At 38.1% G+C, this 242,096-nt stretch overlaps 11 protein-coding genes and 1 long non-coding RNA gene across 16 annotated transcripts; 5 read left to right on the top strand and 7 right to left on the bottom strand.

The window, feature by feature from the left end:
* The first annotated feature begins 9,108 nt into the window (after positions 1 to 9,108).
* Positions 9,109 to 18,231, top strand: SMIM10L3 (small integral membrane protein 10 like 3). Its single transcript, XM_075059014.1, has 2 exons — positions 9,109 to 9,380; positions 10,921 to 18,231. Exons 1-2 carry the CDS (start codon positions 9,195 to 9,197, stop codon positions 10,939 to 10,941), a joined length of 207 nt encoding a protein of 68 aa, XP_074915115.1. The 5' UTR covers positions 9,109 to 9,194; the 3' UTR covers positions 10,942 to 18,231.
* A 1,624-nt stretch (positions 18,232 to 19,855) lies between these two features.
* Positions 19,856 to 32,884, bottom strand: LOC142045462 (uncharacterized). Of its 2 annotated transcripts, XR_012654606.1 has the most exons (4): positions 32,684 to 32,884; positions 32,081 to 32,178; positions 23,530 to 23,595; positions 19,856 to 22,916 (listed from the first exon to the last, which is right to left on the bottom strand). It is a non-coding gene; the product is annotated as an uncharacterized LOC142045462 (long non-coding RNA). The 2 variants fall into 2 exon arrangements; XR_012654607.1 differs by lacking the exons at positions 19,856 to 22,916; positions 23,530 to 23,595 and adding an exon at positions 31,170 to 31,909.
* Positions 32,885 to 32,974: 90 nt separating this feature from the next.
* Positions 32,975 to 86,001, top strand: CYTH3 (cytohesin 3). Of its 2 annotated transcripts, XM_075058936.1 has the most exons (13): positions 32,975 to 33,194; positions 59,753 to 59,835; positions 60,406 to 60,470; positions 60,898 to 60,964; positions 65,256 to 65,374; positions 69,169 to 69,249; positions 71,307 to 71,419; positions 72,940 to 73,088; positions 73,884 to 73,995; positions 81,285 to 81,361; positions 81,443 to 81,514; positions 81,647 to 81,801; positions 82,436 to 86,001. In XM_075058936.1, the coding sequence occupies exons 1-13, from the start codon at positions 33,164 to 33,166 to the stop codon at positions 82,506 to 82,508; spliced, it is 1,197 nt and encodes a 398-aa protein (XP_074915037.1). In that variant the 5' UTR covers positions 32,975 to 33,163; the 3' UTR covers positions 82,509 to 86,001. The 2 variants fall into 2 exon arrangements, with proteins under 2 accessions (XP_074915037.1, XP_074915036.1); XM_075058935.1 differs by lacking the exon at positions 32,975 to 33,194 and having other exon boundaries at positions 59,438 to 59,835.
* A 658-nt stretch (positions 86,002 to 86,659) lies between these two features.
* On the bottom strand, positions 86,660 to 108,518 carry USP42 (ubiquitin specific peptidase 42). Of its 2 annotated transcripts, none has more exons than XM_075058931.1 (17): positions 108,393 to 108,518; positions 104,427 to 104,664; positions 103,447 to 103,647; positions 102,095 to 102,205; positions 101,828 to 101,930; positions 101,607 to 101,674; positions 101,373 to 101,443; positions 100,753 to 100,835; positions 98,448 to 98,559; positions 97,903 to 98,043; positions 97,594 to 97,694; positions 96,989 to 97,127; positions 95,582 to 96,316; positions 95,104 to 95,192; positions 92,979 to 94,463; positions 92,322 to 92,491; positions 86,660 to 89,455 (listed from the first exon to the last, which is right to left on the bottom strand). In XM_075058931.1, the coding sequence occupies exons 2-17, from the start codon at positions 104,653 to 104,655 to the stop codon at positions 89,415 to 89,417; spliced, it is 3,879 nt and encodes a 1,292-aa protein (XP_074915032.1). In that variant the 5' UTR covers positions 104,656 to 104,664; positions 108,393 to 108,518; the 3' UTR covers positions 86,660 to 89,414. The 2 variants fall into 2 exon arrangements, with proteins under 2 accessions (XP_074915032.1, XP_074915033.1); XM_075058932.1 differs by lacking the exon at positions 108,393 to 108,518 and adding an exon at positions 107,200 to 107,519.
* On the top strand, positions 107,810 to 125,857 carry EIF2AK1 (eukaryotic translation initiation factor 2 alpha kinase 1). The gene is made up of 16 exons (XM_075058934.1): positions 107,810 to 107,928; positions 109,003 to 109,199; positions 109,743 to 109,901; positions 111,769 to 111,905; positions 112,658 to 112,689; positions 113,151 to 113,250; positions 114,068 to 114,148; positions 114,557 to 114,656; positions 116,234 to 116,285; positions 116,993 to 117,362; positions 118,423 to 118,534; positions 118,753 to 118,859; positions 124,221 to 124,341; positions 124,466 to 124,545; positions 124,939 to 125,172; positions 125,657 to 125,857. Exons 2-16 carry the CDS (start codon positions 109,103 to 109,105, stop codon positions 125,777 to 125,779), a joined length of 1,905 nt encoding a protein of 634 aa, XP_074915035.1. The 5' UTR covers positions 107,810 to 107,928; positions 109,003 to 109,102; the 3' UTR covers positions 125,780 to 125,857.
* Positions 125,858 to 126,121: 264 nt separating this feature from the next.
* On the bottom strand, positions 126,122 to 130,449 carry AIMP2 (aminoacyl tRNA synthetase complex interacting multifunctional protein 2). The gene is made up of 4 exons (XM_075058938.1): positions 130,266 to 130,449; positions 128,517 to 128,723; positions 127,161 to 127,392; positions 126,122 to 126,643 (listed from the first exon to the last, which is right to left on the bottom strand). The coding sequence occupies exons 1-4, from the start codon at positions 130,398 to 130,400 to the stop codon at positions 126,258 to 126,260; spliced, it is 960 nt and encodes a 319-aa protein (XP_074915039.1). The 5' UTR covers positions 130,401 to 130,449; the 3' UTR covers positions 126,122 to 126,257.
* A 263-nt stretch (positions 130,450 to 130,712) lies between these two features.
* On the top strand, positions 130,713 to 144,284 carry PMS2 (PMS1 homolog 2, mismatch repair system component). Its single transcript, XM_075058933.1, has 15 exons — positions 130,713 to 130,786; positions 131,177 to 131,316; positions 131,888 to 131,974; positions 133,112 to 133,214; positions 133,957 to 134,140; positions 134,629 to 134,796; positions 136,784 to 136,881; positions 137,633 to 137,732; positions 138,012 to 138,096; positions 138,588 to 138,740; positions 139,769 to 140,678; positions 141,537 to 141,704; positions 142,207 to 142,307; positions 143,221 to 143,390; positions 143,772 to 144,284. Exons 1-15 carry the CDS (start codon positions 130,767 to 130,769, stop codon positions 143,913 to 143,915), a joined length of 2,631 nt encoding a protein of 876 aa, XP_074915034.1. The 5' UTR covers positions 130,713 to 130,766; the 3' UTR covers positions 143,916 to 144,284.
* Positions 144,285 to 145,354: 1,070 nt separating this feature from the next.
* On the top strand, positions 145,355 to 169,804 carry LOC142045391 (radial spoke head 10 homolog B-like). Of its 2 annotated transcripts, none has more exons than XM_075058870.1 (21): positions 145,355 to 146,516; positions 147,231 to 147,306; positions 147,574 to 147,642; positions 147,847 to 148,020; positions 149,094 to 149,179; positions 149,847 to 149,967; positions 150,832 to 151,008; positions 151,721 to 151,862; positions 152,382 to 152,476; positions 152,942 to 153,131; positions 153,860 to 153,971; positions 154,056 to 154,135; positions 154,241 to 154,389; positions 155,221 to 155,328; positions 156,400 to 156,570; positions 157,355 to 157,483; positions 158,643 to 158,694; positions 159,217 to 159,333; positions 160,412 to 160,607; positions 161,047 to 161,280; positions 168,942 to 169,804. In XM_075058870.1, the coding sequence occupies exons 1-20, from the start codon at positions 146,263 to 146,265 to the stop codon at positions 161,243 to 161,245; spliced, it is 2,697 nt and encodes an 898-aa protein (XP_074914971.1). In that variant the 5' UTR covers positions 145,355 to 146,262; the 3' UTR covers positions 161,246 to 161,280; positions 168,942 to 169,804. The 2 variants fall into 2 exon arrangements, with proteins under 2 accessions (XP_074914971.1, XP_074914970.1); XM_075058869.1 differs by having other exon boundaries at positions 152,355 to 152,476.
* On the bottom strand, positions 161,803 to 177,314 carry CCZ1 (CCZ1 vacuolar protein trafficking and biogenesis associated). The gene is made up of 15 exons (XM_075058871.1): positions 177,095 to 177,314; positions 175,253 to 175,350; positions 175,038 to 175,131; positions 174,866 to 174,940; positions 173,748 to 173,795; positions 173,041 to 173,124; positions 170,540 to 170,715; positions 169,816 to 169,897; positions 169,088 to 169,149; positions 168,042 to 168,153; positions 167,398 to 167,431; positions 166,939 to 167,056; positions 164,499 to 164,657; positions 163,329 to 163,456; positions 161,803 to 162,152 (listed from the first exon to the last, which is right to left on the bottom strand). Exons 1-15 carry the CDS (start codon positions 177,197 to 177,199, stop codon positions 162,097 to 162,099), a joined length of 1,431 nt encoding a protein of 476 aa, XP_074914972.1. The 5' UTR covers positions 177,200 to 177,314; the 3' UTR covers positions 161,803 to 162,096.
* Positions 177,315 to 185,634: 8,320 nt separating this feature from the next.
* Positions 185,635 to 188,953, bottom strand: LOC142045177 (parvalbumin, thymic CPV3). The gene is made up of 5 exons (XM_075058395.1): positions 188,919 to 188,953; positions 188,254 to 188,321; positions 187,758 to 187,890; positions 187,212 to 187,321; positions 185,635 to 185,660 (listed from the first exon to the last, which is right to left on the bottom strand). Exons 2-5 carry the CDS (start codon positions 188,312 to 188,314, stop codon positions 185,635 to 185,637), a joined length of 330 nt encoding a protein of 109 aa, XP_074914496.1. The 5' UTR covers positions 188,315 to 188,321; positions 188,919 to 188,953.
* Positions 188,954 to 196,806: 7,853 nt separating this feature from the next.
* On the bottom strand, positions 196,807 to 199,077 carry LOC142045116 (parvalbumin beta-like). The gene is made up of 4 exons (XM_075058276.1): positions 199,017 to 199,077; positions 198,228 to 198,360; positions 197,332 to 197,441; positions 196,807 to 196,832 (listed from the first exon to the last, which is right to left on the bottom strand). The coding sequence occupies exons 1-4, from the start codon at positions 199,075 to 199,077 to the stop codon at positions 196,807 to 196,809; spliced, it is 330 nt and encodes a 109-aa protein (XP_074914377.1).
* Positions 199,078 to 201,888: 2,811 nt separating this feature from the next.
* LOC142045187 (parvalbumin, thymic-like) lies at positions 201,889 to 210,222 on the bottom strand. Its single transcript, XM_075058415.1, is given in 7 exon segments — positions 201,889 to 205,648; positions 206,966 to 207,075; positions 207,337 to 207,469; positions 208,284 to 208,351; positions 210,111 to 210,145; positions 210,147 to 210,192; positions 210,194 to 210,222. Coding segments are annotated over 7 exon segments (447 nt in total). The 3' UTR covers positions 201,889 to 205,622.
* Between the last annotated feature and the right edge of the window lie 31,874 nt (positions 210,223 to 242,096).

The following is a 242,096-nucleotide window of genomic DNA, read 5'->3' as shown; positions in this document are numbered from 1 at the left end:
GGTTTCTTTTTTCCCCAAGCCAACCAGTTATTTTCAGGAAATACTGAAGTAAACGTCAAGCAGAGCAGGTCTATGATCCCAGGAGTCTTTTTAATTTCCATAATTAGTTCTTGCCATAATTCTGCTTGGCAGAGAAGCTTCTGGTTGGACTGATGCACACAACTGCTATTCCCTTTGTTTGCATTGCCATCCATTCCTCAAAGAAAGTATGGGGAAAGGGCCCACTTTGCTTCTGCAAAGTGATGATGAAATCATGATTCACTGAAATCGATATAGTATACCATCATGGGTGGTTTTCTAGTGATTTAATCTCCTACTAATTTCAGATATTTCTAAATTATTTTGATACCACACAATGCAACCTCATCAGTGGACAGAGCATTCCATGATATTTACTGCCTTCCATTTTCTTCTTTTGCTGAGCAAAGATAATTCTCAGATATTTCACATCAGTGACGAAAAACATCATAACATTGCTGTGAACTGACAGGCTATTTTGCAACACTTGTATGTCCATGTCCCTCATACAGAATGGAAGCTGGAATGACTTGTCATTTAAGCCAAATATCCTTAAAGCCAAGACCCTGCCTGCTGCAAATGACCTGGCAACTGTTCTCTGCCCCAGCAGCCAGAAGCTGCAGAAGAGAGGTGTGGGCAGTATCGCAGTGCTCCTGCTGTTCTTGCCTGCTACAACAGCTTTTGGGCCTATTGAGATACTGCACAGAAACCGAGCAGACACGAAGACTATCTAATTTATGTCATGGTCCTGGGGAGACCCAGAACCTGGGAAGATTCAAGGGGACATGCAAAACTGCTTCTGATTTTCCCACCACCTACCTGTTCCTCCACTGGTTCTTTTTTATCCAATGTAAAACAGATGGATGATTAGAGGTTTTTTACATGAAAAAGAGATACAACAAATTTTTCAGTATTATTACAAAATAGCATACAAAGACAAGGATGAAGGCTATAATAGAGAAAATACTTGCATTAGCACAAATTGCTTTTATGATCCTGTCATGAGACAAGCAATATCTTTTCATATATTTTCTTTTCAGTGCTCCTCCATCCTATTCTTTTGGGATCAATTGTTTTGCATTGTCAAAAAAATACTTAAGTTAAAGCACAGTGTATGCTTTGAATATGTTTTAAATTGTCAATTTTATACCCAGTTGGGTATGTAATTGCCAACATTAGAAAATACCTAGATAAATATTTATTGTTAGTCATTAAAAACAATATTACAGTTTGGATAGATGATGATGGTAACAGATTTATACAATTTTTTTCCCCAGAAGTTGGCAAATCTTTATTTCCTCATATATGATAAAAAGGAGCCTTTCGGAATTGTTCAGAATTTTGCATTTTAGATCCTAGTTGATATCTCTCTTAAGGTAACTTTCCTTATTTGCCCTGGAAGACAAATTGTTACTTGTGTGTATGCTCCTTAGAATACATGATATGTTAATTATTCTATTATTAAACTTTACTATATTTCAGCTACATTTTACTTTATTCTTGCATCTTTTTCATTTAACTAGTATGTAGTGTATTTGTTTTTAAAGAGAAACAAATAACTTATGTGGTCCTACAAATGCTTAATTCTCTTTGCAGGTATGTTTTTTTCCCTGAGAATGAAAGGAGAGACCGACACAGGGAACATATTGAAACATTAGTTTGACAAAAGAAAAGAAACTTAGAGAACAGAATGAAAGACAGGGCAAAGGAGTGAGAACTTAATAACAAACAACTTAATAGAAAAATTATCAGTTTGATAGATACAACTGCAGTGCTGAGTTGTATATAGAATAGTTACAAATGCACTGCACAGAGGAGTATGTAAAAAGAAAATCATGAATGGCAGTAACAATAACCAATTATAAATCTTTCCCTATTTCCGGTAAGATCATGAATCATAAAGTTGAGGCTTAGATCAGTCCTAATATTGTTCTACAATCTATCATTCTTCTCTCATCCATTACAATTGTTGTTGAAAGTCTTTTTCTTAGACATTGAGAGGAAATCATTATTTAAAATTGTTTTGGATACTGTCTGAATGTGTGTATTGCGTATGTGCTGGCACGGAAGGAGGATTATTCTCCTTTGTGGATGGGGAGTGGCAGGGTAATCACGCTGATGCAATACTGGAAAGTTCTACTCACCATGACACAGACTATCAGCATTACAGAGACAATAATTATTTGCACTTTTACAGTATCTTTCATCCCAGACTATTACTGTGTTCTTTAACATGTTAGTTCATTAATAAAGCCACAAACAAATGCACAGAGAAGTAGAGATGTACGAGTATACACATTGTGCATACAGGGAAACACGTCAGTGAAACAAACAACACAAGAGTGATTCATAGGTGTATTCTCTTACTCTTAGATGACACTTCCTGCTGACACCAGTTCTGTTCAGCTGCCGTCAGGAAAAAGCATGCTACAATATCTAGGTCAAAAGTAAAAGTCTGTCCTTACCGATAGCATAAAAACTGTTTTAGGGGCAAAAAGGTGTAATCATAATTCACAGCCACTTGAAACTAGGGCTTGGGCTGAAGTGCAGGAGCCAATTTTACATGAAGCAAAGGTGTATCACAAAATGTCAGAGGGCAGAATAAGGTTTTCAGCATATTGCACTCTTCTCTCTTAGATATTTGTATTAAAATCAGAAGCAAAAGAACCCACCCAAAACAACTGAAGAGAGATTTCTCTTACTGGAGAAAAACAGGCTTTCCAGATGCTTTTTCATGTTAAAATAGCTAAAAGAATTGTCTTTAAAAATTGTGCTTAAGACTTGATTTTATCCTAATTTGAGCTGGTGGTAAAAGTCAGGTGATTAATGATGTACTATTAGGGATATAGCAACTGGTACAAGGAAATCTTAATACACAGCACTAGGCATCCAAAATTCCTTCCTGGACTCTAGTTCCACCTGGGGTGGTATCTGCCTTCATGGCCTGTCACTCACTGAGCCTCTCTGCCTTCCCACTTTTACATCAGGATAGTAGTACTTATTCAAGCTGTTTGGATAGTAGGTAGCACTTAAAGATTCACACCTAACAGTTGCCTGAGATTCTGAAGTGTTTTGCTTAATGATCTTCGAACTCTTTAGGTACATGTCTTTGTCAAGCTAATAGAGCACACAGTTTTAATTAGGAAAGTGACACTACTGCTGTGAAGGAAATTCAGAGTATCTTCAATAAAATTGGGGAGATATTGTGACATAAAATTCATGTTAGAAAGGAATATAATCCACAAGTAATGGTCTGTAATTTCTAGATATTCCAGGCAGACATTTTTGGCATGATTAGTTTCCTGAGTGTGGAAGAAAAAAACCTGTACCAGCATGTGATATGTACACTGTTCAAATATAGTACTCAGTCTGCTCTAGAAGAACCAAAGCCAGCAATAAAAAAGGAACCACAATGTTTAAATGTCAGCATTTGCTGCATCAGAAAGAACAGATTAAAGGAGCATAAAAATCAAATGTATATAAATCTCTACATTAATAATAAAGCATTGTAAAATAAATGGATCACATTCATGTGATATTAGCATGGATGATTTAGCTGGCATACATACACAACAGAAACAAGTCCTGTATTTTCTTTAGGTAGCTTCTGATAAATATCTCTTCTGTCAAGAATTTCAGTTATAAAAACCACATAAGGCTTTGCATTCACTTATGTCTACCCTCAGGTTTAGCAAGCAGTAACAGACAGTGCTTACTACAGTGAGAACTGTTGTTGAAGGCAACGGGACTATATACAGTAATCCCTGTATATGGCTGTAAGCTTTCTGGAATAGAGACATCATTATATATTTATAAACAAGGACCTGAGACTTCTCTGTGTCCCTGCAGTTTTTTATTGCTGTAACTCCTTCAGCAGAAATACGGGAATAAGCCTTTTTATAACTGTAAGCATCACATTATGCCCTGAGGTGAGGCATTGCTGAAGTACACAGATGTGTAAGCTGCAAGTTCCCCTCAACTTCTATCTATCTTGATATCAAGCATTTCACAGAAATGAGCCTTAAATTATTAAGAAAGAGGATAAAGGTTTAACCATTACATAAGCCCATTCAGTATTACTAGTTTTACTGCCTTCCACTGTGCAATTGTTTTTCATGTGAATAAAGACTGGAGGCTACAAGCTTTGACTTGGACACTTGATTTGCCTAGAAAGATTTAGTGTTTCTTTTGCTCCAGGGTTGCAGACATGCTTATGGACTTTAGCAGAGCTAGGACCTAAAAGGACCAAGTCTTCTGTGATCAGTTTGCCTGAGGACAGGTGGAGTGGTAAGAAGCCTACTTCCCTTTGTCATGCTGCACAGCTGTGACTCACATCCCAGCTAACAACTTCTGGAGTGGAAAGCAAGATAATAAACAGACAGCTTCAAAACCCACATTAGGTCAAAGCCAGAAATTGAAATCAGTGTTTCTTCATATAGCACGGTCAGCGTTTGGAACAGAAATGTCCATTTATTACAGAAATAAGACAATTGTCAAAAAGTGATGATATATTCTGGAATCTATTCCTCACTGGAACCATTTGTAGAAATTCTGAAGAACTGGGAAGAGGAATAAATATCATAAATAACTACAAAATAGCTTATTTTAGCATAAATAGAATATAGTAATTGTATGAAACACTTACGGTTTTCCCCCCAATGATTGTATACTGATAAGATGCTAAGTAACAATTTCTGTGAAGAGGAAGACTTCCCAAAATAAGATGTTTGATTTATTCTTTGTTTCCTAAATATAAAAATTACAAAATTGTCCTGCTTGCAAAACAATCTAGGTTAATGGTGACAGGTCAATCACCTTCTTTCTGTTTTACCAAGAGATGTAGTTGGGTGACTGGTATTCCTGCTTACTTCTGGCAGCCAGGTATTTTGATTTAATGTTAGATCCCGCCTTTATTAAACTGATGAAAAATACCTGTTCCAGTGAGGTCCTGTGCCTTTTTAATACTGCCTGTGTTGGAGTACCAACACTCCTCAGTGCAACACTGCGTTACAACACAACAGCTGCAAGAGTTGTTCATATTGTCGGTAGCCTTCCATGTATCTAACTATAACTTGCCAACGCTGTCTTGTTAGAATCCACAGTGTGTTCTACACTTAATTTTCTGAAAGATTTTGGAGAGCGGGGGCTCTAAGCTCAATGTAATCACAAACCAAAGGAGTAAACTGAAAGCTTTTGTCACCAGGGTCAATAAACTCTCTGAGGGGTGCCTGAGATTCCTGAGTGCCAAGGCAGATCGCTGCTGGGGAAGGAAAGATGGCATCAGCAGATGGGCTACCATAGCTGATGACAAGTTTCCTTGCAGTCCTAAAAACCCCACTCACAAGAAGGGGTTTGTTAGGAACCACCTGGCTCTTTTTTAACTGAACTTTCAGTCCAAAAAAGTACAGAAGATCACAGGAACTGAAGAGAACAATATGTTTTATTGTTTAAAATGACTTTTCCTCTTTTTCAGGCTTCTGTTATGATCTTGGTCTTTTGCAATCATTTTATCAATCATTTTATGCAATTTTTGCATACATAGCAATGGCTATAAAAAGGCACCAGAAAGAAAGAACTGTAAGCATAAATAACCCTAAACTCTGTCTCATTTAAATACTAAGTGTTCATAGTTTATCTGTGTCATTATTAGTTCTTACAGAGAGCCCTGGAGACCTGATCACAAGCATAAGGATTGTTCTGTGCCATGCTCCAGGACAGAGAGAGGTCCCTTCCCGGCAAGAGGTATATCCCAAGCAGAGGGCAGACAGATACAGTTAAACAGGGGAATGCAATTAGATAATATTGGTCCATGTGGTAGGCACATCAAGGGCCTAATTTTTCATTCTTTTGGAAATATGGTAACTTAAGAGCCCTGAAGGAGAATAGAGGAATCTTTGCATAAACCTACGAGGAACTACTTCTAAATATAATGGATATACGTTGAGAAACATTAGGAGGACATTTTGAAAATGTAACAAGTCAGTAATGTTGACTAACGACATTTTTTTTTTGAATAGAGGAACATTTGAATACCTGAGAAGACATTTTATGTAAAATTAAATAAAACATGGAAAGAATTTAAAAGATAAGGATGTGCTTGTCTAATGCAACAGAGAAAGATGAGTCAGGGTTTGGAAGCAAAAATGGGATGATGGCATTAAAGTGATGGAAAATGATCTCTGCAGCCATCAGCCACAAATTGCATGTCAATAGTTTTGAACTTCTGCATATTAATCAGTGTTCTAGCTAAATTGAAAATGATTTTACCACCATGACAGAGCTGAAATCAAAGGACGAAGGGTGGGATGGTTTTGAGGTTTAGTTTCACTGTCAAAATAATTAGCTAATTTCCAAATCTTGATGTAACATAATCTGGTGAGTCTCTTCAACTGGTATTCAGTTGCATTATCTGCTACTTTCTTTGTTGGAAAGCTAAAGAGTGTTTTATCAATCTTACTATTTAATTAAATAATTAGATCCAAATCAATACCGATGCTAACTTGTTACTATGACCTAATTTATTTATTAATTATATTGCCTCTTTCAGTGTAAAAAGTAATTTACAGTTAATCAAGATTTTAAAATTGATACTGTGTCACATCTGTTTCAATGTGCAACATGAGCCAGAACTAATGAGAATCTGGCAGATATCTACTGATAAATATAAAAGTTAAGCAGCTTCCTGATTTAACCTTTGTGTATCGCATTGCATTCCAATTTAATTATGGAAAGCTACTAAATGTCCCGTAGCAGCTAAATCACATTTGTGCTTAGCTGTTGAGAAGATGGTCTCAGTACATATAACGGCGAAGGGAATGGAGACGATAGAGAATTCGAATTACCTTGGAACTGGGCCTGGACACATCTCAGTTTTTGTGCCTCCAGTACTAACAGTATTATTAAAAACTTCAGATGAGGAGGAAAAAAGATACACCACTGTCTTCACAAATCAGACGTGCTGAGCTGACAAAGAAGGGAAGATGGGGACACCACACAGCAGTGAAACCACTGCTGTGTACATTACTTTCCTGCTTGCAGAAGAACTATACCTGTCTTTGGAAAACTGTGACAGAGGTTAAGACACTGTGGAATCAGAAGCTGTTGCATGAGCTTTATGGATAATATATATAACTTCTGGCTCCTGGCTTTTTTGATTTTTTTTTTAATAACTTGCTGTAATAATAACCTGAAGGATACTTTTTGAATGAACTCATGGGCAGAGTGAGGGCTATTATTTCATGCTTTCCGGAATGAAAAGAGTGCAGGTAACAAGTCTTTTGAAATTTTCCCTCTTTGGAATAGTACAGGTAGGCTCAAGACAACCAGGCACATGGAAGATATGAAATCATAGATCAATCCTGGCCTCAGAGAGGATCATTGATCTTTGACTAAAGAACTGACAGAAGTCTGTGGCTAAAGAGGGATCTGAAGAGCTTTGAACCTGCTAGGATGCCCTGTGGAAGATGGACAAGTTCCTCAGAAAGTAGGTTTTAAGACACATTTTCTTTGAGACCCTTTTTAATCTGAACGAGTGCTGTTTTGCTTTGTAAGAGTCAGTAGGATAATCTTAACTCTGAAACAACATGTAACTCCACAGCCTGAAATTCACTCAGATCTACTTAGACAACAGCAACGACCTGCGGCTGCCTGGAGGACTGGGTCTGAAGGAAGTAGATCAGGGCTTTTCACACTAAGAAGGAGCTATCTAAAGGACCGAGATCCAAATGGGTTCCTTCAAGTCTGTTCAGAGGTGGATGAGGTTAAAAATTGCATTAAGGACAGCTCCACTTCTGCCATTTAAAACCATGCTCTACCCAGGGCAGCCACAGGTCAGGCTGGGGGGGCCTGCCATACCCTTAATACCTAACACTGAGAGGTTCTCCACACACCCTGTATCCTTAAAATAGCCCCATTCCTGAGAGCACAAGCTAGTGCCCGTAGTTTCCTTAATTGAACTATTTACAGTTTCCAGACACACATGGGGTTTTCCGCTCTATTATGTAACTAATGGATTACAGACAAAGGGATTGCAAATAAACCTGGGAAGATGTCCAATTTTGTTCCGGAATTATTCTTTCTCTGTGCACCAGTGCGATTCTGTGGCAATAAACTAGTATTTTACAGGGCATTTAGCTCAAGATACTAATTTTTCTGTTTCATTTTAGAGTAAATAAAAGTTGATTGAATGGAAATGGTATAGAACAGTTCTGGGGGGAAAAAAGGGCCATCTTCATAAATGGTATTGGTCATTTATTCATCTTTTGGGACATCTTTCCCCTACCTGCAAAGCAAGTGTCATGATGATAATTTATCTTGAAGAGCTTCCTAAGAAATATTTGCAAAATGTTTTGGAAAACTTAGGTGTAACCTGTACTTGAACACCGTGTTTTAAATTCAAAATAAGCATTGGTGTGAAAAGCATAGGAAGTATTTACTTGTGGAAGTAGCTGGCTCGCTGAAATGGTCACCTAACTGCGTGAACACCACAACAAAATTACAAAACCCCCACCCAAACCCAGAAATCATTAGCAATACTGACGGCCCATGAGTTTTTCATCGGGAAGGTTAGAGCGCACACCCGGGTCAAGCCCTCAGGTTTCCCCTCCCCAGCTGAGAGGGGCTAGCTCCACTGGAAGCGCATTTTAGGAATCGCAACGACTCTCCGTGGGCTGCCGCTGCGATTTCAACCCCCGAGGGACGGGGCCTGGGCTAGGGACCGCGGCCAGCCGGCGGGCGGCAGACCCCAGGGACGTGAGGGGAGGCGGCAGACCCCCATCCCGGCTGCCGCGCGCGCGCTCCAACGGCCGCCCCTTCCCGCGCTCCCCCCTCAGGCGGGCCGGGCCACGCGCCCGCTCCAACGGCCGCCCCTTCCCGCGCTCCTCCCTCAGGCGGGCCGGGCCACGCGCCCGCCTCAGGCCACCCGCCCGGTGGGGGCGGGGCCCGGCGACGCCCGCTGCCCCGCCCTTCCCCTCCAGTCATGCGCAGCGGGTAGAGGCCGAAGGGGAGGGAGGGCCGTCTGGCGCGTCCGCCGCCCCGACGTGGGGCGTCAGGGTTACGCACGTCCGCACGTCGTCACGGCGGAGGGCTCCTCCCCGCTGGCGACACCCACCGCCGTGCGCGGGGAGGGGGCGGCTGCGGGGCCCGGGCGGCGCGGCGGGGCCGCGGGCGGGGGGTATATGGCGGCGGTTCTGTCCGCCCTGGCTGCCAGGCTCTCCCAGTCGGCCGCGGCCAGGTCCTACGGGGTGTTCTGCAAGGGGCTGACCAGGACCCTCCTCATCTTCTTCGACCTGGCCTGGAAGCTCCGCATCAACTTCCCCTACCTCTACATCGTCGCCTCCATGATGCTCAACGTGCGGCTGCAGGTGGGGGGAGGGGGGGCTGGCGGGTTCGGGTCGGGTTGCCTGAGGCGGCGGCTCGGCAGCCGCTGTCGCTTCTCCCCCGGGTAACGGCAAAGCGCGGCCGGAGGCGTTGCGTGCCCGGCCCTGGGCTGGGGCGGGGGGAGGCCGTTGCGCTGCCTTGTGGTACCGAGGAGACGGTCGGCGGGGCTCCGCGGGGATGCGGGTCCGCTCCCGGGACGTGCCTTTGCCCGGGTCGAGGTGGAAGCTGCTCGGTCTGGACGTTAGCAGCGAACGCGTCGCTGTCTCGTCGGGTCCAGCCGCGTTCCTAAGCCGTAGTTAACCTAAAGACGGCCAATAATTTGTGAATATGTGCGCTGCGGTGGTACGTTCTTGGCAGCCTGCAAGGAGCTAGTAAAATAACTTCCTTCGCCAGTTTGTTTGGTGTTTTTTTTTTAAGTCATGAATAAACGTAGCAGGGAAGATGTAGAGGCAGTTTCAAATAATAATGTCGTTGTGTGAAAATGACAGTTCAGATTTAATTTGCATCTCTCCTGTCTCGAGCCTGTTTTCCACAAAACCTGGAACTCCCTTTGCGCTAGAGACATTGGGAGCTCTCGCCCTTTGTAGGGTTAAAGTTTCATTGGTTTTGTGATGAAATGAAAGCTTTGCTTTTAACTGGCAACAGAAGCAGGCTATGGACTGTCACAGCAAACCTCTGTTCTAGCCAAAGATTGGACACTTTCTCCTCATAAACGTAGCTGTAATGAAAGTTTTGACATCTGGCTAGTGGCCAAGTGCTGAAAGACAAGTCTGGTTGCAGTTTGTGGCTTGTAAAAGGTAAGTTGGAATGGGAAGAGGTTATAATGTGGCGTCTCATATTTTTATTTTTGGGACTCGTCCTACAGTTCTGAAGTTGGAAATTGAGCCATGCTGCCAGGAGTTGTGCACGTAGCTTAGTAACCTTGGTGGCTAAAAATGCCTTGCCTTTGCTTGTTATCTGCGTTGGTACATAATAGTTCTCTTGTAAAAACATCAGCTTGTCATTTGATTACAATCTAGCTAATACCCTCAAACTGTGCTGGTGCAGCCAGTCTGACCAGTTCCCTTTGGGAAGCTGTGCATGGTACATTGTTGATTTCCAGTGTTGTGTGTCTGATTTCAGCGAGCACTTCTGTTCACAGAAAGATTAATATTTGCTTTTCATTTTTAAGCCTCTAATCAGTTACTGTCTGCATTTCTATTGGTTAAGGAGAATGGTACTGTTATGGAGCAGACCTCTCTAGCTGCTCATTTGCTGACTCACTTTGATGCCTGTTAGCATAAGAGAGTTTGTAGCAGATTGAACTGAAACTACAGAAGAAAGTTTATATTTGAGTATACTTCCTACCCCTTTGGATGTGCTCAAGCAGCCTGGAAGCAGACTTGTCTGTTTGGACTGTTAATTTCTGCAGTTGGGTTATTATTTTTCTTTATGGTAAAGATTTTTTTATTTTATTTTTCTATATACTGGGCACCAAGAAACTAGGATATTACTGTAATTACTTCCTGCATTCTTTCTCTTTAGGTCCATATTGAGATCCACTGACTTGTGACTTGGTGTGCTGCTTGCACTGTATGCTGCAACTAGAGTCAATCACACTCTTCAAATTCAGCCTGTCGTGAAACAGCAAAGCTGTACTCGTCTTCTCTAGGACTATGAAGAAAGAAGATTTAAACCAGAAACGAGTATGTGACAGTGGCCCAGATCATCATGAGGCAGCAGCTCACCTGACACACATGCATTCCACGTTGAACAATTCTCAAAATCATAGTAGCAGTTTACAAGAATTTTTTTATTTTAACACCAGGAATTGTTCTCTCCTTAACACTATACCTCTGCCTTCTATTGGCAATGAAATGCCTCTGAGTTTGAGTGAATCAGCAGAGAGGAACTCAAGTGCAGCTGCTCCTTGGAAGGATTCATTTCATCTGCGTTTTTCTTCTGGGAAAGACAGTCTTGATAGAGTTTCTCACTGCATTAATAGTATTTCAGTAATGGGCTGGTTGGAGAAAGCTTGTAGTTTTGCTGGAGACTTTAGCTCATGCTGTCCGGGAGACAACTTTGTATGTTTTGCACACCTCTGGCTGGGAAGTTTGCAGTATAATAAAACACTGCAGTTTCTGGAATTAGAAACGAGCAGTAGCAAAGAGAATGAATCGCAGCTTGCATTTCTTAAAGAGTTGGAGCTTGGTGGACTTCCTGATCTCTCTTCTATTCCAGTTGCCTCACTGAATGAATATGCTGTGGGACTCTTAAACAACCAGAAACCATGTTTTTGTCTTTGTTACTTAAACCTTGTATCTTCAGAGCAAACACTTGGATACAAGCAAATGCTTTCAAATATACAATATGTGACTAATGATTTTAACACCATACAGCTAGTAATTTCTGTGCTAGCTTTTGCACTAGCAGGTCTCTGGTATGCAGTAGTGAAGGTAAAAAAATACTAAGATTTTAATAATTACTATTTTTAACATTAATAGAAACTTAATTAACTATATAACAGAGACAAGGTTACAGTTCAGGTTTTAGTGAGAAGTAGACGGCTAAAGTAAAAATTATACTTGTGTAATTGCTAGCAAAACTGGCTGTTGGAAGAATAGGGACTTTTTTTGTAAGGAATATCTACATCTGAGCGGACAGAACTTAATCTCAAAACTCTTTGGCACTTCTGCAGGTCTGCTGTAATACTAGGCTAGAACCCAGTTTGATTGTTTAGCACAGATCCTTTGTTTTCTTTAGGGTTTGTATTAGTGGAGTGTTCTGGCTACTATTTACAACCATTTCCAATGAAACTGTTTCTTGTAAAATTGAATTCCTACTCTGAATCCAACAGTAACTAATGTATTGGTCCTTAAAACACTTTGAACTGGAAAGCTGTTGGAAGGATGGGCTTCAATACAGCATAATTCTCAGCAGTGTTTCTTTTCAAGGATGGTACTGCTCTAATTTAAACAATATCTCATGAGATTTATTGTGCTACAATAGGCACTATAAACAATTTTCTAAGAGAATGTTTTCTTTCCTTGAAAAGGTGATTGTTATCACTGAAGCATAGTAATAATTTCTGGGCCTGTTGACTTTGGCTTTGGAACAGACTTCTGACAACGGGGTTTGGCAAAGAATGGAGCAAGAATGTTGGAATCAATAGAGCTGCTTGTGAATAAGGATTTGCAGGAATAGGCTCCTGTGGGTACTTAGGTGGAGAAACTCATTGTGCAGTAGGTCAAAGTTTGAACTCAGTGTCCAGAAGTCTCAACAAGAGAGTTGGTGTAGGTGGGCTTAATGTACTCTAGGGGCTCGCCTAAAGAGGGAGGTATTGATATGGTGAGTTAGGATGTGTTTTCAGCTCACCCTTCACTCTGAGTTAGAAGTGAGGACTTAATGCAGAGAAAGCCATGCCAGTGATTCACACACCAAGTATCCTTTTTGCTAGCTACCTTACTTCATTTTGGAAAGAGTAAGTGATGTTGCATTTAGTTTGAACTGAATTCACCTGGAAGGCCAGTAGAGTTTCTAATGTGCTGTTTATTTGGGTGTTAGCACACTTGTGTAGAGAAGTCCTTGATTATGAAGACAAGATGCCGGTTGTCAGTGTTACAGGGAGAAATGCTGGAATTTTTTAACCTTATTTGAGTGCTGGAAGTAAGATATACTACTTTTTGTGTTAAATGATATGTTGTGTTTTTATTATCCCCATTGGTTGGCTATTTCTTCTGGATGTTAGGAGAGATAAAAAGCCATTTACTTCAGTTTAGAAAACAACTTTTTCCCTGGTGTGTACTTTTTAATTGTTTAATTTCTAGAATTTGACCACATGATTACCTGTCACAAAATTACCAAAGGCCTCAAAATAATAATGGATTACATATTGTAAGTAATTATTTTGACAGTAATAGTTTCCTCTTAGTCAAGCCGTTCATACTATTGCCTCCCATCTCCACTGGCAGTTTATCACCCTTGCAGTGGTATTAAACAAGTGTTTGCGGATCAAGATTGCTGAAGAGATGTGGATCTGAAGCCCCAAAACACCAGAAACAAAGACACTTCTCCAGAAGTCAGTGGCTTATTTGAGTTACAGTGTTAAGCTGTTGTCTGCATACAGCTTGACCCAAACAGACACTTGGCAGAGCGGAGGGTAGAGGAATGAAGGTGGGGAGGGGTTGCAGCCTGTTTAAGTTGGCTTGATTGCTAAAGAAAACATTGTGCAACTGCATCTTAATCTCTATAACTAGCTATATAGGTAAAGAAATACTCTTTCCCTGTGTGGTGAGCTTTTTTAAGTTGCACATAAACACGATCCTGCATCCGCAACTGAGTGCTTGAACTTCCTGTATAAAGAAACGATTGACACAGTTGTACCTGTAGTTGTTACTTAAGACCTTGTCCATTCAGCTGAAGGGTTTGGCCTGGAAGATCCTCTACTCTGCTGTACATCATTTGGGAACCACGTATTTGGGGAACCATAGTTACATACAACAGAAACTTGTAGGTGATATTGTCGGATTAATAGGCAAGAGGAGCAGCTAAAAGCATAAAAGCATTAATCCAGTTTTTAATGCACCTATTCTTTGCAGTGATTTTAAAGGCGGGGGGAAGGAGGGCAAAATGAAACATGAGAGAAACCACCTGTAAATTAGAATTTAAATGTGTGTACAGTGGGGTGCCAAGGGTTGTCTCTTTATTGATGACAAGCCTATGCAGGAGGGGATCTTGGAATGTTGAATCATGTTATGTATCACAGTCCTGCTAATCCAGTCCTGTTTTAAGCAAAATTTGCTTTGAGTGAGTGGCCTTTAATCACTTATTACAGGATCACTTTAAATACAATACAGCTAAGCAAAATTATGGAATTTTTTTTGTATTATATGTATATTGAACATAAAATATATAAAGAATATGTCTTAAGTGAGTGGATTTAATCCATTTTGAGATAGTAAATGTACCTTGCCTTGGATTTTATTGCTTAAAACCTAAAAGGTAACTTTTGAACTTGAACATTCCTTCTGAAATTAAAATAAAGTATAGTTTGGTATGTTAAAATCTCACGTAATATACTGCACTTTAAGCTTGGGGAGGCCATAAATTGAAAGCACTGTTCTTGCACTAATAGAACTGTTTGGTGGTGGTGACAATGCTCAAATGGCTTTTACTGTGTGTGTGGAGACTAGCGAACCAGAAGGATGGCAATCCTTTGAAACTGTATATAAATCAAACACTGTATGGTTTAGGCCACTGTTCTCTTCCTACAAATGTTTTGATATTAACTCATCTCAAAAGATGGAAAGGTGTCTCAGCTAAGCCAGTTTGTATGGAGTTTTGTGGCTTCAATAAGTCAGATGTGGAAAGCTTTTTCTGAGTACATGTGCTGTTAGGGCTGAGACTGTCTTGGATGATTATTACAGTACAGAAGAATAACCGTACTTTTAGTAGGGGTAAGGGACCTTTATACTGAACCGGCAGTTGCCTTCTTATTTCCAGTTCCTCTCTCATCTTGCTCTTCTGTTGGTGTTCAAAAGGGGTATTTCTAAGCAAAATGTCAGGGTTCTTCTAAACAACTCATGCTTTCTAAAATTCCATTGATCGTTGTCCAGCTCCTTCCTGCACTACGTAGCAGAGAGTTCTATTTCTGCCATTAGAAAACAAATTAAGTAAGAAAATATTCAGTATTTAGAGAATTGCCTAGTAGTTTCCCATAAATGTACACTTGAGTGGAAATTTACTATATGGTGTACTGCTTTGAAAAAGAAAATATACTTTAAAATGTGTGCGCACAGAGCTCTGCATGTAGATAAGAAGTGTTTTATCACAGTATGATGTTGGAATGCTTATGCAAATGCTTATTTACTTTCTGCCATTACAATGCAAAATGCAGTAGAGATGGTGGTGTACTTCTCGGTGTGATATTAGCTAGTGCAATCTTAGAAATCATGTGTGCATCATCATGTACCATGAGACAGTTTTATCTGTAGACATTTTTTAGCCTTTTGCTTTTTCAGTGTTGGGTTGTTTTTGTTTTGTTTGTTTGGGGTTTGGTGTTTCATTTTTTGGGGGTGTGTTTTGGTGTTTTTGTTGTTTCGTTGTTTGTTTTTTTTTTTTTTTTTAGGACTGTGAAGACTGCACTTTCTTAAACTTTGCCAAAATTTGCTTTCTTTCTCCATTTTTCCTCCCTTGCCCCTCCTTATAGGTATACACACACACTTTTAATTCTTGGAAGCAGCAAGCCTGTACGTACTCTCCTCATATATCATCTTATTGTCAAGTTATTCCTTTTGTTTTTATGGCCTGGTCTTACCTATAGTTTCCTTCTCTTTCTTCCCCATCATTTCTCAGTATAGGCATATGCTGATATTCTGTTCCATTTCAGAAACAATCCCCTGTAATTAATTATGCATAACAAATTGACAGAAACCATGCAGAGATGTAAGCATCCATAGTCTGTCATTAGGGTGTATGGCAAGTGGTATATCTGACAGAGCAATAGGTAGTCAATGTGACATATTTCTGCTTTTTCCCTTCAAAACAGCTGCTTTGATTAAAATATAATTAATTTGAATTTGTAGTACCTCTGTCAGCTGAGAATTGTAGCTAGAATTTGGGGCTTATCAAACACATTGAGGTCAGAACTTAAGAAACAGTTACACTAGCTTCAATGCTCTTTAGGTTTTTAAGTTATTAGCACAACTTTCTGAAAAATTCACATGAATGTACTCGTAATATTTTGAAACTTTTTTCTAAGAGTGTATAGAATAAATGTGTTCTGACACTTGTTTCTGTGATGCACAGTCAGTAACTGGGGAAAAAAGAACTTTTTAGGATTTTTTTTTTTTTAAATATTTGTGATGAATCCCTTTCAGTATCTCAGACTACAAAGCCTCTAATCCTCAAGGAAGAGCTGCATTAGATAGAACTTTGAAATAAACAACTTGTTGCCTATGAAAATACTAATATTTATGATCAGCTCACATACTTAAATACAAGGACATAGATTATCAATCTGCTGATGGTGTGAAAACAAGAAAAATGTGGAAGTGCTAGAATAATGCTATCCTTTACCACCCTGCACTAAGTAAATCCTATTGGTGTGTACTTTGAAACTAATCCTGTATTGCCTTCCAAAATCTCAATTATCTTAGTCTTTTTGGAATTGGTGATACAAGATTCAGACCAAGTAGATGGTTATTTCACTGTTAATGACGAAATAAATTTAAAAGCTAAAACATTTTAGAAAATGGCCTAAGGGACTTCCAGAAAGAAAATCTGCCTTGAAAAGATACAGTTTATTTCTGTGATCTCAATATTTTTATAGTCTGTTTTGCAAATCTCTTTTCTTCCTTCTTTGTGGAAGATCTGTATAAACGTGACAGCAAAAATGGTTAAAACCCAACCATGTAGAAGTATCAGTGTTCTTTAATTTTCTATTTGTATTCAATTTTGCCTATTATCACATATAAAGATACCTAGAAGTAATTTAAGCTTTTATTCTTAAAAGTAGGTAAATCTAATGCTTAGTGCCTGATTCATCACTTGAAGTTGTGTGTTCCGTGAACTTTCTTGAAAATGGGTTCTGCTACCTGCTGGTGACTAACACTAATCTTAAATGCTGACACTTAATACTTCCTCTAAACTGTGATGTTATCCATGCAGAACAATTTTAGTCTATGGCCTTGGTCTTTGGCCCTAATTTTTTTTTTTTTTTTTATTGCAATGTGGGAGATGGAGAGGGGTGGCACAAACCATTCTTGTTTGTTCCAGAGAAAGATGTTTACAACTTTGTACGTATTTTAGAAATTTATTGTAACACTTTTTAACTTGTGAGAGGAGTTTCCATAGTAAACTTGAAACCTCTTGTCCTAATGAGGTGAATACAGACTTTTGAATAATACAGAGTGCTATCTAAGCTTCCAGAAGCTGTTGGTTGTGATGTTGCTCACTTACACCACAGGAGGGAGTTAAACAGCAGTCTTTTAAATATTTTCAGTTACGGCATCATTTTTTCTTAGTACAGTGCATTTCATTTTCTAAATATGGTGACTTTGACTTGTCTTATGGATTGTCACTGCAAATAGGTTAATGTACAAAATCAGTACACAGTGGTTATGTATTGTAACTGTTTACAATTGAACTCTGAGTACCAATTGATGGGTTTTATCAAGCTATTTAAAAACAGAAATAAAAATCTTTTAAAAAATGATCTTTTGTCTGTGCTCAACAAAAGAGCTAGTCTTGGTGCTTCTCATTCCAATTTTTCACTGTATAACTTGTTCAGATGTACTTAAAGATACCATGTTTCTGACAATATAAAGTCAAACAGTGAGTGGCTTCTTCAGAGATACAATTTGAGATGTGTGTTTACCAAATACCAAACAAATTTAAAACCTGTGTGAGAATAAAAGGCCTAAATGCCTTATGCTTGGCCTTGGAAATCTGGTATCTGAGCTCTAGGCTACCTTAATCATGTTAGCCACCACTATTAATTCATTGGCATTCTTTTTACACTTTTTAAAAATTTTTTTATTCACACACCTTAACAAACCAGTTACATTCAATGTAATTCCAAGGTATTTCCTAACTAACTAGCTCTAATCTTGCAAAAGCATTTCATTTTAGAAGGGGAAAGCAAACCATGCTAAATATGTAGAATGGCCATAGCAACTCTTTTGCATAAGTCAGGATAACATTGCTGGATGTTTCTCTTCAGGGTTAAAATCACCTTAGTATGAACAGATATGTCAGACCTCTTGTTTTTGTTGAATAAAATATTCACATTAAAGGAGTGCAATAAACATATATCCTCTGCTTAATGTTGAGCATTAAAAAACATGAAAAAAAAAAGAAAACCCTTACTCTTCACATCTCTTCTGAAAGTTGCTAGCAGCTGACTTTTTGATTCTAGACTCAAAAAGACATCATTAACTTAAAGTTTTTGTTCGATCTCAGGGTCCCTTGATGCCACAGGGGATACATTTTGAGGAAGTATGTTGTTGTTTGCTGTATTCTGAAAAGAAATGGTATTGACAACCCTGAAGAAAAGGCTGATATCTTGAGTACAAAATTAATGTGTACTATTTTTCTTAATGATGAATGCTGAAAGCATCTTTCCCCTCAAAACATGCATATAAACAGAAAAAAAGAAGGGGGGGGCAGGGGGAAAGGAAATTGAACGTAATCATCTAATAATGTCTGTGAAGTTTCGGCACGTGGTTAGACATCCACAGTTAAGAAAGTGCTATCAGTGTGCTCTCTGCACTTCACTGTAGATTACTCATTGCTTTCAGAATTCGCATGGTACATGCTGAAGTAATAATTTCTAATCTCTCTGGCTGCCCGCAATGTTCCAGCCAATCCACTGTGACAGTGATGTGATCTAGCCTTAATTACTCATTTTGTCATCACTTTCAGATGGTTTATCAGTAGTTTTATATGTATTTTTATACAAATGGGCATGACACCTGCAGTACATGGGGAACCTCAAGGAACTCAGAATACTAATTACCAAATAAACTCAGGAATAGACATGCTACCACATGCATATCCAATTCTCTTCCTATTAGGATTTGAAGTGGTTTGAAGTCAGATTCAAGTTGGTGGCCTATGACTTTGTGGTAGTCTTTGTTCATCTCAAACTACAGAATTCTGAGAGACCATCTCATCTGTACAGGAGCCCAAATTTCCTTTGTGCAAATCTGAGATTGCCAGAGGAACCTTTTAGCAGTTCAGCCACATCACAGCATTTATCTCTTCAGTATGTTTCTTAGCTGCTGCCTTTTCTGGCAGATACAATAGCAGCTTAAAATTAAAAAAACAAAACCTCAAACCAAACACAAATACCAAAGATTCTGCTGAAGATACTAACATTTCTTAAGGAGACAATTTTTTAAAAGTAGATAGGGTGCTTTACCTTCCATTCAAAAAGAAATATTGGATGGAGGTCTTGTTATCAAGAACTGTGGTGTGCTTGTAAAAATCATGTTCTAAGTCTCTTGAGCGTTAGGAAGTGCTATGTCTATTTGTTATCACAAGTATTTTCTAGACATATCAAAATACTCCCTTATTTATCTTTAAACTCATAATTCAAAGAAAAGAAAAAAAATCCAAACACATTTTGGAATTCTTTCAGGTATTATGCATTGTTAAAAGTATTCCCAGGGGCAAAGGACCAAAAACCAACACAGAAGTCAAATGCTCACCTCTTGCTCATTGAACAAAAAGCCAGCAGCAATGACAAGCAGCATGTTTTTGATGTGTCGTGTCCCCCCCCCCCCCTTTGGCGGGGGGGGGGGAGTCTAGTGGCTGGAGCTTTTAATCACTTTAGCTGGAAGTTACTCGCAAATAACCTGCCTGAGCTCAGTAATCCTGTCTGGCTTCGTATAGTAAAAAAATCTTTTCTACAGGAGAGATTCATAAATCGCTTTTCAGATCTTAGCCTTGTATTTCAGGTATTGCACACTGACTGCTAGCATGTATGACCTGCTCCAGAGTTAGAATAGTTAAAATATTTCCAATTTCTGGCCTTTGCTCCCCTCCTTCGATATAAAAGCATTTAAGATTTAAAAAAACCAACAACTTTTTCTATACTGTATAGCACCTTTCCAAGGGCTTGCTTGTACACCTTCAGGTATCTGTCATTTTAGGTCAGATTTGTAGATGTTGAATTTTCTATCAATCAGGCTGAAAATCAGAGACTACCAGAAAAAACTAGATTTACTTGTAAACACAGAAGGAAAATTCAAACCTTTTTCAAAGTTGGACAGCCTTCTTTTATCTTCTGTTCCCTCTAGCTGCTTCCTGAGTGAGAACATCTGTACAGACTATAGCTGATTTCGAGTCCCTCACTTTGATATATGGTGTGTGTTCCCAACAATCTGTTGCTTAAAATAAAAGCTGTCTGGTCTGTGTTGTCGCTGTCAAACATCATTTTCATAGCTCTTCCTCACATTTTCTTTCTGGTTTATAATCATTCATTTGCAGTTGATAACTGTATCTTCTGATTTCTTCCTATTTAGCTAATTTACTTACTTGCCAATGCCAGCAACCTAGATGTCTGTAGAGATTTTCATCACTGGATGTTTTGTTATGGTCAGTTCATCAAGCTTCTTCGCTACTTGCTCAATTTACAGTTAATTCTAATATATTTTCATAAAGCATCCATAAGGCACTGAAGCTGTTCCTGAACGGATTATTTAGCAGTTTCTCTTTCCTCACATAGGAAGTGTTTTTTTCTGAAGGCCCCTATTGAAACAGCATTGTCCAAAGGTTTGATTCCATTTTGTATCTTGCTATTGTTACAATAGTTAATATAAAAGAATGCGTCTATCAGTGAAAATACCTCTAGCAAACCTTTGTCACTCACATGCACTTGTTAAATCCAGCAGCTGATCTGCCTGGGAGGGAACTGCACTTCTGCCTCCTAGCAGATATTCTAGCTGTGATAAATAATGACATATCCAAGATGACTCTTCTCAACCTAACATACAAAAACTTAAGAGGTAAGGAATAAAGTCAGGGGAACAAAACCAAAGACCAACCAAGAAAAAAAAAAAGTGCTTTGAATGTATTCTTGGTTTAATTTTGATAGGTCATTTTGCCAGAAAAATGGGATGAGAAGATGTGAACTACAACGTGACACAAGAGGTAACATAGGTATGATCCTATTTTCCTTTATAACAGGAACTCTGTCAAATAGTTCAGATCCCATGGAGGGGCTGGGGTTAAGTAAGGACTGCAGATGGTCTCAGAGGAAATAAAAAAGTGCAAGTGTTTTACATCCATCTTATGGAAAAGGAAAATTACACTTTTACTATTTTTCCTGCAGAGTTATTTCTGTTGTCCTTCCAGTCCTACATACACTTTATGAAAATGCTGAACTAGAAGCTGAAATAGTCCATTAAAAATGTGGAGAAAGCAAGCAAGGTTTTGGGGTTGTTTTTTCACATTTCAAAAAGTGTAATCAATAAGAAAAGAAATCTGATAGTAGGATTTATCTGTTTAAGTAACTTAAAGTGGTTTTAGTAGGACAAATCACAGCTTCAATCCTGTAATCCAATCACACAAGATCAGTACTGATGTCTAGCCTTGTTGACTTAATCAGAGCTCTGTAAGCATGAGGATCTCCCTATGTGAACCAAACCACAAGGTCTGGACTTCTGTGTTTTATGTGAATATCCTTACAGTTAGGCCACATTAAAAGTCCAGGCCTACTGACAGTAGAGTCAATGTGAATCTTCCCAGCAATTCAAATGGAGACAATGCGATGTTCCTAAAGTGCTTTGAAATTCATTGCATACTTTCCAAATACTGTACTCCTTGTAGAAAAACAATCTTAAAATGTGACTATATTATATTGAAACAGACAGTCAGCATTTACCAACTGAGAAGTATAAAATAAAATACACAATGTCCAAAGTTACAGCATACTGGATGGTCTTATAAAACAGAGAAAACTCCTAGGAATTCCAGTTTATAAAATGGTGTAATTTGCTACTTTATTTGAATGATTAAATTGCTAACAGCTTTTGCTAAGAATTTTTACATAGCTTTAGTTGCTATTGTTTTTTAATCTTAGATATTCTCACATGAACTGCACAAAGTCATTGTTAACCAGGTTATTTTATGCAAAGTAAGTGTAACTTTGGTGTTTTGTTCCTGGAGTATTAAATTTTAATTTTTTTGTCTCTCAACTACACATCATTCACCTGCGATAAGCTGGCTCTTGCATTACTTTGTTTAAATTCAGCTGCTTGATGTTGATGCTGCAGTTAAAGCAATAGAAGGTTAATATTTTTATCTACTACTAATGATCAAGAAAATATATTGGACTATCTTCTTGAAATAGTGAGTTAATGAAGTCACACCAAATTACATTAATTAGAAAGTCCTTACAAGAAATTAGGCTGTTAGAAGAAATGGGTATGAAAAAATATTTTCAGAGCTCTTTTTCTTTTCACAATTTAAATCACAACAAATTCTGCTTTCACATTAATCTGACAAACATTGTTATGTTGTAATTATTTCTTGTTATTTTAAGAAAGAATCCACAGTCAGTTTCTCCCAGTTATTCTAAAGGGTGGTGCGACTGACACACACATCAGCAGAGTAGTAACAGAGTGTCTCCTTGCAACTTCCACTTGTAACAGAAGACATGCCAACTAACAGTAAATTCAATAATTCAGGGAGAATTTTACATGACATTGTTTTAATTTGCTGTTATTACCAGTGGCTTTATTAAAGAAGTACTACAGAAGTGTTAAACAATTGCTGATTGTTAGAAGGGGAGGAGAAATTATTTTACTCAGGCAGACTCCAAACTCAGAGGTGGAGTCTGCATCTAAACTTTTGCTAATGGGCTCCGTAAGGAAATCAAAAAAGAGTTCCCATTATTTAACCAATTACTGAATGTGAATAGACATGCCTCTGTTCAAAACTGGACTAAAACCAACGTAGTATATCCACACCAGCTTTGTAGCAGCCTTCAGAGTCTATTGCTCATCATACACCCAGCATACCTCTAATCTTGTGATCTAGAGATAAAAGACCATTTCATTAACATAAAATATGAAATTGTAGTTTTCTGACTGCATGTATATAACCATATATAAGTATTTAAATATAAACATACACAGGCAAAAGTATCTTTGGTTGTTTAGCTCAAGAATAAATTTCTGCTTAAGTGCTTTCCATTAATGATAAAAAAGTCCAGTAGCAAAGAATGGAAACACATCCTTAAGTGCTACATTAAGCATGGTAAAAGCACACCTTTCTTTTCTGTTGTATTATTCTGGAATTAACATGGATCTTTCAAAATCCCAGTGTGATAAAGATACTGCTTTACTCATTCCTATTGCCTACAGTCAGCATTCTGGAATGTTTAATTGATTAGCAGTTTAGATTTCTGAGAAGACTGCTTTATCTGCATTTATCTGACATTACTTACAGTTTCATAATCTAATAAAAATAGTATTATCTTGTTTCTAAGAGTTTCAAGACAGCCTTTGTTTATTTTAGCTGAAGAATATGAAGAAGACTTTATCTCTTTTTAACTCATATATGTATATCTCAGCTTTACTAAAACAGAATGAAATACAACATTTATAGAAAGGAGGGCTTTGTATAAATTATGCAGAAAGTCCATACCATTTCAGGAAGAAGCAGCAGCTAGAAAAAGAACTGCCAGGCCACTGTTCTTCATAAAGAGTACATCTGGAAATTCCATAGAGGCAATCAGGACACTGAAGATTCAAATGCCTAAAAATACTTAATGGAATGATTTAATCTATGAAGGAGATAACCATTCCTGTCAACAAGTTAAAAAAGGTTTTCACTGTGAGAGAATGAGACATTATTTAAGAATATAAATAGTACTCAGATAACAGTCTATTCATCTTGCAAATGTGATGAAGATGTTGAAACAATTATCTGTTTGTTTTAATTGTAGTTATCTGCCATCTTGTTTTTCAGGTTTGGAGTCTTCCATACGTGCTGAGTTCTGGAAAAGCCTTACAGATGGGAATAAAGAGCAAGGGCATGATTTTGTTAGTCATGAGAATTTAGCTGTGCTCATTATCCATCTTCTACTGAAATGGTTTCTCTTCTAGCAGGAATACCAGAATGCAGGCCTTACCAGGCCAGAGAGGAGAAAACATCCTTGCAGAAAAGAATTAATTTGTTTTCAGCTGGTACAATAACTGAACTAAATATCCCAGATTCTCATGCTTTTGAAGTGTTCTCAGTCAACAGCAGATTTAAAAAACTTTTATGTGAAAAGTCTTTCAGGTATAAATGTACTGTTACTTCCTAAAGCTTTTGATTTTTCCCCACAAACATATAAGGAAATGGAGAATATATTCTGTTAAAAAAAAATATTCTTTATCCAGTGTGAAAATGTTGAACAGTATGCATTTACTTGAGTAGCTTTGCAGATTAAAATTGTGCAGTAGATATTTTAAATGTGAATCATTTTTCTATAAAACATGCCTTAATAGTTCTGCTATTTTGAAAACAAAAGATTTGCTTTCAAAATATATCTTCACCATCTTTGTTTAATTTTGGCTATTTGGAAATTTTCTGCATCCTGCTGAATGGCACACCTGATGCAGACATCCTTAGAGGAGACCTTGCATCTGTACAACTGAGATTTCTGGTATTTGAAAATATGTTGAAGCTTTTAAAGATACACATAAAAAAAGGAAACAAAAAAGCTTTAATTGAATTACTTTATAGGACATTACTTTTTCAAATGTGTCTATTGTATTTTGTACACTAAGTCAATTTTTTTTTACATTACATTGCTTGTTTTATCTGAAGCATGGCAATTTGCCAACCTTAGCTTTTAGTGATAAATTCTGCTATACAAAGCAGAAGTTTTTATATCTGAGGCCATTTCCTTCTGCTATTTTATCATCTTCCTGGTTTTGTCTGCTTTCAATAAATGCCTTTGTATTTTCACATCTTTTATATGCATGTATACACAGATCCTTTCCTCTGTATTAAAACTGATAGTTGCAAGTTGGTAAGGATAAAAAAGACAGACTGTTGACTTCAATTTCATTGCACTAATATACTACATGGATGCTTTTATATTACAGTATTAAAAAGTCTTAACATATTAATATTAACAGTATTTCCTGAATTTAGGAGTGGGGTGGGGAGGCAGGGGTTGATGTTTCATAACAAGGTTTTAAAATGGAAATAATTTCTGTGTACAGCTATATTCGAGTACTACAGATTGACACATGGAGGCTGGGTTCTCACAGTGAAAATGCGTTATTTTAAAGCACCTCAAATTTAAGCATATTGAAATTTAAAATCTGAAAAGAAATTATGGTGGAGGCCAAACATGTCTCCTTTATCTGTCCCAAGAGGTCGAATATTTCTGCCTGAGGAGAAAAATCTAGAAAACTCAGCAGTAAGGAGAAGCCACAGAGATCCCTGCACAACTCAGTGGAACCCAAAGAAACCTGAGGGAAAGGAGCACTGAATTAGGGGTGGTCAGGGGAGAAGAATGAGATTGGAGTAAAGAAGTTAAAGTTACAATGCAGCAAACTGGAGAAAAGCTTTTGGAACTTACAAGAAAGAGAAGCTGTCCCTGATGTCACTGCCCATTTTAGCAGTCTGTCATGAATTCCTCTTTCCCACAAAAAACCGTTACTAAGGATGTAGGCTGAAAATCATCATGTACTAATCTTTTTATGAAGCCGTTTTTGTTGTTGTTCTGTAGACCTATTGTTCTTTTACAATTATATTAATAGACTAAAAATAACAAGGGCAGTTCTATCAGACTTAAATTACAAGTTTGTTTCTTAAGAATTATTATTTTATACTGTGCTGATTGAGATCACAGAAATCCTTTTCTGACCACAGAGGTATAAGGTACCAAATTCATCCTTCATGTAACTGCACTGAGGTAAATGGAGTTACATAAGGAATTAATTTGACCTGTCTCCTCCATTTCCTTGGAAAAATTCTTTGTTTTAGCACTTGCCAAGTTTTAACTTTGACTCTCCCTTGCTTAGAGACAGTTTTTCTTTCTTTAAGACTATAAAGAGAAATACAGCACGAAAAAGATAATTAAAGTGAAGATCTGCTTTTTAAATTGAAAGAACACTTCAATTATAGTAAGAGAATACCAAACCCTTTTTGTTTTGGTATAGAAGCATATGGGATTATTCTAACATACATAAGGATATGAAAGGAATAAAATAGTATGTACAGCCATGAGAGGGAAAGGATTTAAGTGATGTTTTTCTGCCTTAGACCCCATGTTTTTCTTTCTAACTGCAGCAGTTGGAATAAATAGGGACCTTTCTTGGTTAGAGACAGTAAGAATTTGAAATATTACACATCACCTTTTAACAAAGAATCACCTCCCCTTTTCACCTGGACTCAGCAGGAGCTAAGTATTCAAAAATAACCTACAAGACAAGCTGAAGGCATGCTCTCACCAGTATACAACTGCAATTTCATGATACAATAAACTTTATTTTTGGATGGCAACATGGCACAAAATTCTTTGTACAAATTCAACTCACCAGTACGAAGTTATTTAAAAAACAAAATCCTCACAAAACAAGGAGTGGAGAGTGGGTTTACTCCTGATGATTTTATGTTAGGGTTGCTATCATCTGTCTTCCTGCTGCTGGTATAAAACCAGGATAAAGCTTGGTCTAAACACTGTAACTCATAGCTGGCTAATCTTGACAGGAATGCAATTACATGCTCATATTTGATCTTGATCGATTTATTACCATTAGATGATCTAGTATTGCACAGATCAGACATTAACAAGCATGTACGTCTGACTACAGGCAGTTTGAGAAGGGCTGAGCATGAGGGATCAGAAAGTGAAATTGATGGAGAGTCTGTGGTTCAGAGTAAGGTTAGAATTATGCAGGGATATTGTCCCCACTGACAAAATAACTACCCAGCAGCCTGCCTTCCTTCTTTCCACACCATCTGTGTATCACAGTCTACCAATGCTGCAATTGTGCCAATGCAACTGTTTGTGGGACCAGAATGTGAACTTAATCAATGGAATAATTCTGGTTAAAAATGATTAGTTTAGACAGAACTTTTAAAATCTGGATTAAGTGATCTGATTTACAGCGTGGCTTCACAAACGGTTGCATGAACAGCTGAGAGGGCACTAAAAGTCACAATCATTAGTTGCCAGTTCCTGCTTCTGTCTAAATTTATGGTTCCATATTTATTAAACCCAGATTTGTGCACTGCTGACTAGCCCGCAGCAAGATTTGAGCCAGCTCATGTGGAGATATGCAATTGCATTTCAGATGCTCACTGGTGAATCAACAAGAGCACCTGGTCTAACCCTCCTAACACTGTATGTCATGAGGGAGTCCAGCTTGTCACTTGGCTGCCATACGTACCGTGGGATGCCAGCCCTGTTACACTGTGGAGTTGTTTAAGAAGGCTTCTCTGGGCAGAGAGGAGGAAGGAACTGTGGGGGCTTCCCCCTATCAGCACTACTACAATAAATCCCTCAACTGCTGCCTTATGCATGCAGCTAGAGCAGGACTCATGTATGGTTTGCTGCCCAGCTACAGCTCCCAGTGTAGGATGAAATAGGAATTTCAAATTCCCAGGCCTCGGTGAGACTGGAGAGCGGTATGCAATATAATACATTGAACCATCGCAAACTGGAGTTAGCCAGCAGAGGTGAATTCACAGACTGGCTACTTCTCAGGGTGCGAACAGAGTTGGGCCTTAATCAGTGCACTCTCCTTTGAGAATTACTTTACATCAAACTCTTTCATTTTCCTGAGATAGAAAAACCCTCTCAAGCTTCATGCAAAATTCCACTCACGATCTGTTTCAGCCCATGTCCTTTGAATCCAAGTCTTCTTTTTCTGTTATTTTAGGCACAGCTTTCATGCTAGAAAGCATCCTGTTTGGGTCTAGTACTATGCATAATTAATACAGGTAGAACAAGTTCTAATGCAAAGTATATTTTGGATCATAAGTATTACAGAGTTGGTGGACCTCCACAGTTTTTAATGCATTTGGTTTTCCTCACTGGGACATTCTGGTGTTCTTCACTCAGTGACTCACCAGTGGCCCTATCGGTGTTACAGAATGGAAACAAGCACTGACTTCCAAAACTAGTAATATTTGATGCTAGTAGATTAAGCTCATTTAGAAGTCTTAAAAAACCAACCAACCTCAAAATATGTCAAGAATTGGAATTTGAAATAAGCTGCAAATAAAATTCTGGATGCAATTTAAAAGTCCATCTGGAGAAAAACCCATGCAAAATTCTTAGAAGAGAGGCATCTTTAACTTTCCGGGTTTTGACTATTTTAAGGGAACGAGCTTCCTATCCATACAAAAAAGCACCATTCATAAAAGATGCTTGCCTTGCTAAGCTTCAGCTTTGATGTTCTCCAAAGCAATATAAAATACTTGCACATACAATTTTTTTGGACTAAATGAAAGGTGCAAGCACTTTTGAAACCGTTAAGACAGCCAGCAAACAGGATTTTCTATAAATGTGTTTTTCCAGCTGAGACAAATATGATATGTGTGACAGCATAAACATTTTAAGAAACAATACATGGCTAAAACGCATCTGCCAGACAGAGGAAGTCAAAGAGTTTGCCTTGGGGGTTTATACCAGATTATTCAAGTACTGATAAATAAAAAAGGAAAAAAAAAAAAAAAAAAAAAAAAAAAAAAGACATGATGATGGACTAAGACCTTCCTGCCTGGAAACTATTAGGCAATGCTTCTTAAAAAATACAAATTGATTGTCTAGATTTGAAATAAAAGTATTCTTTAATACAATGGCTGAGTATCGATGACAGTGATTCTGACTATCAACAAGGTATTGTCTTAGGAACGGTAATGCTCGCACCATTTTTCTAAAAATGTGAGCATCTAAGTGAACAAGTAGTAAAATCAACCAAATAAATCTAGTTTACAAAATGTTGCACAACATCTGTATTCTTTAAGATGTATCTATATTCTTTGAGATATATCCATAGTCTTTAAGAGATGTCTATATTCTTTAAGAATGTATTCTTAAGACTGTACAGATGTTTGTGTCTTTAAGATTAACTGTTCTCCTTAAGGGTAAGTATAAAATCCTTCTTACCAAATCTAACAGAACTCACAGTAAGCCAGACTTGCAAATTGGTGATGTCTTGACTGAACGGATGAAATGGGAATACCTGCATGCAGGATGACTACCTCCTTAAATAAGATTTCAAAGATTCTTTCTTCCTTTCAACGGTAAGGTGCATTATTCCATCTCCCTGTGTCTGATACTGACATCTAGTCTAATGGCAGTTACTTTATTTCTTTCAGCATTGAGAAAATTCAGAATTGTATTTCTTGTCTTTGAATACAATGTTACTATCTACTTCCCAATTCTTATCCATGTAACGAACATCATCCTAACTCATGCTTTTGATCAGAAATAAGAAGTTTTCAAAATCTATCATCACAAAATGGAATTTTACATCACTGAAACATTTGCATTACTGAAAGAGGAAACTTATCAAAGTAAGATTAAGCTTATTTCTTTCTACAGGTAAACTGAAGATGAATAATGAAGATTTTTTTTCAGAATTTCCATTAACCAATAAAGAGCAATCCAGAAAAAAGGGAATCCACTCTTGCTGAGAAAAAGATCTGATAACCGACAGGACTTTCCTACTCTTGAATTATTTGATTATATAAAAAAAAAAGAAAAGAAAAAAAGGGAGGGGTAAAGATTAATTTTCATTTTCATTCACTACTGCTTGGAATCTGGTTCAAATTGAAACTCATAGAAATGGCTTAATATTTAACGAGCAGTTTAGACCACAAAAATGTGATGGAAGGGATTCAGTTGTCTTCACTGGCTCTCTGTGTAGGGACAAATGTCATAACAAATGCGCTCCTGACCCCTTAAAATGAAAAATGACATGATAAATTGCTACTTAGTGGAAACTGAATCAAAACAGATACTAAACTATCCAAAGAGAAGAAAAAAAGACAAAGCATGTTACCTGAAAATTCAGCAAATAACCACATTTATCACTAAGGAATCAAACCTGTCAACAGCAGGTTTTGGAGAAAGCCAAATTTTCCCCTAAAAATAATTTAAACAGACCAGCTATTAGACTATTATTTACACAAATGATAGACTATGAAGTTCTTCCAACACAGAAGGTTACACTTGTGGATATAAAACTGGCAAAACATACTTGTGGTAAAAATAGAGTTATGACTACAGAAGGGACTGCAAGAAAAAAAAAAAAGATCAAGCAATCTTTAGAAAACTGTTGATTGAAACCCTATTAATATGGAGAGAAAAATAAAATTCATACATATATCAAAACAGAGGAACGATCAAACTTCCAGAAAACCAAGTAGATGCAAAAGAATTACTCACATGAGCAGGAAATAGTTTATTGGATTGTATCCTAAAACTTGCCAAGATTGTAACCTGTCTTGCTACCTGGCATCTTTGTTGGTAAGGAACTACCCAGTATTTAATGACAGTAGCATTGTTACTGTTAAACTACCAAAAACTATAGTGTAGTTCTGCTATGGTAGAGCTACTATAGCTATGATGTAGAACTATGACTGTAATTCTTCAGTTGATTTTGTACATTTTGAAAAAATCTATTCCTGACCTAGTTAGGTTTATAGCCAGACACAAGACTTATTTTTATACACAGGAAAATGAGACAACAAGGTAAAAGGTTTGATCTTAGAAGTTTCTCTCACACATCTCACCTTAAGATTAAACACCAAGTAAGCACCTTCTACACATAAATAACAGTTTTATGCCTAGAAAGCTTGTAGGATCAGGCCCATGCAGAAGTAAGTCCATTTATAATATACACAGTATGTGTGAAAATTTCAAGTTTTAAGGAATATATGCTATCATTTCAGAGACATACAGCCTTGAAGAAGACACTATAATTTCAATACTCTTTCGTACTACGTATCATTAATAAGTAATCCTACTAAAACAGGACTGGAAAGAACAGATTTTCCGTGAGAGGGTATTGAATGACATACATTTCAAAGTTACAGAGTAAGCTACGTATTCAATAATACAAAATACCGAAAATTTAACTGTTTACTCAAGCTAATAACGAAGTTACAATAAAGAACGTTTTGCTTACCTCACAAATTTGGAATTGTCTGATTTCACCACGAAGTTTATATAAAATATCCCAACTGATCACTTATAACTAGGACAGACTTTTTTCATATCTTGCTTGCATCACAAAATCATTTTTATCTTTGCTATTAATTTGGAGAATTTTAAAACCTTGTATTGCTTCCATGAAGTCAACAGGAATTTTGCATTGTACTGGTGGTAGGACTGTTCTCCACAGCTCACCCTTCTCTGCTATTAGAATTAGTGATTGGGCTATGTTTTATTTTGCACTAGAATTTTCCTTATAGCAAAAGTATATTAAGTTAGGAGGGAGGGAAGGAGGGAAAAAAGATGATACTGACAAATGAAAACAACAAAAGAAAGGAATATATTTTATATAGGGGTGTAAAACAACACAGATGAAATGAAAGTAAACAAACTGTGATCAATTATAAAATTGGAATTTTTCTCATGAACGAGATTCCCCTCTAATGTAAATTAACAGTTTGCTCAGTGTGCAAAAATATTCAAAGCCCACTGTCAGTTCAACTGCATTCAGACTTATTTTAAAACCATCCTGTAATTGCACTTTATAGACACACATTTCAAAATAAATCTCTTACCAAGGTAATCGTTCTGTTTTATGTAACCATATCCCTTTTATAAACTAACTTACTAAACTTATAACAATGTTGAATTTAAAATATGAAAAGAGGAGTGCTTTAAAGGTTTGTGATGTGTATGAGTTGTAGATGAGGTAAAACGCTTTGTCACCACGGCAGCTGTCAAAGCCAAACCTCAGCTCTCAGCAAAATGGGCTGTAATAACCACCTATTAGCCGTGGTGTCAAGAGGTGAGTGCTCCCGCCACAGCTTCCTGGACGGTGCTCTGTCCCATGCCAGCCTACATGAGGAAAATTAAAACCCCGATATCTTCCTGTTGGCTGACCCTTTCCTCCCACAGCTTCCTTTCTGAGTAAAATTTTGACACCAAAGGTTTTAAAAAAATAAAAGAGGGGTGGTGCCAAGGAAGGAAGGAAGGAAGAGTGGTCTGTGCCAGCACACTTCTGCTTACCTTTACGGACTTTGGAGGCTGCTGATAGCCCAGCTCCCGTGGTATCTCACTGAAGATCTTTACTGAGAACTTAAGAAATCCCACAGATACTTTGACTCCTAGGGCAGTAAGCAGGCAAATCCTTCCTGTTACCAACACAGACAATACACACCAGCACAAAACCCTGCGCTGCATACGGGCAACAGTCCCATTTGTACACCAGGCTCCTCACGACCCCTGCGGCAGGGGAAGCACCCAGCGCCCCTCCAGCGCCGGACCGGACCCAAGAACAAGGAGCAAGGAAGACTCAGCAGAAAACATGCAGAAACATCATACGCCTCGGGCTCCTTTTCGGAGACCTCAACCCACCCCGTCCCCCTTCACGACGCGGTTCCAGACCAGCCTTCCTGTCACCTCCCGCCCCTTCCCCTGCCCCTGGACCCCTCGAAAAGAGCCACCGGCTCTACGGACATTTTCTGGCCGCCGCAGACCCCGAGGGACAACTCGACGGCTCCCCTCAGCCCCTCCTACCGTCGCCCCCCGGCTGCTCCCCGGCGGGCGCCCCGCAGACCCGGCTCCTCCCGCCCCGCCGCCCTCGCCCCCTTCCCCGCCGCCACAACCCACGGGGAACTCGTTTTAGGGGCCTCAACGCTGCCAGGCCGCGCCGCGCGAAACCTGCCGGGGAGGGAACACCGAAAAAAGGCGGAGAGGCGGGAAGGAGACAGGCTCCCCTCACCGGGCCCGCTCCGCCGCCGCGGGGCACGGCCGAGGAGCAGCCGCCCCCTGAGGGGAGGAGGCAGCACGGCGGCGGCCGGCGACCCTGTGGCGGCGGGGGGGTGGCGGCGCAGGGCCGGCCGGGCCTGCCTTCCCCCCTCCGCCCCTCCGCGGGTCACATGAGAGGGGCGGGCGGCTGGGCCGAGGCGGCGGCTGCCGCCGGGGCTGAGGCAGGGCTGGGCGGAGAGGGACGGGGCAGAGGAGCGCGGCGGCGGTAGAGGAGGAGGAGGAGGAGAAGGAGAAGCGGCCGCGAGGCGCCGAGCGAGTGGAGCGAACCCCGGGCCTCCCTCAGCCGCGGCCCTTGCGGAGCGCCCTGCCTGCGGCCCCAACATGGACGAAGAGGGCGGCGGAGGTGGCGGCGGTGAGTGGCGGTGCTTGTGCGGGGGACGGACGGACGGACGGACGACGACGACGACGGGACGGGGACGCGGCCGCGGCCCCTCACCTGGCCGTGAGGAAGGCGCGGTCGCTGCCGGGGCGCCCCGCTCCCGGGCCGGTGTCTGTGTGTGGGGGGGCTGTGGGGGTCGCGGCTTGCCCGCCTCAGCGGCCGTGACATTTGCTCCCGCCGCGCCCTTCTCCTCCGCGCGGAGCTGCCCGCCGCTGCTGCGCCCCCGTCCTGCCCCGGCGTGTCCCCCCCCCACCCCCCCAGGGCGCTGAGGGGCCAGCCCGAGCGGAGCGACCGCAACGGCGAGTAACGAGCAGCTCCCCGGCGGCCGGGAGCGGAGGAGAGTCGCGGCGGGGGCTGGCGATTTCGCCGGCGGCCACAATGGGGGCTCTGTGCCCCGCGGCGGGCGCCCCCGCGGCCGGGAAGGGTCAGGCGGGGGTGGGGGGGAGGGCGTGAGGCGGGTTTGCGGCGGCTCGGAGGGGGTCGGGCACAAAGGGGGGCGGCAGGGCAGGGCAGGGCAGGGGGGTCCCCGTCCCCCCGCTGCGGTGACAGCCCCGCGGCATCGCTGCGCTCCCGGCGTGCAGCTGCTCGTCTGCTGGGGAGAGGGAACGGGGAGGGGGGGGTGGGGGAGAAAGAAAAAAGTGTGTGTCTGGCAGCGTACGAGCAGTGAAAAGAATAATTAAGCTTTGCGAGGGCTCTGTTTGTGTGTGTCATCTTAATGGAGGCTCGGTGATAATCACGGGGCGGTTCATCCAGTTTAAACAAGGTGAACTGTTTCTGAAGGCAGGGGTGTTAATGCTGGCAGATGCTACTTTTAGGAAATCCGGACTCGCATCTTGGGGGAGCTTTTATTTTTAATTTTTATCTTTCGGAGACCGGCTTGCGCACCGTCCCAGTTTGAGGCAGTGCAGACTTGCAACTCGCTTCCCTCCTTTAATTTATAATGTGTTTTGTGAGTGCGTGTGTAAAGCTGCTGCCTGAAATAACCAGTTCTTGTGTATCATCAGCGATAATGGTGGCTGAGGAGTAGCTGATCCTGCCTTGGGGCAGAGGGATTGACTGAATGGACTGCCCTATATTCTCTGTGTCTGTGACTGTGTTGGTGGTGGTGGTGTAGAATGAAGTGATGAGGATGTATCTTAAATAAAATGCTAAACATACTGTGTTTGAATGCATTGGTTGATTTCTAAATAGGTAAAGTAAGGGCTAAGCCTTGTATGATTAATAGTTGCACGGTGCTTGCTAATTCTGAATATAATTACCCAGAACTCGGAAATCAAGTGGGTGTGGTGTTTGTTTTGACAACTCGAAAAAAAAAATGCTGTGATGAATCAGAAAAATAATTCTTCCAGCAGTTGTCTGGAAGTGTGGCCATTTCTCAGCAGGCATTTCTGCTCATTTTGTCAGTGATAGACTTAGCTCTTTTAAGAAAAAAAAAATCTGAAAAAGGAAAACAAAAGACAAAACAAGCCGGTCCTGAAAAGTTATTATTCAAAACAGTTGAACACTGTAATTGTAAAGAGCAGAAAGCTCATTCAACTCAAAATATGTTATTTTCACAGTATTATGGACTTGCATCTGTAGTTAAGGGAAATGACATGCTTGTTATTGGCACTAACCCTGTGTAATATAGTCCTTAATCACATGCAAGATGTAAACTAGAAAGTGGATGTGTTGCTGAATCAATCTTTCATGAGGCGTTAAGCATTTTAAAGTTGGATTTTCATGGGAGGAAAAGTACTCAGGACCTTGGGAGGAGACCGTCTATATTAGCTAAAGGCTGGTTCTATAGGTGAAGTCAGATTTTTACCTAGCATGCAAGTGAAACTATTCTTTTATTTATAACTTCATGTCACATTAATGAACATGTTGCTTTTTTTGGGTCAAATTACAGTATAGTTTATGTTCATCCTTACTTGGCTTTGTTGTAAACAACTGTAGACTAATAAGACTGGAAATTTTTTTGCAACCAGTTTTACACTGGCTTCTTGTGAGTATTGCACTTTTTTCTTGAATAGAGATCCAGTCTGGCTTTTTCTTATGGACTGCTGTCAGTTTGGAACACCAGGATTAGTTAGGTCATTTCCAGCTAATGAACTGGTATTTTGACTTGAAAGTAAATTTATATTTTTTAATTTTTTTTTTTTTAAGAGTAGTAAGCATGTGGAAAGTGTGCATTTGGCAGCCAATTTAGAAGTCCTTTATTGCCACTGAGTTGTGAGACTTCTGGGGTACAAGGGCAGTCTGATCAGGGCAGTCTAGTGTTTTGAACCTCTGCAGGACATTTGCAGTCCTCAAAAAAAAAAGATGACATTGAGTGGGAAACTCATGGAGATAAGCATATCACTGTGCACAGGTACTTTAGGAAGTATGCAGAATCATTTGAGGACTGCACAGGATCACCCTAATTAGAGACTTGAACTAGATAAACATCTAAATATCTAGGACATTAAACTGTGATTCAGAAGGTAAACTGCTATTCCCAGTTCAGTTCTGCCTGCTGCCCTGCTCTTCAATTTAATTTGCATCCTATGCTTCAGTTCCCTTATTTGTCAAATGGGGTCAGTTGTTTTACCACCTCTGATAAAAACTGTGAATGAAAACAGAGCTGTGTAACGTTAGGATTTATTATTTTAGAAGCACTTGATGGAAGAGAAATGTTAATGAAGGGAATTGTTCTTAGTACTGCTTTCTCTTTTGTATGTGGAGCCCTAAATAGGGGCATGCATTTATATTATACAATCCACTTACGCACAAGCCTCCCATTGATTTCAGCAGAGGCTCTGTGCATGGATTATTGATGTGATATGATCCGAGTCAGTTGGTGTTTGTCTCAACCTTCTTTTGTGTTCTGATTAAAATATCTCTGTGGTTCACTTAATCCAGGAAATTTCTCCTCCTCCCTCTCCTCACTTGGTTTAAAAACTGCATCTTTTGTGATTTGACTGAAGCTTTTCTTGCATGCTTACTGTTGGTGGTGGTACCAGTGAACTGGGATCCTCGTGTTGAATAGTGCTATTGGCAGCAGGTGGTATGGTTACTTACTTGCTAGCAGTAAGTGATCTTCTGTATAACGTCGAAATGTATAAACAGTCACTGCTGAAGGCACAGAATAGTACTTCTCTTTGTTTTTCTGAATTTGAGTCCAGTCATGCAGGGGCTTTGTAGTCCCCCAAATTCAACTCTGTGCCATTCCTCTTGGAAAAGACTTCAAGATTTGAGTACTCACCAGCTTCTGTATGTATGTTTGTTTTAAGCTGTCTCTATGAAGGGCTCTAAACAGGCATGACGAAAGATTAAAATCCTGCTTCTACTTGTCAAGTAGACCAAATTATAGCACAAATTATGGCATTGAGCTTTCCCTACTGTTCCCCAAACTCTGTGCTTTATTTCTGAATTTTGAAGCTTTTTTGGGGAGAGAGCAGTTTAGTTGCCAAGCTCTGTTAGTTGTTGGCTGTACTTGCCTGTGATGGTGCCAGGTAGCACGTTGATTCTGTTATGTAGACAGCCGTTCACGAGGAACTAGACCGAAAGACCAGATCATCTCGCAGAGGATTCAGAAGAATGGATTTGCTGCCAAACCAGATTTAGCAAGATGGCTTCTGTTCTCCTGCAGGGCAAAGCAGTTATCCATTTGTAGGTAAAAGCTGTTAAATGTAATGAAACGCCCAAATTTTTCTTAGAAAAAAATGTTTTAAAATTGATTAAATATGTATATACCACTTTGAGACGAGTAGCCTGATCTGTTCAGTTCTTTTCACTTTATATTATCTTTCCAAGGTAGACGTTAAAGGTAGAAGAGTCCATGTGGCCTCCTCATGGTTATAAACATTTGCTCTGCATTGAAGACTAAATCTGCATGTTTTGTTTATAAAAAAGAAACTTTTAAAGTAAGAAATGTATTTTAACACAAAAGAATGTTGAATATGTTTCACTCCCTCCTCATCAAAGTTGGTAGCTTGTACTGGTAGTTTTAAAAAGTTGTCCCAAAAGTTCTTTAGAGGAGGGCTTGTACTCTTAAATAGCACTCTTGGGAAATGCCAAGAATATAAAAATGCACCTGACTTAGGTCAACCACATGGATTGATTCTAGGGAGAGAAAGAGAGCAGATACAGAGATAGAACACAAAAACCTAAATGACACAAATAGGACTTTTGTCAGCCAGCAGAGCTTCACACTAAGTCTCTTTTTGCTAAATAAATATTTCTTCATGCTAAACTAATCTCCTATTTGTACAGATTACCTGTGAGCTCAGTAGTATCTTAATTTTTAGCCCCCCCCAACCCATTAAATCTGTTATCGCGCTAATAAAAAAATGCCATAATAAAATATTAATAATTATGTTCTAAATACTAGTTATTTCTGGTGGTATCAGAAAATGGGCCTGTTAATTGCAGTAACACATTAAGTTTTTTCTTAGCCTAATGTTCAATATTTTTAGCTGTGACTTGGAAGAAAACGTGAAATTTTTGCTGATACAATTTCCAGAGGCTGTCGATTGCCAAACTGTATGTATTGTTGTATAATGGTATTTGGTGGCTTGTGCTCAGCAGTGTAAGCATGCCATGGATTTAGGGGAACAGTATGCCTATAACATAGCATCTGTGTGTACTATTACATCTAGGAAAGCAAGCTGTAGGATTTACTTACAGGAACTGAGTGTACTTTGCAGAACAATGTCTGGGAATCATAGTAATAGCCACGTGAGAGTGGGCTCCCCATGTGCTACTGTTGCTGAATGGATATTGCAATCTTTTACTATCACTGGAGTTACAAAAGCTTTTACCAGTTGAGGGGCTGCAGATCTTGAGGCAACACACTGTTGTCCAAGATATATTCTGCAGTTCACATCAAATTTCTTAATCCCATCATATTTATCGCCTCCCCTTCTTTCTTTACAGGATTTTGAACACTTTTTCAAGGGAAAATGAATTAAATATGTTGTGGCTTTCCTCCAGTTTCTTCTTCTTTCTTCTTCTTTTTTGTCCTATAAGTCTCTCCTTTCCTAGTACAACAGAAAGGTTTTAAATTGTTTTGCTTATACTGTAGCTCCATCTTATCTGCTGCTATCTTTTGCTCTCTTTCTTTCCTTCCCAATGCAAACATGCTTTAGTCTGTTTCTTTTTACACCCCATCTTTGGCCCCACTTACTTTTTGAACTACTGCCCCATCTCCTTTTCATGTTGAAAGTCATTGAATGAGTTGTTTGCAGTCACTGTCTGAAGAGTATCTCCTCCAGGTTCATCCTAGGTCCTTTCTACACTTGTCCTGACCCCTTATACTCAGTACATTCCCTTCCTCCTCTTTGTCCTGCCAGCTGCCTCTAGTACTGTTTACTATATTTTTCTTTTTGAAATCTTGCTCTTTTTTTTGGCTTTTTTGACTGTTCTCCCCTCGTTCCACTCTTATCTTGTTAATCGCTTTTTCAGTTGGAAGATGATCTTTCTGCTTCCAACTTTTTTGTGAAGATTTGCAGGACCCTGTGCTTAGTTTAATGCTCTCTTTCTACATCTTGTTTCTGGATAATCAAATTTGCAAATAAAAATGGAACTATCGTATTTAAACTGATGACTCACAGCATATACTGTGTGCTCTGGATCCAGTACCATCTGTCCCAGCTAAAATGTTGGCTTGTTTGACATCTTAGGATTGCATAATTGTCATCTTAAGCTTAATGAGTCTAAAACAGAGCTCTTAATGTTGTTTCCACCCAGTTACTTTTTTTGATGTCTGTGGATGCATGCTGACATCCTGAGTGGTTATTGACAAGTAAAGAGTGAGTTGTTATAATTTATTCTTTCTTAAAAAATAGTCTGTAGAAAAGTTGTAATCAAAATGGCGGTAAAAGGGCAATGCAAAAGTGTTGGAACAATTTTGCAATCTAAAAGTTATGAAATAAGTTATGTTCTCCTATGCCACATTAATTTTCCTGTTTGAACACACAAACAGATTTAATCAGGTTGTGGGATCACGTGACATTCGCTGTAGACTCCTGCGTGGGACTAGCCAGCATGTAGGATAGTGTTTTGTGATAATTGAATGAATCTATATGAATTTTTTCCTCCTTTTAAAAGTAAAGTGATAGTTAATGATGTCTGCTTTGCTTTGTCTACCTGTAGCTCGTGAGTTCTTAAGCATGTATGAAAGGATTGCACTTATTTTAGTGAAGAGTTTGGAGTCGTTGACCATGTGCTTCATTCAGAGGATAAAAATAAGTACGTAGCAGCTGGCTTATTAGAAAAACCTGTCAACTTATAGAGAACTGTAAGGCAGGAATTCCCTGGACATGAAGAACATGTGATATTTTACTTTAAGATTTAGAGAAGCAAAGGAAAAATTATGTGAACAGACGTAACATTGGTATTTCTGACTTCTTCACTCTGTATTCTTTTAAAGCAATATGTTGTATAGGAGAGGTATGTGACTTATGTAGTAAAAGTGTATTCAATTATGCCATTTGTATAACTTTAACATCTAGCAAATTGGTTTTAATTGCATATTACTTCCTTCTTTTAATTCCAACAATTTCATGGGAAAGCTTAGTATTGCAAATTTTTTGGACAGCAGTGTTTCCTCTTAGTGGGATAGACACACAAAATCCACTAGAAAATCATGTGTTTTGTGGTCCTTTGAGATTTGCCTGAAGAAGGAAATGGCTTGACCTATTTGGTTGCTATGAAGTAAAAACATGCTTTTTTTTTTCTTTTTTTTTTTTTGTGTGTGAACATCTGTGTCATATTTATTTCATTACTTTCTGAGGTTCTTTAAAACCATTATTTGGTAATACAAAGTTTTATTTAAGGAAAATAAAGTGATGCATAGTGGCTTCCACAATTTCGTTGAAGTTCTGATATCTGCTTATACATAGGTATGATGTAAGTGGATAGGTTTTCCAATAGAAGTTGACATGTTAAAAGGCAAACACAAACATTATCTAGTGTTTCCTAGGAAAAAAGTATTTGATAAATTCAATAGGATCTCATGGAGTTAACAGGAAATGTTGCATGCTGGAAGCTTGTGAAATCTGAATCAGAATCTAATCTAGGATATGGAGTACTGAAGATCTTTGATCTAATTTTTCAACAGGTCTGGCTTCTTGGCATGTTTTACTAATTAGCCTCATTTTCACATGTTCTGTTTATTATAAAAAGAAATAGTCACCTCATGCCAGGTATATGGAAGAACTGTGAAACTGATCCTGTTATTTAGCAACCCAATGGAAATTGTACCAACAAGGATAACTTTTACTGCAAGACTATTAACTAATAATTCTTCTGAATTCCGTAAGACAATTCTTCAACAAGAATTGAAGATCAGTTCATTCGTGAAAGTTGAATCTGAATTCAAGTCTGGCTTTCACTATCATATCCAAGGGCTTGGTTGGATTTGAGGACCTGCTGCTGTTCTTTGCAGATGCAGGTCCTTAATACAAAAGGAGAAACTTGTTGATTTTTAGGTGTAATACCTTGAGTTTCTAACAAAACAAAAAAGCTGTGTGAAAACAATGAAACACAAGTCTACTGACTCTCAGGGTATGGAAGAGGCTGAACAATAACTCTGGGAATTAATTTTAGTGGGTCTTCTACCCAGCTACTGGTTCTCACACAGCTTGTAGGAATATCTACTCCTCAGTCAAATTAGATTAAAATCAAGTGCTACGCTAGGCGTACTTTGGCAGAAGGAGTTGATGGGTAGGAAAAGAAATGTATCCAATCCCTCTTGTGCTCACTCTTGTTCTCACACATGCACGCACAAAAAAAGGCTGAAAAAATTGGCATGTGTAAGTAAGGGAACTGCCTCTTACGGTTTTCTCTAAGAGGAACTGTGAGATGTAATAATTTAATGAGTCACCTCTACGTTTTTATAAAACTGCCTCATTAATTGTCAGTGTAACTTCTAGCATGGAGATGTGTGGTGGTTTTGGTTGGTTGTTTTGTTTGTTTGTTTGTTTTGGTTTTTTACTATCTGATTCATATTGCAAAATACCATTCCAGTTGATTTCTTGTTTAATTCCAGTTATTTAAGAGTCTTTATTTGCTGTTGCAGTTTTGCTTTCATGTACTGTAGATAACATGTTCCTTAATAAGATCCTTGTTTAGGTCATAAGCAGTGTTGTATGTAGGGTCAAATTCTGACATAAACAGCTCCTGGTGTCTTATGACAAAAGAGGAGGAATTGTCAAAAGGGACACTTGTCATTGCATTGGATATTATAAAACAAGGAATTATGGTCGCTTGAAGCAGTATTTCTTATATTCAGATTCCAAATACGTTTTTTTTTCTTTCTTGCTCATGTAAGTTTGGACTAATGAACTTCCTGCCTAGTCATTCTAATACACCGAGGAGGAATTTTCCCACCAGGCTGTGTACTCTAAGTACAACTATGACCACTTGCAAATGCAATTTTTGAATTTGTAAAGCTCTGCTGCATGTTTTTGTTTCAGCATCTCATCACTGGCCAGCTAGGGGATGTGGAGAAAAGTTTTCCCAGGAAGTTGAGGTTAAACTGAGTGGCTGTAAGAAGAGATGGTGGCTCTGTTACAGAGAAACTCTGTTCCTTGGGAAGAACCTTGCAAGTTAAATGCATTCTCTGACCATGAAACTCCTAACATATACAGGACAGGGGCTTGGTTCTACATAGGACCATTCTGCGTCCTTCTTCAGAAGACCAAATGGACCTGACCCCTTTCTTGTACATATAAAGCGCTCAGCTGTTTCTGATTGCCCACACAGGAGCTACTGTGTACAAACTGTGCAGGCTGATGATCCATTATAGTAGGTCTGTGGACTTTATTGCATGGGGTAGGTGAATGTATATCTATATATGGTTTTGTGGTTCTCCCTTTTAAGTTTTTCTTATTTTGGTTCTAATTTTTTAAATTTTGTTTTTCTCTTAACTGAAAGGGTTCTACTTGGGACCCACCCAAATCAAGAGTATTTCAGGAGTATACCTTCAAGAGCCTCTATAAGACTGAAGCAATCTTTAGTTGAGTTTTGCATTTTGTAACCCCACTATACGCTAATTCAGGAAAACTCATTTTGCATGTGGTATCTGTCACGTAAATGCCTAAATGGGTAGTCTGTATTATGGAAGTATATGTTTATAGTCTCAAAAGTAACTTTTTTATTTTACAGAACTTTATTATTATTTAACTTGCTCTTCTGCAAGTCAGTTTTGCCCTACTGTACCACCCTTTTAGTTATTAAAATTACCGTATCAGTTAGTTACAGCATTTTTAAGCATCATCTAACATTCATGTGGGGACAAGGAGAGTATCTGTGTTTGTTTTCCCAACATGTCTTATCATTTGTGCTGCTATTTCTGAATTGCGGTTTGTATAGAAACTGTTTCCTAAGTGGAAGTTGAAACTGGTAGCCAAGGTTAGTCAGAGGCAAAGTTTGGAGAAATGGCCATTGTGTCTATGAAAACATTTGCTGTCACAGAAGGGAGAGATAAAAGGTTTCAGGTATGTGACTAGTTTGTTCTTCCTGTAGGTGTTGCTGATTAATTCTGTAATCTGGAAATCTCAGACTGGGTTTTAAGCCTATTTTCTATGTATTACGTGAGGTCAACCTTTCTAGGCAGCTTGTGACATTTCAAGTTTGCTGTAGATGTTTTAGCGAGGACAGATAAATGGAGCATATGGAGTTGATTATTTTTTTGGCTATAGGAAGTGGATTTTTGTGCATTAAATATAGTAACTTTCTTTTTGTAAATATCTAAGAGGAAGCTTCCCCACCCCCAGTGATTTTTTAAAAAATCGAAATACATGTAACTCTCTTCAGTCTCATTTTGTGCAATGTTAAGTTGGAAAGACTGCAATGTTTAGTCTTGGTCTTGTACCAATAAATGACATAGTATCACATGAATGTTTTAAAAGATTAGGTGATATTTTATAAGAGCAAACATAAAAAGAAGACTAGTTCAAGTCCTACCACTGTGAATTCACTGATATCCAGAGTAAAGAGAGTATACGTTATGTTACTGTTCTTATTTTGCTGAAAACTTATTTTCCTTTTGTATCTTCTACCTGTGTTGTAAGCCTGAAAAAGTAATGTGTTATGAAGGGGAAAGGTTGGGTGAAATTGGTAATCCAAATTAAATACAAATAATACTCTAAAGTTTATGGAGCCTGTGGGTGGGTGGACTTGGCAGATATATCCATTGTGGTATGTTAGACTTGAAAGACCATATGGAGATGATTATTTTTTGGCATTTTGTAGTAAAGGTTTTTGAAGAAGAATTTTTTTTTTTAATTTTTTTAGAAAAGGGATGAAAACTAGGAAGAATAACTTCAGTTTGAATTGAGTAGTAAAATAGTTTGTTGTAGTAGCATATGGAAAAACAATTTATTCAAAGGTAAGCTGCTAAAAGAAGTTCTCCTACTGTTTTCCTATTGGCTCTCTTGTTTTCTGAAGGCAGCCAAAGATCCTGTGCAGCTGGGACTAATACAGGATCCAGCTGTAACTTTTTTTTATTGTTGTTCAGATGTCCGGTGATGGTCAAATCTAAGTTATTGTGTGGAAATTCAGTAAAGGAAAAGGGTAGGGTGGGAAAAAAGTGACTCTCTATAAAAATATTCCAGTAAAAGCAACAGGAACTAGGAGTATCCATTTCAGAACTCTGCCATAAATCCCATCCTGAAATACTTAAACGCCTTCAGATTTTTCTGTAGCCTTTAAGTCATCTAAGAGTTCTTGGTTTATTTTTTAAACAGAAATGAAGTTAGCTGATTGGAGTGGGAAGGTGGCCATTCTTTTAGATTACTTATGGAAGAAGATATCAGCTTTTCATTCATAGTACAAGGTTTTAGTTAAAAAAAATTCTTTATTCTCTTTAAAGTGTTGGTATAATATGTAAAGCTCCAAGGTGGAGTATTTCAGTTTTGATTTTACTGATTTCACTTATGCTGTGTTTTGCTAGTCTTTGTTTTACAGAGCCTAAGTATGTGAGGAGGGGAGAAGCCTAATATTTTTCTATAGAGTTTGGTTTACCTTTGGTATATTTGGTGCTTCCAATGCTGTAGATGATGCCTTGGATTGAGATTAAACAAAATAAGTGAGCGATACAGCAGGTATATGGAATGGTGAGAATAACTGACGATGATCAAAATAATGCATACTTTTTTCTTTCAAAACAGTTTCGGTTATTTTTTTTTCCTTGTTAAGAAGGTCATATTTCTCAAATTTCTTTATAATTGTAGCCAGTCATCCTGTTTCTTAGTTACTTGAGACTAGTGATGCCAGTGTAGAAATGCACTGTCCTTTAGGTATCTTGCTTGCTTTCCAAACCTTCTTTCCAAACGTAACTTGTCAATCAAGTCGATCACATGGCTACCTGAATTTCAGAATTCTTTTACTATTACTCTGAGTCTTTAGTTTTGAATGTCGTTACTCAATTGGTTTGTAATTATGCTAGTCTAATTTAATAAGTTTAATGACAATAGTATACAAATTATAAGTCCTAATTGTCTGGAAGAGCTAGCTTGAAATACTGTAAGTTATTTCCATTACTAGTGACAGTGACAGGAACTTTAAAACATAACTACTGTCTCAAGCATAATCCTGGACAGTATTAGTGCATTCCTTTCCATGCGCCTTAATTGGTTGTTGATAATTCTTTTATTGGGGGGGGAAAGGGGAGAAAAAAAAGGAGAAAGATTTGTGGTCGGTCTGTTGGCTGCCAGACAGCCTGGCGTTTTGCCCCACAGTGCTAGAACATAACAACAACAACAATTTATTTTCCTTCCTGAGCTAGTAGGAGCTGATCTGTGACTTCAAAGTGGAAGTGAAATGTGGACAAAACACTGTGCTTTTGAAGGCAAAACACTTCTAACACAAATCAGTTGCAATGCAAAAATATCCGATGTCCACATAGCAATGTAAAATGTAATCATTTTTGGAGTTCTTGACCGTTGTCACCGATGCCAGTTGTAAGAATGACGAAGTTTTGTTTCGGTGGCAGGACTGCTGCAGTCTGTGGACGAGTGACAATAACAGTTGATACTATTTGCATGATAACTGAATTAATTCACTGTCAGTGTGTTTTGTAAACGTGCAACCAAACTTTTTTTTTTTTAATTGGGATGTGTTTCTTCTTATTCTGTTTAATTAAGGAAATAACACTTATTTTGCTCTATTACTGCATTGGGTGATGTATGTTATGTACCTATGTTCGGGCTTTGGTCAGATTGTTTCCTCTCCCAAACACTTGTGTATTTTATCTTCTTTTTATTTAATCTTCTTTTTTAATAACGTATTATAAATTAATACAAGGCAAATAATTTGCTTTCCCTCTTTTTTTTGACATTGCAGTGATTAAATGAGCAGTACTACTTCATTTTAGCCTTGTTTTGCAAGTATGGTAGTCAGAGTCCTTTTCTCACGATTTTTAAGGGTTATGATCTTTATGTGGATTGTGAACAGCCTAAAGGAATCTCTTTCAGTTTAATTGTTTTCTTGAAGCGCAGGTCAACTTATAGTGCATTTTGCAAAATTGGTTGTATGTAGACTCTGTCAATGTCAAAGACCATTAAAATACAGCAACAAGAATAAGAAACTTTGCTTACAGATTTGCTTTAAGATGCTTTGGCTATATTCGTGATATATTATAAGGAAAATTCAGAAAATATTCGTGGCTTGAGTATAAGATCTGCTAGCTAAACTGAAGAAAGTAGTATGATAATGTCTTAAATCTTTGAGAGAGAGAGAACACTGCATTTCAACTGTTAACTGCATTGTATTTTTCTCTGGAGCTCATACGGACTTAGGAGATGGTTTTCTAATACGACGGGAGAACATCAAAAGGTCCTTTTCACATTTGAGAAATAATAGTATGATAATTCTAGCAAAGTTTTGGCTTTTCACTACCTCATTTTACATTTTAAAGAAAAGGTTTCCTGCTGAACAAACACATGTTAGCCTGATAGCGTTTTCCTGTATTTGAATTGTGAACAGTCAAATGACTCAAAAAAATTTATGTTGTAGTAGATACAGGGTTTTAACATAGAATATGTGCATACAATAAATCTATTCAACTAATCGGTCTGCTTCCTTTCCCTCCCACCCCCTTGCAGCTGAAAGTTCATCAGCTTCTGCTACTATATCTAGCTTCCTCTTGAGACTTTCTGGAATAGAGTTAACAGTGGTGGCAGGCATTAATGAACAATGTCGTGATTATATTCTGCGGGTCTGTATAAGTTGTCATTTTCCATTGCTACTAATTCTTATGGAAACTATGTCATCTATTTAGTATGAGCATGTTATGTGTGCCATGCAAAGCTGCATGCTGCAGTATTTAATGAACGTATGTACATCATCATTAAATTAGTAGAAAATATTTTTAGATTTCATTAGTGACCAGCCTGGCATCTAAAATGGAAAATTTATGATAAGATTTTATTTTCATAAGTTCTTAGCTAGGGTAATGCAGGATGGCTAGACTTCCTTTGATAGTAAGCTTGTACTTAATTATGCTTTGAGGTTCTTTGGCATATGATAAGACATTTTTTTAACGTACAGCTGTGGAAGAATTCAGGAAAAAGAAAAATTAGATGCTTCCATTTGTCTTAGCAGTTGTAAACTTTCATGATAAAATACTTGCAATCAAATCTAATGGAATCTAACAGCCTGATTAAAAACTTGTATAACAATGATTTTTGTTGACCTTTTTTCTTTAAAGGATCAAAATGTAATCTTTCAGAACTAGCTTCTGGGCATTTAGAGATACTGGCTAAACATCTGCAGCTTCAGTTGGGTATGGCACTCAGGTGTTCTGGTCGAGCTTCAAATATTTTAACAAAGTTTTGAGGTCCAATTTATTAAGGCGTTGAAAAGATGGTAGGACAGATGCTGTAACTGAAGAACTAGTTTTTGTATAATTTTGAAGTGGACTGTAGACTGCTGCCTGTCTAGATATATGCTGTCAGGATTAGATGATTGTTGGTGACAAAAATCTATGCTTAATAGTGCCACCAATTTTATTACCAACCACTTTTCTCAGTGGTTGAAAGAAAACAATAAAAAGTTGATCTGAAGTGAATGGTATTCTCCAGGTGTTTTGTACTCGCTGACGTATTGTCCATGTTTGTGAAATACAAAAGAATCTCTAAACTGCATTAACAAGTTTTCTTACTACTTACTGCATGAGCTGTATTGGCAGAGTTGCAGACACTGTTGCTACAGACTGCTTAACAGAAGTTACAATTTGGTATTTCTGGTTGCCCTAAGGCAAATTTAGGATGACTGCAAGTAGGTTTTACTCATTTAGGAAGTGATATCTTTTATTGTTACCTTTTGTGTCATGTTGAGGGGTAGCAGAACTAAAGCATTTGGTCCTACTCAATTGTTTCCCAGTCAACAAAAATGTTTCCTATTCGAGCATGGCAGGATGAAGTGGAAATCTGAGAAAGAATGTTTATTAATAGGAGCAGCAGGAGCTGGTGGATTTAAAGAGAGGTTGAGGGTTGAATGCCAGTTAGTTGCTTAAAGTTTTTAAATCTCTATTCATTTTTAGGGACAATGCTGAATTTTATATGCTGTAAGTCAGAAACCTCAAGAGTAATAAAACTAAATTGCTTAGATCTTTGAAGTTGTAGGGGTATGGTTTCTTTTCTTGTTGAGTACTTAGCTGAGAAAAAAAAAGATTAAATTATTTGAAAATAAAGTACAAAAGATTGTATGTTCAGATTATTTTTCACTGATCTCTGGAAGGAATGCAGTGATTTTGCCAGCACTGAGCAGAAAAAAAAGCAGCTTAGAAAGGGCAATGTAATATTTTTGAAGATCTGACTGAAACTGTAAGGGAAAGTTTAAATAGGAAGAATGTATTTATTCAAATGCGTTTTTGATCAGAATGCCAGAAGGTCTGCTTGGAATATGAAAAATCTTTCTTTTTGTAACATAGAACTTATGTCTGCACTTACAAGGATTCAGGCATATGCTGAATGTGCTCTACTTTGGAAGTATGGTGAGCCAGATTTGATATGAACTGCCGATGGTCTTTTGCCAAGCAAAGATTGGGAGACCATGGGTTTGACCTCAGGGTAAGTGGATCCATCCAGCAAACTTCTTATCAATGGACCAGATAAAAACCTCTTTTATATCTGGATTAGTGACCTGTCAAGCTAATTGTTTCATGGTGTGATGGCAGCCAACAATTCACAAAAGCTAAATATACTCTTTTCTGAGGAATCTGAAAATGTTGAAGGGTCTTAAACAAAGCCTTACTATTCTTTCACTAACAAATTTATGAATAAATTCCTGACTTCTCTTAGTGCCCTCTCAGGCTACAGGGCATGTGGCCAATGGGCCTGTTGATGTAATAGCAAGAAGCTGGAGCAATTCAAGCCCAAGATGGCCAAGAAGCAAAATACTGTATTACCTATAGTGTGTTTCTCTCCCAAGTACTGCAGCTGAACAGTTTCCATAGCAGGTATCAGGGTTACTTTTTTGGAGGAGACTGCAGGAATGTCGAAGGCTTACACAATGTTGGACATCACATTGTGCACAATGTTGTGCATCCTGGAATTTGTCTTGTTTTGGGGGAAGGTAAATGCTACTTAATAGGTGAGCAGTCCTATATGGCTCTGTAGCTGCCTTTTGGAGACATTCTTCAGAGAATGAAGATTGCTTTCAAATCTAGCAGTTGCTCCACCTCCTTCAGTGTGCAACTGATCTTGGAAAATGAATAAATAGAAAGCTTCTGCAATAAATACTGCTTCTGAAATCTAACTCCAGAGCTGTGTCAGGCAGGGATGGGGGAAGGAGAAGGATGAACTTTGCCTTCCTTTTTCTGAAAATTGGATTTGTGTGCTTTAGAAACAGCCAGCAATCCTAAATAACTGGCTAATGCTCTCCACTAATGAGTGAAGTACAGTGAGCAGCTCCCTTATTGCCAAGAGTAGTTACTGGAAATTTGTGACAGAAAGACTGTCTGAGCCCCAAATGTTTTGCTGGGAACACAGTAGGTCTGATGACTGAATCTCGAGGAGGATTTGAGGGTATTGCTGGTGGGCGGCTGCAGTGGCTGGGCTCTGGGACCCCCCTGCAGCTGCTCAGCGACATTCCTGTCAATTTTCCATGCTGCCACTCGAAATGGATCTGACAGGAATGTCTGCTACTACTCTGGTGTGTTTGCTTTTTGAGTCTTTTTCCAGGGTCTATCCTAGGAAAAAACATAGCCAGCCAACCATTTCCTCTTCCCAGTAATTGGGGGTGCTGTGGGAAACACAGCCATTTTGTAATGGCAAAGCTGAAACACATTGCTACAGGTTTTTTTTCTTTTTTTTTTTTTTCCCTTCTCATAACATTTCAAAAGCTGAAAGGATCAGTGTGTTCTTGTTTGCCTCTTCCCACCCAAGAGATGATGAAATGATCTCTGCTTTCAGAAGGAGTTGTCCCATCCTTGCTCTGAGATGCTTGGATCCTGGAGCTGAAAGCAGTCTAGATTGGCAACAGTACATCTGTGGTTAGTCCAGTTGTTCACAGGGGCTACTGGGAGTTGTGTGCCAGCAGGAGATGGAGTATCCCTGCTTTCCTTTTCATCCACACATACTCCTTGGGATTGTTGGGAGAGTCCTGTCCTGGTTGACAAGGAAAAGGTGTTGACAGAGGGGGATTTGCTCTCCTATCAGTAGTTTAAACTTTGCCTCACACTCCACAGAGTTGCTAGGAGTCATCGCAAACCCTCTCAACACAGAGCCAAATCCTGGTCAGTGGCAGCAGTAGTTCAAGCAATCCAGCTTCCCAGTCTGTATTGGCTTCCACTTGTTCTGCCTGTTTTCCATCAGCAGTCTGTGCTGATCACTCTCCCATGCTGGTCAACTGAAGAGTATGTACAGGACCACTTTTTTTCCCTTAGAGGAGAGCAACTTTAGTGATGGTTGATGGACTGGAGGTAGTCCAGTGCTAACCATTTCCAATTTTACATGAAAAGGTAGTGTAGTATAACTCACAAAGGTGGATATTCTTTGCCAATTTTCTGATCTGGATTTGAACTAGATAATGCCTTCATATTATATAGCATAATGTCAGTCTGCTGAAGACTTAGTGGAAATCTATTAAAGCTTGCTTACCTAAAGTTTTGTCCTCTTGCAGTTGTTTAAACCTAAAGTGTTTTTTAATTACTGCCAGCATTGTCTGTATGTTTGGTTCAATCAGAATTGAACTCTGCTGTTGTAGAAATTAGTCATGGGACCATCCAGTCCCTTTCCATCCCATTCTTTGTATAATTCTGTGTGGTAATACACTACACATTTATCGGGCAAATTCATAAATGCCCCAAGTCAAAAGGTACATGCTGCTTCTATTCTATGGCTTAAAAGATCTTACTCTTGCAACGTTATTGCGTCTACGCTTTTTTATTTCAGAATATTCTCTTCCTGCTGCAGGCAAGCAAAATCCACTGCTCTTTTGCTGCCCTTTCTTAGCACTGTAATGAAGGGTTTCAATTAAATACATGATATCTTTAATGTGTCACTTAGCTATGCTGTGTATACTTGGCATCGTGATCTGTTCCTTTCACCTCTTAGATAATGCTGAGAGGGAACCCTGATTTTAGGTGGGAGCCTTGGGAAGGAAAAGTGGCTTTTGTTCTGTGTTGCAAGTGGATACTTTATTTGCTATCAGCTGTTACCCATGGTCTCTCCTGGCATTACTGCTGGATCATTCTCTCACTCTCGGGTGCTAAAATTTCTTGTGACCGGGATCTTGCTATGAAAGTAAACAAAAGAAATTCCGAATTTGCAGACTTTTACTCTATAAAGACTAAATTTTGTGCTAATGCTTACTGTAATGTAATATAAGCAAAGGCTTTCAAATGCAAAGATCAGAAAATTTATTTGACTTCAGCTGTAGCAGTAAGTAACCTATCTATTTGTTTCTCCAGTTCTGCTCATATGAGTTGCTCCACAGGGAGAAAATTATTACTGAGTTGTCCCAAAATTATTTATCTGTGAGACTCTGCCTGGCAGCATACGTATTGGGGGGAGTAATTTGGTTGTTTGACAGTGTTTTGTTGATCTGATGCAGTGTAAAGGAAAGGCTTGAGGCCTCTTATTTTTGGAAGGGTAGTATCTGTACTTATACTGGTGGTGTTACTACACAAAGCTGATTCTGATCACCCTTCCCCATTATTTGCTGTGGGGAAAAGAAATCAGATGCAGTAATTTTGTTAAAAAGCTGAAAGCCAAGTAAGAAAATTTTAAGGCAATATAAACGCACCAGTGTTCCTAAAACAGCTAGACAATGCAAGACAACTGCATTTTTACTTACTGTGCTTGGCACTGCAAAGTATTATGTTTATCCCATGTTACTTCGATGTTACTGTTTTCCCTATTGAAAGGTGACTATGATGTTAAGATGATAGTATAAGTACAGTGTATAGCTGTAACACTGTAATCAGAATGGTGATTCACCAGATTTCTTGAACTGGTAATTGATGCTAATGAAGGCACATGTTATCTTGGGTACTATTTCCTGTATTTGTGCTAATCTGTTCATAATCCTCCCCAAAACACACACAACTACAGTGTGGCCAATGTCTCCCTTTATAATTTCCACACTAGGTAGCATAAATTTTTTCTGCACTTCTTAAATATGCATGGCCATGCATATTTTAACACTTTATATTATTAATGTGAGTATTAATGTGTTTGGGTAAGAGACTTAGAATGTTAAATTAAACTCAGCTTTCTTTTCATATTCAGTAATTTGTATTTACATATTTTAGAAAGAAAATTTGGCCTAGAAGCATCTTCTGATCTTGAAGCAAGAGTAAAGCGACTTCAAAAGAAAAATGCTCCTAAAAGGAAATCCACACTTATCTATTTTTAATATCAGGTTGAACTACTTTTAGGATTTAGAGAATACAGCCTGTAAAGGTGGGGTTTTGGAGCTGAGCTAAGCTGGTTTTAGAGCTGGCTGACATGGAGGGCATTGCTGTCCCCTGTACCTCCCTGCTGCCAGGGGTTTCTGCTGCGCCTGTTGTTGGCTCGGGCAATTCTGTGGTCCCTCAGTGAAACCATTTGTCCTGCTAAACTGGCAAAAAACAAACCCAGAAAAAACAGGATCCAGGCAGGATTGTATATATCCAGGAGCAGCAAGTGGCAAAGCAATGCAGGAACATACGGGAGCCAGTACTAACTTGATACCTGTGCTCAGAGCTGGTGCCTGTATGGTTTTGTTTCTTTATCCCCAAGTGATGCTCCTTTATTTGCTTGGAGGTGGTTCTTTTACTTTGTTGTTGCAAAACACTTGGCTTCCTAATGGAAATACATCAAAAGGATGAAATAAGATGCATTATTGAATATAAGATATAAAGGAGGTAAATAAAATGCAGTTGTGGCCTTCAGTACTGCCTGTTCATAAAAATAACAGAGCATGGACAGTAAAAAAGAAATACTCATTAACTTAAACATATACTGCTTTCAAATGGCAAATATCTCTGTCAATGGCATAATTAGAAACCAAAAAGCAAGGTAGGTGTCTCTCCATTTCCTTCTATGGGTATATCTATATAGCAAGGTGAAGATCTGAAAGCTGTTGTAAAGTACCTATTTGTGCTTCAGTGCCGTTAAGAAGGGCAACTAATAGCTAGCAGCAAGGGTTAGTGGCTCATGCGAGAGCTACGAAAAACCTTTATACTCTTTTTTCCACTTCACAGCTGTTGTTGCTCATGTTATCTAGATACACAGTTTGTAAAGGATACATATGCTGCAGTTGTTTGCTCAAATTCCTGTTCCGTCAGGTTCAAGAAACGCGTTTGCTGTGGTTTATACTTAATAGACGAAAGCATATTTGCGGGTGCCATGGTGAGGCACCACTCTTCTGTGTATGACAGCTGAAACCAATTTTTTTTATTTTTTTTTTTTTTTTTTTTGGAAGACAGGTAAAATGTGTGGATTGGATTCCCTCCCCACTCCAAGCAGTGTTATCTGGACCCTGATTTTCTACAATTTTGGAACTGCCTACTTTCTGCTTGACTAGTGATGTTAACGCTAATTTAATGATGTATGTCTATTTCTGACCAGGACAAAAACATAATCTTGCTTTATTTGAAGTAATTCTTATGGATTATAATAAATACTGTTGGGTTTTTTTAAAAGAAAAGATTTGACACTTGGTAGTGCAGTTACCCTGCTGTCTTTTCTGTATAGAATAAAAATGTATTTCATACTTCCAATTTTTTTGGAAAGCATACTTCCAATGCTTTTGTTTGTTCTTTAAAAAAAAAAAAAAAAAGAATGTGAATCACTGGTATAATTAAACCTACCTTGCGGTGGAAGTAAGGGGGAAAAAATCATAAAGATTTAATGGGTCATGTCAGAGGGAAACTGTTTCCTCTAAATTCTGGAAAACATATTTTCATGTCACAATAGGATTAATATTGTTAGGTTTTTTACTCCCCACATATTATTAGGAGCCCAAAAGGACAATATCTTAACTATAACCTGCCTATAAAGTTTCTCCTTATCCTAGAGTGAAAAATATTTTCAGGAACATCATGTAATGGTATGATTTCCAGCAGCAAAACAATGAGAACGATGGATGCGAGTTTGAGGTTCTCTTCTGGGTTTGGCCACTAATGCGCTTTCTGGCCACAGTGTCCCTCGTGACTGAAAACTCTCAAAATAACTCTGCAAGCCATGAACTCGGTCCTAAATTCCTCACACCACTGACTGGTAATTTTTTGTATGTGAAAGGATATTCTGTACGGGATTATTTCCCCTCTTAATGGAAGTGTGATCACTCCTATGCTAGAGCATGTTCAGCAGTGACTAAATAGCAAAGATTAATGCAGTAAGGTAGTTAAAAGAAGGAAGCAACCAAATCTAGCTAGTTCTACTGATTTAATTTAATGCAAATATAGTTTGTTTTTGCACTGTGAAATAAATCTATTCAGGAGGATGTCCTCCTACAAAAACTTCTCTGGAATTTTTAATAGCCACAAGTGGTCACAGCTTTGTTTATACATCCCGTCTGAAAGCTGGAAAATGTTCCTATAATTAAGTTTAAAAAAAGGGAGCGTGTAGGGGGAAAGGAAGAGAGAATAGCCTGAGAATATCCGTTGAGGCAAATGTCCTGAGACAATCAGATTTGTTCTCAGAGATGAATGTGTATTATTTTAAAGGCCAGAAGAAACATGTCTACCCATTCTGTGTATGGGCAAGGATAGGTTTGTTTAGTTTTAAGCCTTGCATTGTGTAAATATCTTTACACTTTCAAGATGTTTCAATTGCAGCAAAATTAAATTCCATCTAATTGTTCTTTGCTTGGAGTGGAAATACTTAAGACTACCAATTTGGGGCTGACACAGAAGAAGGAAAATATTTATCTTTATGAAACCAAAAAGTTAGTTGAGCAATGAGAGTCAGGGAGTTGTTTTGCTTCATGAGTGGGGTTACAGAATTACTGTTTTATTTATCATTAGATATTGTTAGATGTTTGCTTTCTGCTGGCTGTGGATTATTTTACTGTGCCCTCTTGAGAGACTGAATTCTGAAGTCAGTTGAAATGCTGGTGTGAGACTGCTTTACATCTTGGCTGGTGACTGCCAACTGAAAGGCTAATAAGTAAAAAAAAAAAATTAAACACACTAGTTTGGGTTCATATAATACCATTGGAGAGCTGGAAATGATTGAATTTTTGCTACTGAAAAAGATGAAGATATCAGGGGTATGGAGTTGGAAAGTACTAGATTTATGTCTCCTATTGTGGGATTTGCTCCGAATTTTCACTAACCTGTGGGACTTTCTCTGCAAGTTGATCTGTTGCAGTTCTTTCTCAATCTGGAAAAGACTTTTTTTGGTGCCTGCTTGCTCAAAAATGCTTCTTATGTTTTCATAAATGTCAGAGTTCTGGGCTAATGCTCTTGTTTGGATACTGTACTTGGGTTGTGAGTAGTGGAAAATTATTTAACAAAGTGACATCACAACTGCAGGAAAATACACTGATTTCTGTGGCAAGCTATGGTTTGGTTTTTGTTTGTTTTCCTAACACATTTAGAGTAAACAAACCTGTCTTAAAAGTGCATATTATAGTAAGAGTTTGTTTACAGGAAATTCATTTAAGTATATTTAGATCAGTTACAGTAATTGAACAGAGACAGGCCAAGTTGGAATATATTGTATTTTTTCTTTTTTCTTTTTTTTCCTGTTGGTAGTAGGAGTAGTAGTAGTAGCAACGTATATGGTATTGTGTCTTCATCTCTTACTACTTGTCCAGGAATATAATTTGTACTTTCAACAACTTTGTTCCTCTTAAATAAAATATCAGTAGGTGTATTGACTTTCTATTTAGTAGTAGGTGAAACTTTTAAGCTTTAGAAAAAGGAAATGCTTTCCCTGTAAGCTAAGAGGTTTTCACACAAACGATTAGAACATTGTCTTTATTTAAAGATTAGAAGATAGCATGAAAGCATGCTGCAGCTGCAGTTCGTTCACTATACTGAAATGCTTTTGTTCTTTTTTAGTATTTAAATATTCATGCTAACTCCTCCCATCCTGTCTACTTTGTGTTTAGATTGGTGAAAGACAAAAAGCTTGGAAATTACTCATAGAGGACAGCTAGAAAATCTGTCTTCCAGAACAAATAAGTAATACATGCTGTATGAGCTCTTCTCTGTGGAGGATTATGTGAATGCAAGGTTAGAAAAAGCAGAAGGGTTCTAGCTGCTGAAGTCAAAAAGGTGGCTTATGGAAGGGGTCTTGCCAGGGCAGATCATCTCTTGTCATTATGTGCAATATTTGCTTAGGACTGTAAAGATGTTTTAATGCACTGTTGTTATTTGTCGGCATTTTTGATCTCCCGTTTGCTTGCTGTGACTCTAACGTCAGCTTTGACACTGAACATCTCAACTGTGGTTTTCAAATTTTTTTAATAAATAAAATGAATATTTTTTTTTCAGATTGGAAATATTCAAAGTGCTTATTCCATTTTTCTAAGAACACCTGGGCACCACAGCTCTACAGGTTTGCTTTCCAAAGAAAATTATTTTCAGGCTCTCACTGCGGTCCCTGCATTGCAGGTTGCGTAAGGCACCTCATGCTCAAGTTAGGACTGATTGCCATTTCAGTCTATCACTGAGGAAACATTTTATCTATTTAGAAGTAGGATGTAGGGTTTTTAATGTTTTCTAGGTGGTTTTGAAACATTAGGGATCTATGAAAAGCAAAGAATAATTGATGTGAAAAACATGGAGTAGATCCTTACTTTTCCTTACTTGTAAGGAAACGGTTTAACTAATGGTGGGTGCCCTTTTGTGTTAGTGGGTTTCCTTTTTTTGTTTTTAGCTGCGGTTGAATATCTTCCCCTCTTTCTTTCCTTTCAAGTAAGGTAGGCACATCCTCCAATGTTAATATTTCAAAAGCCTTCATTGAAATACAGAATTATTGTTAAATTTTGTTTTAAGATGGAGAATCGAAACAACAGGGATAATAGTCATAAATTCACATAGTCTCCGAGAGCAGACACCTTCAGCCTCTGAAGCTGTGGGCTGTAATGCCACGTATAGTCTCTTAAGAACCCTTTTTTTTGGTGACTTCGTTTTCCCCATGCATAAGTTTTCTCCTCACCATGAACAGCAGCACTGCAGGAGGGAGGCGGTGACGATACACAACCAATAGAAGGATGAGAATAAGGCAGACATCTTCAGTATCTAGCACGTGCCACTTTATGGTGATGAAAGGACAGTGCACTTAGGAGTCATCCTGACAAGTCAGTCATCCCTTCTCTGTGCTGGTAGTGTGAGTGGAAGTAAAATATTGACTATACCAATAGTTTCTGGAAGCTGAGCAGTACTGTGACCCCTGGTCAGTTGCATCCTGGTTCTTCCGCTCTTATCAAAAGATGCTGGAATCTTTTGGCTCTGATAGTAATACCATTATTTAAAGATGTTGCATTAATGTGCAGTTTTCTCTTAAGTGCTGTCTTCTAAGTGCTCTCCGACGGCAGGATCTTCTTTTCCAGCAGACTTTTCTTGTCTTGCATCTGGCAGATAGATACGTGATGTTATTTCCTAATGCAGAAGGCAGTATGACTCCATTTAGTTTATTTCCTTTTTGTCTAACAGCATCATTAATTATACTGTGAGGGTTGTCTCTGCTGTGACTGTGATCAGAGGAAAGGAAAGAATACAGCAGTCAGTCTTTGGGTGCTGTAGGAAGAGGATTGAGGTGTTTGATTTCTTTTCTTTGGTGGCTGCTTAAGCATAGAAAACTGTCACAATTTGTGTTGATTCCAAATAGCAATTTCACTTGTTCTAGATATTCCAAACCTGTCCCAAGGAGCTTTTGCTGTGCAGTAATGTAAAGGAGAAGACACTGCAGTACCACTCACTGATATTCTGCTTTGGGAAGAGTTTGTGATAGCAGCTAATCCAGAGATTTTGTAACTCAGCTTGAAGAAAAATCAAGCACCATCTATGAATTCTAAATATTTAATGTTTAAAGATTATTTTCTGTTTAGGTTCTGCTTAGTATTTCCAGTTGCCAACAAAGGTGAGAGTTACCAAAATGTCTGCTGTGGCAAAAAGTTAAAAAATGAAGAACTCTTACTAATACTGATACTGCAAAATTTTGGTCTAATTCCATCTACCAGTGTAATATTACAAAAATGCTTTAAAGATACTTGAGCATACTTCCTAGCTAAGAGAGTGATTGATTATACACAGTTTGCCTTTTTAATAATCACCATTGGATGACAGTCTTCGTTTTTTTTATTGTCAGTCCTTAGTTAACTTAACTGGAATATTTGTGGTGTGTGTATGTACATAGTGTTCATATAGTCATAAAATCTCTTGAGTTTTGATGGTTTAAGATCTTAGAGTATACATGTAAGACAGATGTGATGTAGGCACATGTATTTATAAGGTTTGATGTGAAAAGAATCTTATTGGTATTTGCATGTAAGGAATTTTTTGGAGTGGTTGGTTTTCTGATGAGATGAAGCGAAAAAGCAGGTAAACATATTAAAGTCTGTTATTCATTCAACAGAAGACTGTGATTTCCTAAACTGGAAGTAATTTAATCATGTTTGTATCTGGAGTAGTTAAATGAGATCATTTGCCATAATTACTTTAATTCTAACAAGATCTGTTGCCATATGGATTTTATGTTATGATTCGAATCCTAAAAAGAAAGCAGCTTAACAACTGGATGTTGAAAATAATCAATATATTTCATCATTGAGATTTGATCAGAGGCTGTGTTTCAAATGTGTCTTTAAAAATCACCTGTCAAGCTGAACCTTTGCTTGTGATCCTGTTGCTATAGTCTATTACATATGTATATGACATAAAGAAACAGCTTTGGTCATCCAAAATTACTGCATTTGTTGTGTGTTGCTGTTGGGACAGAACCATTTAAATATCTTAATATTTATTTTTGTGGTTCCATTTTACCGAGCTAGAAGGAAAAGCTGTTCTATAATTAAGGAGCTATTTGCAAGAAAGTGGGTAGCATTAAAACTGTTATTTTAGGATCATTGCAAAGGAGGTGAATATTTGTGGTTGGTGTCTAGTGCTGTACAAGTGAGTGAGAATAGTCTTCGTCCAAAGAAGCTTCCTGCTAGGGAAATCTGATTGCTCAAGAAAAGCAGGGATTTTGTGTGAATAACTTTTCACATTTGCTGATTGTCAGGCAGAGACTACAGGGTAAGGGGCTGCTGCTAGGGTGAGTGACAGCCATAGGTCTCTGTGTACAGAAACACGTTTGCATCTTCAGTAGCAAGTAATTTTTATCAAGGGGGTAACATACTTGTTTTAGCATAGCCAAAGAGAGACCTAAAATTGACTTAAATACTTCAGGCTCACTTAAATGATGTTATACAAAAACATGCTTGTGATATGCTGTGTTAAATAACTGATTTTGACTGTGTCTTTATTTGTATATCTTACTGATGGAAAGTATTTGCTGTTAAGGATGTTAGTAGTATTGTACTTTCCTGCAACTCTGCTCTACAAAGCAACAAGATGAAGGGGTACTGCTAAAATTCTGATGTCTGACATCAGCACCAGGATATGCATCTTGGGAACGAGTTGTATACAGCTTTGGCTTTTCTTTGACTTTTTTTCCCTGAAAGATAGTCATGTCTTTTGAACCATAATTCATTTACATGAAGAATTTTGGTCTGTTACTGAAATAATTGGAATTATATCAGTCTTGAATTTGACTTTGGCAATGAAGCTGTAGAGCCAAATCTTACCACGTATTACATAACAAGTTCCTTTCGATTGTCTAGCTTTCTTTTGAAAGATTGTTTCTGTCCATAGTCATTCATTCGATGACCTTACTTATGATTTTATAAAGTAGAATTCCAATAAATTAGCTTTTGGAGGATTTTTGTGGTTGGTTGATGGGTTTTTTGTTTTCTTTTTATCTTTTTTTTTTTTTTTTCTTTTCTGAAAATGATCCCAGCTAGAAAAAAGTATCCTGATGTTTCATGTAAATTTACTTTTCTTAATCAGGTTTATTCAGTTTTCTGTGATGAGGTATGTTTGCAAATGCTAAAAGACTGTACATTTTTCTCTGTTCCAGTGCCTGATGACCTCTCCATAGAAGAAAGAGAAGAACTTTTAAATATTCGTCGCAGGAAAAAAGAACTGATTGATGATATTGAGGTAATTGATTTATCTTTAAAGATCCCTAGAAGACTGCTTGAGTAGATTAAGTTACAGTAAGCTGCATACCTAGGTATGAATTCTAGGTAATGTTTTTAAAAGTATATAGATGGCTTAAGCTAAATCTTACTAATAATGAATAGGATTTATGCATCGTTTTTGTGCTTTTAAAAATGTTAATGTCTGTATTTATGTAATGCAATATGTGCATATGTACACATTTGATTTGTGTAATCAAGAGCTCATTAAATAGCAGATTTGCGTACAGGTTAGGAGTGAGTGAGAAATCTGGGTAAAGAAATCTTATACTGAAATTGGTAATGGCAATTTGGTCTTGATGCTCTGACATGAGCACACACTAGGAGTTCAGTTCCATGTATTTAATAGTCATTCAGCTGTGGTAAAATCTTTAAGCTACATATCTAAGGAAGCCATAAGATTCATCACTTTTCTTCAGGTGACTAGAAAATGTTAGAAAATAAACCCTAATTGATCATATTAATATATGAAAGATGATTTTAAAAACTGTTTTAATGTAGGTTAACATATTGTCCTTCCTTCTTTTGGCAGAGATTAAAGTTTGAAATTGCTGAGGTTATGACAGAAATTGATAATCTGACTAGTGTAGAAGAAAGGTAAGTAATGCTACCTTATGGACATGATTCAGTAAGACCTTGGAACAGGTCCTCCAGGGATAGCAAATAAATAGCTTTATCATGCTAAGCAAACATTGGATCACCTTTATTCAGTCTGTTACAAAGTCTCTAAAGCCTGACTATCCTGTCCAGGTGTGCCATTCGTTTGGATAGAGAATATGTTGGATAGAATGTAATGTTCTAGACTGTCTAGTTGATAATGATATAGTTCTCTGAAGCTGCAATTCCTTGAAAGAATTGGAAATAGTAACATGATTTCTCCCCTTATAAAAAGTGAATGTCTGGTTTTTGTAATAGAAAATACAAAGTAGCCGACATAGAAATTAAAGGAAGCGCCAGAAGTTGTTGTTTTTGTAAAAGAGTAACTGATAACTGGTTGTTGTTTCTTCTTTTTCTCCATCTGCAGCAAAACTACACAAAGAAATAAGCAAATAGCCATGGGAAGGAAGAAATTCAACATGGACCCTAAGAAGGTAGAACTTTTTTTTTATTTCCCACTTGTCAGGAATCAGGTTACTGCTTGTAAGATCTATGACAAATAGTTTTCATAAGTCACGTTTTCATAAGAAAACATTTCTGATAATATAAGTTCACAGGCCTTGTTTGTATATCCTGTAACACACTGAACAGAGGGTTAAATTAGAACCAGTCATCTAGTCATTTACCATTCATGTGTGCTTTTTTCACTTAAGCAAACCTTTTTTAATAACGGAGGTTATTTATCAACAATCAAATATGCCAGATATTGATTGAGCTGGCTTGCAGAAAGATTATTTGTATCTGATAGAGGTGTTCTATGTTGATATGTCAGATATTATTCTAAAAATATTTTGATGTTTGGTTATTAGTGAGGCCATACTTTTTTTTTTTATGCCTTCCTATTTTTGTTTCTTCCAAAATACCTTTAACATGTTTTTTAATTTGTTCTCTCATAGACTTTTATATTTGCATATCTAAATTCTGTTTGTGAAAAAGGCATGTATGAACATTCATATGTTTGTATACATATATACATATATATGTGTACCTGTATGACTTGTACAGGTGCCTGCAGGTAGAAACTTGGTTACCAATTTCAAGAAGTCTACTGTGCATTTAGCCAAGAAGTAAAGTAGTTCACTTCTCTGCAGTGCCTCTACTTTTCTTTAATAATTGTTGATTTTCTTGAAAATTCAGGGACCTGCTCATGCTCTTACAGACCTCTCCCAATATACTTAAAAGAGCTGCTTTGACATATTTGACCTTTAGCCTTTACTTTTCATTTTACATCTTCCTTGCTTTGTTTTGTCTTCTGTTGTTTATAATTGAGATTCCATTTTGAATTTGTGAAGAGTATTCTTCAAGGTGTTTTTGGAAATTGTTCAGCATTTGTTTTTCTATGTTCTTGACATGTTTTCTTTCCAATTGTATTGAATTCAGTTACATTTTGGTGGCTTTTCTGTAATGTTCCAAGTACAGTGATGGCTGTTATTCTTTAGGTTGTTTTCAATTTACCAGAAACACTCAAGTACTTTGAGATATAGAACCCTTTTTAAGCTACTGACCTTGTCTTTTATTTTTGTTTTTATTTTCCATTTTGTTGACTGTCTGACTTCAGTTCTGTTGAAGGCAGAATACCCCCAAATATCCCGATAGTTTGCTGTTGTCCTCTAGCTCTTTCACGTCCTAGAAGTTTGTGGCAAAGTTACAGGATGATGTCAGATACTTTCATTCCAGTGTTAACTATTTTTTGTTACGGTTCTTGTTGGGTGAAATTATTTCTATAAATAGATGCTGTGGCCACATTGCTACTGTAACATAATTTAAATATGGTAAGCAGACTTACAGTAGTAATTTCTTAATAATGTCTATGAATCAGTGGTGGCCTGCAGTAGCTGGCTGCTCTAAAGCTACATCATCTTGTTGTTTGCAGCTGCTACTTTAAATTGCAGGCAGCTAAAATATATGTCCTTCTAATGTTGAGAGAACTAACTTGGGGTCATTGCAAAAGGGATGTTTTTCATTCATAAATGGGAGAGAAGATGGTCTCCTGAGTTAGGAATGTGAAAGAACTGGGGTAATAATACATATGCTCAATCCCCCAAGTTTTCTTCTTTAAAACCAAATAGCAGAGTTCTAATGTCTTCATATTAGCAGAAACACAGTGAGGTAATTTTCTTTTACCATTTATATTTGAAGACCTTTACATATTCTAGTGTGTAACCTATATGCAGAGCAATTCTCTCTGCCCCCACCCAGAAAATCCTCATTCAAAATAGCTGTGTTTAACACAGTTACGTGATGTAATGCCACATACCTTGCTGTTTGGATTTGGTTAGCTAGTGTGGGAAGGGCTATAATGGTAAAGTTTGTAAAACATTTCAGCAGTCCCTGTGCAGAGAACATAAAGCTGCGCTTGAAGTTCTTGGCACTGGAAGTCAGTACTGCCTGTGTTAGGCCCAGAAAATGAATTCTCTGTGACAAAGGCAGGGTTTAAATAACAGCAAAATTTGTAATTAAGTTACTGTAAAAGCTATGAAATTCAAAGCAGATTCCATTGCACTGATTTAAAAAAACCCTGCGCAACATTTTTAGTGAATACTGAATATTTCTGTAGCCGTGAATTTTGTGTGGGGACGTCAAACTAGTACAGCTGTCTTCCATCTCCTATCAGTCTACAGAAAGAAAATTTGCATCAAGACAAAAGATAGCGTAGGAGTTGATGGGGATTTGGCTGACCTATTTTACCATTTATTCCAGACGCTGGAGTTGTTGTCGCAGACAAATTCCCTTTCCTGTCTATTTGACTTCTGGTTCTTTAACATCTTAAGAATAAAAAAAAAACCCAAACAAAACAAACCAAAAAACCATAAACAGGAAAAAAGAAAATCCAGAAAAAGGAAAATTAAATTGATTTTTGTAGCATGTTATAGTATCTGCTTCTTTGCACAGAAATTTGTTTTCCATGCTTCTAGTCATGTCCATTATCTTTTTCAGTAACTTGTACAACTTCTAAAAAACTATGCTGGTCAGTCTGTTTACACAAAGTGTGAATAATATGGTCCAGGTGTTGAACAAGGGTATCTGCAACTGCTGTTTCTGATGTTTGTTAGAAGGAAGGTTCTCTGTTGGTTGACAGAGCTGAGGAAGCTTTTTAAATAACTTGGTACGGGAAAAAAACATTATGTTTCATAGTCAAATTAATTTTTTGTACAAATAGTTATCAAATAAGCTTTGAAGGGATCATTTCTGATGAAAGCTCAGTTATTTCTGCTTCAAGATAAAACAGATGCATTCTTTGCAACGAAATCATGTCTGTTCTGAAATGACTTATAAAAAAGTTAAGTTGTCAGAGTCAGAATACCAGCCTGTCATTGAAATTAAGTTTTCAGATGATGATAAAATTTTTTTAAGAGAATTACATTCCAGAATTTTTAAAAAGGTTCAAGCCCTTTAACATCACAGTTCATTTTCTTTGTTAAATTAGGTCAGAACATTGACTTTTTTGTCAGGCAGGTAATGATTTCATTATAAAAAACCAGAATCAACCAAACAGAGGGATAATTACTTTTTTGAATGTTACTGCAGGGCCTTCTATGCTATATAAAAAATAATGGAAGTTTTCTCAGTTGTAATGAAATAAAAAAGAAATATATTCCATTTGCAGGAATTGAAAAACTTCTAATATTTCTGAAATTATGGAATATTCTAGTAGGAAAGATTTGGAATAATTTATTAAGCTCTTCTGTACATATTTGGAATCCAAGACATTAAGGTTACTTACCGCTGCCATTCCTACTTTTCACTAGCATGCTGTTAACAGTTTTATGAAATCAGCAGGAATAACAACATCTTTGTTGGGGTGTGTGGTGGGGAAAAAAAGAGCGCTATCTCTTCATGACCTGCTGAGTGTTGGAATAACATCCCTTCCATCCTTTATGTAATCTTTATATAACTCTTAGTCTCCTTTCTTTACCGCTTTGCAGAAAGTTCTATGGGCATCCCTAGAGTGTGCCAGTTATAGGGCCAGTAATTTATGGAGGCATAGGAGTCCAGGGGCTTGATCAAGTACCCACTGAGGGACAGGGTAAGACTTTCCTGGCTTTGATAGAAGCTCTGTGGTAGAAGCTTGACTGGTTCATAAAAAGCCCTTTGTGAATAGTCTAGCTCAAGTCCTTTGTGAATAGTTTAGTTCCAGCACAACCAGAAGTCACTGGTAATCCCAGTGTCAGCATAAACTCTTTTAAACCGGTTTCAGTACCTTCAGCCGTGACTTCTACTGCAAGTAGTGGCTTGATGTATTGGGTTGCAGTTTGTAGGTTGTAACAGATGCTTTATTTTGTGTCATGGTGGTAATTAAGTTATTCCTACGTACCTCTTCATCATATGATTTTACAGATTATGTCTCTGCAGACATTTATGCAGTATTGTGAACAGGCTAACTCACCCATTAACTCCAAAGAGCAACATGGAATCATTATTCAATTAATATTTGCTATTTCCATTGTTGAGGGATTCAAACTGCCACCCTGTACTTCTAGCCTTAAAAATGTGTTCTCATTTTAATCTTTAAACCAGTACTAAATATTGCTTATCTAACTGAAAAACATTTGTTTACCATTTCATTTAAAAAAATTTAAAAAATCTGTAGGCTAATGTAATACTTAATGTACTATCTATATGTCTGTGTCAGTATATTAATACCAAATATTATGAGTGGTATTTACATAAATGCTTGTGGAAGAAAACATAACATTCCTTTTCCTCTGGAATTGCTCTTCCTAGGGAATACAGTTTCTGATAGAAAATGACCTCCTGCAGAACACTGCAGAAGACATTGCACAGTTCCTTTATAAAGGAGAAGGATTAAATAAAACGGTAATTGGAGATTACCTCGGTGAAAGGTAAAATAAAGATACTGAAACTTTGTTCTTGAGTTTGCAAAGCATGCTTAAGGGTTTTGGTAGTTACCTTCCCCTTCACAGGCTGCGTGAGAGAGCTACTCTACTACTCTGAGATCTATAAAAGCTACTGCGGGAAGTAAAACCACTATAGTATTGTGATAGGATTTTTTTTCTGTTAGGTGGTTGTTCTTTTTAAATGGGTACGTTGTGGAATGATATTTAATTTATTGTAACTTACTATTTTGAGAAAATACCCTTAAATTTGGCTATAGTGGAGAATTTAATACCATAAACTTTTGGAATGTCTGAGAGTTGTATTGCAACAGTTCTGGTAACTCTTGATACTGTGCCCAGACAAGGAGTGATTACAATCACTAATAATTGGATAGTAAAGAAATTACTTATTAAAATGCGTAGTTCCTGGGACAATAGTTATAAGCAGGTTTTAGTGTTGTCTCCTTCCTGCACAGAGTTCCCATTAGTAAGTAGGCGTCTCAAAGGGCAGCCGCACCGCATCTTTATCAGTCCTAGTACGATAAACATGCAACGTGCATATTTATGCATACTGTTGCAAAACACAATCAAAATGCAAATTACTTCCATTGCTGTGCAACCCAGGAATTGATTTCGAAAAAGGCAGCAGAAAGAGACAGAAGTGAAGAGTGGGTTGGAGTATGTGTATCTACATGCTTGCACATGTTCTGGTTCAGATGCCAGTTATGGAGGTTTAAAAGTTGACTCATTTAGGATATACTCCGGTAGTGATATGTTCTGGCAGATCCCTTTTGAGGCACCCGTAATATGTTTACAGCATCAGCAGCTTAGTCTGTGCTCAGAAATTTCCTCCTGACTTTAATAGGTTTAATGGAAGTTTTCATGGTAATATGTATGTTTTGAAAATAGATCTTTGCTATGAAGTTTCTGTACAGTGTATGTAGACATTTCAACAATTTTTATACGACAGCATTATGTTGTTTCTCTTCAATATTTGGGCAATCAGTATTATAAAATCACTTATATGTTAATGTCCATAATTGCAAAACTGTAACAAAGCTTGTATAAGGCAGTCTGTGTTTGTTTTTGAGAGCTGCATTCTACCGTGGTATTGCCTTCTGAAATAGTTCTAGTTTTACTAGCCCTATTGCCAGAACCCCTGTACTCATGCAGAAAGGTCTTACCAATATGTCCAGTTGTCAGTAATATTCGTGTGACTATTTATGGTTCACATTCAAAATTAAAAAATTTATTGCTCCTCCTTTTGCATCCCTGGCAGGGATGCTGCTGGGCAGCACTGTGGTCTAATCTGAAAAAAACTGCAACGTTTCTTAATATTGAGTATGTATAGAGATAAATATGCAGTTCAATTATATCTTCTGAATTTTTCAAGACTTAAATACAGACAAACGTAGTGGTCATACTGAATAGCAAATTTGATCAGGAAGTTTTCTATAAATCTATCAACTGGATAATATCTTAGGAGAACTGAAAAAAATTAACATACTGCTCTATTTTGCCACAAGGCTGAAACAACCTATCCATTTTAAGGAGCAGTTGAAGTCAAAAGGAAATTTAAAATTATTTTTTGTTTTAAAAGGAGCTTTTGTTTAATGTATCCAGTCAGTCTACTTGAATTGTTTTTTGCATGTTTCTTCATTTCTGTGAAGGGTATAATTATTAATATGGTAATGGGAAAGCAAATGGTATTTCTGTCTTATTTTTTTTTTCTTCACTTAATATGAATTAGTAGTGGGAGGTGGAGATGAAGAGATGACAATCTGATTTTCAGGAATGTGTATGGACACTTCAAGGTAGTCAGGTCTGGAATGGGGAATTAGTTCATCATACTCCTCTGAACTGCAACATGAATTTCCTAGAATCCTAATAATTTTTATTCATGTTCCTCTGAAAACAATGTATTAGGCCTTTAGGTCCTCGGGTAAAATAAATACCCTGGGATAAAATAAAATGTGATAATTGAGGTGGTCTTAAGCTGCCAGTTTTGCTTTTTGAATACCTCAGAAACAGGCTATTAAGTGATTTGTGCTGTGCAAATGACAGTGCATATTATAGATGAGTTTTTGTGGAATTATATACTGTCTTTTATCAAGGCATTTGGAGTCTGAGGACTCTGGCACTCCCTCTCAGGGGCCCATCATGAATTACTTCTGCATTCTAGCTAACTATAGCTGAAGACAAGACCAGGATAGTCAACAGTGTGAGATATTTGTATAACATTCTGCCATGAAGAGATACGTTTTAAATTATTGACTTCTATAGTGTTACAGCACTCAACAAACTGAAAAAAGTGAATGGTTTATGGAACGAGATAATACCTAAAAATGTACAGTAAATAAGGGATGAATTACATCCTGTGAAAGATATAAGATTTCTTTATATGTGGGTAAGTCTTCATTTATTTTTTTAAGTGGCTTCCTAGACCTTTTGTGATCTTTGGGTTGGGTCTTTGGAGCTGTACCCAGCACAAGTATCACTATTAATCCAGTCTACATTAAAACCTAGAGGAGCAAAAATTAGAGTGTAAGGCTAATATTTGTTCTGAACTATTGCAGCTTTACATACATATAAGCAAAATCAATATTTGGCTTAGAGTAACAAAGTACCTCTATTGACTGCTCTCTTTTATTATACTATTATGCCACTTCACTGCACTGTAAAGTAGTCACACAGTTGAATTGTGCATTACTAGATTTCATGAGAATTGCTTCATTTTGCCTGACAGAGCCGATGTGTTTTTCTGTAAACAGTATAGGCACATCCTAATGAATGAATGGTTAGTTTTAAGGTATTCACTTGTGAGTGTTACAGGTTAGTCTGACTATGCAGTTAATCAGTAATGCAACAGATAATTCTTGGTAGGTGCACACCTTTTGGTTTTCGGGTGGAGGCTGATATGCAACATTCTGTCTTGGTGATGTATTTAAAGCACACCCTGAGGATTATAAACCTTTACGCTTCTGGCATATGAACTCAGTGATGGTGTAGACTAAATTCTGTCTGCATCCAAATAGTTTTGTGCTCATTAATGTTTAAATGTTACTTTTGCATTTAAACACCTTTGTATCAAACAAAGAGTAATTTGGCTCCTGATTTACATAGCAATATAAAAGATAGGTGAGAGGCAGCCTGTTCAAAACCTATTCTGATTTTAGTAAACTCTTACTGTAACGATTTTTGAGAATGGAGTAAGAATATACTATGTACTAAGTAGCTCTTTTAAAAAACTGTTCTTTTTCTTAGGTACAACCAGTTGAAGCATTTCTATTCCTCATCTTTGTTCATAAATTAATATACTGCTTTAATATTTTTCTGTTCTTAGAGGAAAAAATGGGATAATTTGTTTTTCATGTGTTGTATGGCTAAAGAAATTAATCTTACGTTAGCCATTGTTTTAAGAGTTCATGACACAATTTCTTCAAAAGACTTTTTACTGGATAAGGTTATTGGGTATCATCCCATATCAAGGCAGGTACAGTAATAAAAAGCAAGCAAAGAAGACCAGGCCATTTTCAGGTGATTTAAATAAGCAGTGCTAAAATCGGTTCAAGTGTACTGGCTCTTGCTAACCTACCTTTTTAAGGCCAGCAAAAACGGGCAAAATACTAGTGTTAAATATTAAAATACCTCTCAAATAATTGTGTAAACTATTTCTGATTACTTGATTTGATCAGTATGATCATTTATTGCCTTACTTATTCTTGAAAGCAAACAGAGATCACTAATAAGCCTTTAAGTTCAGAATTGTAATTGTCGATTTCCATTTTTGTCTTTCATAGAGATGAATTTAATATTAAAGTTCTTCAGGCTTTCGTTGAACTCCATGAGTTCGCTGATCTCAATCTTGTACAAGCCTTAAGGTGAGTAAATTCCTTCTTTTTTTTTTTTTTTTTTTGACCTGGGCTTCCTTTATCAAATTGCACATTTGTATGAGTCACTGTGTTGATTTATTCGTCAGAAAGCTGATCTACAGCTCGGCACAATTATACGCATTACTGTGCAAGTTAGCAGACAGCTCTGATTTAACCCTTCCAGTTGCTTGTCTGTGTGCTGCTTTTGAAGGTGAAAACTTTTAATTATTTCAGACAGATACAAACAACTAAAACATAGCTGTAACTCTTTGGTGTGTCTGCCATATGTGGACCGATGAAGATCTGTTTTATATCTTAGCACAGAGATTGGTAAAAAACCAAACCAACCCCTAACCCAAGCAAATAAATCATTTTCTTTGCTGCTGTCTTCTTTCTCCTTTCCTTCCACCTCAACTTGGTCCTCTGGAATCCTGCTGATCATAATCAGTGATTATGTTCAATTACAAAGAGGTAAACTTAGAATCAAGTAATTTCCTCCTTCTTTCCTCAGACTTTCCCACTTGTCATGTAAAAGAAAGTGTAACATCTTAGTATAAGTTTTTGCCTTGCTGAGTGAACGAGTTCAGTTGATCTCTCTGGGATGCCAGGATACAGTGACCTTGTGAAGTCCTTCTCGTCTTGGTGGAAATCCATAATAGATCTAGCAAATTAAGTTGATTTAGACAGTTCTGCTAGTTTTGTTGCCACAAGTGGCTCCCTCCTGACAGCAGATAAACTGAAATGTCTGTGTGATCTTTGTCTCTGGTGCAGTGCCTTGTGATATGGAGTCAGAACAGCTTTGCTATGGTTGAGTGATGTGGTGATGATAACTTGAGCTGCCTGAGGCTGAGCTAAGGAGGCCTTTTCTCTGGCTGCTGAAGCTTGTCTGGGAGGCTTCATACTCCTATCTCTTTTACCCAATTGAACGTTAGGTTTGACTTTATTCTTCCTTAGCAGCTGCTACTATTAAATGTTTGTATTTTGGTAGCTTACAAAATTCGTGATCTGGGTTGGAACCTTGCATGAGGTGAGTAAAAGACAGTACATAGAGCTGACAAACTAAAGATGGCCTGTGATACTTTAATATAATGTCCTAAAATGAAAACTGATGAAGATAGGAATAAATGGTTATTATTTTGGCACCCAGCTTACAGGGAATATTGAGAACTTGTTTTGCATGGCAGAGCATGTAACTTTGCTGGTTTAGATCCTGTTTTTAATTTTGCTAAGAAAGAAAAAAAGAAATGATTAAATTCATTGGACCTTTTTAGCGCTACGGTGTGCCAAAAGTAAGTTTATGAAGACTTCTGTCCTGTATGCATTCCAGTGTACCTATGTGTAGATATAGTGAGTTCTGAATGTAAAAACTCTATTTCAGTTCATGCTGCTAAACAGGAGCACAGCTCTCCTGCATCTACTACAAAATTACTGAGGTTGTATCATGAGTCTTTATTTTTAAGATCTGGGTCTGATTCTTGTAGGGTGAACTTACACTAGACAGGCAGCACCTCTCTAAGCACTGGGGTTTTTCTTGTTGTTGATGCTATTTTTTAAATGTTTGAGGAGTTCAAGTAAAGATGTTAAGTGTTTTTCTATTCCTTGCTTCTCTCCCTTACCAGAAATATTTTATGTAATGCGTCTTTTTATATTGTAAGTAACATCTAGCTGAGTGTTTATTGCTTTTAGTAGCCAGGAAACCCAGGGAGGATTGAACTGATTGTTTCCCCATAGCATTCTCATGGCAAAAATGGGATGCATACAGAAAATTGTTTACTAGTCTGGAAAAAAGAGAGACTTTCAGAATATGAACTGCCATATTATCTTGCCTGATAGCATGCAGTGTTGCTGGCTGAATTACTGGGCTAGCCATCTGTGCATGTTGCTTTATAATAGCTCCTGACTTGTGTGTTGAGAGATTGAGAACATATTTCTAGGACATTTTATATAGACATTGCTGGTTGGGTTTTTCATTTGTTTTGGTTTTTGTTTTGTTTCTGATTATTAGTAATACATGCTTAATATATAAGTATTGGAATGAGTCTAACAACTCTTCTTCCCTTCTGTAGGCAGTTTCTGTGGAGCTTCAGACTCCCAGGAGAGGCTCAAAAAATTGATCGTATGATGGAAGCTTTTGCTTCACGCTATTGCCTTTGTAACCCAGGAGTCTTCCAGTCTACAGGTTAGTCACAGGAAACAACAGGAGTGCTTAAGTATGTGTGTGTATATGTGTGTGTGTGGTGGTTGGGGTTTTTTTGTTTGTTTTTTTTTTTTGTTTGGTTGGTTTTTTTGTGGATCATATATGTTCTTCTACATCTGATGCAAGGAGACAATGGCCAGTTTGAAAGTTCAGGATAAAATAATATGTGAAATGAGAAATTTCTGAGAACTGAGAAAATGCAACTGTCTAATCCTACACTTTGTTTCCAGGAGGTGCAACCTTATGGTCAGAATGCATTTCCATTTATAAAACTTCAGCATTAATATATACCTAAGCCAATTACAGTATAAAACACACATTTGGAAATGTCACCAAAGATTTTGGCTAGGAATTGGAAAAGTAAGATTCTCAGGGGCTTAAAGGCAGAAGAGACCAATAGGTTGGGTAGTGTTATCTGTCAGTCATAAGGACTTTACATCTCAGTATCTCTCTATCAAGTCCACCTGTATATGGCTATAGTATATTGTCTAGAAAGTCATCCTTTTTTGTTACGAAGACTGTATCCTTTCTCTTTAGCAGTCTGCTCAGCAATAATTTATCTCAGTTAGAAATGCATCTCAGTTTTCTGTTCAATTACTTGGTTTAGAATTACTCAAGTCATAAAAGCTAATAAAACTTTGTGATACTGCACAGAACGCCCTAGCATTCTGGCATTGTTTGTCTGTTTAGTTACAAACACACATAGCTTGCTGTTGATCCCTTAGTTTGAGGACCAAATAGGCTAGGAAAAGGTTAGTGTAAAGCAGGTCTTCAACAGCTAGAGAGGAAGATAATACTTACTGACAAGAAAATGCTGAAGGTGCAAACACATTTTTCCTCTGTGCAGCAGAGAGGTTTCCATCCCGCTTTTTCTTACATAGGATCTTGTACTTGAATTCTGGGAGAATTTACTGTAATCACAACCATGTCAAGAGGCATGATAAGATATTCTTTGTCATCTTTTGATATTATTCGGGGGTACTAGCCACCTTGTGTGTGCCAAGAAATTGAGTCAATGTCATTTTCATTCTGTTTAAATGCAGTTCAAATATTATTTTGAAGAGACTGTTTTTTCTCTTTGGAGAAAGCTTTAACAGTACTTTGAGTAGGAGTCTGATTGACCAAATTTGTTACAGGATCTACCAATATGATCTAGACAAAATCTGTGTGCAGAGAACTTTTTGCCCAACAACACTTCAGTGTTTCAAGTGAAATGCTAATTTAGGGTGATAGCAGTGATTTTTAAGAGTTGGAAAAAATTTTTTGATTCTCTTGTACTGTTTTTCCTCATACTGGCTTTTAATTTGAATTGTTACATATTTTTTCTTCTTAGGCTTACTTCAACAGTTTAAAGAAAGATTTGAGACATTGGTTCCCATGTATAGTGTTGAGGATTTTTTGACTACCTGCTGCTTTATCAATCTAAATGAGCTATATATTCATTTTACAGGTTTGTGCCACAGCACACAGGAAGATGAATAATTTTTCAAATCTTATTTCAGATACATGCTATGTGCTTTCATTTGCGATCATTATGTTAAATACCAGTCTGCACAACCACAATGTAAGAGATAAACCAACAGTAGAGAGGTTTATTTCTATGAATCGTGGAATTAATGAAGGTGGAGACCTTCCAGAAGAATTACTACGGGTAAGTTAGACTGGGTAAGACAAGGCATTGCTTTGTGTTTTTAATAGGAAACTTAGAACTGTGTACAACAAATTTTTCAAGGGAAAGTAATAAGAACGTTTTCTACCATCCATAACCATACAGGTAGCGGAAAGAAGCATTTTCTGATACTCACAGCTGCTTTGAGCTAGTTCTCCCTATATTCAATCTTTCATTGAGGAGAGGAGATTCCAGAGAATACACTCTGTATATCTTTCAGTAATTTGCTGATGGCAAAATTCTTGTGGAATTGCCGCCTTATGAAAAGAAAGTGGTATTTCTGGATAAATCAGAGAAACATGGAAAAAATAGTAAAAAGCGTTGTTTCATTATTCCCTCTCATTTCCTTCCATGTGTCTTATGGAACCTCCTCCTGTCCCTTGAGATATCAGTAAAAATACTTATTTCTCTAAGACAGTGTGATAGTCTGAAACCGTTTTCTGAAAACCCAGGTTAATTTGGCAAAACTGGTACTAAATGAGACCTTAAGCTGAAACCTTTGAAATACTGAATGCTGAAGTTAAAGAAAAAATGTCTTTGCTAGGAGTTCTTTTAAAATCTGTAAAAAGAGAGACACTTGTTTATAGATGAAGTAGTTTAAAATCAAACTTAATCAAAGTCGTAAACAACGATTGAGAAGGAATGGTCCAGGATTTTATGGACAGTATTTCCTATGCTTTGTATACAAATAGTCTGAGAAGCAGTAAGATGTCCTCATTGCATTCTCTGTTAGACATTTATTAATGAGGTCTTTTTCCTTTTTTTTTATTCTTCTAGAATTTATATGAAAGTATTAAGAATGAGCCGTTTAAAATTCCAGAGGATGATGGAAATGATCTAACGCATACATTTTTTAATCCAGATAGAGAAGGTTGGCTGCTGAAATTAGGTTAGTTATAAGGGCAGTTTTGCTGCTATATGTTTATTTGTTGTTAACATGTTTGCTGCTTCTGTGTCTATCTGCTTTCTTGTGAAGGTAATAGGATTAACTTTGTAATTTGTATTTAAAAATGTATGAACCAAAATAAGTAACTCCTTTACATCTGAAGGTTGTTACTTCTTATTTTACATATCCAAATTAGCAATTTTGTTTCAAACTTTGGAGTTTTATTTCTGATACATAAGAAATAAAAACTCAGCAACAAAAAGGAAACGCGGTATGGTATTTACCACATGCTGTGACTGATAAATAACAACTGAATCTCCATAAGGTCATTTCAGAATACTGTGTGATATTTCAACACAGTTTTCTGTGTACAAAAAAGAAGGATTCCTCTTCAAATAGTAATTTTTGTATGTCTTTATTTTTCCATATTATTTGTGAGTTTCTCTTGGTTTGGTTTTGGCTATGATTTTTTTAATGAGTGGTTTAAATGTGCCTTCTTGTTTTCCTTATGGCCTATGACCTATCACCTTTCTGTTCTGTGACTGGCTGTCTCTGCTTATTCTGCATTAGGAGGTACGTATCTGATTGCTTTCCAGTCCCCTCTTCTTCAGTTGCTCATTGTTTTATTTTCTTCCTCCTTCCTCCTGTTTTTTTTCTTTTTTCTTTTTTCTTTTTTTTTTTTTAATCAGATTTATTCTAGCATTTTGCTTTTTCACTTAGTGTCACTAACAGTATCATCAGTGGTACTCTGAAAGACTGGCATGTCAGTGTCTAGCTCACATGCGAATGTGTTCTGCAAAAGAAGATGGTGTTTACATGTAAAGCAGAAAAATAAACATGACTGTTCAGCATACTTTTCTCGTTCACTGAAGAACATAACAAGGGAGGAATAATTTCTCCTGAGAGAAAATGACGTCTTATTCTTGTGATGAAGTTCCAGAGTGATTTTGTTACTTGTACATCAATTATGTTAAATTATTGAAAGATTGATTACATTTGAACTACACATTTATAAAAGCTGTTCTTTTTCCTGCTTATTTTCCTTTTTAAATAACATATTTAACTTACTTAACAGAATCTTAAATGAGCACCAAATTTAGGGTTGCAGAAACCTCTGGTAATTTGCAGTCTTCTAGCACTGCAAGATGGCCTCATTTACAGACTCTTTTAAAGTTGATGGGATTCACTTTTTCACTTGGGCTTAGGGATTTCTTTTTCTATGTAAAAGAGACTGAAATTTTATTTTAACATTTGTTTTTTGATGAAATAAACCTCTTTTATATAAAACACCAGTGCACACTCCAATAGAGCCAGTTGTTGGTCACTTTAATGTATAACTGCTTGTTAAAGTAGAAGGAACTTTGCACTTGGAGAATGGTGACAAAAGTGTGAGAAGAGATGTGTGCTGGGGGGTGCACGTGGTGGTGAGTATGGTGAAAGTAGAGCTTGGTTAGAGCCATGGGTCCGCTCTGCTGATTGCACCTGGAAATTAGCGGTCATGCTAGTGCTGGAAGGAAGTAGATGTGAAAAGGAAGCATTTGGAATTCATTCACATGCTCTCCGATGTCTTGTTCTGACCTCTGCGCTACAGAAGCTATAGAGCTCTCTGTCTTTCTAACTACCAAAAAGCAAAGCTCTTGCTTTTTGACGTGCGTTGGCTCAGCTGGCACAATTTCAAAGATGACTTTGCAGCTTTTCTCCGTTTGTAGCATGAGGCAATAGCTATCTCAACAGAAAAGGCTTTCAAGATGATGTAGATAAAATGTGCTTTCTGGAGAAGAGGTTGGGTGTAAGCCCATGTTGTGCATATTTCTCTTTCTGTTGCCAGTACTCTCTCATATACTTATACACAAACCGAGTGCAAGCAAGAGTGTGAGTGTGTGTAGAGGAGTAACAACATCCCTTGTGGAAGAAACCATCAATAAAAGACACATAAGAGATCAAATAAAAAAAATAGAGGAACAAAGAAATGAAAGAAAAAAGGTGACAAAGTCAGTGAGAGCTGCCAGGTACTTCTGCACAATCCATCTCTGGCTCTGGTGCAAGGTCAATAAAACCAATTTTTTATTATGTACAATGTAGACGAGAGACAGTGGACAGAAAACCCAATAGTAAAAGCATGTGTGAAACAGAAGGGTGTTGCACATAACACTCCCACTGCATGGGGGTTATTTGAATAAAGAAATGAAACATGTCCAGAAGCCTCCAGTGAATCAGCCTGTAAATGCATGAAGCTATGCTTCGGGAAAGACTGCATTTTCTTCAGCAGACACGGACTAGGTACAGACAAATCCATTTTGCTAGTTTAGATGCATTGACCAGAAATAAGCCTGGCAATCTTTTTCTTTTTTTTTTTTTTTTTTTTTTTTTAAATTTTCTTTCTCTTCTTTCTTTCTTTCCTCTCCCTTGAGTTTCTTATTTGCTAGGAGGCTTAAACTGTATGTTGAGAGTGCTGTCTCGATCCACATTGTTTGCATTTTTACAGTCCTTTCTGCTGGGAAACACTTACTGTGAAATGGGTATGGTTTCCTTCAGTTCTGGAAGATGCTGATATTAAAAGTTTCAGTATTGTTGAAATGCTAAGGAGGCTCTATTCCTGCATGAGGGTTTAAGTGCTCAGTTGTGATAATATTTAAAAGTTGAAATAGGAAGTTTTATATAAAACTATGACTAAGACAACTCACAAACCCTGAGTATATCAAGACAGTATTTTGTATTTGGTATTTCTTTTAGTCAAGCTCATCCCATTTATCTGCTTGTGCCCCTCTTTTTAGTATTCCAGCTCACCGTATTGATTATCCTCTGGGCAGGAGATGGATATCGTGAAACTTTCATATATTGTAAAATTCATTTGTGCTAAAGACTACCCTAGCTCTCTAGCCTGGCATTGGGTTTTAGAAAGCTGAGAGCGTGCAAAATGCTTTTGGAGACTTTGCTGTTCTGAATTGTTCAGAGGTGACTTTGTGTAAGTCTGAGTGCCAAACCTGGCAGCCAGACAGAAATTCTGGGTTTATCTATCTAGACTCAGCTGGTGCCTTTATATAGACATCTTTATCTTGGTAAACCTAAATTATCATTCAGTTCTACATTGTTTGAAGCATGGTGCAATAAAAATGAATGCTACGAGTAAAAACTGAAAGCTGCTGAGTGCTAATGAGTCCTCCCTTAAAGCAGCTTGAGACGTTATAAGCTTTTAGATTTTTCTGTGTCATAATTATTAGTGATGTCGGTACCATGAAATTTTCTGCCATCCACTTTAAGTTATTTTGAAATTGTTGTCTGTGCTCTCTGTCCTAATGCCCAAGTTACAATCATTTTGCACAGGGAGGAGTTTCCTTGCCTAAAACAGCTTTTTCTGGCAAATAGCTTGGTTTGCGTAATATTTTCTTCTAGTTAGAGGGAAACTGTGACATTATTCCACCAAACTGGAGAGGAAATTATTTGAGCCAGACACATGATCGTGTTAATTTTTTTCTGCTAGTCAGGCAGTTACTGAGAGCTTGGAGATTGTCCAGAAGCTTTGTGTCTGGGCCCGTCCTGCCAGCGGTGCTTATTCCAGCGCATCTGTCCTTGAGAGGATGTTGTTTCTCTTCTCTAATCTGGGGTGACAGAATAGTGGTGGTTGATCAGGAAACTGGCACCTTCCGGTACCTGCTTGGCTCTTGTGGTAACTGATGCTCTTCTAGGTTGAGGCAGTTAATGTTGCAGTCAAGGGAAGCTTCTTTTTCAAAGAAACACGAACTTTGATTCAGTCATCTGTGTAACTGTACAGTTCCTGAGTCTGTTCTGCCTAGTGGTATCTAAATGAACTGAGAAGAAAAAAAAAAAACATTCTTGACCTGTGCGTCTCTTGTTCCCCTCTAAAACTTTATATAAATGTGCTGAAGATTTGGGTAGAATTTTCTAACTTGAGATATGTTGCTGCCTTTAGTCTTAAGGCCTTTTTTAATTTTGAAATTGGTGTATCCTAAGTCACTGTCAGCTGTTTTTCCCTTGAGTATAGGTGGTTTCTTTTACCTTGTTCTCTAGTTTGTACTTTGCCCAGAGTTGAAAAAATAATCCTATGTTGGGTTACATAGGTGAAGAGGGTTTTTATTCCTCTTTCTGTACATTTTGCCTTGTTGTGGCCTTTCCTTGTAGCTTCTTTAGATTTTCACCTACAAGATACCATGCTGCTTTACTTTGTTGAGATGTCTTTGCATTTTAGTTCATCAGCTAGGTCTTTCAGAAGTACGTGACATATCTCTCCATTTCTGTAAATGTTTATGGATTCATACTCTGATTTTCTTGATCCTCTTCTGCTAACTTAATTCCTTCGAGCGCTAATCTTTTTAAAAGGCTAGGAGCTGGAATAAGATACGAAGTATGGTACTAAACCCTTTGTTGTTGTTTTGTGAGCCTACAGCAATCTTGGCCAAGGAAAAGAATGTTCTGTTATCACGAGTTCTTACCCATTAATCTTGCATGCAGTGTTTACAGGCCGCAAAGCCTTATCAGCCAGCTGCTTTGGTTTCAGCCCATTGTAAAGGCATATTAAATGCATGTTATATGGTGACCCCTGCAAACTTGATGAGTACAGATTAGATTGCCTTTCAAGCTTTATTAGAGTTTCTGTGCTGTTTAACAGCTGCAACTAAGTAATGGGGTGGGGAGACAGAGACTTATAGGTGAGAATAGTTCCTTATCCCACCAAAAAAATCCTGCCTTGCTGCTTTTTTTCTGGAAGAGCAACTCATAGCTTGGTGGAGCAGGGACTTAGGATCTCTTTCCACAACTCATGTGAGTGCTGTAACCCGGTAAACTACTGGCTGTTCTAGGGAGAAGGGAGCAGCAAGAGGGATGTTGTTGGAAATGTTTAATATTCTTTCTGGCTTCAACATCAGTACTATTCTGGAGCTGGGAAATGTTTCATGACAAAAGCTTCATCAAAACTGCAGCATGATTACAAAAGGTTTCAGGTTTGAGAAATCTGGCTTTTTCCAAAGAGAGGGGATGTTGTCAGGAAAAATTTCAGCACACTTGACTGTCATCTACTACTTGGCACTTTGTACTGTTCTAGGAGGTGTGTGTTTTTAAGTCTGGTGTTTCTGCCTTAAATTATAAGCAGGCCTTCTTTTAATACATGTTTATTACCTGATTATTTTTTTATTGTGTTTTGACATGATATCATAGTTTATGAGAAACACCTTTGTTCAGTTTAAGTTGCCTCTGTGATAGTAACCTATTTGCCTGTTTTTTTTCATCCTCTCTCCTGATGAATTGTTTTTCTACTAGAACTGGTCAAGGAATGACATTAGATGCTAGCTGTTGTTACCTGTTAGCCTGAAAAACGTGGTGATGATTTTGCGCTGTAAAAATGTTAAATGATGTTAACCTGTTAACCTTAGAGAGCAGAACTTAAAGTCACAGCAATGAACTTTGGGTTATATGAAAAACAATGTCATGTTATGGCAATAGCAAGGACTGCCCTGGCAGTCATCTTGACTCTGCTGCTGCTTATTCATTGATCTGGAAATGAGTCAACTTAAAGTTTGTCATTATTCCATTCCTAGCCCAAATACTTCCTGATACTTGAACAAGCTCTCAGTCAAGATGATGGGAATTTTTCTAGTGACTTACGTGCCAATTTGAATGTTTCTACAATGCTTTATTTAAGGATCTGTCACAGTGGTTGTACTAAAATGCCACCACTTCTTCCCTCACTGTCTCCAGTTCACTCAACCATTCATTCTGTCACGGCTTCTGCATCTTGCACTATTTTGCCTTCTCTTATTTCACCGCACCTGCTTGCAGATTAAATTTTTCTTAAGATATGTGTGTGTAGTGGAAACATAAAGTTTGAGTACATTGAACTTTGTGGTGTGTTAGCACTGGGTTGTGTGGGTCATGAAACCAAGCAAAAGGAAGACACGACATGCAATGTACTAGGTCTGCAATGCAAACAGGTAGTAGGCTGGTATCAAGAAACTCATTATATTCCTAGAATTGTCGTTTAATTTAATATGATTTGGATTTCTTTATTAAACAAAATCCCAGCTATCTCAAGTAGAACAAAAAGATGAAAAAATTATGCTCCTGTCTTAGATTTAGTTATATGACTTGGATTAAATTGGGCATCTTGTGTGTATTAATGGTGCTCTTTTATGCATGGGTGTTCAATAGCAAGATCAACTATTTTGAAATGTTGGGTTCATGAGATTAAATCACTGCTGAATGAATGATGCACAGGTGGTGACATAATCCTCAAGTCAGATAACTATGGTGGACCTAAGCCTGTATATTAATAACACATGAGTGCTTTATCTACAGTTGTCTTTCCTGGAAATGAGTTTTAAAAATAATGTAATTGTGGAATGCTAGATATGTTCTGAAGTATCTGATGGCAGAAAACCAGCAGAAAGGCCCAAGACAATAATGTTTGTTTCTAAAAGGAACTGTTCTTTACAGTGTGACATTAGCAGGTGTAAGAAAGAGGAGCTTGGTGGTTGCTGTTGTTTAAACTGTTAATGCAGGAAAATTTGGCATTTTTGGAGCAGTAGCTATTTCTGTCAGGTGTACTCAATGATATGTTAATATGTTTTTAAAATACTAAATGATGAAAAGGGACTAAAAATGGTACATTTTGGCATAGGATTTGCTCCTTATTGATGACAAATCATATTTGTTCTGCTAATAATGTTTATCAGCATCTCATGCACTTGATGTTAAATCTGAAAGTAGAGGTAGGTTCTTAATCATATGTATGGTCACGAGTGGAGTGAAAGGAAGGTGATAAAATGCCCTTAATTTTATCGATGGGACCCTTTCCTTGCACAAGACAGGCTGTGGAGAGGGTTGGTCCTGTTGCTGGAACCTAGTTACTGGTTTTGCTGGCGATTGGCCTTCCTTTGCTGTAGCAGCACTGACTGCATTTCTGAGGGCTGTGTAGTATTAATATTTTTGATGCAGTAAACAATTATGGTGGCATGGACAGAGGGAGCAGGTCTGACTGCTGAAGTATTGCATTCATTCTCTGTAAGAGAGGAGACGCTCACAGCTTTAGAGCATATGGGTTTTGTGGCTGGTTAACGACACCATAGTTAATGCTGTCTCGGGGGTTTGATCTTATTGATCTTTTTATGAGACTTACAGTAACATGTTCCTTTAACCTCAGCTCATCTGTGCCTCATCCATTTACAGTTAAGTAATTAAACCATATTTTGAAAAACAAGCAAACCTAAATTACTTTCTTACCCATTGTTGAAGCCTTGACAGCAACACACGTTTAATTCAGCCATACCTTTTGATTGTAGGGGGAAGAGTAAAAACGTGGAAACGGAGATGGTTTATTCTGACTGATAATTGCCTGTATTACTTTGAATACACAACAGTGAGTATATATTACAGTGAACGTCATTTGTAATCAAGGTGTTTAAGTGGCTAATAACGTGATATTTTCCTAATTTTTTAGGACAAAGAACCTAGAGGAATTATTCCATTAGAAAATCTTAGTATAAGAGAAGTTGAAGACCCTAGAAAACCAGTAAGATATTTTCATAATATCTTTTTTAATGAAGATAAGTAAACCATATAGAACTGAAACGTAGTGTTCAATGACGATGTTTGTCAGTTTTGTTTTGTCTTTTAAATTTATTTATTCATTTCTACCCTCCAGAACTGCTTTGAGCTCTATAACCCCAGTCATAAAGGTCAAGTAATTAAAGCATGTAAAACTGAAGCTGATGGTAGAGTGGTGGAAGGCAACCATGTAGTGTATAGAATATCTGCTCCCACCCCAGAAGAAAAGGAAGAGTGGATTAAATCTATCAAGTGAGTTTAAAGTCTTAAATGTCTTTCAGAAATGAAGTGTAAGCTCTTTTCAGAGTAAGATACTAAGAGAATTTGTATTCTAACTTGTTTAAAGAATTCTGATGCGGCAATGTCCTCTAAGATTAATGACAAACTACGTGGGGTTGATGGATCAAGATGCAAGTCTCCTGTTACTGTCTGGTCCTAAGGAAATAGTGCTACAAATGCAAATGAGGAAAATGTGGATTTAAAAAAAATTTTTTTTTTAAAAGAAAATGTAAAGCCTTGTGTGAATTGCCTTTAACCCTAATTTTATTAGATTCTTACTTCACCTAATAATTAACTTTAGTGATATGTATCTTAAGTATGTTCACAGTGCCGTTTTACACTTTCACAGCTTGACTTTATCTTGGAATTTTATAAAACAGACCCACACTTAAAGAAATAAATAATGGTCAAGATGAAGGTATGAAGTCCTAACAGATCACAACTGAATAACTTCTTTTTCTAAAGAAATATTTGTGATGCTTGGAAGTCAGCCATCCATTATCTTAAGAGCATGGATTCATCCACTGGGAAGAGAGAACAAAATAGTTTTAGTTTTCAAAAACAGATATTTGATAACCAAACTGATGATTCCTTTTTCCTCTTCTAGAGCAAGTATCAGCAGGGATCCCTTTTATGATATGCTGGCAACAAGGAAACGAAGAATTGCAAATAAGAAATAGAACATGATCAGCAACTTGTATACCTGCATCAACCTATAAATGAGCATACAGTTGAGTGATAATGTAAAAATTGGACAAAGTAAATGAAGACAATAACTGTAGCTTTTATATATATACACTTTACTATGGCATAAAAACTTGGCAAGACCTTTCAGGGTAAATAGTTTTTGGTATATAATTTGAAGTAAGCTTCAAATCCTAGAGGGTGATTATATTGGAACTTAGTTCAACTGAAAACATGGAAGCCTTGTTTTCACTTATATTAGTTACAACTCCAGTTTACTTGGGTTGGGAGGGAAGGAAGTCGAGGCTAATAGTAAAATGTCCTTTACCTGTTATTTGAGCGCGTTTCCCATGAAAGGAGGAGTGATTATAAGACTTTTATCTCTCACTAAAATGCAGCACCAAAAGTGGAGTACAGCATGACCTAGCACTTAGTTTTTCTGTAAGCAGAAAACCACAATCTCAGTATCAGTTTTCAAGTCTTGTGTGTTTCACAGTAAATGAACAGCCGAGTGCAGCTTTCCTTTAGGATTTGCTCTCCTACCTTTATGGAAATAGCTTTTCTTCTTCTTCAGAAATGCAACTCAGTGGTAGACTGGCAGCTATGTAGTTAACTAGTTGTGCCAAAGGGTTTGGTTGATATGCACTGACATATATGCAGGTCCCAACAGCAAAGGTTTGAGTCTGTAGACATGACACTAATTACAGATGTGGTTTGATTATTTGCCAGTAGGCTAAAACTCATTCCTGTCTGCTCATACACTCTCAATAAGCAGTAGGATTTAATGACTGGTTTAATCTGCTTTTTGTATAGTAAAATCCTTCTTATGTTTTAGATAAGTTGTAGTTTAATTAACCCTAAGTTACTACTAAAGGAGTAAGATGACAGGGCTCGCATGAGTTTAGGCTTTGCATGTGAAAACACCCCCAAATAATTTCGCATGCATTTAATGTGTTTAAAGGGAAAAACCAGGAAGGTGAAATCTTTCTCTAAGATACAGCCCTAGGTGGTTAAGCAAGCAGGATTCATTCCTTTGCTTGATAACAAACTTTGGACATACAGAAAAGTTCAGTATTTTTATTACATTCTTAAAGGCGATTTTTCAGATCTGTGCTTCAGCAGTTGAAATTGAAAAAATGAATAGACATCCTTATTTTTGCTTAAAAATTAAGATCTTACACATTGATTACCTAGTGCAACTAAACTCCCCCACAAGCATGTCTCTTTTTTCTTTTTTTTTTCTTTTTTTTTTTTTTCCCCCTGTAATTTGTGGAAGAACTTTCTGTGGTCCTACAGATAGTCTTTCAGTAATGCGTAAACTGCTACAGTGGATTTTACTACAATGCTTTTCTATTGATAGCGCACCTACCATTCTTAAGGTAAAGCCCCTAATTCCAGAATGGGGGCAAAAAGTGTTTTTTTTGGACCCTATTGCTTCTGTTAGTACTCAGCTTTTCACAAACTTGTTGAACCTGAGCCGTGCCTACTGTGCCAATGAATGCTTTGAGACCCAGTACTTTGTCAAGGTAGTTTTGCTTGTTGGAGTTACAGAAGTATCTCTGGATACATTATAGGGAAATGTGCTGCCCTTGCAAAACCACAGACTTACTAAGTTGATCTGTTTCAAACCTCCTTTTAAATGTAAGGGAGAGTCTGTTTCATTGTTCCGTCTTACTAATTTGCCTAGTTTTGCATGGGGTGTCAGCCTGTGAATGTTTTGCTTTACTGCATGTTTGCATGAAAGGCTGAGAGGAAAAGAACAAAGTAAACTTTTTTACACCTTAAATTTTCCCCAGTGTGTGGAATTGCAGTCTACTTGGACGAATGTTCAAATACGAGTACTTTCAAGGGAGTAAAACTCAACCAAAGGAGGTAGAATCCTTGAATAAGTATCACTGTGGAGACATCTTTGCTTAATGGAACACACTTAAACTCTTTACAGAAACTAATTAAGTTGTATGTCCTATGTTTGCAAAGCAGCGTGATTATAGAGCTGCTAACTTCACTTGTTTTGAGTCTTCTGTTCCGCAACATCAAGTTTTGTTTTCAAGCAATGCATACATACATCAGTTTTAGCTTTGGACAAGTAGATTTGTAATGCCAATAGTGATAAGCCAGAATCAGTGGTACTAATGAGCATAAAGGTGAAAAGCAGCAAAGAAAGTATTTCTGGAGAAATGTGAGATTACAAAAGCATTAATAGGCCATGAAGCACTTTTGTATCAATTCTTATCTTCCAAAATATCACCTTCAAGAAAATCTGTTTATTTAACCAGGTGAGGATGTCTGCCTATAAGCATGAAGGAAATGCCTTGAGAGTTCATTTGCTGTATTTAGTTTGAGGTTCTTATATCCAGCAGAAATAACTATTTAGAGTAACATGTAACTGAGGATATTATAGCAGGAAATATATTATTTCTTAGCATTAAAATGCGACATCTTAAACAGCTATTTGTGGTGCTCAATATATCTATTTAATTTACCAAAGCAAATGGAATAGCATTCTTGTGTGTGATAATATTTGATTTCAAATGTTCTTTGTAACAGTATTAACAGGGAGTGAAACTGGCCCAAAATTTCCACTGGCCACAAGGCCAGTAAAACAAAGTGGCTTGTGAAAATTTTGGCCAAATCAGGTACTATCCATGAGGGTGAAGAAAAATCTCTCAACCTTTCCTTTCTTATTGGGCTTCAAGTCCAGGGGTAGCTACTAAGACTAGCTGCTCGGTGGCCTAAAGCAGTATCTGTTATGGTTTGGCCATGCTGAGGAAAAGTCCTCTGGGGACAACAGACGTCTCCCTTCCTGTTGCACTGAAACTTGCGTAATTCTTCAGCTCTTTAACATTGCCCTTTACAACTACAGGGGGCAGCAGGAGCCAATACTGCTTCTGCCACGTGCATGGCTTTGCTCAGTGTCTAAACCATTTGGCCACTAACATCAGCCACGTTGCCAGTGCAATCTAGGGAGAGAACTGTATATAATACTTAAGCTCAGCTGGACTGACTTAAATTTTACAATATTCTGACAAAATAAGCTCTATGACACTTAACATTTTGAACTGTTTTAAACTGGTACAAAACTGAACCTTTGTAAACTGAGCAGCATTTATAATGCTTCATATATAAAAACAATGCATATTTTTTAAATTTATTACATATCTATGTAGATATGCTTGCTGGAAAAGCTAGGTCTGTTGTAGACCAAATGCTACAAATTAAGACTTGTGGCTTACCAGTTTCATTTCTATATTTTCTTGGAAAATGTTTCTAGCTAGAGTTTAAATATAAAATGTAAATACTGTACAGATATGTATTGATATAAGTATTACTTGATGTACACAAGTGATTTGCATGACAAATACTCTGTATCAATCATTGTTAAAAATGTGATGTTCTATGTAAATCCACTGCAATATTAATGTTTTCAGTTATCATTAAGACCTGTTGCTTAAATCTGGAGATTTTCTCAAAAATAAAGTGTGAAACTATGCTGTTGTATAGCTTCTCATTTACCAAGATATATGGGAAGCAATTGCTGTTTTTTCTTTTTTTTTAAGAGATTAAGGTTCAATTTTACAGTATGTGTTACAACTGCTCTTGTAAGTAAAAGGCCTCTTTTCCCTACCTTTAGGCATAGTAATTTAAATTATCAGGTGTAAATTTTCAGAGAGAAAAACCTTCACCTGCAAAATAGAGTGTTTCGTAAAGTATGCTACAACTATGCGTATTACTCCATTAAAAAGCGGTTTCCCTTGAGAGCCACCCTAAATTAAGGATGTATTTTGTCAGTTCCCTTCTGTGAGTTTCAGTCAAATGTAAGTAAGTGGGGGAGTGGAAATTGGATCTTGGCTCAGGTAGCTTAATTAGACCTCCCCCAATTAGAAATAGCTAATGCTGCTGCAGTTGTGCAGTCTGCTTCTCCATAGCTCTAACCTGAAGCTGTCACGAACTGCCCTCCCTCTGTTTACTGCAGATTAGCTAGTTCAGGCAGTTGTTGCTTCAGGAGCTCTTAATCAAGGTACGGCAGTCAACATTTAAACTCCTTTTATACGTTTATGCCGGAGTTATTCATCAGACAAAAGACAAGACACCAAATCTTGGAGCCAAAGGACAAAAGAGGAAAAAAAAGCCAGATACAGGAAAGGTATGTGGTTTCTTTGTCATGTTACTTTATGTAACTTCACATAACTGTTGCCATAGGAACATTATGCAGGGTACACTTATGGTTTGGCTTTATGGTGTTCTCCATGTACCAAAATATTAAAACATTAACCTTGCTCCTTTTTTTTTTTTTTGTGTCACACAGAGTAAAAAGCTACTGCTGAGCTTCCACCCTGTTGCCTGGTTTTGGAAGCTTTTAACTTCAAAGGAGAAAACCTTCTGCATTCTTGTCTAGGCAGCTGAAGTTCCAAGTTACTTATCTTCTCTGGGTCACAGCAACAGCATCTTCTCACCTACCACTGAAAGGAAGATCTGATTTCTTGAGTATCAAACACACTCTGAAAGCTGTCAATTCACATGACATATTGCATGTTAAATAACTCAAGTAAAACTCAAGTAAAAATCCATTTTAACTTTGCTGTATTTATATACTATATAAATTTTACATGCTATATATTTACAGTGGGGCAAGTGCTTTTTATCTTTAAAAAAACAAAGATCAAACTTTAGACATCTCTGAACAACACAGCTTGTATAAACCAGACAGATTATTCAGATGAACTGTATTTAATACAGGTTCCCCACTCATCTCCTGATGCAGGACCAGTGAATAATAAGTGCATCACAGTTTGATAGCATTTAATAATAAAAATAAAAATCACAGTATGAATTTGTCTGTAACTAGACACTTTAGAGAGACAAAACAGACAACTGAGACTTAAGACAAGTGACAGTATATTAAGAAAATGTAATAAAAACATATGGAAGAGTATACAAATAGTCTTGAGAGATACATTCAGAACTGCATATTTGTTGTTCCACAATGTTGAAAACCAGAAGATTTTCTTCAGATCTTGGATATAACTCAAATGTGAAGTAAATTAGTTTCTAGTGTCAGACATCACAGAAAAAAAGATGAAGCTCTTGCAAAATTCTAGTTATTTGAGAGCTTGTGAAATTTTAAATAAGTCTTTAAATTAAATATACAGACTGTCAGTTGCAATTTTTATAATTCCTGGTCGCTCTTGCACCAGATGTCTTAACTTGGAGTAACATTACATGAATAACATAAAGTCAACCTGAGTCTGTAATTAAGCAGCATTTGAGATGGTCTATTCCAGGGCATTATCTCACATCAGTGAGATATTTATGTGGTAATTTACAATGTTCAGCAGTTGTAAAAAGTTTCCACCCTTTTGGATTAGAAGTATATTTTAAAAAAGAAAGTCTCAAGTTAAAAACTAAAAAAAAGTCCTTTCATGGTAAAATTCTGTACAGAAATGTTAAGCACCACTTATGACTGGATTTTGTCTTGATGGCAATTGGTTTGATAATAAATTTTAAGTTTTGATGGTCAATATTGGTAATGTCGGATCTCATGGTAAAAAGAAGTTGTCGGATCTCATGGTAAAAAGAAGTTGTCGGATCTCATGGTAAAAAGAAGTTGTCGGATCTCATGGTAAAAAGAAGTTGTCGGATCTCATGGTAAAAAGAAGTTGTCGGATCTCATGGTAAAAAGAAGTTGTTGGATCTCATGGTAAAAAGAAGTTGTCGTTGGCTCTCATGGTAAAAAGAAGTTGTCGTTGGCTCTCATGGTAAAAAGAAGTTGTCGTTGGCTCTCATGGTAAAAAGAAGTTGTCGTTGGCTCGCATGGTACAAATAAGTTGTCGGGTCGCATGGTAAAAAGAAGTTGTCGCATCTCATGGTAAAAAGAAGTTGTCGCGTCTCATGGTAAAAAAGTTGTCGGGTCGCATGGTAAAAAGAAGTTGTCGGATCTCATGGTACAAAGTTGTCGTTGGCTCTCATGGTACAAAGAAATTGTCGGGTCTCATGGTAAAAAGAAGTTGTCGTTGGCTCGCATGGTAAAAAGAAGTTGTCGGATCTCATGGTACAAAGTTGTCGTTGGCTCTCCTGGTACAAAGAAATTGTCGGGTCTCATGGTAAAAAGAAGTTGTCGTTGGCTCGCATGGTAAAAAGAAGTTGTTGGGTCGCATGGTAAAAAGAAGTTGTCGGATCTCATGGTAAAAAGAAGTTGTCGGGTCGCATGGTACAAAGTTGTCGTTGGCTCTCATGGTACAAAGAAATTGTCGGGTCTCATGGTAAAAAGAAGTTGTCGGGTCGCATGGTAAAAAGTTGTCGTTGGCTCTCATGGTACAAAGAAGTTGTCGGCTCTCATGGTAAAAATAAATTGTCGGCTCTCATGGTAAAAATAAGTTGTTGTTGGCTCTCATGGTACAAAGAAGTTGTCGGGTCTCATGGTACAAAGAAGTTGTCGTTGGCTCTCATGGTACAAAGAAATTGTCGGGTCTCATGGTAAAAAGAAGTTGTCGGGTCGCATGGTAAAAAGTTGTCGTTGGCTCTCATGGTACAAAGAAGTTGTCGGCTCTCATGGTAAAAATAAATTGTCGGCTCTCATGGTAAAAATAAGTTGTCATTGGCTCTCATGGTACAAAGAAGTTGTCGGGTCTCATGGTACAAAGAAGTTGTCGTTGGCTCGCATGGTACAAAGAAGTTGTCGGGTCGCATGGTACAAAGAAGTTGTCGGGTCGCATGGTACAAAGAAGTTGTCGGGTCGCATGGTACAAAGAAGTTGTCGGGTCGCATGGTACAAAGAAGTTGTCGGGTCGCATGGTACAAAGAAGTTGTCGGGTCGCATGGTACAAAGAAGTTGTCGGGTCGCATGGTAAAAAATAGTCGTCAGGTCTCAAGGTAAAAAATAGTCGTCGGGTCTGAGGGTAGGTTTAGTTTGGGTATTGAAGGTTTCCGTCAGTAAGTTCCGCATCTGAAAGACAAAAGGAAGCAATGTCACTCCCCATCGTGACATTCAACATAAAACTATGTTGCGGTGGTTTGATTTCTGAGAGAGAAGTCTCAAACCTGCACACAGCTCCATCTGCTCTGCGACTACAGCTGACTTGAGAAGGCGGCTTCCTCACATTTAAACTGACTGCATTTCAGTTCTATGCTAAGATTGGTGAATGGTACAGAGTATTAGGACAAAGCTCTACCTACTTTAATAGCAAATGGTAGACCTTAGGTAAATGAAATTTAGTTGAAGTTTTGCCTAGATAGCATCCTTGCTTTACTAACAATCTTAGGGTCAAGCTGACTAAATCTTAGCCACAAAAACAGAAGCCTTCAGAAACTTGCTTGGAGAGAACTTGTAGGAATGTAGGAAATTAACTGCTTTAAAGCTGCTCCTTCTCCCATACTATCTGGATTTTTCTTAAATCACAAGTTATCACTAGCCCTTTTCATCCATATTAATTTATTCCAAGTAACATGAGTCCTGGTGAAAAGGTACAACCTAACAATTCCATGTCAGTTGTTCCTAGCCTGTCCCTAGCTTGTTTGAGAGGTTCAATACTCTCTAAAAACACACAGCCAAAGTGGCCTTTTTTGAGATTAGATTCCATCATTCAGAAAATCCTGCTTGAGACCCTTTTTTTTTTTTTTTTTTTAAATTGACCTTCCATGGGATAAAGCTAATTAACATCCACGGACTTGATGAAATACTAAAATTCTCAAGACTTAAGCGAATTGCTTTTCACAGCCCTCATGTCCCACTTGTGTTGCAAGCAGCATACCAAAGTGGGGTACTGCCATTGTATTTATCAATGAACATCTCTTTCACCTACATAGCCCAGTAATCTTAATGCCCTTGACTTGTGTAATGAGATGCAAGACATTTACCTTCTTACTATACTTTTGACTGGTTTAGGGAAAAAACCAAGTTTGCCATCTGCTGGCTGGAGAAGTCACTAAAGCCAAAGGAGTATTAGAGATGCATTTTCTTCTGTTCGGTTCCCGATTTATCAGCTAGAACTGAGACACTTTTAGTGCAATAAGAATAATTTTGACATCAATATCATTAAAAAGTCTGTTTTTACAACAGTAGTATTTGAAAGGCCTCAATTCAGTCCTCCTTAAATGTCCCTTGTTAAAGAGATAAATATCAAATTTTCAAGAAGAATGTGTGAACAATCAGTTTTCCCTCCATACTGTATTTTCAGAATAAAACTTTTGGTTGTCTATGTCCTAAAATACAGTTGTTGTTCTACAAGTGCAATTCCTCTTTGCCTTAAGCAAACTTTTCAGTGCAAGAATCTACTGACTATGGCAATTTACCTCAATGTGGAAACCACCTAAAATTTTTGAAAATTGAAAGTATCTTCCAAGATTAAACTTCTCCAAATAGTGAAATGCATTCAGCTGTAATGCAAGAAGATGGATTCTTTTGTTTTCCATGCCAGAATGATGTTTGCAACACTGGGCTATTAATGAACAGGATTGCCACTATTAACCCAATTCTTAAATTGTGGGTAGGTATAAAATGTAGAAAATTTAGAAATAAAACTTGCATTTGGATAGTGAGCTGTCTTCTTCAGGGATTACTTCAGTTATCTATAAGAGTGAAATGGATGGTTGGGGGCAGGTTATTTATTAAAATACTGGAGTAACTGGGACTGGCCATTTGAGAAGGTTTTATTTTTATAATAAACACTTCTGTTCAAAAGAATTTCATGGGAAATGTCAAATTTGATTTTAGATATTGAATTTATTGCAGAGTGCAATCTTCATTGCATAATTCTAGAGCTAATTAATTTAAACCATATTATCTACTGAGAGCCCAAGTAAGGACTATGACAAGCAACAGCAGAGTTCAGCGTAAATTCGGTCAGGCAGTCAAGTTTGTATTTAGTTTTTTTATAACAAGCACCAAACTGACTTTTTTTAATATTAAAAATTGGGAAAGAGCTGTTTCATTAGCCCACTTCTCTGTATTTTTAAGCCTATACTAACAAAAAAAACCCACAAGTAAATAAAAGAGTAGCAGGAGTTTAACATACTCTCCAGGTATTAAATTGCAAAGCATCCTCTGGAGGGTTAACAACTGTACTTAGGAGAAGGCAGATCTACATCTGAAAGAACAATATTTCAGTATTATCACCAACTTATGTTACTCTGAATAAGCAGTCAGCACCGTTCCTATGTTCGAAATAGCTGAACATAGTATTTTATTTAAATCAATTACTCTGGCAGGTTTGTTTTTTTTGTTTGGTTTTTTTTTTTTTGGAAGATGGTGTTTCACTACAATATTACTAGCTATAGTAATATCATATATATAATATCATCATCTTCCATCTTGACTACTGAACCTCCTGTGTACCTGTTAGATTATTTTTCAAGATAAAGCTGCCCAAGGTTTTTTTTCCTAGTTAGTTGGACTGAATTTAATAAGGCATGTTGCGTCTCTCCCACTTGTTCACCACTGAACCATCAGGTCAAATTAAAATTACTTGCCCTTCAACCCCTTTGCAGTTTTATTTCAGACTTTCTTTCCTAGCATTCATTTTAAAATGGAAAAAAAAAAAAAAGCCTATCAACTTTTTTTTATATTAATGCAGACTGTTTGGAAGCCATGATATAAAGCAGATATTTCATCACACAAGCATTTTAAGACTGTTTTAAGTAATAGTGTCTGTGTGACCAAAAAGGAATCCTGCAAACATCCTGTGGCCCTGTACCTTTAACATACTCATTGGATGTGATGGACCTGTATTTCTTGCTTTCACCTGCAGCAGGCTTCCCTTCCTTGTAGGGCTGTTTACTGCCTTGGTTTCTGTACTGCTCACATAAATAGTCACCTGGAGGAGAGGATTCTCCCTTCCTTCCGCGAGTTTTCTTCTGCAAATGAGGCTCTAAAAATTCCAAGAAGCTTTTTAGTTTCTTAATGTGTTTCTTCTTTTTCTTCTTTTTCTTATGTTTGCGATTGTCATTATCAAAGCGGAGTGCAGAGAAATCCAAATCATAAAGTCTGAAGGAAACATGCAAGTTAAAAATAGAAAAACAGATGTGGCACTTGATGCATATATAAAATGTTATTTATTTTACTACAGGTGATGGCTTGCAGTGTGTCAGTTATTTTGTGGTAATTTCTGCACATCTAACTTATTTTAGATGCAGCAAACTTAAGCCCTCAGATTGACGGACAATAGGTCCTGGTTTGTACACAAATCATTAACAGGGGCTAGGTGTGGAATATATGGAATTAAAAAAAAAATTGTTGTAACCTCATCGAGAATGGTGTGCAGATGTGATTCAAACTACGTGGTCCAGATCTAGTGTTCTAACACAATTCAGCAATATCCTTCCTGTCTTCACTTGACCAACCTAATGACATGATCCCCAGCCAGATTACGCTATATAAATAACTTAGAAACAATGAAAAAAAGGCAGACATGACAAACACCCAGAAAAGAATTAGGAAAAAAATTGCTGATTATGCTGGAATCCTTGCTTACTTGTGATCCTTCTCTCGATGTTTATCTTTGGACTTCTTTTTCTTCTTGACCTTCTTATATTTTTTCATTCTTTGGTCATCTGTTTTTCGACATTTCTTTTCTATTTCGCTTCCGCTTCCTTCTGTGTGGCTATGTTTTCTTTTGCCATTTCTTAGTTTTTCTTTTTCATTTTCCCGGGAAGAGTCCTCAGAATTTGCATGAACTGACATACGTGGAAATGAATGCCTTTCCCGAGAATATTTTTCAGATTGCTGCTGAGGTACTGAACAATGATGTAAATTTGCTCTGTGGCTGCTAAAGTGATGTACATCTTCCTCTCTAGAGTGAGGCCATCTGCTTTTGAAATGATAATCCTTATGTGACCTGTTGTAAGTTTGACTTGATTTGTCAAAGTCTTTATCACAATGAGAGGACTTTCTCTCTCTACCATCTCTTGTTCCATGAGAGGAATAATAATCATTGTAGTATCTGCATTTTTCCCATCTCCGTGGTTCATCTTGATAGTATCTTTCTCTGCTCCAAGTTCTCTCTCCTTTGGAATGATAATACCTATTCCTGTCTTGTTCTGTTCTTTCTCTGCTTCGGGATCTATAACGAGAATATTTTCCTGAGCTTTTGCCATTATTTGGACTGTTTCTTTCATTATGGGAAGATCGGTACTTGCTTTCATTGCAATAGTCCTGCTTATGATGATTTTGCTTATTTGTTTCCACACTGCGAGAGCTCCTCCTCTTGTGGGAATGGTCATCTGTTTTGCTTCTGGTTTGCTTCTCCTTCTCTTCAGTGTCTGAGTTTTCTCTTTTCTTTCGGTAGTGCTCTTTGTCAGTTTTTTTAGAGTCATATATTTTTTTCTTATATTTTTTCCTATGTTTATCTTCTTCACATTTTTTGTTATCCAGTCCCTCATTTTCTCTAGAAAATTGGCTTTCCAAAACTTTATCCAGCTTTGTAATAGAAGAGTCATTAACAGGTGGTACCTCTACATAGTTATTAGAAATGTCCTTTGTATCTTGGCATTTATCTGTAATATCTAGAGATGCAAGTTTTTTAGAGCTACATTCAATGTCAGACTTTATAGAGGAAGTTTGCCCTAATTTCTCTTCGCTCTCAGGAGACCCTTTGATGTACAAAGAATTTTCTTTTGAAATCAGTTCAGGTTCTTTTGATCTTCTTAGTTTGTCTTTGTCTCTACTGTCTTCAGACTCACACTGCCCAAGGAATTCATCTTCAGTGTCGAAGGATTTTTTCCTGACCTTGTGCTGACCATTAATATTGGGATGCACATTATCAGCTTTTGCTATAATACTTTCAGCAACTTCTTCTTTGGTAGAAATGGTTTCAGAATCTGACGGAGTAAAAAGATTCTCAACCTCACAGCTAAAGTTGGAAGGAACCTTCCTGGATTCTTCATAGGCAAACAGAGCTTCCATCACTACAGTTTCCATAAAAGCATCATTCTCAGAAGAATTCTGAAGTCCAGGGATACTGCACAAAATAAAAACACATTTTTCACTTGAAAAAGTCCGTATAAAAAATGAATGTTAAGGGGATTTCACTCCTAAGTAAAAAAATTGGTGGCTAGTGGAAAGACGTTCCCTTTAGAAATCTATTCTTACACTTGCCTCAGCTCCCAGAGAAGGTGTTTTTCTTCTCTTGATTCTGCAAGTACTGCATTAAAAAACACAACACCCAACACATCTGTCATCCTCCACTTGCTGCTCTGAATCATATCAATAGCCAAAACCACTACATTTGCTCTCCCCCCACAAGAAAAAAGTAAACACATGGATTTCCCTCTCTCCCCCAAATGGGAGAGCAGATGGTGGCAATTTACATTCACACATCCTAGAATGGAAAAAAGGGGAAAGAGGAACAGAAAAAGTACTCCAAACAATGGAAAAAATGGAAAACTGTTCTGTGAAGAAATAGAAGTTTTCCAAGAGGCATCTAACTGTATTTAATATCAGATTAATATATGCTCAGTGCTGATGTTTGTAACACTAGATGTACAGCATGGAATTCTCTGTACTGATTTAAATCTTTCTATTAAATAGTATTATTAGACAGGTAAAACAATGATACATTCGTATGAATTCTTGTTTTAATCAGAGTGTACTCATTTTACCTTATTTCCTCTGCCAAGCTGTTCAACTGGCTGTATGTGAGAGATTCTAAGATTATGTCTTGAGGAACTGGCGACAAAGCTATAGGCATCTACAATTAAAATGCAGAAGTTAACAGACAGAAAAAATACTATCTTTAGTAGAAAACTACTGTTTGCAAAATTTTACATAGATGTTAAACAAGATCACTTTGAGTTATATGCACTATCCCCATTTTACACACCACCGCACTCACCCCCCCCCCCAATATATTTATGAAATTTATGTAGTATTATCTCAGCTGAACTTTTCTGAAGTTGACATGTTCTCCTATGTCAGCTCAGCTCTGCAAATTCTAACGGGATAATAGCACAAGATGTTATGATGAAATTTGTGCTGTGTGTTCTCTTGGTATTTCACATGAATTAGGAACATTATAATGCTCCTGAGTACTTAATACATCATAGGTGAGAAGTTCTAGATGGAACAAATATAACTCACTGTTTCAAAAAATCCGTTTGTTTTAGAAAAGAAAATCTCAGAAGGTTTAACAGGTTGGACTTGGCAAGTGGAATCATCAAGTTTCAGTCCATTTTCTTTAGATTCATTATCTAAACTAATAGCACCATTTAGTGAATCATTTTTTGGCAGCTCATGCTGGGATCTTTCTTCTTCAGCATTCTGACAGGAAGAATGGGAATTCTGCAATGTACGGACCACCTTTCCAATCAAAATTCCATTAGATGATATTATGTTGCAATTCCTTTTAAACAAGCCCTTCGACTCCTCAGATTTTCCTGAAGATTCTGCACCGTAAGGGACCATGTTATCAGAGCTGAGTTTAGGATTTCCATTCACTGCTGGCTCAACAAAAATTTCATCAGGAACCTCCTGTTTGGAAATGTTAGTAGCAACTGACATTGTAGATGCATTTGAGGTAGACTCTGCTGCAGAAGAATTTGTAATTGTGGATGAAGGAACAGGCTTGCTTAGATCCTCATCCTCCGCAGCACTGCTAAGACAGTCAGTTTGTGACACAGTCTGATGTGCAGGCAATTTGTTATGAATACTGATAGTGATCTTCTGGTTTTTTGATGAATCCGTATTTGAAGGCCTGGTAATTGCCCAGTTTTGAACACAGGCTGTTGGTGGAGCTGAAGATGGCCTTTTTAGGGTGACACCAACAGTATTTGGATCCTCTTTTAGGGGCCCATTTCCATTTAAACGACTTGAATTCTGTATTTAAAAAGAAAAGATTGGAAGATGGATATGTGCAAACACACCAGCATTTAAAGTTTTAAAACATGAAATTCTCCTACTAAACACCTAAGAAGAAGAAACACCCCCCTTCAAATACAAATGTTAAGTCCAACAAGTGCGTTTAATTCCTCCTTTTGGTTTACTGCATATTGGTATCAAATGAGCATCATTTTTGAAACCCACCCAAACAATTTAACACTGACTAAAGCTATTCCCAAATATATTTATTTTCCCCTTTAAACATTCCCTGAAAACACTGGAATAATTGTTCTGGTACTCAGGAACAACACAGTTTGTTTTCACTGTCTCAGCTAAAGTGACACTGATGGGGGGGAAAAAAAAAAAATATTTTTTTTATTTATTTAAGCATTAATACACTACTTAAATCCAGAGCATCGCTCTCAGTGCTTTAGAAAGCTGAGTTGGAAGTATAAAGTAATGAAGTAGCAAGGCTGCACAATTTAGGATTAGCCACTGTTTGAATAATTGTGGCTGTAGCATGAGGGCTGTGAAGAAAGCCACGGTGTCAGAGGGAAAATAAAACTCAGGTGCTAAAACCACCACCACCACCACCACCACCACCACCCCCGCCGCCAAACCCAAAACCCACTATTGATTTGGTGCCATTATCTGTCCCCCTCAAATTACCTTAATCATATGAGGAGGAAGTCGTGGTCCCATAAATCCAGCCTGCTTATTATTAGCCCCCCGCTGACCAAGGAATGAACGGGGATAAGACGGTGCTGGCAAGTAAAAAGCACGTTCTCCAAGCGTCAAATCATAGCGCCTTGGGAAAAAAGCAGTGATCTTAGTTTAGAGTTTTTCTTTCAGCCTATTCTTGGATTAAACCCCATCCTATAATTTTATAGAAGCAGTTTATATGACACAGAAGACATATACAGAAGACTTAACCAAGACTACAAACTGAAAATTAGATAATGGTCTTCCTACAATGACTATCCTTTTCAGAGCAATAACTTATCCTTACACCATCTATGGCCTTAATTTCTCCTCTTTTCTAAATTAGCCAGCTACAGAAAGCAGATGTATAGCAATGTACACAAGTGCAGCAGTTGAAGCTGCTGCAAGCAATGGAAGACAATAAATGACATGGGGAATTTTAGGTCAGACAGAACTGAATTACACAAATGGTAGTCTTTTCCTAGGACAGAAACAAAAACACTTAAAAAGAAGAAAAATATCAATAACAGGAAAGTAAATATATTCTGAACACATTTAGTATTTGTTATTACCTGATATAAAAAAGTACATAAGCCTGCTGATTGAGAACTGTTTTGATATCAGAAAGCTCTACTGAGGCATCATTCATTCGATACCAAAGTCCATTACCGGCCTGTAAATAAAGACAATGGTATCTTTATATGAATTGCATGTTTTCCAAATGACATCACAGATAGAACACTACAGAACAAAACATACCAAAACAAATCAAACAAAACATATAATGCAACCTTTTCCCCTAAAAACAGTGGTTACCAGTAACATATTAATTTCTTTGTCAGCACAGATTTTACCCTGTTAGAAAGCAAGCCGGTATCTACCTTTATGAAGCAGAGATAGTGTCCTGCGTTACAGTTGAAACCACTATGTACAAGAACTGCATATAAAGCATAGATGAGTGGTTCTCCAATTGATTGGGACATATACGCTCGAAGATCCAAATATTCAGGATATTTTACATCCTAAACAGAGACCAAGAAGATTCAAAAATTATCCTGCAATACTTCATGGAATAGCCTGAGAAAAATGCTTCTAAAAACAGAGACTAGGATTATATTAATATATTTTTTGATTCATTTAAAAATACCTATTCTCATAAATGACATTTAATATTTTAAGTTGCAGAGAAATGTTTTGTACTGAATTAGCTCTTTAAGAGTAAGGTATATTCTTACAGTTACACAGGAACTTCATCATTATTAAAAAAAGAAAGAAGAAACCATAGTTGTTACATTGACTTTTCTTGGACTATAGTTATTAGTCTACAGTTATTGCCTGCAAACGTCAACAACTTTTAAATGAGTATTCATCTTTGGGAAATCTCCCATTCTAAGAAGATAAAGTAGCATTACAGCTGTAAATATACCTTGTTGATCTTTCCACCTGTAAAATTTGCAAATCTCTTCAGTGATATTGTGAGAACATTGGAAGAACGATGTATTGTATACCTCTTTGATGCAGGAACCATCTTTTTACACCTTAAAACCAAGCACAGACAAATGCTTAACAGCATATTCTTCCCCCCCCCCAAGTCAAACAAGTTTTCATCTCTCTGACATGCTTATGCTATTTGAATGATATTTACTTGCATAATATGTTTTTTCTTTTCATAAATCCATACACTGCATTTCAGGTTTGTTAATAGAGAGAAGATAGCAGGATATAAGAGGACAGCTCTACAGAACAAAGAATAAAGGATTTAGAACATTATCTTTTGATAGCCAAACAAATGTCTGAACATGTATCTTTGTTATGCCAAAAGGGTAAGGCTTCCCAACAACTCCGCGCAAAACAGGACCAGGAATCTCTCCTAAAGGCAAGGTACGATTTCTTATAACACCAAAGTGGCTAATTTAAATGTGTCCTGGATACATTCTTTCAACTTTCTGCAGGAATGCCAATATTAAGTGGAACAAGAGAATCTCAGTCCTCAGGACTAGAAACTGCGAGTACTTTCCAAAATGGATCATATTTCAACATAAAAAATTCACTAGAAGGAAACAGGCATTCTGCAGGAGGGAGACACTGGGCAGTAATAAGTCTGTGTATACTGAGGTTGCCTGGAAAGACACTGAAACCATCTACAGTCTTCCCCCCCAAAATTGTTAATTGTAAGTTTGTTGCATTGTGCACTCAAAGGTAGGACATACAGAGCAAGCCCTGAAATTCAACCACTAGCACAGAGAAGGACTGAAACATGTCAGTTTACATCATCAAGAATAACACTGTTGATAGTTAACAAATAGAAAGAATTAAATAGCCTCTTTTCAAATTCTAATGTCAAAATACAAGGCAGATAATTCCAAACTGATGGAGAATGCCTATGAACAAAAAAAGAGACCCACACAGAATAAGAAAAGAAAAAAAAAATTATAAAATTCTATGAAGCTTGTAATTAGATACAAAGTTTTGAGGCAGTAATCTTTGTTAGAAAAATTCATGGTAGAGAAGAAAAGAAAAACGTCAATTAGGAAAAACTTAAAAGTAATAGAATAGTTTACCAGCAATGGAAAAGGTACTGTACATATGCTAAACCTTTATTTTTAAACTCACAAAAAGACTGAAACTTCTAGGTTTATTTGTGACTAAACCAATCACACCCCACATGAATGAAGGATCATGCAATTCAGATGTGAAGTGCTTATTATGGTTATCGTATTCTTCCTCAGCCAGAATCTGTAAACTATGAGAATTCTTCATACATATCATGTTGTTTGCTAGGATCCACAGATTAAAACGAACCTGGGATTAAATTGTTGTAATAGTCTATTGGATGCTCTTTATTCAACATCTGCGTTCAAATGTACTAATTAACTTATAGACTTCTGACAACAAAAAGCAAGTATTGCATTTTTCATTTAGAAGGATCAGACAGGAATGTTACAGAACCAAGCCTGGCGGTCTTTGCTTTTCTGTGTTTATGTTTGAATAACAACTTATTTTGCTAAAATATCTTACACAAATGTTCAATGCTCTTACATACATAGAAACATTTTACATATTGATCAGCATGTAGGACATCTTAACTCCACATGCTTTCACTAAGCGTAGGTTAGGTTTAGGGTGGCTCGTTTCAGACAACAGTAGTCTGCAGGTTTTACAATTCAAGAACTGTGCAAGACGACATTGTTCGACGAGCCAGCAGAGGTTGCTAATGTTAAATATCACCGAGTCTGTTCACATTCACTAAGACCCAATCTGACTTTGTTTCACAGTGAACACTAGGACCTTTGGGAAGCTGATGTTGCCTCCCACCCCAGATCGTTGTCTGTAGCTCTGTGCTTCAGCTCACCACTACTTATCGGACATGCCTTTTAACTTCTGGCCATATGAATATTTCAGTGTGCAAGTTCACACTTACAAAGACTGACAAACCCCAGTGTAGACAATACTAGGAATAAGAGTCTAATGTGAGCTAATGGCCACAATTCTTATATTTCCAAATTTTCAAACAGAAACACAGAAATTAGCCACTTAGAAACAAACATATTATTTTCCAAGCTTTGAATTATTTCAGTGCATTAGTTGTATAAACAAAACTAAATGAAAGAACAACAGAGAGCTGTGTCTCATCTTATTTCTAAACAAAGTCAAAAGATATCTTATGCTCCAAGTCATGCAATACGTTAAACGTGTATCTTGTATTAAGACGTAATTAGTAATAATCTTACTTGCTACACTTATAGCTATTTTCACCGTCCAGTTGTTCTGGTTTCACAAATTGTTCTAGAGCTCTGGTGACAGATGTAACTGCCTGGATGAGTAAGAAAGTAGAGCAGTAAGTCACTGGAAATGCAAAATTTCAAACACTTACTAGTAGTTTACGAGAGAACCTTGCTATTTCATACTTAAGTGACCTACTGTGAAACAGCAAACACTGTGAAGGAGGCAGAAACAGAGTACGCTGAGCATTTACTCATTTGAAAATGATTCTACTTCGAAATAAATAAATTTTGCAATGCCATGGAAAGCGTCTGTGGTACGCTTTGGCATCAACAGTGAGAACAATAAAATCCATCAGTCTAACAATAAATGTATATCAAAGTAGAATAATCGGAAGTATGAAAGTATCATTGTTGGTGTAGATGTAATTATTATTTTTCCAGCTTAAATCCAATGCAAATATGGAGACCATTTACATGGCTTTCACAGAAGAACAAAGTCCAATCCACTCCCATCTACCACCAAGCTCTTTTGCCTTAACAGTATATGTTTTTAAGTAAAATGACTTTATTTTAGAAAGCTCTACAAGTCTTTACACATCTTGACCCATATTAACAAAACATCTTACCTTTATATCCAAAGTAATATCGAGGAATGGCTCGTACGTATCCGACACTGCTTTGCAGTTCAAGCACTTTACTGGAATCAAAAATACAAATGCTTAACAATATGTGAAAGAGACTAACTGTGCAAATTTAAATCATTAATATGTATTACTTCAGTCAAACTACAAACTCCTTTACTACAGACAGACAAAAAGACACAGACCACTTCAAAGGACAGTAAGATTTTTAAAAAGTACCTCGGGATCTTAGATATCCTCCAAATATTTGATGAATAAGTGTGGTGGCTTGAGAAGATCTGTCCAATCTGGAAATAAATTAATATCAGACCTCAGAAGAAGATTTAAGGCACAGAGTTTTTCTTTTTATGAAAACTAAGGACATAGATTTTAATTTATGATAGTAAATAAAGGAGTAAGGGGGGCTAGAGAACATTTAAAGTGAATTTGTTTATGCTTACTTGGTGCTTCCATTCAAGCAAGCTTTCTGCAAAGCATCAACAGTGAAGCATAAGAATTCGTGTGCGTCCTCTTGACTGCCAAAATGGAAGTGTTTTCCTATTCCTAATAAATAAGAAGGTTATTATATTTATCTCATAAAATGAAAGAAAACTCACATTTCTAAAATCTCTCTTCTTTAAAGAATCAAAATAATTTATATGCATCAAATAATTCTTTGAGAAATAAAAAAAATATAAAAAACTCCCCAAACATCTAAAATTACTTACTTTTAAGGCCATTGATAACAGATGTAGGTTTGATGGCATTATTAGAGCAACACAGGACCTGGTTAATGTGAGTTTCCATAGTGCACATCATACAGAATCCTTCTTCATGACCTGAAGAGTGAAAGAAGAAAAAATCCCAGTCTAGTCAAATATACATTGCTACAAAAAAACATAAAAAAATAATAATCTTTAAATTATAGGTACAATGTCCATTCTCCATGCTACATCTTCTTCTCCTAAGGTGTCAATATCCCAACAGTTTTGTGACATTTTATTACGCAGAACTATATAGAATAAAAATGTCAATTAAGTCTGAATTAAAGTCGATTTTCTGATGAGAAATCTAAGTAACTATTGCAATGTCTTTTTTTTTTTTTTTTTGCAGGCTGACAGGAATGTGAACTCCACAGACTGCAGAATATATGAGGAAACAATATTGACATTGATGATACAGCACTAAGAGAGAATGTGTGTTATTTTCAGCACACTGCTGTTAGCTGAGCTTCATGACACAGAGCTAAGAATCCTCCGGGAGAAAGGAAAGAGTAAAGTAATGTACGTATTAGTATTTCTGCCCTCCTTTTTTTCAACAGGATTGTTAACTGAAATAATTTTAATATATGGTAAGAAAACACAGTTACATTTCTAGGAATAAATACTAAGATACCAGACTAGAAAGCACACAGGTGCCTTTGTAAAAATACATGTATATGGATATGAAAAGAGGCTCCTAGGCTTAAATAAATTCAAGTATAAAAATGAAATTTAAACAACACAAATTCAAGGGTTTGAAAGATACAGAATTTTATTTAGAATAAAATCAGTCTAAATTTTAACACAGTCCCACACAAATTTCTCTTTGAGTTCATAAGAGATTAGCTTATAGTGCTTTCTAGGGTGTTGGTTTTTTTTTATTAATGGGTCAACAGTAAACATATCATTTATTGCAGTATTAGTGCATTACAGTATAGAGGCTGTGAAGACTAAGAATCTACAATGCCAACGTCCTGAATTTTATCACCTTTCTACCAGCAGGAAACCCAAATGCCAAATGTTCATCAAATGCGTTACTTTACAATGCACTTCATTATTCACATGAAGCAAGAAATGATCTTTTTTTGAAGTTTTACCATGGTGCATTAAATCAACAAATGCACTTTATATGCTATTCTGAGCCTCCTGTTAATATAATCGTAGAATCATTTAGGCTGGAAAAGACCTTTAAGATCATGTTCAAAGCCAGGTTCTACAGAGAAAATAGAACAAATACGGGTTTTCTTCACGGAATCACTATTGTTCTTTCACCTTTAGTGCTGTCCAACAGATTTATAATAATGTTAGAAAGTACTCACATGACTGGGTGTGTTCAAGAGAAAGCATGTAATTGGCGAGAGGAGGCGTGTAGGTCAAACATTGTAGAGTAGAATTAAGGAAGCATGTGTTGCCGAGATTCTGCAGTCCAACTCCAACTCTTTGTGTTTCTTGCCAGTCCATACAAATTTTCTCAGGCGGAAAAAGAATTCTTTGTGGTGGGGCAATTCCGTCATTAACAACTGCAAGTAAATTATATTTTAAAAGAGATGTATTGGTTTTGTTCTAAAAAGGTTATTTAAAAAGTAGCATTCTGCAGAGGCACCCAGAAGAACCAACTATACTCCAAAACACAAAAACATTACGATGCGCAGCTTTAACAGTGCCACTCAAATTTGCTGGTCAACACGCTGTTTTGGACGATAGTTTATTCATCTGTTTTAGTTCTTCTAATACAAGACAAACTACCGCTCTGATTTTAGTAACTTTTGCCAGGTTTCTTTCCATCTATAGTCTTTAATCTAATTATTAATTCAGTTGTTGTTTTTTTCCTAATTGTAACTTAAAACCGCAAACTTACACTTGTATGGTAATAAATATAAGTACTAAGACAGAAAAATAAGCAAGTAGCTGGCACAAAAGGTAACCCTACAGATATCAGATGTCTTCCTAAGCAGCGTTTTCATTCAAAGGCTGGTGAATAATGGAAGCTGTGAATAGCAATGGTAAAACGTACTTTTCTCTGCTTAACAGAGAAGACCTGGGTAAGCCTGTGTATTACAAAAAGCTTCCCATAATGGACTGTAAATAGATCAAAACTAAGTTACAAATAGTTTGTAAATAGATAAAACTATTTCAACGCCAGTCCCTTCAGTTGCCTTAGGGGGTTCACAAAGTTGAAGTCTATACCACTGAAGTCTTTACTCATCATAGTCCCATCTTATAGCAGCGCAACAAATAAGAACCGCGTTTTCTACTTTGGTTTTTAAGAAAAAGAGGGGAGGACAAAAGACACACTTACCTAGATCTCTTTGGGCAAAAGGCTTTGATTTTTGAGATGATCTACAATAAATAGCACCTCCAGGTCCTTTGTCCACAGAGGCTTTGTTTGGATCTTCTGCAGGTGGTACCCGGCCCAAATTTGCAGTGCGTGACGTCATTTTTTTAGTACGGGGTTTCTTAGATTTGTCAGACCGCCTTGAAGATGACTTTTTAGGTTTTGAAGATTTTGGCTTGTTAACTATGGTCATTGTTCATATCTGTAACAGAGGCAAAAGTTCTGGTTGACATAAGAACGTCAAGAAGCACTCCAGAAAGAAAAGGAGAAATCCTGTCATTTAGTCTCAAATAACTTGAAGAGCTAAATAGCTGATAAGAATGATAAAAACAAGCAAGCAAGCAAACAAACAAAACCCCTACCCAAACCTAAACTTACAAAGCAGAATTTTCCATCAAAACTGTATCAATATTCCTTTTAACTTCTGCAGAGCTGGTGACTGATGAGATTTCTTATGCTTTCATGGATTTTAATCCATTACAGTTATGAAGACTTTTTTTTTTTTTTTTTTTAAAAAAAAAGTAGTTGTGAGCAGTAACACCTTCAAGTGCTGGCCTGTTGAGATCCAGGAGGAGCTGTTTGGCCCATCTTTTCACTCCTAGGAACCACACACTCCTGGGAACTTTGAGACACAGAGAATGGGACATAGCTCTGAGAAATCTTGGGAAAGGAGAGCAACACCTGTAAGTTTATTTCTGCCTGGGTTTCATCTGCCCCTCCAAGAAATATTTGTTTGGATACAATTTTGGCAGCAGTACTTGTAGTATTTTGCACCTATCACATTTACAACTCTTAGTATCAATCAAAGAGTTGAACCAAAAAGCATCTTTTTCAGTTCTACTTAGGTAAAGTTGTAGATTTTTCCATGGCAAAACAACAGGGGAATTTAAGCTATAAAAAGGAAATGCTGAATGTAAAAGAAAGCAAAACAAAGCCTTAGCCCCCAAGGACAAAGGCAATAACTAATATTAAGTCCTTTTTAAAATGCTGATTAGGTTGCAAGATGATACCTCTTTAATTATGTGTAATTGTGTGTGCATAGTAAGCTGCTGAGTAATTACATGATCAATTGTCAATTTCTATACGTAAATTTTTGCTACTATCTTACTATAGCACATAGGGCGTTTTTAAGTTTAGGGAAACTATAAACTTTACTGAGGTTTTAAAGCATAGGCTGCTTTGTTATACTGAAATAACTGGGAGAACAAAGCATAAAGCAGTTTCAGATTTATGGCACAACTTGATTGCTACTGATAAAACTTAAGGTAGATTAAACAAGGCACAGTAAATTAGAGAACTTCTAGTCCCACAAAAGACAAATTACGTGCAAAGCCTTTAATTAGATCTTTTTCCCTTCAAATTTTCAATTTAAAATCCACTCTGTACACATTTTCCATTTCTGAGAATACACAAAAGTAGAAAAATCCCTCTAATTTTACTGAGAAATGAAGACATCCTTGTCCATTTGGAAGGCTAACATGTCAGTTGTTGGGCTCAATAATTTTCAGAAAAGATCCAGTCTTCAAATTGCAGATACCAGTGGCATCTCCTTTTCCAATTGAAAGTGAAAGTTTTTCAACAATGTATTTAAAACGTATTTGTGGGACAAAAACCAGAATCAAGACTACAGTGAAAGGCAAACAGAAGAATATCACAAAAAAATCTTGAGCATTGTTGACCAAGGAGGTAAGCCTCACGTATTTTTTAGTTTATTTTTGACAACTGAGTGATACATTACCAGATATCAAGCACTATACAACAGCAAATATCAATGCTAGTAAGAATAAATCAGATCCACCACTTCCTCAAAATACGTCAACATAACTCTTAATTTGGACATAACATCTCTTTGACAAAGAAGCACAAAACTATGATCACTGCTATTTTTTCCTCTCCCATTGTTCAACTTACATACAGATTCTGCTCCTATACTGCTGCTGAACATAAATTTACACTGTCATGTGTCTCGAGTGTTATTTCCCTGCATGGATGTCACAATAGACTTTTTCCAGTATTTGGAGTTTTACATCAGCATTGTTTAGATTTTTTTCAGCAGTCTCATCACAAAACACTTTCAGTTATGACTTGGCTTGAAATATTTATATTTGGTCTCTGCTTTGCATACAATAAATCACAGCTCCAGAAGGTTTTATACAAGATCCCATTCACAAAACTGCTTTTAACCAGGGAGTAGCGATTACGCACATATCTCATTACAAAACAAACATTTTTGGTGGTGATCGTAAAAGGATAACACGCACGCAGAAAAACACCTAGGCAGAAGTAAGGAGCAATAGAAAACTACTATAGCGTAGATATGAAGACCAGGCACGCTCACGTCTCTAAATTACAAACTCCGCTTCCACACCACAACGCTACCGTAAGCAAAAATAAAAAAAAAGGGGGGGGGGGGGAAGGAAAGGAAATGAAGAAACACCCCAAACACACACGCCGGGCTGGTTTTACTTTCATTAAAAAATAATCCAGCCACCAAGCCGGGAAACGCGAACTTAATTATCGCTTTACCCTTAATTGGAGGCCAATTACGTACGTGAGGCACGGAATAACTTTAAATACTCTTTGCCCCGGCGGCGGGGAGGCCGGCGGAGAGTTGCCCGGCGGTGCCGGGGCCGTCTGAGCCCGGGGCGGCCGCTCTCTCCGTCGGACCCCGGCCCATGTCACAGCCCTCCCGTTCCGCACGGAACCCACCGTCCGGCTCCGGCGCCCCTTTTGTTACCAGCGCTGAGCCGGAGCCACCGACCCGCTCGCCCCCGGCTCTGCCTTTCGGAAGGGGCTTCGGTTCCCGAGGACGTCCGGACGCCGAAGGGTGAGCGGCAGCTTTCGCGGCCGGGCACGCCGCGCCCGCACGCAACATGTCCGCGCCGGGGAGCGGCCGGGAGCCCAAACGCGCACAAAAACAAAACCGACCCCGCCGCGCAGGCGAGGCTTGGGGCGGGGAGAGGGAGGGGGGGGCCGGGAAGCGGCTCCGAGGCCGGCTCCGCTTCTCCTCGCCTCGCCCTTCTCCCTCCAACTCTCGCCCCGCCGGGCCACCGCGCACCTCGGCCCCGCCGCTCCCTGCCCGGCTGGGGGCAGGCCCAGCGGCGTGCCGCGCCGCCTCAGCGCCCGCCCTCCCCGCCCCCTCTTTACCTTTCCGAGCCCGAGCCCGAGCCCGCACCTCACCGGCCGGCCGGAGGCAGGACCGCGGCAGGCGTCGCCCAACGGCGACTCCGTGCCCATGGCAACGCGCCGGGGGGGGGGGGGAGGCAGGCGGCGGGGGGGCGCGAGAAGGGGTGACGAATCGAACCCGGACCCTCCGAGCGGGAGGGCGGCAGGCCCCGCGGGGAGCCGCCGCCTCGCCGGGCGGGGAAAACAACGCCGCTCACGGGACTCGGGGCGAAAGGCATCCCCGTCCGCCCTCCCGCCGGTACCGGGACGCCGGGGGAGCAAACGCTGACTCCCCGCTCCGGTAGGAGGGAGAGGCGGGCGGGAGGGTGCCGGCGGGACCCCGGCGCTTAACGGAGGAGGAGGAGGGCGCGGAGCGGAGGCATCGCGCCGGGCGCCGCCGACGCCGGGAGGGGGGCCGGTCCCGCCGGCCCAGGGGGTGGCGGCGGGGCTGGGTCCCTCCGCCGCGTGCTGGGGACGGCGCCCCGCCCCGCCCGGGGAGGGAGGGGGGGGGTCCCACCCCCTCCGGCTGCCCGCCAGCCAGGAGGGCAGCGGCCGAGCGCCCGGCCGGCGCCCCGGCGGGGTGGGCTGGGCTGGGCTGAGCCGGCTGCTCCCGCCGGTCGCTTTTTCCCTTCCCTTTCCCGGGCCGGCCCCTCCCCCCCGGCCCATTGATTTCCAGGCAGGGAGACGCACGCGGCGCTGCCGGGCTTTGCCAGGCCGCCGCCAGGCCCGACGCTTCCCCCCCCCCCTCCCCCCCGGCCCCATTACCTGGCTCGGCCCCGCTTGACTCGGCGCTGCCGGGTCCCCCCCTCGCCGCAGCCCCCGCCTCAGCCCGGCCCGCTCCGCCTACTGTTACAGCCCGTCGGGGAACAATGACGTCCCTCCGCCGGCCTCTAGCATCCGGGGCCCGGCGCCGGCCGGGCAAGCGGGCGGGGGGAGGAAAGGAGGCGGCGGCGGCGGCGGCGGGGGGGGGGAGAGAGGGAGAAGCGAGCTCCTCCGGGTCACACGGGGACCAGCACCGCCCCTGTGCCGCTGCCGGGAGCCGCTAGAGGGGGCTCGGCGACCACCCCCCCCACCCCATCCCGGTCAGGGTGAGGTGGCGGAGGACGCCGCGACGAAGGGGCTCCCGCGGGGCGAAGGGGGCGGTGCGGGCCCGGGAGCCCCGCCGGGCGAGGCGGGGAGCCGCGGCCCCGCGCGGAGGTAAGGGGTCCCCGCCGGCCCCGCGGCGTGAGGGGACGCCTCGGCTCCCCACCGCGAGGCCGCGGTGCGAGCCCCCTCCTCGGCCGTAGCCTTCCCGCCCGCCCTCTGCCTGCCGGGCCGTATTCACCCCTCAGCGACTTATCCCGCCGGTTAATTTTTTATCGCTCCGCGCTCGAAGAGCGGCCATAAACGCGAGCCCGGCCCCCGGGGCCGCCCACAGGGAGGCGGGCGGGCCCCGCCGGTCAGGAACGAAGGCCGGCACCCTCAGCGCCCCCGGCATGTGGCGGAGGGGCTTCCCGCCGAGGGCCGCGACTCCCAGCGCGCCGCCGCCCGCCATCGAGTTTCCTGAGGAGAGCCCGGAGCCGCGCTTTGACGGTAAGCGGGGCCCGCGGGGGCTGCCCTCTTCCTCGGCGGGAGGTGTGGGGGAGCAAGGAGGGGACCTCCCCCCCCTCCTTCCCCTTCCCGCGGGTGACGGTGGGGCCCCCAGCCACCCCCCCGTGTGGTTGGCAGGGTGGGAAGGAGAGCGGAACCGCCACCTTCCCCTTTCCCTCCCTTCCCCGTCGCCACCGGGAAGCGGCAGCCGCGGGGGGTGATGCAAGAGCGGGCAGGCCCTTGGCAGCGCGCTGCCCTGCCCTGCGGGAGCTCGCCCTCCCTCGAGGAGAGCCTCGTCCTCTCCGGTTAGCTTCTTCCCGGATGCACCTATAAAGATTAATTAGGTCCCTAATGAGTGTCTTAAGCGTCTCGCTCAGTGGCAGCTCCTGTGGTGCCTTTTTGTGAGCCCGGGTTGTGTTGAAGCCGTGGGGGTTGGTATGTTGTTTTGATGTTTTGGTAAATGGGCGCATATGTGTGTGTGTAGGTATATATATATATATACACATATTGAGACCTAAACTCATTCATCTGACTGTCCTTTTCCAGAATCGGATGTGCCGGCGGAGCTGCGAGTTGCCAACGGGTCGCAAAAGTTTGTGAATTTCACTTCAACCATCCAAAACCAGCTGCTGCTTGTGTCGCTGCTGGAGCATCTCTGCCACATGTACACGCACAACCCTGTTCATTCGAGGTGTTTGTTTCGAAGTTAGTAAGAGTAGTTCTTTCCTCTCTCTTAAACTGCCTTACTGCAATACATACCGGATTCTTCTCTGCAGAATTACAGTGTAATATCAATACAAAGCTGTAGCTCTCATCCCATTAGGACGAGCAATTCTGAGAAGGGGATGAGTACCCTGAATCAACTTAATTGGGAATGAGGACCTGTCTTATTTTTAAAAACAGTAACAGAACATTGTTGTAGATGCAAGGATCAGACAGTTCTGTTCCAGCTAAATCGTGCGAGTTGCACCATGAGAAGGGTAGCAGGGTGAATTACCTAGCTGTTAATTCTGATCTAAAAACACAGGTAGAAGGGGAATTTAATAAAAATATTTATCAAGAAATAGCTGTAGCATAGTCTTCACTAAGTCTTTCAAAACTATGGTCTGTGAAAATTAGAGTAAATACCTTTTAAAGTCCTTTATTTTCCCTTAAAGTCTGCTAATACAATTCAGGGAGCTCGCATCTTTAGGTGTGAAGTGAAAATCTGTCTTTTGGGTATGTGACTTATCTTAGGTATTGTGTTCATTTAGGCACATATTTAATGCGTTTGAGAAACAATCTCCAAGGTTTTTCTCCTTACTATACGTGATTGTAGAAAATAAAATCTAATAGATTGCTTGTACTTAAAATTGAAGCCATTTATAGCATCCAGTAACGACAGTGCAGACAACTGTAATTTTTTCATTCTTGAAGTCTGATGTAGATGTTTGGCCCTGGGTCTTACTATTATCTATATCAAAACCAAAAATACCAGGGGAAGAAAAAAACCCCAACTAAATTTCCTCCTTTTGAGAGGGAGGAAGCGGGGGGGAAATCAGCCTGGGCATCTTCCAAAGTATGTAGCTGCTTGGCTTCTCAGTGTACATCTATGGAAAATGGCCTTCCTCCATTGGTATAGTTTAAACTAGTTTCCCAAGTGGAATAAGCCTGATGAACGAAAGAAATGCATATTGCAGTAATCGTATCTGTCTTGTGGGTTTTGGCTGGTATATTCATGTTGGCAAGGGTGGGTTTTTCCCATTTTTCTGGTGTGCGTAACTGCGTCCCTAAGGCTTGCGTAGCAAAATTCCTGATTTCTTACAGGTTCACCTTCAATACATTTTATCTCCTTTAAAAGATAAAGTAATAGGCTGATTTTTTGAAATGCTGGTACCAAAGAAACATCTTAAAAAACCAACCAAACAAAAACAAACCAAAAACCCTCCAAAACTTATGATTGAGTTTGTTTTAAGACCTTGGAACTCCTAAAACTTTGAAGTACATTTTTGTAGCATCTTTGCATTTGTACCATCTCCAGTATCTGTTAGGTTTTTATCTGCCACATTGTTGTTTTACTCCAACTGAGAAAGATGTGGTGCTTGGCAGGGGTGGAAGGGAGTGACTTCATTCTTTACTATGAGTATGCGTACGAAGGTGTGAGTTTGTATGTGAATTAGAAAATCTTGACATTACCACTTTTTATTATACACGTGTCCTCTTAATTGCAAGCAGGCTTTGAATTTCTCTTTTCACTGATCAAAATTAGTCCAAGGGTAACAAGTAAGCAAATGGGTGGAGGTTTGTATAATTCATCTGCTGAGATAAGGAAGAAGAGGAGATGCAGTTGTGACCATAAAGGGCATGGCAAATAACTGTATTATGCAAAGGGATTCCCGCAGAGCAGCTCTAGTTTGGATTTAATTAGTTTTTATTGCTAAGAGTATGGGAAACTGCATTGGAGTAGGAGTGACTGTTCAGTTTTTTAGATGTGCTATCTTTCGAATAAGGTTTCTCATTTAAAAACCAACTGTTTACATGGTCTTATTGGCCGGCTTTATTTAATGTGACCTTTCTCTGTTCCTTTGTACAGTACTTCGTCAGGCTTTCACAAGAACAGGGTTGCTCTCCCCTTTCGCATTCTGTGATGAATTTAGTACTGTAAGACTGCAGCATAATAGAGCCATCACCGAACTAATGAAAGCAGCTAATCGACAAATACTTAATGGGGTAAGCTTTATTAAATTTCTTTGGCAACCTCCGCATTAAGGAATTGACACATCATTGCATCCAAAGAAGCTTTGGTTTGGGGGTTCTTTTAACATTGGATTGGGTCTTTTTATTAATTATTCAAAATGGTACTCCCATTCTGCCTTAGCTGTTTGGGCTGGCATGTTCTGGTTCTATAGCTGCAAACCAGAGCTTTTAAAGCCAGCAATATTTTGTTCCTTATTAAATATTTTTTTTTAAATTAAAAAAAAAATCTTTATATAAACACAGAAAAGGTGTTTTAAGTATTGCTACAGCTTTTTTTCAACAATGGTCATACATCCATTTTCAACTTTTAACTGTTCCAGTTGATGATGTTAACATCCTCGTATTTGTATTAGTGGAGGGCATAATTTGTATACGGCGTAATGTGCTTCAGGCTGAATCAGACCAGTTTGCTTATCTTGCTGCTAGAACTAAGCTAGTTAATTTTATCTTAAGCACTTTTTAGAGCCCTCATTTTACCCTGTTTGCCAGCAGAACTCTAAAAGGGCAGTAATCTCTCCAGCAGGGAGATGTTAGTAGATTGCTGGTGGGATAATAATACTTTAATTTGGTGAAGCTCTCTGTAGAATGTGAATGGCTTTCAGTAACCTCATTTTTTTTTCTAAGAACATAGTTGTAGTTTCTGTTTTGATTAAGCTGTCTGTTTGGCATGGTAGACCTCTTATTCTGTACGGCTTGTTTTTATGTTGGATTTTGTTGTTTCGTAGGAACTTGATAATGGAGATTCTCATGCAATTGGGTATGTATTCAAAGCATTTAGAAATATTAAATTTAACTCCTTCCGTAAAGTTCTGTGGTCCGCTCTGAATTTAATTAGTACTGCGTTTCATATTTTGGCTCTGAAACGTAGGAAAAAAAAAAAGTGAAAATTTCTTCAAACTCTCAAAACAATCCAGTGAAAATTTCTTCTTCAGTACAACTCTCACAGTTAGTGCCACCATTCAGGAAAACAAGATTTATCAGGCATAAACTTAAAGAAATCATCTTGATACCTCTGTTAACACAGAGTGTGGATTTGTAGCACATGTGCATGCTGTTGCAGTCTGCTGGTGTTCAGTATTCGTTATGGTAATGTCAAAGCATTTTCTTTTTCTTCTCATAATGTAAATACTATTTCTAGATTATGTACACCTGTAGCCTATATAATACCTTACTTATAAATTGTAATTGAGTTTAATGAAGCCTAACTTTTTTGAATAGGGAAAAAGAAGTTCTCTTTGAAGCACAGACTTCACGATACTTGAATGAATTTGATGAGGTTGCAAGGCTAGGAAAAGGAGGATATGGTAAAGTATACAAGGTATTCTTTACCTTCCATTTATAACTGATCAGTTTATATCTAGTTTTTCTTTGAAATTTAGAGTTAGTTTTGGCTGTTTTGTTTATTTTTCTAAGAGAAAGCCGAAAGTACTCATTTTCCAGTAGGACAGGTGCAAACCTCCACATGTGAAGGATGTTGGCATTTCATTTCAAAAGGTGCTCGTTTCTGTTTGTCAGAAGCAGGCTATATCAGATGTTTTACTTTGTGTATTTTGACCCTTTTAAAGTGAATGAAAACTCTTTATTTCTTGTGTGAAGTGTTGTGATATATTGACTTAAAACAGCCACAGGAACTGATCAGTCTGCGTGCCCCAATGTTCCAGTTGTGACTGCGTGAAAAAAAGCAGCTTTAATATGAATATGAACTGTCCAACACGATGTTGAATTGTATTAAATACTTATAGTGTATGGCTGGCCTAAGGTGCCCCGCCATGTGGTATGTGCCATGTGTAAGTGACAGTTGTGGTCTCACAGATTTATTGAGAACCTGTTTAAGCTGTTATCAGGACCTATTAGCGTTTTTATTTTTTTTTAATTGATGGAAAGATAGCTGTAAAGCTATGTATTTCACGAGGATTGGATTAGATGCTTGCAGTCCTGAAGGATGGCAAAAATAGAGTATCCTTATTTTAGGCAGCTGGGGCCTAATCCCAGTTTCATTCTCTGATACGGGTGAGAGGTTATCTGAATGGAGTGCAGAAATTAATTTTTAGAAAATAGTTGGCTCTAAAGGATTTAATAATTCATTAATCCAAACACATTAACATCTAATTTTGTCCTATTGCAATTGTTTTCAGGTCAGAAACAAGTTAGATGGTCAGTTCTATGCTATTAAAAAAATTAACATTAAGAAGGCTACAAGAAGAGATTGCATGAAGGTATTCTCTTTCCTGTGTTTCATCTCATGTTTTAACTCCGTGTCTGCTCTAGCTGATTCTTATTTAATTTAGTAATATAGTTAATATTTCAAAAAACATAAAAAAGTTAATAAGATTTTTTTATGCATTCTGAGTTTCTAAAGATTTGACCCTATCAACACCTAGTAGAAAAAAGTAAATTAGAGGTATTTAAGTCTGTTAAAAGAAGCATATTATTAACTTGAATTTGATCATCTCTGCAACTATGAAAATCGCAATTTGTTTTAAAGCTTCCGAATTTTCTCCATTACTGTAATAATATTATCTGTTCTTTCTCTGTCAGACAGTTGGGGTTTTTTTGTTATCTGTTGGATTTACTTAGCACTCAGAATAAAGGACAGTCATGCTGTTTCTTTTTGGTCTTTTTAGGTGCTACGAGAAGTTAAAGTGCTGGCTGGGCTGCAGCATCCTAACATTGTAGGCTATCACACTGCTTGGATGGAACAAGTTCAAACAGTATGCCCAAAAGGAAAGTACAGCATATTGTGTAATTGTTGCTTGCATCCCGTTTATAACCTCTGTACTGTTATTTGCAGGAGAGTATTACTTCTCTGATAAAACAACTACTCTTTACAGCCAAAAAAAAAAAAGCAAACTGCAGGTGACCATCAGGTCTTTATGTCTCTCTGGGCACTTCAGTCTTTTGCCTAATAACTTATCTGTTATGTAATAATGAATTTGGAACACTGGAAATATTAGCTTTGCTTCTGGTAATATATGAGGAGGATTTTAAAGTTGTGTGAACTTCAGTGGAATGCAATGAAAAACTTCTAATGCAAAAAGTAGTGACTTGACAAGGAGAAGAACGAATACTGAGGAATAAGCCACTTCAGATATTGGGGGAAAAGTGATGGAGAAAAAAAAACCCACAAATTTGCTACCATGTTTTGAAATCTCAGAGTTGTAGCAAAACTAGAATAAGTTTCCCACTATGCTTCTCTGTCTATCTGGAAAAGAATTTAGAAGAACTGAAAGAACCTGGAAATAAATACTTTAATGGCAAAAAAAAAAAAATCCCTCTGCTTTCCACAGGAGTTTTTAAATTGATGAATTGCATTTCATAGTTCTGCAGTGAGAGAGCAATTTGGGTTTTTTGTGTGTCATCTACTGACTGTACCTGTTGAGAGCTTATCTACTTTTATGTTCATTTTAAACCTTCCCTGCCCCCCTTTTTTTTTTCTCTTCAGTTTCTCTGTTCTTGGCTCTTCCCACACTTTGTCCTTTGGTCCCTTTGTAACCCTAATCCGTTCGTCCCTTTCTTTCTTGTCCTTTTCCAGAATGCCTTTAGCAGTTAAATCTTTTGATCCTCTCTTAGTAGGAGGTTTGTTTATGCTCTATATGACTTTATTGCTTTCCAAGTCAGTAACTTGATGCCCAGTCAGCTCTAAGCACAAAAGAAAATGCATAGGAAGTTGACAGTGTAGTAAAACAGACAAGACTTTTTAACTGATGATACTGAGAATCTTGAAGGATGCAACTTTGTAGTGCTAGGAGTACTTTACAAGTATTTAATGGTGATAATGTAAGTACATAACTAGAGCTATAGGTAGGTCCTGTGGTACTTCCTGGTTTTCCTTGGCTTACAAGATTGGTGTTTCATATTTGCCTCTGTGTGCTAAAACAAACTGCTTTTTCACATAAATATACAATTTTAATGAAAATTATTTCCAAAATATCAACTGCCTTCAAAACAGCAGCAGGGTGATGCAAAGGATGTTGGCTTGTGGAGTTGCTTCTTTAACTGTGTATTATCATATACATTTTAAGGCCTTATTTTGGACAGGCTAACCTCTAGGTGAATATCTAAGAGAGCCCAGTGCAACCCTTTCAGTGACCTCGTACAATATTTATTCTAATTTAAGGAAAAATGAAAAACATTAGGGTTTCCTCTTAGTAGACTAACAAGCACCTTTTGCAGCAGCAGAAATACAGAAAAAGATATCTACAGGTAAATTCAGTAAGATGCTCTAGCCTAAATGTTAATTTATAGTAAATACATGCATGCTTTGTTTTGTAAAATACCATATTTATCTTTTTGTCCAATAGATAAAACAATAATGGAGTTGCAGCCATTATCTTTGGAGCAAGAGAGTAGCAAGTAAGTATTACAAATCTCAATGATAACATTTATTTGGCTTTAAAATAAGGCTTTTTTTTTTTTTTAAAGTAATGTTAAAAGAGTACCAAATTCAGCATATATTGCACAAGTGCTTTTTGCTTCCAAATGATAACTAAAACAAGTCTTAATTATCCTTGTCATTGTTTCTCTTGTTGCATAAGCTGAATAATATTACTGGGTACTTCTACCTTCTTTGGATCTCTCAGTTTCTGAGTGCCTGAACATAGTACTGGGCTTCAAGTGTACTTAAAGTTCTGTGCCAGTCAGCAACACTGATTAGTACTATGGAATCTTATTAGAGCGATGGGGCCTTCTGTTTCTCAGAAGTGTTGATTAGCCCTTTCAGTAAGGAGACGGAGTCCTATGAGAAATACGGTGTAACTTCCTAAGTTTAAAACAATGAAGATGCATCACACTTCTGTCCAGTGAATGCTGTGACCTAGGACAGTATGTATCTATGAGCTGTCTGGGTCAGCTATGAGGAATCCCTCCTGGAGGAAGGTATTAAAAAGGCTGGACCCTACACTGCCAATTATGTAATCCTGAAGTTTTATATGGGGAAGCAGCTAAAGTCTTACTCTGGAATGCAGTTTGCAATTGAAAAAAACTTTTCAGAATGGTGTGTCACAAATAGATGGTATAAAACTGTGTACATATTTTGATTTATCTTCCTTTATTATTTTCAGTGATCACTGTCACATACAGAGTGTGGAAAGTGGTAGTTCAATTATCTTTGCTGACCTTACTTCACAAGAAAAGAAGTCCTGTGACAGTACCAGTCTTAGAAATCTGGGTAGTGAATCAGTACAGAATATGTGCGTAAGGAATGATTTTACAAACAGCAATAGTAAAGAGTTTATGAAACCAGATAAATGTGAGTTACCCATGGAATTACAAGAAGACTCTGTAAGCAGTGTTAGCAGTGGATCAACTGATGTGAAAAATCATCCAGCACGGGGACCTCATTGTCGTCTGGATCAACATGCTAGCACTGAAAGTAAGTCCTCCACTGAAGAATGCTCCAAGAATGATGTAGTGCTCTGTGGAGACTTTGAGGTAAATACAGTTCTCTTTAGATATAAACTGCTGTCTAATTTAATGATGTTTGTAAAGTAGAGTTTGGTAGACAGAGGAAAGATTTATAATGATAAATTTTTAAAAAACGAAATTACTGCAATTACAGCCAAAAATACAGACAATTTTTACTTAAGTGTGTAACACCATTACAAGGAAGCTGACCAGAGGAGCTGGCAAAACTCGGCATACAAGAAAGTTTCCATGAATTAGTCACCTTGGGTCCTTTCAAAGTACCTATGTGAATAAAAAGTACTACTCGTGCATAAAAAAAAAAAAAATTAAATCAAACTTGAAATCAGCATTCAGTAATGGTGGCTAATTTGGATATTATTGATGAAAGTGTCTAGGTATGTAAGGTGGTGCCTACACAGTGTAGGATTACATGTGAAAAAGAGAGAAGCAGATATGGGCAGGGAATCACCACTCTGCCTATGTTTCTAAAACTTTGTTGGCATTCATACCACTGCAATGTTTTATATAACACAGCCAGCTCTGGAATGCTTCAAGCTTTTGCTATCATTTGGAGTTCCCTCTTGCAAGAAATCCAAGGTTTTAAAGGTGTTTGCTTGAGTTGTCCAGGTTATCAAATGAACTAGTACATTATCAGAAACTGAGTATGAAGTTACATATATTAATAAATAATAAAATTCCATATCAAGAGATTGACATTTTTTGCTATTTTATATTAATTATTATTTTCTTAGGCCAGAATGAACTTCTGTTCAGTATGTCTAGAAGACTTTAAACTCTAATTTGAATATTAAAGTATATAGCTGGCTGTTTTGTTAGCTTTTATCATACAACAATCATTAAAAGTTGAGGAACAAGCTAAAAAAAAAGCCAAAACTAGACAGCATTGTTGCATCTGCTTCTTGAATGCAGTAGATCAGTAATATTGTATTTGATGTCATTTTGGTATCTAACTGTTTTTTTTTAGTTTACTGAACAAATTTTGTTGTTATTAGCGTTAAAGAAAATAACTAAGGAAATACTATTCATATTACAGTAGCAAAATCATGGGCCATTATTTTTCTGTTAGGTGGAGTATCGTTTGATGCTTCATATACAAATGCAACTGTGTGAAATATCCTTGTGGGACTGGATTGTTGACCGTAATAAAAGGTGCAATGAGAGAACAGGGGAAACTTCCAGTAAGTTTCTTTCCTTTTTGGAATTTTGAGGTTAGTGACTTTTTTGCTGTTTCAAAAACACTGTCTTAGGAGAAGCACGGGAAATTCCATTTTTAAACTATGCTGTTAAAAATTTCTTCCACATCATAAATAAACAGAATTCAACAAGACATACCACCATAAACTTAAATAACTCAGTACAATTAGCTGAAATAACTTAGATTTTAAATTGTTTTAAGGTCCATACCATCTTGTCGATGTCCGCTGGACAATGAAAATTTTTCAAGAGTTATTGGAAGGAGTATGCTATATCCACAGCATGGGAGTGATGCATCGAGACATTAAAGTAAGTTCATCAAATTATTACTTGAGGTTCAAGAAAACACATTATGGGAGGATGAAAGCAACTTCATAGTTGAATTTGAGATGACCTGGGGTCTTAAGAATTTAGCTATGTTACATATGAAAAAAACACATTGTCTTCTCTATACCAGTACCGTACTTACTTTACTATAAGCATAGTACTCAATCACATTGACTTACAAGTGAATTATGATTAAGCTGTGGAAATGTTTTCTCCTTTGTGAAGCCATTTTCTTGTCCTGAGCAGGGATGGTGAGATTGGTTTTGTTTTGTCTTGGTCTCTCCTTAACCAGGGTAGGACCTAAATTACCTAATTACCTAAAAAAAAAATTCTTTCAGGTAATTATAAAAATAAGCAAAGCCCCTTGACTACTTCTCAATTTGCTAACAGCCTATCAGTTAGCTTTTGAAAATATGTTCAAGTTATAGTTACTTGCTTTTAAAAAAGAAAAAAAAAATCCCTCAGTTGCAAATAATTGCTGTCTTTCAAAATGGTTGCTATCTCCACTAAGGGACTGAAATTGTAGGTGACGTTAGTGACTGAATGAAAAGTTTTGGTTTCATTCCTATTAAGAGTAACAAAGAGCAGGCTTAAATAACACTTTGAATGATTAGAATAGGATGCCCTTTATATGTTCCTGTGAAGGTTTTTTTGAAATCTAATCATAAGAATAGTTTTGACTTACTGGTTGGCTTAAATGTGAAGCACAGGTAAATATATCTTGCTTTCTCCCCCGCCCTTAAACTGACAGACTCGAATAGCAAGGAACTGAATGTGTGTTTTCCTGCTCTGCTTCCTACAGAGGTTCTCTGCATCTGATATGGTAGCTATATGAGGAAATTAGTGTAAAAATCATCTTGATTATTAAAACTCCACATGTGGAAACTCGGAACTACTTGAAAAGACACAGTCTTTCTTCTGGATTAATTTTAATTTTTCTGCCAACTGTTTCAGGATCAACAGTTTTTCAGTTTGCTTTCTTGTTTAGCATCCTCATGGCCTTATTGTCCGAAGTCCTGGTAGTTGTATAAAGAATTCCATACAGTTACTGGGAGCCTGTTTTCGAGCCAGTGCTCATTGTTTTCACTGTATTTTCTTCTAATGGTGATTTTGCGGATATCTCAGAGACAGTAATTTCTGTGATAATGTTACAAGAAAGCATCTTAAAGCATTTGAAATTCTGAGAACGGAAGTCCAGTGGGTGGATGTCCTTGATTATCTCTTTACTTTAGTGGATACGAGAAGCTTAGCAATGTGTTCAACAGTGCTCTATCTTTTAAATTTGATCTGCATTGAAGAAATGAGAAGAGTGGGGTTTGCCCATCTCTGGTTAAACTGTTCATGTCTGCATTATACTCTTAACAGAAGATCAACTATTTCCTTTATGCTACTTGAGCAGGCCTCATGAATAGCCATTTGTCCTCCTTGGGTATTTACGTTGGCTCCATTACTTAATAGTAAACGGATGCAACCTGTGTTGATTGGAGAACCTAAAATTCTGCTCACTTTAGATGATGCTGTGCACATTGCAACATGAAGGGCAGTTCTTCCACAAGTTGGACTGACAAAGTTCATGTTTGCTCCAGAGGCAGTTGAAGTTGCTGTTACCTCTGTGTTTGGTGACCCTGCAGCTCTGTGAAGAGGTGTCCAGCAAGACTTGTTGGTGTCCTTTAAATTAAGATAATACTCAAAAAGGATGCATATAGGTGGAAAGGCATCATCAGACTGTTGGCCTAAACACAGAAGACCATCATATTTGTAATTACTTATTTCAGGATTTGTCTGATGTCTTACATTATGCAAGATACAGAGACACTTTTCTGTATTATCCTGTGAAGTTGGTTGATTTCTCTGAAATTTGTCTGAAATGGATGTCCCAGCTGTAAGTACTAGGCAAATTTAGTAGGAGAAGTTGAAGTGCTGTGTAGCCTCTTGTTACTTCTGTAAAATGTTGTTTTAAGTTAATTTCTTTTTATTAAGATGAAATTACCTAGACTAAAACTTCTGGACTGGTAGGGCATAACATAGTAACAGGTCCCAAAACTTCAGTTGTCAGAACAAATTTTATGAGTTGCCGTGACCTAACAGAAGCTTGGTCATTAACTTATATTTGTTAACCACAGCTTCTCTGTGCCCAACAGGAATGCCTAAGATGGTGTTAATGCCCTCAGTTCCTCTATTTCCTAGTTTTATAGCATGAGAAATGAGTCATTGTAGTTCAGCTTCAGGCCAATGAAACTCACAGGAGAAGTGTAAGCAAGCAGCATCTCATCTGTACATACAGACATAATCTGGCAGTGCTTGGGCCTCTAGATTATAAAATCTTAGAATGGTTTGGGTTGGAAGGGACCTTTAAAGATCATTTAGTCCAACCCCCTCACCATGGGCAGGGACAGCTTCCATGAGATGAGGTTGCTCACAGCCCCATCCAAGCTGACCTTGAACAACACTTCAGTGATGGGGCATCCGCAACTTCTCTGGGCAGCCTGTTCCAGTGCCTCACCACCCTCACTGTAGAAGATGTCTTCTTTATATCCAATCTAAATCTACCTTCTTTCAATTTAAAACTTGCCCCTTGTCTTGCACTGCTGGCCCTGTTGAAAAGTCTCTCTCTGTCTTTTTTATAAGCCCCCATTATATATTGAAAGGCCACAGTAAGGTCTCTCTGGATCCTTCTGTTTTCCAGGCTGAACAACCCCAACTCTTTCAGCCTTTCTTCATAGGAGAGGTGTTCCAACCCTCAGATCGTTTTCATGGCCCTCTTCTGGACCCACTCTGACAGGTCCACGTCTGTCTTGTGCTGGGGACCGCAGAGCTGAACACAGTACTCCAGGTGGGGTCTCACCAGAGCGGAGTAGAGGGCAAGAATCATCTCCCTCAACCTTCTGGCCGTGCTTCTTTTGGTGCAGCCCAGGATACGGTTGGATTTCTGGGCTGCAGGAGTGTATTGCTGGATCATATCCAATTTTTCATCCACCAGTATCCCCAAGTACTTCTCTGTAGGGCTGTTTGCAGCATAAGAAGTATATTCAACAATTAGTGTTGTGTGTCTGAGTCAAGAGATACTACTTCTGGTTATGGTTTCTGTTCATATTGAGTAAACCAAAACTCACTTTCAAAATTATCAATAGATGTGATTCCACCATATGTTGTATTAAGTCAGGTATACTATCATTCGGGGGAAGAAAATTTATGTGATTGTTTGAACTATATGTAGCATCTTACTTAATAGCCATTTATGGATATTGCTAGAATTTGTCTTTTTTAAACTCATGTGAGTGTTAATTAGCCATCCTGCAGCAATGTCTCTACAGAGTTCAACTGTGCTGTGCGTGCAGATGAATGGCCCTAGTTTTGAGTTGCCACCAATAATTTAATTTGATAACACCTATTTCATTTATTGGAAGAAATACTGAATAGTGTTTCACTTTTCCCATTCCATGTGTGATTTAATAGATCTGTTTAAACTTAACAGTTTGTCATGTGTTTTATATTTAGTGATTCCTTGAATAGAAGCCATTCCAAATTTTCAGCATTCATGTCACCAATCTATGCACAATTTTCCAGTTCTCATACACGCTCTTTGAGATAGGAGACTCAGAACTGCACACGGTACTGAAGATAGCCGTGTATTAATTCATATGGTATCACAGTGTTTTCTTCTTTATCTTCCTCTCCCCTCCAGTAATTGGTAATGTACAATTTTGGTTTATGGACTGCTATTGAGCATTTTTAGAGCTGCCTGTTAACCATGCTTAAGTAACAGTCAACACAGAGACAGTTGTTACATATTTAAAATTGGGATTATTCTTCCCTTCATTTACATTTTCATGTTTATTTGCACTGAATTCCTTTTGTCATTATACTTCCTACAAGATCCTTCCACAGTTCTTTGCATTCAGATCTCATCTTGATTTCTCTGAATGATGTAGTATTGCCAGCAAACTTTGTCATCTCACCATTCACCCTTTTCTACCCATTTACAGAGGTGTTGTTCAGCATAGTTCTTGGCACAGATTCATACAAGAATCCGTTGATGATAACCTTTGCTTTGAAGGCTGACTATTTATCCCTATTTTTTCTTTTATGTCTTTAAACTAGTTATCTATGTGGGGACCTTCCCTCTTTTGTTCATTTTTTTTTAAAGTAAGATTTCTTAATCTAAAAGTATTTTCAAACACAAATTATAATCCTGATCAAGTGGTTACCTGGAGGGAGGGGAGGTCTATGAGGTGTAAGGGTCCTTCCAAGCACTTGCTGTTTCACCGACAGGATGATCAGCTAGTAAAGCTTCAACAGTGCTACTGTCATCTTCCATTATTACTTCATATAGCTCTTCATGGTGTGAATTTTATTTCCTCTGCCCACAGGAAAACACAGTGGCAGGCCTACTGGCTCCTTTATGTTACTCATAGACAAGGGAACTGTAATTTTTTGTAATGCAAATCCATAATCAGAAATAGAGGATTTGGAATCTGGCACTTGAACAGTGTCATTCTTTGAGATGTTGCAGGATGTCTGGTTCTAGCATAGCTTTGAAGTAACCGCATTATTCAGTGCAACATTTCAAAAGTACTATAAAACCAGCAAATTTCTACTTAGTAGAAAAAAAAACCCTGTACTAAGCAATAGTGCTATCATTTCTCATCCAAATGTCCCTAAGCTCAGAAACCTTGTGATACAGACTGTGTAAAACCAGTAATTTTGTATTATGTTTTCTTTTATCTGGCAAGTATGGGGTTTTTCTTCTAGATACATAATGCTAGCATTTCTCCTCCTTAGTGGTCCTAAAGCCAAAATATTTGGATAAAGTTTCAGTTTTTCCAGTCAGTGGTCTCTATTCAAGTCTCTTATAATTTTGGGTTTTTTCATAGCAACTTCCCAGAACCAAGTAGCATGTTATAGCTGTGCTTATCATATAGAGAAGTATATTTTGTTTTACATTATGTCTAGCCCAAAGATAATATTTAGTCCTCCTTCCTGCTACATCAGTTGGTCTAATTTGCTGTCTACTCTTGCCTGTTTACGTTGACATTACTGTTCTGCAAATTTCCCATTTTCTGCTGACCCCCCCCCCCTTATCTTTCCACTAAATCTTTGGTTTTCCTGTTTTGCTTTTCTTCTTTTTCTAGACCCTTCATAGGTGGTCTTTCTGCCCAAATGGTGTTGCTAATGCATAATTTGGCATCAGCTATGACTATTTTTTTTCTCTCTCACTAATGAAAGTATTAAATAATTATCTTACACCTGTGAAACACTGGATTTTATAGACTTTGAAACAGCTGAAATGTCATAATTCTTTATATAGATATGTTTTAGATTTTATACTGCCTTGTTTTGTAGCCCAGAAATATATTTCTACATGGATCAGATCATCATGTAAAAATAGGAGACTTTGGATTAGCCTGCAAAGACCTTCTTTGGGATGATGCAGACCAGTGGTTTAAGACAGAAAGGATAAATGGTAAGAGAAAAAAGCTTCACAGGTTTCAGTGTTTTAAGTTTCTATGATATTAAAACCATTAAATATTAAGTGAAATGGTAACAATGTAACACTAGCTGAGTAAGTCTAAATTGCCTTTTCAAAGGGTTGATGCATACTTCAGGAGTGGGGACTTGCCTCTATGCCTCACCAGAACAATTGCAGGGATCCCACTATGATTTCAAGGTAGGGAGGTTTTGGTGGTGGGTTTTTTTTCTATTTACACATGATGATAGATAATAGGAATAAAACAAGTCTTCAAGTAGGTAAATACATAATATTTGGTAAATACATAAATATTCCTCCTACGGTTACACATAATGTTGTTGTTGAAACATAGATTTCAACTTTGCCTTCTAGTTTGCTACTAATGCAAAAATTATTTGTGTTTCTAAGATAATCTTGAGGAATGTATACAGATTTGAATTTGTGTTCCTTTAGTAGTGTCATGATACTTTTCATATCATCATGAAACTTCATTGTTGCGCAACTCCTTCACATTGTGAATTTTTTCTGAGAATCTAGTAAGTAATTAAAAATAGCAGTTATCCCAGAACTTTTTCTTCACCCCATTACCAGTCAGACATGTACAGCATGGGTGTTATCCTGCTAGAACTCTTTCAACCGTTTGGAACAGAAATGGAAAGAACAGAAGTTCTTACACATTTAAGGAATGGCCAAATTCCTCATAGTTTCTACAAAAAATGGCCTATTCAAGCCAAGTATGTTAAACTCCTCACCAGTCAAAGATCTACAGAAAGACCAACTGCTGCTCAGCTGCGTGAAAGTGAACTATTTCATACCACAGAACATGTAAGTTATGCCAAAAACCTCAATCTCTACAGGATAAACAAATATAAAAAGAAAATGCCCTTTGTTTCCCTGCCTGTATTATGGTTTTTTTTGTTTTAAATTGAGGATTGTGTGATTGAGACTCTTCTCTGATTACAGTATTTAGGCCACTGTATTAATGTTTCTGGTGTCTTTACAATGAGATAAATGGTCACTAAGTATAGGTAACTTTATAAAGACTGGACAGTTGCTTTATGTACAGCTTGAGGTATTTATAGGTCAAAAAAGCTTTTGAAGCTTTTCATCAGTCTTGCAGAATCTTTTATCATTTTCCCTTTCCTTGCCACACTTTTTTGTTTGTGGATTAAGTTGTAGAATCAAATATGCAGAATAGCTGTGGTGCTGCAGAATGTGTCTGTAGTGGATTGTAAACACAATTCAAATAGGTTAATAAGGCTTTATCCTTGCCTGTCAATAAATGACGTAAACTGACTCTCATTTTCAGGTTATTTCTAACCTACAACAGAAGGTGAAACAGCAAGAGGAAGAAATAGAGAAACTGAGAGAGAGAATAAGACTGCTTTCTGAAAAACAAGGTGAACATATGAGACTAGGTTCTCCTGTTTAAGTACAGGAAGAACTAACCTCTATTATATGCTAAGTTATATAAAATGTTTCTTTTTTTACATAAAAATATTTCAATGCATTTTGGTTTTCCTGTCTGTTCTTTAAAGGTATTCGTCTTTTTATCTTAGTTCAGAAGTCTCCAGTCAACAGAGGATTTGTGTTGCACTTAAATTGTACCGAGGCTAACTTGTGTAAATAAGCATTTTGGTTACAGGGGAAAATAGAAGGAAAAAGGAAAAGTGCAGCCTGTATTTACATAGGACTACTTTAGATACCTTATAATCATTAAACAAACATGTATGTTGCGTATCAGTTACGAAAAAGGAAGGTCGCACCCAAAAGGTAGTTGTCATGTTTTTATTGACTTGAGAATTCTGTCCAACTGTAGTACTTGAATACATCTCAGAAAGGACTCAAACCACTACAGCAGGCATGAGGTGGAGTAGGATTAAAATAACACCATTATGAAGAGTACAGGCTTATTTTAGTAGCTTCATAACAGAAGTGAAAGGTGCCAAGTTCTCACACGACTTCATCCATTTTTGCACATTGGCTGGGGCAGCATTTGCGCTATCTGTCTGCTGAAGTGCACACCACGCAACAATGTCTGCTACGGTGAGTTCGTTTCCCACCAACCACGGTGTCTTGCCCAGAGCAGCATTCATAGAGCGCAAGACTGCTCCTTTTTCCTTATTGCTACCTTCTTTTAGCTGGAAGATGGCTGTATCAACCCAGCTGTCAATCAGAGTTGAAGTAACTGCATTGTACTTCTGGCCCAACAGGGAAAAGAGAAATCTAGCGATGTTCCCCTCTCCTTCAATAGGGCACATGGTTTGAATGCTAAACTTCATCTGGGGTTTTGGAACTGAAATTAAGCAAAGAAAGAAAGTGAATACCACATGGTAGAGAAGTTAAATGTCATGGTAATTCTATGATGTATTTTGTTTGTGATGCCAGCAACACTGTTAACTTCATTAACCTAATGAACAGTTTTCAGTTTTCTTAGTGTAAATACTTAGACTAAGGTGGGAACCTGGGATGGAGAGATCACTTTTTGCAAACCTCAGTCCAATCTCCCACCTCATTTCTATTCTAGTTAACTTATTTTTAGAAACTGAAAAACACTTCTATAAAAAAAGGCCCTGTGGGTACAAACAACCATGTAAGGGCCACACGTATTTTAACAGCAGTAACCACAAACAAGAATCTTCCCCCTCTATCCCCATTATCATTCACAGCTATAAAGAGAGAGCAAAGATAGCATCTGCAGTACATATCCATCGTGTGTCAGCACAAAGCATCTGTTGTCACAGTTTTATAGCACAAGTTTCATTTTCTTACCTATTGTAAAATACTGATCTACAAGATAACTTCATTCTTACCATCCTTCCAAATAAGAGTAAAGCCCAACTGATATTCGTGACGTGGTTGCTTCTTAGTCTGTTCTCCAAAGCATTTCAAGAGGTTTTCTGGCACGCTTTTCACTGATGAATGTGTGTGAACAGCTGATAATATTTTATAGCGTTCACAAAGCAGGCTGTGTAGTACTAATAATGACAGCGGAGGTAGAGAAGGATTTGCGTTTATTACAATATCTTTCAGGGCACCATAATCCTGAATGGAAAGTAAAACATTCAGCAGGTAAGACACGTTCCAGATCAGACTCTGAAGTAGTGGAGTTTTCATTTGACACCAAAAGGTACATAGTCATGCATGTGTATATCTGAAATTCTAATGATACTCAAATAAATCAATTCAAGTTTGGACATTTAAAATTTGTTTAAGCATTTAAATATCTTCCTCCCACAACTTATAATTCAAGAACATGACTGAGGTAAATTCTAGTCAAATCTGAAAGCAAAGTTAAAGTTTCCAGTTGGTAACAAACAAGAAACTAACTGTCATAATTTCAAAATTAACCATTCCAGTTTGGAATTACATCCAAATGAGAATATATAGCAAAATGTTTGTATCTATAATCTGGATGCCCGGTGTAGTTTAACCCCAGCCAGCAACTAAGTACCATGCAGCCACTCGCTCATTCCCCCCCCCGCCCCCCCGCAGTGGGACGGGGAAGAGAATTGGAAGGAAAAAAGGTAAAACTTGTGGGTTGAGATAAGAACAGTTTAATAGGACAGAAAGGAAGAAAATAACAACAACAATAATAAAATGACAATAATAATAATAAAAGGATTGGAATATACAAAACAAGTGATGCACAATGCAATTGCTTGCCACTCGCTGACCGATGCCCAGTTAGTTCCCGAGCAGTGATCCCTGCCCAGGCCAACTCCCCCCCAGTTTATATACTGGGCATGATGTCACATGGTGTGGAATACCCCTTTGGCCAGTTTGGGTCAGCTGTCCTGGCTGTGTCCCCTCCCAAATTCTTGTGCCCCTCCAGCCTTCTCGCTGGCTGGGCATGAGAAGCTGAAAAAATCTTGACTTAGTCTAAACACTACTTAGCAACAACTGAAAACATCAGTGTGTTATCAACATTCTTCTCATACTAAATCTAAAACATAACACTATACCAGCTACTAGAAAGAAAATTAACTCTATCACAGCCAAAACCAGGACGCTGCCCAAAACAAAATGGCAGTTGTATGTTATTTGTAAGGATATAAAACTTGAATATTCAAGTTCTGAGTGTCCCAGATTTTAATGCCACCCTTCCAACCCTGAAAATCTGAAAGCAAAGAAAGTACCTATCAACATATATGCTCAAGTAAACTTACCTTTCCAAGCATCAAATCTAAATCTGCTCCATTTGTTGTCAAAGGAGAACATTCATCAGTTTGAATGATATTGGTTACATCAAAGTCAGCATCTGGGGTTTGTATCATCTTTGAGAGACCATCGACAGCACTCTTCAGTTCATACAAGCGTTTTAGAATCTCCTCCTGGCGGGATTCAAGTGCTTGAAGTGACGGGTCAACCTCTTCCTATAGAGGACGAAAAAACAACGTCACATAAATGGTCACTCAGTGCAGTGTCACAATCATCCGTAGCTCACTTGACAGTAAGTTTTGAAGGACTTTAAACACATTCAAATAACCAGAATGTCATGATCTTATGTCTATTAGTTGTCTCTCTTCTTTTGTCTGTATGAAGGTGGTGAGAGATGGGTTATTTAATCAAATCTCCGAAATCTTCCTGCTTAAATTTTTCTTTTTTAAACCACTAGCTACAGCAAACTCCGTGACGTGGTTAAGAATCAGACCACGACCACAGAAACTTCAAGATGGCAGTGAAGTGCTGTATTAAAACCTGAAAAACCAAAGTCAGCTTGTCAGGATTCTCTTCAGCCCAGAAGAGCAGACTGATAAGAGTTTGTGTTGAGGCTGCCAAACAATGAAACTTTTTGACAATTCAGGTAGTTAATAAAAGTAAAAAAACCTGCAGGTTTAGATGGATGGTGTACCATACAAAATCACTCTTTGTAGCCATTCTTTGTTTCAGAGAATATAAAGTATAGAGAAAAAAAGACTGTAGGCTTTGTTACATGTTAATCCCAATGCATCTTTCTGTTATCTCAAATATCTTGCAAGTCTCTTACGTTACAATGCTACCTCTTTTAAAAGATGAAAAATATATTCCTGTGGGAGGTTTTAAGTCTACAAACTTAAAATAATATTAAAGAAAAATCTTTATACAAATAATCCAATTCTAAGCATCCTGAATAAGGATTAACAAAACCCAACTTATTGGCCAAACTTCCTTCTTTCAGTCTCATGGATAGATAACAGGCAAGGTATCCAAGTGAAATCTTGATACCCACTTACACAATATTCTCAAAGACGAGACACGGAAACGCCTCTTAAGTGACCATTATTTGGCTAGTACGTAATTCCATGAAATAAAAATCACTTTTAGAGGAGACTGGTCGTTAATACTTTGCTGTTACAACGGGAAGGCATCTTAGCAGGCACTCCTGTGAAGTTCTGCCCCAAGTCTGCTCCTACTCAAGATCTCCACCAGCAACCTGGGTGAGGAAAGCAAGTACTCGCTGAAAAGATGTGATGGCATCGAGCTAAAAACAGCCACGAGCAGCCTCGAAGAACCCAAAGCATTCCTGACATTGGGGAGAGGCTGAAGTCAACTAGATTAACGCAAGATAACATTTCGCAGTTTTGCCTGATATAAGAAAGAAGGAACTGAGACTAAGAATAGAGGGTGTGTAGCTGGCTAGTTCCTATTTCAACAACAGAAAAGAAAGCAGACCCGAGCCAAGAGAGTGACGATGCAGCAGGAAGCGACAAGGCCTGCCGGGACACGGTCACCGAAAGCACGGGCCCCGCCCGCAGCTCCACACCAGCCCAGCGAGGCCGGAGAGGGGCCCGCCAGGCTCCCCGCCGCCTGGGGCCGAGCACCGCGGGCCGCGGCCCGAGCAGGCCTTCCCCCTCGGCCCGAGCAGGCCTTCCCCCCCGGCCCGCGGCCGGCCAGGCGGGGCGGGCCCACCCGCCGCCCCCCTCCCTCGCTCCTACCTGCGGCAGCGGCGGCGACGCGGCGGTCGAGGGGAGGCGGTGGAGGTTGGGCAGGCGGTACATGCAGGAGGGCAGCTGCTCCGCCAGCACCTCCCCGCCGACCCTGTGGAAGGGCCTCACCTTGTACATGGGCATGGCGGCAACCGCCCGCACCGCGCACCCGCTCCCGGCCCGCCGGCGGTCCCGCCCGCCCGCTGCGCCCATTGGGCCAGACGGGAGCACGGCGCCTTACTGACTCGCCCGCGACCCAATGCGCGCTGGCGGCTGCCGCACCGCCTCCTTGGTTTCTTTCTATTGGCCAGCGTTAAGCGAGTCTCCATAGGGCAAAAGGTGCAGCTGCCGGTTCTGACTGGGTAGCCCCGTTGACCAGTTGGTGCCAAGGGAGTCGGAATTTTGTTTGACACTGGCGGGCTCTTTTCTCCAGCGGCCAATGACTGAGCGGGGGCGGAGCCTGCGGGGCGGGGATCCTGAGGCGAGGACGGCCCGGCCCGCCGGGTCCCGATGGAGGCGGCGGCGCCCGGGTGAGCGCCTGCCCTGCGGCGGGCTGGAGCGGGGCCCGGCCCGCGGCGGTGCGGGTCGCACCCCTCTTCTCCCGTCTTCCCTCCCCTCCCGGGCCGCCTCTCCTCACGGGAGGCTCGGGGCCTCGCTCCCCCGCGGTGGGCCGTGCCCTGGCCGCTGGCGCGGTCGCGGCCTCCTCGGCCGCCGCCGGCTTCTCGGTTCCCGCCTTCCCTCCCGGCTTGCTCGGGGAGGCTCCGCAATTGGATGCGGCCGCCCCGGGGTATCGGTGTTTTCCCCCTCTGGCCTCGCCCGTGGGTGCCCTCGCTTGAGAGGAACGGACGAGCGAGGCGCGGCGAGCCTTGACCGCCCGCTTTGCGCTACCATGTTTTTTCTTTTCCCTCCTCTCTTTAAAGCCTGCAGCCTGCCAAAGCCATCAAGCCCATCGACCGTAAGTCCGTTCATCGGATCTGTTCCGGACAGGTTGTGCTGAATCTTGGTACTGCCGTGAAAGAGTTGGTGGAAAACAGCCTGGATGCTGGAGCTACCAACATCGGTAACCTTCTCATTGTAATGTCGTAAAATTTCATAGACTTCTAAAGTACTTCTGTTTCCTCTGTCAGAGTGGATTTTAACAGATCTGTGCAAATACTTTCTATTTCGGTCGAGCATCTTTGCAGTGATTTTACATCTCGGATAAATAAAGCATTTTGATTGCCAGGCTCCAGCTGAGCTCCTAGAAGCATGTGATTTTGTCGGTTACTTTATTTGTAGCCCTTTTTGCCACTAAATAAGGTACGTGGCCTGTACAGCAGTGGTGATTAGGCTCTGCTAGCCAGTGGCCTCAAGCTAGCAGACGCTCAAGGCACAGTTGCAGTTTCCAGAGTTGCCAGGATGATAGCTGTTATAACTGTTCAGGCAAAAGTGCAATGAAGATCAACTATCTGCAAGTACAGACTGGCTTGCGTTAGATTGCCCAAACTTTTGACAGCTATGAGGATTTTTTTGTTGTTCAGACTTTACATAGGAAACTGTTATCTGGTAAAGTTACTTTGCAGGACAAAATTAATGCTGAATGCTGTGTATGAATGTACAGAATTAAAAGACTTTATTACTCAATTTTGTAGATATAAAACTTAAAGATCATGGAGCAGAACTGATAGAGGTTTCAGATAATGGAGATGGAGTGGAAGAGGAAAACTTTGAAGGCTTGAGTAAGTTGAGCCTATTTCATGATTTATATTTGGACATTTTGAAAGCATATTTTCAGTGAGAAAGCTACTTTTTTTTTTTTTTTAACAGATTTCCAAGGTTAATAATTTCTATCAGATACTTAGCTTTTACGTAATGCATGACCTGCAAGACTTGGGCAAAACTAGGCTGGACTTCTGTAGTGCTATTGTGGTTATAGTTTTTGTAGCTCAGCAGTAGTCTTTGATTTGACTGCTTATTTAAGTGCAACAAAGAACAGAAATAATTATAGAAGAGAAACTCCTATAAATGTTCATTTAGACTCATTCGTGTTGAGTCATCAGTCATTGTTGAAGGAGTCAAGCTTTGTGAAAGTGACTGCTTTTGAGAGGTGAATTATAACCTTGAATATTTGCTGAAGGTGAACTGCCATTGCATGCCCGACTGTCAGATTTTCCATTTGCTAATTTTAAATTGAACAAATGAGAGCAGAAACAATACTGTATGATAAATGTAACTAGCCATTGCAACAGAAATACCCGCTTCTTTTTTTTTTTCCATACCATGAGTAGGGATCGCTTTCACCATAGGTTATTACTCAGTAACTTTGTGTGTTCACAGTATGTGTATATGTTACATCAGAAACTCTTTCTCATACTATTGCAGGACAGTGAAAGTTCAGGAGTGCTGCTACTAACTCAGTTACCTGGTGACTAGTGCTGCACTGATTGTGTAGATTGAGTCCTCCTCAGCTGTGGTTGTAGTGGAATAGGTTCTTATACCTGTCCACTATATACCATGCACAGCACAGCACTGCAGTCATTTTCTTGCAGGGCGAAATCTGGGACAGGTACATCAGTAGCAGAGGCAGCTACTGTGTACTGCTCCAAGGCATCTTGTAATGCATATACCAATAATGCTGTGTGAATTTTGGGTGTAAGTATGGACTAACGGTTGTATCTAAGGATTTTAAAGAGATCTTGCTTATAGGAAAAGGAGAAAGGAAACATTAGGTATTTAATTATTTTGTCTCTAATAACTACGTAAAATACAATTAATAATACAGAAGTTTTTTGCTTCTTGATATGCATGTAGAAATCTACTTGCATAGACCAGTGTCATTTTAAAGTGAAATATATATTTTAAATATCTTTTTCCAGCTCTGAAACATTATACATCAAAGATACAAGATTTTTCTGATCTAATACATGTTGAAACATTTGGGTTTCGAGGTGAAGCTCTGAGTTCACTGTGTGCATTAAGGTATTAATATTAAACTTCTTATTAGTTGAAAGTTACTATATGCACCAAAATAACTGAAACCGACTTTTCAGTTTACCATTATTGATAAAATGAGGCTTTGGAAACTTCTAGTTCCTTAATGTTAGGTCAATTTTGAGCAGTAGGTTGCATGACTTCCTGAGTCCTTTCCATCCAAATTTATTCTATGATTCTAAACATGTGAAATTATTCTATGATTTTAAGTGTCTGATTTGTCCTTTTATGTATAAAATGTAGCGTTACTTAAGTATGCAAATCTTTGCAGGATGGAACTGTCTGTTTGCATAAGTGTTTGATCCTCTGACGTGAAGCACTATAATATCTAAGTGCTGCGTTTCCTAGGCTGTAACTCGTTAAAACTGTATTTAAACTCCTCCCAGACAAACTATACATTTGAAATGGCACAGCTTTTGTACACAGTTCTGTGCATCAGGAATATTCAGCTGTTAGGTATTAGTATGAGGAATGTAGTGTGTGACAAAACCAGACTTTAACATTGCATTTTATAGGAGAAGAATGAAAGGGACACAAATAAAAATGTTTGCGTTGTAGCTAGGAAAATATTATACTACTCTTCAGGTATGTTTTTAGTTGTTTGTGGTGAAGAGTTAATTTTAATTAAATTAATAGTATTGATGTAGTTTCTATGCCTGATTAGGTCATGAGGAATGGATAAGAAAATGCAGTGCTGTAAGTAATTCTGTTGCCTCTTTCCCTCCATTAGTGATGTTACCATTTTTACCTGTCATAAGTCTGCAAAGGTTGGGACTCGTTTGGTATTTGATCACAATGGTAAAATTACTCAAAAAACTCCTTTTCCACGACAACAAGGAACAACTGTTAACATACAGCAGTTATTTTATACTTTGCCGGTGCGGCATAAGGAATTTCAAAGAAACATTAAAAAGGTAGGTTAGATCAGAAATTATTATTTCAAAGGAGTGTCATACCCTAGAATTTATGCACTGCTGAATGATACTCCATTCTCTGCAGAATACATTGATTATGTCAGACTATTTTGTGCCTGTCTTATATCTTCATCAAATAAGAAAACAGTCTTCCTGTATGCTTTCCTCTTCTGTTTTGCAATAGTTGGTTCTAGAGGTACATTCTCAAATTTTCAGATTTTGAAAAGAACCAATATCATGATCACTGTTGTGTATTTTTAAATCAGGGACTGCTGTGTTATGTCTAAATATCAATCTTGTAAACATGCATTTTGTTTTTAAGTATGCTATTTTTCACTTTTTTTTTAATTTAGTTTGTAAAGATTTAAAGAAATATTACCACCACCCCCTTTTTGTGTTACCTGCAAATATTGAATGTTTTGTTTATAAATTTCTGTTTTAAAAAGAGACATTTCATATAAATGTGAACTTTCTTTTTTCTTTAATAGGAGTATGCAAAAATGGTCCAGGTATTGCAGGCATACTGTATTGTTTCAAAAGGAGTGCGGATTAACTGCACCAATCAAGTTGGCCAAGGGAAAAAAAGCTCTGTGGTATCAACTACTGGAAGTCCTAGTTTAAAGGAAAATATTGGAGCAGTGTTTGGGCAAAAACAGGTATTACTTTTGTTATTGAAAAGAAAGATAATATAGCTGAATAAAGAGATTTTTAGTATCTAATAAATAGAGGGGGTATAGGAAACCTTTAAAAACCGTAAGAGGATGGAGCATGTGCTGGCTTCTAGCACAACCTACAGGTTGAAAAAGGAGAAACAGTTCAGCCTCCACGGATTCCCCTGAAGTTTCTAAATCTGCTTAGAGATGTTTTGAAGGAAGAGAAATTATTTAGGAGAAAGGGTTACTGCTTAATATCTCTCTGAAGCCAGTTTATGAGCTGTTACGCCAGCAAGCCTCTGGAGGTTTGTGCTTTCAAAAAACAGTATGGGCACCAAGGTCTATATGTCACAAGAACAAGCAATTTAAAAAAAATCATAAAAATGTTGTGTTGTGAAAGTCTAATTGGGGAACAGAAAACTGAGGTGTTTCTAGCTTTTTTCAACCTCTTCCTGTGAAACTAAGTTTCATTAGTGTTCTGGTTAACCTAAAGGTTAACTGTTAATGGGATTGCAGTCAGCCCTTGTAGAAGTATGGACTGTGACGCTTTCTAAATAATAGCTACAAAAATAGTTGTTATCCTCTAGAAGAAAGCAAAGATGAAAAAAAGCATAAAAACATCCTTCCTACAACCGTATATTACAACCATCAGGAATATTGAGTGGTTGACAGCTGCTAGTTGTTGATAAGCACTTCCTCCCTTCACAGTGCTCATATAGAGATTTCAAAGCCTGTTCATGCTGTGGCTGAAAGACTAGATGAAAGATGTAACTTTGTCTTGCCACATAGCAACAAGCATAGCTGAAAATTGAGTGTTGTCTGATGTGGTTTAACCCCAGCTAGCAAATAAGCACCATGCAGCCGCTCGCTCACCTCTCTTACAGTGAGATGGAGGAGAGAATCAGAAGAATAAAAGTGAGAAAACTCATGGGCTGCGATAAAGACAGTTTAATAGGTAATGCAAAAGCTACACGCTCAAGCAAAGCAAAACGAGGAATTCATTCGCCGCTTCCCATCGGCAGGCAGGTGTTCAGCCATCTCCAGGAAAGCAGGGCTCCATTGCACCGAACGGTTACTTGGGAAGACAAATGTCATCACTCCAAACATCCTCCCCTTCCTCCTTCTTTCCCCAGCTTTATATGATAAGCATGACATCATACATTCTGGAATTTCCCTTTGGTCATTTGGGGTCAGCTGTTCCAGCTGTGTCCCCTCCCAACTCCTTGTGTCCCCCGTCTCCTCGCTGGTGCGGTGGGGTGAGGAGCAGAAAAGGCCTTGGCTCTGTGTAAGCACTGCTCAGCAGTAACTAAAACATCCCTGTGCTATCAACACTGTTTTCAGCACAAATCCAAAACATAGCCCCATTCTAGCTACTGTGAAGAAAATTAACTCCATCCCAGCCAAGACCAGCATATCTGAATAGAATCTTTAGTTTATAGCCTGCATATATAATATCAAATACTTAAATGTAAAACCAGTAGAAGATGCTCTAATGACAGAAAAATAATAGTGGCATGACTGGGAAAATGTTTGTGATAAACATACCTGTACTTAGGCAGCTTGTGATTCAAATAACTTCTTCTTTCAAAAGAAACTTATATTATTCTTTTTGCCTTTTGTTTTTGCATAGAACTTGATTAGGTCATATGTATATAGCTGGAGAGTCCAAACTGTGTCAATCATTTTGTTGTTCTGTCTGTGTACATTTTAAAGTAAGGGGCTGTGAAATAACTTAGGCAAAAATAGTGGTATCAAAGGATGAGAACAGCCATTCATTAAGGCATTGTTTCTGTTTCTCAGTAAGCAGTGCTACTGTCTTCTAGTAGGTTTGGGTATTTTAAGTAATTGACTTGGTCAGCAAACTTGAAAAAACCCACCATTTTATCAAATAGATTATAAGGCTAACAACAATAAAATAAAAGGAAAAAATCTATACAAGTTTAATGTTTCACTCCCTTCTCTTATTTTATTTATTATTTTTTTTTTTTAGTTACAGAGCCTCCTTCCTTTTGTTCAGCTACCTCCTAATGAAGCTGTTTGTGAAGAATACGGACTCAACACTACTGACATGCCACAAAATCTTTACAGGTAATTAGAAAAGTACGAACCACTGTTGCCAGTGGCATTTTACCATAACCCAAAATGTAAAAAAAAAAAAAAAAAAAGTGGTGGTTAATAGGATTAAAAATAACTAAGAACAGGATAGTAGATATTAGTATACAGTTTGGGAAAGACCATCACTTGATTTATGATGAGTGGGAAAAGCAAAACTACTATTCCTTGTCCTAGTTAGTTATATATTACTGTAATCTTCTGCTGAATGTCACCTTCGTCAGTGCTCTGAATAATTGGACAGATGAATTGTATCCATTGTTTATACCAGTATTTCTTCAGTAGTGTTACTGAGAAATGATATAAGATGAATGTGAATCAGTTTGTGTAAATAAATAACCCTTCACTTTAAGAAAGCATAATTTTTTTATCTCTCACTACACATGAGATCGGCAAACACATGCATCAATATCTGACCAATGGCAGTTCACAACTGACCTCTCTTCTTCTGCCTTCAGAGCAGAAAAATTACAAATGCCACCTCTTCTGAAATCAGAGTGCGCTACTTTTTCAATTGTCTGATGCCTTTTTGGCACTGAACATCTAGCCTTTGTCAGATAAGGAATTGGGAGAGGAAATACATATATGTATTTATTGATGCTGTATAATAGTGTTTCTTTTAGCCCCTTATAAAATACTCTTCCATTAAATATGCTCAGAGTCAGAAAAATTATTTTTGCTTTGCTCCTCCATTTTACCTTACTGTTATATTATTATTAACAAACAGTATTACAGGCTTCATTTCTCGTTGTGATCATGGTGTTGGGAGGAGTACAACAGACAGACAGTTTTTCTTTATCAACCAACGTCCATGTGATCCAGCAAAGGTGAGGTTTTTATTTTTCTAACGTCACCAGTGCTGACTTGTTCAATGTCCTCTGAAAACCACTGGATTAGTAGCTGATGCATATATTTGTGGCTTGATGCTGGAATTTCCTGTGACTCAAGTTTTTGTCTTCATTGTATCTATTTGTGTGAAGAAAAGCTCGATCATCCAAGACATGATTTAGTATATTAGTTGTTTTGAAGGGGGTTGAATAACATATACTGGTGGGAAATAGAAGATAATGGTATTGACATTTATTGTTTTTTCACCTTCTCTGCAGGTTGTCAAACTTGTGAATGAAGTTTATCACTTATACAATAAACACCAGTATCCATTTGTTGTCCTTAACATTTGTGTAGATTCTGGTAAGTTACAAGTAATTTTCAGTAACTTCAGTAAAGGCGATAACTTCATTGAGGAATAAATTGTATTTATTTAGAGAATATTGTAGTTTTTATCTGTATGACTTCCTGTACTGTGGCCTTTTTTTTATCTACATTTGGTGAGGGAGAGATAGGGTCTAGCTGTGGTTCCACCTTTTTCCCCTCCACTTTTTTTGTACTCAGAAGTAACTTCTTACCTCACGTAATGAGAAAAAGGCTATCTTTTGGTTAGCTTAAAACCAAGAAAACTTGTATCATGTTATTGCACAGAACTAGCTTCTATTTTATTTGCTGGAGTGTTGAGACAGTTGAAAGTTTAATTTGCAGACATACTGTGAATGTTAACTGTAGCTTTGGTTTTAGTCCTGTGAAATAAAAATGGAGGGTGAAAGGGCAGAAAACTTTGATCCAAGGGTGGAATTTTTTTTATTTATTTTTCACCTATAATGCGGCTGTTTTTCTTTTTTCTTTAGAGTGTGTTGACATCAATGTAACTCCAGACAAAAGGCAAATTTTACTTCAGGAGGAAAAGCTTTTATTAGCAATTTTAAAAACTTCTCTGATGGAGATGTTTGGTAGTGATGTTAACAAACTGAATGTCAATCACAAACTTTTGGACATTGCAGGTAGGACACAAAATGTGAAAGTTCTGTTTTATATATGGTAGAGAATTGAAAATGGAAAAATGTGGTTTTAAGAACTCAAAGAAGAAATGGAAGAAAATATCTGGCTGCAAATTGATATACCTTTCAGGGCAGATTTTTCATGTATTGCTTACATTGAAAGATTATTGACATCATATAATAAAGGAGGACCCTAAGTTACTAAGTGATTGTTATGGAAATTACGCATGCCAGCACAACATGATTTACAGTCAACTTTATGGGGAAAAAATTAAAACAAAATTAATCGATAATGCTTGAAAAAGATTTCTCCCAAGATATTGGAAGATATCTGCAGTTTCCTTTATTTAAATGTCCTTTGAGAAAGAATGGTTAAGGTCTCATAAATGAAATCTGAAATTTGAGTACAAGTTTGTTGAATTTTTATTCTTTTATGATAACTACAGAAATTGCTGATTCTCTTGTGACTGTATAATCTTTCCAATTTGCTTTTCTGGGTTAACACCACCTCATCCTCCTCATTGCTTTCAACAGAACTTCTAATTTCCTTTTTTACTAACATAGAATCAGTTGTAGCCTGATTCTTACTGTTATTTTAAATTCATCTTTAGTAAAATATGTGTCACACTGACAGTCTGTGAGGCTGAAGTCCTCTAATTATCTACAAATCGCATACATTACAAGTATCTATTCTGTCATCTCCTTAACACCTTGTCAGTGGCCTTTTATAGTGACCATTAAAGTGTAAGAGCAATTCACTTTTCATTGTCAGTCATTAAAGTTTTTTAATAATAAAAATAAACATGCTGAGTGGACTAATTGCTGCTCCAGTTTAAAAAGAGATTACGAATTCATTCACAGAAGTACCGTTAAGTTTCTTAAAGATGTAACTGCTTGTCTGAAGCTTAAGGGCTCCTTTGAGGAGTTTGCTATTTTTCTACCTCTCTTTTCATTCCCTTTACCAAAGCACGTCATTTCATGTTTCCAGCTAACTTAGAATCTTGAAATATTCTTTATTCTGGTTTTAATAGGCAACTTGAAGAAGACACTTCCTGAAGAGACAGAAAAGCCTCAGGAAGAAATGCTGCCTGACTCTGAGACTGAAAATCCAAGTGGTGAAGGAAAAAGAATAATGACTCTTGCCAGATTAAGGGAGTCGTTCTCTCTCCATCAAGTGACAGAGAGTAATTTTCAAAGCCCTAAAAAGGTAAAACAGCAGCACAGCTCCTCTAGACAAATGTCACTTGATACCACTTTGAGTACTGTAAAGACTCACAAGGCAGTCTTGAGTAACAAGTCTGAGAGCTGTCATAAGATGGACTCAAAGATGTCAGTTCCATGCAGATATCTGAGAAAATTAGAAGATAATGGAGATTCTGGATTCTGTAGCACTTCTGAGTCAGATGCCGCATGTAGTACACCAGAAGCTGGGAGCTGCATCAGTACAGAAAGTGTAATTAATCCTGAAGAAGAATTCTGTAGCTCAGAAGACCAATTTCAAAATGAATGTCTTAAAACTGTTGGATGTAGTGAGAAATCATTGGAACGTGATGTTCAAGACTTGGGCGCTGACCATAAGTTAAATCAAGTGAATGACTGGACTAATCAAAATAAGTTTTCTCAAGAAGTCAATAGTTCTTCCCCAAGAGTAAAATGTTTTAAAAGCAGGAGCTTTAGAAGTGAAGCAGATGACTTCAAGGCAGGTAAATGTCCTGAAGTGAAGAATACTGGGAACTATATGCCAAGTGTTGATGTACTGGTGGAAGTTAAAAAGAAAACCGTGCCACTTGAATTCTCAATGAAGGTCTTGGTAGAAAAGGTAAAAAATGTAATACAGCAACAACGGAAAAGTACAGAAACACAAAATTACAGAAGATTTAAAGCAAAGATTAGTCCTGGAGAAAATAAAGTAGCGGAAGATGAATTAAGAAAAGAGATCAGGTATTTTCACCTTCTTAACATATTGTATTCATCAGTTAATAAAAACAGTTAGGGAAGAATATAAGACCTGTCTTGGGGGATGGGCAAGAGGCTTATATCTACTTGTTAGTTTTGGATATATCTTTTATTTAACTTATGCCATTAAAATGTCCATTTGACAAGTTATTTTACCTGACAGAGCAGCCTTTTGAACTAAGTGCAAATGGACTATGGAAAAAGACACTAAAAAGGCCACAGATATCATAGATTTGGCTTGGTTCAGACTTGTAATTTGCAGTGTAGTCAGAGGAACACCAAATTTCATGATGGATGAGAACGCTCTGAAAAGACACCATAACTCCTATTTCTCCCTAATGTGAATTTGAAATTTGGTGGGACATGGCTGTGAAAATAAGTTCCATTCAGGTGGTCACCGGACAATAAAAGTGCATGTCTTGTTAATTTTGGATTAAAAACAGTGTTAGGAAAGCCTTCTAATTCTGAAAAGAAGGCAAATATGTTAGCTGCCTTACTTCAAAACTGTGATGCTGCCTTCAGTGTTATTCAGTTGGACTATCACCATACTGCCCATTTCTAATTTTATTATATTATCATCAGTGGCTATATTTAAAATGGGAGAATCTTGAATGATTCCTGTCTTAATGATGGATTGTATTCTGCCAGAAATTACCTCATCAGTCAGTGGCAGATGCAGATAACTGTACTTTTTCACGTTCATATCCTGCTTAAATGAGATTTTTTTTTTTTTTGATGTAAAGTGTGTTCTGCAAGGGAGAAAAAGATGTTTTTAAGTTTTACAGTCTAGCATGATAACTGATGAGGTGTAATTTATAATCTGTTTATATTTTCTATATGCAGTAAAGAAATGTTTGCAAAAATGGAAATCATTGGCCAGTTCAATTTAGGGTTTATAATAGCAAAGTTGAATTCTGATCTTTTCATAATTGACCAACATGCTACCGATGAGAAGTACAACTTTGAGATGTTACAACAACACACTGTTCTTCAAGGTCAGAAGCTGATAGCGTAAGTATTTTCAGTGTTTTAACAATAATAATTTGTAAGTTTCATTAAGTGTTTCAGAAGGATGTCTATGATTATACTTATGTAGCATTTCACATATTCAAAGCACCTAAGACAAAAGTTGGTTTTATATCCTGTGTATCGAAGAGTTAATCTTCACATGAAAAATAAATTCCACAGATACAGTCGTAGCTATGCAGTAAGTCAGCGGTCAAACAGATTTCACAGTGGGCTTACATGGCAACCCACAGTTTTGTAAGCACGGTCATACAGTGAGGATATTGGAGACTGCTGTTGCAACAGGGAGTGCTGCCCAACCGATTTAACTGTGCAGAGTAGACTTGGAAGTGGTGTGTTCAGTAGTGAGGGTTTTTTTTTTAACACAGCAAAGTGAAATGTTTTAATAGAGAGCTCTGTATTAGTATCTCTACATTGCTTCTGAAACTTGTCTTAAGTGGTCTGCACTATGTGCCTATGCAATACCATATTTTTCTCTCTCTTTCAGGCCTCAGAATCTCAATTTAACAGCTGTAAATGAAACTGTATTGATTGAAAATGTGGAAATATTCAGAAAAAATGGGTTTGATTTTGTCATAGATGAAAATGGTGAGTTTGGGCCAGAATTATTGGAAGTAAGATGTTCAACAGTTTCATCTCATTTATTATGTAAAAATCTCTTTGGGTAGATTATCAGAAACTTCAAAATAATATGTATTATGGTGTATGGTTTGTTTGGTTTTTAAGACTTATGATTCTGCGGTCTCTTTGCAGTATTTAACAGAACATTGTAGAGTATCTCACCAGCCTTCTATAGAAGTTTCTGAAGACTCTTTGGAGTCACTGTTTGACTATGTGGCTGGATGCGTATTTTCTGGATGTGTTATACTGGTACACTTGCAGGTCGCAGCAGGGTTAGATGCAGGGAAATGATAAATCTAGTAATTTTAAATTAATAGATACCATTGGTAAATAATGTTATTTGGTTTTCCTTACAGCTTTAGCATTGACTTGCTGTGTACTCTTGAGCGCATTGCCTAACCTGCAAGGTCCTTACTGTTTTCCTTACACAGCAAGAATAATGAAAGTGCTGTGTGTTACCACTTTGCTATTTGGCAAGTCACTACAGACTTTTTCCATATTTTTCATTCCAGAGTCTCCAATTTTTGCGTAAAATGTTATTAATTATCAATCTCGTACCAACAAAAAATCCTTAATTATTTTGTAATCACATAACTTCAAAATAGCTTCATAAACCATTTGTTCTTTGAAATTGAAAGGTTTGTCAGAAATTAGGTCTATCTGCTTTCAAGTTTATAGGCAATTTTTTTTGTTAATGTTGAAAGGATATCTGACATAGTTATCACTATGGTTAGTTAATAACATCCATCAAAAGACTAAACGTTTGCATATATGCAGGTTACATCCTATTAATGTACCAAAGTAGTTTCTCAATTTTTCTCTCAAGAAGTGGTAATTTCCTGTAATGCTCTTTTTTCATTAATTACTACAAATCTTTCAGCTCCTGTAACTCAAAGAGTTAAACTAATATCGCTGCCAACAAGCAAAAACTGGACTTTTGGTCCACAAGACATAGATGAGCTGATCTTCATGTTAAGTGACTGCCCTGGAGTCATGTGTAGGCCCTCCAGGGTCAGACAGATGTTTGCTTCTCGAGCTTGCAGAAAGTCTGTAAGTACAGCACTTGATGCTTGTTTTCAAATAAATACTGTATTTTCTGTTGTATTACAGGTGGCTGTATCTATATATATATTGCAGGGGAAGTTTATTTACTATTGAGTGTCAACAGCTAATATCCTTTGTTTTGTTCCTTGTGTTTTTGTCTGGTGTAACTTGGGAAAAATATCTGGTAGTTTTCTATTTTGTTTCAGACTAGTGCACTTACGAACATACTTAGATGTGTGTGCTCTTCTGTTCATTTTGTAGGTCTTTGTGCTTTTAATGCCTTGCACGGTGTGTTTGCTCTAGTAGCCGAAGTACTGCTCTTATCTGTGTTGGTTGTCATTATGGAGGAAGAAAATAATAATTGGGGTTTTTTGCTTTTACTTGCAGGTGATGATTGGAACTGCGCTGAATGTGCAGGAAATGAGAAAACTGGTCACACATATGGGTGAGATTGAGCATCCCTGGAACTGCCCCCATGGAAGGCCTACTATGAGACACATAGTTAGTTTAGACTTGATTTCACCAGAATAAGTTGGTTTCTGTTTATTAACATTTCCTATTTTAATTCTCGGTGATATTTTGAGCTTTTATCATGACTCTTATTTTGAGTAAAAAAATTTTAGCCGGTCTTCAAATTTGAAAACAATAGCACTTAAAGGCATTCAGCAGGGTTTCATTGTTATTCCTATCAAGTCAACAATATCAACGTACTGGAATTCATGTGTAAATAATGTTTCTTTTATTGCAATTTACTCAATGTGTTACTTATTTTTTGCAATCAAGACTTTTAAAAAATAAATATAAATGTTTATATATAAAGATCAAGAGTAGGTGAACCTCATTTATAGCAAATACACTGATTCTTAAGTGGAATGTGAATTTGTCTCTAGTAATGCCATAAAACCAACATTTAACTTTCTATGTTTCTATATCCTGTATATGGTAATTTTAAAGAAAATGTAAATGATACACAAGTGAAAATACTTTTTTTACCTTATACTAAAGCTGGGTTTCATTAGATGATTCCTTCAAGCATTAATATTGCCTTTAATGATTAACTTACTGGTATTTGTGTTTAAGGCTTGAATAGAATAATTCATCTGGCTTATTTACTTTTAGTTACCATTGTTCCCATCCATATTCCAAACATTTTTTTCAAGAACAGGGATTCCTGTTCTGAGAATGAAGGGTAAAAAGCTGTGTCACCAGGCACTGCCACTCAGGTCAGTCCAAATTCTCTCTCAGTAGCACCAAAATAGTTAGGAAATGGTCTTTTTGAATCAGAAACCCCTTAAAGCAAATAGCTAAGCTCTTCCACCGCTGTAGGACCAAGATTTGACCCAGGAAATCTTTGTGTGCGTTGGTGCCTTTTCCTTAGCGCCTCCGTGCACCGCTCACGGCGCGGCGTGGCTGCGGTGCTGCTGCTGTTCCTCCGGTGCACAGAGCAGCGCCGGCCCTTTCTCTCGGCTCTGCGGCTGGCGTGGCGGGCGCCGGCAGAAGCCGTACACACGTTGTCTGTCACCGTGAGTGGGAACGGGCCAAGTACCGCGAATAAATTGTCTGTGTTCTGCGTGGAACATGTGCACCGCCTGCTACCCGCTGTTCCGCAGCCGCGCTCTCTGCGTGTTAAAACGAACCCAGACAAGGCCGTTTCCCTCTCGTCCTGTGTAACGCAGGGTTAACCGCCGGACTTAACGCAAGGACAGGCTCTCCTCAGGGCCGGGCTAGGCTGCCTACTGGGGAGGTGGCTGCCCTGAACGCAGCGTGGGGCGTCCGGGGCACTGCGGACGGGACCCGCCGCCGGATGGACCCCCGGCGGGGCTGTCCCTCGCCGGCGGGAGGGCGGGCTCGGCGCCGTCCCCGACGGGGAGCGGCGGGGCGCCGCGGGGCGGTTGGTACGGTTACGGCGGCCATCGCCGCACTGCGGCTGCGCGGCGGCGGTCGTGAGGCGCCGGGCGGCGGCGGTCGTGAGGCGCCGGGCGGCGGCGGTCGTGAGGCGCCGGGCGGCGGCGGTCGTGAGGCGCCGGGCGGCGGCGGCCTGGGGCAGCGGTGGGGGGCTCCGGGTCTGGCGGAAAGGGCTTCCAGCACCGGGCTGCCCTCGCCGTCTCTCGCTGTCCCACTCGGGCCCTTCGCGCCGTTGACCTGGTATTGTAATTGCCCGAGTGGAACGAGGCGTTGGCTGGAAGCAAGCAGGGGTGAGAACATGGCGGTTGCTTGAGGATGTCCCTGTCAGCCCCCGCCACTGCAGCACGGGCGTTTGATTCTTGTTGTGTTCCAAAGCAGTGATGATCAGTCTGTGAAATGAGTGGGAATTGTGATTACAGCTGTTCGAGTAGTCCTGTAACCTTCAAGTAGTTCTTAACTGGCAAAATAACTTTATAAGCTGTGGTGATTATTCTGTGTTGTTCAATCTGCAGCTCAGAACTTTGCAAGCAAGTTAAATCAATAATACTAGTGCAGCTGCGACTTTCAAGAAACTCACCATACTCCTGTCTTTGAGAAATGGTTTTCAACTTTTCCACGTGATTAAATCTAGACACCTAAAAATCTCCTAGTAAAGATGGAGACCTCCATGTAGCAAAAGTAGATCTACTGACAACTTCTGTTGTCGTGGTTTCGATAGACCTCTTAGAGGTAATTCACAGGCGGTGAATTAGCCTTGCGGTCTGCCTACCACAAGCTGAAACCATTGTCTTGAGGAACTGTTAATACAGAAATAACTTAAAATATGTGCATGTATAATAATTAAGATTAATAATTTTTCATGTAGTTCACTGTTGTTTTTTTTTTTTAATCAAATAGATTATGGGGGGAAAAATCTTTACATGAGACAGTAAACGTTCTGAAAGAAAATACACATTGAGACAATACAGTAGTTATGGCAAAGGATAAGAAGAAAAATGGCAAGAAAGCAGAAAAATCTGTACGTCCTCCTATCCCTGCACAAGATACTATAGCTGAGAGTAGTTCAACAAAGCTGACAGATTTGCAGACCTTAATGAATGGAGTGGAAGAAACACAAGCAAATCCAGTGATAACGGATAAAGAACCAGAGGTGGTAGAGGAACCTCCAGTCCAAGATGTTCCTCAATACTATGAGGAGCCTATTCTTACTCAAGTTATTGTGAAAAGGTATGCTTGTTACAAATACATCAGTGAAGTCATGAATTCTTCTTTAAGTATCTCTAGCATACCCATTGCCATACAAACACAGATTTGACTCTTGATTTGAGGCAATGAATCGGGTTATTCAGACCTAGTAGCCATCACACCTTACGAGACTGATACATGTGGAATTCTACTGCCTTCTTGCATCCTAGAGTGTTGCTGGCACGCTCTGCCTGCCAGAAGCCTCATTCTTTTAGCTTGTTCACCAATGGTGAAGTTTTGACTAAGTATACAGACAGTTGGTGAAGAAAATGTAGCTATTTAATGTTCTGTTGTTGCTGCCTTTTAATGTTTGGTGCTGCTCATATCCCTTAAGAATATCCTAAACTGAGGAAACAAGTGAATGGCAGTGTTAACCAGTTCCTTTTGTAGTTCAAGGGGGCTATATGTAATGTTTCACGTACTGACCAGGTTTGCCTGGTTGTAAGCTACCGATGTAATTTGTTTTCTTAATTGAAAGAAGTATGGGTCTGAGGCAACATGAAAATTACATGAAATATTATAAGGAAGGTGCAAAAAGTTGGAAATTTTGTTGTAGCTTGTTTTTGTACACAAGATGCAACAACTGGCCTATGTGTAGACCATGGTAAATCAAAGGTCATTTATTACATGTCTGCTGTGATTTAGGTCTACTGGCAGGGACCTGAAATCTTCATCTTTAGTTTGTTTTCCTTGTAGCTATGAAGGTGAAAAAGTCCACGGATTGTATGAGGGTGAAGGATTTGCATATTTTGAGGGGGGAAATACATATAAGGTGAGTGTATAAATGTAAAACCAAAGTAGTAGTGGATCAGGTTCTTTCTCTAGAACAGGCAGGCTTGCTCTTTTAATGTAGGTGGAGGTCGAGCACTCAAAATGTGTAAGCATTGAAAGCTGTGTTGGTTTCTGGCATTGACAGTCTTAATTTGAAACTAGTAGTTGGAGGGGAATTAATATGTAAGATTTCAGAAGAATGACAGTCACTGTAGACTTCAGTTGCGTTAATAAATTTGCAAACGATGCCGTTCTATTCATTTTGAAGGGCATGTTTTCTGAAGGGCTTATGCATGGACAAGGGACTTACACATGGACTGATGGAGTGAAGTATGAGGTAAAGTGCAATTTTACTTAAAACTGAACACAATTACAGCCAATTAGATGTGCAAATTCAAGGCAAGTAAGTTGCAGTAATTGGTACAGTATGGGTGGCAAAGGCAGAACTATGGCAGTGATTTCAATCACAAGCCTGAGTTCTCCCAGATAGTTGGGGAACAGTGACATCTAGTTTTTTAGATGTTCTAATTTATTCTTTTAGGGAACATTTGTTAAGAATGTGCAGATGTTTAATGGCCGTTATACATGGAACGATGGCAGCATTTATGAAGGATCAATAAAGAATGGAGTTAGGCATGGATTTGGATTTTTCAGGAGCAGTACTTGTCCTGTTTCTTACATTGGCTATTGGTGTAAAGGCAAAAGACATGGAAAGGTAAGTAAGAACACCAAATGAGAGCGTGGTCTTGGGTGACTACCTTCTAGAACAGCAAGCACTCTTTGTGCAAACATTTTGCAAAAATGTTTTGTGCTGTTGCATGGTCTTACCCTATGTAGAGATTTGTTTTTTCTAAGGATCTTTTCTGAAGTTGTGAATGCTAATTAAAACAATTGAGGTGGGACCTTGTTTGTTGTAAAAGGGATGAGTGGTATCCTAAAAGAGTAATTGGCCTATTATGTGGTTTGTTCTTTATGCTGTTCTGAGCAGATGATGACAAAGTCAAAACTGACAGCTGCATCAGTAGCCACATAACAATGACAGAACAATTAGCTTCCCAGTAATGACAAAGTGATCCCACCTCCCAAATGTGTTAAGCCAACCAAGTTTGATAATTACAATTAAGACTGCCTTATCTAGTGTAAGTAACACTTAGGTCCAACTTTTCAAAGGCAAGTAGTGCTTTTATCTGTCTCCGTTTTGTGCATCCAGATTGAGACAGTCTTCTGGGCCTGACATTTTGAAGACCAATACTCAGCCTGTGAGGAAAATCCATTCTAATCACATGTGGTTTTGTTCTCTGTCACTAATGAGACATTAAAATCACACAGGCTGCTGTGGATGGTCACCAGTGCACTGGTCTGACCAGTTTGTTCTGAGAGGAGGCTATCGGACAGAGAAAGACAGAACAATTAATGCTGTAGAACTACTGTTGGAAGTTGAATTCTGAATGGGTCAGAAAACTAATCTTCCTCAGAGTGACTACTGTGATTAAATTGCCAAAATTAGCTCTCTGAAAGTATTTCCAAGTGGTTTGAGAAACGTGGACTTTGATGTAATGTAATATGGGTTTTTTTGAACACTTGGTCTTTTTTAAGGTCTTAACTAATATTCATCAAAAGAGGTTGCTTTTTTATTTAATTTTATCACTTCAGTTGCTTTCAGTACAGTGTCTCAAAGTGACTCTAAGTAAGAGTGTAATTACATGCGTGTTATATGATTTGTATGTGATGTTTTATTAATGTAGAAGAATATTTAGGTATTTAAATTGACTATACTGTTTGTTTCAGGGTACCATGTATTATGATCAGGAACATACCTCTTGGTATTCGGGCGACTGGGTTAATAATGTCAAAGAAGGATGGGGAATGAGATGGTAAATGTGATAGCACTTGTTCTTACTGGGTTTTGGATTTTTGTTGGGGGTTTTTTTGGTTTGTTTTTTTTTTTTACAGGTGTTATCATACAGTTTCTCCTGTTGTTTAAAATGGATACAAATGCTACCATTTCATAGTAGCCTGTACTTTCTGCAGTTGGGTAAATAATTGTACAAAGTACTTTAAAATAATAAAATAGACCTTCTGTGTAACTTTATATATTTATGTTGGTATATTTCTACTGAGTATTCCCAGAAAAGAATGTCTAAAGACAAAATCCAAAATCAGCCTTGGTAAACCACAAAACAACACTTAAAACCAAATAAACTTGATTAATTTGAACAGATGGAGCTGCTTTCATTAATAAATGAATTATTTGTGGAATTTTATAGAAAAGAAATTTTGATATGGCAAAGACTCTTTGGAGAAAAAGAACCGGTTAATATTTTTACACTGATTTGTAAGTTAAAAAGAGGAGGTAAACAGTGGGTGCAGTTAAACCACTGTATCCATGTCACAGTCAGCCAACTTTCAAAGTAATGCTAATATTTATTGTTAATAAATGCTAAACTTATTAACAATGAGGTTTTGCATAAACCTTGCTTTCTTAAGATCCACTCAGAATTTAGTATGAATGAGTCATTAACTTTTATTGTTTTCTTGTAGCTATAAGTCTGGAAATATCTATGAAGGTCAGTGGGAGAAAAATGTACGTCATGGAAAAGGAAGAATGAGATGGTTGACAGCTAATCAAGAGTATATGGGACAGTGGGTGTATGGCATACAGGTATTAATTTCTTCCCCAGCAACCTCTTTAGTTCAGCATCTGTCCATTACTCTAGTAAAACTAGATAGGGAGTTTTGTGCAATATCAAAGGAGTTTTGTATGATTTTCTGCCAGTTGAGATAGCAGAGGAGTGCTGTTTATTTTAAGTTGATTCTCAGGTTAGCAATATTCAAATTTTTAAAAAGCTTTTGACTTAGTCTTAAAAAAATCATAATTTAATTATCTAATAGAAAATAAAAAGCTTTTCCATAAAAAAAAGTTTAAAAAGTTAAATGTTTGTGACTATACTTAGCTTGAGATGTGATTTCAGCAGTGAGTATATGTGGCAATTTGCTTCTGTGTCACCTGTGAAATATTATACCACACTGTTCCCTCTTGTAAAAGTTTTATGATGGAAAGAGAAGATTTCTGGCATTTTCTGTTCCTGCCATTTATTATTCTGTTGGAAAAAGAATGTGAGCTACTTCCTCTGTCTTTTCACTCGGCATAAAATTGTCAAGGAGTCTAGCTTCTGGAACACGGTGGCGCTCTGTCTGGCATGGTGTTCCTCACCTGACTGTTCAGCATTACAGTCAAAAGGCTTCAGGCAGGAACGATGCCTTTAGGAATCCTGTTGGAAGAGCTTGCTGAAGTATGTGTTGATTCAGTGTATCCTCTGAGCGCTTCTGCCATGCACCTTTGTAGAATATAGTTTTATGAATGGTTTGAAGTACTACAGCTGTCAACTGGGTGCTCTTATTTGAGAGATTTGCCAACAGTGACTCTTAAAGATGCCTAGGTGGTTTCCCTTTTTACAAGTCTGAACCTGTAGCAATAGCAGCTCTTCTGGTGACATTCTTTTTTAAAAACACAATTTTTTTTCAGCATGGATATGGCACCCACATATGGTTTTTGAAGAGAATGCCTGGATCTCAGTATCCTTTAAGGAATGAATACATAGGTGATTTTGTAAATGGGGAACGACATGGACATGGGAAGTTCGTGTATGCCAGTGGAGCAGTGTACGATGGTGAATGGGTTTGTAATAAGAAACATGGCAAGGTGAGTTATTGACAAGTAGAGTAAGGCAAAACTGCAGACACCACCAGAAGAGACTATTCTGCTCAGTACAGCGTATCTCTAGATTTCTGTACGGAAAACTACATCCAATTTGCATTGTGGATGGAATCCCAACATAAAGGGCAGAGTCCACTGAAAGCAGTAGGAGTCCTTCCCAGGACCTTGCTGGGCCACAGATTTGATTCTCTGGTTAGATGTGTATTATGTCTATAAAGAAATAAGTTTTACTGTGGAGATTTTCAGTGCAATAGATGCATCTTGATTTTTGCAGTCGTTGGTCAGTATTTCACGCTTACACTGTGAGCTAATGGATTTCAAGCTATCCTTGCACAGAGATGTTCACACATTAACATACTGTTTTAAAAAAATTGTGAGCGAAGTGCCACATATGCAAACTAAGGATTGCAAACAGTCTTTCTATATGGGGGGGTGGGAAATGTTTTTTCCTGAAAATACATTTCAAAATCAATCAGATATCTAGGCAATTCTTCATCCCAGCAGTGTACTCTAATTAACAGATGACAAATTACTTTAGTAAAGAGGGTAGGAAAAATTATTTTGCTTTATTTTCTCTCATATATTGCATTTTAGCCAAGATTCTTAAAAGGAAATTTGATTGAGAGCATTAGTGTTATTTTTTTCTGATCTTTGATTTATATTTATATTGAAATTAATCAAATTGATCTGTCTATAGGGCAAGTTTGTCTTCAAGAATGGTCATGTTTATGAAGGAGAGTTCACAGATGATCATATAGTAGAATATCCTGCTTTTCAAGTGGATGCAATGAGTGCAAAAGAGCTGAATGCCATTTGCACAGGAAGTAATTTTGGCACTGGTAAGCAGCTGAAGAAAACAAATTCTACTCAGTTCATGGGGTTTTGTTCCTTTTTACTATAATGTGAAGCTATTTGTACTTACTCAAGAGCCAGACATATTTCTTCAAAGAACTTTGATAAAGATGGGCATTGTCTTAATAATTAATGACTTTTGTTCCTGTGCTTGTTGTTTGCTGTGCATGACACTGAGTGACACATCCACGCTACATCTTGTAATGCTTTTGGAACAATGTTGTCTGAAAGTTTCATAACTTACGTAATACCTGCATTTCCTTTTGATTAGGGGTTGGAGTTGACAAAATTACTCTTCAGTTGTTATGCTGTTGATTATGAAATCTCTACTCCTCAATATAAAGGAGTCTATTATTCTCAGTTTGAAGTCAGTAAGATAAGAAGGAATAATGTATGTTTTATTTTCCTTCTGTATGTGTGTATTTATTTTTTTTTAACTTCACTTTAGTTTGTTCTAATTTATTTTATTTGCATGGTAGAAAATATCGCTATCATTAATGGTTTAGAAAATACTTCTATTCTGGGATCAGATATTGAGTTGGATATATCTTCACTGCTTGACTTGTTGCCAAGGGAAGAAAGACATGAAGAACTGAAACAAGTAAGAGTCTACTGTTTGATATTTTCAGTTTTCCTCTGCAGTGTGTTTCATAATATTTATTTCTGGTTTATTTGTATTAAAGTAACTCTTTCCATTAAAGAATTTTTTAAAAATCTGAAGGCCATGAAAACAGAAAAGCAAAAAGAATTAATAGACAGTATTGCCTCTTCCTGAGCTTCCACTAGAAGTCAATAAAAAATACATTAACGTATCTGGAAGGGCATTCAGCAATTACCTTTAGCTACGGTGAGGTTTGTCTGCTGACAGAGACTAATGTATTTTTATCAGTCACCAGAAAATATGTATTATAACTACATTTGAGTAATGCTGTCATGAACACTTAACCAGGAGTATGCTTTTCAGAGTTACAAGATCAAAAGCATTATATGCCCAGTTACAGGATCAATACAAGCTGATCCCTACTTGATGTGAGACAATGCTGAAAACATATCCTGCTTTATTTAGGTAGAATTTGCTGTGTTGAGGCATATTACAGAACTGAGAAGAGTTTACACCTTCTACAGTGGCTTAGGCTGTTATCATTCTCTTGACAACACCTTCCTCATGACTAAGCTCCAATTTTGGAGATTTCTGAAGGACTGCCAGTTTCATCACTCCAACATAACTCTTGCCGAAATGGATCGGATATTGAGCGGTTTGTATTTCTGTTGATTGGGGTGTAGAATCTAGGAATTTTAACAGTAAGCTGTGGAGAGTTGGGGTGGCAGGTTCTACTGACAGCTCAGCTCTGGTAGTTAAGTAGCCCTGAGTGAGTACCTCTGTGCCTGTGAGTTCTCAGTGGATCCACTTCTCCAAGCACTTCAGGTGCTTAGGTGAGAAAATGCAAAATTGAAATACCACTTAAAAAATTGTTCTAGAGAGCCATCTGTTCAAGTATTGTATTCACCCCTGGTCTTGTCATTACTATTACATGTAGTTTTAAGAGATCTGAGAAGAAGTAGAAGAAAAATTTTTTTTTTTTTTTTTCCAGTGCTCTTAACTTTGGCTTGCATGTAGTATGGTTTTTTTCTTCCATAGAGCCAGTTAATCAATCAATTCCATTTAGACCTGCAGTGGGGTGCACTGCATTGTCCCTAGTATCTGAAGGGCTTAACTCCAACTTTGCTTCCCCTTTCATTCCTATATGCTGAGTGAATGCATTTCTAGAACCAGAGAATTTCATAAGATTCAGCTATAGGTGGATGGTTCTCCCTTGACCTGCTTGTTTGGAAGGGATGCTGTGTCTGGTCTGATTCTTCCAGGAGTGTGTTAACACTGTGATAGGTAGAGGTGGAGAGGATAAAAAAGTCTGACAAGTCAGTATGCCTATAAGCATTTTAATGTACATGATAGCAATAGACACTTATTTTTTAAATTTTTTAGGTGATAAAACACCACTTGAGGAGATACATTGTCCACATGAGACTTTACTGTTCAGAACATTTTTGTCTTACCTTATTCGTCTAGCATTTCATATCTATCATGAAGGCCACAAGTAAGTTTCATCTTTTAGTGAAATTTATTTCAGTGTAATCAGTTTGAGTCTTCCCAGACAAGAGTATTTTTGTTTCAACTGTAGGGAGAAAGGTCCTTATCTGCATAAGTGTTTCTTAGAAATGATGTCCAGGAATGTTATTCCCACCGCCTGTTGTATCCAAGGTAAGTAATGGTATTTCTTTTGTGCTGTGCAGAATTCATCAATTAGTACCACGTACATCACAGTTTTATTGTAACAGTTATTTTTTTCCCCATTAATTTTTAAAGGTGTCTTATTTTCTGAAGAACGATGTACAGTTTTTGCCATGAGCTACATTGATGAATGTTGGGAAATATACAGAGCTTTTTGTAGACCGAGTACCAGACCTCCATTTGAACCCACGATGAAAATGAGGCACTTCCTTTGGATGTTGAATGTAATAATCTAATTTTTTTTTTTTCATTTTGTGTGATTAGATGTGCTTTATTTGTCAGTTTATGTGACCATTTTAAAATAACTCCCTGTGGCTTCTGCACAGTTGAAAAGTTTAAAAGGTAGGAGCTATCTTATTTGTACAAACTGTCCAACAAACATTAAAGGGACAGTTGTTCTACAGGAATTATTTATGTACTTTTGCAGGATTGAATTCTGATTTTGTATTTGATCATTTCAAATAATCAAATATTAGACAAATGTGTTTTAAGCAAATATAAATATTTTTGGTAGCTTCCCCGCCCCCATCCTGTAAAATGTATGTACGAAAATGTCTTACTGGTAGAACTCAAAGACAGACAGCTTTTGAAATAACACAGTAAACCATTTTAATAATGTATTAATTTAATATACTGCAAGATGAACATGCAATTCTTACTAAAATTCAGTAATTTGGGGACAGATCAAGATTACACTGAAGCTAGGGAACAATTCCCATTGATGTGACTGGCTTTTGAGTCACTGTCACTGTTTAAATGCAAGACTTTTTTTCATGAAAAAAATTAATAAAAATATCAGATGGCAAAATTGTAATTTTTTTTTAAATTTTATTTATAAGCTTTCACAAGTTCTTTCTTAACACTGTTATTGCAGTCTAGGGAAAATTCCCATCGACTTCAGTAAGGCCAGAATTTCACTCTGTCATTAATTATGTACGTGGAAATAAAATTTGAAAGCACTAGAAATTTTGATACAGGCTTTAAAGGAAGTTAGGTTAGGTCCATGTGGGAATGCCTTAAGTGCTATTAACATATTTACTCTTACTCTTACCCAGGATTTTAAACTTCTCAGCAAACAATTAACTGCTTCAAAACTTGTGGAAATACTTGTCAAAGATGGTCCCTCTCTACATGATAGCAGTAGTACCAACCTGGAGCTGGAGGTGTGTATGAAAAAACATATCATGGTTCATTGCTACAGGAACAATTAACATTCCTTTTAAAAAAATGCTGCAAATACTGTCCTATCTGCTAGAACAGGAGGAAAAATAATTAATTTATTCAAAAAAAATAAAGAGTGCAAACTTGAGCCTCTATTTTTGTCTTCCTTTGTTCTGCCTATATCTTCTAGTTTAGCTCACGTACTTCTATGTTTTTCTTATGTTACCCTTATTAGTACAGTCTCAGCATACCCAACCATACAGATAGTTCCTTAAGAGTGTCGTAACCCAGAGGGTGAAATACCATTTCCAGGAGACTGCTCCTAGTAATAGTTCTGTCTGTGGGGCAGTTACCTGACGATACGTGTATACGGTGATTATACAGGGATGAATCTCAGCGGTTCCAGCTGCTGAGGCACGCACTGGAAATGTTAAGATAGGTCAATAATTAAGATGTGAACCTGCTGATCCTGAAAATCTGGTGTTCCAAGAAACCTGATTAGGGACATGTGAAGTGCTGCCACCTCAGTGAGGTCCAGTAGTGACTATAGAAGACACTTGTGCTGCCTGACAGCTGGCCTGCTATAGAGGATCTTCACCCTTAAAGAATTAGCTCTTACTCAGCGATGCTAAATGACATAATGAAATTTATTGCTTTAAACAGTATCTGATAAACTGAAGACACAGTGTAAGTCTTACTAAGGATTCATTATACACCCATTCTTGGTGTTTCTGGAAGCATCATATGCAATTAAATGTTAAGGTAATAGCAATAGTTGTGTGTTATTTGTTAGAGACATTTCTCATAGCTCCAGAGACAGGAAAAAATCTATGCAGTATTTTATTTCAGTATGACTTCTATAAGGTATAACACAGTATATTACCTCCTGAATTTTTTGAGCTTTGGCTGTTTTCAATTTTTCTTCAGAAGAAGGGATGTTTGACTAAGTAAGTGAGGCCAGCTAGGCTTTACAAACAATTGTGTTTGAGTTCTTTGGTTGCTCAGGTACATATGCCTGTTAATGAAGGGATTTTTTGCAAAAAGAATTAATTACTGTGTTTATTTTACTCTAGTTGGTTTTTCTTGAATTTGTTGAAGCTCTTCTTGATTGTGCATTGGTGTATGTTACCAGCGATATGATTAAAGAGCAAGTAGCTCGTGATAATCGGAAGAGAAGTAGAATCGAGCGCCTCTCCAAGGGAACCACAAATATGTCTCTGTACCCAGAATATTCTCTGTCCCAGGTAAAGTTGATGCAGACCAGTTAATGTCTACTTAGAGGGTGAAGTCGGGCCCTGCAAATGTTCTACGTTTACTGAACATAGAAAGCAATTTCCTCTTTTTGCATAAACAGTCATTTGATTGGGTCCTTCTGCTTTTTCTCTTTGTTGCTACCTTAGATTGTAACATCAGTATAGATAGTTTTAGCACATTTGCACATTTTCCTAGGTACCTATAAATACACATAAAGTACTTGCAAGTCTCCTGGTGGGAAATTGACAAATTGGTTGACTGGTGGAAGATGTGCTTCTCCTACTTTAAGTCAAATGTCTAAAATTGCCCTGTAAAAATGGCATTGCAGTTGTATGTAGCAAGACTTGCTGTTTCTCAGCAATTAAGCTATGCTCTTTTCTTTTCGCTAAACTTTTGAATAAGGATTTTGTAGGTTGTAAGATGCTGCCTGTGACACTGGTGTAATTTAGATGCACAGAGTAGTTGAAGGCATGAATTAGAATTGTTATTTGGAATTGTGCACAAGATGAAAGTATTTTTATTAGTTCAAAGAGCATTCACAAAGACCTAATTTCACAGTCTCTGTAAGCCCGTAGTGCCACTGGACACGACTTCCCATTCTCTGGCCAATTGTTCCCATCCTACAGAACCCATTCCCTTGCATCACTGCAAGCATTAATGCAGTTGCACAGTGAAATGGTCCAGTTAAAATAGTCAAATTTTCGAAGACCAAAAGAAAATCTTGATTTAAAGTGTACTGAACATAAAATTCTTCTTGTGTTTACTTTTTATTAGTGCACATACAGAAGTATAATTGGTGCAGACATAAACGATGACATTTCTGAGGCAGCTGAACTTTACACTAGCTCATGGTTGTCTTCAAGTGAAAGTGTCATATCACAAGATGAAATAAAGAAACATGAGGTATGTAAAAAGCCTGCACTGAAAGATGGAGCAGAGGGGTTGCAATTCATAGGTGACAGAGTAGCCAAGGTAGTTTTAAGTTTTGAAAGGGACCAGAATTTAATACTAAACACAATGTGTTTCCATTCCTGGATGCATGTATGAGCCTAGAAGTGGTTTTATTTATTAGCAGTTTCTATTGCTAATAAAAGCATTTGCTTCCACACATACACTCAGCTGTTGTTATTGAGAATATTGGGTGGTATCTTCTACATTGACTAAAATGATGAACAAAGCTACAGTTTATCTTTATTTGTAAGGCAGGGAGTGAGAGGCTAAGTGGGCAGAGAGATTTAGAAGCACTGGGGAAGGTAACTGTAACACAATTCTTCCAGCAAACTTTTCTCCTTAACTGCCTTTACAATTTTGTACCCAATGTATGACTATAATGAGATTCTTGATATTCCAAGAGCAAATACGTTCTGTTTGATCCCTGTGATTTCAGGGTAGGATAGTAAGGATTACTGATTTGCACTGGAATTGTGGAAATCAGACAGCGAATTTGGGAACTTCTGGACTTTTGGAAAATAAACCAACACTTAAAAAACAAAATTGTGTTTGACTTCAGTTTTTGTGAGACTTTTACTGTCACTCGTCTGAAAAGAGTGGCATCATCAGGCTGCAGAAGATGCTTCGGATGATAGTTGGAAAGATTTCAAAGCATCCTCCTCGGATATACTCTTTAATGTTGTTCTCTCATTTTCACTCCGTATAATTCCTGGAGTATATTCCTGTAGTTAGGAATAGAAATTAATTATAGTTTCCTTGGGAGCAGATGAATAATAATACATAGAGCAACATGTAAGAACAGAGGGACATGTCTAAGAACAGGAGCTTTCATTCTCTGTACTTCTATCTTTCCCTAGCTCTGAAATCGGGTAACCCTACTTCCCTGACTGGTATCAAAGGTAAAGTGTTATGACCAATTTGCTAATACTTGAAAGCGTGAAACACTATGGTAACTTAAATGCTTTGAAATAGGCATAATTGCAGAATGCATTTGGTTGGCAGAATGCTTTGGAAATAGGAATTTGCATGACTCAAATGGACATGTGATTTCAGTTTTTAATTCGAACACAAGTCCAGGCATTTAGTAACTGAATTTAAAACTTCTTGCCAGCTACTGAGACCTTGTGAAGACAGAGGGCATCCTCTTCAAGAATTTCTACTGGGTGAGTACTGTTGTTACCATAAGCATCTATAAGCAGTGGTGCTAGAGGAGATATTCACTCTCTTTACAGCTTTAGAGATGATTAAACCAGTAGCTGATCATTGAAACAGCTGGATGTATTGCAATTACAGAGGGTAACTGGATTCAGTTTGGCAATTATGACAAGGTTTACGTTTAGCTTTCCATACCTGCTAGACACAGATAGGGTGGGCAAGTTTGAATCTCTGAATTTTTTGTGCTTTTTAATTAGAAGCTATCACATTTTCCTTAAAAAAAAATAAAGGCTTCTAAAAACTAATTTCTTCCTCTTCTGTCCCACTCATTTGGGCATGGAAACAGGAGACTGAACTCTGCAACTGTGCCTTCATTATAAAAAAACTTTTCATCAGTACAGAAGTATTTCAACCACAGGTCTAGCTGTAAGGTCAGATGACAATTTGTATTTATTTGTGCTGAAGATCAAACCTGATATTTAATGTACAGAATTACAGACTGAGTAATTTTTAATTTTCTTTCTTTGTAGTATCAGATACTGTCCTCTCATTTCACACAACTCATGGAGATAGCAAAGATGTTCAGTCATTGTTCAGCTGGAATGCACAAAAAGAACAAGATTTCTGTCCTGCAAAGGAATTGACAGGTAAAGCAGTCCTACTGTTTTAAGACTAACACAAAGAAATCCCTCGTAGCTCTTGAATTGCAAAATTTTAATTGTATATGCAGATTTCAGCTTGTCACAAGAGGGCAGTAAATGAACATTAATTCTGGAGGAAGTTTTTTAAAGAAAATTTTTAAAAGAAATTTTTTAAATAAAATGAAACTTATTAATTAAATGAGACATTTAAGTACTAACTTAAATAGTTTCCCTAATTTTAAAATGCCGTATTTTATTTGTAGGGCATCTAAAAGCTGTAATTTGTATTTACTCTGAGAAACTCAATCCTCAAGCCTGCCCTTTTTTTTTGTCATGCACAAATAAAAGATACTACTGCTATGTCTTGCTTCTTTTACTTAAGAATTATTATTAATGGTGTGCCACCATTAGCTGGGGCAAGATGTCTTATGTTATGACAAGCCAGCATTCATGCAGAAGAGAAATCACTATGAGCATTTTCTATATGTTGAGGCTAGTAATCTTTTTATACCATCTCCCTTCTGGCTGAGTAGCAGATCTCATCTGGGTTCTTTTTCGTGCTTGTTAAATGTTTTCTACAGATAAAGAACCCAAATCTCAGAACATAGGTAGACAAGGATCTTTGTGTAGTCATCAGCTCTTTCACTGAAATCTGATGACTGAAAAATTACAGATCGGAAAAAACTGTTTCTTAAAGAACCAGCAGATGGGCAGATTTTTTGACAGTCACAACAACTGGATGCTTGCATTCAATTCTGTTTTTTCAGGTAGTCATGTTTGTTCCTTCATTCCTCTATGTACGGGAGTCATGGATACTGAACTGTCATCATATTACTGCAGAAGACATTTATCATAGGATTAAAGGGGAAAGTTCATATTCTTCTGATGCCATTCCCAGGGACAAGTCACTCTGAAGACCCACAAAAGGGCCATCCCCTTTCACATGCATTAGTTAAACATTTCTCTCAGTTGCCATCTTCTGACCTTCCCATTGCAGAGTGTCAGAGCTGAAATATTGTAGTCCAAAACGCATTTGAAAGAGAAGCGCGATACTAAATAAACATGTTTAATTTACATGTTGCAGATGAACCAAAAGAAGCCAAAACTGAACAAGATGAGGAATTCAGTCTGTGGCTGTGTCGGGTGCAAATCTTTTTTACAACTAAGTTCTTCACTGCCTACCACCATGAAAAATTGGTGAGGGAAAAAATAAAAGAAAATAAAATACAGGATGCTGAATTAGCTGAGCTGAGAAAGATCAAGGATGAGGAGCTGGCAAAGTGAGTGTTGTATCTTGAAGTACTGCTACCTTTTATTTTCTACTAACAAAATTATTGAAAATGAGAAGTGTGCTTTAATAAAGTAGTATAGCGTACTGTAACTGGGAAAACAAACTCATCCAGGTATAAGCAGCAACATACAGAATGTAGCTCATGTGACTTCTGTTACTATCAGGAGTAACATATACAGCCTGCTTTCAGGTTACAGAAGTCTTAATTCTCTGATATTTCCTAGCCCTTGAGCCATGCTCTGTGTAAAGGCAGCTAAGAAATATTTTTTTTTACATACCATAAATCAGACTTGAAGTGGTAACTAGACAGATTTTCTGCTTCTCTACAATATGACAATTTATACTGCTCATACTGCAAATATAACTATAGTTGCTTAGCCAGTACCCCCTCTCTTGCACTACATTAAATTTAAATTTTGTTCACTCAGACTTATTGCTGGAAGAGAAGCAGAAGAGGCAAAAAGGCAAGAAGCAGCTGCAGCAGAAAAAACATTTGACTCCAAGGATGCAGACTTTAAGGAGTTAGAGGAGCCTGTCACACAGTTCGTACCCCCTCCAGAGGCACCCACTGTAGGACCCTCAGTTGTTACAAAGGTGCCTGCTGGCAGAAAGAGAAAGAAGAAATAAATCTAATGAGAACTACTGAAGCTTCAAGTAAGTAAGTAAGTACTCTTTGAATAAGAGGAGAAAAAAAAAACCACCAACAAAAAAGCCACACTTGCAGTAAGGTCTAAAATACAAGTACGATAAAACTGTATCCACAAGACTTGCTGGGGTCAGAGGAAAACTGTCTGCTCTTAAACCAAGGGTCTTGGGAAAGAGAATATAGTCATGTAAATGAGTATAACCCTTTAAACAAAACTATTCCATAAGTCACTATTTGAGTTGTACCTAAAAATTCCCTCAATGTTAAACTGATACAATCATGACAAGATATCAGTTCTTATATGTCCCAATGAAATGGTTTCTGCTCAAATATGATTTGACTGAAATACTGCATATAAACAAGTATGTAAGAATTGGACAATGACTTTAAATTGGGCTGAAGCAGGAGTTGCAAAGAACAGGTCAACCTAGAATGTTCTTTGTTGAGGGGTCTTTTGTAACCAGTCTAGTTTCACATTGTAGAAAATTAGCAGAAAGTCACATGCTGCAAATGAACACAGGAAAACAAAAAGATGCCCTTAAAAGTGTAACAATTATTAGTTTTATTTTCCAGTAAAATATTCACATAACGATATCAGAATGGAATGGTACAGATGAATTCAGACTGGTTTTTAATTAGTTTGCACATAAACATCTTTAAAATCTAAAAATTTTATGATCAAGAGTTTACAGATTTTAGTAGAAATTTTGATTCTTACAAAGCAAGTATTGCTTTACTATTGTCATTATTCCAGTCAATAATATGACTAATAACTTTTCATGTTGAACAAGTGTCTGACATTGACATCTTCAATAAATCAGCCCTTTGCAGATCAATCCAAGAAAAAAATATTATTAAATTGTGTTGCACAAAGTTTCTTCACTTCTTCTGTTTAAAAAAAAAAAAAAAAAGAGAGAGGATATTTCAGTATGATATTTTATAGGAATCTCCACAAGAAAAACCCTGGGGATCATCAGGAGATTATATATTAAATTCAAACAGAAAAAAACCTAGGAGTTTCTAATGTAGAAATACATTTAATGTTACTCTGTCTTCATTAAGAGAAGGTTGAGTCAAGTCTGATGTTTCACACTGTCTGAAAGATGAGTTGTATTCTAAGTGGCTAAAGTGTAAATGATAGTTTGAGTTTGCTGCTCGGCCATGCATCTTGTCAAACTTTTACACTGCAATAGCAGAAGACTTCGTTTCAACAAAAGGAAGTATATTATAACACCTTTTCAGGGGAAGGAGGGATTAGGGTAGTCTGTTAAAATAAATCAAGTCAGCTTTTTTTTCATGACAACTTTTGCTTCATGCTATTTGGCAGACAACATTTCCTAAGTTTATCAGGCACAGAAACACTCATTTACTGTTTCTGTATGGCAGGTTTGATCCTGAAAGACAATTAGAAATGACTGTTTAAGTCCTGCAACCCATTCCTCTTTTTAAAATTTAGGTTGCTAGGCTTTGGTCTTGGAAGAGTATTAATTCTTTCCCATCATCCAAGTGAGCACACTGCTTCCTATTAAAACAGCCCTAAAATTCCTGCAAGAAAGACTTATCTGCCCTTTCTCTTCAAGTCTATATAAAAGCTTATTGCATCTTAAGGTTAATTTGCACTCTTAGTCATAGTAAATAATTCTTAAAACATCATTAGAAACAAAACAACAATGGAATGAGGATCACTGACAGCATAGTCATTATGTATAAGTAACCTACCCATGGACCACTGACAAGTAAAACCTAACTCATATGTAAATATATTCATCTCAACTGTAATACACTTCATTAATTACTCCTAAATTAAGCTTGCAGAGCTCTCCTATTATTTGAAGGAGGAAGAATGGCTGATTAATAATTAAGAACATCTGCTGAATATTTATGCTGTTCTTTCACAGCTGGTAGAAGGCAGACTAAAACCTTATGCAAACTTACCTGGTCTGTCATAGATCAATCCCTCTCTAGATTTCTTGTAAGATGGATTTTATTACTTCTCCAGGGACATACATTACTAAAATGTATTCTTAGTAACTGTATTTAAAGGTAATAAAAACCAATCCTTACCATTAACTTCAATCAGATTTGCATTTTTTTGATTCAAAATAACATACAGTTCTCGCTGGTCTGACTTCTTCCCAACCACCCAGTAATCACTCATTGCCTTCACAATAATTTCCTCATCTTCATCAACTCTGAAAGAAGTTTGAGAAAGTAAAGAAGGTGGCAGCAAGTTCATCTTCAACAACTTTATTTGTAGTCATTAGGACAGCTTTATGTCATGAACTGCTGTGGCTGTGCAGTTTCAAAGAGACCCTACCAATACTAACTTAGGCATAATTCAGCAATCTAGGATGAAGGCTTCATAAACAGCTGCTTAGGACAATTACAGCCCCAGATGAGTAAATCATCAATTTGTCCATCGGCCAAATACTCGAATGCTTTGAAGAAAACACCTATCCTCCATACCATTAAGGACATACTTCATAGAATTATGATTTGCTACACAGTGACCAAAAAGTTGGAGATGGTATGGTGATATTAAGCTTTCACATTTCTAACTGTTAAACCTAGAACTAAACTGTGCTGAACAACTAGATGTATTACATAAAGCAGGCACTAACCCAGTACTTCCACAATATGAGGACACATACTTTTTTAATTTATAGAAAAATGAAAACCTTGTCCTTAAGCAGAGTGGGAAAACTGCTACTTGCTAATTATAGACATCAATTATTCAGCATTTTTGTGTTGTTAATTTTTATAGTGACAGAGCATCTGTCCCACCTTGAAGAACCATACCCATTGACAAGAAGCCAGTTACCTTTTCTATCAGCAGTAACTGCAAGGTTTGCATTTCATCTACTGTCTAATCTCTAAAAGCAGTCAGCTTTTTCAGAGCCAGAGATTAGACAGACTTAAATGCAAAAGCACTAGGCTTCACATCTCTTTTACATTTGTTATGGCTACTCTGAAGTTTCAAATAGATGAGAGATCTTCTTGGATAGAGGCCCTGGTCCTTCTTCAAATTATTTTTTTTTAAAAAGGACAACAGAATTTTTGTTTAAGACAGACTACTTCTAAACCAACACAAAATACCAAATATGACCCATGTTACACCATTTATCTCACAGAGCTATGAATAGCCATCCATGAACAAGACATCAAAGCTTCACTCATTTGAAAAAAATCTACCTGATAGAAGGAGTTGCAGACTATTTAATAGTTAAGCATTACCTGGAGAAGTCACTGTTGATGTCACCGAGAATCTTCATGAGGTCAGGGTGAACAGATGCAAGTGATACACTGGGTGTTTTCCTCATGTGAATGGTACTTTTCTCTGCCAGGTTCATGTGATTGAAATAGATAAACTTAAACTGAGGCTCCTTCTCAGCCCTAGGAATATTTTAAAAAAGAAAAAGAAAAAAGGTGACTTGTGAATACTGACACATTCTACAAGCACAGGCTTCACAGGGAACAGGTAACTAGCCAGTGCAAAGCTCGCTCAGACATCCTGAAGTTATCTTCACATTGAAGACACCCAAGTACATTAAGACTTGTGACATGACCAAACTTCATTTTAACACACTTTCTTGGATGGGAGGGGTGGGAAAAGCAAGCCTGCCAAACCAACCAGTTCTTCCCCTTCTGCTGCTTAGGCTGCTAGTAAATAGACACAGGGGAGTCTAAAGGCATTGCCCCACTTCCCAGTAGTGGCTTGTTTGCATTTTTCTAATGAGCTGTTCTTCCTCTGTCCCCATTTTGTTTCTTTGCTGCTGTCCCCAGTGCCAGTCCAGTCTGGTTTGAATGGATGCTGGGTCTTTAATTTGATCAATAAGTAATCTTCCACTCACATCTTTGTTATTTGTTACAATGAAAAGAAAGAACTCTTCCTTGATCCAGGCAATTAGATTTCCCCCCATCATTTGTGTGGGCCAAGCAAGAGACTTTTTTCAAACTCCTGCCTTGACAGTCTTCCTCCATTCCCTCTTTTATTAATAAAAAATCTGTCACTTAAAGATATAGTTTTGGTAGAAGTCACAACAAATTCAGACTGGCAAAAACTGGCTGTAACAATTGGTACTTCAGGCTATGTATTATTTAGAATCAGGGAGATACTGTGATGACACCACTCACCTTAGCAAACAACTAGATACCCTTGCTCTCTTGTCACCCAGATGCATTAGTGTCAAGAAACTGTATCATGTTTTCAGGACACCATGGCATTAAACTTTAAAAGAGTTAAAGCTGCCAAAGCCAGTCCCAGATGACATTAAAAAACTCTAAGCTTAATGATTTAGTAGATTGGCACAATTTCAAGCACATCCTGTTCTATACCCTGCGATTTTGCTCATTTGGCATGCTACCACTAAATGAGTCCGGTCAAACACCTATTTTTGGTTTAATTCCTCTTTTGTTGTCATATGCAATGCTGTTCTTGCTTCCCCAAATAACAAATCTATCTAAAAATACAATACAATTTTATGGAAAATCAGCTATAGTTCCAAGTGAAGTATATTTTCCAAAGCATTAACATCCTTTTTCATTTGACTTTTTATTTTGCCACTCAAGTAGTTACCTCAGTCCTGCAAAATAGAAAAAATAAGACAGTTTCTTCCTCACCTACCATGCATGGCAACACTTCAAGAAGCAGTAATTCTGGAAAAAAAGTACTCAACTGTAAAGCTTATATTGTAACCAAATAATCCACTCACTAAAATCCCCATTTCAAAAACTGTTAAACAAAAGTTGTTCTAGTATCTAGACCTTCATTTTCCTTTTGGATTTGTAACAGAGTTAAAAGTTACATATACTCCGTCCAAGCTGTAAGTACTTTTGTCTAAGGCAATACTCAGAGCTAGTGGTGTCAGTGTCCACTTGATGTGAAAAATACATTTCCTATTTTAACATTATACAAAATAGCAGAAGGTCAAAGCAGAAGTCAAAGGAAATCAGCACAAAGGATGTGGGTACAAAGACAGTGAGTGATCTTTTTAATTTTTTTTTTTTTTAAACTCAATTGTTCTACTAGCCCAAGGGCTATTTGTGAACATTATGAGATTCTGTTTTCCTCAAGAAAAGTTAGAAAGTATAAACTGAAGTTAAGATTTTGCAGGAACTGCTACTTCTCTACTTCAATATGGGCGACAGTGACAGAAGACTACCATGTCCATTAGCATTTTTGCCATCTGGTATATATTTTTGCAAGCACAGTAATCTGTAGAACTCATCATCTGCATGGGTCAGCTAGTCTCATTTCACATATGAAAGAAACAAAACCTCGAAGTTCCACCTCTTGTATCTGAATAATCTGCTGACAGCTGGGGCTTGAGGAAGCAGAATCCCAGTTGATAATAGTGAGACTTATCTTAATATTTACATGATTCTTATTCTGCAACAATTATGCACATAGAGGAAAAAGGTTTCAGCCACACAATAAACATCTGTTCCTAAATTAGTAACATCTATGTTGTTACTTCAGGGAGACCTAAATATGCAACAGGCACTTTATAAATGCTTAAGATGCAGAAAGGTAGATAAACATCATTTAAAGTACACAGTTAACTTAATGCTTTCAACATTTGCACTCATGTTACCATTATTTAAGTTGTTCATTAAACCTAATTTTTAACCAACTAATGAGGGACTGCAACAGGAGCAGAAACGTGGTACAAACCCTGATATTCTCTTGTTGATGTTGTACTGTTCACATATGTCTGATGCTAACATGGTGAGTTGAGGCCCAACAATGCTGTCCAGTTTACGGCAAAACTCCAGCGTAGGTGGAATTGAAGCTAGGTGATAGGTAAAGAAAAGGGAGAGATGAGATTCTCTTCCCACAGTTGAAGGTACAGTTTCTGCAGTTGTTTTCTTTAAACATCCATGAGAGGCCTCTCTCTTAATTATAACCTCCTGGATGATTTTGAAAGTCCATGGCTACCTGAAGCAATATTTACTCATTTTATTGTGTATATTGAGTTACTTATACCACTGGAACAAAAAACAAAAGACTGATAAAAGCACTCATGAAGAGGCTCAAATAACAAATTAACATGAGTATTTTTCAAGAGTAAAAACAAGTTGCATTTTGTACTAACTATGTCTTGCCAAATAAGTGATGCTAATAGGTACTTACCATCAATCATAAAGCAGACAGCTGCACTCATGGCCTGGAACAAAAAAGTTAAAGCAAAAAAACCATTTACAACAGGTTACCTCAACTACCTCAAACAAATGACAATACTTCAGTGAGGTCACACACAGGTAAACCAGTTAAAAAAAAAAAAATCGACTTCAAAGGTAAACTTCAATAGGATAATCTCTTTGCAATCCTGCACAACACAGGATAGTTAAGATTTTAAAAACTGTTAACTGGGCTGAATTTTAAGTTGTAGGGGAAAGGTAAAATTTGCTAAAAATGCATTTTATGCAAGGACATATGTCTGCAAGAAACTTGCATTTAATTTAAAAAAATACTAGTTTTTTGTTTTATTGATTAATACTACATAAAGCCAGGTATGAAACCACTTGAAGTAACTGAAGGCTGCTATTTTGTTTTAATAAAACAACTGTTTTGAGGGGGGTACAGGAGAGGGAAAAAGAGGATTCAGGATTTAAAGCTTGTTGCTAGAAACACCAAAGAGTTTTCTGTCTCTTTGCTTTAACCTGGTCATATGAATTGTATAGAAAGTCACATTGATAAGTACTTCACATCCTTGTCGTCTTCATTGTATATAGATTCCTAGTTCTGTGGAATAATTGCATAGAAAAACATAATACCTTATAAACAATTAAATGAAGCTCTTCATAAGTGTCATCAGTGTTAACAAATATTTTGGGGAAACGGCATTTTGCTTCCGGATCGTTAAGATTTAAAGGTCCAGTAAGAAACCTAGAAAATAATTCAATAGGTGAGATACGATGAATTCTTGCATTTCATTTTTTCCTATTTAACAGATGTTCTTGAAACTAACAATTACTTGTGTCTATGAATGTAGTTGAATACAGTGAGTTTTCAGCTATCCAGATAGGCACAGAGCCCTTAATGTATTATCTCAGCACTCTTACATTTTCAAAGTATTATTTGCATATACGCTCCAAAGAATTACAGAAACAGAATCAGAAAGCCTGAATAACACTAAGGAAATAAACTGTGCAGACCAAAGGAACAACGAAACTCTTTCCACATTCAAGTTGTGACTTACCTTTAAAAAACTTTTTTGTTGCTACTGGGAAAGCACTCTTCCTTTGCTTTCCAACAGTACATTCAAATTAGTTTTATGTAAAACAGTGGTGTGCTAGAAGCACCTAAACTTGGAGAGATGTGGGGGACAGATGGATGGGACAAGGAGTGTGTGCCAGCGCCTTCATCCCAAAAGAATACAATAAATCAGGCAAGAGGAATTATTGTGATGAAAGAAAGACGTCCAAACCCGCAACTATTCAAAATCATGTTGACCAGCTGATTAAGTACAGAATTCCCCACTGTGACATGCTGAGTACAGAGGGAAAATAAATAGATAAATCTCTAGATTAAATCTACACCTTTGTCTGAAGTGCCTGACTGAAAAGAAATGACTGGAGCAGTTCCAAAATTTTTCATGCAGTGCATTAAGAACAGTGGGGAAGAAAAATAAATGTGCAGTAATGTTAATGAAGCCTTTTCTCTTTTTTTTCCAGAGGTCAAGTTTTACATTGCACCAACTACTGTGCGACACTCTTGAATGAACTGTGTGTGGAAAACATACTCAAAATACATGTACTCCACCCAAACATTTTGTCCTTGAGGGAAGAAGCAGTAGATTGTGACAGTAAACAAGAGCTACCTTCCATAGTGTTGTAGATTTCCTGGCATTTCAGCACGTATTGGAGAATCTCTTCCCGCTAACTGAAGCGAAAAAGAACACACACAAGGAAAAACAGCTTAGAGAGGTATCTTCTGTTACATTTTGTGGACTGTCTTTAAATCAAAGCAAACCATTTGCAGAAATCACCACTCATGAAGATACATACTTTGTGTAACATGAAGGAGATAAAGCTAACGTGTAAGAGATGCTGATAGAACAGGGCATTTTGATTTTGCATTTATTAATTTTAAAATTTTGCTTATGGAACTTTTTGATGGGGGGGAGGGATAACTAATTCCATGTGGTCTTATGGCACTCCATGCTGCATTTAGCCATTAAGCTGAAGCGATTCATTTGCAGTACTGGGTAGTCATCAGGTATCGACACTGAGTAAACTCTCTATCACTATCCCATATCCAAATTATCAGCACAATTCCTATTGTAAGCATTAGGTGCAAATACTACTGAGTTCAGTGAAGTGCCCTGAAAGCAATACATCCCAGAATTTCTAAACTAAAATTTAAGAGCAGGGCGCATGGAAAGAGAGATATTCCTCTCTGGTATTTTAGCCCTTAGTGGTACCAAATAAACAGAAAGAAAATGAAGAAAAAAAACCCCAAACACAAAACCCAAAACTAACACCATCCTCCCTCCCCCTCCTCCCCCCCAAAAAAACCCCAAACCAAAAACCCCTCTAACTACCATACCTCAGGCTCCATGTGCCTTGGAAACAGAGATGTCGTGAGATATTTGTATAAAATTCTCATGTCATCTTGTTCCAGTCCACTCCTAGAACATCAGGGAGAAAAAGAAACGCAAGTGATGTTTGTGCTGCAGTTCAGATCACATGTTTTCCTCTAACCAAAACTTAGGCAAAGCACATACCAAACTAGGGTAGCAACATTTTGATGTCTCAATAGATTCAATCCCAGAACATTCATCTTTAATAAAATGTTAAGTTTATTTGCTAAATACAAACCACATCTAAATCAGCTGTAAACCAGAAGAGAAATAGAAACAATATTTAAACAAAGATCAAGTTTGCTATTCTTAACTCCATTTTTAAGTAGGACTCTTCACAAGCATTGCCAACTTCCTGGTTCAGAACCATATGAAGAACAATTCTTTAATTAACTGTCTCTACTAAAGGGTCCTACAGAGGACCTTGTATATATGCACAGAGGCTCTTAGGATGGAAATTACAAGGATACTTCTCTAGGTGCTCCTCAGGCCAACATGGAATTAATCGTTTGGTACAGGTTAGAGATTTTAAAGCTGAAGACCAATGCCTTTCTCACATATCACTCATCCTACCATTCAGTTTTATCATTTTCATGCAACTCTCTCACTGATTCAGAAGCTTTGCTATTATGGCACTTATTTATAGGATGAGAAATTGAAGACGCACAAAAGAATTATTGAAGTACCTACCAGATAAGCTGGTCATTGTAGAGAAATGCAGTATACTTGACTATGTTCAGGCTTTCTTCCATCCTGTTAATAAATGACTGAATTTTCAAGTAAGTCATTTTATCCAGTGGAAAGAAGCTGATTCCACAAAACACATCCAGCAGATCGCAAGACTGTAAATGCAGTGTCTGCAAGTACTAAGAGAATAATGACAGTTGTTTTTTTAGAATTCAGAAAACTTCCAACATGTAGATTTAAATGACAAATTTGAGTCTAATCCCCAGTAATCTAGACTAATGATCAAAAAAACCCCAACCCCAACCAAAAAAACCTCACCCTTCCAGTTCTACTTGTATGACATACTCCTTCATGGGGGGACAGACTTTTTAGTAGGGTCTGTAGCAATAAGACAAGGGGTAATGGTTTTAAACTAAATGAAGGTAGATTCAGACTAGATATAAGAATTTTATTATGATGAGGGTGGTGAAACACTGGAACAGGTTGCCCAGAGAAGTGGTAGATGCCGCATCACTGAAAATATTCAAGGTCAGGCTGGAAGGGGCTTTGAGCAACCTGATCTAGTTGAAGATGTCCCTGCTCATTGCAGGGCAGGTTGGACTAGATGACCTTTAAAGGTCCCTTCGAACCCAAACTATTCTATGATTCTATGTGTGAGTGTGTGAATGTGATTCCAGGTGTCAGCTTGCTATTACTTAATCATAGTGACAACAGCTTTTAAGGCTAGCTCAAGATCTTTTGAGAGTGTAAGAAAGCACAGCCTAACTTACTAATATTTAATTTCAGAAGTAACTCTGTAGAAATATTAGCAGATAAATCCATTAGCTTTCAGTGTGCAAAGGAAAAGATAATTTCTATTATTCTCTTTCTTGCTAGACTGTAACCTTTACCAAGATTGAAATGCTATCAAATGTTCTGCTTTGTGGAAGATGAGTTATCCAATGGCTCCCTCTACAGTCATTTCACATTACCAAAACAACCAAGAAGTAAAATACTTGCAGACAAATAGCATGACAGATCTCTGCAACAGTTTATAGTCTAAGTCTCATTTCCTTTCAGTGTTTCAGTCCGGTCCAAGCCTGCCAGCAACACGTAGTCAATTCATTCAATAGGGTTTTAGTAGAACAAAGTGCATGACTACATTTTTTAAGCATTCCTAATTCCCCAGCGAAAAAAAGAAACTTTTCCTTGGATTTCTTTGTTATGCAAATCCATAGCGATTACTGTTTTATCTTCAGTAGGAACTTCAAAGAAAAACAATGTTTTAAAGATAAAAATCTATTACTTTCGTTTTTGCCATGCTCTATTTTTTAACTTAGTCTAGACAGAAATATACACCAGCTAATCAAACAAGTACTCCTTGTGCCAAGAGTGTTCATTCTAGAGTCTCTTACAAAAAACAAGCAAAACCCCTCCCAAAACCCACAAGCAAAGGCTGTCCTAAAATCAGACTGAACTGTACTTTTGTTTATACTATCACAACATTGTGTTATTTTAAAAACCTGTTAAGAGAACAAAATTTTAAACACCAGTACACAGTCTCTACTCTCCATCATTATCAGAGATACCAATATTCACATCTCTACCACAAGAGAATTAACTGCTGACAGCAGTCCTCTGTTTCCTCCTCCCATGCAAACGAGAAAAATAGGTGCAGACAGACACTTGGGTGCCATCTTTTAAAGCCAGCTTGATGAAACTTCTCATGTAGGAACTCAAAATTCTGCCAGACATGACTACTCAGTCAGTCACATTATTTGAAAAATACCTGAATAATATTTGATGGATTTCTTGCTCAGAAATAGGTTTTGGTTTCCATCCTTTCACTAAAACATTTGCTTTTAAAGACTGAAATTAAATTCTGAAGACTAGTTATAACCAAGGCAGTATTTCCTGAAACCTTATCAGACATGACTACTAATTCTACATGGGGTGGGGAGTAGAAGTTAAAAATTACAACTATCCATTACTTCACAGTACTATAGGACTTTAAGTCTGTGCTTGCAGGTTGTGGAATCTCCACCCCCAGGTATTTTCAAGACTCAAACAGCCAAAGCCCTGTGCAGTCTAGTTTGAATTCAGTGTTACCCTGCTTTGAATAGGAGGCTGAACTGGATGACCTCTCCAGATTCCTTCCAACCTGAATGATTCTGCAACAGTTACTCAAATAGGTCTGCACAGACTGTTACCACACTAACCAATCCAAACATTAAAACAGAATTTCCAAAGAATGAACATGATTCCATCGAAAAAAATATCCAACAGCTAAGCCATTCCATCAAGCCATAACCTTGCTTGTAGTTCAACTTCACTTAAAGAACCTACCACATTAGTAGGAAGCAGGAATTATTTCCAAAAAACGAGCAACCAGACTTTTCGTGTTACCACTACACCTTTTCCACTGCTCGTGTTTTATAGTCCTACTGCAGCCACTTTGAGAAGATTTTTGCATTTTAATTCCAGTGCAAAATCACACTGTATGTGCCTGAAAGATAAGGTCTTACCCGATGGAAGAATTTCTCTAGTCTCTCCTTTAGAACTTTTACACCTCCATCTTCCATGGCTTTCAGGAATGTACCATTGAAAAGCTAATAGTTAAAAAAAAAAATCTGTCAGTTGGGTAGTCATTTAAAATAATTTCTTATAACTCGGCCCTGAATATAGCTAGATTACAATACAGCTCCTGTTTCTCAGTATTTGGACCCCACATAGATCCAAACGTACCCCTTCTTTATTGAAGAAACATTTCTGAGGTTTGCAGAGTCCAGGTATATACGGCAGCAGGGGCAGAGTTAGAAAAGAAAACTAAATTCTGTAATGCTAGAGAAATTATTTATCTGTGTCACTTAAGTATCTTGTGCTCTTGCTTTGTAACAGCCAGATTGATGGCCTTTATCCAGTATTGTTTCTCCAACAGATAATACCTAACACCATCAAAATCAAATGCTTAGTAGTGTAACTGCCCATGAAAAGAAATCTGGACTTCACAGAAATTAGAAAGCTCTTCTTTTTACAATAAGCTAACGAACCAGCACAGGTAACTGCAAAAGCTTTGTTTTTCTCTTCCATCAGCACCATTACAGCTTCAGGAAGAGAGCAGACAATAGTAACGAGACAAGAATGTCAAAGCAATGATGAGCTTGCACATCCAAATGGTACCATGAGGATCTCTTCCTCTGTCCAGAAGAGGAGCCTCCAGTATTAACTCTACCTTGTACATGCTGTAGCACTGCTGTAGGACCGAACTATAAACCTTGTCCTGCAGAAAAGAGAGCAGGACGTTAGTATAAGCAGAGGGAGAATTTCAAATATTTTGGCTGAGCTCCACATAACATGTTTTCAAAGAGCCAGCAAACACAAAAATTAGAGCAATCAATCCCTGAAAAGTTAAGTAGCATTTTCAGTCAGTGTCTAGAAATTTCTTTGTACTTACAAAGTACTATTTCTATAAAGGGAGTCCCTTCCACCCTTACATTTAATACCAAAAGCACCTTATTAACTCATGCACAAGACACAAGTTAAAAACAGTGCCCTTCCCTAAGGCCAGTGGTCAGTGAAAATTAACTTATATTTCTGACTAATTTTCTCTTCATCCAAGTCAAAGGCTAAAGGAAGTGGGACACCATAGCAGGTTTTTACTGAGCTAGGATCTTAACCCAGATGAAAAAAAGACTATTTTATTGTTTGTCTGGCAAAATAAGGGTGCCTGTGACATCAGTCCTTTTCTTAGAACACAATGAGGACCAGAACTAGTGCACACTGTAATGAACGGAGGCAGCATAAGCAACCAGCTTTTTAAATATTATTCCACCCAGTCAAATACCCTTCCTGTATACAAATAAACTGACCTAATGATACTGAAGTTTGGACATGAAATCCCATGATAGTTATGAGCTGTTTGTTTTTCCAGATTATTAGTAAAGATTACTAGCAGTCTTAAAAAAGTAGTAACATTATACTTAAACCTAATAAAAATATATAATGTAAAATCTTGCAAGATCTTTATTAAACAAACAGATCCTAAAAAAAATTCACCTATTCCAGGCTAAAAGTCTCACAGCTTTATATTTCACCGATGTTTATTGGGTGATCTTGAACTGCTATTTGGATAATTCTCTCTCTTGCTCTCTTCAAACTTTATTGAAAAGTACTTTGCCCTTTTTCCATTTATGGAGATATATTTTTTAATATATATATATATAAAAAATCAATTTGGCAGCAGTTCAAGAAGAATCAAACTAAGATATTTCTGGAGGTACTCTTAAAATATAATAAAACCCATTTGGGGAAAAAAAAAAAAAAAAAAAAAGGGAAAAAGTTCAGTATTACCAGTAATTCTTCTTCCTGATATTCATACACTGGCTTTCCATCTTTGTGTTTTTCTATTATCGGATTCCGTACAACCTAGAAAGTGGAACAGGCTGGTATTAGACAATGCAGAATGCATTGAGAACATTGCGATATAATGTTTTAGAAATATGCATATCACATGCATAAGTACCATGACCATCCAGAAGTTTTCTTCAGGTTCATGGAAAAATTGTCTATTCTTCTGCGTATGTAGGGATTTTGCAGGTTTTGTTGGACTAAAAGTCCTGGAAGGAAAACATATACGCAGACACAGATATTTATACACACAAAAAGAAAACATACAATGGGAAATTTAAACTACAGTGCTTGTGCTAATACAATGAGCTGTGCAATCAGGCTGCATACCTTGTGAATTGTACTATAGCTTCACATAGTCCCACATTTCTAATTTTTTCATTCTTTTCTACTTCATTTGGGTGATAGAAGAGAATCTTCTTTTCCTCCTAAAATTTAAAAAAAAGAATCAAAGCAAATGCATTTTAATAGAATCAGAGCTAAAGAATACTGAGTTCAGGGTTTGCTTGTTTTTTAACTTTAATCCCTTAATTTCCTAGGCTGATTTTTATCTTGTAACTAAATGGGCTTCTGTAATTAAGCACACTTAAAACAGTCAGTCATCCCAAGATATCTCAAAACGCTTTATAAATTGAAGGCTATTGAAATAATAGGCCCTTGTCACTTCACAGCTCGTTCAAAGCAAGGCTGGCTTCAAAGCCAGCTCAGATTGCCCAGGGCCTTGTCCAGTCAAGTTTTGGATATCTCCAAAGATGGAGATTCCACCACCTTTCCAGGCCCCCCCTCTACTGTTTGACAACTTCACTGTGAAGAATTTTTTCTTCTATCTCATCGGAATTTCCCTTGCTGGAACTTCTTCCGTTATCTCTCATCCTTTCATTTCAAGGACCTGACTCCATCCTCTATAGCCACCCTTTAGGCAGTGAAGACAGCTATCAAACCCCCTTCCACATCATCTCTTCTTCAGGCTGCACAAATCCAGTTACCCTAAGGCTCTCCTGGTACATCACGGACTGCGGCAACCTGACCGACTCAGGGGCCCTCCATTGGCCTTGCTTCAGTTTGGCAGTATTTCTCCTGCTCTGGCAAGCCCAGAGGAACACAGTGCCCACCGGCAGTCTCACAAGCGCTGAACAGAGGGGAAGCAATCACTTCACTTGACCTGCTACTGCATACTCACTCAAAACAGCCTGGTATGCTGTTTTCGCTGCCACAAGGGCACACTGCTGATTCACGTGCAACCTGTTGTTCACTTAGGACTACCTGGTCCTGTTTTGCAAAGCTGCTTTCTAACCAGTCAGCCCCTGGCCTGTCATGGTGCACGAGATTATTTCATTCCACACACGGGACTTTGCATTTGCCTTTATTGAGCTCCACGAGGTTTCTGCTAGCCCATTTCCCCAGCTCGCTGAGGGTCCCTCTGAATAGCAGCCCTACCTTCTGTCAACAGCTTCCCCAGTTTGGAGTCACCCATGGACTTGTTGAGGGTGCACTCAGTCTCATCACCCTGGTCGTTAGTAAGCATGTAAGAACACTGCCCTGTTCAAAAACTATTAAAACTAAAGATTATCACATGAACCATACAATACACTGTTATCTAAAAACAGAGGCCCTAGTTTCTTGAATTTACTTATTAAAGATCACAATGGCTAGAAAATACTAGCAATAACTTGAATTTATCCCATTTAAACACTAAGCTTTCTACCATGCTGTATCTACCTGGAGAAAATTACTTTTAGAAAAAGTTACTTCCTCAGTAAAACATAGTTACCAACAGACCAGCTCCCCATCTACAACATTTTAGGTGCTACTGTCGAAACCCCCCTCGGCCACCGTTCCTTTTTAGCCCGAAGCAGAGGCAGACCCAGACGCAGGTGGCACTGGCACTCGTCCCCGGCCCCTCCGAAGACAGACGAGGGGCGAGCCCCGGCCGCGGGCAGGGAAAGCCGCGGCTCCCTCCTCCCCAGCAGCCGCCTTTGTTCGGGGATGCTCGGCGGGGAGGGGGGAAGCGTTAATTCCGCGGGCGCAGGCTGCGGCCCAGGCCTCGGGGAGGGACGGCAGAGCCGAGACAGACGCCCCGGCCCCCGCGGCAACCGAGCCCGGGACAGAGCCGGGCCGGGAGGCTGCCCTCCTCTCCCCACAGCCCCGCGACGCGACGCCCCGCTCCGGTACCTCTCCCTCTTTGGGGCCCAGCTTGGGGTTGTAGATGAAGAAACTGAGCAGGGTCGGAGCGAGCTGTTTCTCCTGGCCGGCTCCCCCCGCCGCCGCCGTCGCCATACTGAGCCTGAAGCGAGCGCGCCTGGGGCCGGCAGCCGCCACACACCATCAGGGAGCAGCGCGGGGCCCTCCGCCGGCACCGGCCCCGCAGCACTTCCGCCTTCTTTCCCCCCCCGCCCCGGAAGAGCACTGTGCGGGCCAGGAAATGCTCCCCGGGCCCGGCGGAGGGCGGGGGAGTAGGGAGGGGCGATGGCGCTCCGCAGCGCCCCCGCCGGCGGGGAGAGGAATGGCGGGTGGGAGGGTAGGGGCGCGGAATTGCCCGGGCTGGGTCGGCCGGGTCCGGTCACTGCTGGGTGGTCTGGGGGCTCGCCGGAGGTTGGGGAGCCGCGGGGAATCCCGTCTTCCCCTCAGCAAGAGCCTGTGCCCGGTCAGTGATCCGTGAGCCCTGCTGGAGCTTCCCAGCACGGCCCCTCCCGGGCAGCCCCTCTGCAGGCGGGAAGTTACTGCCGGTGGGACCGGCGGGTGCCGCAGTGCCAAATCACCACTTGGCCATAACACCCCTTCTCTAAAGAGCAAACGCAGCGCGGTTCAGTTCCCTTCTGATTCGTTCAAAGCTGCTTGGCAGCTGAAAAAAAGTAGAAACGCTTTATTTTTAGAGGTAAAATCCGAGATTTGAAAGATGAGATCTACAAGTTTGAATATGTTGAAGGAAATGTCATCCAGCATCACTTAGTGCAGGTAATTCTTTCTCCATAAATAGATACACTACGTTTATTCTGATTATTTTTCGGGTTTTTTTGTCTGGCATATTTAAGATAGTGGCATTTAACTAATAAAGTACTCAAGAAGCTTTATCTGTTACTTTTCAGTTCCCATTTTAGTCAAAATTCAGTGTGAACTAAATTATAAGTAAAACCAGCTACATGGTAAGAGATGTATCATTTTGCTTCTCTATAGGAGAAGTTCAGGAATCTGAATACGCTGAAGTTACATAATTGCTTAAATAAACACCTAGGTAAGGTATAAAAGATACAGTTGAACATCTCATTCCACCAGGTCATTTAGAAAAGTGGACCAGAAAGCTTTCTTAAAGTTGTGCCAGATTAAATCTGGAGGAAAAGAGTATTTCTTCAGTTTTTCCTTTTTCACTTACGTTCTTATTTTGGTTCCTATCATCACTCTCAGTTTATATTTACTTTCACTGCTAGTGTCATTCTGGACAGTCCTCACCAGCCTCAGCAGCTGATGGCTTACTTGAGAACCCAGGTCAGTGCTGTAGGAGCACCGTGTGCAATAAAGATGCTGTAAGACTGCAGTAATTTAATATTTAATGTCTGTACTCAAGAAGTGAGCAGTGTAAGCAAGATAGAGGTGACTACTATTTCCCCTGGGCTGGTAGAGCCAGCATGCAGCTCTGTCTCGCATCCCTACTGCCATGCTATGGCTGCAAACCCTCCTGGTACCTGGCCTGAGGGAGGCAGCTGCCTCCTGTGAGGGAAGGGAGGCACAAGGAGGCACAAAATGGTGGAGACTGCTGTCTATGAGGGAGGGGAGGCACAAAATGGAAGGATTTGCTTTTTGTGAGGGAAGGGAGGCACAAAGTGGAGGGGCCTGCCTCCTATGAGGCACAAAACGGAGCAGGCTGCTTCTTGTGAGGGAGGGGAGGCACAAAATGGTGGAGGCTGCCATCTACGAGGGAGGGGAGGCACAAAATGGAGGGAGCTGCCTCCTGTGAGGCACAAAACAGAGGGAGCTGTTTCATGTGAGGGAGAGGAGGCACAAAATGGTGGAGACTGCTGTCTGTGAGGGAGGGGAAGCACAAAATGGAAGGATTTGCTTTTTGTGAGGGAGAGGAGGCACAAAATGGAGCAGGCTGCCTCTTGTGAGGCACAAAATGGAGGTGCTGGCTGGCTGTGGGGTCTGGTGAGCCAGGTGGGCAGCCATGCTGAGGCCCTCTCAGACTGGTTCACCATGGAGTTTGAATATGTGAATGTAGTCTGTGTGCAGACTCCCTTTCCGTGGGTGCAGAGCTCATTACTACCTTGGGTGTCACCTTTCCTGCCTGCATGCATGGCATTTAACCCAAATCTCTCAAGAGCTGAGCAACTCCCCGTGTGTGGACTGGACAGGTAGGAGCAACACAACAGGCTGAGCCATAGCAGCAGACAGAGCATTTCCAGTTAGCACCAGCCAGGTCTTAAACAGCTGTAGGAAATGTTTCCAAAGCTGCAGTGAGAATCTGATCTATAACTTAATGCAGGTGTTTTCAGAAAGCCCATGGCAGAAGGCGATTCCTGCCTCTTGCCAGCACAAGCAAGCAGGATGGGGAAAGGTCCTGCTGTGCTGAGCTCCATGAGGTTTACCTGAGTAGGGGCTGAGTAAGGATCAGGCCAAATGTGTCAGGATGAGGCATTTAAATAAAGTAATTGTCACTTCCTACCCTACAGCTGTGAGTTAAAATTCAGCAGTGTGCGCAGATCAGCCCCTTAGAGTTATGGTCTGTCCGTCTGAAGGCTGCAGCACAGACGAGACAAGTTCTGGGAACATCCAGTCAGGATTGAATACATCAAATGAAAAAAGCAAAGTGCCCCTTCTTGCTTGTGCTGTACTACAGAGCAGGGTAGAGTGGTGATCAGGACTGCAGGCCAGAGGGAAGGTTAATTTCTTTATACTACTCACTTAAAGCAGAACATGGAAATTCTTAAAACCTGGTGGTACTGCTGGTCAAGTTAATTAATTTCTTAGCAAATAAATTATAAAACTGCAGTGACTGTGGATTTTAGCTTGTGTTGAGTCAAACCTTTAGATGTGTGCTTGTTCAGGTCTTAATGCAATGGAGATCTTGGTCTATGACTAGGGTGACTATTTACTGCTGTAATACAAACACTGTTGCAAGGGATATAGTGTGGAGGCATGTACGGTTGGACAGTGGATGCTTACTGTAATTGGTGATTGCTAAGGAAGGTGTTTCCGTGCCAAACTTTCTCTAGGAAGGGAATTAATGTACGTGTAGTGATTGCTAAAATGTAAGTCTGCTCAGTGTATCCTCATCAGTAACTTGACATCGCTTTTGGTGGAAGTATCTGTGAGAATCTACAAAAAGTGATAACAGATTCAATTAAATTATTACATTTCTAATGTACAAATCAACAGGGCAGGAAGAAACTTCGATTGTGGTTCCAATTTCATCCCATCTTCTTAATTGTATGTGCAGTAACACCACACCTTGACATTTGCAAAGTGGAATCAGATCACCCCGAGTTTGAAATGTGATTCCTAGCCCATGATTATGTAAAATTAAACTGCTGCACAAGTATGTTGGGAATTTGACAGGACAACCCCTGCAGCAAGAGACAAATAATTAACAACTTTATGAGTGCTTTCCAATGTATTAAAAAAATATATGTAGGAGTAAGAAATAGTATTGTGTGGTTGTACATTTTGGTTTGTTGAGCCTATTTCTAGGTCCTGTTTTGAGCATTTCCGTCAGCTGCATAGTAGCAGACTTAACAAAAAGGTATACTATAAATCACTCTGGGTGTTAGAGCTGACAGCTGTAAATAAATACAGCTGACAGCTCAAATAGCTGTTCCATTGACAGTATGTGGTCTAAATGTGTTAACAAATCTGTAGACTCAGCAGTTTGGGATTAGTTTAGCAAATAAATTACAAAATAGCGCTGTGATCCAGCAAAAAGCACAATGCCTGTGTATCCCTGGTCTGCACGCTTTGTTAATACTGTAACAGGCCTTTGTAGCTCTATGTGAAAATGCAACACTGCAGCTAGATGCCGGGGTCCTGCTAAGAGTATCATTCATCTTCCCCAGATTTCTTCTTAGTGTGATGTCAAGGAATGTGAGCAACTATCCGAGTGTCATGGTGAGTAGAGATGGTTTAATAATGGATGTATTTGCTTTGTAGGATCAGAGACTTCATAAAGGAAGGTAGTAACTTTACACTAGCTTTGGTTATGATTAAGGATACAGAGTTACTGAATAGCAATAAAATCTGCTTCCACACAAAACTTGAGATATTTAAATGTTTTTATTTGTTTGATGTGTTTAACAGGAATGCCTAGAGTGTTGTTACTGGCCTGGATCTGTAGTACATGTGAAAGAAAATCTGGGAAGAGAGGATGAGGAAGGGGCTAGACAGTTAAAAGGATTTCAGCTCTGAAGATGAATTATAGTAATATGTTAATTATTTCTCTGCTGATCACAGCAAGAAATGGGAGAGAGAATTACGTAAAGAACTATGTCATAGTTTGACATATTTAAGGCATGGTGTTTTTTATGCTTAGAGGTTGAATGAAGCCACTATTTATTCTTTCATATTTTGATTTTAACTATTCACAGACAGGGTAACATGGCACAAGGTATTATGGGGTAAATAATGTGAGCACGAAATGGAACTCTGGAGACCTGTATTTTCATGGAATCACAAGTATTCTGGTATTTTCTAAAATGTATTTTTATAGTTGTTGTGTCTACTGAATAATTTTAGTATATAATGTACAAGTGGTAATTCTGATAACTAGTTGCAACTTTTATTGCAATGCGTAAGCATGTTTGTGAGTGGTAGCTGATTTCTGAATGCTGCCTTTCATGACAAATCTCTGCAGTGAATGCATTTGATTAATGCAGTCCTTATTTCCATCCCATTCATTAAATATATGATTACAGAAAGTGGCTGCTCATTCCCTTCAGTGAGCACCCATATCCACATATTAAATGCTGCTTAAATACAGTAAATATCTTTAATTTTTCCTTCCTTGTCAGTCAATAAAGCCCTGCCCAGGAGCTTTCTCAATTACAAGTGCCTACTTGAAACAATTGGTATTCTACATACCATGTCTCTAGAAGAATGCTTACTGATGGCATTCTTTTTTAGGCCATGGAGCAGACAGGTATCTTTGTCAGTGATTAAATCCAGTTTAAGTTATCCCTATCACATGTTTTACAAGAGCATTCAAAAATATGATTTAGCATTTCAAGGATTCCAGGGAAGTTGTTTTAACTTTAGAATTTTCTTCCACTTCAGAAATCCTACAAATCAACAAGTTTTCCTTTCCTTAAAATGTTCTTCCACAGAGAACAGTAATCTGCTGGAGTAGCTGCTGTACTATTAAGGTTTTTTAAGGTATATTTTTCCAGATGGAAATGCATGGAAAGATTTCCTTTAACTGCAATACTTTGTATGTTAGAGACATCCCAGAATATCTCAAGTAGAGTAAGTGGGTTGTATTTTTTCTGTTTGGTGCTGTAGTGCACAACTTGTATACAATAATAAGCTACAAACAACTGAGACATGTTTTGAATTAGTAATGATGAACAAGATTTTTCTAAAGCCTTAACATACAAAATAGTTAAAAGGATACGTATCAGGCCAAGAAGTTCTTCCCTAGTCTTTTTGTTACTTGCCTCTTGATTGAGCCCAAGTACATTTTGTAGTTCAGATGTTCTACAGGAACTTCAGATGCGGACAGCTGTGATACATTCTTCTTTCTGGGAAATTAATGAGGTTCTAATTTCACTCAAAAAATTGTGGACCAGGGCATCACATGAATCTTCTGTCCACCTCTGTCCAGTGACCTGCTCCAGCAATGTATTGCATCTCAGTGGAGAATAACAGAATTTGTACTTTGCCTCTGGGTTTCTTTGTCTAGGTCCGTGGTGCAAAGGCAGACACATTGAGAGGAGCTAGGGTTCAGAGTGCAACAGCAACTGGAAAATTCTTTATTTTACATGCATTTGCCTGCCTGATGTAATATGATTAGTCAAGGTCAGGACACTTAATTGTCAGTGAAATGAAGAGCGATTTGTTTGTTACATGTTGTCGTGGTTTAAGCCCAGTCAGCAACTAGGTACCACGCAGCCGCTCGCTCGCTCACTCTCACCACCCCCCAGCCCAGTGGGATGGGGGAGAGAATCAGAAGGGAGCAAAAAAAGCAAAACTCATGGGTTGAGATAAGAACGATTTAATAACTAAAGTAAAATAAAATGTAATACTAACAACAACAATAATAAAATATAATAATAATAGTAATGAAAAGGAATATAATAACATTTTTAAAAGGGAAAAAAACCCAACCCCAAGAAAAGACAAGTAATGCGCAATGCAATTGCTCACCACCCGCTGACTGATGCCTGAGCAGCGATCTGCCCGTCTCAGCCAACTCGCCCCAGTTTCTAGATTGAGCATGACATTCTATGGTATGGAATATCCCTTTGGCTAGCTTGAGTCAGCTGTCCTGGCTATGCTCCCTCCCAGCTTCATGCACACCTACTTGCTGGCAGAGCATGGGAAACTGAGAAATCCTTAACTTATCCTAAGTGCTACTTAGCAACAACTAAAACATCAGTGTGTAATCAACATTATTCTCACACAAAATCCAAAACACACTGTACCAGCTACTAAGAAGAAAATTAACTCTATTCCAGCTGAAACAAGGACTTGTGAACTCCTCCAAGACCCTTCTGTCATCAGACTGGTTTTGTTGCCAAGAACACACTTTATTTCTTGTGAGTGCCCTGTGACATCCATCTTGTGCTATGAGAATCAACATGGGTCAGATCCTCAGCTTGTGTAAATCTGAGTAGCTCTGTTTAAGTCACTGATAGTCTAGTGATTTATGCCAGGTGAGCATATTTCATAATGTTGAGAAATACTATTAAAATTCTATGTTCTGTTTTTATCAGTTTGTATTATTTTTGCACAATAAAAGGAAAAATGTGATTACTATATTAAATTCTCACATGTACTGAGTATACCAATTTACAAACAACTTGTACGCCAAATTAAGCTGCTTGGAAACATTTTGAAATGGGACAAAAATTCTGTTTCCAATCGTCAACTGTTAAGAATTGTGGATGAATATAAGGCAGTAGGTGTTTCTTGGCTGGCTCTCCAGTACTTGGCTCCCAAAAGAGTAGATGGCTGCAGAGGAGACATAGAGGTGAATACTCGGGGATGAATCATTATAGAATTTGTATTGGTGCAGCTCTCTAGGGTGTCTTGGAGGGTGGCACTCCATGAACTTTTCTTCACACTGAGTAAAGGAGTATTTTAATTTGTTTAACTGCTTTTGCTTTGATAATGAACATGTTTGAGGCCAACAGGAATTTTTCAGTTACTGTTTTGTTAGGTTTGCAAAATACAGGTTGGGAGAAAGAAAAGGGCCTAGCATATTGAAGCATTAGCCATATGCCCTCTGTCTTTGTGACTTTGTTGCTCTGAAAGATATATAGCCCTTCTCGCAAGCGCATTCAGATTCTTTAGTGTCTTCCCCAGCAATAGCTGGTTATCTCATAAACAATTCAGCTCTGGTTTTGGTGTTTTTCTGCACAATGACCAGTATTTATAGAGACTTTTGGAAAGAAAAAATGCAGTTAATTTTGAACGTTGTCATTTGCAGCAAAGGAAGAAATGCATTGAAACTGCAGTGACTAAACCATTCACTTTGCTGAAAAGGCTTCTGTTTTGTTCTAGTGACTCCTACAAGCTGCATGTATATGAACTGCAGTATATAGCATTTGTTAATGTTGCAAAAGCAAGTGAATATATAAATACTCCACCAGAGCATCTGAACATCTCTCTTTTCTAATGACTGAATTGTTTGTTCATAAAAAGACATTTCTTCAGCATCCCCAGAGATGGATGCTTTTGTGAAGGACATTTTTAATATGGCAGATGTAGCCTGGAAATACCAGGTAGAGTACATTGGAGCTTTCTCAACATGCATTTCTACAAATCCTTCCTCCACACTTCTAGTCCTCCCTGTTGAGGAAGCTAGAAAATACCACCAAGAAGATATCTGTTCCTTCCCGTCTGCTTTTTAAAGCCTCACAGTTATCTGAAACCTCAAGTCCACATAGGCTTTCCTTTTAGTTCTTTCTGCAGGAAAGCATGTGGTTTTTACTTTCTTGTTCTCTTAATTGGCTGATGTAAAAAGAGCGTCTCATGCAGAAACCACTTCTTAAGCAAAAACATATGACTGCTTTTCACTTGGAAGTCAGTGTGAGATTTTACCCTCACCTACCTCACAATTATATCTGAGCTCCTAGACTTTGACGAAGAGCTGAGTCTTTTGAGAACTTCAAGATTAATGCAGAAGGCCTATGGTAAACAGAACTCCCACTGATTTCAAAAGATGTTCCATATGTGAAGGTCTGGAAAGAATCAAGATCTTGGAGGGATTAACAGTTTAAGAATGCACATTTCAGTTTAGCAGTCAGAAAAACAGACACAAGCTACAGTATGTGATTAATTTTTATTGGATATTTTTAAGGGAAGTGTCTGCTAAAGTAGAGTTTAGAACATGGTAAATGGTCCACACAATGAAAAAAAAATCATTAATCAGTGTTTCATTATGTTGCTAAGGCAATGAACAAATAACAGACACTGTCAAGATAAATAAGGAACTCCTGACTTTAAAGGTTTTGGAGTGTCTCATGTAGATTCATCCCAATTCTATCTTGTTTGGTCCTTTTGAACCTCTAAGACTGCACCATTTCCTGGAATTCTGCAAAAGATAAGAGAATATTTACAGTAGAAATACTAAAATGAAAGGATTAGGAGTAAAAGATTAGTGGCTTATCAAGAAATTTAGACTAAGAATGAGCAGAAAACAATTACCTGATAGATGACCAGAGGAGAAGAAACACATATGGAAGAGAGACATTGCCTAAACTTCCTCTTCTAAACAGCAGATGGAAAGGCAGTGTTTTGCTGACATTTATAAGGAATAATAAAATGTTCAGAGTAGTTTTAGCCTTCTCTGCATAATACTGATCTTAGGCAAAAATAATGGAATGGCTAATATGGAATTTGAGTAAGACGTATTTAAGAGCTGAAGTAGAAGAATGAAAAGTGAGTCCATGGGTCTTATTAGCTGTTTGTAGTGCTTCAGCAGTTGAGAAGTGTTGATTTAGAGCACAGTCTAAAACCAAAAACATTGTGCAGTTCCATGTGGTATGATACTGAAGTATTGTGTTGTACAATAAGATATTGTTATTTGGAACTTTTAAATGTTTGGCTTCTGTGAATTAGAGTATCTGAGTCCTTGAATGACTGTATTGGTATATAGATTGCTTCTTAAATCATGTGTGTTTATTCTGGCACATTTCGTAAGGAACTGGATTTAATTCCTTCCAAAGAAAGAAACAGATGAGTTCTGTCTTCTTAGCACAGTGAGCTAGGGAATCTGCACACCAGCACATTCCCTGCATGCTATTCCCTAAGCCCCTTTCATGCTCGTCTAGGCAGCTTGCTTCTCTCATGGGGTGAGTTGCCATTGGCTGCAAGCCTTTTGTATGTGTTCTTCCTGTTCTAAATGGGACACAGAAATATGGAATTATGAGAGCAGGAGTTTTCTGCACTGAGCAGCTATTAAATCGCACCGGCATTTCCATGGGGTGAGTGCAATATGCTGCTTCCTAAACCAGCTGCTTCTTCCTATCTGATCCTTAACCAGCCACTGAAGATAAACAGCATCCATCCCCATGCACAGAGCCTGTTGTGGGATCTCGTGTCGGGGTAGTGACACTTGATCATTCTCTTCTTCTCATTATGCAAAACAAATATTGAACTATGTGCTGCTAGCTCTTGTATATTGTGAATGATTTCACTGACTAGTGGACTTTCTGTTGGGACATAAGTGCTGTAAATGAGCCGATGTATGTGCTGTTGATTCTCCTGTGTAGAGCTGGTTCTTTTGTCCTTAATTTTACATTTGTGTATTACAAGTGATGCTAGTGCTGCCTTATATCAGAGGAAGTGGGAGGAGAAATAAGGGGCAGTTTCTTTCAAAACAACTTGAAATTTGTGAGTCAGTGGCAATGAGAAAGTTCCTTAGGGCAGCCTAGGTGGGGGTTTTTGACTTGCTTGTGCAAAAAGAGTTGCAGAGATGAACCTGTAAGATCAGGGACTGTTTCTGCCCTTAAACAGGTTGCTACTGCAAGGGTTTCACTAATATCACTGCAGGTACATTAATGTACCATCAACATAAAAGAGAATCACACATCATTACAACACATCCTGAGGAGCCTTATTCTATGTATAAATAAGTTAATACCTTCGGCCCCAATTTTACCATCCCCATCATGATCTGCAGCTGCCAAGAAGGTCTTTGTTTCTGAGGTGGTTAACACTCTGGCTCCACACTCAAATCTCTGAAGGAAATACCTAGGAAGAAAACAGCTGTGATTATGATTTTCACAGAATATTATGCTTTTATGCTGGCTGTATAATCAAACTGATAGCTATCTATAAATAAATTATTTACCACAATAGCCAAGTCCTCCAAACACTGCTTTGTTTGACAAGCTAAATCTTAGTCATATACATTTCTGCTTTGTAAGTCCAGCCCTGATACAATTGATTCAGCCCACTACCAAAATCCAGCCCCAGCGAGTTATTTTTTTCTATACTGAGTATTAAAGGCAGGTATTTACTAATTTGTTTTTCTCTGTAGGGTTTATCTACTTAAATATACCTTTCACAATCTGCTGAATGTTGTATCAACATTCAGCATAACTTGTGCTCACATTTACAGAACAGTTCTGGAAAGAAAAAAGTGCTAATTTTTTGATAGCTTCTACATAGTTAACAAAATCCTTACTTGAGCTCATCTTCCTCAATAAAGCCACTTTGATCATTGTCGAGAATCCGGAAGATCTCCTTGAGCTGGCTGCTACTCTTTTTAGACATCCCACTGATCTGAAAGAATTTTTTGGGACTAAAGGAATCTGGAGCTGAAAATAAATTAATAAATAAATTAACCCCAGACCACTGCGTTCACTGTTCCTAAATGGTCTGAGGATGCTGCTTTGTTACATTTTAATTGTTCTAAACATGAACGATAGATAAAGCCTGTCAAAGAATGAATTTTGTCATACTGCACCATACCGCCTAAACATCAAAAAAAATCACATGGGGATAAGTTACAAACTGACAATATAAACCAGTCATGAACAAATATGCTGTGACAGCTAAGTAAAGAGATTACAGGAATCTGTTTACAGTATGCACGTGTTCAGTATTCCTTTGGGACTGAATTAAACATGCCATGTGTTACACAAAATAATAGATTTTTAGAGTTTTAATTGTTTTCTCACCTTGGCAGTCCCGCAGAGCAGCAGCAATATCAGAAGGGCTTAGAATGTCTGTAAGGCTCATTTTAAACCTGTGCAAAATAGTATATTGCAAACAGATTTGTGAAATGCAAATGCATCTTACAACAAATTGGTTTTTCTGTGTTTCAAAGAATACTATATGGCTAACAAGACTTCTAAGGGTAGATGAATCTAATTGATTGAACCAACATCACTGCTATTCCTAAACAAATAGAAGGTTTAGTACGTTACTTTCTTAAAAATAGCAGTGCTGAAATAATACTTTTTAATGAGATGGATTACATAAATGGTGTTGTGAGTTGATGATCAATTTTTTATCATTTAACTGCATCCTATTTAAGTACAGCACATTTTTAAACTCTATGTAACTGTTAATCTAACAATCAGTCTTACTGGAATGCATGGCATCTGGCAATACAAATAACAGTATATGCAGTGGAAGAAAGAAAGTGAAGAAGGTTTTCTTCTGGTTTCTCCCCCAACAGCTCTGAAGAATAAAAAGAAAACTGATACTTATCTATATAAGGTCCATCCATATGTAATTCCAGCAATTAAAATAAAAATCTTAGAACGATGGTTATTGTACTTACTACTGGTGCAGCTCTGCACAGTAATGTGATTTAATTGATCTCAAATCAGCTGCTCACCTTTATAGTTTTCTCAGCTACGTAAAGGAAAAATAGCTGAGGAGATACCAGGCAAAATAGTAATGTTGGCTCTGGCTTGCCACTCTGGCTTATAAAGGATTCAAAAGGTGACAATAACCACTACTTAGGTTACTGTTTCATGGATCAAATGTTTGATTTGAGACCTAGCTCAAATTTCTTCCTTAACTAATTAAACTTTTCTTTCTATTTATATCCTAAGATAATATGGACAAGAAGAACTGTTTTTTTAATAAATCCACTTGTGCTTAATTAAGTACAACTCTGCCATCAAAACATAGCCTTTCAATCTCCAAGTATGCTAAAGATTTTCAGTTAACCTCTGGACCTTAAAGTCGCTCCTCGGAAGATGACTCCACCAGTCAAATCCTTATGAAAAGAAACTAGTTTGTTTTCCCCAAGTCTGTTGATCCTTTGGAATGTATAAAGGAAGCTGGAGATGAAAGATCAGAGGTGACAATGTGTCATTCTGACAAAGATAACTTGTCACTAGGATAGAGGAAAGCATGCTATAATTTGGGGTGATCTTTCTACAGTAAGCTTCATTTCATATTTCATGACCATTTTCTAAATTACAGTGCTGTCCCTAATCAGGGGTGGAACAGAAGCCAATGCCTTCAGTAACAGCAAAACTCTGAAACTAGGTAAAGCTGAATAAGCTATTCTTGTTGTCTGTATTCCTTGGAAGATTATGTATAATCAGATGGCCTACTTAATAATCTATTTTGAATATTTTAAATTCATGAAATCAATAATAGACTTGAAGTTGTTGGCATCAGATTTTGTTAGTATGGAGATTTATATACATTTTACAACACACACTCTCACAATCTATTTCCTTAATATGAAATTAAAACTATAGGTATAAATAAGTGGGGGTTTATTATATATTTCAAGAGCATTAATTTTGGAAAAAAAACCTTAAGAAAATTGGCAACAGCAGATATGACATTTTCCTTCTCAGACAAAAATCTATTTTCATCTTTAAGGGGGTTTATGTGGACGAAATTCTAGGATGAAGACCAATAAAAACCACATGTATTTTGATTAGAGTTTATTGTATAACAGTCTATTATGGTATATAAAGTAATGTTCTCCTGATACATGAGCATTGGTTTATTTTTTATGGAAATAGCACGGTATGCTAAACAAGTAATACTTCTTTTATAGTAGCAAAAGTTACAGATTATGCTGTGGAGTAGAGTAGTAATGTATCTAAGCCTTGTTGTAAGTTAATGGACTACAGTGGGTTTACTCCTGGTTGGTTTAATGACAGTGAGAAAAGTATCAAGCATAGCAATTGTTCCATAGCACTTGTCTGAATTTGGATAGAGAAATACAAGGTATAATTAACACGAAAAAGCAGACATCATTTAATGATACTTTTACCTTTTTTGCTAACTCTTTTGTGCACAAAAGAAGGTGGCATAAATCACAAATAATCAGACTTACCTTTAATCACAAGTATCAGTTGTCTAGTAATGAAAGAATGCTCTCTTCTTTCTCTTTCAGTAGGAAAACTATAGTAATCTGGAAGAACACTTTCCTATTAAACCCAAGAACTGTTTGCTGTTGTAAATTAGTATTGTCTAATTAAAACAAATTGAACAATGCTGATTTGTACAAGTTGAAGAGCTGATCTCAGGTCTTTTGGTGTTCTTTCCTTTATCTTTGTTCAGTGCTACATATTCATTTTGCTTTCTGTCTGAGATTTGCATGATATTATGATCTATCAGACAGTGGTAGTGGGAATGGAGCACATACTGTGCTTTCTACAGAATCATCCTGAAATAGCTTTCATCCTTGGAGGTACCTTTTTGCACTCTGTTGTGAATTTTCTCCTTTATGATCATCTCAAGTTGATAGGAGTTTTAACAGAAGGGTTTTTTACTGATTCCTCTTGGCAGTTTTACTGCCAAGATGTTTCTAGAGAAAAGTGGTTTTTTTTAGACCTCTGTGATAGTGCCATAGATGTTACTTTATAGTAGACTTCCTTTATTTCTGCTTGCTCCTACATACTGCTCATTGTGCTGCTTGCTTTGTTTAAACTTTTGACTTGCCATACAACACTAATTATTAAAAGCTAATGAGAATGAGGAAATGGAAATGAAATAGAGGAAAATGACGAGATCAAGGCAAGCATATGATGCGTAAGCTCAAAATATTTCTGCAACTAATTTAGGCTTTGTATTAAAATATAAGCACCAAATGTTCAAAGAATGGCATCTGGTTACCTCATACACTTTGCCATGGCACACAGGGTGCTGAATTGTTTTTACATGCATTCAACAGTAGTAAAGTAGCCAGAATTAGTATTATATTAAAATATGATTGCAAATAAAAGTGAGCTGATTACTACAGTAAGTTCACTATTTTTGCTTACGAAGGGATCTTTTAATGTTTGAAATTCAACACTGACAACAAAAGTGATGCTAATCCTGGCTGAAAGATGGTTTACAAAAGCCTAAAAGAGCTGAATTTCAGAATCAAGTTGATGTCACTGTATATTGATACAGGTGGGAATCTAGGGTTACTGGTTTTTATTTATTTATTAATGACACTTCATCTGAAGTACAGGTTTCCCTCCACTACAATTAGAATGAAATAATCAGGGATGAGTATATTATCTAAAGGGATGTTTTAAATAGATAATCTATTTTACAGCTAAATTATCTGCCCGTTTTCCTTACTCCTGGGGTATGTGTTAGCTTAAGTGATTGTAATCATGTTAGGGCTTAAAAAAACTGAGATCAATAAAAGAAATTTTCTAAAAGATATTATGCAACCAATGTAATGCTGTAAAGAAAATACATGATAATTCAACCAGAACAACAGCTGCTAGGTAATGGGCAGTTAACAACAGTGCAAAATCTGGTACAGAATCTGAGTATCGCACAGTTTCCAGGAATGTTTAGCACTTGTTCCTATGAAATTCAGAAATTTTTTTGTTTGTTTGTTTGTTTATTTGTTTTTGGTTTTTTTCTCTACTAGGGACATCTGAAAGTGGTATTGAGTTATTCATCTGAAGATTTAAGTACTTGTATAACTTTACTTCTGTTGTTTTCCCCCAATGTGTCTCTATTCACAGTATATACAGGAATATTAAAGCCATTTTTTTGGTTTCAGACTTCCAGAATTAGTCTTGAAGGTGTAGTTCTGAGAAATACAGAACGTTCATATTGGTAAGTTCTTGCTAGGAATCTAAACATATAAAACAACTGTTTTCAAATAAAGTACCATTCACTTCTGTAATAAGTAGAGGAAAGTTTTATTTTGGTAAATCATTGACAGGTTGTGGACTAGTCTTGTACTCTTCGTGTTCTATTTGGTCTAAAGTACAAAGTTAATTAGCAGTGGCAATCAACGAAAGACATGACTTCAAGTAGATGCAAAAGAAACATCAGCAGTTGTCTCAGGTGAGATCAGAGGAGAGGTGTTAACCTGAGACCAACTACAATAGTGTAAAGAGATGCTGTAGCAGCTGTTCTAAAACCCACACAACTCCATCTTTCAGCCCTGGTTGTGTTAGGGCCAGAACAATTGTGTCATGATCCTGGATAACAGATTCTGCCTTTCTAATGAATTTGGAAGTAACTAAAATAGATAGTAACCTATGTGGTTGATCATTACTGTTGATGTCTCAATGGTGATGGCAGAGAATCCAAGTGTGAATATAGCTATAACCATTGAAAAGGGTCTTTACAACAAAATGAGTTATATCCTGCCACTTGAAGTTGTCTCTTAAGGCACATGCTTCTATAATCATATAGAAATAATTAAATAATTACAGAATCTGATTTGAATGGTTGCTTGGGCCATAGTCTCTTACCATATTTAACAGAGAAGTTTAAGAACATCATTTAATATTTGACTTTTTTGGTACTGTGCATTATTACAATGAAGGATGAAATCCAGGCCTCGGAAGCCTCAGTGACAAAGCTTTCTTTCCCTATAGCAAGTAGAGGATATTAACCCAGAGCACAGAGCAGAGGTCAGGAAAGTAGAACCCAAGATACAACATACAACCTGCAGCACTGTGAGTCTGGAGCTAAACGACGACAGGTACTTCTCTCATGTTAGAAGAAATGTCTTGTGTACTTTCCCGAGTTTAAATTATGTCCTTATCATTCTGTGTAAATGAGATTGATTTCTGTTTGAAAATGATAGCAGAACAGACTAACTTAACTGATTAATAGTGTAACTAATTCATAGAGATTGGTCTGATCAGGATATTTTTTCACTTAAAAAGCTGTCCTGGAAGATCTCTGCTAGCAATTGATATGCTATGTGTTTGTCTTTAAATGCACTTGCAAGTGCTTCTGTGACTCAGTAACACAACTTCCTGCCTCTGACCCTAAATGTAATTGTCTAAGATGTTTCTGCCTACTGTCAGCATTATAGACAGTATCAGACTTTTCTGTGTATTTTAAGAATAACTGTGCCCTAAGGTTGCAGGCTGTGAAATAATCTGGATGCTGCCTTTTGTGACATGTAAAAGATACGTACAGTGGTACTATACTGTTACCAAAGGCTTTTAGCACATGGCTGTACTCTATATTCACTGACTGTCCTCATTGATGTCAGTGGGATTTCTGCCATTAATTTCAGCAGTAGGAGGATGTATAACCCTTAGTGAGGTATAAAGTAAAAATACCCTATAATTAACCTTATCATAAGTAATCATCAAAAGTCACTTGTTTGACAGAAATGGCCTTCTAAATAAAGGAGAAGCAGGTGTCTAGATTCAGACAAGCGCTTAAAACACATGCATAAAGCATGTGACAAAATTCCATTGACAAAAGGCAACCACATATTTAGGGCCTCTGGTAGAAAGGGTTGGGTAGAAATATTTGCAGAATACAGACCATGGTCTCAGACCTCCAAATTTATGATTCCAGAAGAGTGTTCTTCACTTTAAGGGAGCTGTGTGGGAATGTATGGTTATGATCATGCAACAGTCTTCCCAGCTGTGGCCTTGCAGGCACAATTTGAAGAGCTTTCTTAAAGCACATGATAAGCAGTTACAGAAATTTCACAGTACCTGACAGCCTGTGTGAGTGAGAGACAGAGAAGAAAAGAAAGTAAGTAAGTAAGTAAGTAAGTAAGTAAGTGTATTCTTGTAGACAGAAAACAGGATTTTCTCCACCAATCTGCTTAGTGGTAATACTGAAAGAAGGAAAAGTCTAAAAACGTCTCTAGTCACAAGCTCTTCTTAACTTTCTGGAGTGATCACTGAGGCTGATATCAGAATTACCTTGTCATTAATTTTTTACTGTTCTTAATGGAATGGTAAGTGGTGAAATTGTCTTAGATTTGTAGACCTAGCAGGCTAATCAGTGTGGAAGTAAGTGTGGTTAAATAAAGGAGCTGCCTGCTAACTCAAAAGTTATCTGTCTGTGCCTTTCTCTCTCCTTTAGCCATTAATAGTGGTATGATGCTTGAAGATCTTCAGGTGACCCATATTACATGGTGAAAATATAAACCATAATATCAGCTGAGATACACAGCATTTTCTGACAATAATGAGAGCTTTTAGCTCTGCAATTGGACTGCAGTTACTAATTCCTCAGAATTTCCTTTGTTTATTGTTCTCCTGAGATGACATTGAAATCATAAATGTGAACCTGTTTGATGGATAATTCTTTTTTCACTGTTAAGAAAAATTCTACAATATTAAGGCCTGATTAATTAATTAGAGTTAATGGAAATATATTTTTGGCATGAGCACATTACTGAGTATTCATTAAGGTCCTGTAGATTGCTTTAGTTTTGTGTAATATGGTGATTTCCCCAACATTGTACTGATGTTTCCTTCCTTCTCCGTAATGTCTTATCATAAATATGTTATGCATCAGAACCACTGTAACATTAGCAGGTAATTTTGAAATTAAGATTTTTGATCTTGAATAGCTCCAACAAATACAGTACAAGACAGTCATCGTACAGGTTTTTGCAAGATTAATGCCCAAGAACAGACTTTTCAAGAGTTCCAAATTTTTCAAAAGGAGTACATAGTAACTATCATGTTGGAAGCATAATATTCTGGATGATTAAAGTAATCTAGATATTTTAAAAGGCTTTTTGGATATCTGTGTATTTTTATCACATGCATAAGCCTAAAACCCCCCATACACTGTAATGTCTAGTTAGGTACTAGCAATTAGTTAATTTTTGTAACCTAATTTGATTGTTGCTTGTGTTTGCATTATGACAAATTTGTGATGACATCATCACATACTTACTTTTCAACCAGAACCCTAACTTGATCAGTGCACAAGCTGGTTGAACTTCAGTTAATGAGCCACTGTTCAGAATTTTGCATTCTCCTAATTCCTTATTTCTGTCTTGCTATTTCAATCTGTCTGTAAAGAAAAAAAGACTAATTTCTTAGCAATTTTTTAATGGTGCTTTTAATTTTGTTGTACTTTCCTCACAAACATTTATGCATTTATTTTTACAACCCTGTGAGATGTGGGTGTTATTTTATCCTCAGTTTTGAGATGGAGAAAAGCAGCAGAACACTGATTACTGCAGCAACGTGCCCCAATTTGCCATTATGGAGCACCAGGGACTTGATTCTTCAAAGTGCTTTTCACCTAGTTTTATCCAAAACACAGCTCCCTTTGCCTTGCATTTGTGAGAGTTGTAAAAACACATCTACTCTAATTAGACTTCCACGCAAAATAAACAAATTAGAATTGTGGTACCAATTAATACTCTTTACATTCATCTTGCAAGAACTCACGTTAGCATAAATCGTGTTGGTATGATTAAAGGGTACTGAATCTCTGTTCTGGCTTTCTGTGCGCAGACCTTCAGTTCTCATACTGACAGAGAGGGGAACTCGGGGCTTGTGTCTCCTACCCCTGTGCAGGTAGGCCCGTGTTTTGCTCCTTTGTATCTCTGTGCCATGGTGTGCAACTTGCCACATACAGCTGGTATGCTGGATATTTAGTGCCATATGGGTGGCACTAAAGGGCATTCAGTGTGCGAAATGGACCCAACAAAAGGTATTTATTCCCCGACTGCAAACTAGCACCACGGACCTTTTCTGAGACTGCCATCCTGCTCCCAGGATCTGAGGCATAGGGTCGCTTCCTTTGGAAAACAAAATGTTAGCATTCTGTGTTCAGAGGTGATTTCATCTGGCAAAACTCACCAACAGAAGTGGGCAGATGGGATGCGAGAATTAATTCAAGCAGAATGCCGTTTTAACTTCTTGTAAGTGGAACAATAGTGCCATCAGGTGGGCAGGAAGGTGAGTAATGCCTTGAAGAATTTTGAATGTATTGCAATTTCAGTAATCTAGATTCATCTTGGATCCAGTTGATCTTATATTAAAATTGACAGCTTAATTAGTGCTAGGTCCTGTCATTTAATTAGTGTATGGAACACAATCAGTTGCATAAAGAATGCCATAAAAACATACAGAGCATTAAATACACCTCTTGATTAAATACCACCGCTACCAGTTACCATAACCAGGTTTTACACCTGGACATTTTATTTATTCCAGTTGTTTACAACAGGTGCTAGCTATTTATGCAAACATTGAAAATTAAATGCCCCTCAGGGATGCTTTTGATTTCTCCTTCCCTTAATATTTTTACTTATATCCTTAATGCCAAAAATTCAGATGAGCAGAGTGGATTCCAATTCAGTCTCCCAGTGGTATAAAGACCTTCTGCTTAAAATAATGGGGAACATGGTTGAAGTAGTGCTTGCACAACTTCACATGTTTTCCAGCATGAAATCACTTGCCAGCAATTGTTCATGACCTTCCATGTACAAAATGTGTAAATAAGTAGTAGGCTTGCAATAGGAGAGATTGTTTATGACACAGATATCTTGGTCTTTATTTGACTGCTTGTTAAGATTTGACCAGAGCTTGAAACTCTGAAAAAGAAATAAAAGAATAATAAAATGGGACCACATTTTGTAATTGCACACTCAAAAAAGTACTTTCTTAATTTTTACAGTTAAAATGGGAAAATAATGATGCTTCCTCTGATAATCATTCCTTAAAGGTAGTACATTGTATACTCATAATAATAGATACTTAAGACAAAGGGAATGTTGCATTTAAGTGTCACATTGTACCATAGTTCAATGGTAAAAAGCAGTGAAATTATATACTGAAATTTTATAAATATATCAGTTTAGGTTCCAGTCCTGAAAAAATCTCTGTAGATGAAAAAAGAGACCGACCACCTGTAGCCAAGGGCAGAATATAGACTGGCTCCTATGTTAGATCCTCTTTACAGTACAGAGCAGATCTGAGCACCTCAGAATCAGACCCATAACGTCCAATGTATGGAGCAGGGCACCTGCCTAGAGCTAGCCATTAGGAAGTCTCAAAGGCAGGTATTACTCCATTTAATAAAGGCAGTCTTACCATCCACTCCAATTTTACCATCTCCATCACTATCACCTGCTGCCAGGAATGCCTTGGTCTCAGCATCAGTCAAAGCTCTGGCACTGGCTGAGAAATTCTGCAGAAAAAGTCTGTTAAAGGTTAAAAGACAAATGAGTGAGACATACTCAGTACCGAAAGCATTTAGAGTTTCGTATTGGTAATAGCTGTAAAATTCCAAGCCTGATTAAATTCTTGAGACTATTTCAAAAGCTCTTTGTAAATAATTTTGAATTCAATGGCAAAAGTTCAGTGAGAAAAAGGGTAAGAAAGTAAGAGCATGTTGCATTACAACATGTAAAAATCCTTGATGACATTTTGGTTTCATTGGATTAAAAAGGCAAAATTAAAACTGATTCCCTAGTGGCAGGGTTCATTCTTCCCTCCTTGTTATCTTTCTTCTTTTCTCCTAAGATGTAGACTCTTAAGAGTGGAAGAATTTTTCTAACCTTACTTTTTAACTTCAAAGGCAGATGAATATGATCTCGAAAATAGAATTCATGTGATAGAAAGATGAGAGAAAAATAGCCCTTTGAATTCAGTCTAGTAAAAATTCTTGCAATAATAAAAAGCAAACTCTAGCAGAACTGCTATTTTTATCTTCACAGTCTGTCAGTTACCCCTACATGAAACAAGTATTTTCAGTGCTATCAGAGTGTTTTCTTGTTGTGATCCAGCCTTGCCTTCATTGTTTGTCTTGCAGCTCCTTCAGCACAAGTACACACACACACGCGTGCGCACGCGCACACACACACACACACAAACACAGTTTTCTCTCATCCAAAGAGACGGAAGGAAAGGGAGTATTTCTGATCTTATCCTGCATTTTTAGACAATAAAACACAAGCCTGTTGGTAACTCATTTTTTATTTACTTACTTCAGTTCATCTTCCTCAATAAAGCCACTCCTGTCCTGGTCAAGAATTCCAAAGACTTTGGTGAGCTGGTCTTTGGACTTGGAGTTGAGACCCACTTTGACAAAAAAGGTTTTGTAATTGAATGAATCAGCAGCTGAAATAAGCAGGAAGAGATGAAAAAAAGTAGTTAAAGATCTGGAACAAAAAAAAAAATCAGCTTTTTGGTCAAAAAGCAGCAAACCGTTCTGCAGTACAGTGAGGGTCATTACAAACCCAAATCAACAATCTTTGATTTTCCTGAGTTTATTTCAGATTAGTGGGATTTTTCCATCAATGATCTCTCAAACCTAGAAAGATAAATATTGACTGTGGTCTTCATCATGCAAGAACATACATTTGTAAATAGATACTTCACTCAAACATAATTTCACATAACTTGATAATAAATATTGTGCTTGTATTGAAATCAGCAGGAGCTTTATTATTATTCTCTGAAAAAAACCCAGGATTTCAGCCTCTGGACTTTTTCATACTTAAAATTGCTGTTAGGTGCCTGTACCTTGGCTGGCAAAGATTAAAACTTGCATCTATTCCATTACCTTGCCTCCTTTTCCTCTTTTTGATAAAACAGTCAAGGCTGTAATTAGCAAACAAATGTAACAAGAACACCTCACCATGTACCCGGGAGAGGAAATCAACATTATATTGTCTAGTTCATCCTTTCAGCCTTTTCTGTTTCCATTGGAATTGGGATATTGGGGTAGTGAGGACAAAGGAATTTGATAGATAAATGGAAAAGACAAATGTTACCTTGACAGCTCTGTAGACCAGCAGCAATTTCAGCTTCTGTCAGGATACCAGATAGAGCCATGTCAAAGCTACTGTAAAATGAAAAATAATACTGGGTAGAGTTCATATTGATCTTGGTCTGTCAGCCTTTGATGCTGCCCCATGAGGACAGCCAGGTTTGATTAGTGGGGCAGTTGCAACCTAGGTCCCGGGGCAAACCAGGGGAGCTGCCCTGCAGGAGCCAACTGTTCCATCCTTTAGTTCAGATACATGTAATGAGTGCATCTGGCTTGCTGTTATCTCCAGTTAAGTGTTCAGGTGCATAAGCTGAGGACAAAACCAAGCATATTTATAGAACTGCATGGCATTTGAGGATCTTTGGTTATTTCCATGCATTTTTTGTGTGCATTATTGTGATGTCTTCCAAAGCTCTAGAGAAAAGACTGAACTCACCTTGCCACTTAGTTTTCCCCAAGACAAGAACAGAAAAAACTGTAAGGTAAAATATCTGCAGAGTCCTCTTGGCTTAATTCTTTTTCAAATGACAGAGATAATGACTTATATAGACCTTAGTTAAGTCCTCTCGACCTTTTACAGAAGTCCTAGAGCCACGTGATGGCTCAGATACCCCACGGGCTAAGTTACTGTGGCTGACAAGATCTGCTAGCTAATCGGACTGATATTTATATCCCAAAGGAATGTGCATGGTGTTTTAGACAATATATAAGGTTTAGTGGCATACAAAGTAAATCCTCTCAGGTTGCATCTGTTTTTAGTCTAGTGAATGATTTTTGATCCATGAATGAAAAAATATAAATTTTTTTTTATTGCTTAATGATAGCAACAAATGGACATCTTCGTGGTAGGCTTTGACTTTTAAGGGCCCGATCCTGGTAGGAATTAACTCATGAAACATTACTCCTGCAATTGCCCTAATAGTCTTCAAATAATACTAATACTGATACCTTTGTAATAGATATATCTGACATACAAGTAGAATCTCACAGGTAAAACTTTTAATTTTACATCAGCCCAAAGTATTTTTAATCAGCTGATATATAAACTTTGGTTACCCAATTACTGAAATATGTACTTTAGACTATAAAAATCTAATATTCAAGACATTTGCTGAGTATTAATTCATTGCATGGTACACATTTTAAATCAACATACTAATTGTGTCCATTTATAGAATGAAGGTTGTCAGTTATTCAGCAGCACACAGGACTATGCATCAATTAATGGTAAGGTCTGAAAATGAGCAGTAAAATCTGTGACATTTGATTCTTTCTTTCTGTAATGAAAAAATAAACTTTTGTAAGGATTCAAACAGTAGCTAAGCTCAAGCTGCACCTTTTCTCTTACTGGTTATTAATAGGATCCTCTGCTTGGCTATCTCATGAAATCTGTTGGAACTTAATGGCCTTGAGAATGGCTGAAATTGACCAATGGTGTAAAAAGCCATTGGGAGAACATTTCAGACCCACACATACATAAACATGCACAGAGTATCATTGTAGATTTAAATAATATTTGAGTAATGCCATTACATTTAAAATAAAGCCTAACACTTGGTCAATGTAACATAAAGCTGCTGTCATTTCTTTCAAAAATCATATAAATGAAAATACAGACAAAACCTCATCTTACACATCTTAGTTTCCCTTGATCGTTTATTCAAGAGAAGAATGCTTAGGAGAATGCTAACTATATTATTCTAAACCCATGCTGTGTGGTAAATTGAACATTGTGAAAGCAAAGTTTTCTGGACTATATAAGATCAACTGAGCAAGTTACTTTTAAAGGCATTGCATCCTGAACTGGTGGATAAATAAACTAAATGATCCAGTCTTTCCGTTTGGGAATCTAGCTTTGCCTTTGTTTCAGATTCCTAGGAAGTAATTGAGCGTATGGCCTGGGATCATAGAGAATCTGGTAATTGTGTCGGAATTATTGAACATTCAAGAAATAATCCTGGTGAGAAGACCACATTGAAATTACAAAGCATTTATCGAGAAGTTTTTGAGTATTTCTGTGGCAAACCAGAGCTTGCCTGTAGATGGCACCAAAGACAGTTAAGTCCAGCCGTGAAATCTCTCCGGGGCTACTTAGGGTGAGAGAAAACCAAGGAACTGAGAATGAGAACAGGTTAACAGGCAGGTGGGTGTTCATGAGAAAGGAAGATGAAGGAACAGATATTTGAAAGAAAAAAAGTCTAGTCCACCAAATCACTCGAAAGACTGGAATATAAGCAGACTAAACTGAAAACTCAGAAATAATTGCAGAGGACTTTCCTTTAATGATGATTAGGACGAACAGATTATTTCATCTGTCTAACAAAACCAGGTTTTACTGTGTTTATGCTGGCTAAATATTACAGTTGATTAGGGACATCATTGCAAATATAAGATCAGTTTGTTCTGGAAGCGTGGGAGTTAGAGCGGAAAGTTAGTATCTAGGAAGTACCAGCTGATTAATATCTAGTTGTGATGAAACTGCTGTGATTCCCTTTGAGTTAAATATCTGCATATTCTACATTGACATAAGTTCCCCTTTGAACTTAGGGTCAATAATATCTTTGTAACTGCAGGGGAAGGCATTGTCTAGGGGTACCTTCTTTTCATATTGTAACCAATGTGGTGATCTGATGTTCTTTTCTGGAGCTTGATACACAAAAACTCTGATTATCTTGTTTTCCTGAGTGTAGGATATGCTGATAAGCAAATCAAAAGTAATGGAGCAGCCATATCCCAACTGCTAGATAGTGTGCTCTATAGACCTTCAGTATAGAAAGTGTACCAGAAAGCCCATATCAATGTAATGGTATCTTTCTGTGCTTGCAAGCAAAAGTAATATGGAAATTAAGTTTCATAAAATGTGAGGACTTTAAATTAGTTCATATTCCACAGCATCCATTTATTAAAGTGTTTTAAAATATATGAAAAATTAAGCACAAAAATGTTAGGTACATATCTGTTCAGGGATTTAATCAAGATGTATCTATTTCAGTAACTCATTCCAGGAAATGAATCCAGCCTTGGCCCCCTCTGCCCACACTGTTTGTGTGAAGAGCTCCAGGCGCCTCTGATGATGCTGCATCAAAGATTTTCCACATGGGCTGGCTGCTAACTCAAAGAAGAAACTTTACCAGTCTATGTGTGCAATGAATGTTCTGACATCCCCTTGCCCTTTCTGTGCTCTCTTACTTGTTAGAAGATGACTGTGAGATTTTGAACAGTTGGAGAGCTGAAATTGAATCTGAAGTTTACAAATGGCTCTAAGTTGGGATTTCCAAAGGAGCATGAAATTAGGAGGCAGCCAGCTTCCACTAAGTACCAGGAGATTTTATATTCTGCATGACTCTGCTCTTTTATCAGGACAACTCAAAATTTTGGTTTAAGAGAGATGATGGATTCAGTGGCTAGAGTACTAGGGTGGGTTTGGGATATGGGGTTCAACACCCTGGTCTTCTATATCCGTTTTCTGAGAGCTCGTGTAGGACAATCAATTTCTTTGTGTTTAGTTCCCACTTTAAAGAGATCATAGTACGTCTTTATTTTACAAGAAGTATTGAGAGGATTAGAAATTAAACTTCTCATAAGGGGTAATGAGGGGAATGAGGTGTGTCTGAGAACTTACAGTCTTTGGGCTCAGTGGAACTCAGATCAGCCATTCACATTTTGGGTTGCTGTTTAATTGTCTTAAGTAAAGGTAAACCATATAAAAAACATTTCCTTTATCCTGAGAATTATGAAGCAGTATTATACTGAGTATTACACCAAGTAGGACGGTCTTACTCTAAACCTGAGAACAGGTTATCAGTGTGATAATACAGGGTGTTGTTAGATCCTTTCTGATTTGATGTAGCATAAACAATTTCTAACAGAATTTTGGTTTTTAACTGTGTACTCAGCAGTATTTTATTTGTGTACTTCATTCATAAAAGGTTGATGCAGAGGATTTAACCCTTACTTATTAGATTGCCCTGAGATGTTATAGAACCTCCATCCTTGAAGATACTCAAACTCAGCTTAGAGCAATGTGCCCTAAGTTGGCCTTCTGAGGAAGCGATTGCACCAGAGACCTCAAGAGATTCTTTCCAGCATGAATTACTCTGTGATTCTATACCTTAATTGTGGTAACATTGTGATATCACCATTTGTCTCTTTACTACTTCAGATGGCATCCACATGGACATCTTGCAATCAAAGGTTTTCTCTAGTGCAATGACATTGTCAAGTTCAGAGAACACTTAGGGAATATGCTATTCTCTAAGAAAATTGAAGGCTGCCACTGGCTGAACTTGAATTCGTTGAAATGAACCTTCCAAGAAAACTTTACATTTTTGGAATTTGTTTCTTTTAGGTAGAAAATATTCTCTTCTGGTTTGGTTAGCTCTACAAGTGTGGATCCTAGTGCCAATAGAAGACTTAATAGGGACTAGGCGTTTTTGCTGAACGGTCTATAGGCTTTGTTTGAAATTGGGGATTTTTTTGAGTTTTATTGTAATTCCTTCTAATGAAATGGCTGGATGGTTTTAATAAGATTTAAAACTTACGTTCTTGCCACAATTTACTGTTTAAGAAGAACAGATTTTCTCATAAACAATATTATCTAAATTTTACATAAAGTTGCAACATACACAAGAATTGCCTGATTCTCAGAAGTACTTAATTCTCCCTTGTGGCAACAGAAGGCAGTGATGTTCAGTTGTTTAGCATCTCTGAAATACAGGATAGGCCACTATGTAGTCTTGCATTTCTTGCATTCCACGAGACTTTCAGATGCGGAAGGAATGCTGTGTCAGGTCTGTCACTTATGGTATTGTGTGTGCCATCTGCTTGTGAACTAGTGACATGATATTTTAGTGATTAGCAGTGTGAGGAGATAATGTATATATTACATCTGTGTATTACTGCAGATCTGGATTGCTTTGGGTTTTTTTCTTCAGCAGATAGGAAAATGAATAAGGTAAAAGGAACCAACAGAGTCTCATCATTATGCAAAATATTTCAGTGCTGCAATTAACAGCAGCTATAATTTAAGCCCAGATTTAACATCAAAGGCAGTAAGGATAGAATTAGGTTTTATATTCATTATAATTCTGCCAAGGCTTCAGTGAGTCTGATTGCTAGAATTCCTCTTTTGCATTAGCTGTCTTAAATCTGCCGAATAGCTCTCTTACATGCCTGGGTATGAGTGAGCTGTATTTGCCTCACATAATCATCTCGCAATTCATGGAAATGCCAACATTGAATGTTACATAAAAGTTCCAGAAGGCTTTGTTTCTGCCATTCTTCGAAACAGCTGCCAAATTATGTTATAATTATCATCCAGTTTCAGCAGGGAGTATTAAAATGACAGTCTACTTGTGAGCTGGAACCACGTCATGGTAGATGGGAAGGGAAACAACTAAATGTTGGTGGGGAAATTTCCAACCCACTCAGCCAGAAATGCACCTCATCTACTCAGTCTGTTGAGCTCTGCATTTAACCATGAACATTATTTACTTTGTCCATTAATGAAGACATTGCTGTAACTAGCTCTAAATCCTGTTATACACTTATCAAAAGAAAGACTAGTTCTTAGTAATTTTCAGACTTAAGAAAATTGCTAATATTATGGATAATATAGATGATTATTCATATAATAAATGAAAGAATTGAGTAATGGCCGTTATTTAGCAACGTAACAGAGCTTTAAGGTAATCAAACAGCAAGACTGACTGTGGTTTCATCTGTAGGAGACACAGAAATTCACAAATGTGGCAAGGTATTATTGTTTTGTACATATTAAGAGGTAATAAGCAACATGTTCATGATTCACAGAAAAACCTTCAGGCTTGTGGCCATGTTGTCAGGGGACTGTGACTTGTGACAGTGTCAGAGTTGGGATTAGACCCTTCTCCTCTATCTCACAGCTGCCTTAGATTTCAGGGAAGATAAATCTTCTTAAGGGAGAGTTACATTTTAGGCCATAAACACTTTCTGTTGATACATGCTGTAGCCTAGTACTTCATTTTGTAAAATTAACCACAAACTTATTCCATGCTTTGAACTATGTGTCAACTCCTCTTAAATTTTTTTCTCGTATTCTCAGGGTTGGGACTTAATATAAATTATTTTTAGCTATCTTGTTAGCATTGCTTTTCCTCAAGGATCAGAGAATTAAGCAGAAATAAAACTCAGTGAAATCAGTACAATTAAGCCTTAAAAGATGTCATATTGTTTAAGATCATCAAAACTGTGTCTGGTGAGTCAGCATGGTCAAGTATGAGGATGGAAAACCTAAACAAAATTTAAAAAGCAGCTTTTTCCCCCAAAGTTGTTTGGTTTTGTTTTTTTTTAAAATTATTTTCCTCCCCTCTTCCAGCCAGAATTTCAACATTATAAGTGGTTGAAAAATCACAAAGTGCCTTCTTTACAGTGGAAATGTAACACCACCACATGATCAAAACATCTGTACATTTCAAGATTTCTCAGCAATCCGGTGTGTGAACTTGATGTATGGGGAATTGTTAACGCCTGAAACAATATAAAAATGTACAAACACATGCTGAATGTGAAGTGCTTGTTGGACGAGGTAATTGGAAGAGTCAGTCCAAGGTTGCCTTTGGTCTAATGCTGTTTATGCCTTCACCAGAGATTGGAATTCTGTCACGGAAGAAAATGAGAAAGGCAGAGAATAAAACTAGATGAAAGTGGTTTTTAACATCTTTAGAAAAGATAGATAAAAATGACTTGAACTCCTAGCCATGGAGGGCTCCCAAAGTTATGATAACACTGCACAAGCTACTGCTAAACTGATATTCTGGGGGCGTAACAGATTTTTCACTCTTAAAAAGAGTAAGTGCAGAGAGGAGGAGTGCGTCTGTAAATTCATATTTGTGGGAAATCCTGAGATAAGGTAAACTATCTTTAACCCATTACCAACTCTGATAATAGCCAAGGAAGCAGAGAGTGAATTAGGTCAACCCTGTAGCTTCCAATTTGAGGCATTTTTTCGTTTTGTTATTCCAAAGAAAAAATATCAGTAGTGATGTAATTTCAGAATGGGAGATTCAATGGTTAAGGGCTAAGATCTGCGTAACATAATGCCCTATTTGGGGCTCATAAACAGAAGCTGCAAAAGCTGCTGCTAAAGCAAATTCCTCCAACAGTGTATCTCTCTCTCCTCCCAAACTCTGGCTAAGATTAGCACGTGTGTCTGTTAGAGTTATTGCCACCTGTCCTAGTTCAGCTGAGACAGCCCTGTTTTCAGTGACTTAATCTCTAATATATGATGCATAATGTCCTATTTTCCTTTGCTGTGATTTCTAAAAGAAATATCCTGGCCAGTTCACATCATCCCTGTGAGGTTTTCTTTAGGAATTTGATTTAGTTTCTTGTAGAAGGACTGCCCAGTGAAATTTGCACTTATCAGATAATTCTCCAGCACAAAATCCTGTGCTGCAATGCAGCAGTTCTAGCCTTGAAAAACAATACCAGTCTTATTTTACATTAATGAATTAACCACTCAGTAATACTGACCAATGTTTGATAGTGGTAGATGAAGAAATAAGTTTATGTAGGTGGAGGTGTGTTTAGAAATGAAAGTGTCATATGGCCAGAAGTGCAGAGCATCCACTGCTGAAATGGAAATGTAAAGAATGAGTAAGTGTTCAGGATGTTTTAAAAACCTGGCACATTGAGTCTATGGATCAGACACACAGCAGAATTAACCCCAAAGCTGTTGTTATTGATTGGAAGAACAGGCTCTACATTGGGCCTAAATATGCTGTTGCTTGCAACAGAGACCAAATGTGAATAAAGCTATGAAAATAAAGTAAAGACGTGTTCACTAGTATAAAAATTGTGGCAGAAAGTACCAGGCCAAAGTACTTGGATGTATTCTTCATGCCACATTTTAAATGCAGCCCTAAATGCATTCATTTTAAAACATAAGTTTTATGAAGTTTCCAAAAGTCTTACCTTCCACTCCAATTTTGCCATCACCATCAGTGTCACCTGCAGCCAGAAAAGCCTTGGTCTCTGCGGAGGTGAGGACTCTAGCACTCGAAGAGAAATTCTTCAGAAACAGCCTGAAATAGAACAGGGTAGAGTACTGTGCTTGAGTTTTATTCTCTGAAATGTCATACCGGTGTTTCCGGTTTTCTTAAACCCATGCCAAAACACCCATAAGGTAATGCCTGCTCTTATCATCTGAGGAAATCCACACAGATTCAAGGAGAGACAAGGAATTGTATTTTATTTTTAAAACAACAGCAAGTTTCTTCTAGGACACCAAGCAAGTTCAAAGGTTTACATTTTTTAAAGGAGTACAGCAGCTGAACAGTACTTACTGAAGCTCTTCTTCTTCAATGAAACCACTCTTGTCCTGATCAAGGATTCCAAAAACTTTCTTTATCTGATCAGGAGTTTTGCTGGATAAACCAACCGTGGAGAAGAAGGACTTGTAGTTGAAGGAATCATCAGCTGGAAGGAACAGAAGTTGTTTAAATATTTTCCCTTGAAGTTGCTACTACTGTATGTATTCCTTGGGAATATGTATATGTTTTCTTAAGCATCAGCCTGCTCCTCTTCCTCTTGTTCCCCGGTGTAGCAAAAAAGAAGATACAGTGGATAATTTCCCTTTTTAATCACTCTGTGCCTGTGGTCATATATCCTTTCAGCCAGTTTGAAGTTTTCTGTTATAATGCACATTCTGCTAAATCAGGATTTATGCAATGTGTCACATGCAATTAATAATAAATATTTAGAGGGTGCTACTGTTGCTTACAGGCCAACTCCTATAATTCTTCCTTCATTTTCACTTAGTCCTTGCTTTGGTGAAGAATTTGGTAGAAAAGTAAGTAATTCACAGTCAAACTAGCTCTTTGAGCATTTGGAAAATTGGCTTGATCTTGCTGCAGAACTCTTTAAGAAAAATGAGACTGGGCATTGCTTCACAAATGACACTTTGATTCTGCAAGCTGAGGCTTTTTTTGACATTTTGAAGGCAAAGGCTAACTATTTAAATATAAATCTTTAACAGGTTTAAAATTTTACAGAGTTTAGAGTTAAGCCAGCCCTAACTGAAACTGTGGCCCTTTAATTGCTACTCTGTGTTTTGGGGAGCGTTACCCACCAAATAACCACTTGTGAGAATTTCTGAATTCAAGGGGCTATACTGTAACATAGCTAGAAAGAGATCTCACGGAAAAGGAATCTAAGGGGAAAATGATAGGCATGTCATCTTAAGACATAAAAATGATACGCATCTTCTGGCTGCAGAGAGACCATTCCTTACCCTGGCAGGTGGAGAGAGCAGATTCAATATCTTTAGCAGAAAGGATGTCAGTGATGGCCATTGTTGAACTGTAAAATAAATTAAATGTGAGCTACTTAGTCATTAAAATGACTTCTCTACCTCTTTTATGGCTCTATTTGAAGTTGCTGCTGTGACAGTATATGATAGGGGAGACATTATTCATCTAATTGTAAGCCGAGCGTACTGTAACAGATGTCTGCAGCAGGTGCTTCCACTTAAAGCTGGGTAACGAGGGAGGAATTCTGCATGCGGCAGTGTGGGGCTTCAGGAAGATCTGATGCCTGTACTGCACTGGGAGAACGAATCAAAGGTGTCTAGCACCACAAAACTTCATGACTTCTGTGTGGGTTTTCCTGGAGGTGGGTTATTACTCAATTAAAATTGGCATATATTTACAGCATACATAAAAGATAAGGCTCAGTATGTCCCCTAGAACTATATCTGGAATAAATGTAATTGGAATTTAAAAAATCTAGTATTATTATCAATAACTGTAGTGGTCTTTTCAAAGAATGAAAGTAATAGTGTAGAATAAATAATAATAATTTTACTCATTTCAAGGAAATCTAAATTTGGAGAGTAAGTTCCTCCTCTATTTAGTTGCAACAAATGTAACTACACTACTGGGCTGCTGCATCATTAAAAGACTACATTTCATGATAGCTTTATAAAAAAGTTTTCTTAAGTATGTTGTGGTGTTTTTTTTTAATTCCATGTAGGTGATAATAAACCAGATTTTTATCCAGATTTTGGCATTTCAATATATTAATGTACTTAGAACAGAGGTATTGAGACTTAAAGTCATTCCTTGTAGAGTGGAGGTGTTTTCTTCTGATACAGCAGCATTTAACAAAAGAGAGTCTTTGTCCCATTCAGCTACCAACAGCTGCAATAGCTTGCCAGCTTAATATATATCGCTTAAGAAAATGCTACAAGGCCTGAATTTCTAGTAAATTTTTTAGTGTGAACATAGCATTGATGCATTTACAGTTTGGTACACTGCACACATCAGTGCAGACTGGTTACAATTTAAAACTTGCGACATTACTGTAAAGTAGCTTCATGTTAATGAAGGAAGGGGAACTAAGGCATAGAAAAGTTATCCTTGAAAGCCACAAGAGAACAGAAATATCTTTTCATGGATCCCTAACTGATCTTCAACAACATCATTCTTCCTGTCTAAGCATGGAAAGCAGCATTCAGGAAAAGGAAACCAATGCTGATAGCCATTTATAATCTGTGTGCTGGTTTGAGATCTACACACAGGTTTAAACTTTGCCTAAAATATGGACTGGCTGCCTCTGTACCTGTTGATTTGCAGCAGATGAAATTGTCAATCATTTCAGTCCCTTTCTGAATATCTCAGAAGGGGTAAGGAGACAATGGGACAAATTCACGCTTGTGGCAATGGGTACTTCTCCGGCTAAAACTGATGAGTTACTTTTGTTTTGCTAGCAATTATTTTGTCCCAGTGGCTTCTTGTGCAAAGTACTTCCCCCTCTCAGTACTAGGCAAGACAATTTGGAGCTCTGCCATTGACCTAATTCCCACTGCTGACAGGATTAAAAATGGGGAAGAGATGAAGGAAAACCTAAAAATTGCAGCATTTTTTACAAGGGGCATCGTTCCTGTCTTTTTCCATCCTGTGATCTGAATGCTGATTCTATTCTATGTTAGCCTGTAAAGATACGACATACTGGAAACTGATACAAGAATAGATATTTTAATTGCATAGGTGCTTTCCATTTAGGGAGCATTTTGCTTTTGTGTTTCTTTTTCTCAAAGCAGAGGATCTAATCAGCTTACCTTTGTGGTCTTCTTGACTGGATAGGGAAGCAATCTGGTTGGGAGGAACGTACTTGCTGTGTGTCTCCAGCAGAGCTGAGCTTGCATATATATACTTTAAGTTGTATACCATATACAGATTTTAGATTTCAGCGTCACGAAGGGGGAATGGTGTCAAATGAACTTGCCTAACTAATCATCTTGCACTATTTTTATCTCAAGAGAATACATATGATATTTGCAAACGAAACAAGATAACTGGCCAGATAGGCAAAAAGGACAGAGTCATATTAAATTTCTTCTGATTTAAGCAGAAAATACCAACTTCTCTATATGATGTAGGGCAGGAAAAAAACCCCACTCTCTGATATGCTTGATCCAAGGAGTCAGATGAAATGAAGCACTACTAACTTCTGAAGAGATGCCTTTAATGAATGTTTAAATGTGATAACTTGTTATCTTATCTGTAGACACTACATGTGATAGAGTTTCATCATTAGACTGCTAAGCAAAAAAAAAAAAAAAAAATCCTGTTCAAATATTGTTTGTGTAGCAAACCATTTAGGGAAAATAATAATCATGTTGTCTCACAGAATGTCTGGTCTGTTGTTTTGAAAAAAAAACCCCACACAGTGAATTTGGTGCTACAGGAGGTAAAATAATATTATGTCAATCCATTGGAACAGTTGGCTAGGGGAGGGTATTTTGTCTGGTATGTTTCCAGAGAAAATCTTACAATTCTGCAAGGTTCTGACATCCTGTTTAGTCACGTATGTATGAAGCAAAGGGGTTGTGATCTACCCAGCTGTCTCTGAGACAAAAGCCCCTGAGCCCTACATGAAAGATCTTTGCTTTCAGAGTAGAGAGAAAAATTTTGATAGCAGCATCACTGCAGGGAACAATACGTGAAGAGTGTCTTTGCAATTTTGTAGCCTACCTTCTGATCTCTTTTAGATAAGTGATTATTTTTTTTTAATTTTTTGGCCAGTGCTGTTTCCAAGTGTTCCTTTGTGCTAGTTACTTTTTTTAATTTTAAATAGCATAGAAAGAATTTGATCATCTCAGTGTTCTTCCATGAACGTCGTAGCCTAACTGAGTGAGAAGCCTGTCAGCTTGGATCTCACTTGTGGCTTGAGGCAGCAAACAGTGAAAGACAAGTCATATGGATGACACCACAAGATAGCATTATGGTCAGGGGTAAGGGATGGCAAGGGATGACAGTGCAATTGGCATCACAGCTTGAGGTGGTGGCACAGTAAGCAATGACAGCGCAGAGACTGTCTTAATGTCAGAGAGAGTATCAAGGCATCTTTTTTCTAAAGGATTTCCCTCTAAGATGGAAGGCAAACCTAGCCAAGCACTGAAGCCAAACACTAATAAATCATAGCGTGAGGCACAAAAAGTGGCAAATGGGGTGCCTGTGAGACCTTAGTTCATTCGACATTGACAACAGCTGATGAAAAAGCAACAAATGACTATTGCAAAAGATACTGTGTGTGGAGGGGGTGTTATTTCACTTACTGCGTATAAACCTAAGAAAAATTATTGCTACAAGTTTTTTTTCTTTTTACAAATTCTGTATGTCTGTCCTCCCATGAAAAAGTTTCAGACACAGATAATTCTTGCGAGGGGAAGAACGGTTGGTTAAGAATGGCTGTGGAAGATTTCAGCTTTCCCACTTTTCTGAATGGGTTGTTGACCAGCTGACGCTGAAAAATTTCAAGAATTTGATGGATAGATATTTAATACTGGCTCTTGTTGCCACTGGTGACATCTGGTAGAAGGGATACAAATATCACTTTCCCCCCTCAAACTCTTCTAAGAAATGGCTTTTATTCTACATGGGAAAAAAATTCCTCTCCCCTGTGCATACACCACCCTTTTCTCCCCCTCCAATTCGGAAAATTGCCTACATAGTGCCAACAACTGATGTGAAGTAAGTAGGGCATCCAACATAAAAACTGATGGCATGATATGACCTAATGAAGCTAAGTTAAGAGGAAGGCCAAATTCTGCTGAAACTCTTGGACTGCAGGAGTCTACATGGGAATTTGGTCTCTGGTGTCTATTTCAGAGAATGCATTTGATTTTAGATGCAATGGCTTCTCATTTTGCCCAGAGCTAATTCCACATATGTTAACCCCTCGCCCCCACTCTTCCCTTTAAAAATAGCATTGATTGCTGTTATTTCCCTTAATGCCTGTGGACTGTTGCCATTAGTTTGAACTTTTGTATGTGAATCACATAAGGATTCAGTCTTTAAAAAGTGTGCTTTGTTTTCTAAGAGGCTTCAACAAGGTGATTCCTTTTTTTCTCTGAAGTTTTAAGGATAAAGCATGAACATCAAATGATTTATGGGTCTAGTCTGTTGAACTGCATTCAGACTCCAGCAAATTTTGGTGTCACTTTTGCAGTGAGATTGGAGGCACTAGAGATCCAGAACACGTGCACTGGCTGGCAGGATGAAATGCACAAGGATCATGTAACTCTATTTACAACCAGCCTCCAACAACCATTTTATTTTCAAGCCCTACATTAGAGATTGCAAAAACATCTGTCTGGTCATTTTTACTTTCTTAAATACTGTTAGTAACTTTCCAGCTGCCATCCAACTTGGCAGGGAGAGGAATGGGGGAAGTATTAAAAAGTAAGAAGATATCCCTTTCAGATTGTCAGGTTACCACTAAAAGCAGTTTTAAACCCTGGGACTTGAGCATTTCACTTTGCTCGAGTCTCATTGCCTTCTAGAGGACTGTAATGGAATGCTCCTCTCTTGTTGTTTTATTCTTCCCATTTTCAATCTTAACTCTTCTAACACCTGAAGTTACCTCCCCAGGTTGACAAGCTGTATTACTTTAGGTCATCATAAGTTCTTGATTGTTTTCTGATATATGCTTCTCATTCCTTGAGTGCTGACGTGAATTGTGTATACAATGAAATAACAAAAATACACTAAACAGTTGCGAATGCTTACTTTTAAATTAAATAAGTGTGATTTGCTGCCCTTGTAAATGCCTGAGATCATCTTCCGTGAACGCTTGTGATAGGGATATCCATAGTCACCAGTCAAGGAATAGAAATCACCTTATGTAATGTGTTTAACCTATTGTTAAATGACATGCGCATAGTGAAAGTGGAATATTCATTCAGCTTGTAATTTGCCTTGGGAATCTATGAGGTGAAAGAAATTGTATGAATGTAATTTAGTGTAATTGCATTAATGCATCATGCTGCTGTCATTTGAGGAATGTAACTCTTGGACTGATTTGGAAATATTTGTGAGTGGTTCTAGGTTTATATTACTCAATCTAATATCTGTAGACACCTCATAACTACCTCCCAGTAAAATGCTGAAAAACACTGTAACAGTTGCTAAGGGGTGAGGAAACTCTACATGGGAAATATACCAAATAACATATATTTTATTTTTGTAAACTTGAATGAATCATAAAAATTAAGTAATTTATTTTTCACTAGCTGTCATTCTAGTGTCAAGTGGCTTCTACCTCTGAGGTAGATCTTCAGAGATTCTAAGAATTTACAATGTCACTTTTCAAGTTCAAGTGCCCTTTAAAGTGCTAATTTATAAAATTTCTTCAGTCATATTTTTCCTACATGCGTAAAGCATAATTTTAAGCCAATTGGATTGTTTACCTAAATCAGACGATTTCTGGATCTGCATATCTGAAATATTCAAGAGAGAATTTCAATTCTGATTCCAAAATTTGGAAGGAATATGGTCCAGATGTAAAATCTATGTGATTTCTCAAGCTGTAGCTTGAGATTTTTGTTTCAGAATGCAAACTTTCCAGTTCACTTCCATTTTTTTCTGAAAATGTTCATGCATTGATACAGAAAGAAAAAGGCTTTTTTTTAAAGCAAGAAATTGACATAGAAAGATTTCTGAAATTATAGATTAGTGGGTCTGTTAAATCTGATACAATCATTCATAAATGGACAGAATACTTGAACTTTCAGGTGACTTTATCCATAGTTTAAAAATTACATGCAGCAAGTGTCAGAAAGGCTATAGAATTAATAATTTTCCTGCTTTAATTCTGAAGCAAAAAGGTTACTGTTTTTGAAGTATCCTAATAAAATTGCCAATGAAAAGGTATGTGTGGGATAATAATGTTTTTTTGAGTAGAAAATAAAATCAGTTCTGTCAAGGCAATTTCCTCTAGCTAAGTTGGAAGCGAAGATATATGCTGAAAAGAGAAGTTCTATTTAGTATTTGATCTACTATATTCTGTTCTTGAGCTATGTTCTTCAACTCCTGTCTGATAACATCCCTGAAGTGGGTCCTTGTTACAGGAATTGTAACATTAGTCTGTGTGTTTACACTGCATAGCCCAGTGCAGTCCTACTCCATGACTGTGGTTTATAAGCACTGTTTATATCCCACTATAAACAGAAACAGCTTCTTGCAGTTATGTAATTATAGGAGCGTGAAATGAGAATTAGGTCATTATTCATGCATATACTAATTTAGTACTGATATTGCTGAATAAAGCAGTGCCTTCAATTTTTCTGGCAGAGTTGCTTGTCAATGATACATATATTTCAAGGATATGGGTTTCAGAAAACCCAAATGCTAACTGACATAAAATTGCCTCCTAGAGATTTTTTTCCTGTGCACAAAGCCCATACCCAATCCGATTTATAGGTGTCTGGTGAGGTGTGACTTAACTCCCTGCTCCTCCATTTGCTGAGATCAGGAAATGGTCAAAACTTGTCACAGCTCCAGTTCAGCCTGTGTGCTTGGGCTTCTTTTCTATGGAAACTAGAGCCTGATAAGAGGTTGATGTGTGTTTGTCCAAATGTCGACTTCATGTCTCTAGGGCACGCACCCGGACCCAGGAACTCAGAAGCATTCCTTTGTCCCTCATTAGACATTGCCAACAACACTGACAATAATTAGAATGAGGACTATAGAAAAGTAAGCTGAATTAATATGGAAATTGGTACTAGAAACATAATGGCATCGGATATGAAAGCATGAAGTCTTTACAAACAAGAATTCATTGAGCATTTGAGAGCTAAGCCTGGTTTAATCAAATGGTGCATCAATAAAGGGATTCCACTGTTCAAATATTTAAAAGATCAGTGGGATGAAAAGACAGAAGCAGGCATTGTTCTTCCTATACAGTGCTGTATTTGTGCTGTGGCTCCTGAGTAATACCGGTGTCCAGATAGTCCAGTGATTTCAAGCGTTATTGTATAGTACGGAACAACACAGACAGAAAATGTGAGTTTTTATTATTCATTTATGGACAAACTGTATTATATTCACTATGGATCCTATTAGCAAATTGTTGCAGTCAGGTGTAAAGTAAATTACTTGAAATCTGTTGCTCTGAATGAAAAAGTAAATTTATTGTGTTCTAGTGATAAATTCTTGTAACAGTCTTTCCTTGAATTGTAATGGCCTCCATCTGAGCTGAATTATCACAGTGATTGCACTTTACTAAAAGGATACATTTAAAAAGGAATTTTATTAAACTGGAAACTTCAGGAGGAAAAGGCTAGGTGAATCTCTAGGGCAGGAAGCCTGTCTCCTTAACAGAAGTTCAAGTCTGGCTGTGACTGGTTAGCTGTTATAGCAGAAAATGTCCTTGAACTGTTCAGAAATTGACCATGAGCTCTTGCCCACACAAGATGAGGCCTGCCAGCAGTAAGTGGGGAGATGCTTGACTGCATCAGTTATTCTCCAAGACAACTTGCAGAGTAGCGTTGTAATACACAGACAACAAATAGGTGAACGAAACTCTGGAGATTCTTCGACCAATCTTAAAATTTTTGAAGGATTTGACTCATTATTCTTCAGCTCTTGCATTTGGATATACTGTATAGCAACCTCCAGATTTGAAAATGCAGAAGGTGAGACCAGAAGGTATCTTGCTGATTCCTGAATTCTTCATATTGGCTTGTCCTTTTCTGAGTAGAGGTGGATGGAAACAGGTGTTAAACAGAATATATGCTTAAGTGCTTTTCTGAATTTGAAAAGACCACTTTGAAAATGTATTGTATGTCCTACACAATGCTGAGCTGGGCTGTACAAGCTGTACTTCTGGGCAAAATTTGGCACTTAAAATTTTTGCTGGAATGTTAATTACTTCGGTGCACAAAGTGATGTTACTGAAATTTGATTATCATATGAAATGTGAAGCCTTTACTAAGCAGTGTTCCAAAGCTGTTATCTCAGAATACCATGGTAAGGTAATTTCAGAATCCCATATCCCAGCTATTTCCTGAAAGTTACAACTTTATAAAACTTAACAGCGATGTTGAAAAATGTGTGCTAATCAGTGCAGAAGATCTTCCCCATCACATAACCTTGTAATTGATGGTGTCATCAACAGCAGAGACAGTCATTTAAATTATGAATGCTTCTGGTTATGAATGATGAATTTTTTTGGCATAGGAATTAAAGTGTACACATTATTAGAACTAGTAGAAGAATTCAAGTCATGCTTTGGAGAAAAGTACAAAGTTAGACATGGTTTGACAGTAATGAATATTTGGGTAACCAACCGTATTTTTCTAATAAATATGTAGATATTACAAAACAGATAGAGAAGCATCCATTGAATAATGTTTGAAAGTTGTTCTAAGCCTTGTTGAAGTTGGTATATAAGGCCACCACTCTTAAATTAAAATATCTGTAAGCAGTTATGTCAGTGCCTTTATGGATGCAGGCAGCTGAAATGATCAGCTTAATCTTTGTCAATCTGTTCCATTTTGATGGAGCTAGTCTAGGGAGCTTTCTGACGAGCAGTGACTCTGATGGATCCGAGGGAGAGTGACCTCCTACATAAAGATGACATGCTGATCTGAGGCATTTGCCTGAACATCTTCTATAATCACCCTTATGTGCAGAATACACTTCTATTTAAACCCCAGGTATATGGACAGCATTTAGCTAAGTGTTATTAACAAAACAAAGAAAAACATGGGAACTCATCTTCTGCTGATGTGGCCAGCAGGTCGCCTTCCAAAAGGAGGATTTCCTTTCGGTGAGTGGAATTGGATTTCACCCAGTTTTAAAACCAGAAGTATGAAAAACACGATCTGATAATCAGGCATCACTTTCACTGTATCTTGGTGTCCTAATTCTGCCAGTTCTTCAGCAATCCCGTAGAGTTTTCCAAGAAAACTGTGTAAACAGCAACAATGGCAAAAATAGCAAGACAGCTATTAGAGAAACAAAACCAATCAGTAAAATGGAAAATAAAAGTACAATCTTTAGATGCTGTAACTCCCTTTCCACAATTGCTTTTATGCTATTCTGTTGAGGGAAACATCTATAAACCTCCTGGAGACTGCACTCTGGAGTATCCCCTGTGTAGGGATATTGCCTGGAAGGTGGGTTTTGAGAGTGCTGACTTTGGGATGAGGCCGTGGTGCTTTGGCCCTTGTTATGTCCGCTTCTCCAGTAAGCCCAGTTAGAGCCCATGGCAGCTTGTGGAGATCGCAGCTGGCTCTGAGCAGCGCAGAACCCATCATTACACAGCCTAACTCTGCTGTGCAGTGTGCCTCTAGGAAGAAAAATAGCCTGAAATTCAGCTTTCTCAAAAGAGCAAAATCTGTTTTGAGATACTGTCTCATTACATATAACTGAGGAGCATTAGAGTTTTTTCTTGTGTATATAAAATAATCTGGGTAAGCCCCATTGAAATAGAGCAGCGATTTGTTTCCCTGAAGTGATCTTACAGTGTGTACTTCAAAGTGCAAGCAGTGGACTGTAGGCCAGTTGCTACAATTTTACAGCCCTGCTATAAGCAGGAGTAAGACTAAATATCCTAACCTACTTGGTTGTAATGACATGGGCTTGATGTAAGAAATTCAGAACTGAGCTAATATAGTTACTAAACTGTCTGTGTCCAGGGAATGCTGAACACATGCGGAGCAGATGGAAGAGATTAAAAAAGCATAGAATTATCAATGAGAAATATTCACAATTAAAGTGACAAACATGAGATTTCCATGTATGTCTCTTTCCTGATTATTTTGAAGGGCATTAGGGTGAAAAAGGCTTAACATACAAAAATTGTTAACTCCATTTAGAATCAAATTAATTTGACTCAAACAATGCTTTTCAAAATGATCTTTGTTTCCCTGCACTCCAGCCTAGCAAAAGCAAATCAGTATGTTTAACTCCACCACTTAATTTAGGACCATTTTAAGTTGTCTGTTGAATTCGATTAATTCAGCTTGTCCTCTACTATTTCAGCTACTAAGGAAATTCCAGTTAGGATCTGCTGGATCAGATATCCTGTGTCTCAGCTGACCCAAAATCCCCATGATGGCTTTAGCACCATTCTTAAGAGAATCATGCAGACTTAGTGACTAACAGACTTGTTTACCTGATCATGGCAGAGGATTTAATTTAAAAGATAATGGCATCAATGTTAGAAACCTTAGAATTAAAAGGATGGTGTCTTGAATATTCTTATTTTTTGCTGCCATTTAGTGCAATTCATTAATAACAATTAAGGAGAAAATAAAAGAAGCTTAATGGATCCCTCTTGTTCGTGGGAAATTCTCTCCACCAAAATTGGAAGTGAAAAGTAGAAATCTTTCTAGGACCCTTAAATGTTTTTTTCAAAACTCTAGTATCTAAGGATCATGTATCTTACTCCCACTGTGCTTATACTGAGAAAAGCTGAATAATATTGTAGTAAGAACTATCTAGTTTGTGCTCACAACACTAATGGTGTGGTCTCAGTGCAAAAGCAACAGTACAAAACTGAAAAAGACCATGAATTTTACTCCAGCCCCAGGGCTTTCTAAAAGGACAGGCGCTCAGCAAGCTAAACAGACCTAGTTTGTGTTAAGACTGCTTTTATGGATCCCTGACAGGGTGTAAAATTATGGACTGGTCAATGCAGATAAAGCTGACACATACTTTCAAGCATAGCGAGAGTTTAGGGCTATATTTAACAAAAACACTGAGTTCTGTTTGGGTGATAGACTCTGCCTCCATACCTGAAAGAGTCACTGGAATCCAAATTCTCTCTAGCTTCTCCTGTTGATTATATCTCACGTACTGGTTTCAAATTTTATCAGATTGTGCTTGTTTGGGGAAAGAGGTATGTTGTTGAGGTAAATAGATGGAAGATTTTTTCTTTAAATGCATCCAGTTTTTAACTCTCAAAGACTTAGTCTCTTTTCTCCATAGTGTTGGTAAAAAAGCAGCATCGTATTTCCTTTTTTTTCATGCAGGTGAAAAAATGAAATCTTGACAAGCTAGGGAGAAGGGACGTATTTTCTGATGATGCCTAGAGCACATCTTTGCAACAGAGCTAACAGCGCATCTCCTGCACAATATAGACAAAACACCTATTTTTGCCTTTATCACATAGTTGATAACATTAGACTACTGGAGCTAGGTTTTTGGAAGAGCTGCATACTGAATGCTGAGTTTTAAAAATCTGTCTGTAAATGTCATAGTAGAAGCTGCTGGTACAGTAGAAAACCTGGGCAAAGTGACTTCTTAACATTGAAAATTAGGCCTACTCCCCAAACAAATGTAATGCACTGTCTGTATTGTGTTGAGTGTTAAATATATGCAATTAATGTTCTAAAGTCCATTTCTTTGAATCATATGTAACAGGAATCTTTCCCCGATGGTAATGGCTATTTCTGTTCTGAGGAACACTGAGCACTTTCCAGATTTTTCTGAGATAGTTTGCATCACCTGACATTTCTGCAGGCAACTTTTGCTCAGTGGCGAATTGGATTGTAAATTCTACAGCTGTGAAGTTATAGGAAACAGGAGTCTTGGCAAATTTCTAAATAGAGCTCTGGTAAGGAGTGAGTGGGAGTTTAATGAGTACAGATTATGGGATCAATCTCTTAATTTGTTTTGATTAGGGTAAAGTGCCCATATAATAGGGTTTTTTGTATGTCATACTAGTAAGTATGACAACACTGAAGTTTATTATGTGCTCCTATTTATATTATTTTTCTTTGCTTTTCATTCTTATAAAACTTTTGAGTTTCTCAGGATTGGGATTGTGGCCTCTTAACTTAGTATTTGTATTTAAATGCTCCCAGCTGAACAATTTACAAAGAAACAATCTTTTGAAGTTCATAGCAGTTGGAAAGGGATTTCCCCTGTGCATGGAAAGACAGGCTCTGTATGTGTGTGGTAGCTATGTCAGACTTTTCTTTATGATTTTTTGTATTTATAGCTTTATAAGAAGAGGATGCTCAGAGAATTGCACTTTATCGTAACTGCTAGCAATCAGGTGGTTTTATCCTGCATTAAGGAATCCATCTGACCAGACATACTTTTTCTGGGCAAATGAATCTAGTTAAAATCTCGGTGCATCTCACCCTGGGTATCCCCATAGTCTGTCTGAGACCAGCAATATCCCTGTGTCCTGCCTTTTTAGTCTTGCCGGTTCATATAGCACAGTGACAGCCACTTTGGCTGATGAGAGCTGGACATAGCTTTTTCAGAGGCTGCTGCTGTCATTTCTGTATTGGCTAGAGAACAGATGAGATTGCAGAATGAAATTAACTTTCCCTTACAGGAATAAATACAATACACAGCCTACACAGTGCTCCTGGGTCCAAGACAAGGAAATTCCATGGCTTTTTAGAGGGACTGGAGTAAGATTCAGTCTTCCAAGCAGAGCAATCGTTTATAAATTATAGGGACAAACATATGATATTTATAAATGCCTACTACTATACAGAGACTTCCCGTTTCCATTGAAGTCAATGGCAAAATTCCCATTGACTTCAGTGCCAACAGAATCTGGACTGCAATAAGACAAATGTTTTGCATTAAAATGATGATATTATTAGCATTGGGAAGCTGCTTAATGAGGTGGATCTGATAGCTACAGAAGCTGTGGATCATTAGTGTGAATTGAATCTTTCTTTGTTTCTCTACTACTTTAATTTAAAATGAAATAGTGTCCTTGTTTTTACGAAGCTCTATAAATTTTTCATCCTGTATCTCAACATGGTTAAAGCCATCATAGTAGTATTATTAGTGAAACCTACTTTGTGGACTCTGTCAAAACAAATGGAAGTTTCTGTTAAGGCAATGTAGTTTTTATCAGTTGTATTCTTCAGATTATTAGCCATATTCTTAAATTTACTTTCCAGTCAAAAGAGGAACATTTCAACACATGGTCAAAGAAAAACGGTAATTTTCAGTATAAGGAGGAAATGGACACTCTTGAGACAGCAGTGGTTGCAGGATCCCCAGGAATGGCAGCAGGTTGGTATTTGGCTGAATAAGTTCACATAAGCTGAGTTTAGGAGTAAGGATCTATTCTGTTAGGGATCAACAGCAAGTACAGGACTGGACCCCACTACCATACATTCTATAGTTCTGCCACCAGGTACCTTCTGTCTTTATATTTAAATCATTTACACTTACCAGAGACACATATGCAAAACCTAGGATGGGATATCTGAGTTCTAATTCTGATGTTGAGCCTCCCTGCCACCCTGGACAGTTATTATTTATTTTGTACTTTGTGTCAGTACCTCCCTGTGCAGTCTGCCACACATGCATTTAAGTGATAGGCTTTGTCCGTAAAAGAGGGTCCAAGAAAGAGGTAAAAGCTGAAAGGGCATATTGTGAGATCGCCTCAGTGTATGTCAAATAGATTCTTGTGCTACAAACTGCTTCGTTACAAGATCGGTGAATCTAGGAATCAGGTCCTACTCAGTGTATCACAAAGTTCTTCCTATATGTTAAGATGCTGTTTCCTTACAAGCAAAACATGGCTAATATCTTTAATGACTTAAAAGGGTGTTGTATGAACTTGCTAGTTACCATTAATTAGTTCTGGAGATGAAAAATTGTACTTAAATACAGGCCAGTTCTTTTTTTCTTTTTTTTTAGTTTTTCTGTAAGTTCTTCATTTTGGTAAAAGCAGAATTTGTCTTACATTAGTCCTGAGGTCTTGCTTATCCCTATATTGATAAAGAAATTTTGCCTGATTTAGGGCTGCTTTATGGCAGATTTGGTCCATGTATGAATTTTCCCAGTTATCAAGATGGTAGTTTTATTTTAAACTGAAATAGTCCCATCTGATCTGCTATGCAAGACAATAATTAATGGCAAAATATTCGATTCAGAAAAATAAAATTATTAGTATTTTTTCTATACTTCATTTTGTGCTGTACAGTTCATCTTGGGTTGGGGAGTGAAACAAATATTGTTATGGAGAGCAAAGAAACCGTGCAAATATATTTATATATTTCTAATTTTGTCTTTGGGTGTTGAATTGCCCTGGGTTAAGTTGCATAATGATAAGTAAAGCAACTGGACACAATCCAGTGCAAAGTGATGCATGAAACCAGCACTTTTCCCCCCCAGTGTGTGAAAATTTGTATCAGCAAGAAACAGATAGTCTAACTTGTATGTAGCTGGAGAACTGCCTGCATTTTGATACCTACATTCTTTTAAAATGAATCATTCTTCAGTGCAGACACAAGATCCTTAGCTTACTGAAGCTAAGAAGTGACATGCTGACACTGGGCTACATTAACCCTCCATCTTCACTAACTTCTGTGTACTAATGTGACCCTCATAAGTGGTGACCAAAGAGGAGCTGTGGTCAAGGCTGTGGCAAAAGTGGTTATTGTGTGGTATTACAGCACAATACTGTGCTTTGCAAATCCATATTGGAGCTAGGGTTAGATCTGAAATCTGCTAACATCTTGGCACAAACCCAGTGTGCTAAGCTCCTCATCACTGGTACTTTAGCAATATGGTTGCTTGGAGTGGCCTGGCTGCAAGACTCGCCATCCTGTTCAGCCACTTTTTGTCCAGAAGATGGGGCAAGGTGCTTCCTTTTTAAGGAAAGGGCCAATCATTGCTTTTCTACTGGTAATCAGATATATTAGTTGTTATAGGCTCAACAATTATCATAAAAATAAATGTTTACAGTAATGATTTTGTTCTTTAAGCATCTTTCACCCTGAAAACCTAACATGTGACTTTCTACCAACAATGTACCAGGGAACCCTCATGTATAAAAAAAGCCTTTGGTGTTAAAAGGAAATTACATTTTTTAATAAAAATTTACTTTTAAAACAACCCTCCAGCATCAGATAGAGAATAATCAGAGGATAATTTCTCTGTTTTGCTTTTTTTTAAAGTAAAAAATTTAAAGCTTTCTATTTTTAGGCAGCTGCCCAACAGCTACTCTTATGAAGCATAGAATAACAGTATTTGTGTGAAAGAAAGAGGGAAAGGTTTAATTCTAGAATGAAGCTCCTATTTGGATCTGGTTTTGTGGTTTTCGGTTTTTCAAAGTCCACATTCTCTGGGAGGTAGGTGTTGTATTGGGATTTGGAGCAGTGCAAGAATAAATACGTAAATAAGTCAGATTAGTCTCGGGAGTAGGGAATGTTTTAAGTAATGTTACAGACTAAGCCAGTGTAAAAATGTGGGTAAAGATCATGCAGATTTTGACTGTTGCTCAATCAGTCAGTCAGCAGTTCTGCACTTGTTTTTCTCAGTGTGTCTCCTTTAAATAAGGCACAAACATATAAACACATTGCAGATTTATCTTACTTTGGTAGGGGAAGATCTGGAGCCTAATTGTAATTCAAAGTAGCTGTTTATGGCTGTCTTACAGACCTCACAAAGCTGAAACTAGCAATGGGAAAGTGAGTACAACTTTCTCTACTGTGATAGATACCACTGTCCTTTGAATGTACAGCAGGCCTTTTCAAAACTGCTGAGATTTATTAATCACTTTGATTGTTTTGATTGACAAAGGGGCAACTGAACAAATGTAAATCATCATGGATATGGTAATGCATCTCTGTGATCTCTGAATGGCATTTAAAGATTTGGGACTTGTTCCTAAGTACTGAAGCAGCAGGGTAGGAATTGAGGTCTTCCAGCTTTTTGTAGCAGATGCGCAGTACTTCGCTTTTGGATGAGGTATAACTTAAACTATGCTGTTGGAGCAGTCAGCTGTGGAGTATTCTGCTCTTACAATGGTCAGAGGAGTGCTGTATGTTGGATAATCATTGCTGGAGCAGTAGAGGGATCAAGCTGGGCAAATTGACTGATCTAACTAAAACCAAAGTGGAAGAATAAATACTGTCTCCTCTAGCTTAGTTAAGGCATTCAGCAGTGGCTCAAAGCTATCTCACTGGGGCCAATGGGCACAGTGCCACCAGAGGCTTTTTAATGGCTCTGATGTTGCTGTGATGCTCCTGGAGGGTGATACGGAGCAATGGCAGCAGATTTTTATTTATCCCAAACATGCATCTGGCACTCCATTACACTTTCTAGGTATGTAACAGTAAACAACCTTGGAACTAGTCTTTGCAAAGGATGTGGCCACCGTGTGTGGACTTACTAAATTCTATACCCATTTGGCAGTCAGTCCTTGCAGATTAGATTATTTTTGGAGTCTTCTGTGATCGTGGAGCAGGCAGGATTTGCCTAAGAGGAAATGTCATAAGAATAGGATGGAAGACTGAATTCTGTTGCTTAAAGGCTGGTCCTAGAAGAATAGAAGGCATAATGCACTAATCAAATTCTGACAAGGTATTAAGGAGAAAAGAAGGGAAAGCATTTTTGAGCTGCCTGCACTAAAGCTGGATGCCTGAAAAATAAAGCAGTTCTTATGCATAAACATAATTTTGATTTAGTTGGCATTACCCAGGGATAAGTCATACAACTATAGCAGCCATAGACATCAATGCATGCAAGAATGGGCCTCACATATGCTGGTGATGCCAAGAAATCAGGGAGACCACCTGTTCTGACATGAAGTACAATATAACTAAATACAGATACCTAATCTTGTCCAGCTAGTATCAACACAGGTAGCACACATTGCATGTGATAGACATTGACATGCTTATGTGAATAAAGCATACATGGCCTGACCTGCTTTTACAGGAGAAATATAAGTAACAGAGCGTGTGATCATAATCAGGAACTGTTTAGGAAGAGCTTTTTGTTGTGATCAGTGACATCTAGTTATCTTTCCTTCACTGTGATATTTATGTAAATGTAAGTTCTTCAAAGAGAAGCTGATTTTCAGACTACAGTGAAAGGCAGGTGATCCATCTCTGTATTGTACTCTGCAGTACGGCTCTGCTGCAGCCATGGTGGCAAAGATGGGGAGATCAAAGCTTTGTACATGTCAGTCAGGGGTTGGCTTGCTGAGTCCTCTTCCTTTATGTTTTCTGAGAGACTATACTGTAGAAGCAGAGAATGGAGACTGAAGAGAAATAAATAGGCAGGGAGAAGGGAATGACCAAGAAACAGGAAAATAACAAGAGTGAAAATGTGAACAAGATCTTGACTGGAACCACACATCTTAGACTATCTTGCCTTTCTCCTCTTTGCTTCCATTGTCTGAGCTTGGCAGGAAGAATGGGACAAGTGTGGTAAGCCTGCAAATACTAAGTTACAAGCTCTGGCAGGATTGACAGTATGTCATGGCAGTATGTTAGGATGTCTCTCGGCTCCCCCAATTTTCTTTCCCTTCATATCTTACCTTAATATGTTTGTTACATGTCATAAGACTTCTTAAAATGTAAAGCCTTTAGACGCGGAGGATTTGCAAACATCAGTGTAGGAAACACTTGTTCAAGGACCCAAGTGTGTGAAGTACTCACCCAGCTTGGCTCCCAGCCACTAGACTGTCTCTAGCCCAGCTCACCATCTCGCCCTTTGCAATGTCCAGACTCGGTGCCTGCAGAGAGGTTAATGAGCACCACCTTGTGGCTCCTTGGCTGCGGACAAGGTCCCTGGGGTTGCTGGGGAAGGGATGATGCGTGGTTCTTCAGTGCCAGGAGGCAGCAGGATCAGGTTGTGAATTAACTGTGTTCCCCCAGAACATAACGTCCTGTCCGCATGCCGTTGGGTTCTACAATGTGCGTGCAAGCTACACAGACAAGCTGAGGCTTTAAGTATGTAAAAAATCAAGCCTGTAAAAACACTTGTAATCATATTTTATGGAAAAAGCTACCCCTCTTACACTGCTGAGTTAGCTGGGAGGATGAATATGAGGATTTATGAGGCAGGTCACTAAATCCTGCCCTGTAGTGCAAAAATCGAGAGACAGAGTGTCAGCAGCAAAGTCAAGGAAGTTTCCAGTGCTGCCCCTTCCAGCTGCTCTGTTGTTTTGTGTCCCCTCTCTCTGTGACTCCTTTAGTTCCCACAGGTGAGCACAGAGCTGCTCTGAGATAATCCAAACCCCTCTCATCCTGCCAAGGTATCTTGTACATGACCCTTCATCCTGCTGCCATCTTTCCTAGTGGATTTCTCCACAGTGGAGGTTCAGTTCTCCAGAAAGGTTTTCTCCTATAGTCTTGATTCTCTCATCAAGCTATGAATGGCTCCCATTGGCATCGCTACCTGAATCGTATCCACCCATGCTAACTAAACCTTATGTAGATGCCTTCTGTTATGTAGAAACCTCAGAAAGCAGATCCTCAAATGAATAAAGGACCCAATTTCAAACAAAGCAGTCCTTTGGGATTTGAAATATCCTGCAGTGCTATATCCATTGGGACACAGGAGTGTCTAAGTGCACAATCAGAGTCTATTGGAATTATGCTTATTCTAAGACAATAAACCAGCTTATCCTGACAGGCTACAAGTTACAGAGGATTTTGTGATTAAATCAGAATTATTCATACCAATTTCACATGTTCAAAAGTCCAGAAAAATAAGAAAAGATTTCATGTGATGGAGAACCTGAGTGGGCTATGTGAGAGCTCTAGAGACAGATTATGATACCATTGGGAAAAAGCTTAAAAGGAACATAACAGAGTGAGCTCAAACCATGGTAAATATGTTGTTGTTGTTACTGTTATTGATACTACTCCCACAAATGTTTGAGATGTCGTAGGTATTTCTTAGACATACAAGAAAGGATTGTATTTGGCCAGGTAGTTCACAGCGGGATATGAGCTTTTTTTCAATTTGACATGGAAACAAACAAAATAAACACAGTATTGGCAATTACTTTGCTTCCTGCTGAGAACATGTTATGTAACTATTCTGGCTTTCTTTCCTTGTAAAATAGGGTGGGGAAGATGACAGCTATAGAGAAAAGAAAAATATAAAGACATTCAGCCATTTTACAGTAGTTCAGAGAATCACCTTTGGCAGGTGCAGAAGTGGTGTCCTTGAACTTATATAGAATCACAGCAAAAGTACTTTATCGCATACCATACTTTGATAAAAGAGAGAAGAATCAATAAAGCAGAGAATGTAGACTGAATAGAATTCTTAGGAGGCAAAGGGTATTTGAAAAGAATATAATAAGCAATCCAAGTTTCTCAAGTCCTCCATAATAACCCATGTCCAATTTCAATTACCAAGGGGGGGGGGGGGGGGGCTACAGGAGGGTTACTCCTGATTTATACCAAGATAAGTAAGAATAGAAAAAACAAGCACTTAAGGAATGAAAATTCAGCTGTAAGATTGTAAAGGATAAAATGTCAACCAATAATTAGTTTAGGCAATGCAGGAGAGTGCATTATATTTGAAAAGGGAGAGCCAGACTGCACTATTAGGTGACGTGCTACGGCACCGGAGCCAGTGCAGCAGAAGGGGACTGGAGAGGAGGAGCTGGTCCAGTGAGGTCCCACCATGTGTGTCCTTGCACACATCAGTACACCCAGGTACAAATCACAGCTGTCTGGTGTGAGAAGCAGATCGTTTAGCTACATGTCTCATCCAATGCAATGTGCACTTCACAGGCAGATGTCTTCTTTCAGAGATAAAACTGGACAATTGCCAAAGCTCCAGTGTTTCAGAGAAATGTGAAAAAAACCTCAGAAGCTAACTTGTGCAGCAATGGGGATGAGTTGGGAGGAACCTACTGGTTCCCTGTTGATGGAACCTTTTGGCAGTCAGAAAGCTCTGTGAAATATGGGATCCATACACAAGAAATACAGAGCAAGAGAGATCTAGTCTTGTTTCAAACCTCTTTAGGTATGTCCGAAACATTTATTGACCACAGACTCATTTTCTTACTTAGTTATACAACTCTTCAATGGGTATATCAAGTTCCCTCTTAAGACTATTAAGTCCCTTGCCCTTACTGCTGTCTTTGAGAGATCATGCCAATGTGTGATCTCCTTGAATAGTTAGAAATGTTTTCTTTAGTTTTCAGTCTAAACATACTGCTGATCAGATTATAAAAATTTGATCTCACAGTCATGTTAACCTTTAACTTAGTTCTTTTTTGATGCTATTTATCTCAAAATCTATTTATAAAGGACTTGCATATTGTTTCTCCACTGTCACACTGAACAAACTATGCTCTTTTTATCTCTCCCTAAGACTGATATTTCTGTAATCATTCTAATAGCCAGTCTGTACTGATTTCAGTTTAAGCTAATCTTTTTCAACACTGTTGACTGGAATTGTATAAATATTTCACACAAAATCTTACCAGTGCCTTGTCTAAAACTCCCAATATTTCCTTCTCTACTAAAAATCTCACCTAAGCCATCTGAACATTACATTATCTGTTTCCACAGCTGTGTTGTACTGGCAGCTCTGGCACACTGACAGTCTATCAGAACACACAGATCTTTTTCCTTCTCTTGCTTCCAGCTGACGAATCCCCAAAACATGACTTTGCAGTTCACATTATTAAATTTCTATCACTGCAGGCAAGAAGGTCATCTAATTCCAGGGTGATGATCTGGTCCTCCTCAGTATTGGCAATACCTTCCAGCTTTGTATCACATGCAAACTTTTAGAGGCTGGGCCTGATCATTATACCTAATTCATGGAAGTATACATTAAATGGTATTGCTCCAAAGACCAATCTGTGAGGAACACCATTGGGTAATTTGCTCCATTCTTATAACTCCTTTTTTATTATAACCTGTTGCTCCTTGTTCACATTGCTTTTGTATGAATCCCTATCATCTCCACTTTCAGTAAAGATTTCCTATGGAGCACTTTATCAAATGATCTGTTTCAACTTCAATAGACTGAGTTCGGTGCATTATCCAGTGCTAAAAAGATAATTACCTTACTCAAAATATACTAGCTCAGTCTGACATACTCTACTTTGGTAAACCATGTATTTTTTCTCACATTCCATTTGCCTCCCTACAATTAATTGTTCTTTCTTTCAAAATTTATTCTAAGACTTAGCATTATACTGAATTTAAAAAATACATTTTAGAATATATATACTTTCTAAAAATACTTTTTAGAATATAAACATTATATTTGCTATACTGAAGTCCTAGGCAAGCTTTCGTTCAGATTCATTAAACACTGGCTGCTTTTACTTGTAATTTCATATACCGGTTATTTCAATATGCTAGGGAAGAAACTGTAGGTATCCCTCAATGTTTTTTGCATTAAGAAATACAGTTTCTTTCTCCTAAGATGTTTCTCCTAAGATATTGTAATTTCTGTTATCCTACTGTTTCCTTTATATATCATTCCCATCTGTCATTAGCCTTATGTAAATCAGAGCAAAGGTCCTCTTTGCTCACTCTGAAGTAACACCATCTCTTGTTAGTTAATTGATTATTAAAGAAAACCATCTTTTACCATCCCTATGTCTTTGATGGAGCTCTGCTGTCATTGCTGGCATTTATTTTCTGCTTTATGGCTGGGAAGTTAAAGTCTTCCATAAACAAGGAATTGCGTTTATTATTTTCCTGTAATTTTACATCCCTTATAATTTATATCCAAGTTTGAATAGAGGAAGGAGGCTGTAAAAGATCCTCAGCACTGTCCTTCTGGGGCAGTTTGTGTCATCTCTTGTCCCAGTATTTTCCACCCAAACAGAATCTATTTCATCGATGTGATCACAGATTTCTTTACACTCAGCCATTTCCTTAACATTCAGTGATACCCTTCCTCCCCTGCTCTCATTGCTGTCTTTCCTAAGACGCTCCCTACCTAGTGCATTAGTGGGAATATTCTGTCCCCAGCTGAAGTGCAGGAGGCATCTCCACACTCCAGCAGAGTTGTATATAGACCTTGGAACTTCTGATTTCTAATATTGCCTTTGGCATTGCCATTCTGTCTATGCAGGCAAGACAATTTTCAAAACGGACAGGGCATGTCCTGTCTGATGCACACAGAAGAGAGGCTGTGTACTGCCAGTGGTCAGCTGGTAACTGAATAGTTTTCACAGTCAAAGATGGTCTGAAATAGACATTTGATAATTTAGCTGCCTGTCAGAACACCCTGACTCCATAGGTCCTCAGGCCCTGACTACCCACTCAGGATTATCAGAGAGAAGTATTAATATGAAGTTATTCATGCTTATTGATTTGTTCCCCTGTGGATATAATTTTTTTCAGTATTTTTCTGGCATCCAGAGCCAATGAGAATAGTCAGGGCACTTCCTACGGAGAGATTTATTTGAGCTAACGAGTCGTATCCATGTCTTATTTGTTCTTTACTTCTTCAGAGAAGTTATTTTGGCCACATCATGAAGGCATTCACTGAGATTATAAATTTCAGCAGGGCTAGGGGCCAGGGGAGAAATGTGCTCCCACATACCTGATCCCCTGAATCCACCAGAGATTTGCTTCTCGACAGTGAGTGCAACATCAAACAAAAAATAAAGTACTTGTTGAGAAATGACATTGCTGAAGTTCTTTTCACCCCATTCACTCGTGGCTGTACACACCCAGCTGCTGTTGTTGGGAGTGCCTCCAGACAGAGCTGGATGATGCAAAGCATTTTTCAAATGTTTGCACAATGAAGAATTGCCATCACAGGGTCAGGAGCAACTGTTTTCAGAAAGTAAATATTGTGCATTTCTATGTTAGATAATAGCTAAGGGCAGCATTCATTGTAGCTGGAGCCTGAAGGGAAAGCATGGCAGTGAGTTGAAAGAGAGATTCTTGTCTCTTGAATCACGATGAGACTTCTGCTGTGTGGTTCAAGTAATGCTTTCCCTTTCATCCATTACTACTGCCTGCAATGCATCATGCTTAATTTTTCAGAGATATAAAATTAAATTAGAAACAGGGAGAGCAGCAAAAGGTTCAGTGATTTGGAGAAAGAGTAATAATTTTGTATCTGACTCATCTTTAAACCATTCCATCAGATCAAAAATAGCTCAACTCCTCTTCAAAGATAAGTGCCAGCAACAGCATCCCAGCAGTTTCACAATGTTTACAGTTTAGCAGCTCTAGTCAGGACTTCTGCAGTTCTCCATGTAGCAGGAACAGCCTTCTTTAACTGCAATGTTATTAATTCAGATACAATAACTCTCCTCCCTGTTATCTGATAACACTTTTTGACTGTTTCATTGCTGCTGTTCTTATACCTTTCCATTGTAGTATGTTACTTACAGAAAGAATTGGCATTTACCTGGCATATTGTATCTGCAAAAGGTTTTAGTAGGTCTTAATTAGTAGTTCTCAGAGCATATTAGGAGATCATTTCTCAATCAAAAGGATAGGAACAGCAAGTTTAGTATTGGAATGTCCCACTGGTATTTCTGTGGGCTCTGTTTGATGTTCAGAGTATTTTTTGAACAGATTTTTGGTCAGAGTCATGTCTTTTGAGGAGTATGGGGATTGACTACTGCAAAAGGACAATGTGGCTTAAAGACATACCACCAGTGCAATAGTGTTTCTAAAATGATAGAATGGTTTGCAAAGAACTTTTGGCCTGCTGGTAACAAATTTTATATGCCTTCCTCCTGCTAGCTGAATGGCAGGAAACTATCTGAAGTTTCTTGTCTTCTTGGCAAAGCACCAGATAGTCTGCATGAGGCTCTAAAAGTGAAACATCTAGAATGAAGACAACAGGAAACACAGGCACAAGAGCATAGAATGAGTTGAAGTGAGCTGAACATCGAGCTAACTTGATAGTACTAATATTTATTACATTGCATGGTGTCATCCTGACCTTGCTTCTGGCTGGAAAGGACAGCCAAAGGGGAATTTATGCTTCCAGTGAATGAGATTGGAGGTGATGTAGATATGAAATGGTTAACTTGAGGAAGTGATGGAATCCATCTAGAATAGGACAAAGCCAGCATCCTTCCTTATCTTCAGGAGTGGCTTGACTGCTAACAGATTTGCAACACAACTGAAGTCCTTGTTTTGCCTTCTGCCTAACTTCATTAGGAACTGAAATATCTTTTGCCTATTGCAACTCCATTGAAGTCAACAGATTTGCATGCAAGAGTTTGGAGCAGAGGCTGGTATGCTGTCTGTTGCCAGTTCTTTCTGCTTGCCTCTACTGATAGGTGGGTGAGACAGGAAGGTTATTTCACATGGTGGAAGAATTACAGGTGGGAAATGACAGCTGAAATAAAAACTTGATATTCTGCCCTCAATTTTAGGATGATGAAGAGTGAACATGAGTCTTACCTAAGGTTGGTGAGCAGATCCAACTTGTCTGATTCATGTGAGTTATTCCATGCAGTCTATATACTGCTACTTGGATTGTGAGGTCCATTGGGTAGATACGATTTTTGTCCATGACTTCAGCTCTTAGGCAGTACGTCACTGCAAATACTACTGTAATTAAATGCTGATGAAGAAAATTGGGCAAATGTGTGCTGTGTTTCTGAACATCATCTTTCAGCTCCAACTCAGGTGGAGTTTTGTACATGTAGCAGTATGGGTGAGATAGCTTAACAGACATGACAAAACAAACCTGAAACATTTATTATTCTATGGGCACAACTACATGGTATAGATCATGTTTCTTAGAGATAGCAGTGCAAGTATATGATAGTATTAATGGTACTATCATTAATACTATTTGTATTTTAATAATACCTGACTCCCAATATGTATCCCAGGTCCAATTAGGGATGACTGAATAGCTTGGAAAAACAAGTAGTTTTGGTGCCTTCACAGTCAAGGCAGTTAGCAGTTCAGCTATTTATAGTCTACAGCATCAATCCAGGTCTTTCCAAAGCATTATATTCATGTTATGTTTTCAACAAAAAACTTTGCAATGGGAGCTTTCATTCTGATTTTAACTCTTTCAGGCAGTATTACCAAATCAGGATTGTGATGCTGTAAGATGCATATGAGTCAACATTGGAACCCATACAGTTGACGTTCTTCTGAATGCAGAGTCAAAGTGCAAAGACTCAATTGACTTGTGGGATAGAGAAGCCTTATGCAATATCTCACATCTTGTTCTATAATCTGAAGATACATAATGTGAGTTTCCAGGGGATGTTTGCTTGAGGGTTGAGCAGAAGGAAAGATCCCAACATCCTAACCTGTTATTTTGTTTCACTATAGATTCATTAGCAATTGGGAAAAATGTTTTATAAGTGATCACGTATGTGTTTGTTCAAAACTGTATTGTAATGTGAATTACATGGCAGTGAAAATACAGAATAATCTTTCCTGTTTACAGAACCAAAGCTGCACAGCCTAGACCTCAATTTCCCCAAAGTTTGTGGTATTTATTTAAAGCTTCAGTTTTGACCTAGATCTAGTTCTCATTTCTGAGAGCCACATAAATTCTGACTTGTGGCAATTTTCTTCTTAAGATCATTAGGTATATGTGTGTAAAACCAAGAATTCCAGCCTCTTATCACATTAACTATATAATATTTTCAAGAAAAGTCATTGTTTCTACATAAAGATATGCACAGGATATTGCAGGCAGGGGAAAAAAATGTGGTCCATATATATTTCTTATTAACTGCTTTAACTTGACTTATCTGGTTTTATAAGCAGCATTGTCAGGGGAATTAATTGCATCAGAGTCAGTGGAGAGAAGAATCAAGGAAGAATTCTACTCACAACAAATTAAGCTTTAATACTGCGAAGTTGTCATTATGTGTATCAAAAGCTGTTGAAAGTCATGTTTCTGGGAATAACTAGGGGGCTTGTTAATGCAGTCACGATCATCTTTCTGACAGAAGCTCACTTTCGGGAAATGTGATACGAAGTTTTCCTTAGATTCTCATCTCATTCCCATACTGTGTTTATTTCACTCTTAGTGTGCTTCCTCTTTAATTTCTCAGTTAGAAACTCATTTTACAGCATCTACAAAATTATATAATGAATGATAAGCAAGTCTGAAAGGAGTCCTAAGTGAATGCAAGTTAAATCTTCTTTTCCTAGTTTTGGGAATGGGAGTTTCCTCACTAATTTGAGTTGAGGCCCTTGTATAAATAAGGTCATGTTGTGCTTCTAAACATAGTCACAACACAAGGCAGATCCCTAATTTCTGCTTCTTGTAGTTCCATTTTGAAAGACACCATTTTCTTCCTAGCATGTCCTTTTTTAAGAGAGTAAGCCCTAAGTGGGTGTATTTCTTCCTTTCTAGTAATCTCTACAATATCTTATCAGTCTCTTAGGGGCTGACTCTTTGTTCTGTGAATGGCCAGAACTGCTATTGAAGTCTGTGGCAGTTAAAAAAAGTGCAGAATCAAAGAGGTATTTTGCTGGCAGCTTAAAGGCTTACAGAATTTGTAGCACTAGCGTAGACATTGTTTCTCTGGGATTTTGTATGCATTCTTATGTATGTCTATCATGTGCAAATCTATCTGTGGAATTCCTTTTCCGTCCTTCCTCAATAATTCTTTTTTTTTTATGATTGGGCAGGAGCCTGAGTTCTTTTTCCGAATGTAGTAACATGAAGCAAAAAGCAAAAACATATCAATAATAATGCAGTAAGCAGAGAACACATGAATGCCTGTTCTACTCCAAATCCATTTGACTATGTCTCATTTATGCTAAGATTGCTATACACTGATCATGCAGAAAACAATCAGACCCAGTGTAAGAGTCTCTTTCTTTTCCAGAGTGGTGTAAATAAACATGACTATAAATGATAGCTGTTCCCAGTATTTCCTGGGCCAGATGATAAATTGGACTCAAAATTACATACACAAAATGCATGACCAATGGCATATTTTAATTTGTAATTATCACAAGTGCATATGCTAATTGCTTGTTATGCAGTAGCAGTAAAAAAAAAAAAAGTTTCAGTTTTTGTTGTTCATACATTTGCAGTGTATAACAACTAGTTTATTGGTCCTCTGAATGTAATGAATATTCTTTCTCTAGGTGAATGATCTATATATGTATCTATAAATCATTAAATGCAAGATTCCTTCAACATGGGATCAGCAAATCCATAAGTGATTATGTACCTCCTGTGTTCCAAACGGTGACCTTCATATGTCTGTCTCAGTTTTTAGCCTCTTTAACCAGTGGGCTGAGCATTGTGTTTTCATTGTACAGCACTAAGCATACTTTCTCTGATATTCTGTAATGTCTTGTGATTCTATACAGCAGTACAAAACTCTGCTTAAAGGAAGCACATATCCAGAGCCATCTCAGTGGTGGACAAAACTATATTTCAGACAAGGACAGAAATGACAGAGCAGAAGAGCAGTTAGACCACATATGGGAAGCAATACCCACTGGTGAGCTCTTTGGACACTAAACCAATCAATGGCAGAGCTCCTGTCTGTTTCTCTCTCAGAGTTTAACTGTAAGAACTGTGTATATTAATTGAGCCACCTCCATAAGTGGCAGCACCTCCACAGCACCAGAGCCTAGGGAGAAGGTTAGCCTGGGTTCAAGCTTTAACCAGTGCTGTTTAGATCTCTCTGGACATCATTGGCAGGTGATGGTGGGGCACAGACAGAGTCTCCTGCCTTTCAGTGATCATCTTGATGTTCTAGAGACCTTTCTTCTCCACTTTCTCTCTATTAGCACCTCCTCTACAGGATGAGGCTCCCAATAGATGAGACCAGGAATCCTCAGCATGGATATTTCCTCTCCAGTGGGTCCGCTCAGGCAGGGAATCTAGATCAGCATGGAGAATGCTAATAGATTGTTGCCATGCTTGTGTTTGCCAGCTGGAGCAAAGCACATTGCAGCAAGGACATGTGTACAAGCCCATTCCCAGCGGTGGGACCAGCTAATTGTTCAACACTGGCAGTGAAGAGGAAAGCTCTTGTGACAATTCTGATCTCCAACAATTGTAATCAAATACTAGGCAGAGGAAAAATCAGACATGATACGCTGATGTTTCTGCTTATGCACAAAGAGCAGTGGAAGATTTTCATATAAGACAGGAGTATTTAACATGTGTAGGAATGTAATACAAGTTGTGTTAATTTGCTTGATAAAAATAACATTCTCTGTTACCTACATACAGTGATTCAGCATTTTTGAGACATGTCTTTGATGAAAATAAATGTGTCTAGAGGTTTGTGTGGGATGAAGATTATATTTGGGTCAAATTAAAGAGTGGTCCATACTGTGTTGGATGGTTAAGCTGTAAAATTTAACCAATGAAAGGGTAAAAGTGATAATCTTGCTTTTACCAGCTCAGCAGTAAACAGAGCAGGTGCAAGCCATGTTTAATCCATGACCCCTGGGAAATGGTAATGTTAATTTCTGTTGTCTTCCTGTGCCAGATGTCAGGCGCTCTGAATTTCTAATTGAGAGCACTAGCTAGAAAGACTGATAAGGCACAACTGAGCACCTGGGTTGCATCAAAATGAGAATAGCTCTGTTAACCGCTGCTTATTGTAATATCCCACTGTAGGCAGCACCTGTGGTGTGACTTTATAAATAGATAACCTGAGCTGTGTTCACACAAGGTTAATTCAGAAGTTGTCAGCTTGTTAGGCAGCTTTCCAGCGATGCGCTGATAGCACACGCTCACAACACAAGAGGAAATCATGCTTTATGCTTAGTGTTTATAAGGTACATTATGACAAAGTTGTGGGGTTTTTTTCCTTATCTTTAAAATTCCTAGTCTGCTTCTGCATTAAAAGGAAGTTTCAAGTAGATGTGATTTTAACATTCTCTAATGTCTTAGAGAAGGTATGTCACCTGCCATGTTCTAAGAACATTTGGATGGCCAAAACTACTTAGAACTGGTAGCATGCACTTGCAGAGGAATTAAAATTTTGGCAAAGGTGCTGTTAACTGTTTTCTCATTTAGTTTAATCCTTTATGATGTTTTTTTCAATTTACAGTGATGGTCAGTGTACCCCATGAAGTTTACTGCACTGAAACAGCACATACTTTTGATATTGTGTACAGATCTGAATAAGAGATCCTCTTGCTGAACATCCTACAGCCCTTGGATTTTGATTAGCTTTGGATCTTTAGATTGAATTTCCTTCATGTTCAAATAATTTGCATTTGAAATTATGAAGGAAAAAATGTATCTTGTTAGCCACCACTTCTTCCTAATTACTCATTCTATATAGAGGTTGATTCACGAGTTTCGTAAATAGTCAGCAATTTATCATCAAACCCTTTTCTACCATTCAGAAGTCACTTAGATTCTGTGTTGTCTCGTATACCATAAGCATCCTACTAAGGTATATTTATTGGTTTCTACATTACTTTGGTAGCAAAAGAAAGCACCAGTTTTCCATAAAGATAAATGCATTTTTTATTCGGATGAATTTTTCCTTTCCTGCATTGGAGAGGAAAATTATAACTACTGACATTTATTGAATGAAATTAGACCTTTTCAGTTTAGTCAAAGCTTTGAAAAGTAGCAAAGAGGTGAGCATTTTAAAAAATGCCTTTTGTGCTGAGATAGCTACTGCTCATACAGGATGGGATCATTCCCTGGATTTTCCTAGAGTTCATCAGTAAAAATATGAGACATATTTCTGCATATACTGGCACACATGAGTAATATCAATCACATAAGCAGCCCTACTCCCTTGTTGGATATGGCCAAACCAATATAGTGCCAAATTAAAGGACTTGCAATATTCCTATGATGCTGTAACGAGGGGGGAAAAGAATATCCTGCATGGCGACTTCAGCTCATTAAGTTGTTAGTATTGGAGATGAAAGAACAGTTGCAGTAAGTATGATCCTTGCTTAAATTTTCACTATCTTTTTATCTGTCTGTATTTTACAATCCTACTAGCAAAGCAACTTCACCTATAAGACTCCAAACTTTTAAATAATTTTGTAAACCTCTTTCTGTTGGATTAGTTTTATTAAAAAGGTGAGGAGGGGATTGTGGAAGATAGGAGGACTTTGATTCTTGGGTGATCTTTAGAGACTCAGATTGCAAGGATAAGGAAAATAAGCTTATTTCAAGCCTGTTTTTTGTAAGTAACCAGTTAAAATTAATAAGTAAACTTTTAAAATAAGATACTGTTGTTAATAGTGCCAAGGTTTTTAAAAATGCCTCTGCAACTTGTTTCTAGTGAGTTGTTTCTTGTCTGTGGCACAAGCTTTTTGCTCATTGGTTTTCATTGCTTTCTCTGTAACAAATTTTCACTGAGGTATTTTATACCTCTTTCCGTTCTGATTACCAAATAGTACAGAAATGTATGTCCAATTTCTACCTTTGATAAATGGTTCTTGTTCTGAATTTGGTCTTTTGAACCCATAACTATTAAAAATAAATGAAAGTATCAAAAGTTATGTTTTCCAGTGTACATGTGCTGGATATATTGGTTTGTGCTCCTTGCTCAATCGGCAAGATTCTTCCTGATCCTGCTTAATTTGTCTTGATTCACCTTGATTCTTCTCTGTCTAATTGCTCATGTTGCAATTTCAGTGCTCTGGAAGGCAACATTCATTAATATAAGAAGAATGAGTAACACTGCAAAGCATCGACATTTCAGTAAAAGGTAGATCCTTCCTTCCCTTACAGTGCTTCAGTGAACTACACCTTCCTCTAAATCTTGAATCCTTGTGTTTTTCTTCCAAGTGTGCACTTTAGCTGAAAGCATCCAGAGCACCAGTTGTCCATATGTTAGCAGCTCATTTATTCTGTTTTATTTATCCCTTTCTAGATCCAAGTGCTTCTTTTAAAAATTCCTTTTGTCAATATTGTAAATTATTTCCAAATTGGGATGAGCTTTCCCCCCCCATACGTAGAGTGGTGCTTAGTCTGAAGTCTTTGCTTATGCTTTCACTAAAACTAAGTGTGGAAGCCAATGAGAGACTGTTGAAGGGGAATGCAAGTGAGCTAAGATAATTTCTCGTTTAATTTTGGAGCAGTTACTTAGGATCAGGTTATTAAAGATATTTAAAATGAGAGGTGAGTGCCTACATATGTAAAAAATTGTCCTTTAATCTTCCCCAAGCTTCAGCTTGCTCAATGTTAATGAGGACTAGTACTTGTATGAGGATTTTTCTTAATTATTTTTTATAAAGTTAGGTATAAAGTGGAAATGGAAAGTATTACATGAACAGGCAGGTTGGTCAAGAACACCCCATTTGAAAGGACTCAAAACAATTTTTCTCTTTCAACAAGTGACACATTCAAGTGATGATGTATAATATTTATCAAAATTTAGTGTTAGAATTACTTTTTAGAGAGACATGCAAATCATATTTTATCTTCTGCTCAAATGTTTTCCTTCCTTTATTGAAAGGATTTGTGATGAAGAGATTCCTGCTGATCTAGAGGTCCAGAAACAGATAGCGCTTTTTTGGCAAGCTTGCGTGAACAGTGTTTATGCTAGCAAGATACTTATTTAAACATGGCTAATTACAGGACCATTCACTGCACCCTGTAGATTGTTTGTTTGTTTTCAAAGAGGCACTGGTTCTAGAACTTGTAAGTAGTTTTACTAAACCCTTGCACTTAGGCTGAAATGTTGCTGAACTATTCCTTTGCAGGAGTGCTATTCTTGCCATATTACACCTATAGTGTAAAACCACATGAAGCCTTAAGCAGTACCACTTGCTTATTTGAGTGGTCTCAGATAGGACAAGTTTTTGAGAGTTGCTAAGCAGCTTCCACAACTATTGCCTTAATGAAAATATTGCATGAGGAAAGGCTAAGTTGAAACCTTGTTGTTTGATATGTTGCATTTTACTTGTTCTGTTTGTGAGAATATTCTTTCTGTTTTGCTTTTTTTTCCCTTGACACACATATAATGTATATTTAGACCAGTACTGCATTAGACATTCATTTGGTTAAATAGTTTCTCACTATATTCAGTACTGCTTTGCTGCATCTGGAGCAAAATTTAATAGAGCACACAGTTTAGTGTTTGCTAAAAATAAATAAGAGATGGTAGCAAGGAATTTCTAATGTAGCTATGAAGGTTTTACAACAGCTTCTTTACACAGAAGTCATCATTTTGCATTTCCTTTTATGTTAATGGAAATTACATAGTTAAATCTCCTATACCTTTGGAGAGAATAGACACACACAATTTCTCTCTAGAAATTTTGGAGAAAGGTTCTGTAGGAAGCTTTAAGATACAGATCTATCACCACAGATATAACTTTTAGTCCAGCATTAGACAGCTGTCAGTGGCATAAAAACCAGTTTCAAAATTGGCATGAATTGGCATTTCAGCTGGCAACGTCATCAGAGAGTGGTATGTGGGGAAAGAAATCTGCCCATTCATGACTGTATTTCTTGTAAGCCAGGATGGAATCCTGTTGAGAAGAAATTTATACTGATGTTGACACTTCTTACGCCTTTTTGAGGGAGTACTTAAATGCTCTTTCACAAAAATTAATTCTTTTGCTTAACTCTATTGATTCTATGGGATGGTTCAGTGGACTCAAGTGAAATTAATTTGATTTAATAAAGTAAATAAAGTAAATTTAAATGAATTTAATAAGATACATTTACAATTATGATCCATCTTCATATCTTAATGTTAAAACCTCATCAAAGTACACCTCTTTGAAGCCAAAGTAGGTAGTGCCCTTCCAGATCAGGCCCATCAAAATACAGAAGGTATTCCTGAGTGAATAGAAATGAAATTTGTACGAAATTTTCCAGGACATTAGTGGCAGATGCAAATCCAAATATGAAATATTTCCCAAGAAGAATGTAATTCCTTAATGGATTTACAAGGAATGGATTAGCAAGAGCTGCTGGATCTTTAAACACATTTTAAAATTAATACAAACTGAATCTTCTACCAGTGATTCAAAATATGCCCTGCCATATTTTTCAGAGGTTCATTTCTCCATGTGCAAGCTTAATTTGTGGGAAGAAATCAGAGAGTTCTGTTCTAAGCCCATTTTAGAGTGACAGATGGATACTAAGGGGAAAACATTTGACTCAAATAAGTAAATTTCCTTTACTGATTGTTTAAAACCCAGTTTCCTTTAGCCAATTTTCCTTGGGAGCTACGTAAAATCATTTTGGATGCTGTAGTATTGGAACTGGGAAAGATGCCTCCAGTTAATATAGAAACACTATTAGGTCACTTATGACTGAAAGTGGAGGTTAAAATCAGTGATATTTATTTTGTCTCTATCAGGTGGAGAAGCAAATTACTTTGTTAAGTATAAAAAGACAACACTGACAGGGAAAGAAAAGGTTATATATGAAAGGATGAGACATTTTTCTTTTGGGGGGAGAGAGAGACGGGTGTATGTCTCAACATTCACATATACAGAAACTAATCTTTATGCTTAAAACAGTGACTTGGAATAAAGACTTTGGTTCTGTAATCAGCTCTGTTCCTGATGCTCAGTGATACCCTGTTTTGTAGTAAGCAAATAGTGAATCTTTTGGGGCCTTATTCACAGTTACATTGAAGACCTTTAACACCCCTCTGGCAACTTGCTCAGTCTGCTAGACAATATTCCTTCCGCACCAATAATGTTACAAAAAATATTGAAGAAAACCAACTGAAAATAAAACCATCAACATCCTTTAGTTGATCTAATTATCTGTCTCTAAAAAAAGGTTTTAACACCTCCCACACAGAACAGCAGCTTCAGTAATTTGGCAATGATAACAGCGCATAATCAAGACACATGAGGTTGTGATATGTGGTAATACATCCTGTTTTGTGTGCAGGAAGAGTTTTGTTTAAGTAAATATATTTTCTTTTTAAGTACCTTTTGGATTACTTGCTATTAGGTTGCTCATCCCATTAGTCTCGTATAGTTACTACAAATGTTTAACTGCAGAAATCGTAAATGGGTGAATTGTAACAGTCCTGAGGATGGCAGATAGGAGATTAGGCTTTGGATCTTTGGGGTTTTTTTTTGTGATGTTCATTGTGTATTTGAAGACAGGGAGTAACTGTGACTAACATGTAGAACAAAGGATTGGAAGGTTTGGTTATTTAGCTTCTACCAGTG

Source organism: Buteo buteo, chromosome 27 (assembly GCF_964188355.1).
Source record: "Buteo buteo chromosome 27, bButBut1.hap1.1, whole genome shotgun sequence".
NCBI lineage: Eukaryota > Metazoa > Chordata > Aves > Accipitriformes > Accipitridae > Buteo > Buteo buteo.
The sequence above is the reverse complement of the archived record's forward strand: the minus strand, read 5'-3'. Positions and strand labels throughout refer to the sequence as shown.

Excerpts from the sequence above, each read along its gene's own strand:
- SMIM10L3 (XM_075059014.1), top strand. The coding sequence starts at position 9,195 with ATGGCGGCGGTTCTGTCCGCCCTGGCTGCCAGGCTCTCCCAGTCGGCC. Across the intron at positions 9,381-10,920 it reads TGCTCAACGTGCGGCTGCAG|GTCCATATTGAGATCCACTG; the intron begins GTGGGGGGAGGG and ends CTTTCTCTTTAG.
- CYTH3 (XM_075058935.1), top strand. The coding sequence starts at position 59,623 with ATGATCCCAGCTAGAAAAAAGTATCCTGATGTTTCATGTAAATTTACT. Across the intron at positions 69,250-71,306 it reads AATCTTGTACAAGCCTTAAG|GCAGTTTCTGTGGAGCTTCA; the intron begins GTGAGTAAATTC and ends TCCCTTCTGTAG. Across the intron at positions 81,515-81,646 it reads TTGAAGACCCTAGAAAACCA|AACTGCTTTGAGCTCTATAA; the intron begins GTAAGATATTTT and ends TCTACCCTCCAG.
- USP42 (XM_075058931.1), bottom strand. The coding sequence starts at position 104,655 with ATGACCATAGTTAACAAGCCAAAATCTTCAAAACCTAAAAAGTCATCT. Across the intron at positions 103,648-104,426 it reads TTTTGCCCAAAGAGATCTAG|TTGTTAATGACGGAATTGCC; the intron begins GTAAGTGTGTCT and ends ATTTACTTGCAG. Across the intron at positions 92,492-92,978 it reads CATCGAGAGAAGGATCACAA|ACTTTATGATTTGGATTTCT; the intron begins GTAAGCAAGGAT and ends TGTTTCCTTCAG.
- EIF2AK1 (XM_075058934.1), top strand. The coding sequence starts at position 109,103 with ATGTGGCGGAGGGGCTTCCCGCCGAGGGCCGCGACTCCCAGCGCGCCG. Across the intron at positions 109,902-111,768 it reads TTCGAGGTGTTTGTTTCGAA|TACTTCGTCAGGCTTTCACA; the intron begins GTTAGTAAGAGT and ends TCCTTTGTACAG. Across the intron at positions 124,342-124,465 it reads TAAGACAGAAAGGATAAATG|GGTTGATGCATACTTCAGGA; the intron begins GTAAGAGAAAAA and ends GCCTTTTCAAAG.
- AIMP2 (XM_075058938.1), bottom strand. The coding sequence starts at position 130,400 with ATGCCCATGTACAAGGTGAGGCCCTTCCACAGGGTCGGCGGGGAGGTG. Across the intron at positions 128,724-130,265 it reads CGTCGCCGCCGCTGCCGCAG|GAAGAGGTTGACCCGTCACT; the intron begins GTAGGAGCGAGG and ends CGTCCTCTATAG. Across the intron at positions 126,644-127,160 it reads TACTCTTATTTGGAAGGATG|TTCCAAAACCCCAGATGAAG; the intron begins GTAAGAATGAAG and ends GCTTAATTTCAG.
- PMS2 (XM_075058933.1), top strand. The coding sequence starts at position 130,767 with ATGGAGGCGGCGGCGCCCGG. Across the intron at positions 130,787-131,176 it reads ATGGAGGCGGCGGCGCCCGG|CCTGCAGCCTGCCAAAGCCA; the intron begins GTGAGCGCCTGC and ends CTCTCTTTAAAG. Across the intron at positions 134,797-136,783 it reads CAGTGTTTGGGCAAAAACAG|TTACAGAGCCTCCTTCCTTT; the intron begins GTATTACTTTTG and ends TTTTTTTTTTAG.
- LOC142045391 (XM_075058869.1), top strand. The coding sequence starts at position 146,263 with ATGGCAAAGGATAAGAAGAAAAATGGCAAGAAAGCAGAAAAATCTGTA. Across the intron at positions 147,307-147,573 it reads AGGGGGGAAATACATATAAG|GGCATGTTTTCTGAAGGGCT; the intron begins GTGAGTGTATAA and ends TTCATTTTGAAG. Across the intron at positions 149,968-150,831 it reads AGTGGGTGTATGGCATACAG|CATGGATATGGCACCCACAT; the intron begins GTATTAATTTCT and ends ATTTTTTTTCAG.
- CCZ1 (XM_075058871.1), bottom strand. The coding sequence starts at position 177,199 with ATGGCGACGGCGGCGGCGGGGGGAGCCGGCCAGGAGAAACAGCTCGCT. Across the intron at positions 175,351-177,094 it reads TGGGCCCCAAAGAGGGAGAG|GAGGAAAAGAAGATTCTCTT; the intron begins GTACCGGAGCGG and ends TTTAAATTTTAG. Across the intron at positions 167,432-168,041 it reads TTCATTTAATTGTTTATAAG|GCCATGAGTGCAGCTGTCTG; the intron begins GTATTATGTTTT and ends TTTTTGTTCCAG.
- LOC142045177 (XM_075058395.1), bottom strand. The coding sequence starts at position 188,314 with ATGAGCCTTACAGACATTCTAAGCCCTTCTGATATTGCTGCTGCTCTG. Across the intron at positions 187,891-188,253 it reads TGCTCTGCGGGACTGCCAAG|CTCCAGATTCCTTTAGTCCC; the intron begins GTGAGAAAACAA and ends ATTTATTTTCAG. Across the intron at positions 185,661-187,211 it reads TGGTAAAATTGGGGCCGAAG|AATTCCAGGAAATGGTGCAG; the intron begins GTATTAACTTAT and ends TATCTTTTGCAG.
- LOC142045116 (XM_075058276.1), bottom strand. The coding sequence starts at position 199,077 with ATGGCTCTATCTGGTATCCTGACAGAAGCTGAAATTGCTGCTGGTCTA. Across the intron at positions 198,361-199,016 it reads TGGTCTACAGAGCTGTCAAG|CTGCTGATTCATTCAATTAC; the intron begins GTAACATTTGTC and ends TGCTTATTTCAG. Across the intron at positions 196,833-197,331 it reads TGGTAAAATTGGAGTGGATG|AGTTTCAAGCTCTGGTCAAA; the intron begins GTAAGACTGCCT and ends TTTCTTTTTCAG.